At 42.4% G+C, this 288358-nt stretch overlaps 1 long non-coding RNA gene across 1 annotated transcript; it reads left to right on the top strand.

The window, feature by feature from the left end:
- Window positions 1-109790: 109790 nt before the first annotated feature.
- On the top strand, window positions 109791-264636 carry LOC148139928 (uncharacterized). The gene is made up of 3 exons (XR_015753240.1): window positions 109791-109852; window positions 262707-262853; window positions 264585-264636. It is a non-coding gene; the product is annotated as an uncharacterized LOC148139928 (long non-coding RNA).
- Window positions 264637-288358: the final 23722 nt, after the last annotated feature.

The raw sequence follows: 288358 nt of genomic DNA, 5'->3' as shown, positions 1-288358 counted from the left end.
ACTACATTGGCAGGCAAGGCATTCCACACCCTTACCACTCTCTGAGTAAAGAACCTGCCTCTGACATCTGTCTTAAATCTATCACCCCTCAGTTGGTAGTTATGCCCCTTCGTATAAGCTGACGTCATCATTCTAGGATGTTTCAGATTTTCAAGTGTTACCTATGTATTGCTTTTGTGATGGAGTTCAAATATATCCAAAAACAGTCAGGTGGTCTAAAATGGCGGATCTTGCATAATCACTTTCCTGATGCAGGCACTAGCTGTCTGCCTTTTCTACCTGAGGGCAATAGGTTTCCCACTGGAATATTAATGCTGTCTACAATTAGAATGTAATACAGTGTTTTCGCCTGAACAGATTTTGCAAATGAATGTCAGTAATCCATTTCACAGTTTGAGTCCTTCATGACATGACAGAAGGATTTTGTGTTGGAATTCATCTGATGTCAGCTCCATTGAGATAAACAGGAGCAGAGAGCAACAATGGGGCACCAGTTCTTTGTAAGTGTAAAGCTTGGGGTGTTTTTAAAGCATCTCCCGGTGAAGTTGAGTGGCATGCAACCCACCCTCTATAATCTGTTTGTCATCCTGCAATGAAAGTTAATCTGACATCTAGTGTTCTATTTTCTTGCTTCAACTGAGCTGAGGTGAACTTCTGAACTAATTCCAGTTCAATCAGCACTAATCAACACCTAAGCTATGAGCAATGCTTGAATGCTTCATTCATATCGACAGGAATTCTTCCAATAATGTTCAAAGCCTTCCAGTTTAATCAAGACAGCATTGGTTAGGCATTAACACTGTATACATAGGCTTGTCCTTTCTTTTTTCTCCATCTCTTTTATGTCAGTTCCCCATTATATATAGCTGTGGTTAGATCTAGATTTTGCTGTACTTTGATAAGACATTAACTTTGAAATCAATTTTAACGTTATATGTTGCTTTTTAAAAAATTGTTGTTTGTATTATGAGGGATGGTACAAAGCTTTGCTTGTTCAAAGCTTCATTTCGCAACATTGACTTTGAAGGTAATGTGTTTGGATTGTGGTGAAGTCTTAAAGTACATTGCCCGACATCTTGAACAGGAAGCATTCCTGAAGGATGTAACTGCTTATTTATACAATGATAATGTTGTGAAACTTCTTGATAAGATTGACAGCCAACAGCCCTTTTCGGCAGCCAGACTTTGAATCGAGGAAGTGAACCAGCTGGCAATAGCCTTGAGATAAGCAGTAATCTGGCATGGAGGAATGGAGGAGGAGATAAATGGAAACCAGTTCCCTTGTAACAATCCATACTGCAAGCTGAGGAAATATAATCTGAAGCAGTTTATTTCTTCTACTTTCTGTAAGCTGCACTGTAGACAGATGCCCAGTGGCTCTCGAATGAAGAAGTCTTGAGCTGTTTTGTTTGGAGGAGCTGGTGTTGGACTGGGGTGGACAAAGTTAAAAATCAAGCAACGCCAGGTTAGAGTCCACCAGGTTTACCTGGAGGCACTGGCTTTCAGAGCGCTGCTCCTTCGCTGCACAATCACCTGATGAAGAAACAGCACTCCAAAAGCTAGTGCCTCCAAATAAACCCTGTTGGACTATAACCTGGTGTGTGATTTTTAACTTTAAGCTGTTGAAATTGTGTTTCAGCCGAGTGCACAGAGGATTCATACTTTTTACAGAATTGAGTTCTGAGTTTGTTTTGTCGTTTCTGACCAAAGCTGATGACAAAATGAAGCAAAGCAAGTTTCAAATTATGGAGTTGTGAGGAAATTTCAGGCTTTATCAAAAATACTACTTAGCTTCTTTTGCACATTATTCAGTGATGTACCAAAAGGATGCAATCACCATATTACAATATGGATTTATATGACCTAGACTTATAAAGAGTACTGGGGTCTAGATTAGAGTGCTGCTGGAATAGCACAGCAGTTCAGGCAGCATCCGAGGAGCAGTAAAATCAACGGTTCAGGCAAAAGCCCTTCATCAGGAATATGGGCAGAGAGCTTGAAGGGTGGAGAGATAAATGAGAGGAGGGTGGGGGTGGGGAGAAAGTAGCATAAGGTACAATAGGTGAGTGGGGGAGGGGATGAAGGTGATAGGTCAGGGGGAGGGTGGAGTGGATAGGTGGAAAAGAAGATAGGCAGGTAGGACAAGACATGGGGACAGTGCTGAGCTGGAAGTTTGGAACTGGGGTGAGGTGGGGGAAGGGGAAATGAGGAAACTGCTGAAGTCCACATTGATGCCCTGGGGTTGAAGTGTTCCCAGGCGGAAGTTGAGGCGTTCTTCCTCCAGGCGTCAGGTGGTGAGGGAGCGGCGGTGAAGGAGGCCCAGGACCTCCATGTCCTCGGCAGAGTGGGAGGGGGAGTTGAAAAGTTTGCCCACGGGGCGGTGTGGTTGATTGGTGCGGGTGTCCCAAAGATGTTCCCTAAAGCACTCTGCTAGGAGGCGTCCAGTCTCCCCAATGTAGAGGAGACCGCATCGGGAGCAACGGATACAATAAATGATATTAGTGGATGTGCAGGTAAAACTTTAGGGCCTTGGATGGAGGTGAGGGAGGAGGTGTGGGCATAGGTTTTGCAAATTCCTGCGGTGGCAGGGGAAGATGCCAGGATGGGAGGGTGGGTTGTAGGGAGGCGTGGACCTGACCAGGTAGTCACAGAGGGAACGGTCTTTGTGGAAGGTGGAAAGGGGTGGGGAGGGAAATATATCCCTGGTGGTGGGGTCCGTTTGGAGGTGGCAGAAATGTCGGCAGATGATTTGGTTTACGCGAACGTTGAAAAACGTTCAGGGCTTATGCCCGAAACATCAATTCTCCTGCTCCTTGGATGCTGCCTGACCTGCTGCTCTTTTCCAGCAACACATTTTTCAGCTCTGATCTCCAGCATCTGCAGTCCTCACTTTCTCCTTTATGTGAAGGTTGGTAGGGTGGAAGGTGAGCACCAGGGGCGTTCTGTCCTTGTTCCGGTTGGAGGGGTGGGTTCTGAGGGTGGAGGTGAGGGATGTGGATGAAATGCGTTGGAGGGCATCTTTAATCACATGGGAAGGGAAATTGCGGTCTCTAAAGAAGGAGGCCATCTGGTGTGTTCTGTGGTGGAACTGGTCCTCCTGGGAGCAGATACGGCGGAGGCCTTACCTTATAAGGAGTACTGTATATCCTGATGAATTAAACTGGTCATTTGCAATTAAAAAAAAGGGCCCATACTGTTCCAGTACCTCAAGAATTATAGAAAGTTTTACAGAAGTCACGTAAGAAGATATTTTTAAGCAGTGTCTTAAATGTAAAGAGGCTGCGAGATTTACAAAGAGAATTTCAAAGCGTAGAGCTTAGGCAACTGAAAACAAGGCCAGCCGTTGTAATGTGAAGAGGAGCACAGTAATCTTTAAGAGCTATACAGATAACGAGTCAGAATTTTTACAGCACTGAAAAGGCACTCTGGCCCATGATGTCAAAGATCATTGAACATCTATCCATTTTAATACTGTTTTCCAGCACTTGGCTTGTAGCTTTGTGTGCTATGGATGATAAGATCATTGCAAATCTTTAAAATAGGATGAACCTGGAGGCAGTTTCGGTCAGTGAGCAGGGATGGTGTGCAAGCACATTAGAAATATCAATCGCAAAGTGACAAGTAACTCTGCATTTAAATTCCTGCTGGAATAAGGGAGCAAATGATAGGAAAATGTTCCGTGTGCTAGACAAACAGAATTTAAGCATCCATCATTGCTATTGTGTGTGTACTTTACAGATCAAAGCAGAATATTGATTGTGGCAACTGTGTTCCTGAGATAAAAATGGACTATTACATAAGGTAATGGTTCTGAAAGGGTTAAGTTTGGAGACTGCCTAAAGTTCCATTCAAATTGATAATGTCATACAGTTTTACCAAATCAGGAGTCTTGCTCGCAATGCCTATGGAGACAGATTTGGCATCATTTCATCCTGATAATTTTCCTTATTAGCTCATATTTTCCACACATCAGACAATTGTTATTCTAGTGTATGGGGACTCTACAAAATCCCTATCATAGCAGACGCTAATGGAATTGCCTGGGAAATTGGCGCTTCCCCTGGAAAATTGAGGGTTCCACTGGCGAGTCCCCAATGCTTCGAACCCTCTGAAAATCTCTGATGAAGTCAGAGAATTCAGAGGGTTCTGGTGAAATTCAGTAAAATAATTACTCAGAAAAAGTCAGACTATTAAGTATATAGTCTAACTCCAGAATAGTTATTCAGCAGACCCAATACTTATCAGCACACCCTCAAATATACTTCTCCGAGAGCCCTTACACTCCCAGACCCTGACCTGATACATTCCCTCAGGGACACCAACTCTCTTCAGCAGCCCTCAGCTGACCCCCCCCCCCCCCGCCACCGCCCCCAGCACCCGAATGTCACACAGACCTTCCATACTTACTGTTTGTCAGCAGCTGGCAAGGTTGCTATCAGGACACCTTTAAAATTCAGAATACGGCAGTTGACTGCTGTGAAAAGGGACTGTAGTTTAACTTCCTCTTCCTATGAGCTATGAAAGACCAGTCAAAATGGAATTACACTGCTGCCCTTTGAAGAAGCCCTGACCTGAATCTACACTCGGAAATGTGGAGGTCCCTTCTTTCATGAGAAAGATAGTCTGGAGTGACAATTTTTGTGAGTTTGCCATTTCTTGGAAAATCTGGTCCATTATGTCTTGCTAATCAAAATGACATGTATCTACTGCTTTTGTGCAACATACTACACCTTGTGAAGACTAATGCCTCTTCTTGTTATGACTCAATAGGGGTTCACCTTCGACCACTGTTACCAATTAGACCCTTAGACTCAGTGTCAAATGGAGTACTGATAGTAGCATCTGACCCCACCATTGGATGATAGTGGTTGACTCCACAACACACACACAAGGGGGATCAGTGGTCGGATTATTGCTTAATTACTTCAAGGTTTCAATGGTAGAGATAAAAATAATTTGACCTGTGAGAAAATGTTTTTGAAAGACAAATGTTGTACACTACTTTAAAAACATTACCCATGTTAAGAACACTCACAGTCAGAAAGGTGCTTGAACAGACAGCGGTCAGTAGAACTTGCAGAAGAAATAGCAACGCAAACTCTGTATTCCTGGATATAACCGTGACTTCACAGCTGCTGAGAAGCACGGGAGAAGCAGTGTGGGTGAGTAAGAGAGTAAAAATGTCACCATACTGTGCAGTTACAGAGTTCTTAGGGAAGAAGAATCTGTGGAGGTAGTTCTGATTAAACATTTGGCTGGGAAGTAACCTTTTGAAGCTTCACGGGTAAAGTTTAAAAGCCCTGTGGGCAAATCTGTACACCATCAGGGCAAAGTATCAGGCGAAGAGGGATAAACTTCCAAATAGGTGTCTTACTGTTCACAACAAGGGCTACGGATGATGTTAAGGTGGAACTACCTGAGTTAAGGTGGAACTACCTGATATGTACAGGATATGTACCTCTGTGAAGAAAATTCAAGAGATAAAGAGCCGTCTGGATAAGGTTATCAACCAACTACCAGGTTTGCAAAGACTGACAAAATAACTGCACAAAGGGCATTCAAGAGATGAAATGTCCTTAGGCAGAGAAATGATTTACAGATCAATCGAGATCATGATCATAATTGAGTTCAACTATCCTCAAGCCAAAGACCTACAAACCTCTAAGACTGAAGAGTAATTGTTCTGGGAGAATTGTGAAAAGTCTAAACTGCCTAAATTTGGGAAGTTACAGGGTGTGTGTGTGTATGTGTGTGTGGAGGGGAGCTGGTGGGCAGCAGGGGAGATAGGCTAGTGGCAAATGTAAGAGCGATTACATATATTAACTATGGGGAAAATGCACCGCGGGAGAGATTGTATTAGGTAATGGTTCTGAAAGGGTTAACGTTGGCGATTGCATTATGCTCTACCCAATATGATAATGTCATACTATCTTGGTTGGAAAATCAGGAGTCCAGCTTGAGGTCCCAATCACACATCAACATTGTTTCCTGATAATCTTAGAATCATAGAATCCCTACAGTGTGGAAGCAGGTCATTTGGCCCATCAATTCCATACTGACCCTCCAAAGAGCATACCATCCAGTCCCAATCCCTGAATTTCCCATGGTAACCTACTTAGCCTACACATCCCTGGACACAATGGGCAATTTCCCATGGCTAACACACCTCATCTGCACAGCTTTAAATTATTGGAGGAAACCAGAGCACCCACAGTGAGCCCACACCATGGGAGAATGTGCAAACCCCACACATACAGTTGCCCAAGGGTAGTGCTGTGATACAACAGTGCTAACCACTGAGTCACTGTGCCTCTCCACCAATCTTAATTTTAATATTTAATTAATTGACTAATTAGTAACTTCTGCCCATTGCTGTCACGCAACATAGAACATAGAAAAGTACAACACAGAACAAGCCCTTCAGCCCACGATGTTGTGCCGAGGATTAATCTTAATCTTAAATAAAATAACCTAAACTGCGCACACCTCATTCACTGCTGTCCATGTGCATGTCCAGCAGTCGCTTAAATGTCCCTAATGACTGACTTTGCTTCCACCAGAACCGCTGGCAACGCATTCCATGCATTCACAACTCTCTGTATAAAAAACTACGTCTTTTAGATTACTTACAGTGTGGAAACAGGCCCTTCGGCCCAACAAGTCCACACCACCCCGCCAAAGCGCAAACCACCCATACATTTACCCCCTACCCAACACTACGGGCAATTTAACATGCCAATTCACCTGACCTGCACATCTTTGGACTGTGGGAGGAAACCGGAGCACCCGGAGGAAACCCACGCAGACACGGGGAGAACGTGCAAACTCCACACACTCAGTCGCCTGAGGCGGGAATTGAACCCGGGTCTCTGGCGCTGTGAGGCAGCAGTGCTAACCACAGTGCCACCGTGCCGCCCGTTAATCTTCTTGTTTAGATTCGTAAGTGGTTCATTCTCTGACACCGTTAATCAAACAGGCCCTCAAACTCAGGGTCAAAAGGAGAATTGGTATCAGCACTTTACCTTAACCATTAGCTAATTGTGGTTGGTTCTGCAATAGGTACAACATGGATCCTGGACTTAATGTTAAAGATGAATTCTCACTATTGCACATTATTGTCTGGGCAATCAGGTCGATTTGCTTCTCCATAGGAATCTATAGGGCCTGCTTGGTCTAGATTCATAGAGAAAAAAAAAACACTTGGCAATCTACTCTTGCTAACCTTGACAGCCCTCTGTGGTAAACAGCTGCACAGATTCGCTATCCTCAGAGAAAACAAATTCCTCCTCATCTCCTTCCTAAATGTGTGATTCATTGTTCTAATTGCATTCTGTCGAATTCATTAAAACGGAGGGGTCTTGAGTCTGGTTGATTAAGTATATTAAAGTTAGATTTTTTTTTAGCCAGTAAGGGAATGAAGGGTTAGTGGTGTTGAAGATTTTCAAATCAACCACGATATCATTGAATGGTGGGGAAGACTTAGCAATCATAGAATCCCTACAGTGCAGAAAGAGCCATTCATTCTATCAAGTCAGTACTGACCCTCTGAAGAGCATTCGACTCTCTTCACCCTATCTCATTAACATGGCCAACCTACCTAACTTACACATCCCTAGATGTTATGGGCAATTTATCATAGCCAATCCATCTAATCTGCACATCTTTGTACTGTGGGAGGAAATGGAGCATCTAAAGAAACCCACACAAATGTGGAGAGAACATGTAAGCTCCACAGTGACAGTTGCTCAAGGATGGAACTAAACCCAAGTACCCGGTGCTATGAGGCAGCAGTGCTAACCACTGTGCCACCTTAGACTTGATGGGCAGAATGGCCTACTTTTGCTCCTACGTCTTATGCTTTTGTTGTATGATAGCACCAAGTACAGGTTATTTTTTATTTGGTATTATGTGGGTGTCACAGGCTGGGCCAGCATTGATTGCCCATCCCTAGTTACCCTGGAGAAGGGGAGCTGCTTTCTTGCACCAATATCTATTTGGCGTAGGTAGACAATGTTGTTTGGGAGGGGAATTCCAGAATGTTTTCCCATTGACACTAAAGGAGCAGCAAAATGTTTCCAAGCCGGCATGGTGAATGGCTTGGAGGAGAACTTGAAGATGGTAGTGTTCCCATGTATTTGTTGCCCTGATCATTCTAGATTTACAAGGTGTTCTCAAAGACACCTTGGTGAATTTTTAATTCCACACCATAATTTTTAATTATAGACATCATTACAAAAATTAGGAGAAAGACCCAGATGGAAGATTTTATTCTTTCAAGATCCTAAACTCTTCTCCCACCAAATCTATGCGAATGAATGATAAAGGGTGTTTAAGGCACTCCTCAGCATTTCTTGACTCTTACACTCTTATATAACACTTAAATGATATTAGCTGCTAGAATTGACTGCCATTAGCTTCCTTTGTTAAACGACGGGGTAAACTCTTTCAGGGAACAGTCCTTCTCATCAAATCTATTGCTGTGCTAAAATAAACTGTACTAATTCTAGGAAAAGGAACTGTGTTTTCTCTGGACCTTACTATGATATCACATCAGCAATCGACTGACAAAATAATGCATATATGGGATGGCCATGTGTTTTGCTGTTTTGTTTATTTGATTGCTCAGTTGATCAAAAAAGGTCTATGTGACATTCCTTGCAAGATTAAATTGGTGCTGAAAAATGTGTTGCTGGAAAAGCGCAGCAGGTCAGGCAGCATCCAAGGAGCAGGAGAATCGACGTTTCGGGCATAAGAAGAAGGGCTTAGGCCCGAAACATCGATTCTCCTGCTCCTGGGATGCTGCCTGACCTGCTGCGCTTTTCCAGCAACACATTTTTCAGCTCTGATCTCCAGCATCTGCAGTCCTCACTTTCTCCAAGATTAAATTGCTGTAAGGTAAAGCTCACTCTACCTTAGATTGTAAAGTCTGTGGAAGGAACCAGTACAACTTTCAAATTTACTTGTTTGATGCTTTCTTAAATGTTTATAGCAAGTGAAATGTAGGCTTTGTAGAACACAGAAAATACCAGTGGTGACTGTAGGCCAACATTTTCTAGTATTAATAAAAACAGTAATTGCAAAAACTCGGAGTAGTTATGGTGGCATTTGTAGAGAGGAGAACAGAGTTAACATTTCAGGTTTGTGTCTTTTTATCAGTACTAGGGTAATTTAGAGATGTCTTAGGTTTTGATCAAGGAGTGGGTAGGACAAGGGCAAATGGAAGGTCTGTGATCGTGTGGAGGGCTGGTAGGATTGAAAGATAAATGAGCAAGTCTTCCAGGGCGAAAGAGTAAGATAAATAAGAAATGAAGGATAATTCAGAAGTCGTCATCTTACCCACGGAAATCAATCTTTGCATCAACCTAAATTATAACATTATCAGACCTGAAGTGAATGGTTTTCATTGTTGTCATTCTTTCTCTATAGCTTTAACAAATGAATTGGAGGAGCTGATGTTGGACTGGGGTGGATAAAGTTAAAAATCACAGAACACCAAGTTATAGTCCAACAGGTTTATTTGGAAACTCTAGCTTTCAGAGCTCTGCTGCGGTGGTTGATGAACAACCACCTGATAGAGGAGCAGCGCTCCAAAAGCTAGAGTTTCCAAATAAACCTGTTGGACTATAACTTGGTGTTCTGTGATTTTTAACTTTAACAAATGATTGTTGACCCACTATTTGTCTATCTTTTGTTTAAAGCTTTTAAATCAGCCAGTAATTATATGGTTATTGATTAATGATGGAAAGGGGTGGTGTTAGGGGAGGAATATTTAATACTCTGTCCAAAGGCAAACTTGGCAAATTAACCATTGATGAAGCTGAATAACAGAATTAAAACAGTGATCCTTCCTAGGGAACGCTTGTGAGCTTATAGCGATGTCAATCCATTTATTATGACTTAAAGATTGTCTCTTTGAGGCAATTGCATGTTGATTTTTGCAGTCTATCAGATATGTCCTCAGAGGCCAGCATCTGTGAGTAGTAGTTCCATATTTTCTGTCAGAACACGTCCGCATTAATTTGGTACTCATTATCCACAGAATTATTCTATTTTTACCAAAGCGCATGAGAATGGAAGAGCATGATCAACTCACTCTGTGTTAAGTGTTCACTGAAGAGACAAGAGGTTGATACAGCTTCTCAAAGGCTTTAATCAGATTTGACCTGACTTACATAAGTAATGTTACTCAGGAATTAACAGAATTTGGCTTCACATTTTCCTTCATGATAAGTAGAATGTTAAATGGTAAATGGGGGAGGGCGATCCTTTAAGCAGAAACAATATCTGCTGCAATGAAATCTTTGAAAAAATGAGGGAGGAATTCATAAACTTTGATTAATATTTTTAAGTATTCTGTGAAAATAAATTTTGACCACTACATATTGCGAAAATCAGTCATAATTACTCTTTTTGGAGACAAGCTGATCTTATATTTGCCCTTGCTGAAGAAGATCAACATGGACACATTTCCTGTATTTCACATGCCAAAGGTGTGGAAGATGTAAACATATTTTGGATGTTAAATTGTGATTACAGAAGGGAAATATGAGAACGATATTTGCAAGCACCATGAGACCGGAGACTGGAAACTTTCTAAGGTTGAAGTTAATTTACTTTTCTCTTCAAAAATAATTAACCCTTTGTTGGTTAAATGTTCTTGCAAAGTGCTCTACTTAAAGAAATTAAAAACTGTGAAAGGAAGATATGCCACATAAAGACATTTCCTTTAAGAAATAGTGACAGAGTGAAAATTCCAACAATTCACTGACTCTGCCCCGAGCCCACCATTTGACATAGATTAACAGTTATTTCTGATATTTGATAAGTTCTTGGCATGATCCTCATTGTTAAGAAGGAAAACGGCCAGTAACCCACAGAGGAATGCCTTTTGTGGACTGTAGGAGGAAGGAATTATACTAAAACTGCAGAAGAGTTCTGATATTTGAAGGAACTGTTCCGCTGAGAAAATTGGTTTATCTAAATGCTGGTGGTGAAGCAACAGAAGCAGAGGTGATCCTGTTAGCACCCACTATCACCTTCCTCATGGATGTCAATGATTGTAAACAGCACAAGTGCTGTGAAGCCACCATGTATCCAGGGAACACCTTATACATCAATGCAGCAATCTTTGGCTCTTCCCTTTAGAAGTCTGTAAGTGAAGTTGACTAAGAATGACCATTGGTGAATTCTTAAGGGATTAAGATGGCTCAGTAAATTTTGATTTTTGTTCAATGGGATATAGAAAGATGAGAAACCACAAGTTGAACTTACAATAAGTAACAGAAAGAAATTCAAAAGTGCAGTGACCATAGTAGCATTGCTGAAATGGAGAGAAAAAACATTGTTATTATGATGGAGAGGTCAGAATGAGAGATTGAATATCAGATAAGATATTGGTAGTTCAAGTTGGTAGTTCAATGATGAAGAATATAAAATTAGCCTATCACAGCTCAATCAATCAATCATTACAAAATCCAACCATTTCTTCACTAGTTTTAGATGTTCTTGTCCACAATTCTACCAGAGAAAAAAAAAATCAGTAATTCCTTGCGAAGAGAAGAACTGGTGCTGTGAAAGTAGGTACAGTTTACAGGTCAAATCTGATTAAAGCCTTTAAGAAGCTATATCAACCTGTTGAATGCTTACACAGAGCGAGCTGATCATGCTCTTCCATTCTTGTGCTTTTTGGTAAAAGTAGAATGATTGTGTTGACAATGAGTACCAAATCCATCCAGATGTGCTCTGACAGAAATCTAGGAATTGCAATATAAGAGAGGTTGTTACCAAGAAAATACAGATATGTGAATTAGGAGCAGGAGTAGACCACTCAACCATAAGACCATCAGATTTAGGAGTGGAAATAGGCCCCCTGGCCCATCAAACCTGCTCCCCTCTTCAACAAACTCATGGCTGGTCTGATAATTCTCAACTCCACTTCTTGCCTTATCTCCATAATTTTTGATCCCTTTACTGATTTGATTATTGATTTGATTTTAACTTTGACTCCATGTTCCTGTTTACTCACAATTACCTTGCTTACCAAGAGTCTATCTCCCTCCACTGTAAAAATATTCAAGGATTCTGCCTCCACCATCTACCTCATGAGAAATTCAGAGCCGTTTTCCCACCCAAATGTGTATGACATTATTATATGGGCAATACTCAGCATTAACCCTTTCAAAGCCTGACACTTATACATAAAATAATCGGTACCAGTTTTGTCTGTTCTTGCTACTCAGAATGTGTCACCTATCCCACAACAGTTTAATTTAAAGGATTATTCTGAGTTTTTAAATTGTATGTCAAATATTATATTCCTTCAAGATCGAGAACTTTATTTAGTCTTCATTTACAACTGTCAGTCACGTGATTCTACCTTAAGTGGGCGGCATGGTGGCACAGTGGTTAGCACTGCTGCCTCACAGCGCCAGAGACCCGGGTTCAATTCCCGCCTCAGGCGACTGACTGTGTGGAGTTTGCATGTTCACGTCGTGTCTGCATGGGTTTCCTCCAGGTGCTCCGGTTTCCTCCCACAGTCCAAAGATATGCAGTTCAGGTGAATTGGCCATGCTAAATTGCCCGTAGTGTTAGGTGAAGGGTTAAATGTAGGGGAATGGGTCTGGGTGGGTTGCGCTTCGGCGGGGCGGTGTGGACTTGTTGGGCCAAAGGGCCTGTTTCCACACTGTAAGTAATCTAATCTAAAAAAGTGCTTCAAGGATATAATTATCTCCTTGCTGTGTGATCAGACTTAGCCATGAGAACATTGTATGGTTTAAACATGAAGCTCTATTAATGTCTAGTGAGTTGTCATGCCTTCAACAATTTTTTTTTGTTTCATTGATCATTGCTTTGGAATAATATTAAGCAATTAACTCCTGAATTTTTTTCAACCTCTTCTTTAGTTGTGGAATATGCATAATACATATTTTATTATCATCTGAGTATAGGAGCTGGGACGTGATGTTGAAGTTGTACAGGGTGTTGGTGAGGCTTCTTTTGGAGTACTGTGCAATTCTGGTTGCCCTGTCATAGCAAGGATATTATTAAACTGGAGAACTTTCGGAAAAGATTTACCAGGATGTTGCCAGGAATGAAAGGTCTGAGTTATTAAAAATAGTCTCGATAGGCCGGGACATTTTTCACTGGAGGGTAGGTGGTTTAGGAGTGAATTTACAGAGGTTTATAAAATTATGAGGGGTGTAGGAGAAGTGAGCAACAAAGGTGATTTTTCTAAGGCGGGGGAGTTAAAAAGGGGCATATTTTTAAGATGAGAGCAGAAAGATTTAACTAGGACACGAGGCATCCTTTTTACCCAGAAAGTAGTTCATATGTGAAAGGAACTGGCAGAGGAAGTGGTGGGTGCAGGTACAGTTACAATGTTTAAAAGACATTTGAATAAGTTAATGATTATTAAAGCTTTAAAGGGATATGAACCAAACACAGGCAGGTGGGACTAGTATAGTTTGGGAACATGGTCGGTGTGGGCTAGTTGGAATGAAGGGTCTGTTTTCATGCTGCATGACACTATGACTTTATGTGCAATAGTGCTATAAATTTTAACAAGTTACATATGTTGTTTTTTTTCCAATTTATAGCTTTTTGGATACTTCAGTACATTCACCTGTTCACTCTTTTGGTGTTATTGGAAATGTGACTACATACCACTGTACTTTTGAATTCAAGCCTTTTCCTATTCTTTCCATTATTATTGCTTTCTCTGAATAATATTGTAGTCACCTCTTGATTTTTGTCTTGTAGTCACCACTTGATTTTGTGAAGTTATTTTACTTCAGTTTCCTGCTCATTCCTACAAATTGTGTGAAGTTTGATTTTTAAAAAAAATCACATCACAATTATAATGAAGTGCGGATGCTGTTACATTTGGCAAACATCTCCTGTTGACGCCACAGTGACAGATGTTAAGGTGGCTTTAAGCTTGAAGCATTCAAAATGCTTCATAGTTATTTTTGAGCCCTCTGTTTAAATTGGTTGGCCACGGTGACTGCTTCCTTTAAAGTTATAACCCTATGCTTAAGGCATTTAGTTTGTTGGGATGGATCCAAACCAGCAGCAAAATGTTAACACCACATTCTCTGGACTGCTGCCTTCATGTATCCTGGGAACACCTTATGCACCAACTGAGTAATCTTTGGCACTACATACTCACAGGGCTTCCTTTGGGAGCCGAGGTCTTAGTGTTGACAAAACTTTGAAAAAAATTCAGGCACTGTTTCCAAACAACACTTCTCCAGTTTCTCAATGATCTTATTATAGTCACTTTAAGTCACAGACTGTACAGCTCCTAAGTGTGCCAAATATCACTGCTATGTTAAAGCAGCAAAATGTGGCTGAATTGTTTTCTCAGAAAGCAATACCTGTGAAATTAATGAGGGATTTCCATTTGTTTTTGCTTATGTATGGAAATTCTCTCGTTTTATGGCTGCCTGCGATCTGCTGCGGTTTCCTCACAAACCTGGTCATGTGTTAGTCTCTTGATTTTCCATGTACTCTTGTTTCAAAATCGAACTGCTTCTTTTAAGATAATGTTTTGTACATGATGATTGGAGGTGTGAAAACAGCTATATTTTTTCACTAGGGTCAGACACTAGTTCTGGCTGTTCATGGCGCATATCGCAATAATTCTAAACATGTTACACAAATCCAATTGGGTTTAACTTAAAATCCATCTTCATTCACAGCCATAGCTGTGATACAAATACACAGTGTGGTTGCTTAAGTCTACCTACAGAGAATCAAGGTGGCTGGCAGTTGGACATTAAAATAAAATCCCCAACACCCCAAGGTGATTTGAACTGGCCTCAAAATGGGAGGTCACTGCTCCTGTCAGAAACAAGCTGGGAGCTTATTACACTCTCGAAATCTGCATCATGAGGACCCCGGAGCTATTTTTGTACACCAATGGGAAAAAGGGTCAGCAGACAAACCCAGTCAATGGATCCTAATGTGTTGAGAGGCAAGACAGCATTTCTTAAAGGAACCACTGCAGACTGATGACAAAAATAATCTAGATATGTTTTGTAAAGACGTTTGTAAGGCAGGGAGAAACAAGGATATCTCCCATGAATGTCCTCCTGCTTTATAAGTCTTTATTTTTGACTCAGCCTCTTAGCAGTATCTAGTTGTGGGTTATTTGGTATTGACACATGGTGACTCAGTGGTTAGCACTGCTGCCTCACAGTGCCAGAGACCTAGGTTCAATTCCAGCCTTGGGTGACTGTCTGCATGGAGCTTGGATGCTCTGTCTGTGTCTGTGGGATTTCCGGTGGCTTCCTCCCATAGTTCAAAGATGAGCAGATTTGGTGGATTAGCCATGCTAAATTGCATGGATGTGTAGGTTCGGTGAATTAACCAGGGTAAATGTGAGGTTATGGGGATAGGTTGGGGGTGCTGGATCTGTGGGGATGCTCTTTGGAGGGCTGTAGCTGGGCTGATTGGCCTCATTTTGCTATGATTTGGCACATCCCAGGAGAAAGGGACCTTTGGACTAATATGTTCAAAGGTTTCGCATTGAACACACTTTCTTGCTGGACAAAGAGCTGAATAGAACCAGCTTTTGTGTCAAAACGAGTTATAAGTTACTTTGGAGTGGTGTGAGCGGGCACAGTTTGCATTGGTAACAGCCTTGATACATTTGTATGTTGAAGGTTGTGAGGTACCTCACAAGTCCCCAGTGGATCCTTGGAAACAGCCAGTTGTATGAAAATTTAGCGTAGCTGTCAGTTTGAAGGGCACGGGGATAGGATGGCCACTCACCTGCTCAGGGTTGCAGGTCCTGCTGCACTCATTGGCATTTTTCTGTGATGACCACCAGGTTACCTGAGTCTGTGGTGATACTGCACCTTGATTATCTGGAGAGGATGACATCGAGGACAATAGATTCTGGGTCTGTAGCACCTCTTCTGCATCACTACGAGATTGTCCGCTGTGACTTTTTGCTGTGGATATTGTTTGGCATCAGCATTGAGCTTCCACACATTTCCACCCAACTCTTTCATTTATTCTTTATGATTAAATTAGATTACAATATGGAAACAGGCCCTTCGGCCCAACAAGTCCACACCGACCCTCCGAAGGGCAACCCACCCAGACCCATTCCCCTACATTTACCCCTTCACCTAACACTACGGGCAATTTAGCATGGCCAATTCACCTGACCCTGCACATCTTTGGACTGTGGGAGGAAACCGGAGCACCATGAGGAAACCCACGCAGACACGGGGAGAATGTGCAAACTCCACACAGACAGTCGCCTGAGGTGGGAATTGAACCCAGGTCTCTGGCGCTGTGAGGCAGCAGTGCTAACCACTGTGCCACCGTGCCGCCCACAAATCCCCTCGACTTTCATTGAGGATGACTGATTGTGGCTCACTCTCCTGAATGATTTGGACAGGCAGCCCAGACCGGACACCTTCCAGACTGAATAACCTTGAATCTCCAATGGTTGCATTAGTCCTGCAGAACACATCAAAACTCATTTTCCATACTGCGGTGATATGGAACAATCTAACTGACCAACTGATGGCAACCAGTCCCAGGATTGTGATCAGATGCTGATGTAGTGGGACAGTCTAACTGATAAGAATTCTCATTGATTTGCCTGAGGACAACTCTCCTTTGCCTTAGATTCCAGGCCATTTGGTTGAAATGCATAGAGTCACGCAGTCATAGAGTTATGCAGCATGGAAATAGACCCTTCGGTCCAACCAATCCATGCCACCCACCAAATTAAACTATCCCATCTGTCTGCACTTAGCCCATATCCCTCCAAACATTTCTTATTTATGTATTTATCCAAATGTCTTTTAAATGTAACTACACCTGCATCCATCACTTCCCTAGGAAGTTCATTCTATGCATGAAATATTCTCTACAGAAAAAAATTGCCCCTCATATCTTTTTTAAATCTTTCTCCTCTCACCTTATTAATATGTACCCAAGTCTTAAAATTCCCTACCCTAGGAAAAAGACACCTGCCATTCACTTTATTGATACCTCTCATGATTTTATAAACCTCTATATGGTCACTTCCTAACCTCCTATGCTCCAGTGGAAAAAGTCCTAACCTTTCCAGCCTCTCCTAATAACTCAAACCCTCCATTCCCAGCAACACCCTGGTAAATCTTTTCTGAATCCTCTCTCTCTCCTTTTCTGTAACAGGTCAACCAGAACTGGACACAGTACTCCAGAAGAGGCCTCACCAACAACCTGTATAATACATGCAGCATGTTTGCAATGTAAGCAGCTGGCGCATTCATGAGTGTGGCATTAATATAGGACGGTACCATTCAGCAACATGACCACCCCTTGATTAACCATTCCTGACAATCATAGACAAGCTGCTTGGTTTTGTGACTGCACTAACCAGCATGGCAAGGTTGAGTTACTGTTAGACTTTAAGGTCTGAATGAGGTGGCAAAATGTGAAACGGCAGAGGAAGGCAGAGATGCAGTGGACATCCAAATAGGCTCAAAGTGAGTAAGTACTAAGAGAACAAGTGAGCACCCTGAAATGCATCCTAGTCCAATCCATGAGGTGGTTGCTTGTCTCTCCACATAAAGCATCTTGCAGCAACACTACAGTAAATGGTGCCAGCATACTCTACAGTGCAGCATTGAAATAGAGAACTGTATTATAAGTAAGTTGGAGATGTGCCATTATATGTAGTGAGGCTGATGTCCAACGCCAATCTCTGTAAATGGGTGTGCATTGAATGTACAGTGAGATGTTGGGGACTGATGTCCATGATGGAGGCTGGAGAAGCAAGCAGTGACCTAAAGCTACCAAGCTTTCATGCCAGGAATTGTCACCATTTAATTTCTGTCCACATATGGTAGAATGGGAAACCGCTTATCAATGAGGCAAGAATTTTCCGAGTCGATGAAAGTGACTTTGGTTGTGAGGGGTATGGTTTGGGAATACTGAAAGAATCAAGTTGGGCCATTTTCCTAACCTGCCCCTACCTCCTCACGCGGAGATGGGCTCCCAGTGTCAACATCTACGCAGCAGCCATGGATAGTTAAGTAATTTACTTGAAACTTCAATTAAACCTTACTTTGGCACTTCAGTGACACTTTGCAAATGTCAGTTGTAATTCCCAGTGTGCCTGAAATTTCCGCACCCAGGAAATTGGAGGAGAACAGGAGCTCAGCGCACCATGACACACGTATGCTGACATTATACCAAGTTATATATCTGGGTGCCCATATGCCATTACCATTGGGTGGCAATGGTAAAGGCAACCATCAACTGACAACCTCTCAGAAGATTGCAGTGGAACCCACACTCTTAATGACCAGGACCCTGAAACCTTTCCAATGAGAAACAATTTTTTTAATTGGAGTAAGTGCTGTGCTTTGGTGGAATTTCCTGCTCCTTGCTGTGGCTGGATCAATGATGAGAAAGGTGGGAAAATACAGTGAGAATTTTGAAAAATCACATTCTCGATATCAAGAAAGATTTACCATATGTTCCCCCTCAAGCCTTAAATGGTGATTTCAGAATCTCATCAATGAGTGATGACTACCTTATTTCCATTTGTTTGAAGATCATTAAAGTTCTAATTTTTTTTCAATATGCCATAGTTCCAACTCCCCTCTCCATCCCTAAGACGTTAGATTGCACAAATTCCTGACATGTAAATCAGCACAAGTACCTTGTGGCTGCAGCTCACCGAACACTTATCCTGACCATCATGCAACTGCTTCTTCAGAATAACAAGTCATCATCAGCAAACCACCAGCTTCACACATCGTCACCCTCATGCTCTTGGTCTATTTTTAGCATTTAGACATTTTACTTTGGAGTGCTAGGACACCCACAACTTATGGAGTGGGATTTGAAGGGGTGATAGCCTTGTGGTATTACTGCAGGTCTGGTAATTCAGAGGCCCAGGCAATATCCCAGGGATCTCAGTTCAAATCCTGCCATGGTTAAATGGTGGAATTTGAACTCAATAAAAAAAAGGGATTAAGAGTCTAATTATGATTATGAGTCAACTTTCAGGAAAAACCCATCTGGTTCACTGATTCCTTTTAGGGATGGAGATCTACCACCCTACCTGTCTGGCCTACAAGTGACTCCAGACCCACAGCAATGTGGTTGATTCTTAACTGCCTTCTGGGAATGGGCAATGCTGACCTAGCATAAAATGAGAGGACAGACTCACATCACAAGCATCTGCAGAGGAGAGTCAGCTTACTTTCTTAGTGATCACTAGCTTACTGCTTACTTGGAGGCTGCCTGCCTCTGTGTGGGTCGCGTTATTCTTAACACACAAAGTCTTTAAAGCTCGGTTACCCACAGCCTCTGTGGTGTGCATTGCTTTTTTAGCACAGAGGCAGGTACCTTTTGACAATGGGTGTTGCTGAACAGTCAAGAGGGTGCTTTATGCTACTGGGCTACATCAATGACACTACAGCATGTGCCAGCAGTTTATGAGGCAAACACATCACACATGCTTCAATCAAATGGTGTGAAAGTCAAAGGAGAGCAGTCCTTAGTTGAGTGAAAGAGGATCAAAGTTAGTCCAGATGCAGCCAAGGGCTGATCTTACTCCAGTTCAGGTGGTTGGCATTGACGCTTCACCCTCCTTTCCGACCTATCACCTTTACGCCTTTCTCCATCCAACTCTTGCACTCTCAACTACCTTCTCCCCAGCCTCAACCCCTCCCACTTATCTCTCCACCCCAGAGACTTCCAGCCTCATTCCTCATGAAAGGCTCCTGCCTGAAATGTCGATTTTCCTGCTCCTCGGATGCTGCCTGACCTGCTGTACTTTTCCAGCACCACTCTGATCTTGACTCAGGCACATGGTCCTACCAGGTTATGGGGATCATTGGCCTTGCAGTTCAGGGATTGTGCCACCCTCAGGAATAGAGATCCAAGTGCAATCATTTCAGAGATTACCAGTTGATCAGTTGTGGTGCTTTGGTCTGTCGTATCTGACAACGCTTTTGATTCATTCAGATGTACACGATGAACAAATGAATAAATGCTTTCTGGTGATCTTTAACTTCTGACAAAAGGGAGGTGCGATTGGAGATGGTCAGTCCAGTGAAACATTCTGATTATTACAGTGGCCAATAAACAATGTTAGCACCATAATTTTAGATTTATACTAATGCAAGGTTGAGACTGAGCTAAAACAAACCAACAAATGATTTTGATTAGATTCTTATCATAAGCTTAGCACAAGATATTTTAATAGAATCAGACGAAGCTCAGAAAGAGAACCTACGGCCCTTTGTTGCTGTGTCAACTCCTTGGTAGAACATCGAAATAATCTCTTTACAGGTTGTTCTGCTATAACGCACATTTTGTTAACACGAATTCACTGTAACATGATTGACAAATTGCATTATTGAACAACTACCTGTACTGTGGTTTTCCTATAGCTCTGTTAATGCCTCCTTTGGAGTATTTATTTAATTCTCTTTGAAATGTTAATATTGAATCTGCTTCCACCACCGTTGCACTTCAGATCACAACAAAATATTATGTAAAAATAAAATTTCCAAGGGCTGCCTCTGTTTTTTTTAGTTAGTTACATTAAACTTGAATCCTCTGGCTATTGGCCCTATTCCATTAGAAGGTCTCAAGGAAAACTGTCCATGATTTTAAACCTCATCTTAACCTTCCTTATTCTAAGGAGAATAATCCAATCACTGCAACCGTTCCACATAGCTAAAGTCCTTCATATTTGATATCATTTTAGTAAACCTCTTCTGTGCTGGTGATAAAGCTTTGATAACCTTCCTGTAGTCTGATATCCAAAATTCCACTATCCAAAATGAGGCCTAACCAGTGTTCTATAAAATGTTTTGTGCAATGTCCTTGCTTTTCTACTTTATTCCTCTATTAATTAAGCCAAGGATCCCATGTGCTTTTTGAATAACCTTTTCCATTTTCTCTATGTGGTGGGGTCAGGAGGGATGAACTGACTTCCCTTGTAAAATCATTCTCTCCCTCAGTTGGTTGCAACCAGGTTAATTTAAAGATGATCATTTCTCTCAGGGACACCTTTTCCTGATCCAAATCTATTTATATTTTAAAGGGATCCAAATTGACTAAGCTTGCTTGAATTTATTAGCTATTAAAAGCAATGAAAAGTAATAAAACATGTCTCACATACAGACAGAATAAATCTGTGAATTGAGTTAAAAGATAACCATTTAAAAGATATATGAGTTCTGTGAAGTGTAGATAATGGCCATTAAAAAGTTGGATGATACCTGTAATGTTGACATCTGTAGTGAAGCAGTTGATTTTGAGATTGTGAGCTCTGCAAGTTTGTTGACAGATGTTAGTCGTGTTTCCTGTTCAAAATTGACTTCACAAACATGTCTGTAGTTGTTGAACATAATCCACAGGAGATGGCGTTCTGCTGAGAGATTATTCTGTGCCACATTATCTTTGTGGCCTTAGAAGATCACAGTCCGGTTTTTTTTTTGAACTGCGTCACTCTCTTTGAAGGGCTGGAGTGTTCCAATTTTTTAAAAATAAGCAGTTTCACAAACCCTAACATAGTGGCAACAGCAAGCAAAACATAGTCTGCACTATTGGTTTTCATAACATCTATCAACCTCTGTGAAGCAACAAGAACTAAGTTCACTCAATTTTTTGGCAACTCTGAAAATATAAATCTGCCCGGTTTGAAGTTTTGGTTTTGTTGATTTTCGTGTCATAAAGGAGCCTGTCTGCAAATCTTCAATGTAGCCAATGCAAATCAACAGTTTGGCAAACAGCTGTTAAAAAAATGTACTTAATTTTATTTATTTTTTCATGAGGAAATTTAGTATTTATAAAGTAAAATACATCAGTGTCAGTCAATGCAACATGTTCTAATTGTTTTTTAACTCCATGCTAGTGTCAATCGTTGGCACGTTAGTTGGTCTTGACTTAATAGTGAAGCTTGTTGCTAGTTTAGTAACTTTGTCAACAAACCAAACTTCCTCCAAATGCGATCTTACATTGGGATTATTGTTTTTTCCCCTTTAGAGTAAAGTCCTTGCTTTCGTGCAGCATTTTCTCTTTCGCGATAAGAGAAATTTCTGAATGGAACATCTAATTTGGGTCACTTTAAAATCAACTTTGTGCTGTTGATTTTCATCTCCGAGTTACCAGATTAGAGAAGTTACAATTATGGCAGTTAGGTAAGATTGAACATTACCCTTCCTTCAATCTAACCTTCGTATGAAAAAGCTGGAATGAGACAAGGAAATGATTCAGTGGTTATAATCTTCCAACTTTCAATGTGGGATGGGCATGTTTAACAGGAAGAGATACCACAATGGGAAAGCCTGCTTAATAATGTGCCAATCAGGCATGTAAGTGCTGGCCAGTGGAAATCATAACCAAATCAAGTTCCATATTCAAGAATTCCTACCCCCATGAAGTCAAACAGCAGCCATGATGAACAGTTTTGACACCAAAGCTGTGTTTTGTGGGAAATCATGGGGTGGTGGCTGTGGGATGAGGCAAGGGCAGGGGATGACTTTTGGCAGACACAGTCCTGCACCTCAACACCAGTGCCCACTAGATGGGGACACTTCCTCCAAACCCAGCTGGAGGACCACTCTGTTTTCCAGCAGGAAGGTAGGGAATTGGGCTGGTGGTAGGCAGAGACCCTTAAATGGTCCATGCTGAGGTGGGGGGAGGCGAATGGGCATCTGGCATGTGCCAACCTGTGGTGACTATTTCCAACAATCTTACCCACCCATTGAGCCAGGGGAACATTTTGCCGATATTTATGTTGTAATTTTAATACTTGAGAATAATATTCTTCAATTTTTCTGCTTTTAATTTAAAAATGAAGTAAGCACATGAGATAAAAAGTTCAGTCATAGTCAGCATATAGCATGATAACTGAGAGGGTGGGTTGCATGGATTCTTTTAGCCACCTGCCAGTCGGGTTTGATTCCCGATAGTTTCAACTTCTTATTGAGCCACGAATGAAGTATTAAAATATGAAATTGATCTTAGTGTTCAGCTGAAATGTTGTTCTTAGCCAGAATTTCCAGGCTGGACTGGTAAAATTAGTAGAACCAAACTGATGATCTGGCTCTCCTGTTTGCATTCAGTTTGGTTTAAATCAGGTCAATAAACTGAGTCCGAGCACCTTCTTCACAGTGACCATTTGAAAAGAAACAAAAGTACTTAGGGCAGCACGGTGACTCAGTGGTTAGTGCTGTTGCCTCGCAACGCCAGGATCCTCGGTTTGATTCCTGCCTCAGGCGACTGTGTGGAGTTTGCACATCCTCCCTGTGTCTGCATGGGTTTCCTGCAGGTACTCCGGTTTCCTCCCACAATCCAAAGATGTACAGGTCAGATGAAATTTCCCGATCAAGCAGTTTGCCAAATGTGAAGCCCACAAAACAGTCCTGGGTAGTCAGTCAGGAAATATTTTACATGAAGTTGTAAAAATTGATAAGGAAATTGTGCATGTATACATCGTAGGTGTATGTTACCAGAGATACTACACTGCCCGAAGCCCTTACCTTCCTCTTGCAGCCCCAAAATGTACATTAATAATATTTATTTGTGCTCTACCTTGAAAGCATGTGTCAGTTATTTTACTTGGCCAAACGTATGTGGGGTTGGTGTCAATGCTGACTGTGAAATAAATATTTTGGAAGATTTATTTCTCTAGCTTTTGAACAAATGCATTGCTGACATTCTACTGATTAAGTCAGCATCTCTCATGTTGTCCTGTTAAGTTTTGTGCAGAGAGAAGGCCAACCATTGGCCCAAGCTGTTATTCAGGCGCAACGATCATGACTTACTATCTGCTTCCAGCAAGTCTGGCAGAGATGTCTTCTGATTATTAATCCTTGGTGGCTTGTGATTGAGAAACATCACTGCTACCAATTCTCCCTTCTACGCTCTTAAATAAACTATTTATCAAATTAAGTAGCCCCTGTGATTTTTTTGATTCACTCATGGAACATAGATGTAACTGGCTGAGTCAGCATTTTTTCGGCATCCCTAATTTCCCCTGAGGAGGTGATGGTGAGCTGTCTTCTTGAAGTGCTGTTATCCATGTGCATTGGGTAGACCCACAGTACCACTGGGGAGGGAATCTCAGAATTTTGACCCAGTGACACTGAAGGAAACGGTGATGCGAACAAAATTTAACGTGAATGAAAATTCATAAAGCCATGATGGTAACATAGCAAAATCAAATAGAAATAACATTGTCTGCATGGTGATGCACCTCAGCCTGTGTGCCCACTGGTCTCTCATAACCACTTCTACTTCCTAAGCTGAATCGAAGGGTCTGTCTAATAATCAATAGTACAGAAGATATTATGATCTTTACAAGAAGGGACATCTGTCTTACATAAAAAGATCATTTTTTGAATAAGTGTAAAGGTATAGTTAAAATTAATTAGTTCTGCATGGTTACAATTTTCAGAAGATGAGTATATCACTTCTGTCCCCAGTGGAATCTCATGCAAGGATAAATATTTCTCCACTCAGTGACATTGGATGGGGCAAATGAAACTTCTACAATAGTTCTTTCATAACAACTACTGTTGTATTATGGTTTAGATTCCAGATCACAGAGACCTGTATCTTTAAGGCAGTTGTAAGGTATCAGCATACGTGGCATTTCAGTATAATGCTTTTTTGGTCACTCTGTCAATGTAATTGAGTCAGTGCGGTCAATCGTCTATAGATGTTTCACGAACTGTAATATCAACAAGCCCAGAACTCAGACTATGTATGGAATGTCTGTGATTTCATTACCTTGTAATAGTTAGCATTATAAATAATTTTCAAGACATCTACATCAAAATAACTTGACTATGACTGTGTGTGTTGCTTGGGCTAATATATATAGTCAACCAAAATGGCAGCAAATGAGTATTAAAATCTTGTTGGAATAACTAATTAATGGCAGTGAGCAGATTCTAAAGACAAAAATATGTTCCTTGAGTATATTCCAGTTAAAAAAAAGAGGGTTAGACCAAGACCTGGAATCAAGGGGTATGAATGTTAGGACCAAGGAAGAAAAGAAGTTTATGGCACATACTAAGGGATCAATATGCGACAGTGCCGAGAGGAATCTAAAAAGTGTAATGGGTACATGAAAAGAAAATTAGGAAGTATACGAGAGTGCATGAGAAACCATTCAAAAGTAGAATAAAGTAAAAGCTGAAGAGTTTTTTTTTGAAAGATAGAAAGCACCAGAGTAACTAAGGAAAAGATTGGACCCATTAGGGTCCTAGAGATATACTGTATATGGACCTAGAAGGCATGGGCATTGTCCTCAATGAATACTTTGTATCAGTATTCACTATGTAAAAGGAAGACACAAGTATGGATATCAGGGTGGAAGACTATGAAATATTAGCATAACTTAACATTGCGAGAGAGAGAGAGAGAGAAGGTATGAGCAGATTTATCATCTTTAAAAATGAATCAATCTGCAGTCCTAGTTGAGTTATATCCAATGTTGTTGAGCAAGATGCAGGAGGAGATATCAGAGGTCTTGGCAGTAATTTTCAAAACCTCCCTGATCACAGGTGTGGTGCCAGAGAACTACTAATATAAGGGAGGATAGGATGGATCATGAATTATAGACCAGTCAGTCTAATCTCGCCGGTAGGGAAATTATTCTGAGGAACAGAATATATCTGCACATGGTTAAAAATCACACAACACCAGGTTGTAGTCCAACAGGTTTATTTGGAAGCTCTAGCTTTCAGAGCGCTGCTTCTTCATCAGGTGATTGTGGAGAATAAGATTGCAAGACACAGAATTTATAGCAAAAGTTCACAGTGTGATGCAACTGAAATTATATATTGAAAAAGACCTGGATTGTTTGTTAAGACTCTCATCTTTTAGAATGACCATGTTGGTTTCAGTTCTTTCATATGTAAATCACAGAACTATTTTTTAAAATGTTACATTCTCAAATGAACTTTAACAATTGGTGTCAGCCCAGATAATGTATTGAAGGTGTGAGCTCTCCTGTGTGATACTATCTGTGCCATAATGCTTAGACTGATTCTAATCTAAAAAAAATGAATTTACAGGTCCTTACATGGATTCAAATCATATCTGCTCATGCAGAGACATGGATTAATCAATAATAGAGCATGGATTTGTCGAGGGAAGGGGCAAATTTGTCTTTGACAAAGTTTATCAAATTGTTTCAGGATGCAAACAAGAGTGTTGCTGAGGATAATGCATTTGATGTGTCTACATGGACTTTAGCCCCTCATGGCAGACTGGTCAAGAAAGGAAGCATCCCTGGGATTCAAGGCAAAGCAATTAGACCCAAAATTGGCTGAGGGGCAGGAAACAAAGGGTGATGATATAGAGATGTTGCTGCGATTGGAAAATTATTTTCAGTCAGATTCTACTCAATACTGGGGCCCTTGCTGCCTGTGGTGTACATTAATGACTTAGACTTAAATATAGGGGGATGATCAAGTTGGTTGTTGATGATGTGACAAATCCTAGTGAAGTAAATCATGAGGAGGATAACAGGAGCTTATTAACAGACTGGTCAGGTGGACAGAGCAATGGTAAAATAAATTCAAATGTGGAAAGTTGTAAAGTAATGCCCTTAGGCAGGGCAATAAAGTAAGGGATTACATTACATATGGGCCAGTCTCTGAAGAGTGCATGTCCACAGCTCCCTGAAGGTAGCAGGGCAGGTAGTTAAGGTGGCTGAGAAGGCATAGTGGGATACCTTCCTGTATCAGTCAAGACTTAGAACAGAAGAGCCGGGAGGTTAAACTGGAACTGTACAAAATGCTGGTTGGTCCACAACTAGAGTACGGTGTGCAGCTCTGGTCAACTTATTATGGGAAGGATGTGATTGCCCTAAAGAGGGTGCTGAGTGATCTCCAAGGATACTGCTTTGATTGGAGGGTCTGAGATATGAGGAAAGATTGGATAGGCTGGAGTTATTTTTCTTGGGGCAGAGAAGATTGAGTTGGGTTTTCCTATTAGTAGAGGGGGCCAATAAATTGGGGCCTTGTTCTAAGGTAAGAGATAGAAGGCTGCGAGGGGAGTTGAGGGTAATTTTTCCATTGAAAGAGTGATAGGCGTCTGGAATTCAATGCCTGAAGGGATGGTTGAGCTGTAAACTCTCAAAACATTTAGCAGTTTAGATCTTTATATATTCACTTGTATTATTGAAGCCCCCATGGTAGTAGACAGATCTTTGTCGACCAGTGTGGACACAATGTGCTGAATAGTCTCCATCTGTTCTGTAAATATCCATCAATCTACAAATCTAAAAGTTGGTAGCTGTGTAGCAGTTGTTTTTTTCCTTAGTCTTTAACAGTTACCCACCATTCCATTTTGGAAGTGAATTACAACTACAATCTGAACAAAAGTGCTCCGACCCATTTTAAAGGCTACACACACATATTGAAGGGTAATCTTATTATCTCACTTTAATGATGAAGAAAGCAAACATGAAAGGATACTGATCAGATATTTTTTTTAAATCAGAAGTTTTAAATGCCCCAGAAAGGGTAGCCCTAAGCATAGTCAGTCATCCTGGATTAAATACGACTTACAAATACTAAAAACAAAACAGTTTTCTGCAGTAAAAAGGTATACCTGTGCCCAGAGACCAGTCAATTCTGCCATTTTCTTTTTCTAATTTCTTGCTTTGAAAATTGGAGGGCTAAGAATAATAAAGTTTCTTTTGGTCTTTCTAACATTGACCACAGAGATCTTAACAAAAGTTTTCGGTTTTTACCAGATCAACTCCATTTCAATTTCAGAATGCACAGTCTTGAGTTCATGCCATGCTGACAACAGGCAGGTGAAATGATTGACCAATTCATAGGTAGATGTCAATTCAAAAGTATGGATTATGATTGATGAAAGCTAACTTCACTGAAAGGTGTATGGAACTATTGCCTTCAAACTTTTTAAATAGCAGGCCAGCAGCATTTGCAAGTGTTTGACACATAAACAACTATTGCAGACATCAACAAAATGTAGAAAATGCAAGTCTTGTATGAATTGTAATTTGTATCACCCACTAAGGCACTGTCCAGCATTTTGTGATATGTGCAATTCACATACGTGATATTCCACAAAAGGACATTGGGCAAAAGCATGCGAGCACCAGATTAACTATTTCCTCTCCAAGACATCGCTGTTGGAGTTCCTCAGGAGATGTTCTCTCCACAACCATCTTCAGCTGATTCATTAATGCCCTTCCCTCCATCATAAAATTAGAAGCATGAATATTCACTGATGATTGCAGAGTGTTGTGTACAATTTTCAAGTCCTCAGATGTTCACATGCAGTAATATGTGGACAACATTCAGACTTGGGCTGATAAGTGACAAAGTAAACTTTGTGTCACACAAGTGCCAAACATTTATTAGTTTCAATGGAATATAATCTATCCCTCACTTCACACACCCCTGACATTCAACATACTGGGGTTAACATTGACCAGAAACTTAACTGGGCTGACAATATAAATGTTGTGGCTACAGATTGAGAGTATTGGGAATTCTACAGTGACTAACCTAACTCCTGACTGTCTGTCCACCAACTACAAGGCACAGTTAGGAACAAGATGGGATATTCTTCACTTGTTTGGATGAGTACAGGCCTATCAACATTGAAGAAGCTCTATACCATGAAGGGAAAAGCTGACTATGATTGACATACATCCACCACCATAAACATTCACTTCCTCTAAAACTGGCATAGTCTCTATCCTTCTACTTTGACAGCACCTTTTAAATCAGTGACCTCTACCCCCTGGGCCATCAAGGGCAACACTGGAAACGTATCACATGCAAGCTCATTTCCAAGTAACTCACTCCTGAAATAGGAATAAATTACTATTCTTTAACTATGACCAGATCAAAACAGCAATGCGTGTCTGCCTGCATCACAAGCGTTCAGGCAGTTCTTCACTACCTTCTCGAGAGTATTTTAGAAATTCCCAGTAAATCTTAGTCCTGTGAGATTCCCAAATCCTGTGAACAAATGAGAAACTATTCTTCAAAGTTACCTCATCAGCGATAAAACAAAGAACTACAGATGCTGGAGATCTGAAACCAGCAGAAGTTGAGACTGTTGGAGAAACTCGGTAGGGCCTGACAACATATTAGACGGAGAGAAAACAGAATTAATAGTTCAAGTCCAGTGAGCCTTCTTCAGAGAAAGTACCTTTTGTACCTTTTCTACCTTATCAGCACGTTTGCTGCCTGGGTCTTTAAGTATCATTAGGGTTCATTTTGTAACTGAACACGTGATCTTTGGAGAATGACAAATGAATTTGGTCAATAGACCTGCCAAGTCCAAATGTAACATTTTCACATCAAACAACTGGTAGATCTGTGAGATGTTGGGGAAACCTCTGTGATTTTGATTTGTTTATGGGATGTTGGCGATGCTGGCGAGGACAGCATTTATTGCCCATCCCTCATTTCCCAAAGGCTAGCTAAGAGTCAACCACACGGCTGTGAGTCTGGAGGCACATATAGGCCAGACCAGATAAGATGACAATTTTATTCCCCTAAAGGACATTAATGAATCAAATAGATTTTTCCAACAACTGACAGAAGGCTTGTGATCATCATTAAAATCTGAATTCCAAATTTGTATTGAATTCAAATTCCACCATCTGCTGTGGTGAGATTCAAGCCTGGGTCCCCTGAACATTAGCTCGGTCTCTGCATTATAGTCTCATTATAATAGTATGAAGAGTCTCTAACACACACACAGGGCAGTGATACAGACATGCATCTCAAGATGACTGCAGTCTAGGGAACCTTCCATTATATCCATCTATGAGAAAGTGAGGACTGCAAATGCTGGAGATCAGAGCTGAAAAATGTGTTGCTGGAAAGGCGCAGCAGGTCAGGCAGCATCCAAGGAGCAGGAGAATCGACGTTTCGGGCATAAACCTTTCTTCAGGAATGAGGAAGGTGTGCCAGGCAGGCTAAGATAAAAGGTAGGGAGGAGGGACTTGGGGGAGGGGCATTTGGAATGCGATAGGTGGAAGGAGGTTAGGGTGAGGGTGATAGGCCGGAGAGGGGGTGGAGGCGGAGAGGTCGGGAAGAAGATTGCAGGTTAAGAAGGCGGTGCTGAATCTGAGGGTTGGGACTGAGACAGGGTGGGGGGAGTGGAAATGAGGAAGCTGGAGAAATCTGCATTCATCCCTTGTGGTTGGAGGGTTCCTAGGCGGAAGATGAGGCGCTCTTCCTCCAGGCGTCGTGTTGCCATGGTCTGGCAATGAAGGAGGCCAAGGACCTGCATGTCGTTGGTGGAGTGGGAGGGGGAGTTAAAGTGTTCAGCCATGGGGCGGTTGGGTTGGTTGGTGCGGGTGTCCCAGAGGTGTTCTCTGAAATGTTCCGCAAGTAGGCATCCTGTCTCCCCAATATAGAGGAGGCCACATCGCGTGCAGCGGATGCAATAAATGATGTGTGTGGAGGTGCAGATGAATTTGTGGCGGATATGGAAGGATCCCTTAGGGCCTTGGAGGGAAGTGAGGGGGTAGGTGTGGGCGCAAGTTTTGCATTTCTTGCGGTTGCAGGGGAAGGTGCCAGGAGTGGAGGTTGGGTTGGTGGGGGGTGTGGACCTGACGAGGGAGTCGCGGAGGGAGTGGTCTTTCTGCCTCTCCGTCGGATATATGGAACAATCCATCTTCCGCAGCTACACTGGCACCAACCCCCATCTTTTCTTCCGCTACCTCGATGACTGTATCGGCGCTACCTCGTGCTCCCACGAGGAGGTTGAACAGTTCATCCACTTTACTAACACCTCCCACCCCAACCTCAAATTTACCTGGACTGTCGCAGACTCCTCCCACCCCTTCCTAGACCTCTCCATTTCTATCTCGGGCGACTGACTCAACACGGACATTTACTATAAACCGACTGACTCCCACAGCTACCTAGACTACACCTCCTCCCACCATGCCCCCTGTAAAAACACCATCCCATTTTCCCAATTCCTTCGCCCCCGTCGCATCTGCTCCCAGGAGGACCAATTCCAATACCGAACAACCCAGATGGCCTCCTTCTTCAAAGACCGCAATTTCCCCTCAGACGTGGTTGTCGATGCTCTCCACCGCATCTCCTCCACTTCCCGCTCCTCCGCCCTTGACCCCCGCCCCTCCAATCGCCACCAGGACAGAACCCCAATGGTCCTCACCAACCTCCAGATATATCGTATCATCCTTCGTCATTTCCGCCATCTCCAAACAGACCCCACCACCAAGGATATATTTCCCTCCCCTCCCCTGTCAGCGTTCCGAAAAGACCACTCCCTCCGCGACTCCCTCGTCAGGTCCACACCCCCACCAACCCAACCTCCACTCCCGGCACCTTCCCCTGCAACCGCAAGAAATGCAAAACTTGCGCCCATACCTACCCCCTCACCTCCCTCCAAGGCCCCAAGGGATCCTTCCATATCCGCCACAAATCCACCTGCACCTCCACACACATCATTTACTGCATCCGCTGCACCCGATGTGGCCTCCTCTACATTGGGGAGACAGGCCGCCTACTTGCGGAACGTTTCAGAGAATACCTCTGGGACATCCGCACCAACCAACCCAACCGCCCCATGGCTGAACACTTTAACTCCCCCTCCCACTCCGCCAAGGACATGCAGGTCCTTGGCCTCCTCCATCGCCAGACCAAGGCAACACGACGCCTGGAGGAAGGGCGCCTCATCTTCAGCCTAGGAACCCTCCAACCACAAGGGATGAATGCAGATTTCTCCAGCTTCCTCATTTCCCCTTCCCCCATCTTATCTCAGTCCCAACCCTCAGACTCAGCACTGCCTTTTTGACCTGCAATCTTCTTCCCGACCTCTCCGCCCCTATCCCCTCTCTGGCCTATCACCCTCACCTTAACCTCCTTCCACTTATCGCATTCCCAACGCCCCTCCCCCAAGTCCCTCCTCCCTACCTTTTATCTTAGCCTGCTTGGCACACCCTCCTCTTTCCTGAAGAAGGGCTCATGCCCGAAACGTCGATTCTCCTGCTCCTTGGATGCTGCCTGACCTGCTGCGCTTTTCCAGCCACACATTTTTCAGCATTATATTCATCTATGCCATCATCCAAATTTAATATCCATAATTTTTAAAATATTTACTCTTCATTTCTATTTCTTCATAACTCTATAAGACCTTGGAGTGTAGGTTCATAGCTCCTTGAAACTGGAGTCGCAGGTACATAGTATAGTGAAGGCGGTGTTTGGTATGCTTTCCTTTATTGGTCAGAGTATTGAGTACAGGAGTTGGGAGGTCATGTTGCGGCTGTACAGGACATTGGTTAGGCCACTTTTGGAATATTGCGTGCAATTCTGGTCTCCTTCCTATCGGAAAGATGTTGTGAAACTTGAAAGGATTCAGAAAAGACTTACAAGGATGTTGCCAGGGTTGGAGGATTTGAGCTATAGGGAGAGGCTGAACAGGCTGGGGCTGTTTTCCCTGAAGCTGGGAGGCTGAGGGGTGACCTTATAGAGGTTTATAAAATCATGAGGGCATGGGTAGGATAAATAGACAAGATGGGGTGTCTCGGGTGGGGGAGTCCAGAACAAGAGGGCATAGGTTTAGGGTAAGAGGGGAAAGATATAGAAGAGACCTAAGGGGCAACGTTTTCACGCAGAGGGTGGTGTGTATGTGGAATGAGCTGCCAGAGGAAGTGGTGGAACCTAGTGCAATCGTAACTTTTAAAAGGCATCTGGATGGGTATATGAACAGGGAGGGTTTGCAGGTATATGGGCTGAGTGCTGGCAGGAGGAATTGATTGGGTTGGGATATCTGGTCAACATGGATGGGTTGGACCAAAGGGTCTGTTTCCGTGCTGTACATCTCTATGACTGTATGAATAGTCTTAATTTACTGACCTTCCAATCATCTCAATGTTTCTGAGGTAAGGATTAAAGTCCAAATGATTTCTCAGTCAGTTTTTTTATTGTTGCACTTCTCTCTTGGTTTGTCAGATATATTGTTTTCATTTTTTATTGAGGCTGGACTGTAGTGCAGTGCAAATGTTGGACTGGCATAACTAGTTGCATTTGAGTGTCGGCACATGCTTGGCAAATACCTTTGGCTGCATTTGTGATTTGAAGCATTGGAAAAGGATCTAGACTCCAAGCTGTGATGAGTTCCTTGAAGATGTCTTGTAAGTTAACCAGTGGTCTTTCAGGGGATTTTCTGAGGCAATTGTGACAGGGTGAGTACATTTCTTTTCATTTATCTGAACATGGAGCTTCAGCTCCTCCTGGCTTTACAACAATATTGCAGACAGCTGCCAGTCAGTGCTTGTCCCACCTCCCATTTCACTACAACTTTCCCTACTCCCCACCTCACAGGACCCACCTGTGAGCTGCAACAGGCATTCACTCATGCCAGATAATCTTATTCAGGGCTCAATTAACAATCTGTTTTGGGGTGTCCATCAGCTTATATAAATTAACAAACGCCTATATGAAAACTATGTTCTCCAAATATCTGTCTGCAAAGCATAACGTTACTACAAATCAATGCATGGGTTGTAATGGAAGAACAAATGATCTGTGCTTCTTCCAATTCCTCTGACATTAAGCGGATTAATCTAGCCTTAATAAAACCTGTACCACGATGGCACATTAAGGTGTTAACTGCAAAACTGTCTAAGAAGAGACATTAGCAGGCTGTCAGCTAGGGATTCCAGATGAATAATAAATGACTGTTCACACTAATCCTCATCAAATGAAGGGTCAGAAAAGATCTTTTTAAGAATCTGGGTTCTTGCTGAGAGATCTGTTTACAACATAGTGCAATAAGTGAGTGAAAGACATGAACAGTGAGGGATTATTCAACAAAATACTTAGAGAAAAAATGATATGCATTAAATGGAATGAAGGAACCTGTTGCTTCATGTAACTAAAGGGAAAACATAAATGGAAGATAGCAGCAACTGCTAACAACAACAAATATATTTTGTTTTTATGATGACTGAGGGTTATCTAGCAGAAAGGGGCCATCAGACTGATTCATTGGATAAAGAGCATTGAAGTAATCATAATGAGGCTTTGCGAATATACAGGTCTTTAAGAGGAAAGCAGCTCTGTTATCAGCATTACAAACCTCACTCATCCCATGAATGAGCGTTTTAATTTTGACATATTGTGCGCTATAGCTACCTGCACAAAAAATGTTAAGAAAGTAAAAACAGGGGTAGGTTATTTAGCCTTTCAAACCTGATCTAATATTCACTGAAATGGTGGCTGATCGGTGAGTGAACTCCATAAATCCATTTTTTCCCATATCACTTAAAATCTTTAGTTAATAAACTTCTCTCAGTCTCAGGATTGAACAATTGCTGTTTTGTAGAATAGAGCTCCAAATTTCTGCCACAATGAAATCTTCACTTGCTCTTAGAGTACCTCTTACTTTGTAATGCCTTGTCTTACCTTCTTGAATCTTGCCCCCTCACCCAAAGATACCAGGCTTAGGTTACTGTTGTTCTCAGTCAAGTTAATAGCTTTTGCTTGGCATTCCCAACACAGTAAGTCAAGGGCAACCTCCAGTACCAGTCCATGCCTTACATGGGAAGTTCAGAGTCAGGATCCTGTGCAAAATGAATGAGGAGCCATATGGCAGGTTGCACACCATTCATCCTTTTCTCTTTTCTATGGGCTGATTTACATTGTTATCCACTTACTCCAGTTTTGCCAACTCATTCTGTAATGTTATGGTTCCATCAGCATTGTTTAGAATGCCACTTTCCTTGGAGTAATTGGCAAATTTGAATATGTGGCATTTTATCACATTAGCTCAGTCATTAATAAGTGCAGAGAATAGTTGTTATCACAATGTAGTTCTTGATGGAGAACTTTATTCATATTCTGCCAAATGGAGGACCTCCAAATTAATCTTATGGTCTGCCTTTTACTACTCAGTCAGTTCTCTAACCAGGTGAATAACTTGCTGCAGTTCTATCTGCTTCATCCTAACAGTACCTTAGAAGAATATTTATCGAATGAGTTTTGATATAATGATTTCCTTAGACAGTTTCATGTCCCCCTACTTTAATTAACTTGAAAATATTCAATCAAGTTCATAGTATAAATCAAATAGTTCTGGATATACAATATTTACCTCTTTGGTATTTTCCTCAGAAATGTCATTAATCATAAAAAGTTACAAATTCGCATTGACAATATCAATGAATGGAGATGTTCATGGATTTGTGTGAAACCGTTCTATGACATTTTCTGGGGAATCATTACCTCATTTGAAATAAATGGGTTAACTCCTCTTTTAAACCAGTAAGTGAACAAGAATCATATGTATGCATTAAGTGCCAGTCTGCTCGAGTCACAAAGTAATTTATAGCCTAAAGTTGTTAACTAGTTCTTTCACTTATATTTTTCCTTTGAGGCTTGTCATTTTTGCCAAAGCTGCTAAAGGTAGGCGTATGTAAAATCTTTCTTTATCTGATGCATCCATGCATGGAATTGCTATTTAGTTACAACCCATGGTTAGTAACTGAGGCATGTTTCCTGGAATATTTTGCATCATTTCAGGACATATAATATGCTTCATTGCACTCAGAGAGTGCTGGAAAGTAACACTGGCCAACTAACTCTGCTGAGTAGGAAAACAGAACTGCTTGTGAAGAGTGGTCTAAAGCCATGAGTTTCATTTTCAGCTCCCCCCACATGTGCTCTCTGATATTTGGTCACTTCATCCAATGTTCAAACCATATATGATTGATCTGGTCAGTTCGTTCAGGTGACTGTTTCTGATAGTGGCTCATTTCAGCCCATTCTACCCATACATCTGGACCTGGGATTCCCTGTAGAAGAGACCTTTGAGGATGCTTAAACCTTGGCATAAAGGCAACCTTCATCTCAAATAGTTCACAAATAATACTAACAAACGCTCCTGACGGTGTAGGTACTGGGGCACAACAGAAAATATATTAGTAAGGAGAACGGTATGATACCTATAATTTAGAACCACCTCTGTTTTTTGTTTTTCGATGTCTGGTTGCAATAGGTTACAGCTGGCAAATTTTTCTCTGTAACATTAAGGAAGCAAATGGACTGAACAATTCATCTCCCTGTTGTTGAACCTGGCGGACATTTCTTGTATCAATTTCATTGGTCTGAAAATGAAATGAGTTGTTGAGTGGTAGGACAGTCTACTCTCCCAGATTACTGTTTGAATAGTAGAGGTAAAAAATTACTGTCAGAGTTCCTTCTTGCAACAAAGACAGAAATTGCTGAAGAAACTCAGCAGGTCTTGCAACATCTCTGGAGAGAAAACAGAGTTAATGTTTTGAGTCTGGTGACTTTTCATCATCAGAACTCTATCTCGGGTTGGACATCTCGGAATATCATTTGTGCTTGTCTGTATTATGAACTGTGTGGAATGCATTAGTCTTCTTCCCAGGACTTAAGTACCCTCAAAGGTCTGAACTCCAGGCTCTGTTCCGGTTCTGGATATGTGGGCAGAATAAATTCTTATGGCCACTTCCATAGGCAGTCATCTGAAGACTGGGTTTCATGTGTTGCTACTTGGAATTGGATGCATCAAAAGGGAGAAATCTTATCAAGATTCCTCTGCTCGTTCCTTGGTCTGTCTCCCTACTAATCAACAGACGTGTGAACCTGATGATACCATTTTACCATGATGTTGTAGGCAGATGGCCTCAAAGCTCACTGAGGCCAGTGGCCATTATATCTTGGTACAATTCCCAGGAGATAAAAGTTGGTTCTAGAGATATTGAAAGATTTTGCAAGCAGGAAGTCATTGATGCCAGAGGGAAGGCCTGAAACCAACATTTGCAACATGAAATTGGTAGAGGATATACAAGAGAAACGTTTCTTTGGGTATCATTTCATAATGTTCATGTGCACTGCAAACTGCCAAATGTCTCTTCAAATGGCTTGGAAGGAAAAAACAGTGTGTCACTCTGGGAAAATCTGTCCTGATTTGCATATTGTTTTGTTAGTCACTGTGCTCAAGATGGTTTAATCCTGGTAAAGAATGGACTCCCCTAATCTGTTCGAGAGCAAATTCTTAATTTGCCGTCCGAGAGTACAGTATCAATGGAAATGATAAATAGGTGGCTCCTATAATCATTCTGAAATGTACAGTACAATTTGAAAATTTCCAAGTAATTTTCAACCTACTTATAATGATTAACATTATTCAGTAAAAACAGAGCATATACAAATCTCTGAAACACTTTTTCACTTAATCCATTCTCTAAATGACTAACTGGAGAACATGCTGAATCCTTAAAGGATTAAATTATCAATGAGATTAAAAGATTGAGCTAATCCAAATTTGATCACTGCGAGTGTAATTTATTGTTGAACTTAAAGCATTTCAACAAATAAAAAAAGATTGGAATAGGAGAAGATACTCACTTTCATTATTGATTTTCATATGGCAAATAGTTCAGTTCTTCCTCTGAGTTCAGTAAAGTTGATTTGAGATGACCAAAACTAATGGCAGATAGTTTATTTCTACCGGATGTCTTGAAGTGAGCTGTTAAAATAGCAGTAAAGGTCATGAAGGTCATATTTAAAGGCTGCTTGATGCTTGAAATCTGTAGTTTTAGTGCTAATAAATGTCAGTAATCTTTGCCTGGCTTACAAACAACATTCCTTCTTTTTAATTGTTTCACGCTTGTCACAGTGAAGGATGTTAGTGGGAGTTAAACACTTTCCTAGTCAAGCATCCAGCATTAAACACTCTCAGTTCAAGATGAGCTCAACAACACTCAGAAAAAAAAACAAAAACGTAAAGTTAATCTTTCAAAAAGGTATATATTAAAATCATATATTGTACCCAACAACCACCTGATGAAGGAGCAGTGCTCTGAAAGCTAGTGCTTCCAAATAAACCTGTTGGACTATAACCTGGTATTGTGTGATTTTTAACTTTCTATTAAAGAGAGTGCATTGCTGCTTAGGAATGGATAGAGGAATTGTCTATGAAGCTAGATAAGTACTACAAAGTGTTATGAAACAGTTATGAGAGGCAACTGAGGGAAGCAAATTGGTTCTGAAAATACCAGTCGAAGCAACATTGCTAAGTGACACAGGCCTGACAGCAGCAATATAATCTTTGGAAAATAATCAAAGCAGTATTTCCACCTGCCATTTTAAACGTTCCACTTAAAATATGAAGTATTAAAGGTCGTACTGCACAATAGGTAACATCAGTCTGTAAGTTAAAAGCTCTGGGCTCAAGTTCCAACTCAGGACTTGATGGTCAAAGGAGGTGCATTCATAATGTGGCCCGCATTGAGTATCAACCTGAAAATTCTTCCAAGAAGCACCAATGGTAGGTGGTAAGAGTGGGAGAGGTTCCTGAGCAGCCATGTGATAGAAAGAATATTAGTGCCTCTACCAACATGATCAATAGTTCCAGAGTACAAGGGGCAGGAGAAAGCGATGTTGCCACAGCAATTAGGACTCCCTAAGTGAACTTCTCATACCAAAAGAATGATTTTATCAGGGGATTGGCAATAGACAATGTAAATATTTCTGTTCAAGGAAAGATAGAGGTAAATGGTATAGTTTTTGCTTCAGTTTGTGTCAGAATACTGAAAGCACCCCCTAATTCTCCATGATGAGATTGTCTAGTATGTTGGCTGCCTGCTGGAGCTGCATGTGAGAAGATTCTGTCGATTTGAGGAGATAGCAGTGGTATTAAGTGCCATATCCCATTCCCAGGTTGACAGAAAAAAAAAACCTCGATAAAATATAATGGCATGAAAGACAACTTTCTTCATTTTTACTTTGGTATCACGAGAGATCTTACAATGATCAACCTCACAAGTTAAATGATGCAGCATGTCTTCAATTTTAGTTTTAGCAACAGCTCTTTGGGTCTTCCAGCTTGAATGAATATTTGGAATTGCCTCCTAATCTTTGCTGGCAGAAGGCCTCTTGCAGTTCCAAATTGAAAATACAATATTAGTCCTTCGAGTCCTAGTCCTTCGAGTCCTTGTCCTTCCACCTCCATCAGATTTCTGTTGCCTCCTGGAAGATTACTTTCAAATGCTTACCTAAGAGCGTGAATGAATATTTATTACAGAACTCTGTAAAATCAGAATCATTCTTATCAAAGATAGGAATGACCTCAAGATGAATGATATTTTCCATTTCTCTGTAAATGGTGCTGGTGAGCTGTTAAATGGAGGTCTGCATGTCATCCTAAAATGTTACAAAACATCCTAAAAATGTTACAAAAGGCCCCAGGTGCAAGTTGAATGGTATGTTGTAGAAATACCCGATTTCATGATTCATATAGTTTCGGTGAAGCATTGCGATTGACATTTTTAAATGTCAGATAACTGTGCAAAAAAAACCTGGGACTGAGAACCTTGTAAACTAAGATTATTTTTAAGATAAATTTAATTCAACAGAAGGTCTCTGTTTACCTAAGTAGTATTAGAACTGGAGATACGAAATAACAGATAGCCCTGTCTTAGCTTCATCATAGAGCTCGTGAGTCTTGGAGAATTACAATAGTCTCATCAGGGATTTAAAATTAATTGGCGTGCAAGGGAAGTTCTTAAAGTAACATACACTTTTCAGTTCAAAGAACTAGTTTGGGAATTGGAATTAATTGCCTGAAGTCTCTATCTGGGACACCTGTGCTGTGTTGGTGGGATTTGTGGGAAGTTACTTTTGGTTTTGGGTAAATCTATATGGTTTCTAACAAACACAAGCAATTTAGATCTTGGGCTGCAACAACTTGGGAATGCAACCATAGAGAAAGAAAGCTACCAGCAGGAGAAATTTGTATCAGCCGAGATCAATAGCAAAGGGCTATCAGAAATCTTGGGTGTTTTCTTACTGTGGAGCCACTAAGCAAGAAAGCACTGAGTACTGAGGAGAATCAAAGTTAATTCCAGAGAGCTATGGCATATCAGAGGTTAGTCCCTGGGGACGTCAAGATCTTATTAAGCTTAGGAGAACCCTGGATAGAACAAGGAGAGTCCTTTTGAGACTTCTAGGCTGAATGATTAATTGTTTATGAAATATAGTGCTGTATTAATAATGTTGGCTTTGTTGAACACTTTTACAGTAAAGGTTTTGTTTAAAATGTAAAAGCATATCACATGATCTTTCCATGGGCAGTTGAATTTCTTTTTAAAACGTGACAAGTCTCCCTCAAGATCATAACAGTACCAATGACAAATAAATTGAGGACTATATCAAACTTTGGAAAGATGATCAAATGTGGCCATGGGACAGAACTGATGAGCACAAAAGGGGTGAGCCCACTGTTGGATGTATTCTATTCACCTGCAATCATACAGGGAGAGTTAGAAGATGAAATATGTGAGAGATTTTCAGAGAAATATATGAATATTAAAGCAATAGTAGGTACAAAATTTCAACTAACTCAATATTAATGGGTAGAGTTCTGGTGTGCAAGGCAAGGAAGGGAGCAAAATTGTAACATCGCATCCAACAGTATGTTTTAACCAATATTTAGAAAGGCCAACAGGAGACAGGTAGTTCTGAACAAAATTGTTTTGGAAATAAGCTTGGGCAGGTGAAAGGCATGTTAGTAGGGGAGTGGTAAAGTAGGGGAGTGATCTTCACAAATGCAGAATGCCCCTAATTAAATTTGATGGGGTACTAACTGTTGAGAAGGATAGGCATAAATTGCGTGATAATAACAGCAGAATGGGAAGGTGGGTGTAAATTGCAGGATAATAACAGCAGCAGCATGGGAAGGTGGGTATAAATTGCAAGATAATAGCAGCAGAATGGGAAGGTGGGTATAAAATGCAGGATAATAACAGCAGAATGGGAAGGTCAGGATGAATCGCAGGATAATAGCAGCAGAATGGGAAGGTCGGTATAAATCGCAGGATAATAACAGCAGCAGAATGGGAAGGTGGGTATAAATTGCAAGATAATAACAGCAGAATGGGAAGGTGGGTATAAATTGCAAGATAATAGCAGCAGAATGGGAAGGTGGGTATAAAACGCAGGATAATAACAGCAGAATGGGAAGGTCAGGATGAATCGCAGGATAATAGCAGCAGAATGGGAAGGTCGGTATAAATCGCAGGATAATAACAGCAGCAGAATGGGAAGGTGGGTATAAATTGCAAGATAATAACAGCAGAATGGGAAGGTGGGTATAAATTGCAAGATAATAGCAGCAGAATGGGAAGGTGGGTATAAAACGCAGGATAATAACAGCAGAATGGGAAGGTCAGGATGAATCGCAGGATAGTAACAGCAGAATGGGAAGGTGGGTATAAATTGCAGGATAATAGCAGCAGCAGGGGAAGGTGGGTGTAAATCGCAGGATAATAACAGCAGCAAAATGGGAAGGTGGGTGTAAATCGCAGGATAATAACAGCAGCAGAATGGGAAGGTGGGTGTAAATCGCAGGATAATAACAGCAGCAGAATGGGAAGGTGGGTGTAAATCGCAGGATAATAACAGCAAAATGGGAAGGTGGGTGTAAATCGCAGGATAATAACAGCAGCAGAATGGGAAGGTGGGTGTAAATCGCAGGATAATAACAGCAAAATGGGAAGGTGGGTGTAAATCGCAGGATAATAACAGCAGCAGAATGGGAAGGTGGGTATAAATCGCAGGATAATAACAGTAGAATGGGAAGGTGGGTATAAATCGCAGGATAATAACAGTAGAATGGGAAAGTGGGTATAAATCGCAGGATAATAACAGCAAAATGGGAAGGTGGGTATAAATCGCAGGATAATAACAGCAGAATGGGAAGGTGGGTATAAATCGCAGGATAATAACAGCAGCAGAATGGGAAGGGTGGGGATAAATCGCAGGATAATAACAGCAAAATGGGAAGGTGGGTATAAATCGCAGGATAATAACAGCAGCAGAATGGGAAGGTGAGTATAAATCGCAGGATAATAACAGTAGAATGGGAAGGTGGGTATAAATCGCAGGATAATAACAGTAGAATGGGAAGGTGGGTATAAATCACAGGATAATAACAGCAGCAGAATGGGAAGGTGGGTATAAATCGCAGGATAATAACAGTAGAATGGGAAGGTGGGTATAAATCGCAGGATAATAACAGTAGAATGGGAAGGTGGGTATAAATCACAGGATAATAACAGTAGAATGGGAAGGTGGGTATAAATCACAGGATAATAACAGCAGCAGAATGGGAAGGTGGGTATAAATCGCAGGATAATAACAGCAGCAGAATGGGAAGGTGGGTATAAATCGCAGGATAATAACAGCAGAATGGGAAGGTGGGTATAAATCGCAGGATAATAACAGTAGAATGGGAAGGTGGGTATAAATCGCAGGATAATAACAGCAGAATGGGAAGGTGGGTATAAATCGCAGGATAATAACAGCAGCAGAATGGGAAGGGTGGGGATAAATCGCAGGATAATAACAGCAAAATGGGAAGGTGGGTATAAATCGCAGGATAATAACAGCAGAATGGGAAGGTGGGTATAAATCGCAGGATAATAACAGCAGCAGAATGGGAAGGGTGGGGATAAATCGCAGGATAATAACAGCAAAATGGGAAGGTGGGTATAAATCGCAGGATAATAACAGCAAAATGGGAAGGTGAGTATAAATCGCAGGATAATAACAGCAGCAGAATGGGAAGGGTGGGGATAAATCGCAGGATAATAACAGTAGAATGGGAAGGTGGGTATAAATCGCAGGATAATAACAGTAGAATGGGAAGGTGGGTATAAATCACAGGATAATAACAGCAGCAGAATGGGAAGGTGGGTATAAATCGCAGGATAATAACAGCAGCAGAATGGGAAGGTGGGTATAAATCGCAGGATAATAACAGCAGAATGGGAAGGTGAGTATAAATCGCAGGATAATAACAGTAGAATGGGAAGGTGGGTATAAATCGCAGGATAATAACAGTAGAATGGGAAGGTGGGTATAAATCACAGGATAATAACAGCAGCAGAATGGGAAGGTGGGTATAAATCGCAGGATAATAACAGCAGCAGAATGGGAAGGTGGGTATAAATCGCAGGATAATAACAGCAGAATGGGAAGGTGGGTATAAATCGCAGGATAATAACAGCAGAATGGGAAGGTGGGTATAAATCACAGGATAATAGCAGCAGAATGGGAAGGTGGGTATAAATCGCAGGATAATAACAGCAGAATGGGAAGGTGGGTATAAATCACAGGATAATAGCAGCAGAATGGGAAGGTGGGTATAAATCGCAGGATAATAACAGTAGAATGGGAAGGTGGGTATAAATCGCAGGATAATAACAGCAGAATGGGAAGGTGGGTATAAATCACAGGATAATAGCAGCAGAATGGGAAGGTGGGTATAAATCGCAGGATAATAACAGCAGAATGGGAAGGTGGGCAGCACAATAGCCAGTGGCATTCAGCCTGGAAAAGTATTATGTAATGCCCTTGGATACTTTGTTCAGAGCTGAACTGCCTTTTCCTATGAATCATTTTCATTCCAAGATGCTCACACAGACTCTTCAGCCCTTCGTTTTGGTCCTGAATTGGGGATGTAGAGTTCGGAGAAATCCCAACACCACAAACCTGACCATTATAAATGCACTTTTGATATTGAGTTTGGAGAAGAGGGTAGTGAGCTGGATTGAGAGTTGCGCTTGATGACCTAATATGGTTTCAAGAGATTGCCAGTTCCTGAGGTGGGCTAAGCAGAAAATGCCTTCTGAACCTGGCACTGAATTTAAGATGAAAAATTACATGGAAAGCAGCTGTCATACTCTCACCCCCTTCCTGTCCATGCCTTCTCATGCCAATCTACGTCTCTGTACCCATCACCGTAGCTCAACATATTCCTTACATCAATCAACTAGGGCCCCTTATACCCCCACGCCAGTCTGTCCATCTTCCATGTTCTCCATACCTCACCTGACCTTAATCATCCCTGTGGCTCTTTATAGCTCTAATTTAATTCAGTGCCAACTCATATACCCCATTTACCACACCTTGCCTTACTCTCTCCATGTCAACCTGAGGATAATCCAGCATGGGGATTAATCAGGAGGCCTCAACAGAAAATAAAATTGCCAATATATTAATGATGTCACAGTTGAAATAATCACATTCTCATTGATAAAAAGAAGTCACCCAGCTTATTGAGGTTGCTTCAATTAATTCTTTATGCCAACAAACATTTCATTCGCGTGCTTAGAAGCCCATATCACAAACATCTCATTTAAGTGTTTAATTACTTATGACAAAAAACATTTTCATTCAGTTAATAGTTGGGGGTGTCCATCATTAGACATCCCAAGTAATAGTTTTGGAAAACAACCATACAGCAACAATCCTACAATGGTTGAATATAATTAGGCACTCTGAAATTCCATCACTTTTTTTTTAATTCAACACTTTATGGGGCAATTTCCTCCCAACTTCATCAATCTCAATGAGTTTATTCAATTTTTGCACATAAGCATGCCTTTTCATAATCCCAAAGAGCACCTTCCTTATACAAAGGCTTTCCCAGACCAAATCCAAAGGGATATCTTATATCTTCAAATGGGAGAAAATCTAAACTATTCCTTCAGCTCCCATCCCTCATGCTCACTCATTCCCCCCCCCCCCCCAAAACTGTCCCATGCACTACCTCTGTAACCTAATAACTTCTACTCATCCCTCATAGCCTTTTATAACTATAGACCAATTCAGTGCCTATTTCCACCCATAATCCTTTCTCCTTCACCGAGCATGTCAACCTATTGAGCAGCCTGGATGAGTACAACTCCAAGAGCATGCAAGAAACTCGACACCATTCAGGAGTATAAAGCAGCGCACTTGGTTAACACCGCATCGAACATCTTCAATATTCACTCACTCCACTTTTGACACACTTCAATACTTGTTGACACTTGCCAAAATTTGAACAGTTTCAATGGGTTCCTGCACACTCACACACAACCTTCTCCATTGGTCATGGTTACAAAAGGCATATTGAACTTTGGCCAAGGAACTCTGAAGGGTACCTTACTTCTCCAAAGGGACACCCTGGCTAACAAAAAGGAAGTGTACTGAGAATGGACATGCTCTTATCTGGTCTCCTCTCCATTCCAGAAACCAGGGATACCAAATTCCAAATTCAATGGATGAACGTGGCTCACTGCCTTCGGTAACTGTGCATGGATGATCTAATACCCATCCCCCACACCCAGCCCTGCAAAGGTGAGAGAAGGCAAATTCAGGGGTGGGACTTACTATTCCAGATACTTTCCAACAATTTTACCATCGGGCAGTCACTCTCCATTGTGGCAAAAACCATGGCCTCTGTATCTCAAGTTTCGAGTACTTTCTGTGCTGTCTTGTTTAGAATGAAGTTAATGGGTCCTGCTGCTTATCCTTGGCAAGTTTGATCTCTCAGGATTTCTTTGTGATTTTTCCAGGTTTCTGTTTTGGAAATGATTTGGATAGCTTTTTCCAAAGTTAAGTCTTTATGGCACTGTAAATGATCTGATAAGTCTGATCAAAAATTCTGACGACAATTCAGTCTCATGAATTCCAATTGCAAGGCCCCAGATTCACAACCCCCAACCAGTCAGTAGGATTAAATTAAATTGTTTAAGGATTCTCTTGGAAGCTGAACTCCTCTGTTGGATCTTAGTCTTTGAAGAAATCCATTTGTTCTTAGGCTAAACTAAATGTTGAAAGCTTTTGGAACATCAGCAAAACTGTTTGTATCTTCTTCTATTTTCTGGAAACTTACAGCATCCTCAATGATAGGACCAACTGAATATATTAGAGTATTAACTTGTTCTGCTTCTACTTTGGTATTTAGTTTTGGAAAAATTCAGAACTTAGAACTCAATCTTAGGCACTGTATTCTCATATAAATTCCAATGTTGCATTCTTTGCTGATCATCTCTGATGTTGAATCTGCTAGGAATGACTGTGCTTTTCCAGTTCTGGTAGGCAATGCTTGTATCTGTTGGAGTTCAGAAGAGTAAAAAGTATCAGCCATAATATTTTTCATCTTTTCCCTCAGAGTTTTCTGGGTTTCTTGTGGTAGGGATTAGATCTACATGCTTGCAACCACGTTGTGAGGTAAAGTGAAAGTTGCCTTAGTCCTCTAGACCTTATGACTGCTCTCCCATTATGAGGGCCATTGCACCTCATGTGAGACGAGAGGCTGAGAAGGGGAGTCCTTCGTGATAAGCTTAGTCAGTGAAGGAATTGAACTCATGCTGTTGCCATCACTCTGCCTTACAAACCAAATGTCCAACCAACAGCGCTAACCCACATGAAAAGCTCATGATCATCACTACATTATAATATGATGGATTCTAACAATCCAGTGTGTTACAATTCAGGTCCCTTTAAAACTGAATTTCCTTAGTGTTTATGAGTTCCACAAATCTCATGTAGCAGCAGCTATAGCACTGCAAGCTTTTCCCAAGCATAAACAATCTCTAAAAAGTCCAGGCCAAAATAATGGTGAAGATTTATGCAGCAAGGCCAATTTTTTCCATTAGCTGATGTCACAGAGCCATCTGGCACCTTATTTTCAATACTGCATTTTGGAAATAAAAGTTTTGTTCTTGGAAGTTGGTGAAAACAAGTGGTCAGATGGACGGAAAGGGAGCAGCAGCCATTCTGATGTTGTGAATAGTTGTCCCATGCCCATTGGTTAGAAGAACTCAAGTGGTAGACAGGCTAAGTTACCAGCTTCTAGAAAAGTAGGATATAAGCAAATGCGCAAAGGGGACATGAGTTGTTCAGGTGGTAATGTTGACCATATTGCTGCCTCCTTCAGATGGAAGCTGTGTCAGGAGGGGATGAAGAAGTTCCAAGAGGTCCTCAAACTGAAGACAAGAGGTGGCCTTCACCACTTCAATCGATTATTTTTCTGTCTAATTAACAAATCATATCTAAATGTTACTTCATAAAGAAATGTAATAAATTATTTTAAAATTCCTGATGAATGGTCAACTGCCTATATTAGGTGCCTGTTAGGTCATGAATCCCAAACTCTGAGAGTGGTTAGTGGTTGGGTTGGAGTACTGCGACCAATCATCCTTCCCTTGCTGATTGAAGGCATTACACAGTAGTCCATGGTGGATGGGTCATGAATAAGTCACAGGAGAAATACTCTTGACTTGGATAACAACATATGTGTTATTAAATCACAGCAGCTATATACAGGTCACTATGTACAACCTCTAGTTATGTCAATTGTCACTGTCAGCACGTCAGTAAGGCATGTGTGCGCCAATGAGGAGACGGAGCTGGACTGCTGTCTATTTGAATCGCCTGATGCTCCACCCAGTGGTTATATTATATTGTCAGAATAGACAGAGCTTCAGCTTAGATCATAGACTAACCCTTTCATTTGATTTACTTAAACAGCTGTCAGAATTTGTCACCATTACTGTGGGAAACTGACTGTACCTTCTGAACAGCTAAATGTAAAAATCTGGCAGAATCTCGTAAAGTGGGAAAACATGAACTGTTTGGAAACTGGGAATGACTAGATTACTTTCAATTAAGACTGTTATTCTGCAAAGTATATGCTGTAATGTATATTTACACAATATGAGGTCATCAGTCATGTTAAAACATTAATAATGGTAATCTTTTCTGTAGTTGTTGACTAACTTTTAATAAATGATTCTTTTAGTTTATTACAGTAAAAGTCTTAACACTTGAAATCTCATTCTTAACAGTGAATTCAAAAATCTCTTTTAAAATTATAGGTCTGTAAAAGGATCACAACACACTTGTCACAGAATAGCTAGCCACTGACAGCTCTTGTATCGATAGTATTTATACTGGATTGGCTGAGTTATGTTTCTGAATAATGGTGGCTCATAGGATGTTATTGATTTACTTATAGATTCTACTCTATTGATCTTTGTACGTATCCCCAATGGCTGGAACAGTTGTTGGCTGTTGGGTCTTTGTGTAATTCACTTAAGACAGAGCATCTCATTTGCTGCCACGTGTTGGACCATGAGATGGAGTCATAGAGTTATAGACATACAATTATAGAACACAGTGTTATAGAATCATACAGAGTAGAAATAGACCCTTCGGTCTTACCATTTCATGCTGACCAAACTAAATCCCATATCCCAAACTAAACTAGTCCCGACTACATACACTTGGCCCATAACCCTCCAAACATTGCTTATTCACGTATTTATCTAAATGTCTTTTAAGTGTTGTACTTGCATCCACCACTTTCTCTGGAGGTTCGATGCATACATGAATTCACACAAAGGTGTGAACAATGAAGGGAAGCGTGCTAAATGCCTTCTTAGCCACTAGCAAAGTTCACAGCTGACCTTGGAGAACCCTATGTGGGAGAGCTAACAGCAACGGAACAGCTAAGTGGCTAGTTTTAAATGTAACCTTACAGTTTTACTTTGTAAGTCTACAAGAATGAGTACAGTGGGTTCTTTTTTGATTATATGTTTTTAGTGAGATCTGTCTTTTGATTAAATTTTAAAAATCTAAAAACATATGCATTAAGTTAGCCTTGAGCAGTGATTTTAGATCAATGAGACCGTGCTATTTTCTGGATCTGTAGAATAGTTATGGCCTTCAGTAAAGTCATGTGCTCTTCCTGTCAGATGTGAGAAATTATGGAGAGTTTCCATGTTACTGATGATTATGTCTGCAGGAAATGTGTTTGGTTGTGAATTCTATTGGATTGCATGGATTGGTTGGAGTGGCAGTTAGAGACAATGAGGAATTTACAGGAGTAGGGGGTTTAATGGATGGCTGTCAGAGGAATGGAGATAAACCACAGATAAAGTCAGGTAGATGGATTAAGACCATAAGACCATAAGATCATAAGACATAGGCTGTAAAGTAAGGCCATTCAGCCCATCGAGTTCACTCTGCCATTTAATCATGGTGGATAGACATTTAAACGCCACTTACTCGCATTCTCCCCTTAGCCCTTAATTCCTTGTGAGATTAAGAATTTATCAATCTCTGCCTTGAGGACATTTAATGTCCCAGCCTCCGCTGTGCTCCGGGGCAATGAATTCCACAGGCCCACCACTCTGTGTCTGAAGAAATGTCTCCTTATTTCTGTTGTTAATTGACCCCCTCTAATTCTGAGGCTGTGCCCAAGTGTCCAAGTATCCCTGCCTGATGGAAATAAATTCCCAGCATCCACCCTTTTTAAGCCATGCATTATCTTGTAAGTTTCTATTAGCTCTTCCTTCAACCTTCTCAACTCTAATGAATACAATCCCAGGACCCTCAGCTGTTCATTGTATGTTAGGCCTACCATTCCAGGGATCATCCGTGTGAATCTCCGCTGGACATGCTCCAGTGCTAGTATGTCCTTCCTGAGGTGTGGGGCCCAAAAGTGGACACTGTATTCTAAATGGGGCCTAACCAGACGTTTACAAAGTTTCAGTAGCACATCGCTGCTTTTACAGTCCAACCCTCTTGGGATAAATGACAACATTACATTTGCTTTTTGGACTCAAACTGCAAGTCAACCTTTAGAGAATCCAGGACTAGCATTCTCAGATCCCTTTGTACTTTGGTTTTATGAATTTTCTCACTGTTTAGAAAATCGTCCATGCCTGTATTCTTTATTCCAAAGTGCAAGACCTCGCATTTACTCACATTGAATTTTATCAGCCATTTCTTGGACCACTCTCCTAAACTATCTAAATCTTTCTGCAGTCTCCCACCTCATCAGAACTACCCGAGGACCAATCGGGACCAGGAGATTTATTAATTTTTAGACCTTTTACCTTTTCTAGCACTTTCTCTTTTGTAATGGCTACCACACTCAACTCTGCCCCTTGACTCTCCTTAATTGTTGGGATATTACTCCTGTCTTCCACTGTGAAGACTGACACTAAGTATTTATTAAGTTCTTCAGCTATTTCCTTATCTCCCAGCACTAACCTTCCTGCATCATTTTGGAGTGGCCCAATGTCTACTTTTGCCCCTCATTTGTTTCTTATGTATTGAAAGAAATGTTTACTACCATTTGCCTTCATATTTGATCCTCTCCTTCCTTATTTCTCTCTTTGTTATCCTCTGTTTGTTTTTGTAGTCTTCCCAACCTTCTGATTTCCCAGTGCTTTTGGCCACTTTATAGGATCTCCCTTTTTCTTTGATACATTTCCTGACTTCCTTTGTCAGCCCCCACCCCTGGATAATCTTTCTTTTCTTTGGGATGAACTGTGTCCTCAATCACACCCAAAACCTCCTGCCATTTTTGCTCTACTGTCTTCCCCACTAGGCTCTGCTTCCAGTCGATTTTCGTCAGTTCCTCTCTCATGTCCTTGTAATTACCTTTATTTAACTGTAACACCATTACATCCGATTTTGCCTTCTCTCTTTCAAACTGTAGACTGAACTCTACCACATTATAATCGCTGCTTCCTAAGTGTTCCCTTACTTTAAGATCTTTTATAAAGTCTGGCTTATTACACAGCACTAAGTCCAGAATACCCTGTTCCCTTGTGGGCTCCGTCACAAGCAGTTCCAAAAAGCCAACCTGTAAGTATTCCATGAATTCCCTTTCTTTGGATCCACCGGCAACATTATGGTTGTTTTGCCTTTGTGGTTCCTCAACTCCACCCACACAGACTCCACATTATCCTTCATTCTTAACTCACAAGACAACCCCACCCCTCTGCTTACCTTCTCTGTCTTTTCGATAAATTCTAAATCCTTGGTTATTTAACTGCCAGTCCTGAACCCCCTGCAACCATGTCTCTGTCATGCCTACCACATCATAATCATTCAAGATGATTTGTGCTGTTAATTCATCTATTTTGTTACGAATATTATGTATATTCAGGTAAAGCACCTTAATGCTAATTTTCTTATCCTCATGATTTCCAACATCTCTAGGAATATGTCCTGAGTTCTCCTTCCCTTTTGCTTTATTCCCAGTCTGCCTTGAACTTAAACCCTGCACACATGCTAACCTGCTGCTTATCTTTCTACTTGACTCCATACTCCCTGTCACTTTCCCTTTCCCTTCCCCCCGACTCACAAGTTTAAAGTCTTAGTGACCACCCTATTTATCCTTTTTGCCAGAACACTGGTTCCAGGACGGTTCAGGTGGAGACTGTTCCATCGGTACAGATTGCCCCGGTTCCAAAACTGATGCCAATGTCCCATGAAATGGAATCCCTCTTTCCCACACCAATCTCTTAGCCACATGTTTACTTCCCTAATTTTCTTATCCCTATGCCAATTAGCACGTGGCTCAGGCAATAATCCAGAGATTGTGACCCTTGAGGACCTGTTCTTCAATTTCCTTCTTAGTGCTTGTTACTCCCCAAACAGGTCCTCCTTCCTAGCCTTGCCTATGTTGTTAGTGACAAAGTGGACTAACAACTGGATCCTTCCCCTCCCGCTCCAATAACCTTTCAAGCTGGTCAGAAGTGCCCTGCACCCTGGCAGACAACACACCATATGGGACTCCCGATCCGGCTCACAAAGGATGCTATCTATCCCCGTAATTATAGAATCTTCTATAACTACCACTTGTCTTTTTGCTCCCCTGTTGAATGGCCTTCTGCACCATTGTGCCGTGGTCAGCTGGCTCATCCTGTCCAGAGCCCTTTTCCTCATCCATACAGGAAGCAAGAATCTCATACCTATTGGACAAGGTCAGAGGATGAGGCTCCTCCACTCCTGAGCTTAGAATCCCCCTACCTGCCTCACTTACAGTCACACCCTATTGTTCCTGATCACTGACTGAATCTACCAAGTATGACTGCCTCCTGAAACAAAGTATCCAGGTAACTCTCCCCCTCCCGGATGTGCCGCAGTGTTTGAAGCTCAGATTCCAGATCATCAACTCTGATCCGGAGTTCTTCCAGCAACCAACACTTGCTGCAGATGCCATTCACAAGGGGATCAGCCAGCTCTCACATCATGTAGCCACAGCACATCACCTGACCAGCCATCTCTACTATTTAATTAATTTATACAAATTTGAATTAAATAATTTCTAATACTTCTCTGTTGTCTTATTCAACTAACCAACTAATAGTAAACTTTTAATCAATCACACAATACACAAGAAATATCAATTGAAACGCCTTACCTTAGCAACACACGAGAGTCCTTTTTTTTGGTTAGAGGAGGAGTGTAGTGTCTCGGGATTCAGCCGCTGCCAAAATATATACCTGAAACTCTGAGGTAAGTTAGTTATATTTAAAAATTACCTTCCCGCTGGGTTACTGCCAGGAAGGGTAGGAGAGGGTGATAGGTCGAACAGGAGTTTCCTGTGGCTATCTTCATCTTAAACAGGTATTCTGTTTTGAAAAATATAGGGGCTGTTGGACTCTCAAGAGAATGTCGCACTGACAGCCAGGTTTCTGGTACCGATATTGGCTCTAGTGTAACGAGATTATGTCAGGTTGAATTGTGATAGGGGACTTTCTCAATGTTTGTCATGGAGGAGAAAGTGAGGACTGCAGATGCTGGAGAACAAAGTCGAGAGTGTGGTGTTGGAAAAGAACAGCAGGTCAGGCAGCATCTGAAGAGAAGGAGAATCGACATTTCGGGCATAAGCCCTGCATCAGAAACTCTCAAGATGATGTTCTGCAACGTTTTTGTTTCTCTTGCAAATTTTTCTGCAATTATGACAACAAGAAATAAGAATGGTGTGTTGCCTTTCTGATATCCGGATCAGGGATATTTCAGAAAAGGTGCAGAATATTCTTAAAGGGAAGAGGGACCAGCAGGAGGTCGTCATAAACATTAGGACCAATGGCATAGGAAGAGAAAAGGACAAGTGTCTGAGACGAGCAGATAGGAATTTAGGCAGGAGTTTATAAAGGAGGTCCTTGAGGGCAGTAATATCTGCTCTATACTCCTATTCCTATCCTCACTAGCTCGTGGCACCAGGAATAATCAGCAGATGAATGTGTGGCTGAGGACTTGGCGCAGGGGAGATTTTTGGACAATTGGAATCTCTTCTGTGTTAGAAGTGACCTGCATAAGAGGAGTTTGAGTTGGAAGGGGTCTACTATACTGGCAGGGTGGTTAGATAGAGCTGCTCAGGAGGATTTAAACTAGTACAGAATAGAGTAGAGGAGAGAGAGTGGAAAGTTGGGACCCAGGGAAATAGTGAGGAAAAAGATCAGTCTGAGACTGGTACGGTTGGGAAAAGGAACAAGTCAGACAGTTCGGGCAGGCAGGAACAAAGCAGAGAATGAGGTACAACTGATAAATTAAACTGCATGTATTTCAATGCAAGGGGTCTAACAAGTAAGACAGATGAACTCAGGGAATGGTTAGGAACATCGGACTGAGATATCATAGCAATTACAGAGACATGGCTCAGGGATGGACAGGACTAGCAGCTTAATGTTCCAGGGTATAGATGCTATAGGAAAGATATAAAGGAGGCAAGAGAGGAGGTGGTGTGGCATGTTTGATAAGAAATAGCATTACGACTATACTTAAGAGAGATATTCCTGGGAATAAAACCAGGAAAGTTATTTGGGTGGATCTAAGAAATAAGAAAGGGATGATCACTTTAATGGGATTGTACTATAGATTCCCCAGTAGTCAGCTGGAAATTGAGAAATAATTCATAAGGAGATCTCAGTGTTACCTGTAAGTAAAATAGGGTGGTTATGGTAGGGTTTTTTAACTTTCCAAACGTAAATTGGGACTGCCATTGTGTTAAGGACTTGGATAGCAAGGAATTTGTTAACTGCGTACAAGAATATTTTCTGATTCAGTACCTAGTGGAGAAGATGCAAAACCTGACCTACTCTTGGGAAATAAGGCTGAGCAGGTGACTGAGGTGTCAGTGGGAGAGCACTTTGGGGCCGGTGACCATAATTCTATTAGTTTTTAAACAGTGATGGAAAAGCATAGACCGGATCTAAAAGTTAAAGTTTTGAATTGGAGGAAGGCCAATTTTGATGATATTCATAGAATTGAATTTACTGTCACATGTACCGAGGCACAGTGAAAAACTTTGTCTTGCAAGCAATACATGCAGATCACAGAGTTAAGCAGCATAGATAAGTAAATTCAGCAAGAACTTTCAAAAGTTGTTTGGGGAAGAATGTTTGCAGGAAAGGGAAAATGGGAAGCCTTCAAAAATGGGATAACGAGAGTCCAGAGACAATATGTCCCTGTTAGGGTGAAGGGCAAGGCCAGTAGATATAAGGGATTGCTGGATGACTAGAGAAATTGAGGTTTGGTCGTGAAAAAGAAGGAAGCATATGGTAGATATGGACAGCAGAGATTGAGTGATTCCCCAGAGGAATATAAAGGCAATAGGAGTATACTTAGAGGGAAATCAGGAGGGCAAAAAGACAACATGAAATCGCTTCGGCAAATAGGGTTAAGAAACTACTGGACCTGTGCCTCACAACTCACTTCACATTCAACTACCAAATATATGAACAAATCAATGGCACACCCATGGGCTCACCCATCTCTGGACTCATAGCAGAAGCGGTAATGCAAAGATTAGAACAAACAGTCTTACCGCAAATTCAACCCAAAATCTGGGTCAGATATGTAGATGACACCTTTGTAATCATTAAAAGCACAGAAATAGAGAACACACACCGGATCATCAACGCCACACTCACAGGAATCCGATTCACTAGAGAAGAAGAAAAGGACAACCAACTCCCATTCCTAGATGTGATGGTACAGAGAACACCGAACGGAGGATTCACCACAAAGTTACACAGGAAAGCCACACACACAGACCAAGTCCTGAACTACGAAAGCAATCACTCCAACACACACAAAAGAAGTTGCATCAAGACACTACTCAAAAGGGCCACAACACACTGCAGCACACCAGAACTGCAAAAAGAGGAAGAAGAACACCTCTACAATGTATTCGCCAAAAACGGATACCCGCGCAATTTCATCAACAGATGCCTAAGGGAAAGACAACGGAATGAAGACATGCCACAACCCAAAGGACGAGCCACGTTACCATCCATCAAGAACATTTCTGAACTGACAGTCAGACTACTGCGACCACTGGGACTCATAACAGCACACAAACCAACAGCCACTCTCAGACAACAACTCACCAGGACAAAGGACCCGATACCCAGCATGAGCAAAACCAACGTAGTGTACAAAATCCCATGCAAGGACTGCACAAAACACTACATAGGACAAACAGGAAGACAGCTAATGATCCGTATCTATGAACACCAACTAGCCACGAAACGACACGACCAGCTATCCTTAGTAACCACACACGCGGATGACAAGCAACATGAGTTCGACTGGGACAACACTACTATTATAGGACAAGCCAAACAGAGAACAGCCAGGGAATTCCTAGAGGCATGGCACTCATCCACAGATTCTATTAACAAACACATTGATCTGGACCCAGTATACTGGCCACTGCAGCGGACAGCTGAAACTGACAACCGGAAGCGGCAGGGACAGGCCACTATAAATGCCGGAGGAAACATCACAGAAGTGCTTCACAGGAGGCTCCCAAGCACTGAGGATGTCACCTAGACAGGGAACGAAACATCTGCAACACAAATTCCCAGCTCGACGGACAGAACCACAACAACAAGCACCCGAGCTACAAATCTTCTCACAAACTTTGAGAGTTAAGAAGAATCCAAATGGATACGTTAAGGTCAAAAATGTAACTAGGCAGAGAATAGGGCCCCTCAAAGATCAGCAAGACAGCCTATGTGTGGAACCACAGGAGATGAGCGATTTACTGAAGAGTATTTTGCATCAGTGTTTACTGCAGAGAAGGATATAGAAGATAGAGAATATAGGGAAATACATAGCAATATCTGGAAAACTGTCCATATTAAAAAGGAGGAGGTGCTGAACATCTTAAACTACATAAAGGCGGATAAATTCCTGGGACCTGATCAGTTGTATCCTAGAACTCTGCAGGAAGTGAGGGAAGTGATTGCTGGGCCTCTCAGTGAGATACTTGTATCATCAATAGTCACAGGTGAGGTTCCAGAAGACTGGAAGTTGACTAACATAGTGCCACTATTTAAGGAAGGTGGCAAGGAAAAAACAGGAATTATAGACTGGTGAGTGTGACATCAGTATTGGGCAAGTTGTTGGAGGGAATCCTGAGGGACAGAATTTACATGTATTTGGAATGGCAAGGACCGATTAAGGATAATCAGCATGGCTTTGTGTATGGGAAATCATGTCTCACTAATTTGACTGAGTTTTTTAGAGAAGTAACAAAGAGGATTAATGAGGCAGAGCAGTGGACTTCAATAAGGCATTCAACCAGGTTCCTCATGGTAGACTGGTTAGTAAGATTAGATCACAAGGAATACAGGGAAAACTAGCCATTTGGATACAGAATTGGCTCAAGGTACAAGACAGAAGATGGTAGTGGAGGGTTGCTTTTCGGACTGGAGGCCTGTGACTAGCAGTGTGCCACAAGGATCGGTGCTAGGTCCACTGTTTTTTATCATTTATATAAGTGATTTGGATGTGAATGTGGGAGGTATGGATAGTAAGTTTATAGATGACACTAAAATTGAAGGTGTATTGGACAGCGAAGAAGGCTACTTCTGTCTACAGTGGACATGATTTGGTGATGCTGGTGTTGGACTGGGGTGTACAAAGTTAAAACTCACCCAACACCAGGTTATAGTCCAACAGGTTTAGTTGGAAGCACTAGCATGATGAAGAAGCAACGCTCCGAAAGCTAGTGCTTCCAATTAAACCTGTTGGACTATAACCTGGTGTTGGGTGAGTTTTAACTTCTTTCCACGATGGGATCTTGATCAGCTGGGCCAATGGGCCAAGAAGTGGCAGATAGAGTTTAATTTAGATAAATGCGAGGTGCTGCATTTTGGAAAGGCAAGTCAGAGCAGGACTTATACACTTAATGGTAAGGTCCTGGGGAGTGTTGCTGAACAAAGAGACCTTGGAGTCGCATATCGATAGTATAATGAAGATGGCATTTGGTATACTTGCCTTTATTGGTCAGAGCATTGTGTATAGGAGTTGGGAGATCATGTCGTGGCTGTACAGGACTTTGGTTGGGCTACTTTTGGAATATTGTGGGAAATTCTGTTCTCCATCTTGTAGGAAGAATGTTGTGATACTTGAAAGGCTTCAGAAAAGATTTACAAAGATGTTGCCAGGGCTGGAAGGTTTGAGCTATAGGGAGAAGTTGAATAGACTGGGGCAATTTTCCCTGGAGCTTTGGAGTCTGAGAGGTGACCTTAAAGAGGTTTATAAAATCATGAGAGGCATTGATAGGGTAAATAGACAAGATTTTTACCTCAGGGTGGGGGATTCCAAAACCAGACAGCATGGGTTTAGGTTGAAAGGGGAAAAATGTAAAAAGGACCTAAGGGGCAACGTTTTCATGCAGAGGGTGATGCATGTATGGAATAAGCTGCCAGAGGATGTGGTGAAGGCTGGTACAATTACAACATTCAATCTTCCATATAATCTGGAAGATTATATGAATAGGAAGGGTTTCAAGGGATATGGGCCAAATGTTGGCAAATAGGACTAGATTTATTTGGGATATCTAGTCAGTAAGGACAAGTTAGATGGAAGGGTCTGCTTCTGTGTTGTATGTCTCTGTGACTCTGTGATACTATTTAGCCTATTTGTATTAGGCACTGAGCATCCAACTTTAACAAACTAAGGAAGACAATCAAAAAATGGCATTCTTTAGAATCAAAAACTGCCTTGGGCCAGTATTGAACTGTTTGATATCCTTCCCTTACCTTAGCCCCTGCTCCTTCGATCAATCCCGCCAGTCACCTCCATATAAAAGTATTTTAGCTGATGCTCTTCAGCCTCTGCTGTATATTTCTGATTGAGCTTAAAGTTCTACCTCCAAAAATGTTTTCTCACTCCCCTTCTCCCAAAGCCTACCTCTTCCTGATGGCAGACAAAATTCAAGCCTCAAGTTTTCCATAGCTATGTTGATTAGCCTGAACACAGACGATTCAGAAAGGTTCATTACTGAGAGTAGACATTGCCTTTTACTTCGCCGAGTGTTTAAATATTGTCAACAATTCACGATTCCATGTCAATGAACATTTTATTTTAATAATGCACAATCCTTCTCCAAATCACTGGTATTTACATACAAAGATTATTAGTATATAGTAAGTTAAATATAAAGAGATGAGTACTTTTTGATTGAATTTCCTCTGATCTAAAAATGCTTTCTTGCTGTAAGTTAGTAATTGGCATCCTTAGCCAGGCCTGGTGACTCCACGAAAGCCCCAGTGACAGAACCTTTAACCTTTGCGGCATTTCCCAATGGTCATTCTTTGATTATTCAAGGTGAAATGTTATCACAGTACAAACTATTACTTCACAGTGAGTATTAGATGAACAGTGGAAAGTTGAGATGCTCCAGATAACCTGTTTAACAGAAACCCAGCCTAGACCACGGTTGAATTCACTCAGTGTTACATGCACATTACTTGTGTTAATTGCAAGCTGCATGACACCTACTCCTTTTTTACACCATAGGTCACCAACCTCACCCTGACAGCAACCTTTAAAATTCTTCCTATTGACACAGTTCATGGTAATGCTGTTTGCCTGGTGTTCGTCACACAGTTAGTCTGTTTAAAAAGGCTGTGATGTTTACCTTTAAGACCTGCTACCTGACCTGGATTAGCTACTGTTCCTTTTCCAGTACCAAGCTGCCTCAACTTATTTTGTTTCTCATTCATAGTATGCAGTGTAAGTATTTAATATAAGAAGATTGATTAAGTTGAAAAAAATGATCTGCACAACTGAGAACAGCATTTATTGACAGCTTGTAATATTCCCAAAACGAGGGTGAGAAAAATATACGGGATAAATCTCATAAAGGAGATAAATGCAAAAGTTCAGTGGGACCATTGCCATCTTCTTCCTAATTACATCATATTAAAATAATGTCAGGAAATTTTTCAATCACACATATAACACTTGCTGTAAAGACTATGAGTGCTTTATTTTCTAAATCAGTAAAAATATTCTATCCAGCCACTGTTCAGAATGACATTGTCCTTTTAAACCATGGCATTTACTGACAGACAAATTAATATTGCTATTTTAATATTTTTTGCTCTCTTAAATGTTAAAATCAAGTCTGCAATATTGGGCATCCGAGTAAGATAAACAGTAAAGTTAAGTAAACATTTATCCTTAACGGAATGCTGCTCAGGGTTACATTGTGACAGTTGTAGTAAATAATACAGGGTAAATTTTCAAAGACTCTGCTCCCATCACAGGGAATGAGGCATGGAGGTCAGTGCACATAATTTGCACGCTCTGAGTTTAGGATCATTAAAATTAAATAACAGGAAAATCAGGACCACCACAAAATAGGCATGCTGACCCCTTCATGTGTCTATCAGATCTTCAACTTCAGATTTTGAGGTGTTGTCCATTTGAGGTATTCTGCCCGTTAAAGTAATAATATTGGCTGCCAGCATCCCAGGAGGACCTGCTGGATGTACAAAAAAATGCTTTTTTTTCCCAATAAAGGTTTCAGGATACACTTTGTGTGTGTGTGTGATTCTGCCAATCTTTTGCTATAAATTCAGGGGGAGATTGGCAGAAAGCCTGGAGAAGTAATATCAACATTTATGTCATTTTTCACCATGTAAAAAGTCATCAAAGGTAAGGTGGGAGAATCTCTCAGAAATTCTATCTTGTGAATAGGAATCTGATTCATTTTGCATGAGTTGATCACTTGGGTCAAAAATTAGGGTGCCTTATAAAGAGGATAAGCAGCATTGGAAAATATTTTGTCATAATGGACTTTACATAAAGGGACATTGTCTCAAGGGAGATTACATCTGTGCACTGTGCAGCCACTTAGCTGGAGAGGCACTAACGTTCATGGATGTGCATTCATTGCTCTGTGACTTAAGGCTACTGTAATGTGAACCAATGTCACCTGCTGCATCCATTGCACCCGATGTGGTCTCCTCTACATCGGGGAGACAGGACGCCTTCTTGTGGATTGTTTCAGAGAACATCTCTGGGACACCCGCACCCACCAACCCTACCATTCCGTGGCTGAACATTTCAACTTCTCATCCCACCCTGTCAAGGACATGCAGGTCCTGGGCCTCCTCCACCGCCAAACTGTTACCACCCGCTGCTTGGAGGAGGAACGCCTCATATTCCGCCTCGGGACCCTGCAACCACACAAGATAAATGTGGATTTCAACAGCTTCCCCATTTCCACTCCACCACATTATCCCAGTCCCAAGCCTCCAACTTGGCACCGCACTCCAGACCCATCCATCACTGCCCTCTCTGACCTATCACCTTCTCCCTCACCTTCATCCACCTATTGCTTTCCCAGCTACCTCCCCCAACGACCCCCACCCCCTCCCATTTATCTCTCAGCCCCGACCCACAAACCTCATTCCTGATGAAGGACTTATGCCCGAAACATCGATTCTCCTGCTTCTCGGATGCTGCCTGACCTGCTGTGCTTTTCCAGCACCACACTCTTGACTCTGACCTCCAGCATCAGCAGTACTCCCTTTCTCTTTACTGTAATATGGATGTCAAGATTTGTAATTAACACTTCCTTGGAGTCTCCTGAAAGTTGCTTGAACACCTTACTTTAATATGTATTAACACTAACCGATGTTTTTCTCTTTATATAATATTATAGTCAGGAATGTCATATTAATACCCTTCCTGATTGAGTCATAATTACATATTTTTCACACATGCCTTTCTTTATTTTCGTGTTGGATGTGGTTTGCTGGGTCAGCATTTATTCTCCATCCCTAATTGCCCCTTAAGAACGTGCTGGTGAGCTGCCTTCTTGAACTGCTGCAGTCCATGTGCTGCCCTAAGTCAATGCCAGATGGTCAGTTCATTTTCATTTGTTTTTCCTTTCTAACGGCCTGTACAATTCAATGGCTTACTAGCCCATTCCAGAGCGCAATTAAGAGTCAGCCACATTGCTGTTGTTCTGGAATCACATGTAGGCCAGACCAGGTAAGAATAGCAGATTCCTTTCCCAAAGGACGTTTGTGAACCAGCTGGGTTTTATTGACAATAGTCATCATTGGATTCTTGATTCCAGGTTTTTATTGAATTCAAATTCCACCTTTTGCCATGTTGGGATTCAAGCCCAGCTTCCCAGAACAATATCCGGGTCTCAGAATTAATAGTCAAGTGACTACTAGACCAATGCTTCCTCTAAATATTTATTACATATGTATCGTGTTGACATTTCTGAAGATGGACTAGGTCTACATTGAGAGAGATGTCTGTTGATGTATTTTACTTCATAGCAAATGAGCACAAAGAATAATAGTGTCAACTTCACTTAATACAATCAGTGCAATTTATCTCCTTTAATGATACAAGTACGAAACATACCACATAGCTCTACTCAGTTTTACTTAAATATGAAGGGTTCAGTGTTCAGTGGAAGGTCTCTGATAGCCGAATGTAAATCTGGCAGGAAGTCAGCTGAAGCCCCATGGGATTTACTGCAGGAAATCTGGGGAATCCATAGCCACATCAAGGCTGAGCACTTCTAACTATTCTTCCAGAATGTCAGACTCTCTGAGCATATCTAAAGCTTGTGTTCACTCTTGCTGTGACAGAAACTACTTTCTAACATGTGAATCTTTATTCATTCACCTTCTTCCCCCATAGGAAGTTGGTGGAGGCCGGGGGTTGCTGTGTTTTTGACCTTGATCACTGTATTTACATTGAGTAGAGGACCTGCTGATCAAAGTTGTTACCTTAGACCTCTTCCTTTGAAAGTGGCTTAATTATAACCTCACCAGTATAACTGTTCATTGGGATGGCAATTGATGGCTATGAGATTGGACTTGGTCACTCACTTTAAAACACTCACAATTTTCTTTTGCATGACGTCAAAGGAAATTGGATGGCACATAAAACTGGTTGTTGATCCTCAATATTATCATCCAAGATCAACTTTGACTCTGATTGGTAACAATGTTGATATTTGGTTTGAATATGTGTTCTCAAAATAACTGCGAGTTAACTAACTTCTTATTTCCTAAACATTTACTGTCATGAGAAATCATAAAGTAAACATATATGCAGTAGGTGTTAGACCAAATTGCCTAACACTATGGGGTCACTTCACCCAAAGGTGTACGGTAGTACATCTACTGTAGCTCACATTATAGAAAGAATTATCATCCTGAGCTCTTGTCATACATTGTCTAGCAATTAGGTAAAAATCAGCATTTACAAATATCCTGGAAAAGACTGTAGTAGTTTTGGGAGATACAGGGTATGGTGAGTGGAAGATTGATAATCTAAAGTAAAGGAATAGAATTCAGAATTTAGAATTAGCTTTACTGTCACATGTACTTGAAAGGTTTACGAGTTGCCACTTATGGTGTCATCTTAGGTGTGAAGGTACCTAGGTACAAATTCTTAAGTAAAAAATCTTAAGGGAAAAAAAATTAGAAAAATAAAGAAATAAAAAGTCCAGCATTACAGATCATAAGAATAAATTAGAAAAATATAGAATAAAGAAAAAATAATAGAATAATAATAAAAAGAAACAAAGCAAAATCAATCAGTTGAGATTTTCCACTTCCATGCCCTTGGGTGAACACTGGGAGCACCAATTAGGTAGGTATATGGGGAAAGACAATTTGTTTCAGACTTCATTTGCCTTCCATTATTTTTAATAATCAGGAAGTCTGGGTTAATAGGTTTTTAAATACGTGCTCAATAGAAAACACTCAAAATGTTCAAAATCTCATCCGGGTGTTTATTTGGAAGTTTATTAGCCTGAGTATCAAATTTGCCATGGATGTATGTTAGAAACTAATGAAACTGATTCCAGGTAAATGTATTTATATTTCTTTTGTGTGATCTTGTGATGTGAGCACTGATGTAAAGGTGGATTTAATCCCCAGTCTGACCTGTCCAGAGAAGATGGTGTGGTCCTTGATTTATTGCAGATGTTATCCTGTTGATTCTCCTGTAATTGTGTTAAGCAGAGAATTCCTTGGCATTGATTTAGTGGTGAGTGAGGAATGATCCGTCAGGAGAACAGACGAAAAGTTCTGCAGATGCCAGAGACCTGAAATGAAAACAGAAAGTGCTGGTGAAACTCAGCAGATCTAACAGCTCTCATACAGAGAGAAACAGAGTTAACATTCAATACAGATCTTCTTCAGTGTGAAAGATACCTCAATTTTCTTGGTCTAGACAGGACATTTTGCAGGGTATGAAAGTTCTAAGAGAATGAGTTTATAAACATACGAACTAGGAACAGAATTAGGAAAGTTGGCTCCTCAGCCTTGCTCTGCCATTCAAGAACTTCATGGCTGAGCCAATTACCCCACAGTCTCACCAACTCCCAATAACCTATCATCCCTTTACTTATTAAGAATCTATCTACTTATGTTTTAAAAAAATAGTCAAGGATTCTGCATCTGTTAGCTTTTGAACAAGAGGTTTAAGGACTCTCAAGTCTCAGTGAGAAAAATAAGCTCCTTATCTTAAATAGGTGACACCTTATTTTAAAACAGTGTCCCCTGGTTCCCAGACTCTCCCATAAGAGGAAACATTCACTCTATGTACCCTGTCAAGACCCCTCGGATTCTTATATATTTTAATCAAATTGCCTCTTAATCTTCTAAATTCCAGTGGTTACAAGTCAGACCTTTCCAACATTTCCACAAAAGACAATCTGTCCTTTACTGGCACTGATCTAGTAAACATTTTCTGAACTGCGTCCAACACTTTTACATTCTTCCTTTAGTTTGAATACAGTTTAAGTACTCCAAATGTGGTCTCACCAGAGCCCTGTACAATTGAAGAATAACCTCCTTACTTTTGTATTTGATTTCCAAGTAATAAACAATGATGTTCCATTAACTTTTCTAATGATCTGCTGTACCCAGCAGTCGCTTTGTGAGGTTTGCCAATTTGTTACGATTCCAGACGGCACACCTCAAACTATTAAGTTTCTGGATGAGGAGCAGTGGACTGGCTGCACTGATTGGTCACAACCAGATTTATTTGATTAGAAGCCAACCTTTTCTCTCTGACCTATACGAACTAAAGGTTTAAAAGGAGCTAATTTAACCAGACTTCTTTGAACTAACAAGAAGAGTGAGTTGATTAATTATTATCCCTGAGAATAAATAGTAATACAGTACAAAAGTACATCTCTAAAATCTCTGGATCTCCTGTTATATTGTGGGAATGGTGATTTGTACTATTGATTCCACCTTTGCAGCCCTGGGCAGTACTCTTCCTTGACCTAATACATGTCCTAGATAGATCACATGGACCTTAGTCTTTTTGCAAGATTGACCACTAGGTTCACTGCTTACATTTTCCAGAAGAAGCCTACTGGTTCCTCTAAGTACATTTATCAATTGTCACTGTACACTAGGAGATCTATTAAGTACAGTATGCAATTAGCTCAGCCTGCCACTACCTGTTTCTTCAGTCTGTCAATAGTGGCTGAAGCATTTCAGATTCCAAATGGCACGATTCAATATTGGTATAATCCAGGTGGAGTTACTACGACAGAGATTTCATTTGCGTGAGCAGTCAAGGGAACCTGCCAGCACTCCTTGAATAAATCTGTCTTGTTAATGGAGGCTGTTTTATCAAGTGTATCCATACAATCCTACAGCTGGGCTAATAGGGAAGGAGTTGGCTCTGGTCACTGCATTAACTTTTTATTAGTCAAGGCCGAACATTGTGGAGGTGTCAAGCTTGTGTGCGAGTACGACTGGGATGGGGGGAGTGGTTCAGTTACTGCTGCTAGGATGGATTACTTGGTTCTTCAGTATGTAGTTAATCTCCTCTGGAACTGGGCCAGCCTTTCTGAGGCTAGGCAACAGGGATGTTTCCTTCCATTAAGGGCCTCTCCCACATTCACATCATCGAAAGCCAAGGTGGTACAGCCAGGCCGGTCTCTACATCAGCCCTTTAAATGCAATGAGCAGCCTCATAAAGTTGCACCGAAGTGGGTGATTAAGGAGTCCAGACTTGCCGGCATTTCTATATGATTTAGCTGGGTAGGAGGGGATGCAATGTGAGTGTCACCCATGTCTCCCTCAAATTCATTCTCATTGATTCCCATGTCCTTTAAGTCAGTGGCAAAGAAACAGACCCAGCCATGTTATCTTAGTTGTCCCAATCATGGGGTGGTGTGAGGGCAGGGATGATGAAATAATAGTTTTTTGTCACTGAACTAATAAAAAAATGCTCTGGTGACCAGGGCTCAAATTCCACCATGGCAGATGGTGGACCTTTGAATTTTAACAAATTATTATGATGACTACCAACCAAATTGTCAATTGTCATCAGAATCTATCTAGTTCTTTAGTGAAGGAAATCAGCTATCCTTACCTGGGCAGGCGGGATGTAACTCTAGACCCACAACAATATCATTAACTCTGAATTGCCCTCTAAAATGGCTTGACAAGGCACCAATAAAATGCCTCAAAAAAGGAAGTGAAGGAGGAAGAAACATGAATTATCAAGCCTCGCATCAGAAATGACGATGGAAAACTCAACCTTGCAGAGTTCTTCTTACTCTGAGTTACTGCCAAAACTGGGAGAGCCGTCTCACAGACTAGTCAAGCAACAGCCTGATATCATCATAGCCATAGAATCATAACTTGCATGCAATGTCCCAGCCAACATCTATACCATCCCTGGCTATCTCCTGTCCTGCTGGCAGGACTGATCCATCAGGTACACCGTGAAAAGGCTATTACGGATCAGATCCTGTTGTATTCAGTGATAAATAAGTACAAGCTATTAGATGAAAGTCACCTCTGGATGGCACAAAATAGCAGAAGGAATGCTGATGTTATTCTCAAGCAATGGGACACAGACGGAATGTAAAATAAAATGGCCTACACAATGGCATTCAAAGACTTATCCCAGCAGCCTCCCACTCTCTCCAAATCCTGCTGTGAGCTCCCAATCTTCAAACAACGTTTCCCCTCATTCCTAGGCAAAATGGGGGCTTGTAACCAGTTCCTTCTCCCCATCTGTGCAGGTCTCATTGCCTCATTCCTGGTGCAGGCATCTCCTTGCACCCTGCCCTGCCCTGCCCTTATAGAGCAAGATGACATCATCATTGATCACGGAATGGCTTGATGTTCAGATGTGGGGTCATGGTCCAGGGGGTGGTAGGAGGAAGTGACATCATCATTGTCACATGTATAGCTGATACCTGCAGCCTGTGCTGTCACAGCCAGGGGACTTCACTGGCTGTGTCTATCTTTTCACACATCATATTACATCATGGATAGTCACTCCAGGCAACTAATCAACTCACTGGAGGAGGAGTCTTTACAAATATCTCCATCCTCAATGATGGAGCAGTTCAGCACATCAGAGGAAAAAATAAGGCTGAAACATTTGGAACATTATTCAGACAGAATGGATGATCCATCTTGGCTTCATCTAGAGGCCCCCAGGATCACTAATGCCAATATGCAGGAAATTCAGTTCTTTCCATTTGATATCAAAGAATGGCTGAAGGCACTGGCTACTACAAAGGAAGTGGGCCCTATTAACATTCCAACAATAATACTGAAGACTTGTGCTCTTGAATTTGACACACACCTAGCCAAGCTCTTCCAGTACAGTTACAACACTGGAATCTGCTCAAAATGTGGAAAATTACCCGGGTATTTCCTGTGCACAAAAAAAGGATAAATCTAAGCCAGACAATTACTGCCTAATCAGTTTACTCTTGATCATCAGTAAAGTGATAGGAAGATGCCATCAATAGTTTTGTTAAGCAGCACCTGCCCACCAATAACCTGCTCAGTGACACCCAGTTTGGGTTCTGCTCGGACTACTCCACTTCTGACCTCCTTATAGCTTTGGTTCAAACATGGACAACAGAGGTGTATACTTCAGAGGTGTGACAGTGACTGCATTTGGGATCAAAGATATATTTGACTGACTATGACATCAAGGAGCCCTAGTGTTACTTGTGTCAATAGGAATCTGGAGGGAGGGGGGATGTAGGTGGGGGGAGTGGGGGTGTGGGAAGCTCTCCGCTAGTTGGAGTCATATATACCAGGCAAAAAGAAGATGATTATTATTGCTGGAGGTCAGTCACCTCAGCTTCAGGATATCACTGCAGGAAGTCCTCAGGGTAGTGTCTTAGCCCTCATCAAATGGCCTACACAATGGCATTCAAAGACTTATCCCAGCAGCCTCCCACTCTCTCCGAATCCTGCTGCTTTTCAATGGTCTTCCCTTCATCATATGATCAGGAAAGATGTTTGCCAATGATTGCATAATGTTCAGCACCATTCACAACTCCTCAGCAGTCCCTGTCCAAATAAAGCAATTTCAGGACAATATCCAGGCTTTGGCAGAAAAGTAGCAAGCCAGCATTCAACGATGATAATGCCATTGGATGTCAAGTGGCCACGGTTAGCTTATCATTTGTTGGTGATGGTCATTCCTGGCACTCAGATGGCTCAAATCCCTCAACTTCATTACAGGCTTGCTCACTTCACCCCAGAAATATGTGGCTAGCCCAGTAACTGGAGATTTGTTTAACCTCATCCATACTCTCAGGAATATCTTTCTTGGGATTGGAGGCAAATGTAGTCTGAACCATAGCCTGTTCTGCTATGCTCTCTCACTGATTGGCATTCTCTGCATGTGCCCTGATAAATCCTACTGATGTTTCCCATAACCGCCAGCAGTTGACTTGGAAATGCCATACATTTTGGTAGTTTAAAAGAAATAGGCCTTTTGGCCTCAATTTTCATCTCAGTCCCACCCTTTCTGTCCTGATGAAGCTGGTCAACATTCCCGTCTGTCCCATGTGTCCTCAGTTTCCTGTCTTTCTTCCCAATGCTTTCCTTTCCAGTTCGTAGAGCTTGATTATGGGAGGATTCCTTTTTTGGGATCAGCACACAATCATCAGCCCATGTGATGGTTTGCCCAAACCCAGTCACTCCCCATTTCTCCAAGTATTCTTTTAGATTTTTTGGCTCCTCAAGGAGAATTTTTTTCTGTTGCCTTCTGTTTAATTACACATGGTCAAATGCAAGCTGCATATTTTTTTTTCAAATTCAAGGTAGGTTTGGTCAGACTATTTCCCGAGAGTTAGGAATTTCTGGTGTTATGCCTCTGGCACTAACTGCTATGCACTTAAGGTAGCTTTTTGGACTGCCTCATGATTAGTGCCACTTACTTAAGCCAGAGAGAACAAACTCTGTGAGTTTTCCATGAAAGCTTATTCTGCAGTAGTAACAACTAAAGTTGGACTAAATTGTTGTGACCAGACCAAACCCCCACAAAATATATTAAGAACATAGTCCAGACCATAACTTTTTTTATTTTAAAGGTAAGTGTTTTCTGGATGCAATTCAATTGGTCAACCTACGAGGCTTGAAGCAAAACCCACTTTATTCATGCACTATCATTAAAATATAAACAAAATGAAAAGAAAAGAAAAGAATTGGCTAACTGTAATTCTATCAAAATGTGTAACAATATAATATATAAACAACTACTACTGTTATTAATTAACTGTTCCAATACAGTAACATCCTATAAACACACCATTAGCAAAGGCAAATTTAATAAAATAGATTGTCTCACATGCAGTTCTCACAGCAGGAAGAGAGCCCCAGCTTTTAGCTGTAACAGAGAGAGGAATAAAAGCGTCCACATCCAGCTTCAAGATCCCTGCTACTGAAGGATAAAACTAAAAAAGAAATTCCTGGTTCTTCAGGAGCTTGACCCCATCCACTCAGACTGCTTCTATTGTTCCAACTTAAAAAGCTTCACCACCTGTTTACTTTATTAGCTTGGAATAGACTGCTTGACATCTTTGTCTCAAAAAAAAGACAAAATGCACTTCTTAAAGCAATAGTATAATCACAAACCAATAACCACGAAAAGATAAAGGCTAAAAAGACAGACCTGTCTCTGAATTGTTTGTGAAGTGTAGATCGGGAACATTGATGTTGGTAGTTAGACAGTTAGAACACAAAACAGTACAACACAGGAATGGGCCCTTTGGCCCATGATGTTGTGTTGAACCTTTGAGATTTATGGGCTGATTGAAACTCTTCTGTCCTGATTCCTTTCAGCAGTATCTGAGTGGCAGCATTTAGAGAGACAGAGAATATCCTTTTTTTCTTTACCTGCAGTGCAGAGGTGTTTAAATGGTTGTTCTTAGAGCTATGACACTCACAGTTTTTAGTCCACATCTTAGGGGGGATTCAATGGTATAGTGGAACTGCCACTGGACTAGTAATCAAGAAACTCAGGCTAATGCTGTGGAAACATGGATTTCAATTCCACCATGGCAGATAGTGAATTTAAATTCATTAAGAACCTGGAATTAAAAGCTACTTTAATGAGGACCATGTAACTACTGTCTAATATTGTAAATAGCCATCTGGTTCACTAACATCCTTTAGGGAAAGAACCCGACTATTCTTATCTGGTCTGGCCTACATGTGACACTGGACCCACAGGAACATGATTGACAACTAAATACCCTCTGGGCAATAGGGCTGGACAATAAATGCTGGTTATGACATTGAAACACACATCCCATGAGTGAATAAAAAAGGACATCAGGCCACTAACAGATTAGTGTAGCAGTTGGTTTGTAAATCATTTTTAAAATATATTCTCAGAAGGCCAAAACACAAGGAATCTGAAAGAAGTACATATTCAATCCCTTGTTATTTCTTCCAGTTATATTTTTCTGTTTGAAGTTTCCCTGAAATTCTGCAGGTGTAACATTCCATGGGTCCCATACTGAACCTCGTCAGACAGTAAATTGACACCTGTAGTTATTTTATGGCTGTAGCAGACTTTTAAAAACACATTTTTGAGTGAAAGATTAACAATGGTACTTCTCGCTTCTTATCCATTGTCATGACAACCTATATTCTAACCTTTTATAATTCATGCACTTGGATACCCAGGTCCTTCTATTCCTCAGAGCTTTAGGATCTCTCAACATTTAGAAAAAAAATTCTTTCTTTGTTACTCTTTCTTTCACAATGTACAATTTCACCTTTTCCACATTACATACTCAATTTCCAGATCATTTCCCACTCGCTTAACCAATCTCTATTTTATATCTCTTCATATGTCCTCTTCACAATTGTCTTTTCAGCCATATTTGTGTCGCCACCACATTAGCACACTTGAACAATCACACCATTGGCCTATCCATTCTTAACATTTATATAAATTGTGAGAAGTTGAGGCTCCTGCACTGATTCCAGTGGTACACTTTTCCTTACATCTAGCCATCCAGAAAATGAAAAAGGCATGTCCACTCTCTGTTTCCTGATAGCTAGGCAGTCATCTTTCTATCCGTGACGATATGCTTTCCCCAAACCACTGCCATAATCTTTTATGTGTTACTTTAAGAGATATATTCTAGAATCCATGCAGTTTAAAACTTCTGAAATGCTTTTGCAGGAGTGTTTTCAGGCAAAGGTTGACATCAACTCAGAAAAATAGATATCAGAACATGCGATCAGAAGCTTGGTGAAATAGATAGGTTTTAAGCAGCATTATAGAAATTGTGGGATGATGTAAATCAGGGAGTTACAAGAGGCCAGATTTAGTGGAAAAAAAGTTCTTGGAGGGTTGCAGCTACAGAGACAGGGTGGAGCAAAGTCATGGAGGGATTTGAACAGAGGGAAGATAATTTATATGTAAAGATTAGTTAGGCCTCTTTTGGAATACTGCACATAATTCTGGTCTCCCTGCTATAGGAGAGATGTTGTGGAACTTGAAAGGGTTCAGAAAAGATTCACAAGGATGTTGCCAGGGTTGGAGAATTTGAGCTATAGGGAGAGACTGAATAGCTGGAGCTATATTCCCTGGAGCTTTGGAGGCTGAGGGGCGAACTTACAGAGATATATAAAATCATGAGGGGCATGGATAGGGTAAATAGACAAGGTCTGGGGTATGGAAGTCCAAATCTAGAAGGGATAGGTTTAAGGTGAAAGGGGGAAAATTTAAAAGGGACCTAAGCGGTAACGTTTTCACAGAGAGGACGGTGTATGTATGGAATGAGCTGCCAATGGAAGTCATGGAGGCTGGTACAATTATAGCATTTAAAAGGCATCTGGGTAGGTATATGAATAGGAAGAGTTTTGACGGATAAGGGCCAAGTGCTGGCAAATGGAACGAGATTAGGTTAGGATATCTAGTTGGCATGGAGGAATTGGACTGAAGGATCTGTTTCCATGCTGAACATCTCTATATCTATGACTCCAACTATTGCTGATCTAAGCAATCAACAGGCATAAGAGTGGTGGATTACTGGTGGAGGCTTTATACAAATTGTTTTAAAACCCTTGATGTTGTGTTGACTTATTGATTGGGAGGCTATCGAATCCTGGAGTCTTGCTATCCAAGCACACAGAATGAACAACATTAGGGGCAATTTGCACCACCCCTTGACTGACCTTTGTAATTTGGAATAACCAGAGGAAATGAAAGGCTGGTGTTGTGCTCAGCTTACACATGTACTGTCAAGACTGGAGTCATTCTAGGATGAAGCTGTCAGTTGGAGACTGACAGACAGATGACCTTAAGTAAATGGTTTGTACCAAAGCATTCAAGTCAAAGTTAAAACAAGTCTGGAAGGAAACCAGCCACATAAAATGAGGCCGTAGAGATAACAGTTCTGAGATTTACACAGCAGTAGAAAAGTTATAGATTTCCTTTGACAAGTATCAGGAGGTCACCTGATAAGATTTATGCAGCATTTAATAGGAGTCTGAAATATGAGGTGAATGTATGGGTAGGTATGCAGGGGGAGGACAAACTGACTGAAGCTATTTGCTCCTAATAAAAGAGGGCAGAAATTAGTCAAAATAACTGAGCCACAGCCCTCTACCATTTCATAGCCATTTTGAGTTTGAGACTACAAATCAGGAAGGATTTTAAAAATAATTGCTGGAGGGCCCTGGAATTGGGAAATAAAATCCATTTGAATCAAGATGATGCTCTTGAACTTTACAACGCGCCCAGGTATTTTCTTTTTCTCCTGTTGCATTTTATCAGCGACATTGGTCTGTAATACTGGCATAACTGTACTGAAGCAAAATATCTCAAAATCATGGGCTCAGAAGAAAAACATGCAGGTGAAGACAAAAAGAACCCTTTGCTCTTGTTTGGATGCTTAGACTAATTCAATTGGCCTTCAACTAAACAGTCTCAGAATATGTGGAATTTACAATGCGTGCAAATTAAATTAATCTCCATAATTGACAGAAACATTTTGAAAGTACAGTTAACACCAAATGGGTTGAATGGGGCTTGCAGGAATGGGATAGAAGGCATGTCAAGGGGATTGAGAACTCACAAAGGAAGGTGGCGCAGCAGTGCGCATTTGTCTTCCTGTTGCCATGGCATTCCCTCAGTGATGAGATAATTGGAGGACAGTTCTCCTGTCAGAAGTGAATTTTGCCACAAGTCATCAATTTAAACTCTCTATTCATCAACTTCATATTTCATCAGCAGGAGAAGAGCCCACTGGCACATTGAGAAACCAACAGGTGAACTGGTGACATCACAACAGGGTAGGTGTGGGGTGGGGAGGGTGGGGCTGAGGGCTACTCCCAATTGGCACTGTATGCCAATTGATGGGGGTCCCCAGCAGTGATGGCTGTCAATGGGTATGTCATCTCCTTGCTCTTATCAACCATCTTCCCCCTACCCCTCGTCAAGGACAGACTGACCATACAGACTTTGATATGGGTTTGGCGTCTGTCATTGTGTCACTGGCTAGATGCAGTCTCAGTAGTGGCCACTGCTCCCTCCCAAGGAGATTGGGGGGGTGGGGGGCGCTTGCTGGGTATGAAGAACCCCTGGTTTTCCAATCTGTCAGTAGTTCATGGAGACAGTCTCTGACTCCTTAAAGGGGCAGGAGCCCTGAAAGAAGAAAATTCTTCCCAGGAATGGCATCAAATCTGGCTGAGGTTGTCCCAGGGAGCTCAGACAAGATTATTCTCAGTTTTCTGGCCTGTTATTGGCATCAGATGCACCGGTGGATTCATTTTAACAAGAACAAACAATTTTGCTGTCAAACACAAAAAGTTTCATGCTGCTTAGTTTATCATATTGTTAAATACTATATCAGTATTTGTACAAACAACCCATTTATTACAGATATTTTAAAACAAAATTCACCTGTAATTGGCTTTTATGTTATTACATGCATTTTCAGTCAGATCATACTAAAGATCGCGCAAACAGCCAATTCAAATTTTGACAAGACTTCTCTTATTCTCAATGTAACTTTGATGGTAATCCATTAGAAAAACACAAATAGCCATTTTCATTGCACCTTTGTGATGTGTATGTGTGTGGGAGACTCCGTATCAAATAACTCTCAATATATGTGCAGCAGATTGAAAGACTATGTAAAACTGAAAGAGTGAACATTAATGGATGTGACTCTGGGAAATGATTAAGCGAGAAATCACCAGTTTGTAGTTATGGAAGTGGCATCTGATTGGGTCAGGTATTGATTAGAGCGTTAGAAGGATGTTGGGATGCTAATTGTACGGCAACTGATCATTTCAATTGTGTTCAAGTGGAAAAGATCAAGTTGGGATTCATGTTTTCCAATTTATAGATTCAGACTGAAATTGTGATTGCTGAGTTGGAAGGTTGTCATTTGTATCTCTGTAAGTAAAAGTTTGATGTGTGTAAAGATCTTTTACAGCCTGGCTTTATGGTATAGTGCATTCCATTGTTAATATTTCTGAGCTACATAAATGATCTGGTTTCAGAAACGCAATCTGCATTAATCAGTTTCCCAAAGGATATTGTTTGGATGAGCAGGGAGTGGGGTGTGGAAGCGAGATGTGAGTGAACAGTCCGTTCTGAAATTCAAGTACTATGCAGGCACTATTCAACGTCATTCAATTTGTAAGTGCATTAAATAATGGAAGTTATAACTCCATACAAATAGGTCGCATTCTTCAGGACAAAAGGTGGATGATGTGTCACATGACCAGCTGTAAGTAGGGAGGGGAGAACTATTGGAGTGGCTGTAAACTCAGCATATAGGAGCAAAGGGCTGTTGAGGTGTTGTGGTAGTGTTTCTATTTCTGGGCCAGAAGGTCTGGATTCAAGTCCCACCTGCTTTGAAGGTGTGTCATAACTTGTCCAAACAGATTAATCAAAAATAACTAAACTAGGAGTAAATCTTCACTGATATTTGGAGGTGATGATTAGAAAATTGGAGAGAGAAACATTTTACACATGTGTGGGCCTTCTGAAGTTAATCCCTATTTAGGATTTGATTCATTCCTAAAATACAATGTCACCTCTGAGAGTGCAGTAGGTATATTTAGTAATGTGTTCGCAGACCTTTTAATTTAACAATGTTGCTTTCAGTGCTTGGTTGCACGTAATTTCTGCATTTTTTTGGGATTGAATTTGAGTTCTAGTCTCAATTAACACACCCTCTGCTGGTAGCATGAGTTAGGCTTTCTCATGCTTTCAGGAAACTGGAACTTAAAGCCAAGCTGCAGAAGAACAATCAGAGGGTGGTCTGTCAACACTTGAAGTAGGGTTCTATAGATTCACTGTTATTGAAGTGTGATGGTTCACAGACTGCTAGCTGGATATGTTGAGGAGATATTTCTTGATAGCAACACTTTACTAGGGAGGACTACCTGTAAGCTGGAATGATGTCCCTGATGTATCATCTTCTTGTATAAACAGAAATGAGTCATGAGAGGATGCTGTGAATTGAGAGACCACATGCAGGACAGATGATATGTGCACAAACCGCAAACCAAACCAGGATATCACTCTGGTGATCACATTTAATGAAACTAAGGGCTGTATTTTATGGACTTTAACAACTCGATTAACTCAAATATATTGTCCACTCCAGTAATATGATTGGCATTGGCAGTAGGGCAGGAATTGGAAGGTTTCCTCTTAAATCTGCTGGATAAAAAGCAAAAAAGGAAGCGGGTTTATGTCTTTGAGGACTGCCATATTGGCAGTCTCCCAAAACCTTGCACTCCCTTTGTGTCTTTCCTCAGTCACCAAGTAACACCCTGTTGTCTCTCACTCCTCCAGTTTCCAGGCTGCCCAGTGCTTTCCTGCCCCAAAAGACAGAGTCTTACCTGGCTGCTAAAATGCAGAAAGTTGCCAACTTGGCCAAACAGCAAGTGATTCTGGGTATGGGAAAGCCCTGCAAACTGCAAACCCAGAAACTAGACACAATGCAAACACAGCAGCTGGACCTTCTGGAGAAGAGGAAGAAGTAACTGGTATGGTAAAGGCAAAGGCTGGCTTACTGTCCGGAGTGAGCAAGACAACAAACAACTTCATGAACCTAACTAAAGTTACAAGAGGCTCTCGGAAGGAGTGTAACAATGAAGGGGATTGGGTAGGTTTAGAAATAGTTGTGTTAACATTAAAATCTCACCGTTGCTGGTATCAACTTGTATCTGTGGAGATTTGACTGTGCCAGTACTGTGCGACGCCAAGGTTAACTCATTTATAACCTATTGATCGAAGTGTCTGACAAGTCCAAAAGAGTTCAGGCAATACAGGAGACACTCTCGATCTGTATGGATAGCCCAAGCCAGCAGTGACCTCTGAATTCCAGTGCTGCTTAGACTGCTTGACTGACCAGCCATTCAGATTACCTCTTAATTGCATGACTTCCTCCCACTGAGGGATGGAAATCACACCCACAATTCCTTAAGACCATCACCATCATCATCAGTGTTGGAGGGCTTGTTTAATATTGGTCTGCTCAGGGCTGACCTTTCTTCTGGGAAGATGATCAGTATAGTCCCTTGTAAAATTCAGCCCCAGGTTCTGAGCCCTCACATGTCCTATGGGCTCCCTATAGTCCTCCCTGATTGCATCCAGCATTGACCCTGACATTGGAGACTTGGGTTTGATGCCCTTAAATTGCCAGAAGTATTCACCAATCGGCATAGAATGTTTAATTTAGGTGCCAGTTTAGGATGGGAAATGATTTAGAAATATAGAAGCAGGAGTAGGCCCCTGAAGCTTCCTTTGCCATTCTACGCATCGTCTACCCTAACAGCATATTCCTGCATTATCTCCATATCTCTTGAATTAATTGATAACTTGTAATCTATCAATCTCTGCCTTGAACTTACTTCATGACTGAATTTCTACAGCCCTCAGGAATAAACCATTCCAAACATTCATCTGCCTCTGAGTGAAGAGATTCCTCCCAGTCATAGTCTTAAATGAAAAAGAAAGAACTGTGGATGTTGTAAAGCAGAAACAAAAACAGAAGTTGCTGGAAAAGCTCAGCAGGTCTGGTGGTATCTGTGGAGAGAAAGCAGAGTTAACATTTCAGGTCTGGTGAGCCTTCCTCAGAACTGTTGAGCTTTTCCAGCAATTTCAGTTTTTGTTCAATCTTAAATGACCAGTCTTTTAGTCTGAGGCTGTGTCCCCTGGTTCTAGGCCCTGCAGCCAGGGAAATTATCCTTTGCACATCTAATCTGTCTCATGCTTGAAGAGTTTTGTAAGTTTCTCTGAGATTGCCTCTCATTTGTTTAAAGTTCAGAGAATACAGGTTGTGTCTCTTCAATCTCTCCTCATTGGACAGTCCCACCATCCCAGTAATCAGACACCTGAACATTTTCTGCATTCCCTGGATGGCAAGTGTATCCTTCTTCAGGCAAAGGGTGCACAACAGCACACAATAATGGAGGTGTAGTCCAGCTAATGTTCTATATGATTGAGGAAATAATTCTTTGTTCCAGCACTCAGATCCTTTTGCAATCAAGAATAACATAATGCTGGCCTTCTGAATTGTCGTTGCACTACCTGCATGCTTGCTTTCAGTGAGTAATGAACAAGAACACCTCGGTCACTTTAGGCATTAACAATTTTCAAACTGTCACTCAGTGAGAAGTGTACTAACTACACACAACACATACAATACAGATTTGAAATGAAATGCAAGTCTAAAAGAAAATGTTACAAATAAATGAGTTATGCTCTAGGTCATTTGTGAAAAATAGGTCATGGACATTGATAGTTAAGCAGGTTTATAAGCAGGTTAGTTGAAATTTCTTTGTTTCCATTTGATGGTGGCTGGCTGGTAGCACTCAGAATGAGATGATCTTTCATTTGCCCTTTTTTTCTCTCGGACTTGCTTGCCAGCTAACTGGTTTTTATCATTCATAGCGAGAGAGTTCTATACCTGCAACGCAGGGGTGACCAATTGTTTGACTGTGACCTTCACAGCACACTTACAGGTGCATCAATTCCAGAGTGCTTGCACTTCCAGGCTAATTGGTGGAGTGTGTATCAGGAAAGCCTTTTAGTTAGACAGATCATTTTTCAAAGTAAATCTGTCAAACAGTCTTCACCCATCATCTACCCATCCCCACCAGGTTTCTTCTCCAATTCACACAAGATCACAGTTTTGAAATTATAGAGTAGAATAGAGTTCTAGAGTCTCTACAACAGGCCATTCAGTCCACTGAGTCCACACCGACCCTCTGAAGAGCATTTCACCCAGACCCACGTCATCCCTATAACACTGCATTTCCCATCGCTCATCCAACTAACCTACACGTCCCTTGACACTACGGGCAATTTAGCATGGCCTAACCTGCACATCTTGAGACTGGAGCTCTCGAGGAAAACCCCACGCAGACACAGGGAGAATGTACAAATTTGACACAGACAGTCCCCAAGGCTGGAATCAAACCTGGATCCCTAGTGCTGTAAGACAGCAGTGCTAACCATTGAGCCACCATGTGAACCCAGAAATGTATCCGTTTTACTTCATTGTTACTGGTTAGCATCCTGGAACCCCTGACTAACAGCATTTTGGGGTACATTCACCACATGGACTGCAGTGCTTCAAGAAGCTGGCTGACCAACAACTTCTGAAGGATGTTGAGGGAAAAAATACTGTCCTGGCCTACAATGCTCAGGGAATAAATGAATTAAAATGTGCAAATACAGTCTCAGGAGTCACAACCCAATTAGATTTTAAATCTGCTTTGTGTAGGTTAATTTCATACTGTTGTACCAAAAATCGATTCTCACAAATGTATGATCATACAAGCGAGTCCAACACTTCACCAGAGACTCTCACTGATGATGTTACGTCGTCATGGTGATGAAATTTCTGAAAGTAAACCTTCCAGGTCAGTGAGCTAACGTACAAACTTATCATCAACCTGAGCTACAGATCTTCTCAAAAATCACTAATTTTGTGAACATCTCTATTTATAAAGTAAATTCATGATGTCAAACCTAAATGAAAGAATAGTAGGAAATAGAAAGAAAAGCCTGATGATGTAGCTGCTGGGAATTACATGATAGATATTAACCCTACCCTTGGTCCTTATTTAACCTCACTCAGAAGATCCATTTGTGACAATAGACACCCTCATTCGATTGGCAGAACTGGTCTTCACCCTCTACAACTTCTCCTTTCAATCCTCCCACTTCCTACAATCCAGAAGGAGGCTATGGGTACCTTCATGGGCCCCAGCTATGCCTCTTTCACAGCTAGACAGGCACCAGCCCCCCACCTTTTTCTCCGCTACATCGATGGCTGTATTGGTGCTGCCTCGTGCTCCCACGAGGAGCTTGAACAGTTCATTCACCACACGAACACCTTCCACCCAGACCTCAAATTCACCTGGTGCATCTCCAACACTGCCCTCCCCTCCCTGGACCTCTCAACTGGCTTCACCAACTCTTTTTGGACAAATTTCATACTACTGCAGCTGAGGCTAAATTCTAACCAAGTTGTCTCAGCTGAAAGTAACATATTGTACTGCATTATGCAAAAAAAAAAACTCATTATGTTGAAGTAAATTTAAAGAGAAAAATATTCCAGGAAGATAAAATACAGACATTCCCAGACAACTAACAGAAACACTGGACTGTGATTTGAACAGAGATTAGAACAATATCACACGAATATGCTTGCCTTACCTGATGATACCTCACCTGGTGAACTGCTGCTGCTTTTGTCAGAACTCCAGCCATTTTCATTTTCCTACATTGCCTTCATTTCATATCTGGCATATATATTACAGAATACTGCTGGCAGTGCCATGGAAAGACTCTCTGGCAAAAAGGGTTCTCCTTCATGAAATTGTTTGATTTTGGATAGAATAACCGTGATAAATATGGAAGAGGCTTTCATTTATACTACACCCTATCTCTCTACTGAACATCAGAAATAACGGCAGGAGGCCTGTCAGAAGGAATCAGGGACATTGGTACACTCTTCACCCCATGTACGATGGTCTTACCCCCTTTCAGACTGGTCTTTATTTCATTCAATTACCGAATGTGGGCATCATTGGCTAGACCAGCTTTTATTGCCCATCCTTAATTGCCCAGAGGGCAGTGAAGAGTCAACCACATTGCTATGGACTAGACCATGTAAGGACAGCAGTTTCATTCCCTAGAGGACATTAGTGAACCAAATGCACTTTGCCTGAAATTTGACAATGGTTTTATTGTTACCATTAGTTCCAGATAATTATTGAATTCAATATCCAGCATCTGCTGTGGCAAGATTTGAACCTAGGTCCTTAGAACATTGCCTGGGTCCCTGGATTTATAGTCCAGCACAAGACCATCACCTTCCCCTAATAACTCAATAAGTAACTAAGACATCAATTACTCACAGGCCTGTAAAGCTGACGCTTCATTCAGCACCTCTGCATTTCTGGTCCTTTAACATTATCTCTGCCTCTTTGCATACTGATGATGGACCACATGCATTTCTATTCTGTTTATGGTGGGGTGTCTTATACCAGCGGTATGTTGCCAGGAATCCAACCTACATATTTGGGGAGGCCTGACCTAGAGGAATGCAGGGCTTAAATCAAGTAGAAGAGGAGGACAGAATGTCCACCTACCCTCGAACAGTGGTCTACAGTGGAAAGTCTCAGCTCACCCCTCTTTTCAGCATTCCCTTTCTTTCTGCTGTGGGAAACCCTGGTAGCCTCAGCAAGTCTTCCTGCCTGGATCATGCATTATGCTTTTTCCGAATGTTTAGTTTCAACATACATGTAGAAAGAAATTCTAATTTGTAAGGATAGTCAAACAGAAATAGAAGTTAATGGCATATATATCAGGTTAGAACGGCGGGAGCTGGGCGGAAGTGAAGTCGGAGCGCAAAGTCGGTCGGGAAGGTAAGTGATTGTTATTTGAGTGGGTGTGTTCTAGACCCCAGGTCTTACAAAGTAGGGCCTCCTCTAACCTAAATTAAAAATCCACAGACTTGCCCCAAAAAGAGGGCCCAAGGAAGTTCCTGTGGAGTGAGGCTTTAGCTCAGGAGTCTTTAACAAGGAGGTTGAGTGAAGTGATTATACCACAGTTGAAGAGGGTGAAGACATGACTGCCCAGCTGGTTCAGTGTGGGAGGTCAACGACTCTGGTGTGTCTGGCTCATATAAGTGTGGAAAATGTGTGCACGTTCAGACTGACGTACTGACAGAGCATATTGCAGCGCTGATGAAAGAACTCGAGGACCTGAGGCTCATCCGAGAGAACGAGATCTTTCTGGACAAGACCTTCAGTGAGGTTATTACACCAATTATACCAGAAGAGAGCAGACGATGAGGAAGGCAGAGAGGAGACAGGTGCAAGAGACCCCAGGGGAAGTACCTGTCAGGAACAAGTTGAATCTTTTGGAAACAGTAGAGACAGATGACACTGCCAGTCCGCGAGGCGGCCAGGTCTGTCAATCAAAAGTTGGCGTGGAGGCAGAGCGGAAGAGTCGGACATCGCACAGAGCCGTGGTAATAGGGGGCTCCATAGTGAGAGGAACTGACCGGGGTTTTTGTGGCAGCAGGCGGGACTTAAGGATGGTGTGTTGCCTTCCTGGTGCCAGGGTTAAAGACATCACAGACAGAATGCAGGAAATCCTCAAGGACGAAGGTGAAGAGCCAGAGGTGGTGGTACATGTCGGCACAAATGATGTCGGGAAGAAGAGGAGGAACATACTACAGCAGGACTTCGGAGAAGTAGGAAGAAGGCTGAAAAGCAGGATGTCCAGGGTGGTTATCTCCGGTTTGCTTCCAGTTCCTCGGGCTGGTGAGGCCAGAAACAGGGAGATAACGGACATGAACGTTTGGCTGGGGAACTGGTGCAGGAAGCAAGGATTTAAATTCCTGGATCACTAGGGTATGTTTTGTGGTAAGCATAAATTATATAAGAGAGACGGTTTGCACCTTAATAGGTTGGGGAGCAGTATTCTGGCAGGCAGGTTTGCTACTGCAACACAGCTACATTTAAACTAAGTAGCGGGGGGGAGGGGACAAACTGGATGTTTAAAAAGGAAATTGAAGGGAAAATTAGAACAAAGGAAGTCAAGAAAGACAACTGTATCAATGAAGCAGAAAACTCAGAAAGGGATCATGCTGTAAGGCTTTGTGAAATAGGAGTTGATGGGAAGGGTGAGGGCAGTATCAAATTAGAAATACTATACATGAATGCACGAAGCATTAGACATAAGATGGAAGAGCTTGAGGCTCTTTTGGAAATTGGCAGATACGATATTGTGGGGATAACTGAGACGTGGCTTCAAGTGGACAGGGCCTGGGAAATGAATATTCAAGGCTACACGTGCTATGGTAAGGACAGACTGACGGGCGGGGGGGTGGGGGTGGGGTGGCTGTGTTGGTAAGGGATGATTTCAGTCCCTTGCATGGGGGAATCTAGAATCAGGGGATGTAGAGTCAGTGTGGATGGAGCTGAGAAATTCTAAGGGTAAAAAGACCCTCTTGGGAGTCATCCATAGGCCCCTAAACTGTAGTCTGGATGTCGGATGTAAGTTGAATCAGGAGCTGAAATTGGCCTGTCGCAAAGATGTTACTATAGTTGTTATGGGGGATTTCAACATGCAGGTAGACTGGGAGAATCAGGATGGTATTGGACCTCAAGAAAGAGGCTTTGTGGAGTGCCTCTGAGATGGATTCTTAGAACAGCTGGTGCTGGAGCTGACCAGGGAGAAGGCAATTCTGGATCTGGTATTGTGCAACGAACCAGAATTGATCAGGGACCTCGAAGTGAAGGAGCCATTGGGAAGTAGTGACCATAATACAATAAGCTTCAATCTGCAATTTGAGAGGGAGAGGGTACAGTCAGAAGTGACAATATTTCAGTTGAATAAAGGGAACTATGGAGCTATGAGGGAGGAGCTGGCTAAAGTTCAATGGTGCAATACTTTAGAAGGGATGACAGTGGAGGAACAATGGCAGATAATTCTGTGTATAATGCAGAAGATGCAGGATCAATTCATTCCAAAAAGGAAGAAAGATCCTAGGAGGATGCATGGGTGGCCGTGGCTGACGAGGGAAGTTAAGAAACATATAAAGTTAAAAGAGAAAAAGTATAACATAGCAAAGATAAGTGGGAAAACGAAGGACTGGGAAGCTTTTAAAGAACAACAGAGGATTACTAAGAAGGAAATACGCAGAGAAAAAATGAGGTACGGAGGTAAACTGGCCAAAAATATAAAGGAGGATAGTAAAAGCTTTTTTAGGTATGTGAAAGGCAAAAAAATGGTTAAGACTAAAATTGGGCCCTTGAAGACAGAAACAGGGGAATATATTATGGGGAACAAAGAAATGGCAGAAGAATTGAATTGGTACTTCAGATCTGTGTTCACTGGGGAAGACACAAGCCATCTCCCTGAGGTAACAGTGGCTGAAGGACCTGAACTTAAGGGAATTTATATTTGCCAGGAATTGGTGTTGGAGAGACTGTTAGGTCTGAAGGTTGATAAGTCCCCGGGGCCTGATGGTCTACATCCCAGGGTACTGAAGGAGGTGGCTCGGGAAATCGTGGATGCGTTGGTGATTATTTTCCAGAGTTCGATAGATTCGGGATCAGTTCCTGTGGATTGGAGGGTGGCTAATGTTGTACCACTTTATAAGAAAGGTGGGAGAGAGAAAGCAGGAAATTATAGACCAGTTAGTTTGACCTCAGTGATGGGAAAGATGCTGGAGTCTATTATAAAGGATGAAATTACAACACATCTGGATAGTAGTAACAGGATAGGTCAGAGTCAGCATGGATTTATGAAGGGGAAATCATGCTTGACTAATCTGGAATTTTTTGAGGATGTAACTCTGAAGATGGACGAGGGAGATCCAGTAGATGTAGTGTACCTGGACTTTCAGAAAGCTTTTGATAAAGTCCCACATAGAAGGTTAGTGAGCAAAATTAGGGCGCAAGGTATTGGGGGCAAAGTACTAACTTGGATTGAAAGTTGGTTGGCTGACAGGAAACAAAGAGTAGTGATAAACGGCTCCATTTTGGAATGGCAGGCAGTGACCAGTGGAGTACCGCAGGGATCAGTGCTGGGACCGCAGCTTTTTACAATATATATTAATGATATAGAAGATGGTATTAGTAATAACATTAGCAAATTTGCTAATGATATTAAGCTGGGTGGCAGGGTGAAATGTGAGGAGGATGTTAGGAGATTACAGGGTGACCTGAACAGGTTAGGTGAGTGGTCAGATACATGGCAGATGCAGTTTAATGTGGATAAATGTATGGTTATCCACTTTGGTGGCAAGAACAGGAAGGCAGATTACTATCTAAATGGAATCAATTTAGGTAAAGGGGTAGTACAAAGAGATCTGGGTGTTCTTGTACACCAGTCAATGAAGGTAAGCATGCAGGTACAGCAGGTAGTGAAGAAGGCTAATAGCATGCTGGCCTTCATACCAAGAGGGATTGAGTATAGAAGCAAAGAGGTTCTTCTGCAGCTGTACAGGGCCCTGGTGAGCTCACATCTGGAGTATTGTGTGCAGATCTGGTCTCCAAATTAGAGGAAAGACATTCTGGCTATTGAGGGAGTGCAGCATACGTTCACAAGGTCAATTCCTGGAATGGCGGGACTACCTTACGCTGAAAGACTGGAGCGACTGGGTTTGTATATCCTTGAGTTTAGAAGACTGAGAGGGGATCTGATTGAGACATATAAGATTATTAAAGGATTGGACATGTTTCCGCTGATGGGTGAGTGCCGAACCAGAGGACACAGCTTAAAAATACGGGGTAGACCATTTAGGACAGAGATGAGGAGAAACTTCTTCACCCAGAGAGTGGTGGCTGTGTGGAATGCTCTTCCCCAGAGGGCAGTGGAGGCCCAGTCTCTGGATTCATTTAAGAAAGAGTTGGATAGAACTCTCAAGGATAGTGGAATCAAGGGTTATGGAGATAAGGCAGGAACAGGATACTGATTAAGGATGATCATCCATGATCATATTGAATGGTGGTGCAGGCTTGAAGGGTAGAATGGCCTACTCCTACACCTATTGTCTATTGTCTATTATCTATTGTCCATTGTTAGCTCAGTTTCAGCATAGATCCCAGGCCGTATAATGACACCTATTTTCTTTACCTCTATTTTCAATAATTGCTCCCAATAATCACATCCTGATTAAATCATTTATATTTAATCTTTGTTCCATGGTTTAATAAGAGACAAACACTTCTAAGTAGACATCACCTACCTCTTGGTCTGGTATTGATTTTGGATTTTCTCACAGAATAGTTGTTAGACATCTGTATGTCAGCTGTTCCAGGTCACTCCCTTAAGTTCCCAAACACAAGGAAGTTAAGGTGCAAAATAATGCCAAGTATTCCATGTCTGTACACAGTTTGTAAATTCCAAGCTTTGGAAAAGGTGTTGAGCGACAGACATTTCAAAGCAACTTCACTCTCAAAAATAAAGCGCCAGACATTTTTCAGAGCAGTTATCACAGTAGAAATGTTACTTTTTTTCAAAAACAATTGTGATTTGCGCATTGTGTTTAAGATTGCATACATAGCTAGACAGCTTTAGAAATGCATCTGTCTCTGTTCTGCGATGACATTTACAAGTTGTCGGAGTAGACAATAGATGAAATACCAAAGGGAATGAGGACGTGTGAAAGGAAATTGATGTCCCTTTAACCTGACAAATATAATTTGCTGAAAGTACTGTCAGAGAAAGAATAAGGAAAGGAAAGGCTTAAACTTAGATCCTGCCTTCCCATATTTTTTAGAAACAACTTGTGCTGCGAATAGATTGCTCTGTTGCGCAATGGTTTTTTAGAAATGTAACTGTAGAAACCAACTTGCAATCAGTAAACATCTGCAAATCCCAATGACATGGGGGCAGGGGGCAGGGTAAGGGGGTAGTCAGTCACTCTGGTTGAATGGTATTATTTGAAATAGCCAGGTGAATGACTGATCTCATTCAAAGGATTACATGTGACCTTTTGTATCTAGTTGAGCCACCTAAACTTTTTAACATTTGTCTGAAGAAGGATACTTCTCACAGTCAAAGAACAATAGAATGGCTACAACACCGAAGTCTGCCATTCAGCCCATCTTGTTCGTGCTGCCATCTGCCCGTACACTATGCACTTATGACCTTGAATGTAATATGGTTAAAGCCTGACAGCTGTTTCCAGCATTATGCTCTGTTGATAAATTTAGAACATATGTAACAGGCTGAGTACTGTTGTTTCTGCTTGGAATCAGAGCCGTGACCCTTTGAAGTGTGATATTATCATCTTACCAAAGTGTGACTGTTCTGAAATCTCTTGTTTGTATGACAGAGTTTATTCAGAGCTGGGTACAGTGAATGGTTTGAAGTTCATGGACCCAGGCGGGTGATAACACAGGGCAGACTGTCTGGAATTCAGACTGGTTCCTGGTCTCCATTTTTTTTATGTCTACCAATTTTGGCAGAAATGGTGGTGGTGCTTTTCATCTGCATTTCCTCCTCTGTGCACATCATGAGAAAAAAGATAATTCAAGCAGGATGAACTCAGTCAGAAAGACTAAATAGTGCATTTGTTTGAAATGTATTGCTTTTGATCAGGATTGCCTGCTGTTCCATAGTGCCACTTCAGAAATGCTCGAACTTCAACCAAAAATCTCTTACTCTGTGAAATCAATTAAGTGTGGGCTTCCATCAGGGATTTCAGATGGGGTAAGAAACATCCTTCACATTTTTTAACGTTGCAATGCTCAATGAACTTTAGGGCTATTATCACCAGTATGTGATGCTGTCCTAATTTTACATATTTATGGAGTGCAGTTGTGGAGTAGATTGTTGTACTAATGTACAGTGTCATAGACTGGCAGGTTAGACTGTACAAAGCAGTTAATAAATCTTACAAGATCCTGGTGTTTATAAATATCACGATAGAGTAGAAAATCTAGGAAGTTATGCGCAATCTGTATGAACCACTAATTCTTTCCCAGCTGTACCACATTGCCCAATATTAGGCACCACATTTTCAGAATAGTATTAAGGCTTCAGAACTAGAGCATAGAAGAGATTTACCAGACTGACTTCAAATATGAGAGATTACAGATGCATGAATAAGTTGGAGAAATAGGGATCCTTTTCCTTCAAACCATGACCTCTGTAAATTGCTTCCCATTCTCATCTATCCTGTTAATAAAGAATTAGTGTTAAGGAAATGCATTGAAGTATACTTCAATACATTTTACCATTTAGACAGGAAGTTTAACTCTGACTTGTTCGAAGATGGCAATTTCAGGGCAAGCATGATTTGTCCATTATCCCAGCCCTGGAGAGATTAGGGGAGGTTTCAGAACATGTCCATTTAGCATTCTGTATGATGGGCTCCTTCTGAACTGCAACGTCCTTTGAAACGCAATTCATATATTCCGGTATTCAATCCAAACAATACCAAAATATTGTTGGTGTGATAAAAACACAACTGAAGCAGTAATTAGGAATGAATCCAATTACTTCAACTGTACAGACAGTCCCCAGGTTGTGAACAGGCTCTGTTCTGGAGTCAGTTTGTAAATCAATTTGTCTCCAAATTGGAACACAATGCAGGTCAATATAAATAGCCATTCATAATTGCAGCATAGTTTAAAAATTCCATCCCTGTGTATGATCATGTTTAGGAGTAGAAGTGTTTGTAAGTCGGACATTTACTTTATGTAACCCTCATCTTCACTTTTTTAAACTAATTTCTTAATCCTACGATTTACTGATTTTAAACTCTACCTTGATGTTCTTGGAAAGTGCTGATGGTTTGTAACTTTCTGAAACTTGAATCTCCCTTGCAGTCACAGGATGGAATCTTCATGCTGTTACCTGGCAGAAGGAATAGAGGCAAACAGTCTCAGTTAATTGTGCAGGAGGCGATATGTCAGGTTCTGATGGCAGGGTGAAAGGAGGGAATTAAGGATGTGATGGATCAGAGTTTGGTCAAGTTTTCAAATGGCAAATGATGGGAACCTATTTTTAAATACATGATCATGTCATACATTCTCCCTAAAACACTACTTCACCAGATTAAATGATACATTTGCAACTGACTCTGTAGCAAACCAAGACCAACTGCCTTCAAATTCACCACTAATTCAAGATAGTGTGCAGCTGGTAGCAGCCATCTTCTGAGTGGATTAGGACTGTGTAGAGACTGCTTTTCTTATATGGAGAGCTATGTTGAACTGGGGAGAGGAGGCCTTGATTGAGGTTTGGTGATGGCTATGGAAGGAGAACAAGAATGTGACTGTCTGAAGAAGGGAAGGAGAAGGGGAGGGAGGGTTCTAGCAATGCAAAAGGCATCAGACCATTATTGCCCAAAGGAAGACAGGTGGGTCATGCTGGACCTACCAGGACTCATGAGGAATGAAGGAAAGAAGCTAGAGAACACAAGAAAGAAGTTGAATATCTACAGAAGTTAGCTCAAATATGATTGAGGACAAATTTACAGATATAGATGGAATAAATGGTACAGTTCTGAGACTTGAGTGTTACAGATATGATAGGTTGATAGGGGAATGATTGATGATGATGGAGGGCATGACCAAGGCTAATGGTGTCAGTGGCAGATGAATGTTTAGAGGAGTAGCTCAAGGTTAATGTTATGAGGATGAAGTCTGATAGTGGGAAGGTTTAAGCTGATAGAGGAGAGTGCAGGGTGATGGCATCTAGTTCTAGGTTCAACCTGGGTGTGTTCAGGAACATAGTCAGGACAACAGAAAGAAATCTCCTAGCACAGGTGAGACCTATGCAATTTTATCTCAATGAGAACAAGAGAAAAGAGAGAAAAATTAGATTAAATGAGACTAAGAGAAATAATTGCTTAAATATCTAAAAGTAATGATCACTCAACACTTATAGACTTTTCCCTAATTAACCTGTTTATGGATGATGTTGCACTGCTCTAGCGAAAGTGGAACTTAAACACAGGTCTCCTGGTACCAGAGGTTGGGACACTGCTATTGCAAGACAAACCCCTGCACTTAGCTCTTATAGAAACTGACTGCCAAATCAGATATCTCCTACCACAACTGAATAATCCTCTCTGGCAGGTTACTGTTCGGGTGCTTAATTTGATCCCGTTATCTCCAGCTTAGAAAGCAAATAAATCTGAAATGCTATTACATAAAGAAATGAAGAGAATATTTTGTTTGCACGAGAATATATTTTATAGACTGTATGTGCTCAGTTCGTTTGTCAGCAATCTTTAAGTGAGGTTAAAAGAGAATGTTGATAAGGGGAACATGGTTGATGTGATGTACAGAATAACCTCAATTATCTGACCGAGACGGGTGGGGAGTATTTGTCCAGATAACTGATTGTTGGAATAACTGATATGATCGTAAACAAAGGAAGCATTTAGGGGACCTTGAGATCTTATTCAGATAATCCAAAATTTGAGTAATTGATGTTTGGATAATTGAGGTTGTTCTGTATATGAACTTTCAAATGACTCTGTTGAATAATTTACTTTATGGAATCCCTACAGTGTGGAAGCAGACCATTTGGCCCATCAAGTCCACACCAATCCTCCAATGAGCGTCACACCTAGTGTACCTTATCCCTATAACGCTGCAATTCCCATACCTAATCCACCTAGCCTGCACATCCATGAACACCATGGGGCAATTTTGCATGGCCAATCCACCTAACTTTCATATTTTTGGAAACTGGAGCATCCAGAGGAAACCCACTCAGATACAGGGAGAATGTGAAAACTCCACACGAGCAATTGCCTGACGGTGAAATCGAACCTGGGTCGTGGGTACTGTGAGGCACTACTGAGCCACCCTTTTGATAAAATGCTGCATAATAGACTTGACAGCAAAGTGGAACCACATGTAATGACAGGGACCATTGCAACATGGATACAAACCTTGCTGAATGAGAGGAAACAGAAAACAATAGTGGGCTGAAATGGAAACTGACAATGTTGGAAGAAACAAATTTAACAGAAATGACCTTTCTTTGACTTGAAAGTCTGCTTCTCACCACAGCAACTGCCTAACTGCTGAATCTTTCCAGCATTTTCTGTTTTTGTTTCATACTTTCAGCTTCTTTACTGATGATAGGCTGCAGTTTATGGGGGTGGGGAATTATATATGGTGGGGTTCCCCAGTGATCAGTGCTCGAACCAATATTTTATACTGTGTTAATGATCATGACTAGGTTCTAAGGCATATACCTTCAAATTTTGCAAACCACATAAAACTCAGAAATATTGTGAGCTGTGAGGAGGATGGTGAAAGGCTTCAAGAGGCCATGGAAAAGCTGATAAAACACACAAACAAGTGGCAGATTAAATTTAACGCAGAGAAATGTGAAGTGAAATATTTTGTTCCCGAGAAAGAGGAGAGGCAAGGTAAAGTAGAGGAAACAGTACTAAAGAGGAATACAATAATAGAGAGACACCTAGGGGGAATATATACACAAATAAAATTGAAGACGGTCTGGCAGTATAAGAAAGCAGTTAACAAGATTTGCTGGATCCTGTGTTTTATAAATAAATACAGATTTCAAAAAGAAAATTATGGTGAACCAGCATCTCACATCATTTTGACCCTAGAAAGAGCCTTGTCTTGTTAGGAAGGAGATCAAGGCAGTAGAAAGGGGGCTATAAAGATGAATGATTCCAGGGCAGAGGAAAATTTAGTGTGTCCTTCTTTCAGAAGAGTAAATTTGCACAAAATCATGAGGGATCCTCACATGGTAGACAGAGAAATGTTGTTCCCATTGTCACAAAAATCAGGGGAAATATAAAGTATGAGGGTAGGGGAATAGGTCTGGATGGAATACTCTTCAGAGGGTCGGTGTGGATGTGTTGGGCCAACTGGCCTGTTTCCATACCACAGGCATTCTTAAAAATAGTCGAAGATCAGAAGACACAAATTTAAGGTGAACTGCTCAAGAAGCACTATTGAATTGAGGAGAAAATATTTCACCTTGCAATTAGCTAGTATCTGAATGCACTGCCTGAGAATGTGGTGAAGCAGAGGTCATTCATGTCTTGCAAAGCCATTTAGATGAGAATGTGAAGTGCGAGGATTTGTAGAGCTACAGGGAAAGGCAACAGAGTGGAACTAGCCGTATTAGTCTTGCAGAGTGCCTAGGGCAGGCATGATGGGCTAAAAGGACTCCTGTGCTGCAGCCATTCCATAATACAATCCACATCAGTTTACTTTCACACTATGGCATGCCTTTTATTTCTTGTCTTGCATTGCAAGAAAACTTAGTAGTGTAAAGTGGTAAGTATTCTCATTGTGACCAGACATTGAATCAGAGTGGTTTGGCCTTAATCTTGGTATAATACAAGCTGCACATGCATGAAGAGACCAGTGAGAGGAATTGAGTCTGCCTGTCTTCATTGCTGGCAGCCTTCAGGCACCTGTCGCCATCTCAGATACATCTGCCCAGCCCCAGAGGGTATAAGGTTTGCACGGCTCAGGCATCAGCCAATCTAGAAAATGGGTGGCATGGTGGCTCAGTGGTTAGCACTGTTGCCTCACAGTGCCAGGGATCCGGGTTCAATTCCTGCCTTGGGCCACTGTCTGAGTTTGCACGTTCTCTCCGTCTCTGCGTGGGTTTCCTCCGGGTGCTCTGGTTCCCTCCCACAATCCAAAAGATGTGCAGATCAGGTGAATTGGTCATACTAAATTGCCCATAGTGATAGGTGCATTAGTCAGGGGTAAATGTTGGGGAATGGGTCTGGCTGGGTTATTCTTTGGTGTGGACTTGTTGGGTCAAATGGCCTGTTTCCACACTGTAGGGAAACTAACTAGAAAATGAGGTTCAAGACAAGTGGGGAAGGAAGGATATTGAGACCTATAGTCATAGTCACATATTTGATGTGGAGCCAGATGTTCACTCCACAATAACGCAGAGTAAGAGCTTGAAATATACCTTTTCAGTGGCTATCTCCAAACCCCCTTCACGACTATGGCTTGGATGCCATGTTTTTGAGAATATTAACTGTGGACAGGGCACCTGCTGCAGTCAGTTTTTTTTTGTTCATTTACAGAATGATGGTGTCACTGTCTAGGCCAGCGTTTATTACCTGCCCATCCGAGAGGGTAGTTAAAACTCAATCACATTGCTGTGTGTCTGGAGTCACATATAGGCCAGACCAGTTAAAAATGGGGGTTTCCCTCCCGAAAGGACATTAGTGAAGCAGATGGGTTATTTCCTGACAGTCAACACTGGATTCATGGTCATCATTAGATTCTTAATTCTTGATTTTTACTGAATTTGAATACCAACATTTGCTGTGCCAGGATATGAACACAGGTTCCCAGAGCATTACCTGGGTCTCTGGATTAACAGTCTAGTGATAATACCACTAGGCCATCATATCCCCAATTTGAGACAACGAAAGGCAGAAAAATGTCCATTTGACTGGGTAGAAACAGGAAATCTTTATTTTGGCTGTGTGATGCAGGAAAAACCTGGACGAAATGGGTATCCGTCAATCTGATTATTAAAACGCTTGTAGAACCCTGGGAAACTTGAGAAATCCAGTTAGCAATTCAGAGATACAGCATTGCAAGTAAACAGAATTGAAAATGTGAACATAGTAAATTACCACAGAACAATACGTGATACAATTTGAAGATTTATTGAAGAATTCAATACAGTTTTACATAAATGAAGAGGTTATAATACCTGTTGGTGAAATAAAGTTACACAGATTCTAACAAGCTACACAGTCATTCAACATAAATCAGCAATTGTGAGTACAAGATTACAAGCATAGGAATGTAATAAGTTACATCAATGCAACATGCTGTGGAAGTGCTGGCGTTAAACTGGGCTGAACAAAGTTCTTCAGAGATTTAGAAGGAGTTATGCTATTTCCCAGGATCAACTAGTTCAGAAATGAGCTGTTGTCAAACCATTGGTCCAGACACAAACTATTATTGACCAAGCAGTCAAGGAGCAGCCAGTAGAAAATTTTACTGACTTTTCGAGACTCATGGTGAAGTCCACAAAGAAGAAGGAATCCATTGAGATAACCTACAACAAAATAAATGTTTCAAATTGCCGAGAAGAGATAATAGGCTGCAAGTCAAAAGAGTCTCTCGCCTAAATTCAACATGAGACAAAAAGAGACCAGGAATATGTTACCATTCAACAGTATTGTCTTAAAGAATGGTCAGATTGCATATATATGAGTTATTTGCTGTGACTTTGGGATTTTCGGCTAGTGGGTTGGATGTGTAGGTCTGTGTGTTTGGAGATGACCATTCATTTTGAAGGAAAAACTACAAAAACTTCAAAATGAGAGGAAATTACTTAGGGGACTACAGAGGACTTAGATAGAGAATTTTCCAGATACAGTTAGTCTGTGATGGAAAATCATTCGAGAGACAAGCAGGCATTCAGCTTTGAAATGATGAGAAGTCTTTTGATAGAGAAACTTGTGCTAAGCATGGTGGCTAAGTGGTGAGCACGACTGCGTCACAATGCTGGGGATCCAGGTTTGTTTCTGCTTTCAGGCAACTGTCTGTGTGGAGTTTGCACATTCTCCCCACATCTGTGTGGGTTTCCTCTGGATGTTCTAGTTTCCTCCCACAGCCCAAAGGGTTAGGTGGATTGGCTATGCTAAATTGCATGTAGTGTGCAGGGTAGGTGGGTTAGCATCCTCTCTCACTGTTTTGATATCTTTTCCTATTGTAATTCTAGGATCAAAAATGAAAGTAGTCTTTGCATGTTCCATCCATAGGAGAGATGGTATACAATTTCAAACTTGCACTTCATCACAAGATGTGTGACATGTAGACCACATAACTTGAGACTTACTCATTTGTCCTTTATACAAGTCTCACACAATATTTATCATCTTTTCCTTAAACTCTTAACCTATTCCATCATTTTTATATTCTGAATCAGGCATTTGCTTTCCATTATCTTTGCCAACATTGTGAATTTTTTTTAATGTGGAATGGTTTTACAGGCGAGGGTTCAGAGGACTGGAGATTAGCCAATGTTGTTCCCTTGTTTAACAAAGGAAGCAGGGATAATCCAGGGAATTGTAGGCCAGTGAGCCTGACATCTTTGGTGGAGAAGTTCTTGGAGAAGTTACTGAGGGACAAGAAAATGGACTAGCCAGACATTTGGAAGAAAATGGACTAGCTAGTGACAAGCAGCATGATTTTGTACAGGGAAGGTCATGTCTCACCAACCTGATAGAAAGCTTTGAAGAGGTGACAAAGATAATTGAAGAGGAAGGGGCTGTGGATGTAGTTTATATGGACTTGAGAGAGGCATTTGCTAAAGTCCCACATGGCAGATTGGTACAAAAACTAAAATTACATGGGATTCGGGGTGCACTGACTAGATGGATACAAAACTGACTTGGTCATACAAGACAGAGGGTAATGGTGGAAGGGTAATTTTCAGAATTGAGACTGGTAACTAGTGATGTTCCACAGGGACCAGCCTTAGGCCCTCTGTTGTTTATAGTATATATAAATGATTTGGAGGAAAATGCGGGTGGTCTGATTAATAAGTTTGCAGGTGACATGAATATTGGTGGAATTGCTGATAGTGCTGACGATTTTGGAAGGATTCAATAAGATATAGATAGATTGGTGACTTGGGCACAGAAAATGGCAGAAGGAGTTTAATCCAGACAAATGCGAGGTGATGCATTTTGGAGGGTCAAATTTAGATGTGATTTATACTCTAAATGGCAGAACCTTTAGGAACATTAACTTACAGATGGATCTGGGTGTGTAGTTCCACAGGTCCCTAAAAATGAGAACACAGGTGGCCAAGATGATTAAGAAGGCACATGGCATACTTGCCTTCATTGGCTGGGGCTTGGAGTACAAGAGTTGGCAAACCATGTGGCAGCTATATAAAATCCTTGTTAGGCTGCATTTGGAGTATTGTGTGCAGTTTTAGTCACCACACTACCAGAAGCACGTGGAAGCTTTGGACAGAATGCGGAGAAGATTCACTAGGATATTGCCCAGTGTCAAGTGCATTGGCTATGAGGAAAGGTTAAATAGTCAGAGGTTTTTTCCCACGGTTGAGGTTTCAAATGCAAGGTTCAATTTGAGAGGGGGAAATTTTAAGAGAAATATGTGAGGGAGGTTTTCACACAGAGAGTGTTAGTAGCCTGGAGCACACTGCCAGAAGAGGTGGTGGAACATTGGTGACATTTAAGGAGCACCTGGATGGTTACATGAATAGGGAGGAAATAGAGGGACACAGACCGAATAAGGGCAAAAGCCAAAAAAGAGAAAATGCTGGAAAATCTCAGCAAGTCTGGCAGCATCTGTAAGGAGAGAAAATATTATGAATAAGGGCAAAAGGTTTGTTTTTTTTAGTTCAGTTAGGGCATGATGATTTGCACAGGCTTGGAGGGCCGAAGGGCCTGTTCCTGTCCTGTACTTTTCTTTTGTCAGGAAGCACCATCTGAAGAATTTTGCATTTTTGCTTTAAATCATTGAACAGAAATGGATTATGGTGAGTTAGAGCGGTCTATCCATTTCTTCTCTGAAGTGTTATGTGGCTGAGAAGAAAGCAGCAATTGCTGCTGTTGGTGTTTTCCTTGCTCTTTCTGGTGCTGGTGAATTCCTCTTGTTCCTTACCTGAGCTTCAAGGTAGAGCTGTGGAAAGTGCTCCCATGTTGCAGCGAGGAGTGACAGCAGGGAAGTGCAAATCTAAGTGAGAAAAATCCAAGACAACAGAGCCTCCGAACAAGATGTTGGAAATCAGCTGTAAAAGGTAAAAGCATGCTACCAGAATAAATTCTGGGTGTGGCACAAGCTTTCACACAGGCAAAGAGAGAGATTTGAAATTTCATTCTTTTAAAGGTCTTCCTGCCTGTCAATTCTGCGAAGCAATGAACTCCTGCTGTGCTCTCACCTTGTTGACCCTGGTGTGGGTCACCCAGTTTGGGAAATCTGGAACCTGCCTCATAAAGCCAGAAGTCAGCATTAATTAAAACGTTTAACTCATAGTATATTTAAATGAGAGACTGGCATCTCCACAATAGTTTATCAAATCATGTATCTGACACGCTGACAATCTTTGGATTTTACCCCTGAATGGCCCCAAACCTTTCTTTTTTTATTTTGCCAGTATTTTTTTAAGATTAGGTTACCCACATTGAGGAAACAGGCCATTTGACCCAACAAGGCCATACCAACCCTCCGAAGAGTAACTCACCCAACCCTCCGAAGAGTAACTCACCCAGCCCCATTCCCTCACCCTACATTTACCCCGTACTAATGCACCTAACACTACAGGCAATTTAGCATGGCCAATTCACCTGACCTGCACATCTTTGGATTGTGGGAGGAAACTGGAGCACCTGGAGGAAACCCACGCAGACACGGGGAGAATGTGCATACTCCACACTTACAGTTACCCAAGGCGGGAATCGAACTTGGGTCAGGTGTATGTGGCCTTCTTAGCTTTCCTGCCAAAAGCTTCCCCTTACAGTTATCCATACTTAAGTTGACTAGTAGCATTTCATTCTGTAAGTTTATCCATCACATTTTGCATTATTGGAACAAACATTAGTTTCTCCATTGCTAGTATATTACAGCCTAGGATGATAGCTATGTGGTGGAGAAAGTGAGGTCTGCGCATGCTGGAGATCAGAGCTGAAAATGTGTTGCTGGAAAAGCGCAGCAGGTCAGGCAGCATCCAGGGAACAGGAGAATCGACGTTTCGGGCATAAGCCCTTCTTCAGGAATTATGCCCGAAACGTCGATTCTCCTGTTCCCTGGATGCTGCCTGACCTGCTGCGCTTTTCCAGCCACACATTTTCAGCTCTGATAGCTATGTGGTGCATGTTTTTAGGTGCACAAAGTCAGCATAGGACTGGACAGAGAATGTTCCCAATTTCCAAATAAATCTGTGAAAATGCTAAATCATCTGTTCCAGTCAAAACTGCACCCATGAACAAAGGCATTCCACAGGTACCATTCCCTCTGCAACACACTAACCCATTTCTCCATCATTCTGAACTCTTCCTCATCCCAACCCTGCTCCCTCCCATGAAATTGCATAGGGAAAACACTTGCTGTTTTACGTCCTTACTGTCTAAGGCCACAAAAACACCTTTTAGATGTAACACAGCAGTTTACTTGTGCAGTCAGCTCTGATATAACACAATAGTTCCATTCCCATGCAATCTTGCTTTATAAGAAAATCGCACAATATCCACGCAATTTAAACTAATGGGGCCGGAATCACGTTACAGCCAATATAGGTGAGGGAAGTTCGTGTTCTACAAATAACAGTCTAAAGTCTTCAATCATATTCTATTTCTATAAATCTAACCTACTATATTTGCTGTTCACAATGCAGTCTCCTCTTCCAAAGGCAGATAGGATGACCGCTTTGTGGAATACCTCTGCTCTGTGAATAAGAATGACCTTACAGTTGCTTGCTGTCTCAATACAACATCTTGTTCTCATGATACTATTTCACGCTAAGAATACTCCAGTGAAGTGCAACAGCTGGAGGAACAGCACTTAGTCACTCAAAAACATTGAATTCAACAACATCAGAGCTTGAACGCTGTCCTCCATTTTGAGTACAGCCCCTTCCTCCCTTGTGCCTTGCTTATATGAGTTTGTTCTCAGCAGAGCTGATGTATGTTCTGCTCTTCACATTTAATCATTAACGGTTATTTTGCATTCTGTCTTTTGTTCTGGGAACTGTCATCATCTTTATCATTGGTTCCTCATTTCCCTCATTAATGAATAACATAAACATAATTTTCCAGACGCCTATTATGTCGTCCCCCGAAGAGTCATATTGGGCTTGAATCATTAACTCTGTTTCTCCCTCCAAGGATGCTGCCACACCTGCTGAATTTCTTCAGCACTTTGTTTTCATCTGCTTTTGTTAAGGGCATGGCAAGCACCTCCTGTGGTTTCAAAGGCAATCTTTACACTAGACCTTTCTACCACAGATTGCAAGAGGTAACATCGGCACCAATTCACATTTGGCCACGCACTGAATGAAATAGAAAGTCACTGCAGTTCTTTGCATCGGAAGAAATACTTCAATTACCTTCCATGCTGACCGAGAGAGACAGGATAAGATGGTGACCAAAGGTGCCATTGATTGATAAATATTCCAGCTATGCAATCTGCTTACAATCAGAAGGGGATTCCATTCTCATCATTTAAAACTGATTTGCAACTGCAGGCAGTGCATCACGCTGGTCTGTTTCTAAAGCCTCAGCAGTAACCATGACTCTGTCATTCTGTATCAGCTCTCAGAATTAACTTTATTCAAACCAGGTGATATAATTTGTAAAGCACAGTAATAAGTACAAGGTCAATGCCTAATCCAAATGGGAAACTCAATTTGTGAATGAAATAATCTTCATGTTGCAATGTTTCATTGTTAATTCCTGCTTTGTTAACTTGCTTGTCCTCATACTTGTATCACGTTTTTGTCTATGGTTACAGTTTGGGAAGGTGAAGGAAACTGAGATTGTATTGAGGATACTCCAGAGGATCTTGGGTACAGGCTGGAGCTCTCCATGGCTGTTTGATTTGTCGTTTTAGTTTTGGAGTTGATGAGGCTGTGAGTACTGTATTTGTGATGAGAAAGATTCCTCCCTGACAACAATAGTCAACAATGGCAATAACTTAAATTTACATAACGCCTTTAAAATAACAGAATGTCCCAAGGCACTTCACAGAACCTTTATAAATTAATGTATGCCACTGAGTCACACAAATAGATCAGCAGACCAAAGGTTCAGGCAGAAAGGTAGGCTTTCAAAAAACATCTTAAAGGAAGAAAGAAAGCAAGAGACAACGTTGTTTAGGGAAGAAATTCAGAGCTTAGGGTTTTGGCAGATGAAAGCATAGCAACCAGTGGTGGAGCAGTTATGGTGAATGCAGAAAAGGGAACAATTAGAGGAGTACAGCTATCTCAGAGGGTTGTGGGATTTTCCCAGTATTTAATAGGAGGGAACTCCAGCTCATCCAATATTAGACTTTAGATAAAGACTACAGCAGTTTAAGAAGATGGCCCACTATCACCATCTCAAGCTAGTTTGAGATGCACAATCAATGCTGGTCTAGCCAGAGATGCTCACATGCCATGAAGGGATTTAGCAACAGAGGAGGGGTTGGAAGAGGTGGTGGGCTTTAGGTGATGAGGAGAAGGAAGGGGCTTAGGATCAATTCTTGAAGAACACTAGAGGTAATGGTGCAGGAACAGTAATTAATTCTCTGGCTACGATTAAATTAGTCACATCATTAAAATTCTTCTGTCACTGCAATCTTCTTAGCTTTGATTTAGTCGATGACCTTTTCCCACTGCATTCTTGCCAGAAACCTGGTTGCTTCCCTACTGTCTGTGACTCTTCTGCACCAATTCCTGTAATAAGTTTGAACTCTGATGCCTATGTTCTGTCAGCATTTCAATGCTCACTATTACTTTGTGCAACCAGAACACAGCTCTCCTTTTAAGAGGTGCTGCTGGCTGGTTTCCTGTAGAATGGGCTCCTTCCAGTATTCTTGCAAGAGATGTGTAGTCAGTGAAGATGTGGATAGCATTGACTGTGTTAACAAATCATTGAAAGGACAAGGTAGCACAAACTTTACATTCCTCACTGCCATTGACCTAGCCTCTCCACTTTAACCACAATTTTTAGGTGTATGCATGCCCTTGATTTTGCAATATGGTTCTCGAGACGAAGGATATTTTTTTAGATTAGATTACTTACAGTGTGGAAACAGGCCCTTCGGCCCAACAAGTCCACACCGCCCCGCCGAAGCACAACCCACCCATACCCCTACATTTACCCCTTACCTAACACTACGGGCAATTTAGCATGGCCAATTCACCTACCCTGCACATCTTTGGGCTGTGGGAGGAAACCGGAGCACCCGGAGGAAACCCACGCAGACACGGGGAGAATGTGCAAACTCCACACAGTCAGTCGCCTGAGGCGGGAATTGAACCCGGGTCTCTGGCGCTGTGAGGCAGCAGTGCTAACCACTGTGCCACCGTGCCGCCCATAACTGACTTGTTTTACAGTAATGCAGTGGCAGTGACCCTACCTCTAAATCAGGAGAACAAGGTTCACGTCATACCTGCTCCAGAGCTGTATAGTAACACCTCTGAACAGATTGAATAGAAAATGCCTGCAGTTTACCAGTGCTGGCAACTCTTGCAGGATGACATTCTGGAAGTTTAGTCAGATATTTTGTTACTTTCAAATGCTTCCTCCAGTTACACAGCCTTTGCCCCCAATTCCAATATTTTTTATAAGTAATAAACAAATGTGTTCAAAGAAAATTAAATGAAAATGAAAGGATGCAGCCCAGTTTTAAATACTATTGCATACCAGGGGTGATGAAGGCATGGATTTAATAAAGTACATTCTTACATTCAAATTCTCTGCCAAATCAAAACTAACTTACTCTTTTGATTAGATTAGATTAGATTAGATTCCCTACAGTGTGGAAACAGGCCCTTCGGCCCAACAAGTCCACACCAACCGTCCGACGAGTAACCCACCCAGCCCCATTTCCCTCTGACTAATGCACCTAACACTATGGGCAATTTAACATGGCCAATTCACCTGACCTTTTGAGCGGGTGAATGAGACACCAACAGAAAGGAGGTGGGGTCCTTCATTAAGTATGCTAATTGGCCACAATTACATCAACAGGACTCAACCTGAAACTTTGGACAGAGTGAGACAACCTCTCTACAACAACCGAACTTGCTCTCAGTGATCATAATGAGCCAGAAGAGGCTTCCAGATACATTTTAACATTTTATTTTAGGTTTTAAAGTTCAGCTTCATAAAGCAGCTTTGCACCTTTTGTGCCCAGATTCTAAGTATTCCTCTTGCTGACAAATGCCAGCCCTGTCTATGGAAGAGATAGTGGATCTAGCCTGGTTCGGGTACGACTCCAGGATCATGTGGGATCAGAAGTGAGACCCAGTGGCTGCAATCTCAGTCTGACTTGAGGGATTGCCTGTTAAGGGCTTATGTGTACCGACTATACCCTGTGTCCTGTTTAAAGTGCGGCCAACTGCATTTTTAATAACACTGCTCACAACAGGGATCAGGGGCTTAATCCCTGGAGACTGAGGACAATTCTGGAGGTTTGGGAATCATATTCTTAATCTCTGTCTAAACCACTGAATTTGTTTTTGGCACTTTTCTTTCTATCGAATCATCAATTTCTCAGGTTTCTACATAGTCCATGTCTTTTGAAACAAGGAAAAGCAGACGACCTATTGATGAAGCCAAGCTGACATATTACAGGACACTATGGTAGCAAAGAGCTCATTCAGGCTGTCAATGTGGTGCAGTAATGGACTGTTGGGAATGTCCACTTAAGAATGTTCCTTTTCAATACTAATGATAACTATATAAAATGTAATGATATTTTCTTGACAAAACAGAATAAAGTTGGAATCAAAGTATTTCACACAATTTAGGCATTAGCCAAATTCTGTCAGGGATCAATTATCTTCAGCAAAATTCACTCCTATTTCCTGAATGAGATGTTGACTAGTTCCTGCTTATACATTTTTACCCTTGCTTGGGTCTCAGATGGTCTCACTTTTGTCGTGAGGAGATGCCACTTTGACTTTTCCTTTCTTGCTGGTAATCTCCTATTGTCAACATGGCAGGGCTATCTTCGGGAGTTGAGATGGGATCTATAGTGGAATGCAGTGCCTATCTAAAGTCAACTTCTACCACCCCTTATCCTAACCTTGTGGGTCTTCCTCCTACTCTGTTGATTGCTTTATCTTGTGTGTTAAACCAATGTGTTGTGATGTGCACGTTGAGAAGTCGATCTGGAATTTATCTTGCTGCAAGTATCTGTATGCTCCCTGTCCCTGAGTGTGCCTGCTCCTTATCTGTAAGTAAGACTCTTCAACTGTTTATGATAGCAGAGCCATCCAGGTCAAGAGGGCATGAGAGGCTAACAGTGGTACTTAACCTACTCACTCAGTCCTGCCATGGTGCAGTCTTGCAGAACTAAGATGAATCTGTATACTGGCACATGGTGCTCAAAAAACACAGCGAAACTTACTCGCCATTTCCAAAAAAAGTAACTTTCTGTATTTCTTTGTTGATAGAAGCATGAAAGATGGCAAATGGAGGGGGCCCACAAGAAACAGCTGCGTCAGGTTGTCACTCCTCGGAAAATCCGTCCCACTAATCCTCTTTCACACTCCACAGATACATCCTGAGCTGCAGAGAATTTCTGGCTTTCTCTCTTTCTGGTTCAGATTTTCAAAATTTTGATTGTTAGACTCCCAGAGAGATCTTCCATTTCTCTGAACAATCTCGGTTTCCTTCTTGCAAAAGATTGTCCGACTATGAGATGGTCATTGGAGCTGCTGAATTTCCCACCTGTACAAACATTAAAAAAATACAACTTAGAAACAGGCCCTTTGGCCCAATATGTCTGTGCTGACCATGATGCCATTCTAAACTAACCCCATCTGCCTACATGTGGTCCATATCCTTTAATCCCTGCCTGGACATGTGTCTATCTAAATGCCTCTTAAATATTGTTATTGTATCTGCTTCTAACACCTCCTCTGGCACTGCATTCCAGGCATCCACCACGTTTGTGTGAAGAACATGCTACGCACATGTCCTTTAGCTTTCCTCCACTCAATTTCAACCTATGCCCGCCATTATTTGACATTTCCACCCTGGGAACAAGAATCTGACTCTCCACCTATGTTTCTCATAATTCCATATACGTCTATCAGGTTGCCCCTCAGCCATTGACTTTTTAGTAAAAAAAAATCCAAATTTGCCCAACCTCTCCTTATAGCTCATACAGTGCAGTTCAAACAATATCCTGATGACCTCTTTACCGTCCACCAGATCCTTCCTATTGTGTGGCGATCAGAATTGCACACAACACTCCAAATGTGGCCTAACTAAACATGACTTGCCAACTTTTATTTTCAGTACCCTAACTGATGAAGGCAAACATGTTGTACACCTTCTTTAACTTCTCCACTTTTGTTGCCATTTTCAGGGAGCTATGGACTTGCACCTACAATCTCTCTATATCAATGTTCTGAGGTATCCTTGCATTCACTCTATATACTTCAGTTGCATTTGACATCCCAATATGCATCACCTCACACTTGTCTGGATTTAGCTCCATCTACTATTTCTCTGCCGAACTTTCCAACTGGTCTATATCCTGCGGTATTCATTGATAACCTTCTTCACTAACCACAATTCCAGCAATTTTCAAGTTAACTGTAAACATACCAATCAGATCACTTACGTTTTCATCCAAATCATTTCCATACATTAAAACAACAGAGGTCTCAGCATTGGTCCTTGTGGAACATCACTGGTCACAGACCTGCAGTCCAAAACACACCCCTCCACAACCACCCTTTGTCTTCTGTGACAAAGCCAATTCTCTGATTATCTCATGTGACTTAATCTTTCAAACCATACTACGACGAGGGATCTTGTCAAATGTCTTTTGTGAAGTCCATGTAGACAACATCTACGAGCACAATGCAATTGTCATGTTAATTAAGCCTATGCATGAAAACAGGCAAACAATAAAAACATAGAAGGAGATTTAGCAGGGATGATATAGTATGATACAGACAATGTTGTTTCTGAAAGAGTTTGTGATTAGTCTATTTAACAGCAGGCCTCCTTATCTGTGCTTTCTGATTTTGTTTTTGTGCAATAAGAAATATGAATCTGAAGAGGTTTTTCATCTTACTTTTGTCATACTTTACTTTCAGAATTTCAACAAAAGAAATGTTACTAAATGATATCAAATGAACTTTTTTATTCACTGTTGTTAGGATATAATTCAGAAAATTACTTTGTTAGCTGTTACACAAAAGGTTAGTGAACAAAACTAAAGTAATAATGTACGATCGGATTTGGAGAATATACTGATATGGATTGGTTAAAAGGCAGAGAGCAGAGAGTTGAAATAAATGAGCCATTTACAGGCAGCAGGCTGTTATTAGTGGGATAGCGCAGGATCAATACTTATGTCCCAGCTATTCACGATCTATATTAATTATTTGGATCTGAGGATTAAATATAATATTTCCAAGTTTGCATATTATTCAGAACTAAGTGGAGTTATTAGTTGCAAAACGGATGCAAAGATGTTTCAAGGGGATTTGGAGAGGCTAAGTGAATGGGGACTAATTTAGCAGGTGGAATGCAATCAGGGAAAATATGAGGTCATCACTTTGTTGAGAAATTCAGAAACACAGGTTATTTCTGAAATAGTGAGAGACTGGAAACTTAAACTTCCAAGGATGTTAGATGTCCTCGATCATAAGTCACTAAAAGGTAACATGCAATTAAGAAGGCACATGGTACATTCATTTTTATTATAAGAAAATTGAAGTTTAGGAGTAAAGATTTTTACTGCAATAATAGACAGCCTTGATAAGACCACACATAGAATATGGTGTGCACTTTTGGTTTCCTCAACCACACAAAAATATACTTTACAGAGAGGGTGCAACATAGATTCAACAAATTAAGGGTGCAACATAGATTCAACAAATTAATTCCTCAGCTGAAGGGACTGTCTGATGAGGATAGATTAAGATTAGATTAGATTCCTTACAGTGTGGAAACAGGCCCTTCGGCCCAACCAGTCCACACTAACCTTCTGCATTAGTCAGACCCACTTCCCTCTGACTAATGCACCTAACACTATGTGCAACTTAGCACGGCCAATTCACCTGGACTGCTCATCTTTGTGACTGTGGGAGGAAACCGGAGCACCCGGAGGAAACCCATGCAGACACGGGGAGAATGTGCAAACTTCACACAGACATTTCCCAAGGCTAGAATCGAACCTGGGACCCTAGTGCTGTGAGACAGCAGTGCTAACCACTGAGCCACTGTGTCACCCCACCAAGTTGGGCAGCAGATCCGAAGAAAAGGTATTCATGAAATGTCTACAAGATTTTTTTTGGAGCAGCCTATGGTAGAGCCCATGAAGGAACAGGAAATTCTGGATTTGGTGGTGTGTAATAAGGCAGATTTCATTAGGGAGCTTAAGGGGCAGGAACCCCTGTGGCCAGTGACTATAATATGATAGAGTTCACTCTGCAGATTGAAACAGAAAGTTGAAATCAGATGTAATAGTCTTACAATAGTTAAGGTACCTACAAAGACATGAGGGAAGCTAGCCAGAGTTGTTTGGAAGGGGTGTGTAGCAAGGAAGATGGTGTGGCAGCAATGGCTGGAGTTTCTGGGGATAATTCAGGAGGCACAGCAGAAATTCATCCAAAGGAAGAAGAAACATATTGAGGAGAGGATGAAGCAACCTGGGCTGACAAGGCAAATCAGAGACAGGATAACAGCAAAAGAAAAAAAAGATCACATGGTGAAGATTAGTGGGAAGCCAAAAGATTGGGAAGCTTTGAAAACCAGCAGAGGATGACTAAAAAGAAAATCAATAAGAGAGGAGGAGTTGCAATGTGAGAGTAAGCTGACTAGTAACATAAAGGAAGATTGCAAGAGGTTTTTTAGCTGTCAGAACAGTAAGAGAGAGGCAAGAGTGTATATTGGATTATGGAAAATGAGACTGGAGAAGTAGTGTTGGGGAACAAAGAAATGGCAGATGAACTGAATAGGTATTTTGCATCATTTTTCACAGTACAAGACATGAGCAGCATAACCAGGCCTTCAAGAGAGTCAGTGGGCAGAGGTAAATGTAGCATCCATTAATAAGTAGAAGGTGCTGGGGAAGCTATAAGGTCTGAAGGTGGATAAATCACCCGGACCAGATGAACTTATGCTGTAGAGTTCTGAAGGAGATAGCTGAGGAGATTGTAAAAGTATTAGTGGTGATCTTTCAGGAATCACTGGAGTCAGGGAGGATCCTAAAGGACTGGAAAATGGCTAATGTAACTCTACTATTCGTAAGCAAGGGAGGGAAGCAGAAAACATGAAACTATAAGCCGGTTAGCCTGACCTCGGTCATGGGTAAGATTTTAGAGGCCATTATTAAGGATGTGATTGCTTGGTAAAATAGGGCTGAGTCAGCTTGGCTTCGTCAACAAGAGATCATGCCTGACAAATCTACTAGAATGTTTTGAGGAAGTAACAAGCAAGTTAGACAAAGGAGAGCCAGAAGATGTGATCTATTTGGATTCCAGAAGACAGGGTGCTGCACAGAAGGCCGCTAAATAAGATCAGAGCTCATGGTGTCAGGAACAAGATTAGCTGTTTGACAGAAGGCAGAGGTATAAAGGGGTCTGTTTCAGGATGGCAGCCAGTAAGTAGTAGAGTTCCACAGTGGTCCATGTTGGGACCACGACTATTCACATTGTACATTAACAATCTGGATGAAAGAACTGTTGCAAAGTTTGTAGATGATTCAAAGATGGGTGGAAGGATACGTAATGTTGAGAAAACAGGACGGCTGTAGAAAAACTTGGACAGGCTAGAAAAGTAGTCAAAGAAGTGATAGATGGAATCCAGTGTGGGAAAATCTGAGGTTGTGCACTTTGGGAGGATGAATAGAGGTATAGACAGTTTCTAAATAGGGAAAGGCTTCGAATATCTGAAGCACAAAGGACATGGATGTCACTGTTCAGGATTATCTTCATGCTAACAGGCAGGTTCAGCTGATACTTAGAAGGTGAAGGCAAATGCAATGTTAGCATTCATTTCAAGCACAGTGGAATATAAAAGCGGAGACATATTGCTCAGGATGTATAAGGCTCTAGTCAGACCATATTTGGAATATTGTGAGTATTTTTGGACTCTGTATCTAAGGAAGAATGTGTTGCCATTGACAGGAGTCCAGAGGAGATTCACAAGAATGATCCCGGCGATGAAGTTCTTGTCATATGAGGAACAGTTGAAGGTCTGTACTTGATGGAGTTTAAAAGGACAAGGTGGAGAACTGATTAAAACTCACATGAGGGGCCTGGATAAGGTGGATATAGAGATGTTTTCACGAGTAAGATAGACTAGAACCCATGAGCAAATTGTCACAGTGAAGGTACAACCCTTTAGGACTGAGATGAGGAGGAACTTCTTCAATAGGTTGGTGGTGGATATGTAGAACCCATTGCTGCCGAAGGCTGTGGAGGTCAAGTCATTGAGTGTATTTATTACAGAGATAGACAGGTTCTTAATTAGTAAGGGGATCAAGGCTTATGGGGAGTTGGCAAGAGAATGGGGCTGAGAAACATACCAGAATGGTGAAGCAAACTTGATGGGTGGAATGGCCTAATTCTGCTCCTACATTTTATCATCTTATGGTTTATGGTTAGATTTAGATGAAATCATTACACCTTTCCATACAAATAATATAAAAGATTAGAAAATTCACTCTTGATAGGTGTAATGTTCAACATAAAGTCGGATCTAATGAAAGAGGAACAGCATGATATCTATGAGGGAATTTTAACGAGAGAAGGGAATATTAAATGAAAATTCCACTAGCATTGCTGGAAGGAAAATTCAAAGGGGATCAATTCAATCCAATGCTACATGTTTGACATTACTGCTTTACATTTACAGTACCACTGTTGTGAAGTAATCCATGACACCATCTATAATAAACAGTGTCAGCCATCTGGCATGATAAATTGACGTTTGAATCATATGGCAGCAGATGTCTGCGAATGTGTTGAGCAAACTTTCCACTTAATTTCTCTTCTGATTTTTGTCAAATGCTTTGTGCCTTTCCTCACAAAGCACATTATCCTGGAACACTAAGGAAAAGGAAGTTCTTTTCCCAATAAAAAAAATGTTCATATGCTTTATCAATGACCCTTCCTCCATTATAAGATCAGAGGTGGGTGCACTGTAGCAGTTTTCAGTTCTGCCAAATCTCAGGATGTCGAAGCAATCTATATTAAACCATAAGGCATCGGCGCAGAAATTAGGCCATTCAGCCCATCAAGTCTGCTCCACCGTCCAGTCATGGCTGATAAGGTTCTCAACCCCATTCTCCTGCTTTCTCCCCATAACTCTTCATCCCCTTGATATTTATCTATATCTTAAATATACTCAATGACCTGGCCTCCACAGCCTTCTGTGGCAATGAATTCCACAGATTCCCCACTCTCTGGCTGAAAAAGCTTCTCCTTATCTCTGTTCTAAAAGGTCTTCCCTTTACTCCAAGGCTGTGCCCTCGAGTCCTAGTCTCTCCTACCGATGGAAACATCTTCCCTACATCTACTCTGTTCAGGCCATTCAGTATTCTGTATGTTTCAATTAGATCCCCTCTCTGGCTCTATACTTGATGGGGTTTAGAAGGATAAGTCCTCAAACATTTCTCATATGTTAAGCTTTTCGTTCCTGGGACCATTCTCATGAACCACGTTCCAGGGCTAGTACATCCTTCCTGAGATGTCGGGTCCAAAACTGTGCACAATACTCCAAATATGGTCTGACCAGAGTGTTAAAGGATCTCAGAAGTACGCACCTGCTTTTATATTCATGTCCTTTCAACCTAAACGCCACCATTGTGAAGCAAGAGTGTAAGTTTCTGATGAAAGATTTATGCCTGAAACGTCGATCTCCTGCTCCTCAGTTGCTGCCTGACACTTTTTGACTTAGGTTGGTAAGTACCAAGTAACATTTATGCTAGGAGAAAGTGAGGACTGCAGATACTGGAGATCAGAGCTGAAAAATGTGTTGCTGGAAAAGCGCAGCAGGTCAGGCAGCATCCAAGGAGCAGGAGAATCGATGTTTTGGGCATAAGCCCTTCTTCAATACACCTACCCCTGATCTCATAATGGAGGAAGGGTCGTTGATAAAGCATATGAACTTTTTTTTTATAGGGAAAAGAACTTCCTGAAGAAGGGCTTATGCCTGAAACGTCAATTCTCCTGCTCCTTGGATGCTGCCTGACCTGCTGCGCTTTTCCAGCAACACATTTTTCAACATTTATGCTACACAAGTACCAGACAATGACTATCTCCCTTAAAAGAAAACCTAACCTACATCTGCTTGACATTCAATGGCACTATTATCTGAATCTCCCACAATCCAGAACCTAGAGGTTACCATTGGTCAGAAACTAAACCGGACCAGCTAGATACATATCCAGCAACAAGAGCAGGCCTAATGCTGGGAATTCTACAATAAGAATTTCTCCTCTTGACTTCCTAATGTAAGCCACAATATATCAAGCCCAAATCAGAGGTATGATGAATGCTCTTCACTTAACCACAGCTTCAACAAAACTCAAGAAACTTGACACCATCCAGGACAAAACAAGATTAGTTAGGATCCATTCACCACCTCAACCACAGTGACAGCAATATGCACCATTTACAAGATGCACTGCAGTGACAAATCAAAGATCCTTTGAAAACTCCTTCCATAGCCACAAACTCGAATACCTATAAAGAATGTTTCAACAGACCAATGGGAACATACCACCTGCAAATTCTCCTTCTAGTCCTGATTTACCAATGTATTGTCAATACTTCACTGTTCCTAGGTCAAAATCCTGGAACTTGGACCCTAAAAGGACTGTGAATGTATCTACACCAATTGGAAAGCAACCATTCAAGAAGGCAGTTCACCAACGTCTACTCAATCACAATTAGGAATGGACAACAAATGTTTGCCTTGCCAGTAATGCCTACATCCCAAAAATGAATTAAAAAGCGTTCTAATCCTGAGGAGAGAGTGTAATGTATCATTTAGTTTTCATTTCAAATTGTGTATCTAAATACAAAATTTCACTGTACCATTTCTACCTAATGGCTTTCATAAGTGGTTGGACATTGTTGTGTGACTTCAGAGAAAATATAATTGCAATAAAGAGCAAAACCACAAGCATTGAAGCAAGAAACATTTTCTTTTCTTTACCAGTGAATCTGGGATAGATTGGAACAAAATGTGCAACAAATGTTTTTATAAACTTACTTTGAAGCGATTTATTTCCAACTCTGTTTCAAAAATCAAATCATTACAGAAAAGCTGTCATACATGGAGCAGTGCCAGAGTGCGGTGGCTGAGATGCCACTGGTGTTATGTGTTTGAGTCCTAGAACTAACTGTACTTGGATCTGCAAACCATATGTCATGAGATTTGCATCATCCGAGTTGACTGGCTCTGTGGAAACTCCAACTTTAAAACTTAGAACGGAACAAAGTGCTGGGCATCTTGGAAGGGAGGGAAGTGGGGGTTTGGGAGGGTGGGGTGCTTGGTGTGGAACGTACGAGAAAGCTAAATTTAAGAAATGTACACAATATTTGCCAATAAATCTTCTCCTTGGAGAACAAATACATAAATTATAAATAAACTATGTTTCATTATAGAATTTTCATCTGTATTGGATTAATTATTCATTAGAGAATTCAGCCGAGCAAAACAAACAACTAAACACAAATACAGTTCCATATGAAAGATATTTAACTCAGGCTTGGAACATAGTCAACATGGTGGGAAAGTGTTTTATAAGTCTTGAACAAGACAAATTATGAGTAGGATCATTTTGTGCAATGTTAGAAATTCAGACAGATAGCTCCTTATTCACTTGGGTGTGTTGAATTGCCTGAGCACAAGACAGAGAGGAAAATTGGAGATAAGAATCGCACACACCAAAGGGAGCATGCCTGTTCCTGGGATGGGGGTGGTGCTGGTAAGGCTGAATTTACTCATCATCCCTTTTTGGCCTGAATAGGTGGTGATACAGCCTTTGTGCTCATGATTACATGAAGTGGGTGATTCTACAGCATTGATCCAACTATGATGAAGGAATGGCAATACTGGTCTGATATGATGGCTAGAAGGAACCTTAGATGTAGTAGTATTTCCATGAAACTGGTTACCTTGGTGATGGGGTGGTGTCGGTCGTAGAGTTTGGTGTGCTACTGCTACAAACATGCTGAAGTTCTGCTGCTCATCCTGAGGATGAGATGCAATGTAGCTACAGTGAGCTGCTTATATTGTGTCATTGGCAGAATTGTCGTCAGATATCGGGTTTAGTAACAATGATGCCAATTGTGCCTCATCCAGGATGATGTTGGGCTGCTTGAATATTCTTCTGGTTGTACCAATTTAAATGTGTTTTGTATATTCTAATATAGTTCTGGCAGGAGCCTTTTACATAATGCATGGGAATGAGTTCTGAACTCATGAAGTAAACTGCATGCTTACAGTTTACATGGTTTCAACCTCCACCTGGTTGGTATATTGGATATACCAGGAGAGACTAGGACCCGAGGGCACAGCCTTAGAGTAAAGGGAAGACCCTTAAGAACGGAGTTGAGGAGAAACATTTTCAGCCAGAGAGTGGTGAGCCTGTAGGATTCATTGCCACAGAAGGCTGTGAAGGCCAGGTCACTGAGCATATTTAAGACTGAGATGGATAGGCTCTTGATTGTTAAGGGGGTCAAAGGTTACAGGGAGAAGGCAGGGAAATGGAGTTGAGAAACTTATCAGCCATGATTGAATGACGGAGCAAACTCGAAGGGCTGAATGGCCTCATTTCTGCTCCGAATGTCATACGGATATCTTGGATATTAACTGGAGGACATTTGACAAGTGCCAAGGCTGGTTCCCTTGATGGTCAAGAGTTCATAGAGATGTACAGCATGAAAACAGACCCTTTGGTCCAACATGTCCATGTCAACCTGATATTCTAACCTTATCTGGTCTTATTTGCCAGCACTTGGCCCATTTCCCTCTGAATTCTTCCCATTCATATACCCATCCAGATGCTTTTTAAATGTTGCAATTATACCAGCCTCCACCACTTCCTCTGGCAGCACATTCCATACATGTACCACCCTCTGTGTGAAAATGTTGCCCCTTAGGTCCCTTTTAAATCTTTCCCCTCTCACCCTATAGTTCTGGACTACCCCACCCCAGGAAAAAGACCTTGTCTATTTACCCTATCCATGCCCCTCATAATTTTGTAAACCTCTATACGGTCACCCCTCAGCCTCCGACAAGTCCAGGGAAAACAGTCCCAGCCTATTCAGCCTTTCCCTCTTGCTCAAACCCTCCAACTCTGGCAACATCCTTGCACCCTTTCAAGTTTCACAACATTTTTCCAATAGGAAGGAGACTAGAATTCAATGCGATATTCCAAAATTGCCCTAACCAATGTTCTGTTAGATGACCTCCCAACTGCTAAGAGGAGATGTGCATAATTCGAGTCATGTAGTTACTAATAGATATGGTTATAAAGCTATAGATTCAAAGCCAGTTTATGAGTTAAAAGTAACTGAATTTGGATATGAAATTGAGTGAAAAAATAAAACACAAATACTAATTAGAGTAGATTTTGTTGTGTTGAGGATGTATCAAGTTGGTCACTTCAGCTCTTGGTGTTGTTGTTATTGTGTCGAGCTTATATAAACGACCTGGGTTCATAAAATTAATGCAAAGTGTTCAACTTTGATTTGAACTAGGAAAGGCAGAAACAATTGAGGAAGCAAGTCAAAAAGTTCAGAACTATTTGGACAGAGAAACACCTCAAATATCTCGGTTATGCCTGAGGTTTGAATTATAATGAAAGACTGAAGAAATGCATGCTTTTCAGCTTTTCAGATGGCAATTGAACTGTTAGAGAGATGGTCTTATCAAGGTATCGAGAAAGTGGGAGCAGATCAAAGGGCTAAATTTTACGTTTGTTGGCAGGACAAGGTTTATCACATAAAGCGTGAACAAATTCTGCAACATGAGTGAAGAATGGTGGAGATGTAATCCTGGCATCTTATGAAAATAATTAGCTACAGATTCAGAGAGATTTTAAGATCTTGTGAAGTGGATGAACCAAGAATGAGCCTTCCTGACTTGTCACTATTATGATCTTGCAAGCTAGAGGCATCTATCAGGATTACATAAAGTAGAGATTGAATGTAAATGTACAAATAAAGGTGCTTGTTTATATTGCTTGCCATTGATTGTCTCTTCATATAATACAGAATGTGTCTGAGGTTTGGCTGCAAGCAAACCCTTCAAGCAGAACTTGCATAACTAATAATTTGTATTAAGTGTATGAGTCAACATATCGGTAAGGGAGGAAAAGTAACAGGAACATTGAGTTTTGAGACCTCCACCTTCTTTTAGTCCTCAGTTCTCAGGATCCAGCATGTTGAAGATTCCAATTAACTCAATAGCGTACACTTATCTATCCCTCTCCTATGTGTTTTCTCCTTTTCATGTTGCTCAGTCCTGCTCCGTAAACAGAGCAGTGGTGCAGAGACGGTGACTGTTTGAACAGCACATAGCTTCATCACAATTTGTGTGATGAAATGAACATTCATCATGCAGCTAGGTTGTTTTGTGGAATCACGTTTTAAAATGGTAATGTGACAACTGCTCCAGTTTGAAGTGGCAGTAATACATTGCTTCGTGCCTTAGTATGGGAGTGCAGGGGAGGTGATGGCCTAGTGATATTATCACTGGACTGTTAACGTAGAGACTGAGGTAACGCTCCAGGGACCTGGGTTCAAATCCCACCATAGCAAAAGGTGGAGTTTGAATTCAGTAAATAGCTGGAATTAAAAATCTAATGACTATGATAAATCCATTGCCAATTGTTTGGAAAAACCCATCTGGTTCATTAAAGTTCCTTAGGAGAGGAAACTGTCATCCTGGTCTGGCCTACATGTGACTCCAGACCCACAACAAAGTGGTTGACTTTCAACTGCCCTCTGGGTAATGAATGCTGCCTTGCCAGTGGTGTCCTCATCCTGTTACTGAGAAACTTAGAAGAAGTTGTTTTCAATGCATAATTTGCAGTTTAACTCTTTATTCTATGCACAGTTTGCCCACATACCTTGTATGATGAAGTAAACCTTGGCAAAAATCTTAAGGCTTTTCATTTTTATAGTTTAACTGCCTCAGTATTCTTTGACTCTTTGGTGCAATGTTTAATATGTCTGCCGTCACTTGCCAAGCGGACTATATTTTTCTCTTGTGAGGCTTGGGCTTTCCCAGCAGTGGGAGTTGTGCTCGTTGAAGAAGTACCCAAAACTAATAATGAGTCTTTGTCATTTGGCCAGTTTCAGTTTCAGACTCGAACTAATGAACCAATCCCTGGAAAAGCTGTTGTTGCCACTATTTTCTCCTTACAGTGAGTTATGTCAGCAAGTCCCAACTGTGCTGACAACTTGCTGTCTCTACATATATAAAGCTAATACCAGGAAATCTTGTGAGGTCGACGTTATAAATGTTAACAAAATCGAAGCTCTCTATGTCCTAGTCATGCATCTCAGTTATGTTTATATATATAGAGTCATAGAGTCATACAGCATAGAAACAGATCCCTTGGTTCAACCCATCCATGCCAATCACGTTTCCCAAACTAAACTAGTCCAACATGCCTGTGTTTGGCCCATAGCACCTGCCTACAGAACCGACTGACCCCGCACGGACTCCAGACTACGTTCAGACCACCTCCTCCTACTGCCCCCTTGACCATGACCCCACGTCCCACCACCAAACCATCATCTCCCAGACCATCCATAACCTCATCACCTCAGGGGATCTCCCATCCATCGCCTCCAACCTCATAGTCTCACAACCCCGCACCGCCCGTTTCTACCTCCTGCCCAAAATCCACAAACCTGACTGCCCCGGCCGACCCATTGTCTCAGCCTGCTCCTGCCCCACCGAACTCATCTCGGCATACCTCGACACGGTCCTGTCCCCCTTAATCCAAGAACTCCCCACCTACGTTTGGGACACCACCCACACCCTCCACCTCCTCCATGATTTTCGCTTCCCTGGTCCCCAACGCCTTATCTTCACCATGGACATCCAGTCCCTGTACAACTCCATCCTCCATCACTAAGATCTCAAAGCCCTCCACTTCTTCCATTCCCACCGTACCAACCAGTACCCTTCCACTGACACCCTCCTTCGTCTGACTGAACTGGTCCTCACCCTGAACAACTTCTCTTTCCAATCCTCCCACTTCCTCCAAACCAAAGGAGTTGCCATGGGCAGCGGCATGGGCCCCAGCTATGCCTGCCTCTTCGTCGGATATGTGGAACAGTTCATCTTCCGCAGCTACACTGGCACCACCCCCCACCTTTTCCTCCACTACATCGGTGACTGTATCTGCGCTACCTCGTGCTCCCATGAGGAGGTTGAACAGTTCATCCACTTGACCAACACCTTCCACCCCGACCTCAAATTTACCTGGACCGTCTCTGACTCCTCCCTCCCCTTCCTAGACCTTTCTATTTCTATCTCGGGCGACCGAATCAACACGGACATTTACTATAAACCGACCGACTCCCACAGTTACCTAGACTACACCTCCTCCCACCATGCCCCCTGTAAAAACGCCATCCCATATTCTGAATTCCTTTGTCTCTGCCCCAGGAGGACCAGTTCCAATACCGTACAACCCAGATGGCCTCCTTCCTCAAAGACCGCAATTTCCCCCCAGACGTGATCAACGATGCCCTCCACCGCATCTCCTCCACTTCCCGCTCCTCCGCCCTTGAGCCCAGCCCCTCCAATCGCCACCAGGACAGAACCCCACTGGTCCTCACCTACCACCCCACCAACCTCCATATACATCGTATCATCCGTCGTCATTTCCGCCACCTCCAAACGGACCCCACCACCAGGGATATATTTCCCTCCCCTCCCCTATCAGCGTTCCAAAAAGACCACTCCCTCCGCGTCTCCCTCGTCAGGTCCACACTCCCCCCACAAACCCAACCTCCACTCCCGGCACCTTCCCCTGCAACCGCAAGAAAGGCAAAACGTGAGCCCACACCTCCTCCCTTACTTCCCTCCAAGGCCCCAAGGGATCCTTCCATATCCGCCACAAATTCACTTGCACCTCCACACACATCATTTACTGCATCTGCTGCACCCGATGTGGCCTCCTCTATATTGGGGAGACAGGCTGCCTATTTGCGGAACGTTTCAGAGAACACCTCTGGGACACCCGGACCAACCAACCCAACCACCCCGTGGCTCAACACTTCAACTCCCCATCCCACTCCACCAAGGACATGCAGGTCCTTGGACTCCTCCATTGCCAGACCATAGCAACACAACAGTTGGAGGAAGAGCTCCTCATCTTGGGGGTGGCACGGTGGCACAGTGGTTAGCACTGCTGCCTCACAGCGCCAGAGACCCGGGTTCAATTCCCGCCTCAGGCGACTGACTGTGTGGAGTTTGCACGTTCTCCCCATGTCTGCGTGGGTTTCCTCCGGGTGCTCCGGTTTCCTCCCACAGTCCAAAGATGTGCAGATCAGGTGAATTGGCCATGCTAAATTGCCCGTAGTGTTAGGTAAGGGGTAAATGTAGAGGTATGGGTGGGTTGCGCTTCGGCAGGGCGGGGCGGTGTGGACTTGTTGGGCCGAAGGGCCTGTTTCCACACTGTAAGTAATCTAATCTAATCTAATCTAATCTAAAAAGTAATCTAATCTTCCACCTAGGAACCCTCCAACCACAAGGGATGAACTCAGATTTCTCCAGTTTCCTAATTTCCCCTCCCCCCACCTTGTCTCAGTCAAATCCCTCGAACTCAGCAGCACCTTCCTAACCTGCAATCTTCTTCCTGACCGCTCCGCCCCACCCCCACTCCAGCCTATCACCCTCACCTTGACCTCCTTCCACCTATCGCATTTCCAACACCCCTCCCCCAAGTCCCTCCTCCCTACCTTTTATCTTAGCCTGCTGGACACACTTCCCTCATTCCTGAAGAAGGCTCATGCCCGAAACGTTGATTCTCCTGCTCCTTGGATGCTGCCTGACCTGCTGCGCTTTTCCAGCAACACATTATCAGTCCATATCCCGCTAAACCCTTCCTGTTCATGTACCTGTCCAAATGTCTTTTAAATGTTGTAACTGTACCTGCATCGACCACTTCCTCTGGCAGTTCATTCCACACACAAACCACCCTCTGTGTGAAAACATTGCTCCTCAGGGATTTCTATTCTTCTGTAACTTTATTATTGCAAGCTCACTGCACCATTATTTACAGTACATCACTTGAATATTCATCCTAGAATCAGAATCATAGAAGTCTTATAGTGTAGACGGAGGCCACTGAGCCCATGGAGTCTGCACCAGCTCCTTAACTGAGTACCATCACATTGTACTAATTCCCTGCTTTCTCCCTTGCATGTTATTTTTATCCAAAGTATCATCCAATACCCTCGTGAATGCTTCAATTGAAACTGCCCCCGCCACACTTCTAGGCAGCACTTTCAACATCCTAACTACTTACTGAGTAAAAAAAAATTCTTTTCTCATATCCCTCTTGCTTCTTTTGTAAATCACATTCTTATGGGTGACTCAGTATGGCTGGCATTGTGGTTCAGTGGTTACTGCTGCTGCTTCACAGCACCAGGGACCTGGGTTCAATTCCATCCTTGTACAACCGTCTGTGTGGATTTTGCACATTGTCCCTACGTCTGAGTGGGTTTCCTCCCACGGTCCAAAGGTGTGCAGGTTAGGTTGATTGACCATGCTAAATTGCCCATTATGTCCATGCTAGCAGAATTAGCCACAGGAAATGCGGGGTTACAGGGGTTGTGTTGTGGGGTGGGTCTGGGTGGGGTGCGCTTCGGAGGGTTGGTGTGGACTTGATGGGCTGAAGGGCCTGCTTCTACACTGTAGGGATTCTATGGCCCTTCTTTTTCCAAGCAGAAACAGTTATCTATTGTGTTCAGCTTGCTCATGATATTGAAAATACTTACCAGCTCTCCTCTTAGCCTTCATTTGTCCAAGTAGAGTAGTCCCACCTTCTTCAATCTATTCTCATAACTGAAGTTTCGCACCCCTGGAACCATTCTTGTAAATCGTTTCTGTACTGTTTCCAACGCATTCTCATCCTTCCTTCCTATGTGGTGCTGAAACAGTAGACAATATACCAGCTGAAGTCTAACAAGTGTGTTATCTCAGTGGGTTCCTCATACTTAATCTCAATATTTTAGAGTAATGGATCTGGAAGGTACATGACCAGTTTATGAGGATGCAGAACAGTTAGCTGTGTGTTCAAAACTTCAAATGTGATATTCAGGGAAGGACACAGCAGAGTGATTCTGCAAAAGGAGAGCAAACAGATGGTAGGCCTGGTTATTTCACCATCTGAACTTTTGCTCCAAAATTCTTCTGCCATCCTATGCCATTAGGTTTGTAACGAACTGAGGGAGGAATCATTTGCAGAACTGTGCCTTGCTGATGATAATCATATCTGTGAGACTCGAAGGTGAAAACTGTTGTTCAAGAGGAGACGTATTTCCTTATCTCCTTTCCAAATGTCATTTGAAATGTACCTCTTTGACCAAATGTTTGGTCATCTGTTCTAATAATGGTTAAAATCCTTGGGATGTTTTACTATTGTGATGATGCCTGAGTCAGTATTGTAAGGAAAAACAGTAATTTCTTTAAAACGTTTTGAGCATCTGTAATTACTCGAAAGAATATTTGAAATGGCTTTTGAAAGCTTTGATTAATTGTAACATGGCCAATTAAAAATTTCTTGGATAAGAATTATTGGCCCCACATGATTTGGTGACACTTGAATTGGAAGCAGTACCAACAGGAAACACATTAGAAAGCAAAATTCATGTGGGTGAAGGTAGAGAGCGCAGGACTGTAAAGAATACTGAGAGCAGTAGAAGGTGATTGGGAGACAGATGCAGATGTGTGGAGAAAGCAAGGACAGAAACTGAAACACACCAGACTATGACGTGGAGAAGAAGCAAAGGATTAGTTTATTTTTTTTTGTTTTGTAGTGAAAGAGACAGGAGACGCTGAGAACTGGCAAAAATATTTTAAAGCCCCTGGAAGGCTGCGTGCATCACTGGGAGAAACTAAAGAGCTGGATGTTTTACCAGAAGTGCTCAAACCATTAGCAAGGTATTATTTGAATGGATGATTGAAAAACAATTCTGGAAGCAATGGCCGCTGACAACATTTCGGGTCCTATGGCATCCTATGCCATTAGGTTTGTAACAAACTGAGGGAGGAATCATTTGCAGAACTGTGCCTTGCTGATGATAATCATATCTGTGAGACTCGAAGGTGAAAGCTGTTGTTCAAGAGGAGACGTATTGTTTAATTTGGATAAATGTGAGGTAGTACAAATTTTGTACAAAATACAGGTATGTTAGTCGAAAATACAAGAACTCTGGTAATACAAATAAGGACAGGACTTATACATTAATGGTAGGGCCTTTGGTAGTATTGTAGAACAGGAAGATCTAAGGGTTCAGGTACCTAATTCTTTGAAATTTGCATCAGGTGTAGGCCGGGAGGTTAAGAAACAATTCAGCATGCTTGCCTTCATTGCTCAGACCTTTCAAGTATGGGAAGTTTTGTTGAGATTGTACTAGATATTGGTGAGGCCTCTTCTGCAGTACTGTGTGCAGTTCTGGTTGCCCTCTTATAATAAGGATATTATTAAAACTGGAGAGGCTTCAGAAAAGATTTACCTGGATGTTGCCACGTTTGGAAGGTTTGAGATATAAAAATAGACTAGACAGACTGGGGCTTTTTTTCACTGGCGTGAAGGAGTTTGAGGGGTGACCTTATTGAGGTTTACATAATCATGAGGGATATAGATAAGTTTAATGACAAGGGCCTTTTCCTGAGGGTTGGGGAGTTCAAAATTAGGGCACATTTTTAAGGTGAGAGGAGAAACATTTAAAAAGGAAACGAGAGGCAACCTCTGATGCCGACAATGGTTTATAGTTAAAAACCACACAAACCCAGGTTAGAGTCCAACTGGTTTATTTGGAAGCATTAGCTATCAGAGCATTTCATGTATGGAATGAGCTGATAGGGAAAGTGATGGATGCAGGTACAGTTACAACATTTAAAAAACATTTGGATAAGTACATTAATAGGAAAGGTTTGGACAGATATGGGCCAAACTCAGATAGGTGAAATCTGTTTAGTTTGGGAACATGGTCATCATGGACAGGTTACTTGAAGTATTATTTGCTGTTAATTCATGTGTAATTTACGTGGTGCTGCTTAATTTTAAAGTGAAAGAGAAAGTGAAATTTCGTTTGTAATTTTTGCACTTGGGTATCATTCACTAAGTTTGCGTTATCTTGATTTATGGCTCTCTCCCACAAGGGTTACAAAAGAAAATGGTGGCCCAAGTTCAGGACTTATCACAGTTTTCCAGCAATTAAAAAGCAAGCTTTCTGTTTTGTTCTTTCACTGGATTGCATTTGGAAATGAACATGAGTCTCTTTCAAGCCTTTGTTTAGGAAAGGATCTGACTCTTAGAGATTTGAAACAGCTGAGAAAAGATGAGTTTGCGTCTGCGTCAGAGCGTAAAGGGATTAGGTGACGATCATAAGCTAAAAGGTCTTTGAAGAATGGATAAGCACCTGGGACATAAGGAAGAAAGGACTATTAGTGACCAAGTATAATCGGCCAGGAGTAGCAAAGAAATGGGACTAAGAAAGATTGACTTATAAATTGATACGTGAGCAAGCAAGTCAGGGATAAAGTGAGAAAGAGAGATGAGAAATGTGGGATAGAATATGCTTCGAATAGACAATTTGGAAAAGATAAAGATAAGAGTTTGCTACTCTCATGTTGGGAGTAGCAAAGGTTCAGAGGACAGTTTAATTTACAGGAATCAATGTGTTAATTTTATCAAAAAAAGGACATGTGGGGATGGAATACTGGATATTAAAAATCAAGCTCAGCCAAGGAGCACTCTCCCAGGAGATAATGTCCTGTCCAGTAAAGTTACCACCAACCTGGGAGTCTCCCCTACACACACTGAAGTGAAACAGGTGATGGGATGCTATCTGGATCTTTTGCTCAAGAGTAACGTTTTCCCATTTTCAAAGGGTAAAGCAGGCAAGTTGATAATTATCCTTATGGATACAGGATCAGCATAGTCACTGATATTGTCAGGCAACATGATGTTCTCTCTCCAATGTGGTTGCAGCATAAAAATGTATTGATTGGGGATACTGATGGAAACAATTTACTTGGTTCTTCGTATAATATTAAATTAAATGACTGGTTATGTTACTGTGGGTGTGACTCTTACCTTACCCATTGGCAGTAGGATCATACCATTGGGATATCATGTCGAGGTTGCACGGGACATTGGGGTATGACCTCTTCTGGAGTATTGTGTGCTGTCCTGGTCACCCTGCTACAGCAAGAATATTTCTGAACTGACAGCCAGACTACTACGACCACTAGGACTCATAACAGCACACAAACCAACAGCCACTCTCAGACAACAACTCACCAGGACAAAGGACCCGATACCCAGCATGAGCAAAACCAACGTAGTGTACAAAATCCCATGCAAGGACTGCACAAAACACTACATAGGACAAACAGGAAGACAGCTAACGATCCGTATCCATGAACACCAACTAGCCACGAAACGATACGACCAGCTATCCTTAGTAACCACACATGCAGATGACAAGCAACATGAGTTCGACTGGGACAACACTACTATTATAGGACAAGCCAAACAGAGAACAGCCAGGGAATTCCTAGAGGCATGGCACTCATCCACAGATTCTATCAACAAACACATCGACGTGGACCCAATATACCGGCCACTGCAACGGACAGCTGGAACTGACAACCGGAAGCAGCAGATTCAAATCACTATAAATGCTGGAGGAGAGATCACAGAAGTGCTTCACAGGAAGCTCCCAAACACTGAGGATGTCACCTGGACAGGGGACGAAACGTCTGCAACACAAATTCCCAGCTCGGCGACCAGAACCACATCAGGATATTATTAAGTTGGAGAGGGTTCAGAAAAGATTTCCCAGGATTTTGCCAGGACTGGAACTTTCGAGTTATAAGGAGATGTTGAGTAGACTAGGTCTTTTTTTTAACTGGATCATAGGAGGTTGTGTGGTGACCTGAAAAATATTTATAAAATTATGATGGGCATAGATAAAGTGATCAGCAAAGGTCTTTTCCCTGAGGTGGGGATTTCAAACTAGGGGCATATTTTTAAGGTGAAAGGAGAAAGATTTAAAAGGGACTTGAGGGGCAACATTTTCATAGAAAATGTCATTCATATATAGAATGAACTGGCCAGAGGAAGTGGTAGATGCAGGTACAGTTACAACATTTAAAAGACCATTTGGACAGGTACATGAATAGAAAAGGTGAGGTGAGATTTGGGACAATTGCAAGCAAGTGGGACTAGTTTGATTTGGGAAACTTAGTCAGCATGGAAGAATTGGACCAAAGGATCTGTTTCCATGCAGTATGACTCTATAACTCTATGAAATGGCTTGGCTGGAGATAAGATCTTGTCACCTCTAGTAGTTTTGGAAAGTCTGCAAGTAAAACAGTACAGGAAAGATCAAGAGACTTAAAAGCATCCCTGACTGTAAATCGACTGCAAGAATTAATGATCCAGATCTCTCATCTCCAGAAGGTCAGGGATCAGAGATACTCTGACAATGCTACAGAATTTCTCGCAATTCCTGATGCACTGGCTGAGTGGGGGCTACCCGAGAAGTTTACATTTCTGAACGATAGTTAACTGGCGACTGGAACCCTTTAAGAAAGGGCACAACTCTGAATCAGAAGGTCAGAAAGGTAGATTCAGACTTTGAAGTGTTCCACCTTACTTACTGTAGTGGTTAGCCAAGAAAGGTTAGAGGAATAAAAAGTTCCTCTAACTCCTAGCTAACTGTCAAACTGATCTTTTGACCCACATGCCTCCCATATCCCTTACCCACAATTCCCTATCCCCAGCACACCTAGCAGTCAAGCCCCTCTCTCATCCACCTTACGCACAGCTTCACTGCTTATTAAAGAGGCATTGGGACTTTTTAAACCCAGGAGGAGAACAGGTACTGCCATTTTAAAAAGGTGGTATATTTGTCTTCCAGCTCTGGTTGTGTGCTAAGCCGTACTCTGAATTTCTGAAGATGCTTAAATCAGAAGAGTGGGCAGGAATGCAGAGCTCAGGAAAAGGGAGTGAAGTGGCAATCCAATTGTCATTGACGCTGTTTGCAAGATTTGGCCCAATGTACTGATTAAAGATATGTCTGGAGAGAAAGTCAGCCTGCAAATTCTAAAAAAGCATTGTGGGCCAGGCTGAAAAAGAAAACTTAGTGTCAGTTAGAGATGTTATTAAACTGACAATTAAATATTGCATGAAATGTTTGAGCAAATAGCGGAACAGTAGATAGCAACATCACTCAAGCATTACTGTATGGTACTCCCCCAGAATGAGAGTGAAACTTGCTCATATTAAGAACCTAATGTGGAGTCTTTTAATGTGAGAAGGCTGTTGCACTGCATCTACAATGCGGTACGGACTAACTAGGAACTCTTCAAAGCGAGGAATGGGAAAAAAATACATTGAAAGGAAGTGGAAAAGATGAGTCCAGTGGTTACACAGCAAAGCTGTAAGGAAGGATATGTGTTTTTGATCATAAATGAAAACTTCAAAACAAATAGGCAGTTGTTCGTGTTAGAATAGACTTAAACAGTGGGAGGAAGAAATGCGAAAAGATATCAAGAAAATGTAAGAACTGAATAAAAATATCAAGCTTTCTTTACTGAATATTGTCACAACTGTAAACCTTAAACATGATGAGGTGAATTCAATTGTTACGGTGTACGACTGGTTTTATAGGGCTTCAACATTTTTTTAAAAGACATCCAGACATAGAAATAAATTGAGATCAGAATTTAAAGAGTGTGCAGAGTGGTTTAGAGTTCTGTCACCATGGTTTAAAATGTGGACAATTGATTTTTGAATACCACCATAATACTTGGGACATTCTGGAATGGAATGGTTATATAAAGAGATCAAAAACACACTGATGTGCAATAGCCACAGGCATCATCTAAACCACAAATAATGCCAGGTTTCATGAAACCAAAATAAATTAGATAAGAGACAGCCTAAATCGAAATTACTATTTTATCCAAAGGCATGAAACCAGCCAATCCCATCCTGAGAGGTATGAAAAGGTCCTTATTTCCTATCTAATTTGCACAGTTATGAGAATCTGCACATGTTGGAGATGAAACATCACCAGCAGATGGAAGGTACAACTAAGTTGTTATTTTAAGAGGATTTCTCCATCACTGCAGAACTTAAAAAGGCTAGAGAAGGCTCTCTCATTCTCTTTCTCACTTTGGCTCTCACTCTGCAATGTAACAGATAATTTCTCCTTGGATTCTATTTCACAGCTGCCAGTGTCCAGAAGCCTTGTAGCAATTAGCAATGTTGTTCTTGAGAAAGTTAATGAAATAAAATAGTTGTTTTTTAGTAGTGATGAAAAAGGTATGTGAAAAATGATGGTGGCAACCAACTTAGGATTGTTAGTTGGGCTTGTATTGTGCCAAGTTTGCATGTATTGGAAGTTATCTATTAATACACAAGACCCTGTCATTTGCAGACAGAAAAGAACACGTACACATGCACTATCTGTTTTCACTCAACAGTTATTTACTTGTTTGTTACCCAGGGCAATGCCCTTACCAATCAGTCAACCTGCCTGGTTTAAAATGTAAACACAGACTGGCAGTTATCTGTCAATCAACATTCTTGGTTGTGTTCTGTATGGCAGACCATTTAACAATTAGAGTACACTTTCCAACCAAACAGCAGACTCCTCTCATGCAATATAAATATTGTTTTTTACCCTTTGAATTGGCAGTCTTGCAAAGTGTCCTGGCAAGTGCAAGATGAAAAGCTTGAATACTCAATTGTGACTTCTTTAGACCACTTACAAATGCTCATCCAAGATCCTGACTGTACAATGTCCAATACAGAGTATAAAATAAAAGCAATATAAACAGTGCAAAACCAAGGAGCTTAATGTGAACCTTGCTGTGACCATTCCTCAGGCCACTACAGCTGTATCTATGAATTATGCTTCTCCCATATACTTAAACTACACAGTCGTCCCTTTATAGACTCTATTTACTAAAGGTTGTCGAGCATTGAGTATCTGTGCTTCACTGAGGCTAAACTGCTTAGAGGCTGCTGCATCTCTATTTTACACTTTACTTAGAGTGACCATTCCCCACTCGCAATAAGTCCTATAATTTCTTTATTTATATGATTATATAATTATACTGCACACAGCTCTCTAATACAGCTTTCACTTCCTTTTGAGGCTTGATTACATGTTCCTCTGCTGATTCAAATCATTGACATATTCATTTCCCATTATACCACACAAGGTATTAATCTCGTCAGATCCCGATGCAAAGAAAAGTAATTTTCCTGAATCACTGGGACTTGCTCAGGTAGTTTCCCATTTCACAATCAGGAAAAAAAAACAGTTCCACCTTTATGAAGAAATTATTTGACTACTTCAAAAACAATTCTAGAGTTGGAACTTGTTCACACCTGGAGGTTCCGTAATGTGCAAAGATTAGTTTGCAGCCCACGGCTACACGCCTTTTGTAAAGTTTTACGATTTGCATCCATAGATTTTATACATTCTCTCATTATGAGGGACTCAGGCATTTTTAAAATGGGACCAAAACTTAATTGAGCCAAAGGGAGGATGCTGGTGCCAAGCAAGGATATCTGACCGACTGTCATGATCTGTCATGAATCAGAATGCTTCAAAATACCACTCCCCAGTCCTGAAAATGTACGATTGCCTAACCGTAGATAACTAACAGGGAAGCTTCACAGCAGGATCAGTTGCTTTCTTGGATGAATCCCCACTCCCACTATGGTCTTTGATATCAAAGGCCTGTAGGCTCTGTGTCAAGTCACCCACTGGGAGTAACACAAATTGCAGGGCTGACAGCTTCTACCTCCAGAGGTGAGAAACTACCAAAGTCTAACGTCTGGAACCAGAATGTCAGAGTTTCACACAGAAAACTCTCACAACATACACACATTTCAATCTTATTCAAATTACACTTTTTGGTGCTGAAACTGTACTTGAGCACAATTAAATCTAATTCACCTATTCTAATATTTTATAATTTTATATTTATAATTTCCTAAACATTAAGTTAAATTACCATTTTTGGATTTTTCAGTGTGTAAAGTAAATGTGTGGATAACCACTAGTGATGGCATTCAGTTACACCCATATCAAATTCCTACTTTCTATTTTAATAGATGTTTTAAACTGCATTTTTAAAAATAATGTCCTATTTAAAATAGCAGAGGAAGTTTTTTTTTGTGTGGCCAATAGCTACTCTTACAATAAAATTGCTGAAACTATTTTACCTTCTGTATTTATGTCATTAAATTGAGAAAAATGCAAGTTGGAACCATATGTTAATTTTCTCATGACTTCTTGTCAGTTTTGTAGAATTATGAGCCTGTTGTAAATTACATGAATGTCCAATTATTTTTTATTTGGTAAGTGAGCCATGCCTAGAAATGTAATTACTGTAGCTCTTATGAATGTGTTTTTGGACTGTACCTTCCCCCAGTCCAATTGGAAAGACAACTCTGGATGTGGGCAGAGGAAGACAGTGTGCCGAGAAGGTGTCTGACGGAGAGGGAGTCAATACATTAATGTTATCATTGAAAACACCAGTCTAAAACATGATGTTTGTACTCATCAATTGTCTTTGGGGCATTTCGTGCCAGTAACTTAAAGGTATTAATTCAACCTTGCTTTTGGCATTGCCCAACAATTAGACAATGTAGTAAACAATGATCACATCCAAAAAGCATAAATATGGCTGAATTTGCTACAAGATACATGATAAAAATCAGAAAAATCTTCAGATCATTTTAAGATCATCATATGCCTTAATAGCGATTCTTTTTTTTTTCTCTGTAGATGGCATTGCATTAAAAATCCTTTAGTTCCTCTCTCTCTAATGCTTTAATTCTGCAGAGCTCATAATACACACAGTACGAACTCAAATGATTATTTCAAAATTCATACTTGGAATACAGATGCTACTGACAAAGCTAGGTAAGATATACTTTCTTTCCTAAAACACAGATTTTAATAACAATCCATGAACTCAAGAAACACATTTTCAGACATCAGGTTATTGTTTCAAAATTATTAAAACTGAATTCAAAATCTGAATCATACCATTTGAATTTACTTTCTTTGAATTAATTGTCTATCCTTTGGATTATAGCTCACTAAATTAACTATGATTCTTGCATATCCTCTGTCCTCCCTAAAATGTAACCAGCACTCAAGCGAGCAGGTGACGAGGGTAATCATTTGTTTTAATGCCCATATCTTGTGACAGACTGGGCTCTGAACACTCTTCAGTTAGGTGTATTCATGTTGTCACAATTTCTTTGTTATGTTAAAAGGAAGTTCAGTTACTTCTTTTTAAAGAAGGAATCCAAAATTCCAATATTTATTGGAAGAACAGAACCACAAGATTTTGTTAAAAATATATGTTACTACATTAGATTAGTTTACTTACAGTGTGGAAACAGGCCCTTCGGCCCAACAAGTCCACACCGACCCGCCGAAGCGCAATCCACCCATACCCCTACATTTACCCCTTACCTAATACTACGGGCAATTTAGCATGGCCAATTCACCTGACCTGCACATCTTTGGACCGTAGGAGGAAACCGGAGCACTCGGAGAAAACCCACGATTCAAAGCAAACGTTAAATATTATCTTTGTTTACCAACTATATTCTAAAACCCAGAATCAACATAAATTAAACATTACTTAAAAGACAAATTGTAGTTGATTACAAACTATAAAATATATATTAATTTGCATAAGACAAGTCTGTGAATTGGCTTGACACCCTGCTTAGTCTACTTTATCAATCTCAGTGACTAAGTTCTTCAGAATTCTGGCTTCCTCAAGTTCACCTTTTTCTTGGATTCAGTCTGATCTCCAACAAGGGAAGCCAAACAAGGCTGTCAGTTAAGAGTATGTAATGAGGTTTGACTGAGTGCTCAGGCATCCATTGCACTGCAGGGATAGCTGAACACCAGGGAACACATTGTTTGACTCACAACTCTGACACTGGTCTCACTTCTGTCGAGAGCACAATATTTATTTACCCAAGATAAAAGTTTCTGCTGTCAATAGTTCAAAGGGGGTGGATGACTGGCTCTTCTGTCGCTAAAAGGTTTGTGAGTGGGTTAACTCATTTGGCTGAAATCTGAAACAAAACCAGAAAATGCTGGAGAAACTCGGCAGATCTGACAGTATATGTAGAGACTAGGAGAAAGTGAGGACTGCAGGTGCTGGAGATCAGAGTCCAGGAACTGATGAAGGGCTTATGCCCGAAATGTCGACTTTCCTGCTCCTCGGATGCTGCCTGACCTGCTGTGCTTTTCCAGCAACACACTTTTCGTCCCAGTATTTGTAGAGACAAAAGCAGTTATCATTTCAAGCCCAATGACCCATGGCCAGATCCCAGAATGTCTGATCTGCTGAGTTTATCCAATTTCTTTTTGTTATGGAAATGTCATAGGTTGGCATGGAAGTCAGGGAGAGTGGATGGTGGTACATAGATAGCATGGGGCCATGAGGAACAATGGAGACTGGGTGGGGGCACATTTAACAGTGGAAAACTGAGGTAGACTTTTTGGGATTACATTTCAAATTGTTTCCCAATGAGGACTATGATTCATGAAACCTCTGAGAAACCAAGAATGGAAACAGTTAGAGATTCTGCTTCCATGAAACTCTGTGATGACTATGACATATATAATCTGAAATAGAGCTGGCCACATCAGGAGTGGTGTGTGCAGGCTAATGTCCGAAAACAGCTCAGTCTCCTTAAACAGCCCTTGCTCAAAGTCGCAAAACCGAGAAAATGGATTAGGAAACTGGGAATTGGGCCCAGGTCATCATCTTCACAAATTCATGTAGTTTCCCAAACTCAGTGAAATCCGGGCCAAAATCTTATAAGATGGCATTTTTTTGAAGTCAATTCTGCAGGCAAAAGTGTTGTATAAAGTTTTGTTTGTGATTCCACCTGTATTTTGAATTGAAATAAAATACTGAAGTCCAGATATTATGGTTAAATGCTCCTGGCATAAATATGCAGATCTTTAGCCATGTGGTCATTACCATTGAAAATCTCACTAAGTTATAGAGTCATAGAGTCATTCAGCCCAAATCATTCATTAAGATCAGGTTCCCTAAACTGAACTAGTCCCATTTGCCTGTGTTTGGCTCATATTCCCCTAAACCTTTCCTATCCACGTACCTGCACAAATGTCTTTTAAATGTAATTGTATTGGTCTCTATCACCTCTGTTGGCAACTCATTCCATATGTGCACCACCCTCCGTGTGAAGAAGTTGTCCCTCAGGTTCTTTTAAATCTTTCCCCTTACATCCTAAACCAATGTCTTTCAGTTTTGGACTACCCTACACTGGGTAGGGAATTCACCTTATGTATGTCCTTCATGATTTTATAAACATCTGTAATATCATCTCTCAGCCTTCAACTTCCAGAGAAAATGTTCCAGCTTATCCAACCTCTCCTTATAAGTCAAACCTTCCAGTCTCAGTAACATCTTTGTCAATCTTTTTTTGCACCCTTTCTAGTTTAATAGAATCCTTCCTATAACAGGGTGATCAAAAATGTGGCCTTATCAATGTCTTTTACAGCTGTAACATGATGTCCTAATTTCTGTTCACAATGTTCTGACTGAAGGCAAGTGTGCCAAACGCCTTCTTCTCTGACCTGTCTACCCGTGATGCCACTTTCAGGGAACTATATACTTGCACCCCTCAGTCTTCCTGTTCAACAACACTCCCCAGTGCCCTACCATTAATAGCCTAAGCCCTGCCTTGGCTTTTCTTACCAAAGTACGACACCTCACATTTATCTGAATGAAACTCCTTCTGCCTTTCCCCAATCCACTAGACCAATTGATCAAGATTCTGTTGTACTTTTAAATAACTTTCTTCACTGTTCACTATGCCACCAATTTTAGTTCTGGGCAAGGGTCAACAAACCCATAATGTTAACCCTGATTTCTTTTCACAGATACTGCCAGATCTGCTGAGCTTTTCCAGCAATTTCTGTTTTTTGCCACCAATTATAGTGCCATCTGCAATATTACTACCCATGCCTCCTATTTTCTCATCCAAAACATTTATGTAAATGACAAACAACAGCAGACCCAGCACTGATCCTTGCAGCACACTGCTGGTCACAGGCCTCCAGTCTGAATAGCAACCCTCTACCATCATCCTCAGTCTCCTACCATTTAGCCAATTCCGAATCTAATTGGCTAGCTCTCCCTGGATCCCATTTGATCTGACCTTACTAACCAGTCTACCATGCAGAACCTTTTTGAAGCTTTGCTAAAGTCCATGTATACAACGTTTATATTTCTGCTTTATCTATCTTCTTGGCCATCTCAATCAAATGTGTGAGACATGATATCCCATGCATTAAGCAATACTGACTATCCAGAATCAGTCTTTACCTTTCCAAATACAAGAAGATCCTGACTCTCAGAATCCCCTTCAACAATTTACCCACCGTTGATGTTAGGTTCACCAGTCTGTGATTCCCTGACTTTTCCTTAAAGCCTTTCTTAAATAATGGCACAACATTAGCCACCCTCCAGTCTTGTGGCACCTCACCTGTGGCTGTCGATGATAGTTGATTTTGTAGTTAAATAAGTGCATGATCATGTTGAGGCACATTTTGATTGAGATATTTTAATTCCTTCTCATTTGAAATGGTTACCATGAATTTTAGCTTAATTGTAGAGAAATTGCTTTTTATCTGATTTTTATCTGTTTTTAGAACATCAGTGAAGATTTCTGTTTTCCATGAAGAATATTGTAACAATGGTTGACATTGATGGAAACAACTTGCTTCACTGCGCAGAGTCCAAGCAGAGTAACAACAACATGCTCACTAAGAACTTACGGAAGTCCATGGGATCAGGTCTAATAATCCCCTGATGTGGAGGTGCTGGTGTTGGACTAGGGTGAACAAAGTTAAAAATCACACAACATGAGGTTATTGCCCAACAGATTTATTTGGAAGTCTAAGCTTTCAGAGCACTGCTTCTTCATCAGGTAACTATTGGGGCAGAGAAGGACACAGAATTTATAGTAAAAGATTAAAGTGTCATACAACTAAGTCTTTAATCACTTAGAATGGGGGTGCAGATTTCACCTGATGCTGTATGATTTTTAACTTTGTCCATCCCAGTCCAACACCAGCACCTCCACATCAAGGGATTATTAAGTAATTCTTACTTGACAGCACTGTCAATGACATCTTCCGTCACTTTGCTGATGGAGAATAAACTAGTGGAGCTTTAAATGGTCACTGATATACCAGACTCTACATCACTGATGACAAAAGGAGGTCCAATGCTGGAAATTATGCATCAATTAAATCTCCAGACTCCACAAAGTCTGTTCACCATCTACAAGGGACGAGTCAGGAGTGTAATGGAATATTTCCCACTTGCCTGGATGGGTGCAGAAGCAATCACACTTATGTTCAACACCATCCAGTACAAATAATCTTGCATGATTGTCTAATACCTTCAAAATTCACTCTCTTCATCCACAGTTGGACAATACAACAACTCACCAATGCCTCTTCATCAGGTGCCTTCCAGACTTGTGACCTCCACAAATGAGGGGACTAAAGGTGGCTGATACATAGGGACACATCACCTGCAAGTTCGCTTCCATGACACTGCTACTCAGACTTGTAACTTTAAAACCATTTCTTCACTCACTGCCTCCCTAACAGCACTGTGAAGCCAATCCCCATGGATTGCAGCACTTGAAGAAAATGCTCACTCCCACCTTCTCAAAGGCCAATGTGATGGACAATAATTGTTGGTCTGACCAGTGATGCACTCATCCAGTTAATGTACCACAACATTTTTAAAAGATTATATTCCTTCCAGTGTGGAAACAGACCCTCTGGCCCAACCAGTCCACACCGTCCCTCCGAACAGTAACCCACTCAAACCCATTTCCCTCTGACTAATGCACCTAACACTATGGTGTAATTTAGCATGGCCAACCTGGCCTGCACATCTTTGGATTGCGGGAGGAAACTGATGCAGACATGGGGAGAATGTGCAGACTCCACATAGACAGGCGCCCAAGGCTGGAATCAAACCTGAGACCCTGGTGTTGTGAGGCTTAGTGGTTAGCACTGTTGCCTTGCAGCTCCAGGGACCCGCGTTCAATTCTAGCCTTGGGTGACTGTCTGTGTGGAATTTACACGTTCTCCCCATGTCTGAGGGTTTCCTCCAGGTGCTCTGGTTTCCTCCCACAGTCCAAACAGGTGTAGGTTAGGTGAATTGGCCGTGCTAAGTTGCCCGTAGTATTCAGGGATGTGTACGTTAGGTGCATTAGTCAGGGGAAATGTAGAGTAATGAGGAATGGGTTTTTGTGCGATACTCTTCGGAGGGTTGCTGGGGACTTGTCGAGCCAAAGGACCTGTTTCCACTCTGTAGGGATTCTATGATAGATGCAGGTAAGGAATAGCTTCTTATTTTAAAATGTTCTTCCTTTTATCATCATTATTTGTATTTTACAAACATTGAAGCTTAATTTGCTTTTCTCACCCCTTCAACTGACTGCAGCCAAACATGGGATTGAATCAACTGATGAATGTAAGTCATCAGAAGTATATATTAGATTCTCTAAACTCATAACATAGTGTCTTCATTGGTGATCTATCCTAGAAACAAGAGCAATGGGTAACATTCAACAATGTGACTCTTTTATATAATATAAATGTCATCCTCCTCCTAATAAACATCAGACTCTGAACTTAGCAATGGTTCATATTTTACGTGAAGTAGAGTGCATTTATGGCTCTCTGGATTAACTCTGAATTTCATTAGCCACTCTGGATGACAATAATACATACACCATTCTGCAGTAAACGAACACACACCTTACAACTTTAAACCTCATACAGTATATTCTTTCTTGATAAAATCAGCCGAGCTGATTGCAGAAGGCAGCTTCAAAGATTCACTTAATAAAATGTAATTGGCTCAAATCAAGTGATTTTGAACATGGTGGTGTAATTAATTTGTTGCTGCAGAAAGGTTGTGCAATATAAAAGTCCCACGTGGAGGATTGCATTTCATGAACCATGAGGTTTATAACCTGTGCGCCACCTGACACTGGAAGGCACACTGAAAGCCAGCTGAGGTTTTGGACCTCCCAAAAATTGGAACAGAGACAGGGACACTCAGAAACCTGGGCACAGTGTGCTAGATCTAAGCTTCTACAAAATGATCAGAGTGGATTGTGGATGGAGCAGGACTCCTGCTCATCGAAACCAATTAAGCTTCCTAAGAAGCTCAATTCGAGGAATATTACAAAGGGTACACTGGTTTTGGAAACTCATTTCAGAATAGCTGTAGATATATTACACAGTGAGAATTTAGTCAAAGGCAGCTTGAGGCATCACTCAGCTCTATAAAGGGTGAGTACAGCAATGGGAAAGTGGTAATGGTGCACTCTTGGCACTGTACTGGTGGCTGGGAGAGTGGGTACTCAGCGTCTGAGCTTTTAATGTGGTCAGAATTCCCCTGTAATCATGGGGACAGAAGAAGTGTGGCAACTTTGCCAAAGAAAGTTTGGCGACCAGCTGCCCAGAAGGAAGGCTGCAGCTGGCAATGGGACATGACGGTCAGATTTGGGCTGCATGGCACCAAGGGGGCAACAGCCTTTGCCAGAAGGGCAAAACTCAAGACATCATCAGGGTGTGGGAGAGAAAGAGAGGGCAATAGAGTCTGAGCTTTCACACAGGATTAACTACTGAAGGCAGAGCCAGCTGCAGGTGAATCAACAGAACTGCAAGAGACTGCAACCTTCCCACTGAGCTGTTAGTTGAGACACTTAAGTTGAGGACCACCTAAAGGCTTCATTCCACAGCTAGTGGGATTAATCCACCCAAGGTGGGTTTAGCATTATGCAACATGCATGAAGATGAAACTCTTGGGGCGTCTTGACACCTCTGGGTGGTCCTTCATTCAAAAGCAATCAGTACTTGAGCAAGAGGCTGGCTCTGGGGATGGCGAAGAGGCCAGTGACAGACACTACCCCGCCCTTGTTCCTGCCTCCCCATCCCCTCTCCCTGTATTCTTCATGGACTCATGTTTGTTACCTTCTACTGTGAACTTGCCATCTCTAAATATATTTCTGGGGACTGCAAATTATATTTTGGCAATTCTATTTGTGACTAACTATTAAATACAACTTGTCTGTGTCGAACCGAGCAATGATATCGCAGTGCAGTAATTGTAGGTTGTGATTCTCTACAGGTGGTTTCACAGTGAAAGTTTAGATTAGATTAGATTAGATTAGATTACTTACAGTGTGGAAACAGGCCCTTCGACCCAACAAGTCCACACCGACCCGCCGAAGCGCAACCCACCCATACCCCTACAGTTTAGTTTTCACTGTCCTAATACAGCCTTTTACTTACTTTCTGTAACTTCCTAAATTAATCACAAACCTCATATTGACCTTCATTGCTTCACTTCATTGGGCCTTGGTGGAAGCTGGTACAATTGCAACATTTAAAAGGCATCTGGATGGGTATATGAATAGGAATGGTTTTGAGGGGTATGGGCCAAATGCTGGTAAATGGGACTAGATGAATTAAGGATATCTGGTTGGTATGGACAAGTGGGATCAAAGTGTCTGTTTCCGTGTTATACATCTCTATGACTCTAAGTCTACTTTTCTTATCTTTATGGGAATTTGACATCATTTCTATTGACTAGGTATCCTAACTTCTATTGAAGATCAGAATCAGAATTCTCTGAAACATCAATCTGAGGAAGATAAATCACAGAAAATGTTTTATTGAGGGACAAAAACAGAAATTGCTGTAAAAAATTAAGCAGATCTAGCAGCATCTGTTTTCTCTTTCTCTCCACTGGTGTTGCCAGACCTGTTGAGTTTTTCCAGCAATTTCTGATTTTGCTTTTGATTTCCAGCATCCACAGTTTTTTTTTGTTGTTTTGATATTGAGGGGTTGAGATTGGAATGATTAGTTCACGTAGCAGCTCGTGACATCATTTTAATCAACCCATTGCACAGACAGAACTTGAAAAAACATTGGAAACATTCACTTTCTTCAGAGGGCACTTCAAGAGGAACATTCAGTGGTTGAAAACAATTGTTTCACCTTTCTCCTTCGTGCATTTTGGAACATTTACCATTTGAACTAAATAATATTCTAATTGTGTACACAACAGAAGACAACCATATATTGAAAACTGGCTTAGGCCAGGAATTCTAAAACATTGGGTTTAAACAGCTGAGAACACAACGAGCAATGAAGGAGTGAACAGACGTGAGGTCAAAATGGCAACCCTTGACATGAAAGCTGCATTCAACCGAGTGTCGCATTAAGGAGTTCCAGTAAAACTGAAATCAGTGGGCATTAGGATGAAAGCTCTCCACTAGTTGGAGTCATATCTGACACTCAGGAAGATAGTTTGATTGTTGGAGGTCAGTCATCTCAGTTCCAGGAGACATCTCTGCAGGAGTTCTTCAGTGCAGTGTCCTAGGCCCAACCATCTTCAGCTGCTTCATTAATGTTCTTCCCTCTATTACAAGGTCAAAAATGGGGATGTTCACTACTGATTGCACGAAATTCAGAACTATTCATAACCCTTCAGATATTGAAGTAGTCCATGTCAAAATGCAAAATGATTTGGACAATATCTAGGCACAAGCTGACATGGGTAAGTTATATTCGTGTCAGGTAATGATCATGTCCAATAAGAGATAATCTAACCACCACTCCTTGCCATTCATGGCGTTACTATCATTGAATCCCCCACAATCAACATCTGAGGGATTACCATTGACCAGAAACTCAACTGCTGAAACTTTATTGCTGGAACAGCACAGCAGGTCAGGCAGCATCTAGGGAACAGAAGATTCGACGTTTCGGGCACATGCCCTTCTTCAGGAATGAGCAGAGAGTGTTCAGCAGGAGAAGATAAAAGGTAGGGAGGAGGGACTTGGAGGAGGGGCGTTGGAAATGTGATAGGTGGAAAGAGGTCAAGGTGAGGGTGATAGGTCGGAGTAGGGTGGAGGCGGAGAGGTCAAGAAGAAGACTGCAGGTCAGGAAGGCGGTGCCGGGCTGGAGGGATTCGGCTGAGACAAGGTGGGGGGAGGGGGGATGAAGAAACTGGTGAAGTCCAAGTTCATCCCCTGTGGTTGGAGGGTTCCCAGTCGGAAGATAAGACGCTCCTCCTCCGACCGTCGCGTTGTTGTGGTTTGGCGGTGGATGAGTCCAATGACCTGCATATCCTCGGTGGAGTGGGAGGGGGAGTTGAAATGCTGTGCTACAGGGTGATTGGATTGGTTCGTCCGGGTGGCCCAGAGGTGCTCTCTGAATCGCTCCGCAAGTAGGCGGCCTGTCTCCCCAGAAACTCAACTGAACTCACCACATTAACACAGTGACTACAACGGAAGGTTCACAGGCTGGGAATACTGTTGCAAGTATCTCACCTCCTGACTCCCCAGAGCCTGTCTACCATCTACAAGACACATGTCAGGAGTGTGATGGAATACTCCCCACTTGCCTGGGTGGGTGTAGCTCCAATAACACTCAAGAAGCTTGGCACCATCCAGGACAAGCAGACACTTGATTGGCACCACATCTACACCTACTGATGTTCAGCAGCAGCAGTGTGTACTCTCTACAAGATGCACTGCAGAACTTCACCAAAGATATGCAGACAGAACCTTCCAAACCCACAACCATAGAGTCACGGAGGTGTACAGCATGAAAATAGACCCTTCAGTTCAACTTAACCATGTCGACCAGATAGTCTAAATTCATCTAGTCCCATTTACCAGCACTTAGCCCATAGCCGTCTAAACCCTTCCTATCTATATATCCATCCAGATGTCATTTGAATGTTGCAATTGTATCAGCTGTCACCACTTCCTCTGGCAGCTCATTCCATACACGTACCACCCTCTGCATGGAAAGGTTGCCCCTTAGGTCCCTTTTAAATCTTTCTCCTCTCATCCTAAACCTATGACCTCTAGTTCTGGACTCCCCCACCCCAAGGAAAAGATCGTATCTATTACTCTATCCTTGCCCCTCATGATTTTATAAACCTCTACAAGTTCACCCCTCAGCCTCCAATGCTCCCCTTCCATGTAGAAGGGCAAAGGCATCAGATATATGGAACAGCACCCCAGCAAGTCTCCCTCCAAGTCTTTCACCATCCTATCCAATCCAACAGCGATTGGAAATATGTCACTGTTCCTTCAGTTTCGCTTGGTCAAAATCCTGGAAATTCCTCCCTAATAGCATTGTGGCTTTACCTATAGCACATGGACTGCAGTGGTTCAAAAGGGCAGCTCACCACCACCTTCTCAAGGTCAACTTGGGGCAGGCAATAAATTTTGGTGCAGCAAGTGATGCCCACATGTCATAATTGGGGATGATGTACAAAGCCTGGAATTGAAGACATGGTGTTTTTGGGTATTCTTGGTTGGTTGTAAGGCTGGCGGATGTTACAGAAATGAGGAAGGCAAAGTGATTAAGTCACTTTAATGGGAATTTTAACATGTACCTCCTCAGTTTGCCAACATTGCTTAATTAACATGGAGGTTATGAGTGATGAGGTTTGAGGAGGTAAAGAAGAACTTTGTCTGAGCTACGATTTATGAGAATGGAAAAAGCAGTTTAGTCAAAAGAGCATCAGAAGAGTTGACACTGGAGAGATGGATTAGGGTTTCTCAATAGTTCCCCTTACATCCATCAGCATCCCTAATCATATGATAATAGGTTCAAATAATCCAAGTGGCCCTTATTTAAAATGCAACTTCAGTACACATCGAGGTGTGGTGAATTGCTGGTGGAGCCGTTTTTTAGACACAATCCAGATTTTCACCTTGGTGACTGTGGCAATTGAATAGCAGTGGCAATCAGTGGAAAGGAAAATTAAGCAAGTGCTCTGAGCAGTTACACTGAGGCCGATTTAAATATCCTGTGACATTCAATGAAGAACAAGGAGGTCTCGAGTTTCCTGACTATTTTTCTTTCCAGGCCCAATTTTTCTTTTTCACAATTTCTCGGCCAGAAGGCTGTTCCTTTGAAATTATTTGTTGAACCACAGCAAAGTGTTGTAATTTTTTTCATTATGGGTGGGGTGAGGAGGCAGGGCTTGAGTCTATCTCAACTGGAAGAGGGATCAAATCCTGGGCAGTTGCTATTAATCCAATCCAGATTATGGCTGCCTCACCAACTGAGCTAACTGGCTCCCGCTCTTTCAAAAGCTGTCTAGTCACCTCATTCCACATTTAAGGATTGGCAATATGCCTGTCGTGTTTACTCATTCTTAATTGCACAATCAATTCTTTCTTTGGGACGTTTCTGAGATCGATGATAAACTGATACACAGTTGGAACATTTTTTCTTTCTTTATACACAGGATAATTTTGTTCCTTGAAAATACTTGGTCGGAGGCAACACAGGAGGATTGGCTGGCTATGTAGTTCACACATTGGGAGTGAGGAGGATTTGGTGAGCTTAAAAGTGGACAAATCCCAAGTCTGGATTAGTAGCATCCTGGCTGCTGTGGGAGGCAATGAAGGAAATTATATGGGCTCTGAACTCAATTTTTAATTGAACTCTGGCTGTGGGGAATGTGTCAGATGGTTGGAGGACAGCTAATGTGATCCCACTGTTAAAGAAGGATGGTAGGAATAAACCAGGGAATTACAAACCAGTGATTTGAATGTTTTGATTAGGTAACCAGCTATAAAGATGATAGTAGTGTGGTTGATGCAGCTTATATGGATGTCAGCAAAGGCTTTGACAATGTCTCACATGAGAGACTGGTAAAGAAGGTAAAAGCACATGGGATTCAGGGTAACTTGGGAAGTTGGATCCAAAATTGGCTGACTGGTAGGACACAAAGAGTGGGAGTGGGAGTCAGTTTGTTTGACTGGAGGCTGGTCTCCAGTGTTATACCAAAGGAATCAGATAAAAAAAACAGTGAGGAAGACAGTCTTAGGTTACAGGAGGAAAAACATGGATTGGTCAGATTGGCAGATCAGTGCCAGATGGAATTTAACCCTGATAAGGGCGAGTTGGAAGGTCTAACATGTCAAGGAGTACTCAATGATAGGCAGCACACTGGGAAGTTCAGAGGGATCTTCGGGTGTTTATCCCTGGATCCATGAAGGCAGCAGGAAAGGTTAACAGGTACATATGAATAAACAGGAGGAGACCATTTAGTCCTTTGAGCCTGTTCCACCTGTTTCAATGTGATCATGGCTGCCTTGTGATCCCCATATACCTGCCTTTGGCCCATATCCTTTATTACCTTTGTTTAACAAAAATTTACCTATCACTAAATTTAAAATTAATAACTGATTCTGTATCCACTGCCTCTGAGTTCTAAACACCTACAACACATGTGGAGAAGTGCTTTCTAACATCTCTCCTGAAGGTCTGGCCCTAATTCTCAGACAATGCCCCCAGGTGCTAGAAGCTCCAACCAGTGAAAAAGACTTACTCATGCTGTCTTTTCCTGTTAAGAAGGTAGTTAAGAGGGCAGACAGGCCTTTATCAATTGCACAAAGAGTATAAGAGCAAAGAAGCTGTGTTGGAGCTGTATAAAACTTTGGTGAGGACACAGCTGGAGTACTGTGTGCAGTTCTGCTCTCCACACGATAAGAAGGGGTGCAAAGGAGATTCATCAGGATGTCGCCTGGGATGGAACAGTGGTTGGATAAATCCTTTAGAGGAGAGAAGGCTGAGCAATACCTATGGTCCAAATGTTGGAAAATGGAATTGGAGTCGATTTAGTAGTGTTTTTCAGTGTAGAGTCAATGAGCCAGATGACCTCTCCTGTACTGTATGATTCTTTGATTATGCTTCACCATTGACAACTGTACCTTCAGGTACCTAGGCTCTAAACTCTAAAATTGCATCCTCTAACAGTCCAGCTCTCGACACTTCCCTTTAAGATATTTCTTAAATCTTACATTTTAGACCAAGCTCAGCCATATGTTCGAATATTTAAATTTGTGTCTGAGTATCAAGTTTGATTTGATAATGGTGATGTAAAATATCCGTGATTGTTTTCCTCTGGGGAAGAGGCTATATCAGTGCAAATGTTTGGTGTTGTCGTACATGTGTATGATGTTCAAAGACATCTCTTAGATCAGTGGCTGCCAAATGTTTTGCAAAGGGTGGAGGCTTATTCCAATTTCTCTCTTCTTTGGAAGCAAATTTCAGAAAGCTAGGGGTTGCCATAGCAGTGAATATGGACATCATGAAAAAAAATCCAAAAACAATGATTTGATCATGTTAACAAGTAATTTGTGTTTTAAAACATACTAAGTACCAAAGCTTAATTAATAAAGTAATTTTTTGCCTTCTTAGCTGAGAGGAAGAATAACAGCAAAACTTTAAAATTCATCAACCAATCACATACCTGCTGCATTAGAACATCACACATGGATTATTTTGTTGATTTTGAATTTTGGGCCTCATATCCTTTTGGCTCTCTTGAAGGAAAAAACACTTACCATCTGCTGCAGGTAAAAACAATACCAAATGATGCACTTCCTTTCCCCTTTGTTATGAATTCCTACTTGGACCAACTTCACAACTTTAGCATTCTGTTTAAATGTAATTTGGTAAGGGGTGATTATTTTTTAAAAGATGATGGAAAATTTAGTGAGGATGATCCAAAGACCTAAGTTTCATTCTCATACCAACCTCTCGGTACCCCTTGACCATCTGACTCTCATTGCCTTCTCCCCACGGTGTCACGATCATCTCCTTCCCCCCATCTCCAAATCTGAGTGTCCCTAAACACCTCCTACTCCCAGACCCAACCTCCAGACTCACTGTCTTGTGCTACTCCTCCAATCACAGACTGGTTCTCTCCCACATTAGGCTGTTGATAGGCTCACTAGTAAATCTGCAGCAGCACACAGGGGACAGAAAGGGACTCTGACTGCAGGAGCGAATTCTTGCAAAGTCTTCCACGTATACTTAGCTGTACCTGACACTCTGGCTTCAAATAGAATGAAAATTAAATGTTCCAAAAAATAATCAAGTTTCATTTTAAATCATCTTTGTTTCTGGCTTCAGTAAGGTGTTCGACATGGGAGACTGGTTAGCAAGGTTGGATCTCATGGAATACAGGGAGAACTAGCCATTTGGATACAGAACTGTCTCAAAGGTAGAAGACAGAGGGTGGTGGTGAAAGCTTGTTTTTCAGACTGGAGCCCTGTGACCAGTGGAGTGCCACAAGGATCAGTGCTGGGTCCACTGCTTTTCGTCATTTACATAAATGATTTGGATGCGAGCATACAAGGTATAGTTAGTAAGTTTGCAGATGACACAAAAATTGGAGGTGTAATGGACAGCGAAGAAGGTTACCTCAGATTACAACAGGATCTTGATCAGATGGGCCAATAGACTGAGGAGTGGAGTTTAATTCAGATAAATGCGAGGTGCAAAGCAAATCTTAGCAGGACTTATACACTTAATGGTGAGGTCTTAGGGAGTGTTGCTGAACAAAGAGACCTTGGAGTGTAGGTTCATAGCTCTTTGAAAGTGGAGTTGCAGGTAGATAGAAGAGTGAAAAAGGCGTTTGGTATGCTTTCCTTTATTGGTCAGAATATTGAGTACAGGAGCTGGGAGGTCATGTTGTGGCTGTACAGGACATTGGTTAGGCCGCTGTTGGAATATTGCGTGCAATTCTGGTGTCTTTCCTATTGGAAGGATATTGTGAAACTTGAAAGGGTTCGGAAAAGATTTACAAGGATGTTGCCAGGGTTGGAGGATTTCAGCTAGCTGGAGAGGCTGAATATGCTGGCGCTGTTTTCCCTGGACCGTCGAAGGTTGAGGGATGATCTTATTGAGGTTTATAAAATCATGAGGGACATGGATAAGGTAAAAAGTCAAGGTCTTTTCCTTGGGGTGGAGGTGTCCAGAACTAGAGGACATAATTAGGAAATGCCGGTGTTGGACTGGGGTGTACAAAGTTAAAAATCACACAACACCAGGTTATAGTCCAACAGGTTTAATTGGAAGCACACTAGCTTTCGGAGCGACACTCCTACATCAGGTGAAGGACATAGAGGACATAGGTTTAGGGCGAGAGAGGAAAGATATAAAAGAGATCTGAGGGGCAATTTTTCCAAGCAGAGGGTGGTGCGTGTATGGAATAAGCTGCCAAAGGAACTGGTGGAGGCTGGTACAATTGCAACATTTAAAAGGCATCTGGATAGGTATATATATAGGAAGGGTTTAGAGTGATATAGGCCGGGTGCTGGCAGGTGGGACTAGATTGTTTTGGGATGTCTGGTTGGCATGACCAGTTGGACCGAAGGGTCTGTTCCTGTGCCGTATATCTCTATGACTCGAATTGATCTTTGTCAGGGCAAGTGCTATCATTACTGATTATGGGAATGCTACAAATATGATAACAATAAAACTACATGTATAATACAATATATGACCCTATAAGCTGTCCATTTGTCTACCAGTAAAGCAGGTAACAAGGTGTGCGAAATGCTTTGGCAGATCTTATGTGACCTGTAGGTTATAGGTTGGGCCTTCCTAACTTAGACAAACCTAATTTGCAGCCTTCAAATTTTAATAATGTTCAGAACAATGTTGATTTAGACTTTGCAATCATTAACATTTTCTTTCCGACACTTGCAATCAATCGCATGCTAAGACCACAATCTCTACAACCTATCTGATTTCGCAGCCTTCCTTTAATCAATTACTTATTTGTTGGTGAATACTTCCCGGGAAACTCTGCCTTTTAAATATTGATATGCATTTAGGATTCAGGGTAGGTAATTTATTCACAACTTAACAATAGGCTAATTAGGCTAAAGTTTGCAAATTTACCCTTATTTCTTGTCTTGAACAAAAGTACTACATTGGCAACTTTCCAGCTCTCCAGCTCATTTTGCATATGTTAGATTCAAAGCAATATTGTCAAAGACTCTGGTCTGTCCTCTCTGACTTCCTTCAAATATCTAGGATGCCTGCTATCGGGACCCAGTAACACATTTGCTCACTGAATTCTTTCAAATGATCAATTCCTCTTTCACTGCTGTCCATTCAATGAAGTCAAAGATTTGAGAATCCTGGTTACCTGTCATTCTGCTTATATTTTGTTGTATAGCCCATAAATAAAGAGCGTATTAACATCGGGGATGCCATATGTAGTGTCTGTCAGTCTTGTTCCTATAAAGCATCATGGAGTCAAATTGTCTTGAAAGGCTTTCCCTTCTGACTTCTCTTTAAGATCATATTAGTGTATATTTTCACTAAGAAGTTGCTACTTACATTTCCCCACAAGACAACTGTGTTCAGAAGGTTATTTCTATGATGGGATGATAAAGTCATTTCAAACCCCATCGTGGCAGTTCAGAAATTTGAATTCAGTTTCATGGGGATAGAAAATAGGATTCTGATTAATTATGCAGCTCATTCAAAATCACACTGACATAATAGTCTGAATCACTGGCTTCTGTGCTATACCTTGCTAGAATGAGATGTTGTAAATTCATGGGATGACTCAATGTGAAATGAATTACAGGTTACAAGAGTATATTTAATAAGTAGCATGCTTAGTGTAGAAAAATCTGCTGGATTATTTTCCCCTCACGGATTTCTTCAGGTTGAGGATGTTGATCAGATGGGCCAAGGGGTGGCAGATGGAGTTTAATTTAGATAAATATGAGGTACTGCATTTTGGCAAGGCAAAGCAGGGCAGGACCGATACAGTTAATAGTAGGCCCTGGAGGAGTGTTGCCAAATAAAGAGACTTATGGATGCAGGTACATAGTTCCTTGAAAGGTGCATCACAGGTAGACAGGGTGGTGAAGAAGCTGTTTGGCATACTTGCCTTCATTGGTCAAAACATTGAGTCTAGGAGTTGGGATGTCAAGTTGTGGCTGAGGCCGCTTTTAGAATACTAAGTTCAATTCTGATTGCTTTTCTATTGGAAAGATGTTATTAAACTTGAGAAGGTACAAAAAAGATTGACAAGGATGTTGCCAGGACGAGAGAGTTTGAGTTATATGGAGAGGCTGAGTAGGCTCGGGCATTTTTCTCTGGAGCGTCGAAGGGTGAGGAGTGACCTTATAGAGGTTTATAAAATCATGAAGGGCATGGATAGGGTGAACAGCCTTGATCTTTTTCCGAGGATGGGAGAAACAAAAACTAGAGGGCATAGGTTTACAATGAAAGGGGAAAGATTTAAAAAGGTCCTGATCGATAGCTTTTTCACACAGAGGGTGGTGCATGTATGGTACAAGCTGCCAGAGGAAGTGATGGAGGCTAATACAATTGCAGCAATTAAAAGTCATCTGGATGGGTAAATGAATAGGAAAGGTTGAGAGGGAAATGGGGCAAATGCTGGGAAAAGGGATTGGGATGTCTGGTTGGCTTGGATAACTTGGACCGAAGGATCTGTTTTCATGTTGTCTGACTATGTCTATCTTCTTCAGTTCTGCTGAGTCCTGCAAAAAAAAAATTGATTCCAATTGCAATTTTATTTCTATATTTGCTGAGTTTGCTGCGTTTTAGAAATGAGCGTTCTCGTTCCTGACCAAAGAGATGACTTTCTTTCTGCACTCTGTAAAAAAGAACCACATTCTATAGCACTGCTCATGATCGCCAGACAACTCAAGGCATTTTAAAGCCAATAATATTGAGTCAATATTATACAGCAGCAGCCAATTTTCATAAAGTGAAACTCTAACCCTACCAATGATAATGGCCACATAACCTTAGTATCGGTGAGGTTGAGCAGACAACAGCGATAGCTTCCTTACTCTTTCTCTAAATAGTGCCATGTTGTCAGATGAATCCTTATGTTCATGATGCTGTGTGAACTGTCTGGCAGATTTGTTGCAACCATTATCTTTCCTTGTTGGGATTTACAGAGCCTGCTAACTCTAATGTGATAGAGGAGACTGGCAGGCTAATGAAAAGACACTTCTGTCTTTAAAAAGAAGTAGTTGATTACATAAGAGCAATTAAGTACAAGCTACAACAACCTATAGCCTCTGATACCATATCCATGAAGAACGCATCTTATTTGTCTTAATCCTTTCAGATCCTGAGATGTTCTCCCATTTAGATTCTGTATCATAATAGCTGGTGGTGCCTAAGGCACTCCACACCACTGGCCTTTTCAGACACCTACACCCTAATATTGCACTGAGAATTCAGTCAGGGCTTTGGCTACAAATTCATATGAAAGTAGCATCTCTGACAGTGCAGCACATAAGCAGCATTGTGCTGATGTGTCAACCTTGTTTTTGTGCTCAAGTTGTAGAGTAGGACGGGGGGGGCGACGACTGGAAGTAAAAGTCTAATGATGACCATGAAGCCATTGTCCATTATTGTAAAAATGCATCTGGTTCACTAACGTCCTTTAACGAAGGAAATTGCCATCCTTACCTGGTCTGGCCTATGTGTGACTCAAGACATACAGCAATGTGAGTCTTAAACTGCCCTCTGGTTAATTAAGGAAGGGCTATAAATGTTGGCCTAACCAGGCATGTCCCCATTCCATGAATGAATAAAAAAAAACTTAAAACACAGACTTGAAAGCAAATGTGCTAACAACTGAGCCCAAGATGAGACACTTGAGCAATCACTGCCAGTACATGGTTGCTAAATTCTGTAGTTTCCGCTTGGGTAGTTTCTATTTATCAGGAATATCACAAAGCTTATTGCTGTCACCACATGCTTTTATTCATTTGTCTGTTTAATCCAATTAAGTATTGCTCAATATTTATAATTAGTTCTGACTATTGGCCAGTTCACTGGGCCAAGGTGGATTGCACAGTTTTAAAACTAACTAGGAACACTGAGGATCACAATTCTTCCCCAAAATCTTTGATAATCTTAGATAATGCCTCTATTGCATATATTTCAAAATTTAATTTAATTGAATAAATTAACTTAAAGCTAAAGAGACAACATAATTACAGAACTAGCAGGCAATCCTGTGAAAATGTACACTTCCCAAACAAGTTCTGATTTAAATGCACAATCTCCATTTATAGTCCCTAGTTACTTTTGTTATAGAATGTTCTTAGCACTGTCTTACACTTTATCAGGATTTAATTGTCTTTATTAAACAATAAGACCAAGATTCAAACATCAGCTTCACACAGCAGGTGAGGAAATGTTTTTGTCACTGAAAAATTTCAAAAATTCCGGCAATGATTTATTCGTTCTGTTTCTGCGATTTTATTTTACGTTTTCCCACCCCCTCTGGGTTAGAGAAGGCAGCCAACACACAATCAGAAAGAATTTGAGACAGTAGGGGAATGTAATTTGAAGGGCAAAAGTGCTTGTGCTGAGTGACACAAGGTCAGCAGAGGAGGAGGAACCGTCCTGTCATCAGCAGGAAGTCAGCAAAGAATGAGAGGTGCCTTAGGGGAAGTGGGAGCAGAGCAGATGGCACTAATTGCAAAGCAGACAGTGACAACTGACAGGGGCAATTCTCTACCCTGACACTTTGCACATGTCAGAAAATACAAGTGAGCACATTCCACAACTCTTCAAGGACTTCCATATCAGCAACACCTCCACCATCACCCCCACCTTTTTTTTTGCTCCTTGTGAATTAACTCCTTTATCCTAAACAAGCAGACATTCCGATAATTAGCAAGGTTGCTGGCAAACAGGATTAAGACCATAATCAATTCTAATTAAAACGATAAGTTGCTTTTCTTGGTTGCGTAGGTGTTTTTTGTTAAAGAATCTCCTCTCAAGATGCCTAGTCCTTTCCATTAAAGTTTATATAATATTTTTAACTTAGATGACAAAGTGCTAATTCACATGAAATTGATTGGAAATTGCTTACCTGTTTTTGGTGTGGATCTACAGATTTTGTTTTTGAAATTTTGAACTATGTTCAGAGTTATACTGAGCTCATAGAGTTAAATAATGGTAACAGTGGACAAGAGTTATAGTCCCACATTTTGCCTCATCATATGCTTACAATGTACTTTGCAATTCACTATACAATTTTCAAGTTTGATCATTTAATTCAGTTATTTGTGATTAACGGGAATTCCTGTTAGATATGGATATAAAACAAATTAACCTGGACAAAATTCACCAAGGTTTTAATGATTTGTAAACTTCAGGGATCAAATTTCTACCGGAATCCTCTGATTTTTCAGCAAAACTTTTTCAGAAAACAAGTTTCTACAGATTTTAGTTTCCGCATTAATTGTTCTGTCTTATGGTTCCTCTCAGTTTGAAAATATTACACTATTTTACACAAAAATGGGAGCTGACATCTAATGTATCTCTCAGATCACACCAAGCACTGCTGAATGATACATTTGTTGTCAGTTTGGTACACAAACTGTAATGCAGTAATGAGTGATGTGGCATCCTGGATATATACATAGCAATATGCTGCCAACTCGAAAAATGTTAACAATCCAGCAGTTAAAAGAGAGATACTGTTTAGCTGCTTTAATAGCCTTTTTAATGAGGACTCCGTCAGAGTAGATAGAGTCCATTGTAATTTTGTAACCACAGAGCAAACTGGAAACGATGCAAAGTAATAAAATGATTCCTCACCCTGTTATAGAGGAACTCACCTTTAGAATACTCTGAACCTAGACATTACAATTTCTCTAGACTATTAAAAAAAGAGCTGTTCCAAATTATTAATTAAAAAAAAAGCTTATAAATTGAAAAAAGAAACAAAGAAAAAATAATTCTTATACACAGTTTTTATATGGCAAATTGCAGAAAAATGTCCCAGGATTCACAGGAGCTTAATCAGACTAGATTTCATACTGAGCCAATGTAAAAAGACAGAGGAACAAGTGGCCAGAAACTTGGTCATAATAGTAGGCTGTAAGATACTTTTCAGACAACTCCATCTCACAGCTGGTGCTGTGTTATTCTGGAAACGAATGCATGTTTTTCCATTGGTAAAAGAGCAACATTCACTATCATTAATGGGATAAGAAATTAAAGTATGTGAACCAAAGAGTGCGTGGGAATAGTAACACAAATTCTCACAACATTTTAAATTACAGAGGTGAATCACGGACCAACACATTCTCAATGAAGAGCCGAGCTCACACAAACTAACAAACAAATTAGGAACAAGTGTAGGCCACTTAGACCCATTTAATAAGATCGTGGCTGATTTCATTACCCCACATTCCTGATTACCCAAAGTAGCCTTTCACTGCTTGCCTATCAAGAATCTACATTTGTATTAAGACTATTCAAAGTTTTCTCTGCCTTTGCGGAAGAGAGTTCCAATCACACTGAGCGTAGCCTGGAAAATCATTGGCACACAGCCAATGATTTCTCCTTCATATTATCTGTCTGTGATTACCTGGCATTCACTTCCTTCCAGTACTGCTCACCACACGGTGTGCAGGATGGATGAGTGACCTCATTGTTACCTGAAGTCTGCAGCAAGATTATTTTCAGTGCAATCCCTTCCACCCTATTTTTCTGTACACTGTTTTATTTTTCCCTGTTTTGAATCCCTGCAGAATCGTATACTCCATGCAGTGCAGAAAGAAGTTGTTTTTAGCCCAACAAGTCAAGACTAACCCTCAAAAAGATTATCCCAACCAAACCTAGACCTCTGTAATCCTGCATTTCCCATGGCTAGTCCATCAAGTCTGCACGTCCCTGGACACAATGGGCAATTTAGCATGGCCAATCCACCTAACCTGCACATCTTTGGAATGTGGGAGGAAACAGGAGCACCACATGCAGATATGGAGAAAACGTGCAAACACCACACTGACAGGATTATTTTTTCTTTCCAGATGCTTCTTGTTGCTTCCCTTAACCTTGATTTTTGTTGCCAGGTTGGGAGGGCAGAGATAAGGCCTGGAAGGTTGTTTTTTTTTTGTTTTAGGCTGGCAGAGATTGTTGGAAGGTAGCACAAGACGTGCTGACTGTGAATAATGGCTGTGTGTGAGAACTGCCTCTGTTCACTGGTATTATACCATAGCTTAAAAGAATGAAACCAGAAACAACCCTCTCGCTCACACCATCTCACCCCCACATACTCTTCATGCCCCTGCCATGCTACCTCATACCTCCACACCAACTTTAGACCCACTAGACTTGGCTGCTCATATCTCTATGCCAACTTATGCCCTCCAACCCAACTACATGTCCTCTCAAGTTCCTATACCAAAATATACCGCTGTATCTATTCCTGTAGTCCTTTGTACCTCACATGCTAACCTGGGCCCCTCTATTGACTAATCAGGTCCTTATATAACCAACCTGGGCCAAGCTTTACATTCCCATCCCCCACCATTTACCCTTGCTCCTCCATTCCAACTCAACCTCTCTCCACAATTGGCAAAACCCAGGAGCTATGCTGACACAAAGTAACATTATATGCCACTGTTTCAAGAAAATCTCCAGTGGAAAATAAATTCAATGCATTGAAATTACCTCGGTTAATCTGAAGTGGAAACATATCTTTGTCTCCTAAATCACAGCTCTCACAATTCTTTGACCTCCACCACCCAAAGGATCTGAGAGATAGAACATGGAACATTGAACATAGAACAGTACAGCACAATACAGGCCCCTCGACCCTTGATGCTGTGCCGACCTTTTATCCTACTCTAAGACAAAACTAACCTACACACCCTATGTTTTACTATCATCCATGTACCTGCCCAAGAGTCGCTTAAATGTCCCTAATGTCTCTGACTGTACTACCACCACTGGCAGTGCATTCCATGTACCTACCACTCTCTGTTTGTAAAGATCCGACCTCTGACATCTCCCCTAAACCTTCCTCCAATCACCTTAAAATTATACCCCCTCGTGAAAGCTATTTCTGCCCTAGGAAAAAGTCTCTGACTATTCACGATATTTATGCCTCTCATCATCTAGTATAGCCCTACCAAATCGCCCCTCACCCTTCTTCACTCCAATGAGAAAAGCCTTAGGTCCCTCAACCTTTCTTCATAAGACATGCCCTCCCAGACCAGGCAACATCCTGGTAAATCTTCTCTGCACCCTATCTATAGATTGCAGATCCTTCCTATAATGAGGTGACCAGAATTGAACACAATATTCCAAGTATTGTCTAACCAGCGCTCTATAGAGCTGCCGAATAACCTCGCGGCTCTTAAACTCAATCCCTCTGCTAGTGAAAGCTTATACACCATATGTCTTCTTAATAGCTCTATCAACTTGGGTGGAAACTTTGCCTTACCCCCACCTTTCCCCCCCGACAAAGTACACCTAACAGATAACCCCCTTGTTCAAGAAAGGATCAAGGCAAAAGATGGAAAATTATAGGCCAATTAGCCTAACCTCGGTTGTTGGTAAAATTCTAGAATCTATCATTAAGGATGAGGTTTCTAAATTCTTGGAAGAGCAGGGTCGGATTAGAACAAGTCAACATGGATTTAGTAAGGGGAGGTCGTGCCTGACAAACCTGTTGGAGTTCTTTGAAGAGGTGACAAGTAGGTTAGACCGGGGAAACCCAGTGGATGTGGTCTACCTAGACTTCCAAAAGGCCTTTGATAAGGTGCCACACGGGAGGCTGCTGAGCAAGGTGAGGGCCCATGGTGTTCGAGGTGAGCTACTGGTATGGATTGAGGATTGGCTGTCTGACAGAAGGCAGAGAGTTGGGATAAAAGGTTCTTTTTCGGAATGGCAGCCGGTGACAAGCGGTGTCCCGCAGGGTTCAGTGTTGGGGCCGCAGCTGTTCACATTGTATATTAATGATCTGGATGAAGGGACTGGGGCATTCTAGCGAAGTTTGCCGATGATACAAAGTTAGGTGGACAGGCAGGTAGTACTGAGGAAGTGGGGAGGCTGCAGAAGGATCTAGACAGTTTGGAGGAGTGGTCCAGGAAATGGTTGATGGAATTCAATGTGAGCAAATGCGAGGTCTTGCACTTTGGGAAAAAGAATAGAAGCATGGATTACTTTCTAAACGGTGAGAAAATTCGTAAAGCCAAAGTACAGAGGTATCTGGGAGTGCTAGTTCAGGATTCTCTAAAAGTAAACATGCAGGTTGAGTCCGTGATTAAGAGAGCGAATGCAATGTTGTCAATTATCTCAAGAGGGTTGGAATATAAAAGCACCGTTGTGCTACTGAGACTTTATAAAGCTCTGGTTAGGCCCCATTTGGAGTACTGTGTCCAGTCTTGGTCCCCACACCTCAGGAAGGACATACTGGCACTGGAGCGTGTCCAGCGGAGATACACACGGATGATCCCTGGAATGGTAGGTCTATCATATGAGGAACGGCTGAGGATCCTGGGATTGTATTCATTGGAGTTTAGAAGATTAAGGGGAGATCTAATAGAAACTTACAAGATAATACATGGCTTGGAGAGGGTGGACGCTAGGAAATTGTTTCCGTTAGGCGAGGAGACTAGGACCCGTGGACACGGCCTTAGAATTAGAGGGGGTAAATTCAGAACAGAAATGCGGAGACATTTCTTCAGTTAGAGAGTGGTGGGCCTGTGGAATTCATTGCTACAGAGTGCAGTGGAGGCTGGGATGCTAAATGTCTTCAAGGCAGAAATTGATAAGTTCTTGATGTCACAAGGAATTAAGGGCTACGGGGAGAATGCGGGTAAGTGGAGTTGAAATGCCCATGAGCCATGATTGAATGGCGGAGTGGACTCTATGGGCCGAATGGCCTGACTTCCGCTCCTATGTCTTATGGTCTTATATAAAAACCTTCCAGTGGTCCCTCATCAACGAAACATTGATGGGATGGAATTGGTTTAAATTTAAAAGTAGATTATTTAAAGATGCCATAGTTGTAATCTGTGTGCAGTGTATGACTCACTGTACCCCATAACTCCAATCACTGCAGCACATCTGTATCTGAGTGGTCTCAGCCACATCAAAGTGGACATAACTGGCAGCCTTGTCAAACCTCTCAATGGTGACCTTGGCAACAATATTTAGCATAGAACATAGAACAGTGCACCATGTCTGTGCCAACTCATGATGCCATTCTAAACCAATCCCACCTGCCTCCACATGGTCCATATCCCACAATTCTCTGCCTGTCATGTGTCTGAGTGCCGTTTAAATATTGCTATCATTCTGCTTTGACCACCTCTCCAGGCAGCATATTCTAGTTACCTACCATCTTCTGTGTAAAAACCATTTCTTCTATATCTCCTTTAAACTTTCCCCTCTCACTATAAACCTCCAACCCCAAGTATTTGACTTCCACCCTGAGAAATATACTCCAACTATCTACCCTACACATCCTTCACATAATTTTATATACTTCCATCAGATGGCCACTCAGCCACACTCTAATGAAATCAATCCAACTTTATCCAAACTCTTCTTATAACAAATACAATCCAATCCTTGCAACATCCTGGTATTCCCCTTTTGAACCCACTCCAAAACCTTCACATCCTTCCAATAGTGTGATGAACAGAACTGCACACAATTTCGTTCCTGTAGTGTGGCAACCAGAACTTCACATAATTATCCTTCCTACCATGTGGTAATTGAACTGCACACTATTAGCCTTTCAATAGGATGGCAAGTAGAACTGTATACAATTATCTTTCCTATCGTGTAGTGAACAGAATTGCACCCAATTATACTTCCTATAGTGTGGTGACAAAACAGCATACAACTATCCTTCCTATAGTGGATAGGAAGGATAATTGTGTGCAGTGCTGGTTGCCACACCAGAGGAAGGATAATTGTATACAGTCCTGGTTGTCACACTATAGGAAGGATAATTGTATACAGTTCTGCTTGTCACACTATAGGAAGGATAATTATGTGTAGTGCTGGTTCTCACACTATAGGAAGGATAATTATGTGCAGTGCTGGTTGTCACACTATAGGAAGGGTAATTGTGTACAGTTCTAGTTGTCACACTATAGGAAGGATAATTATGTGCAGTGCTGGTTGTCACACTATAGGAAGGATAATTATGTGCAGTTCTGCTTGTCACACTGTAGGAAGGATAATTATGTGCAGTTCTGGTTGTCACACTATAGGAAGGATAATTATGTGCAGTTCTGGTTGTCACACTATAGGAAGGATAATTATGTGCAGTTCTGGTTGTCACACTATAGGAAGGATAATTAAGTGCAGTTCTGGTTGTCACACTATAGGAAGGATAATTATGTGCAGTGCTGGTTGTCACACTATAGGAAGGATAATTATGTGCAGTGCTGGTTGTCACACTATAGGAAGGATAATTATGTGCAGTTCTGGTTGTCACACTATAGGAAGGATAATTATGTGCAGTTCTGGTTGTCACACTATGGGAAGGATAGGTGCATACAGTCTGGTTGTCATACCATAGGAAGGATGATTGTGTACAGTTCTGCTTGTCACATTATTGGAAGGATAATTGTGTAGAGTTCTGGTTGTCACACTATAGGAAGGATAATTGTGTACAGTTCTGATTGTCACACTATCAGGAGGATAATTGTGTACAGTTCTGGTTGTCACACTATAGGAAGGATAATTGTGCACAGTTCTGGTTGTCACACTATCGGGAGGATAATTGTGTTCAGTTCTGGTTGTCACACTATTGGAAGGATAATAGTGTAAGTTCTGGTTGTCACACTATTGGAAGGATAATTGTGTACAGTTCTGGTTGTCACACTATCAGGAGGATAATTGTGCACAGTTCTGGTTGTCACACTATCGGGAGGATAATTGTGTACAGTTCTGGTTGTCACACTATTGGAAGGATAATAGTGTACAGTTCTGGTTGTCACACTATAGGAAGGATAATTGTGTACAGTTCTGATTGTCACACTATCAGGAGGATAATTGTGTTCAGTTCTGGTTGTCACACTATTGGAAGGATAATAGTGTAAGTTCTGGTTGTCACACTATAGGAAGGATAATTGTGTACAGTTCTGATTGTCACACTATCAGAAGGATAATTGTGTACAGTTCTGGTTGTCACACTATAGGAAGGATAATTGTGCACAGTTCTGGTTGTCACACTATCGGGAGGATAATTGTGTATAGTTCTGGTTGTCACACTATTGGAAGGATAATTGTGTACAGTTCTGATTGTCACACTATCAGGAGGATAATTGTGTACAGTTCTGGTTGTCACACTATCGGGAGGATAATTGTGTTCATTTCTGGTTGTCACACTATTGGAAGGATAATAGTGTAAGTTCTGGTTGTCACACTATTGGAAGGATAATTGTGTACAGTTTTGGTTGTCACACTATCAGGAGGATAATTGTGCACAGTTCTGGTTGTCACACTATTGGAAGGATAATAGTGTAAGTTCTGGTTGTCACACTATAGGAAGGATAATTGTGTACAGTTCTGATTGTCACACTATCAGGAGGATAATTGTGTACAGTTCTGGTTGTCACACTATAGGAAGGATAATTGTGTACAGTTCTGGTTGTCACACTATCGGGAGGATAATTGTGTACAGTTCTGGTTGTCACACAATCGGGAGGATAATTGTGTATAGTTCTGGTTGTCACACTATTGGAAGGATAATTGTGTACAGTTCTGATTGTCACACTATCAGGAGGATAATTGTGTACAGTTCTGGTTGTCACACTATCGGGAGGATAATTGTGTTCAGTTCTGGTTGTCACACTATTGGAAGGATAATAGTGTAAGTTCTGGTTGTCACACTATTGGAAGGATAATTGTGTACAGTTTTGGTTGTCACACTATCAGGAGGATAATTGTGCACAGTTCTGGTTGTCACACTATCGGGAGGATAATTGTGTACAGTTCTGGTTGTCATACTATTGGAAGGATAATAGTGTACAGTTCTGGTTGTCACACTATAGGAAGGATAATTGTGTACAGTTCTGATTGTCACACTATCAGGAGGATAATTGTGTACAGTTCTGGTTGTCACACTATCAGGAGGATAATTGTGCACAGTTCTGGTTGTCACACTATCGGGAGGATAATTGTGTACAGTTCTGGTTGTCACACTATTGGAAGGATAATTGTGTACAGTTCTGGTTGTCACACTATCGGGAGGATAATTGTGTTCATTTCTGGTTGTCACACTATTGGAAGGATAATAGTGTAAGTTCTGGTTGTCACACTATTGGAAGGATAATTGTGTACAGTTTTGGTTGTCACACTATCAGGAGGATAATTGTGCACAGTTCTGGTTGTCACACTATTGGAAGGATAATAGTGTAAGTTCTGGTTGTCACACTATAGGAAGGATAATTGTGTACAGTTCTGATTGTCACACTATCAGGAGGATAATTGTGTACAGTTCTGGTTGTCACACTATAGGAAGGATAATTGTGTACAGTTCTGGTTGTCACACTATCGGGAGGATAATTGTGTACAGTTCTGGTTGTCACACAATCGGGAGGATAATTGTGTATAGTTCTGGTTGTCACACTATTGGAAGGATAATTGTGTACAGTTCTGATTGTCACACTATCAGGAGGATAATTGTGTACAGTTCTGGTTGTCACACTATCGGGAGGATAATTGTGTTCAGTTCTGGTTGTCACACTATTGGAAGGATAATAGTGTAAGTTCTGGTTGTCACACTATTGGAAGGATAATTGTGTACAGTTTTGGTTGTCACACTATCAGGAGGATAATTGTGCACAGTTCTGGTTGTCACACTATCGGGAGGATAATTGTGTACAGTTCTGGTTGTCATACTATTGGAAGGATAATAGTGTACAGTTCTGGTTGTCACACTATAGGAAGGATAATTGTGTACAGTTCTGATTGTCACACTATCAGGAGGATAATTGTGTACAGTTCTGGTTGTCACACTATCAGGAGGATAATTGTGCACAGTTCTGGTTGTCACACTATCGGGAGGATAATTGTGTACAGTTCTGGTTGTCACACTATTGGAAGGATAATAGTGTACAGTTCTGGTTGTCACACTATTGGAAGGATAATAGTGTACAGTTCTGATTGTCACACTATAGGAAGGATAATTGTGTTCAGTTCTGGTTGTCACACTATAGGAAGGATAATTGTGTACAGTGCTGATTGTCACACTATAGGAAGGATAATAGTGTACAGTTCTGACTGTCACACTATCAGGAGGATAATTGTGCACAGTTCTGGTTGTCACACTATTGGAAGGATAATAGTGTACAGTTCTTACAGTTCTTACTGCAGATGTTGGTGTAACTGCTTCTCTTTCATTCGAAGACAGCAGGGAAATGCAGATCCAGATGGCAAGGTACACCATGAGGGAAATAGCCTCCCAAAAGTTATAAATCTTCATTAAAGCCACAAAAGCAGCCAATAGTAGAAATCCTAGGAATCCAAGTTTTTCTTCCTACAGTCTGGGCAACACCTATTTAGCTTTACTCTATTCCAGCTTGTAGATTTCATTGATGACTGACTCTTCATGTTGTTGCTACTGGCTTGTTCTGTGGAAATTGTAGACAGCTCAGCAAAGTCACATGCAGTCAGAATATTGGGTTGATGATATAAAAATTGGATGTGATAGATTCTATATCTGCACAGAATTTTCCCACGAACTTCAAACGTATGCAGTAAAAGCCAGATGTAAGCAAATCGTGCGCTTGTAACACATCATCAGTCCTCAGGAATTTAATCTCCTTCTGCACCTGGACCCCACTCTCATCACGCTAACCCTGCAGCTTTGGAAATTCTGGGCAATGTTGCAGAAATTTCTCTTGGACACTCAGGGAGATCAACCCCAGAATATGCAGATATCTCGCAATTCTTAGGTCTTCATTATCACTTGCACAGTGTCTTCACAGTGCTGAGTCTGACCCAGTTACAGGCTCTGACAAAATTCAATCTATCAGGCTTAGTTATCAAATGATTTTTATCCAAATTAATTGTTAGGCGATTTTGACACTGATTAAATGAAATCTTTCAAGTGATGTACTTCCACAAATGTCTACTGGCTTCTGTAACACAGTAACATTAAGCTTCCATTGCAGGCACGGTGGTTCAGTGATTAGCACTGCTGCCTCACAGCACAAGGGATGTGGGTTCGATTTCAGTCTCGGGCAACTGGCTGCGAAGAGTTTGCACCTTTGCATCTTTGTGGGTTTCCTCCCACAGTCCAAAGATGTGCTGGTCAGGTGAATTGACCATGCTAAATTGCCCATCGTGTCCAGGGTTGTGCAGGCTAGGTAGATTAGCCATGGGAAATGCAGTGTTACAGAGATTGGGGGATCTGGGTGGGATGTTGTTCAGAAGGGCAGTGTGGACTGAATGGGCCAAATGGCCTACTTCCACACTGCAGGGATTCTATCTAAAGGCAGAGTACCAGGTATGTGTTTCCCACACCACTTTCAGTGCATGAGCAAGCATAAATATTAAAGCACAGAATTTTATTTAAACAGGGGTATCAGCTATTTTCACCAGTTATTTTCCCCATTACACTCCAAGTTATTTTGTGTTTTTTTGAGCTTGATTGCAATCTACCTACCAATGAGGACCATTACAATAGTAGATTAGAATTTCCGAGATGCAACTCCAACTGCACTAAGTTAGGTTGAGCTAAGAGAGCCAGCAGCACTCTGAATCAACTGGTTCTGGTGGAGGTGAGGAATTCTTAAAACTTGCAGACTTTGTCAGCCAGCAAGGTTTTTTTTTGGAGATTTTTTTTGATTTTTAAGTATGTGCATTTACTTTTGTCATTTTTGAACATGATCAGCCCATTGGCATATATTCAGACCACACATATATTTGGAACTTCTCAAACGAGAATTGAGAAAGAATTGGACAAGGGGAATGGAAGCTGTGGTGATGTAAGCACCGTTTAAGGATGATGCATTTGCCAAGCTTATCTTCCCCATCAGCATGGTCACGTGTTAACATCAGGAGAGAGTGATTCAGTAATGAGACAGTTGAGCATTAGTGATTATTGCAAGAGGATTTCCGATTGCTCTTGTTGGGTGATGATTTGCCTGTCCTCTCAGCACTTGTGACTCGTGCTCACAGTTTTCCCAGAAAAGGATTGCTTCCGGAAGTCAAGGCAGATGACTGAAATATCGCCAAAGGAGCAGCAATGGCTTGCACTTGATGATGCTTTCTTCGGGATGACAAACTAATTAATCACTTTAGGACTTACTGCAAGGCAGCAGTAAGATTGTGTAATGGACTTTTCCGAGATTGTTGACTTCTCATTGACAACACCAATGTTACGGGATCAACGGAATACTGACTGAACCACATCTTTCACTTTTTCAATTCCCAACAATGTCAGGATTGTCCATGTTAACTCCATGCTGCCGGTTGCCATGGTGCCTTCATAATTTGGTCCTTCCATGCTCCCCTTAGGGAAAAGAACAAAATAAGTCTGTGCAACAAAACCACTCCCTACCCACAGGGCTAATAACCTGAATTTGAATGAAATAACAGCAATGGATGTGTTGCATGTTGTGTTGCATGTTGTGTTGTATGTTGTGTTGTATATTGAGAATTGAGAATTTTGTTGAGTTGTTGAAATGCACTTTCATTGCCTGTTCAACTCAGGAGCTGAATGAGAAACGATGATTAAAATAGTTCCAGTCGACAGTGTTACGTTTGTGGGGAGGTGTCAAACTTCTACACGTTTGATGAGAAAATCTACGCTCAGCAATATGGTGGAGACTATCAGAATCACTGATTCTCAGAGGAGCCCTCAGTGACAGCTGCAAGGGGAATGAGATCACAGATCACTCCTTTAAAATGGCATCCAGCTTTCATGTCAGTCTGAATTCTTTCCCTCTGACTTGCAAATGAGGGACTTTTTGCTCACATCTTGTCCATCGCAACACATGACACTACTTCTTTGCCTCGACAGCAATCTAATCATCATCTAAATGAATGAGTCAGTATGAATTGATGGCACATTTTGCTGGATGATTGGAACTTCCTTGATAACAAAGCAGCATGTCTGTGCTGTCTACTTAAATACAGTCACTGAAAAATGAAAGGTGTCATATCCCAAGGACTGCTGAGTCACTGCTGAGAAAGCTAACTAGAGGTGAGTTTAAACTAAGGGTCACTTCGCCTCAGGCAGGGGCCAGTGGAAAGCAGAGACATCAGCCAGTACAGGAGTTGAACCCACACAGTTGGCATCATTCTGCATCACCAACCAGCCAAATGCACTAACTGACCTCACCCCTGGCATCATGATACCCTGTGTGCCAACATGTGCCTTTCTACCATCTATGCAACGATCCTTCTACATGTCACAAAAAACCCTGGATCGCACAACATCATTGCCTTCTCATGCACCTCTAAGGTGGCCTTTGCCTTGGTTGTTTGGCCCTGTCCTCATCATTCTACTGACACAGTACGTAATCTGAACATGCTGCCACCCTGAACAGCAGTATATTGGTCAGGTGTTCCTGTGCGGCATAATTCACATCATCCTCTGCACCATCACATCATCAACTTCCTCCTGGTTAAATGCCTACTCCTGTGATGGATCTGAAGGGAGGATATCATTAAGAATGGATGGGAATTGGACCATGCACATTAAGGGGGAGGTGAAGGGAGGATAATTATGGCTTCACAGTAATGCCAAAGTGAAATCTTTATCAGTAACATGGCAACAAGGTACCATGGAGTGTGCAAGCGTCCACATCCAGAACTGAGTGTCTTCCAACAATATGGGCTGAGGGCTTTAAGTTTGGAGAATTCCTATCTGGTGATGTATCTGTGAAGTCAATCGTTGTCTTTTTTTTCTAGTCAAATTCATAACAAAACCACAGACTTGTGATGAATTGGGATATTGGAACATTTCATTGAAAGAGAGTACAGTGGACAGCTAGCTTGTTTCTTTTTGACTGGTTTGACATCTTATGTTTAAAAGGATCGTGATGAGTGAAGTTCCTTGATTGGATTATGCTTTAGAATTGAACATAGAATTGCACATTACCCCAGTTCTGCAGAATTATGAACATTTTTATTCTGCCTCTTTCAAAAATAAAGAAAATTGGCCCAGAGCTTTTATGGTTGAGCATATTGTTTCAATAGATATTTTTAAGCTGCATATCTATGGCTCTGGCACCGTAACCAGAGCAAAGTCAATGTTGGACATGATTGGTTTGGGGTGAGATTCAGTTAGATCAGGCTCCCACCCCTTTTCCCTCATCAACATTTCCAGTCATTTGTGGTCAACCACAGGCAATATTTTCCTTTGTTGGCAGATGTGAGAAAAAGTGTTTAGCATTATTTCATATTTATAATCTTTTTACTTATAAAAACAAACATAGGAAAATATGGTTGAGTGAATTAAGCCTGACATCTGAGCATCGGAAACTTAGTTTTAGTATTTTCTAAGTGAACTTTTTCTCACTCACTTAAAGGAAGAATGTGCTAAATGAGACCTTTAAAAAGGACACAAATTCTCCTTTAAATTTCCTTGCAGAACATAGTTCTAGGTACCTTTATAAACCAGGTATCAGATCCTGGCAGGGAGATAATAGTTGTGGCTTAACTAAGCTGAACAGTATACTTACAGAAGCTGTGAGTAAATACAGACCTAGGTATTCCAGGGCACTATGTATGTTTTTCAAACACAGAATGACTGCCTAAGCATTAAATGCAAGACGTACCCTCTCACATTATAATATTGCTAAAGCAGATAAGAGAGGAGTGGTTGAGGTGAGGATACTGAGATAGGGGATCTTATGTCAGATCTCTCCTTTCCTGCAAGTGGATCCCTCTGTCTTGCACAGTGTCTGTCATGAAGAAGCACCCTGATCAAATTCCAGAACTACCCACCAGAGGATTCCTGGTTTCAGGGCAGTGAGACATGTCTCGTGTGTGACAACCTAGCTATCTCTATTGGAGTCCTCAGTATGGTCTGTGTTTTTGCACTGGTAGTGAGTACAAATGAGTCACATCATGATAGCGTTTGCCCTTCTCTGATGTCCTCAGCAGCATCCCAATCTATTCCCATGTCACACCTGAAGGTCTCATCAGAAATAAAAGAGATGAGTTCAAATTGGACATGTAAGCAAGATTAGCAAGGCAAGGGAATACAGGAGAAATGGTACGATCCTGGGAAGCACTGAGCATCAGTTAATAAAAGCATATGGCTTCTTAACCCAGTTATCTACTTGTCCTGATGCCTTAAGGGACTTTGATGAGCACTTATATTGGTCCCTTAAGGCATATGTTTTTCTTAACTGATGCGTAGAATATAAGAGCAGGGAGGTTATCTGGAACTGTATAAACTGCTGATTAGGCTACAGCTACAGTACTGAGTGTGTAATGATTGTAACAAGGTCAGCCAGCTGGACCTGACAGAATAGGAGTTCCCTGATTGGGGCTGTTAATCTGATCCAATCAGGGAGCCCTCACTGACAGATCAAAAGGGGATTGTCAGAGGTACTGCCAGTCTGCTAGTTGACACTAAAGAGGCAGTACCAAAGTCAAGGGCTGAAACTGAAACAACTAGTGGTGATAGGGGAAAGCAAAGGGCCATCCCAACTGCAGAGACCAGCTCATAGTCAGGTACAGCATATTGTTACAGGGATAAGACTGATTGTCCTGAGCAAAGGTCGCCACCAAATAATGGCTGAACTCCACAAGGACCATCCAGGGGTCTATATTGTGATGGGGAGAGATTATGTCTGGTGGTCAGGCCTGGATGAAACATATCTGCATTGCTGGACCAGTACCTAGATTGCTGACGAGGGCAAGAATTACCACCAGCAGCTCCTCTGCATCCATGCATAGGGTCCATTCTTCAAACATAGGGATGATGATAGAAAAATTGCACATGTCTTTTTCAATACATGGAGTCCCAGAGGTGTTGGTCACAGATAATGAGCCATCATTTGCTAGCAGGGATTTGGGGTATTTCCTAAAGTCAAATGTAAAGACGACTCCACATGATCCATCACCAGAAACCTGGGAGAAAGAGTAGTCCAAACTTCGAAGGCTGGCATGAAGAAACAGCCAAAGCCTCACTAGATACCAAACTGTCATTTGATTATAGTACAATCCCACATGCAACTATAGGGATAGCACCAGCAGGGTTGCTAATGAGCAGAAGACTCTGCATCAGATTAAGTCTGCTCTTCCTGGGGTTGGGAGTGGATGGTGAAGTGGCATCCAGAATGCCAATGTCAGATACAAAACTCCGCCGAACAAGAGAGACACCGTGATGCAGGGAATGAAGTTTGGTGTAAGAATCATGTAAATGGCCTCACATCGATAAGAGACATGGTTGATGTGAGATCAAGACAAGTGGCGTATAAAGTTTCAGTAGATGCAACAGTTCCAAACAAGCACATGGACCACATGAAAGTCATGAATTCACAAACGGTTTGGGGAGAAATGTGCTCTGCTCCTTGGGACAGTCAGAAAAGCTGCCAGGACCCATGACTTCACCCTCTCTGTTAAGCGTTTGTGAGGGCTTAGAATCTGAGACGGACATAAAAAATGTAGCTGCCTTTGTCACATGGAAGAAGAGAGTGAAATTCTACTGAGGCACCCTTGGTGCAAGAGGGAGGCTCCTGTTTGTTACACACCACCTGAAACAGAGGAACCTGAGCCAGTGCGAGGAGACTCTCCAAGAGAAGGATCTGGTCTGTATCCGAGGACTCAGCAGGAGAGGGATGTAGCAATGGTAACAAGGTCAGCTAGTTGGACCTCATAGTGGTTAACCTGATCCATTTCTGGAATCCACATTATAGGACGGATGTGATAGCACTGGAGAGGGTGCAAAGGAGACTTACCAGGATGATGCCTGGTCAACATTATGCAGGCATTCACATTTCAGCTGATGTTGGTTGTAAATTAGTATGAGTCAAGTGGCCGTATGATATTTAACTCTGTCACAAAATATATGGGTGTCCTCCCTACTATTAGTGCCAAAGTCGATCAACTCTGCCACTCAGAGAATCTCCTCTTCTGCAACAGCTTCAAAAAGCAGCTTGGAATTGTGGGCCACTCCAGCTCTCTGTCTCTCCCTCAAATTCTGCGCTTTCTTCTCCTATAAGGAGAGAGAAAGCAAAGACCTGTGGGAGTTCTTTGATAATTTAAGTTACATGCCACATTTACAGAAGATGGAAGGAAGAAAATGGTGGGAGGAGGATGCACACGATGACATGACATAGCATTAATATATGGCTGCTTGAGATTGTTGGCTGCTCAGAAGGGGATAGAAAGAGAAATGAATGCAGCTGCCAGCTGATGAGGGACTTTTGCCTGAAATGTTGATTTTCCTGCTCCTTGGATGCTGCCTGACCTGCTGTGCTTTTCCAGCACCACGTTCTCGACTCTAATCTCCAGCATCTGCAGTCCTCACTTCACCCTGCAGTTGCAAGTTACTTTGAATGGAGTGTTGTGCAAGAGAATGCTGTGGGAATCACAGCGTAAATGAAACAGCATCCACTTTTCACACCCTCACTACTTCTTGTGGCACTCTCTTCAAGTTCTGGTGATCACGTGACAGACAGATCCTTCATCTTCTGTTGTGTAGACTGGCCTCTTCCTCCCATTCACCAGAAACAGCTTTTCTATGTCGACTCTTACAGCTTCCAACATCACTTGCAAGGAAGCTTTAGGGAACTTTGGGCCAGCTGCCCGTGTTTTACTTCCACCCTTTTTGTTGCCGAAGCTTACAGAACCAGTGTTGGCATCCAATCCCTCTATTTTGACCTCAGCCATCATCAGCTGTGCATCTGTTGTGAGTGGGTCAGTTCCAAAACCATTGCAGATCTGCACTGGGCTCCCTCCAAATTCAGGCTATCTTTCCTAAAATGCAGTGCCCAGAACCACACCTATGGACGTCTGTCCTAGTCAAAAGTTGGTAATGCAGATGCTGGAAACCAGAGTTTAGATTAGAGTGCTGTGGAAAAGCACAGCAGGTCAGGCAGCATCCGAGGAGCAGGAAAAATCGACGTTTCGGGCTAAAGCCCTTCATCAGGAAGCCTCCAGTGTGGAGAGATAAATGGGGGGTGTCCTAGTGTCGTTTTGTGTGGCTCCTTGTTAAATTGAATATTTGATAATCACATTAGTGCCACACTAAATGCATTATTTAAATACAAACTATCGTTGCTTTATTATTTGAATAGTTTGATTAAGCTGACCAGAAGTCCCAGCTTTATAAGTTCAAATATCATTGTTTTCACTTTTTAAGTTTGTCAAATATAAACTGGGTTGGGGAGGAGAAAATCTGTGTGAAATGTTATTCTTGTTCCTGTAAATATCCATCATACAGGTTGCATCACATTCATCAGACCTCTCCCTTCACTACCACCTCGATGACACAAAGGGAGGAGCTATTACCCTTTTTGCTGCCAAAAGCTCTATTGTTGATGATACCTTTCAAAGGATATATGCTAACGTGTTGACAATATGGCTAGATACATTCAAGAATAAGTCATCACATGACCCCCCCAGACTGTTGCCATTGGTCACGTAATTTCACTCATCATGGAGCCATGCCTTTCCATGACTTTCCAATCTGTCTCCATTTTGACTTATCTAAATCTGTTCAGCTCTTTCCTTGGAAACAGAGGAACAACATCATGAAGCACTTCAGCCCTGCACCTTAGGGGCTGAGTAATTGATTTTTCATTATATTTATTTCGAATTGATTTTATTTGCAGATATTGTTTTGCTTCAAGTCTCAAACCTACACTTTTCACTTCCATGTCTTTGAACTTGAATTCCCATGTGTCCCTTTGTTCCACTCATGAACTATTATTATGGCTTCCTTTCTGGTAATGGTTCATCTATATAGGCCTGGCAATAAAACTGGCTGCTTTAAAGATGATGTCTCATGATTTTCTCAAGATAACTGGGGTTCATGCCAGAGATGAGCTATTAAACTTCATTGTATCAATAGTGAATTGAGCAAACTGGTCCATGTAGATTTGATGCACACACACACAATGGTTTGGTCGTATTGTGATAGACCTGTTCTGCATTGCTTTAAACATAATTTCCCTGTTGTGGAAAATAAATCTCAAATGTAACATCTATGGACATATGGCCACATTAAATGTCTTAAAGCAGCATCTCTTCAAAAGTTTGCTAAGAGAACATTGATGAATGGTTTGGAAAAAAAAGCACAATTTGTACCTATTTTATATTATCATTATGGCACATAGTATTTTGTTTTTGTGTCTGTTCCAAGAGTAACTGTATTTCTAAATAAATCTGGTCAACAGCTTAGCTCTTATAAAGTCGATTGACAGGGGAGCTAGTAGGATCTTATGTGTTCGTAGTAAGCAATTTAACATGGTTGGGGTTAATCGTCACCCTTGGGCTCTGCTAAACTTAATGTGGAGGAGAACAAAAGACACAGGTTTCAAATTATAAGAGACACAGTCTGTCATCAAGCCTTTTGCAGAGAAAAAAAAAGCCTTTAGAAATCTCAAACCATAACGAATGGCATGTTGTGGTTCACAAAGGTTAGTAATGTATATCAGTTAGTGTGAAGTCGTGCTTTGAACATAATGGTTCCAAGTCGTTTTATTTGTCCCTTGCTGGGCAAAATGAGGAAAATGGGAAGAGAGAGAGCCAACCAAAATGAACCATCTGTATTTTAATATTAGCTCTGGAGAAACAGCATGTAATGATTTTGCCTGTACTTTTTGTCTTTCTTTTTCATTCATTTTCTCCAGTTTGTGCCTTTTTGCCATTTTTCACCTCTGTTGGTTTCCTGACCTGTCTTTTTGTTGAGGTAAAAACTTTTCATAACTCATTTTTATTTCAGTCTCCTAGAGTCAGAACTACAGTTTCACTTCCAGAAATCTTCATTCTAAGGTCACCAATGTGGATTCTATTATAATCTTTGTTTTAAAATACTTTTTTCATAGGAAGGATATCTCTTGCTTTGCACTTTTGGACAAAACACTTATTCTTATTCTTTCCAGCATATAGGAAAATACTTGCCTTTAAAACCTGAAAATTCAGCTCAGTAAAAATATCAGTGTTATATCAGATACCATCATCTTTGTCACTTTTCCAATCTTTTATCATTTACATTACTGATTAGGAATGCTGAGGGAACAACTATTTATCTCATCCATTTATCTTAACCATTTATCTTATTCAATGTTATTGAAGAAAATTGCACTTGATTTTGATAAAGATTGAATTCAACGTGTAGGAAAGCATATTTTTACAAATATATTTGCATGAACTTTCCACTCATCAATGATAATATCTAAACTGAGTTGTAATTGCAATGCACCTATCTGAACATGATGTGATTTCTGGCTCTATTAATCACATTAGTTGGACTGTAGCATAATGAGATCACTGTGTAAATAAAGGGTGTGCTAGTATTGTGGTCACTTGACAGCATTCCAAGTTCATAATCCAACAGAATAGCAGTGCAAGTTCCACCATGGCCATTTGGAAATTGGAGCTTGGTTTGAAATAGACAACTGGAGATTAAAAATCTGGTATCAAATGAAAGTAACTGTGGATTGTTGTTAATAAAAAATCTAACTGTTCCACTAATTTCTCCCAGGGAAAGAAACCTGTCACATTTGCTGACCTGTCTAAGCTGTCTCTCCAGTCCAACATCAATGTGTTGAGACTGATCTGCTGCCTCGTCATCCAGCAAAGTTGTGGGAAGCCCATCACTGGTTGAGATCCACAGAAATAGTAGATTCATAGAGTCGTAGAGATGTACAGCTCATCCATGCTGACCAGATATCCCAACCTAATCTAGTCCCACTTGCCAGCAGCTGGCCCATATCCCTCTAAACCCTTCCTATTCATATACCCATTCAAATGCCTTTTAAATGCTGTAACTGTACCAGCCTTCACCACATCCTCTGGCAGCTCATTCCATACATGCACCACTGTCTGCATGAAAAAGTTGCCCCTTAGGTCTCTTTTATATCTTTCTCCTCTCACCCTAAACCTATGCCCTCTAGTTCTGGATTCCCCCACTCCAGGGAAAAGACTTTGCCTATTTACCCTATCCATGCCCCTCATGATTTTATAAACCTCTATAAGGTCACCCCTCAGCCTCCGATGCTCCCGAGCCTATTCAACCTCGTACTATAGCTTATTTCCTCCAACCCTGGCAACACCCTTGTAAGTCTTTTCTGAACCTTTTCAAGTTTTACAACATCTTTCCAATAGGAAGGAGACCAGAATTGCACGCAATTTTCCAAAAGTGGCCTAACCAATGTCCTGTACAGCTGCAACATGACCTCCCAACTCCTGTACTCAATACTCTGACCAATAAAGGAAAGCATACCAAACGCCTTCTTCACTATCCTATCTACCTGCGACTCCACTTTCAAGGAGCTATGAACCTGCACTCCAAGGTCTCTTTGTTCAGCAACACTCCCTAGGACCTTACCATTAAGTGTATAAGTCCTGCTAAGATTTGCTTTCCCAAAATGCAGCACCTCGCATTTATCTGAATTAAACTCCATCTGCCACTCCTTGGCCCATTGGCCAATCTGATCAAGATCCTGTTGTACTCTGAGGTAATCTTCTTCGCTGTCCACTACACCTCCAATTTTGGTGTCATCTGCAAACTTACTAACTATCCCTCCAGTGTTCTCTTCCACATCATTTATACTGGGGAGAAGCATTAACTGTGGGCCTTAACAGCAACATGCATTGTCCAAAATGTTCTTTTAAAAAGAAAGTCTGTCGAAAGTCAAATTTTCGTCTTTGATTAACAATGGGAACAACATCAAAAATAAGATTTGGGATCCACTTACCTTGATTGGTGCATTAATTCTCTGTTCTTTTTGCTGTTTGTTTTAAATTCAAACCATCTGGAGGACTGTGAAAATAAGAATACTGGAACTATGCGATGAACCAAGCATTACATGCCATCTGTGGCTACGCTCTCCATGGCTGTTAAGGGAGTCAAAGTCTTTGTATAATTTTAATTTCCCTAATTTTAAATTGCTATCAGAAGTAGGCATTGACAATTATAAGACATCTTCTAGGTTCTCTGTGGAAACTAATTCAGTGTATGTGAATGGATGAGTGTTATTTATTTAGTTGTTCAATTTGAAATGGTAAGGCAGAAACTCAACCTGCTGCCTGAATGTCAACCTAACATTTCAGATTGACAGTGTTCTGTGTTGGGGAGAGAGTATCGGTGGTTCTTCCGCAAAGGTAACTTGCCTGGAGTGTAAATCTTTCTGTGGGGGGAGGAGGAGGAAGTGGTACAGTCGTTAAATTGGAATTTATGTTAAGAATGTGTCCTGAAATATAATCGAATTATGATTTGTGGTAAGAATGACAGCTGAGAGGAGAAATGGTGTCCAGTTTGCTGGAGGATCATCATTGTCATTGGCGGTCCCTCGCAGACCAGGATGACTCACTTCCACTCTCGGTGAGTCTGTAGGTGGCTGTACAGACCGAGGTGGGCTCTGCCACACTTGGGGAAATAGGTGGTCACAGGAAGGGGTGCATATGGCATTGGTGTGGCAGTGCGCTCCTTGTGCTGTTTTCACCTGACTCCCGCGTTTTTCTAATGGCAAATCTTCAGGTGCACGATACTTTCCTGGATATTCCTCCTCCACTTTGGATGGTCTTCAGTTGGTAATTCCCAGGTGCTTGTGGGAATGCTGCACTTCGCCAGTGAGGCCTTCAAGGTATCTCTGAAGCACTTCCTCCGTCCACCTGCGGCTCGCCTACCGTTTCGAGGCTGGGAGTAGAGTAACTGCTTGGGGAGTCTCGTGTCGGTCATATGGACAATGTGCCCAGCCCATTGTAGCCGTTCAAAGTTGATCAGTGTCTCGGTGCTGGAGATATCGGCCTGACGTTGGTGCATTCTTCTTTCCAGCAGATTCACAGGTTTTGCTAGAGGATATGAGACTTTCAAACGGCTAATGTTCAGTCTGGCAAAACACATCTGTGTATATAGGTAAGATTGCTTGGGCACAAAATATCAGATCTTGCTTTTAAGTGAGAAAGAATGTGGCACAGTGGCTCGGTGGTTATCACTGCTGCCTCACAGCACCACGGACCCGGGTTCAATTCCAACCTCGGGCTACTGTCAGTGTGGAGTTTGCACATTCTCCCTGTGTCTGCGAGGGTTTCCTCTGGGTGTGCCAGTTTCCTTCCACAGTCCAAAAAGATGTGCAGGTTAGGTGGATTGGCCATGCTAAATTGCTCATAGTGTTCAGGGATGTGTAGGTTAGGTGCATTACTCAGGGATAAATGTAGAGTAAAAGAGGGAGGGGTGGGTTACTCTTCGGAGGGTCGGTGTGGACTTGTTGGGCCAAAGGGCCAGTTTCCACCCTGTAGGGAATCTATGATTCTATTAATATGGGGAGTGCTTTCTGGAACAAAATGTTTGAGAGAGCATTGCCTCTGCTGAGAGTTAGGAAGTAGCAATATTAAAGGAAGGTGTGCTCCCTCTCCACATGTTGGGAGGTGCAGGTGAGAGCCAGATGCAAAGCAAAATGCTACACGCCAACAACGCACTGGCCTCCAGTGGAGATGCTGATAATTCTGAGCAGGATGATCAAATGGATTGCAATGGTGCTGTGGAGCAAGAGGATTATGATGGCATGAGGTGGAGGGGGCACTGAAATGAACAACTTAGTTAAGAGCTTGCATTACAGATCACACTAATTGTACAACTACCCTAATGAAGAGAAACCATCTATATTGGGCAATTAACAATGACCATTTTCTAGCATCACAGAAACCAGTCAGGAAGTCATGACCTACAACATATTAAACATGTTTGGCTCAATCTTATTTCTTTTCATGTAAGCAGGAGTTATATCGAGTGTTGATCTTACCAAAAGTCCCTCATTACCTACCTACCTTGCCCCTATGCTGTCCTTCATATCTGACTCTAGCCCCAGTTTACCACAAGCTCTTCCTGGAACAACTCACCTCTCACTGGATATCGGCCTAAAAATGGGCATCCCAGGTTCTCATGCCACATTGAAAAGACCCTGTGCACCCGACAAGCATTAGCATTCCAAGAATGCCCTGCTTGGTGAAGAATGTTTTCGGAAGAAGGGGAAGATGGCACTACAATTCTCTGACAGGGACCTAGAAGTCCTAGTTGCACAAAGAAGAGGAATCTTCCTCCCAGAGGACTAGCAGATGGTGCCAAGCTACCAGACTGGCAGCCTGGTCCAAGGTGGTAACCTCTGCCAGTGTCATCTCAAGGGTGAGGATGAATGGCTAACAAAGCTGCAAGAAGGTCAATTATCTTCTCTGGGAGACTGGGAGACTGGTTAGCAAGGCGAGATCTCATGGAATACAGGGAGGACTAGCTATTTGGATACAGAACTGGCTCAAAGGTAGAAGACAGAGGGTGATGGTGGAGGGTTGTTTTCAGACTGGAGGCCTGTGCCACAAGGATCGGTGCTAGGCCCTCTACTTTTTGTCATTTACATAAATGATTTGGATGGGAGCATAAGAGGTACAGTTAGTAAGTTTGCAGATGACACCAAAATTGGAGGTGTAGTGGACAGCGAAGAGGGTTACCTCAGATTACAATAGGATCTGGACCAGATGGGCCAATGGGCTGAGAAGTGGCAGATGGAGTTTAATTCAGATAAATGTGAGGTGCTGCATTTTGGGAAAGCAAATCTTAGCAGAACTTATACACTTAATGGTAAGGTCCTAGGTAGTTTTGCTGAACAAAGAGACCTTGGAGTGTAGGTTCATAGCACCTTGAAAGTGGAGTCGCAGGTAGATAGGATAGTGAGAAGGTGTTTGGTATGCTTTCTTTTATTGGTCAGAGTATTGAGTACAGGAGTTGGGAGATCATGTTGCGGCTGTACAGGACATTGGTTAGGCCACTGTTGGAATATTGCATGGAATTCTGGTCTCCTTCCTATCAGAAAGATGATGTGAAACTTGAAAGGGTTCAGAAAAGATTTACAAGGATGTTGCCAGGGTTGGAGGATTTGAGCTATAGGGAGAGGCTGAACAGACTGGGGCTGTATTCCCTGGAGCGTTGGAGGCTGAGGGGTGACCTTATAGAGGTTTACAAAATTATGAGGGGCAAAGAGAGGATAAATAGGCAAAGTCTTTTCCGTGGGATCGGGGAGTCCAGAACTAGAGGGCCTAGATTTAGGGTGAGAGGGGAAAGATATAAAAGGGACCTAAGGGGTAACTTTTTCACGCAGAGGGTGGTATGTTTATGGAATGAGCTGCCAGAGGAAGTGGTGGAGGCTGGTACAATTGCAATATTTAAAAGGCATTTGGATGGGTATATGAATAGGAAGAGTTTGGAGGGATATGGGCCGGTTGCTGGCAGGTGGGACTAGATTAGGTTGGGATATCTGGTTGGCATGGACGGGTTGGTCCGAAGGGTCTGTTTCCATGCTGTACAACTCTATGACTCTGCCTTGCCAGTGTACATGCCACCCTCTTTTCTCTGTTGTGTTACATTTACTCCATGCTTGCTCCTCAACTTCACCTTCCACCAAGGCTCATAAACCGCCACTTGTCTTGAACATATCCCCTCACTGGGTCTAACCTGAGCCACAACCTCCTCCAATATTAACCCCGTATGGCCACTGTCCTTCCTACTCACTCACCCGGAACACCTTGCCACCTTAGTACCAATACTAACAGCTGTGCCATCCAATTTCATCTCACTTGATCCCTTCTTTCTCTCATTTCAGAAGACAAATTGGCAGAAGGGGCCTGGACAGGTGGACGGGTACCAGGTATCAGGCTCCTCACCAGCTGTGATGAGATGTCTCTGTCTGTTTACCAACTGAGGAACTCAGTTGTCAGTGTCACCCATTGCATACCATTTCTAACCACTGTCCTCAATATCTTCTCTCTCGTGTGTCTTGCAGGCATTGCCAGCGTCTCCATCACCACACAATGAAATGGCTGGGTCCCCCAAAGGACATCTCCTTGACCTCTAAGGTCACAGAGGAAGTGTCAACATGGCTGCATCCTCCACCTCCCACCTGCCCAGATACTGACACAAAGACTCTTACCAATGTTTATAGATGCACTATGGAAAGATCCTAACTGGATACATCACAACGTGAAATGGCACTTGCTTTTCCAAAGACAGCAAGAAGCAACAGAAAATCTTTGACACAGCCTGGTACATCATTCAAGCCAACCTTCCATCCATTGATTCCGTCTACACTTCCCATTGCCTCCGGAAAGCAACCAACATTATCAAAGACCACTCCCTTCCCTGTTATACTCTCTTCCACCCTCCTCCATTGGGCAGAAGATATAAAAGTTTGAATGTACTTGCAAAGAGATTCAAGACTAGCTTCTTCCCTGTTGCTATTAGACTTTTGAATGGATTTCTCAATGTTAATGTTGATCCCCTTCTCTGCACCTTCTTTGCAGCTGCAACACTGCATTCTGCACTCTGGTCTACTACCCTGATACACTTTGTGTGGGACAATCTGCCTGTACAGCATGTAAAGCAATGCTTTTCACTGTATCTCGGTACATGTGACAGCAATAAATCTAATCAAATCAAGTCAGATCTCAGTGCGTACATTAGCCTTAGAAAGTATGGAAGTACAAGTTGCCGAACACCTCTGGGTGAGAAGCTCTGTGGCTGCCTGAGGAAGGAATGCCATGGGCCGCTGGCACTCAGCGACTGCTGGAGATGAGGCAAAAGCTCAGTCCCAGGATGGAGAGGACCCTAAGGTGTTGGCAATCAGACACTATCACTCCAGTCATTCATCCTCAGGCTTGAAAGAATATCAGTGGGTGGTGGGGAGTGGGGGTGGTTTTGGCTTTGAGGAACCTGGTGCATGTCTAGATGCCCCTTCCCCTCAAGAGGACAAGGTGGAGCCAGGAGGCACATAGCTAGAGGATGGTCCATGCACATGCCCCTCAGACGTCTCCTCTCAGGGCACTCCGTAGGTGGCTGAGTCCTCCACCTCCACCACTGCCTACCCTCCTCCAAACCTTGCAAGCTGAAACCTCCAGGGCCTATTTTCATCGAGCAAGAAGCCCCTCTCCAAGCCTCCTGGGTCAATAGGCTCCACTCTCTCCAAGCTATAGAACCAGAAAATACACTAAGATATAGTGAGATAGACAGGAAGTAAACTTATGGAGAGTACAACAGTGGCAAAGATGACAATGCATTGTACCTTATGTTGAAGGTTTCTATAAATTGCACTGTATTGATCTTACATCTGGTTGTCTCTGTGACTGTGTCAACATGATGTACAACTTCATGGCCAGCCAGGATGCCCTATGGATTGATGCCAATGCTGCAGCATGTGGAATAGTGATAAGCAAGGTGTAATGAGAGTAATGGTTCCTGTTGGCACCAGCAATTCTTACCTTTCAAGATCCCTGTACTTTTTCAGGCATCTGTTGCCCCAAGTGTTGGTGTGAATGAGTTGATCAGTGGTGTCTGGGGCCGACAAGTGCATGGCAAATAGGGAGCCAATGTATAAGGATGGCCAGCGATTAGGGACCCCACAGATCTGTGTCCTACATAGAACATAGAACATAGAACATAGAAGAATACAGCGCAGTACAGGCCCTTGGGCCCTCGATGTTGCGCCGATCCAAGCCCACCTAAACTACACTAACCCACTATCCTCCATATACCTATCCAATGCCCTCTTAAATGCCCATAAAGAGGGAGAGTCCACCACTGTTACTGGCAGGGCATTCCATGAACTAACGACTCGCTGAGTGAAGAACCTACCCCTAACATCAGTCCTATATCTACCCCCCCTTAATTTAAAGCTATGCCCCCTTGTAATACCCGACTCAATACGCGGGAAAAGGTTCATACTGTCGACCCTATCTAACCCCCTAATCATCTTGTACACCTCAATCAAGTCACCCCTAAACCTTCTTTTCTCTAGTGAATACAGCCCCAAGTGCCTCAGTCTTTCCTCATACGATTTTCCTTCCATACCAGGCAACATCCTGGTAAACCTCCTCTGCACCCGTTCCAATGCCTCCACATCCTTCCTATAGTATGGCGACCAAAACTGCACACAATATTCCAGATGCGGCCGTACCAGAGTCTTATACAACTGCATCATGACCTCAGGACTCCGGAACTCAATTCCTCTACCAATAAAAGCCAGTACGCCATATGCCTTCCTCACCGCACTATTTACCTGGGTGGCAACTTTCAGAGATCTGTGTACATGGACACCAAGATCCCTCTGCTCATCCACACTACCAAGTATCCGACCATTAGCCCAGTACCCCATCTTTTTGTTATTCTTCCCAAAGTGAATCACCTCGCACTTAGCTACATTGAATTCCATCTGCCACCTTTCTGCCCAGCTCTGCAGCTTCTCTATATCCTGCTGTAACCTGCCACATCCTTCCTCACTGTCAACAACTCCTCCGACTTTCGTATCATCCGCAAACTTGCTCACCCAACCTTCTAACCCCTCTTCCAGGTCATTTATAAAAATGACAAACAGCAATGTCCCAAAACAGATCCTTGCGGAACACCGCTAGTGACGGCACTCCATGAAGAAACATTGCCATCAACTACTACCCTCTGTCTTCTTCCATCCAGCCAATTCCTAATCCAAACCTCCAACTCACCCTCAATGCCATATCTCCGTATTTTCTGCAGTAGCCTACCATGGGGAACCTTATCAAACGCCTTACTAAAATCCATATATACCACATCTACCGCTTTCCCCTCATCAACCTCCTTCGTCACCTTTTCAAAGAATTCAATAAGGTTTGTGAGGCACGACCTGCCATTCACAAAACCATGCTGACTATCCTTGATCAAATTATTCCTATCCAGATGTGCATAAATCCTATCCCTTACAATTCTCTCTAAGACTTTGCCCACAACAGAAGTGAGACTCACCGGCCACAGGATTTACCTTGACCCAATCCCTGAACTCCAGAGGCACAGACTCCCTGGTCAAGAACACCCTAAAAAGATGACTGATGATTGCCAAAACCACCCCCCCCCCCCCCTCCCCCCCAATTTCCAGACTGATCCTGGAAGTGTACTGGTTATGTGATATATTGTTGTCCTCCAAAGGCCCTCACATCAGTTTGTCCTTCAGCCTCCCTCCATGACAGATTGAGACATTTATCCTGACCACTCTGACTGTGGTTGCAGCCATTTTCTTTCCCCATTGAACACTTGAATCATGATGGAAGGCCCTAGTCAGCATGTTTTGACCTACCACTCCCAGCCTCCACTTCTACGTGGCAGTGAGAACCCAGGCATATAGATTCCTTTGCCGGTAGCCATTGCTATGAACCCACAGGCTTCACACATCCCCAGGTCTCCAGTCAATCTGCTTTCCTGAGGCTGCGTCTGTATTTATTTCCCCAGCGTATAAAGTGACCAAGCTCAGTGTGGTGATACACACTGCCCACTCCCTTGGACAAATTCCCAAATTCCTCACAGCACCTCTCCCCTTAGTTAATATATACCCATTCAGTGGAGTGACTGTGGTGCACCCCTTTCAGAGGCATGACCAAACAAGAAATGCCGAGGCCGCTCAATAATGTCCAGATATCTCCCAGACTGCAATTGGCCCACGTCCTGATTGTCTGCTATGGAGCCACAGGATTTACCTTGACCCAATCCCTGAACTCCAGAGGCACAGACTCCCTGGTCAAGAACACCCTAAAAAGATGACTGATGATTGCCAAAACCACACCCCACCCCCAATTCCCAGACTGATCCTGGAAGATGCACTTTGCTTCTTGCTAGACTGATGAGTGCTTCCATAGACTTTGGTGAGGATTACTCCACTAAGACTGTGAGACCTGGCTGCTTGCTTGCTGCACATACAATGTGTTTACTGCATAAGCTGCTGGCACACGGTGCTGCTGTGAGATTGATAGCAGAATGGAAACCCTCTAGGTTGAGGACAGTTGACCTGGTTCTGTGCTGGCACTATTTGGGGTGGCAAGGCAAGAAAATGCCAAGCGAACATACGGGTAGGTGCTAAGAGAGGAAGTAAGCAGCCTGGGTCAATTCACGAGCTGAATAGACACTGTGTGCAGAAGGTACTGCAGCCTTTCAATGCTAGTGTAGCCTGAGATGTGGAGTATGTGCTTCCTGTGTGTCGGGTGCTAGTGTAGTGTGTGTGTGTGTGTGTGTGTGTGAGAAATTGTGGATCATACCCCAAGATGCTGTTTGGTGTTGAGCAACAGGGAGGATGTTTGTAGCAGAAGCTCAATCAGGTTGTCACGGTGGCTCATGGTTAGCACTGCTGCCTCACAGCGCCAGGGACCTGGGTTCAATGCCACCCTCGGGTGACTGTGTGGGGTTTGCTCATTCTCCCTTTCCTCCGGGTGCTCAGTTTCCTCCTGTGGTCCAGGGCTGTGCAAGCTAGGTGAATTACCCATAGGAAATATAGGATTACAGAGTGTGTCTGGGTGGGATGCTCCTCAGAGGTTGGTGTGGATTCAATTGGAGGGATGGCCTGCTTCCACACTGTATGGATTCACTTCTGAAGTCCACTCTGGTATCCATGTTGAGACTTCTGCATATTTAATAAGGTAGAAAGCTGAATATTAATGGGGTTAATAAAGCACTGAACATGCAACAATCCCCCTCAATTGGCAAATCACTGCCATCTAGTGAGAAACGTTCTACACCACTTGTGAAAAGTTCTAAAAAATGCAATGAGTTCCTCCTGACATTGAGACCGGCATCTCCGGACTTTTCACTCAATCTTGCCCCAAATCTCAACTGTGTCCATGCTGCTCATACCCATAAACTTCTGTCTGTTATCTATTTCTGACAGAATCTGTTCTCTGAAAAGGTTTGCACATCCCATTAGTACAATGACTTCATTCATCTACACTTACCATTGTAAACATTTTGAGAAGCAAACTCTTTTCTCACATGGTTCTGAGTTGTTTACATTTATCTATTGTTTTTCAAACTCCTTTGCAGACAAATTGCATACCTAAAAATAGATATTTAAGAGCTTGTTTGCAGAACTCACAATTGGATGAAATAGGTGCCATTTTCTTCATAAAAAGATTTATCACTGTAAGGGTAAAGTCATCGTAATCTTATCACATCATAGCACGGCTGTCTCATTAGAGAGAGAGATGGAGATAGAGGTGGTGGTTTAACCTGAGAGTCACCATACCTCAGGTAAGGGATAAGGTTGTGAAGGGGAATCCTTCATGGTAACTCCAGCCAGTGCAGTAGTATTCTGCATTGGAAACCAGCTGATGGAGTTAACCAGCAACCTCTAACATACGTGTCTACTGTACACAAAGCCTTGTTAGAATTATGTCTCAAGTTTTGTTTTCTAAACTTTGAATGTCTTCCTTTCTTTAAATAAAAAGAGACCTGGATAAGGAAGGGCAGAACCAGTTCTTAAATATTCCTGCCTGCAAGCTGTTTGGGGAAGATAGAGAGGGGAAGGAGGGAGGAGGCAGTATAGTCAACAGAGAATATTATAAGTCTTTTCTGTGCTGTATGGCTCTATGGAGACAACAAATGTTCTGGAGGGATCAAAGACACAATTTATTTGTTCAAAGAAGGGTGTGAGCGTAAACTCTGCCAATACAGATCAGTCAGTTCAACAGATTAACAGTCACTTGGACAAACGTGGATGATTTCAAGAAAGCCAGCATTTTCTTTTAAAGTTTAAATAACTTGATTCTGTTCATTGATAAGATAACAGAAATGGTTAATATGGTGTATACAGACTTCCAAAAGGCATCTGATAAAAAGCTGTATAACAGATTCGCCTGCGGCGTTGAATGCCATGGCATAATAGGGACAGTGCGTACAATTGATACAAAGTTGGCTGAGTGACAGCAAACAGGGTATAGTGGTGAATTTGGTTTTTTTGAAACTGAAGGGAAGTCTACAATGCTGTGTTACTGTGGTCGGTACTGGGGCACCACTTTTCATGGCTTGGATTTACACAGAACTAAATAAAGAAGGCATGGCTAGTAAACCAGGTTATAGTCTAACAGGTTTATTTGAAATCACAAGCTTTCGGAGCAGGGTGGTGAAGGAGCAGCACTCCGAATGCTTGGGATTTCAAATAAACTTATTGGACTCCAATCTGGTGTCGTGTGACTTCTGACTTTAATTGTATAAGACCTATCCTTGTTGTTTTACCAAAATGCAATATCTTGCATTTGTCCAAATTAAACTCCATCTGCCACACCTCAGCCCATTGACCCAATTGATCAAGTGCAAGATCAAGACACCAAAATAAAGAAGACATGGTTAGCAAACATGTAGATGGCACCACAATTGTTGGTATGGTGGATAGTGATGAAGGTTATCCAAGATTACAAAGTGGTCACTTGGGTCAATGGGCTGAGGTGTGGCAGATGGAGTTTAATTTAGATAAATGTGAGATATTGCATTTTGGTAAAACAACAAGGGTAGGTCATAAATAATTAAAGTCAAAAATCACACAACACCAGATTAGTGTTCACAAGCTTTTGGAGAGCTGCTCCTTCATCACATTGCTCCAAAAGTGTGTGATTTCAAATAAACCTGTTAGACTATAGTCTGGTGTTATGTGACTTCTGACTTTGTCCATCTCAGTCCAACACTAGCATCCCTTCATCATCACAGTCCTGTAGGTACATAATTCTTTGAAGTTTGTATCACATGTAAACAGGGTGGTTACGGAGGTGTTTAGCACAATTACCTTCATTGCTCAGATCTTTGAGTTAGGAGCTGGGACGTCATGTTAAGATTGTGCAGGATGTTGGCGAGGCCTGTTCTGAAGTAATGTGTCCAGTACTGGTCTCCCTGTTATAGGTAGGATATTATTAAGCTGGAAAGGGTTCAAGGAAAATTTACCAGGATGTTGTCAGGAATGGAGGGTTTGAGTTAAAGAGGACGACTGGAATTTTTTCACTGGAGCTTGGGAGTTTGAGAGGTGACCTTATCTAAGGTTATAAAATCATGAGGGATATAGATGAGGTGAATGGCAGATCTTTTTCCCTAGGGTGGGGGATTTCAAGAATAAGGGGCATATTTTTATGGTGAGAAAAGAACGATTTACAAAAGACATGAGAGGCAACGTTTTTACACAGAGAGTGCTTCATGTGTGGAATGAACTACCAGATGAAATGGCGGATGCAGGTACAGTTGTAACCTTTAAAAGACACTTGGTTAAGTACTTGAATAAGAAATGTTTGGAGTGATATGAGCTAAGTGCAGGCAGGTGGGAGTATAGTAGGATTATGGTCAGCATGGACTAGTTAGACCGAAGGATCTGTTTCCTTGCTGTATGACTCTATGACACTGTAACAAAACTCTAAAATTTGAAGATGATACTAAACTTGGAAGTATTATGAACACTGGAAATAGATAAGCATTAAGAGGTTTTTTGGAATGGGCATACACTTGGCAGATAAAATTCAGAAAACAGTCCAAAGGTGTGCAGGTTATGTGGATTGGCCATGCAAAATTACCCATATAATCCAGGGATGTGTAGGCTGGGCAGATTAGCCATGTGAAATGCAAGGGTTACAGAGATAGGATTTGGGGAGGTGGTGGTAGTGGGTATGGGTGGGATGCACATTGCATGGTCGGTGTGGACTCGATAGGCCAAATGGCCTGCTTCCTCAATATAGTGATTCTATGGTTCTATGATTCTGAATGTGAAATGATAGATTTTGGTAGGAAGAATGTGCTGAGCAGGTGAGCCCCTATGGCCTAGTGGATAAGGCCTTTGCCTCCTACTAGGAGAAAGTGAGGACTGCAGATGCTGGAGATCAGAGCTGAAAAATGTTTTGCTGGAAAAGGGTAGCAGGTCAGGCAGCATCCAAGGAGCAGGAGAATCGACATTTTGGGCATACACTTTGGGAATCCACAAACCTGACTGCCCCGGACGACCCATCGTCTCAGCCTGCTCCTGCCCAACCGAACTCATCTCGGCATACCTCGACACGGTCCTGTCCCCATTAGTCCAAGAACTCCCCACCTACGTTCGTGACACCACCCACGCCCTCCACCTCCTCTAGGATTTCCACTTCCCCGGTCCCCAACGCCTCATCTTCACCATGGACATCCAGTCCCTGTACACCTCCATCCCCCATCACGAAGGACTCAAAGCACTCCGCTTCTTCCTTTCCCGCCATACCACCCAGTACCCTTCCACCGACACCCTCCTTCGACTGACCGAACTGGTCCTCACCCTGAACAACTTTTCTTTCCAATCCTCCCACTTTCTCCAAACAAAAGGAGTAGCCATGGGCACCTGCATGGGCCCCAGCTATGCCTGCCTCTTCGTAGGGTATGTGGAACAATCCATCTTCCGCAACTACACTGGCCCCACCCCCCATCTTTTCCTTCGCTACATTGATGACTGTATCGGCGCTACCTCGTGCTCCCACGAGGAGGTTGAACAGTTCATCCACTACACTAACACCTTCCACCCCGACCTCAAATTCACCTGGACAGTCTCGGACTCCTCCCTCCCCCTCCTAGACCTTTCTGTTTCTATCTCAGGCGACCGAATCAACACGGACATCTACTACAAACCAACCGACTCCCACAGCTACCTGGACGACACCTCCTCCCATCCTGCCCCCTGTAAAAACGCCATCCCATTCTCCCAATTCCTTCGTCTCCGCCACATCTGCTCCCAGGAGGACCAGTTCAAAATACGTACAACACAGATGGCCTCCTTCTTCAAGGACCGCAATTTCCCCCCCGACGTGGTCGACGATGCCCTCCACCGCATCTCCTCCACTTCCCGCTCCTCCGCCCTTGAGCCCCGCCCCTCCAACCGCCACCAGGACAGAACCCCACTGGTCCTCACCTATCACCCCACCAATCTCCATGTACAGCGCATCATCCGCCGTCACTTCCGCCACCTCCAAACAGACCCCAGCACCAAGGATATATTTCCCTCCCCTCCCCTATCAGCTTTCCGTAGAGACCACTCCCTCCGCGACTCCCCTGTCAGATCCACACCCCCCCACCGACTCAACCTCCATTCCCGGCACCTTCCCTTGCAACCGCAGGAGGTGCAACACTTGCGCCCACACCTCCCCCCTCACTTCTCTCCAAGGCCCCAAAGGAAACTTCCATATCCGCCACAGATTCACCTGCACCTCCACCCACATCATCTACTGCATCCGCTGCAGCCGGTGTGGCCTCCTCTATATTGGGGAGACAGGCCGCCTACTTGCGGAGCGATTCAGAGAGCACCTCTGGGCCACCCGGACGAACCAACCCAACCACCCTGTAGCACAGCATTTCAACTCCCCCTCCCACTCCACCGAGGATATGCAGGTCATTGGACTCATCCACCGCCAAACCACAACAACGCGACGGTCGGAGGAGGAGCGTCTTATCTTCCGACTGGGAACCCTCCAACCACAGGGGATGAACTTGGACTTCACCAGTTTCTTCATCCCCCCTCCCCCCACCTTGTCTCAGCCGAATCCCTCCAGCCCGGCACCGCCTTCCTGACCTGCAGTCTTCTTCTTGACCTCTCCGCCTCCATCCTACTCCGACCTATCACCCTCACCTTGACCTCTTTCCACCTATCACATTTCCAACCCCCCTCCTCCAAGTCCCTCCTCCCTACCTTTTATCTTCTCCTGCTGAACACTCTCTGCTCATTCCTGAAGAAGGGCCTGTGCCCGAAACGTCGAATCTCCTGTTCCCTGGATGCTGCCTGACCTGCTGTGCTGTTCCAGCAATAAAGTTTCAACTTTGGGCATAAACCCTTCTTCAGAAGGGCTTATGCCCGAAACGTCGATTCTCCTGCTCCTTGGATGCTGCCTGACCTGCTGCGCTTTTCCAGCAACACATTTTTCAGCCCTTGCCTCCTACTCCAGAGATTGTGGGCTTGAGACACATCTGATTAATTTGACATTAAGGGCCCGTTTAGTACAACGATAATGCCTCCACCTCTGGACCAAGAGGTCTATGTTCACATCTCATCTGTTCAGGAGGTGTATCTTAAGACATCTAAACAGATTAGTTAAAAATATCTACAATACTACTGGAATTCAGGACCAGAGAAACCTCGAGGTAAGTTTTTTCTCATCATTTAAGTTAACCTAACAGGTTGAGAGGATTATTAGAAATACATATGGGATCCAAGGTTTCACTTATTGAGGCATTTATAAAATACTGATATTGGCCTCATTTGGAGTCTTGTATCTACTGTTGGGCACTGCACTTTGGGAAGAATATGAAGAGGACAGAAAACATTTACAAGAATGGTTCAAAGATTAAAGGCAGATAGTGTCATTATTCAAAAGTCGAAAATCCCAGGTAAGTAATGTCTTGGAAAAATTTCTGAGGAACAGAATTAATCTCCACTTGGAGCGGTAAGGAAACATCAAGGATAGTTAACGTGACTTTGTCATTGTGAGGATCATGTCTGGCAGGTTCAATTGAGTTTCTCAAGGGGGTAGCTGGATTTGCAGATGAAAGTAATGAAGTTGCTGTAATCTACAGGGATTTCAATCAGACATTTGACAAGGTGTCACATGGAAGACTGGTCAAAAATGTAAGAACCCTTGGGATCCTGGATAGTTTGAATCCACAATTGGCTTAGTGATGGGAAGCAGAGGGTGATGGGCAGAGGGTATATTGTTGACTGGATGCATATGTCCAGTGATGTATATCTTGTTTGTTCAATAGGTTAATGATCTACTGAGCAGGAGAATCAACGTTTCGGGCATAAGCCATTCTCCTGCTCTTTGGATGCTGCCTGATCTGCTGCGCTTTTCCAGCAACACATTTTCAGCTCTGATCGCCAGCATCTGCAGTCCTCACTTTCTCCAAGGTTAATGATCTAGACATGAATGTAGAAGATTTGATTAGTAAGCCTTCAGACAACACAAAATCTGTGGTGTGGTAAGTAGTGAAAGCTTTAGACTGCTGGATGATATTGACAGACTGCCCAGATGGGCTAAACAGTCAATGCATTTTGGTAAAACTAACAAGGCTGGGGGTATTGTTGAGTGGTAAGACTCTAAGTATGTACAAATGGTGAGAGACCTTGGCTTGTGCGAAGAGACCAGAACAAGTGGATAAGGCAGTGAAGAAGGCCTCTGAGATATTTGTCTTTATTTGTCATGGTATTACATAGGGAGATTATGATGGAGCTGTATTAAGATATTAAGAATCATAGAATTTGCAGTATAGAAGGAGGCCATTCAACCCATTGTGTCTGTACCACCTCCTGACAGAACTACCCTGCTAGTCCATTCTCCAGCCCTATCTCCGAGCTTTCTAAATTCTTCACTTTCAAATATATATCCAGCTCTCCTTTGAAACCTCCTGTAGAATTTATTTCTACCACTCTCCCGGGCAAATCCTAACAACTCTCTGAATAAAGTGGTTTCTCTTCATTTCATTCCTAGCTTTCTTGCTGACAATCTTGAAATTATGACTAACATACCATTTAGTGGAAACAGAATCCTTCCTTATCCCGCCAAACTGTTTATAATTTTGAACACTTCAATAAGGCCATCAATTAATCCTCTCTGTTCCTAACAGAGATTCACCTGACATTGAACTCACACTCACAATGATGAGAGGAAACTTCCCCAAGTGGAATCATTGTGTTCAGATCTGACCTTTCAAACAAATTCATTATTTTAAAATCCTCAATTAGATCCACTTTCTTTTAACAGAACAAAGGCCTTAACTTGATTAATGTTGAGTTTTTACAGGACTTTTCTGGAATACTGTGTCCAATTCTGGTTGCCTTGCTATCAGAAGGATATTATTAAACTGGAGAGAATTCAGAAAAGATTTACTAGGATGTTGCTGGAACTGGAGGGTTTTAGTTACATGGAGAAGTTGGGCCTTTTTTCACTGGAGAGTAGGAGGTTGCGTGATGACCTTACAAAGATTTTGTAAAATCATGAGGGGCATAGATAAGGTAATTAGGAAATGTCCTTTCCCTAGGATGGGGAAGTTCAAAAATAGGAGGCATTTTTTTAAGGTGAGCAGAGAAAGATTTAAAACTGACATGAGGGACAACCTTTTTACACAGAGGAAGAGATGAACGCAGGTCCAGTTACAATATATAAAAGACATTTGGGTAAGTACATGAATAGGAAAGGTTTGGAGAGATAGGGCCAAAAGCAGGAAAGTCAAACTGGTTTAGTTTGGGAACATAGTTGAAATGGACGAGTTATGAGTCTATGACTGGCTGACCATGCCTAAGCTCTCGGACTGGTATCAGACGTTGCCATTGCCTGGCTGCGTGGTGACCCAGAGACGGAAGGGTGTCTCCTTTGACATGACTGAGGCCTGCTGACAGCCATGCCAAGCTTCCTGGCTTGGTGTCTGCTCGAAATGGTAAGTCAGGACAGACGTATTGGCAACTGTGGCTGAGGGGGCAATGTGCAAAAAGACAAAGCAGGGCAGGGATGCTGTGAACATCCACGTGGGCTCCAGGTCATTGAGGGCTGACAGTGAAAGCAAGTAACCCTGAGACGAAGCTTAGACCAATTGGTGTGTGGAGTGTCTGCCTCGTCATGCACTGTGTCCTTGCAGTGGCATTGCAATGATAGTTGCTGGTGTACCTCAGACTGCATCGTGTCTACATGGCAGTGTGGTTTAAGTGGATCAGAGCTGTGTCATGCTGATGCAAAGAGGCTGACACATGTCTGACACGAAGGACCATAGATATGGGGTGTGTGTGTCCCACCCTGAGATGCTGGTGCCAGATGTCCAAGACAGAGGATGGATGGTGCAACTGGTGAACTGGAGTCATTGGTTATGTACTCAGACATTTATTTCAGGAATTACTGGCATATAACTTTCTAGTAGAGCAAGCTGCATGTTATGAAAGTCAGATCTGCAGTTAATGAGACTGACAACAAGTAATAATCCCCGCTCATCGATGCCTTACATTGAGAATCTCTTCTCAACATCCAGAAGCCTGTTAGAAAATGCAGCAAGATGCTCCTGAAGTACAGAGAGGCCTTGTTGGTTTCTCCTGTGATTATCCTAGATATTTCACCAAAACCCATGTCATTTAGACTCTGATAAGATTCTGCCATTGGTTTGAGGCCAATCATTCTTCTTCAGACTGTCCCAAAGAATTTCTAAAAAAAGGTCATTGTCCGTGAGTTTATTTTGTGTTTCTCTCTCCAAAAGATGCTGTCAGACTTGATGAGTTTCTCCAGCATTTTCTTTTTTCATTCCAAAATTGTTTCCTTATCCTAGTAGCTGTGAAGCAGCATCGTTTTCAGAGCAATTAGTTCAGTGTTCGATGCTCTATCAAATTTTCTGTTACTGCCTTGAACAATTAGAGCAGATGTGTTGCTGACTATTCGCAATAGACCATACAGCTTACACTTTTAAATCTAAAATTTATAGCATCAAAAATTGGTTACACTGTGATTGAAGCATGTCAACAACAGGGATTGGTGATTTCTCTAGATGCAGAGAAGGCATTTGACCGAGTTGAGTGGCCGTACTTTTCTATACTCTGGACCAGTTTGGCTTGGGTGAAGTCTTTATAAGATGGGTAAAGGTTCTCTACAATGACCCTCTCACTGCGGTCATCACCATTGGTGTACGATCAAGCAATTTTAACATTTTTAGGGGCAACCGGCAGGGCTGTCCCCTTTCGCCATTGTGTTTTACGCTGGTGATTGAACCATTGGTGGAGGCCATTCGTAGGGATCCCAATATATCAGCTCCTGAAGTGGGGTCAAAATTACATAAGATTTTGTTGTACGCGGACGATGTCCTTTTTTTTGGCCAAAGCCAGCAGTTTCGGTGCCTTGCCTGATACAATGCATCAGTCCGTTTGGCGCCTTTTCGGTGTACAAGATTAATCTTGCAAAGTCAGAGGCTATGCCTATGGGTGGTCTTACGAAAGTGCGAGGTCTTGAGGGCAAATAACGATTCCCATTTAAATGGTCACAGGAGGGTTTTATGTATTTAGGCATATTCATTACTCCAGTTCTGGATTGGTTGTTCAAAGCTAATTTTGTTAAATTATTTGACAAAATCAAACAAGACCTTCAAAGATGGGAGGTGCTTCCGGTCTCGTTGTTGGGTTGGATAGCACTTATTAAGATGAATATTCTACCCCGTTTGTTATATGGATGCTCCCCTTGATTTTCGATAAGCAACCATTCAGGAGACTGAATGGCTAGTTCACTTCTTTTATACAGCATTGTAAGTGTCAGCTAAACTGCAATTGCCTCACAGATTAGGGGGAGTGGATCTCCCGGGCATTAAAAGCTACCAACTAAGGTTGCTTTTGTCCTACATGAGTGATTGGGCTTGTGGGCACCCTCTTTCAATATGGTTAGATATTGAAACCTCCCTTACTAGCTTGCTGTTTTTGGGCTATATGAGGACAGTTAGTGAATATGGCCATTACCCAATAGTTATCAATACTATGTTCAAAACCAGTTTATCTGATAATAATCTTGCAAAACAGAAATGAAAGGTTGAAATAATGCTAAATTGATGCATGAGTAATCCATGATACAAATGCCTCTTCTGAAGAAAGATGAGACAGATCCAAGGTAAAAAGCGAAGAAGTTAGGGGAAAAGACTTTCTAAAAGCACATTGGGATTGGGAAATGTAATCATCAAAGTCCCATCTCTGAAGTGATACAGACTTCCAAGTACTTCTGTCAAAGGAAGAACTTGTTGTCAGAAGCTGGACCTATGACTAGCCACCTTTCACGGAAATACTAATTCAGTACATTTTGATTAATTCCACTTGCCTGATTTAAAATCACTAATAATGAAGATTGGGAACAATGTAAAATCATCTGCTTATCCTCTATTGCCCATTTAACTCTCACACAGAGAGTGAAAATACCACCCATTGACACTCAGCAACTGTCCACCACTCTTCAGTTCCCACTAAGGTGTCACATGGTCATCATCATCCAACATTCACTCGGATTCCAGACTGATTCTCTCCAAACAGCTGAGAATTTTCAGTGTTCAGTCACTCCTTCCTCAATTATAGGCTCTAGTGTGTTTCTAACAACAGATGTTAGAGTAATAGATCTATAACTTCCTCGTTTCTGTCTGTCAACTAAACATTGAAACATCTGGATAGACTATTGAAGGTACATATTATACGTGTTTTCTAATCAAACTGTTCAGAGGTGCAGGTATATATGAAATAATTTCATTCAGAAGAACAGTTTGAAACTCATTCTTCATTTCAAATTTATAGAATGCAGGTACAATAGTTTTAAATTTTTTGTATGGAAATCCTAAGGATAAAATGTCATACATATCAAGTTAACCTCCAATTTATGTGCCCGATACCTGAAGAGGGGAATTTCATAGGAATTGTAATGGAAGTTAGCAGAGGTAGGAGGGAAAGGGAGCAGAAAACACATTACTAAACATTCCTCTTCTTTACCTACTTTCCCAGACCACCTTAAATTGAACAATTACTCAGGCTAATAAGCCTATATCTATTCACTACCCACTATTCACCAATGCTTTGTTCTCATGCTCCCCTCCTTTTCCACTATTCTCCTCATGATGTCAAATCAGGTTGGAGTACAATTCCAGAATAGCACTGCTGCTTTTTTGGGTGACTCATCTTTGAAAGGTGAAACTGCAGGTTGCGTGACACCAGCTCATTCAAGCAGAACATATAGCAGAGCTGTGATTGATTCCATCATCAAATAACTCCAACGTTTGAGAAAGTTGACGGAAGGAAACCAGGGAGTTATAGACCAGTTAGCCTAACATCTGTTGTCAGGAACTTACTGGAGCCTATAATTAACGAGGGAGTGACTGAGCACTGAAAATTCTCAGCTGGTCAGACAGGATCAGTATGGAATGTTTGAAGATGATGACTATACCAGGGAACAGGGGAATGTTTGTGGATGTTATTTATTTGGACTTCCAGAATACAGTTAATAAACTCCATCGTGAAACACCGTTGGCCAAAGTTGAAACTGAAGATTTTAATGGTAACAGTGGAAGCTGTATCAACCAGAGTTTTTGATTCATTATTGTCTCATGTACCTCGGTTTTGTTTTGTGTGCAGGGAGATCACACCATACAAAGTGCATAAGGGCAATAGAACAGAGCGAGGAATACAATGTTACGCCTGCAGAGAAGGTGCACGAAGAGCGAGGTCAACATTAAATTTAAAATTTGAGACACCCATTCAGAAGTTTAATAACTGTTCCTAAATCTGTTATACATGAGTTTAAGCTTTTGTATGTTTTGCCCAACAGAAGAGGTTGGAAGAGATTATAACCAGGGTGGGAGGGGTCTTTGATTATGTTGGCTGTCTTTCTGAGGGAGTGAGAAATATAAAAGGAGGCAATGGATGGAAGGTTGGTGTGTGTAATGGACTGGACTCTGTTCACAACTTTCTGTAGTTGAAGAGCCAGTGATAACCCTACTCTGGCCCGCTGTGCCCTCTGCCCAAGACAATTTAACACCACTTACCTGACTCGAGAAGGGTTTGTTGGATAACTTAAGGTGAATATCCAAGATCAGAAAGTTGCCAGCCACCCAGCAGCATAGAAAAATATAAAAGAGAAGTTGCTAGATTAAAAGAAGGAACAAATCTTGGGAAAGTGGATTTTGAGAGGGTTAAATGTGAGTTCACTCATTTTTAATCTAAAAAGAAGAGAAAAGAAAACAGAACATTTTCTTAATTATTAAAAGCTGGAACGGCCTAAAGGCATAAATCTCAAATGAAAACTGAAAGTGCTTGAAAAACTCAGAAGGTCTGGCAGAATCTGCGGAGAGAGAAAAATGGAGTTAATATTTCAAGCCCAATACAACTCTTCTTCTATACCAATGATGCCAACGGTGACATTCTCCCGCACTTTGACTTGATTTCAGATCTCCAGCATTCACAGAATCATGATTTTATTTGAGTGCTTAATTCACTGCCACTCCCAGTATTCACTTCCAGGCAGGCCCACTTCGAAGATGTTCTGGTTATCTCTCCAATGGGACTTGCAGTTGATTCTTTTATGTTCTTTTACTTTCATTGCTCTACATCTCCGTCCTTATGTTTGATTAAGTGTTTACCAAAGCTCACTTTCGCCGTTACATCTTCTACCTCAGTGAGTGCTTCTTGCTCCAATTTAACCCACAAGACTTAAAGTTCCATCCTTCACGTTTTGAACTCACCCAGGATTATGGTTATCTCAGAGACACAATATTCCTTTGACGACTGTTCCCATTGTATCTGAAGGCCCACATTCAATGCAGTACACTGTCATATAAACTGGAGAGGGTATAGAAGAGATTCGTTAGGATGTTGTCAGGAATGGAAGGTTTGCATTACAATGAGAGGCTGGATAGGCTGGAACACTTTTCACTGGAGGTAGAGGGGGGACCTTTTAGATGTTTATAAAAAACCATGAGGGGTATAGATAAGGTGAATGGCCCATGTCTTTTCCCAAGGGTGGGGGATTTCAAGACTAGCAGGCATATTTTTAAGTTAAGAGGAAAAAGGTTTATAAAAGACGTGAGGGGAATCTTTTTCATACATGTGTGAAATGATATTCCAGAGGAAGTGGTTCTTGTGGGTATTGTTACAACATTTGAAACACATTTGGATTAATACATGAATAAGTAACGTTCGGAGGGATATGGGCCAAGCGCAGGCGGGTGGGACTAGTAAAGTTTGGGATTATGGTCAGCATGGGCTGGTTGGGCAGAAGGGTCTGTTTCTGTGCTGCATGACTCTATGACTATGATTCTATCATTCTATGTGCGCTCTCAAGCTCTCTCACCACCAACACTGCCTCATCTTATCTTAAAGCTGTCCTGGACTCCAGTTATGTTTTATTCTTCATCTCATCTGATGCTTTAACAAGAAACTTGCATTGTTTTTGGGTGTTAAGCAATGCAAGCTCAAAAAATCATAGTTAAAAAATCATGCCCCTCTGGATTTTTTTTCCACTTCCCTTCACTCCATCTCCATCCCTTTTCTATTCTCATTTTGTGTTGTGAATGAGTTTTGAAGAAGAACCATAATCAACTTGAATTGTTGACCTTGTTTCTCTATTCACAGATGCTGCCAGAATCCTGAGGTTCTCCAACATTTTCTGTTTTTATTACAAACCCATGAAAATGCTTTGACAAGGAGAAATATACACTTGAAACACCAACATAAAGCTTGCTTTTGTATCGAGGAGAGTAAACTACTTTAAGGGTAGATACTAACCAGCAAGGTGCAGACAAGACTACCCACGGAGTACCCTTCCAGTTTAAGATGAATTTATTGCGTCAGGTCGTAAATCCATCAATAAATTCTTAAATCTATAAATCAAAATGTATACACACTTCCTGCTGAGGTAAGTAATTCTGGATACTTTGAAACTCAGTCAAGCATTTTCAATGGTTATGGCTTTAACAAATGGTTCCAGCTCAAAAGCAACGGAATGTATTGAAAATGCAAGAAAAGGTGAACTATGTTTTTAAACTACACAAACTGGCCTGTCAATCAATTATTTTCCTTTAAATGTTACGATCTGAAGCTGCTCTTTATTTTAAAATAATTTTGGAAATTTGAATCACTTCAGATTATTAAACTAGAGATCACAAGCACTGAAGTTAAAAAAAATACATTTAGCAATTAAAAAAAGGCTGCACCCCCCACACCAAATTCACCAAGTGGGAAGGTAGAAAATTCCACCTGGGTCTGTGGGCATAGTCTAAAAACTACAGCTAGACCTTTCAAGAGTGCAAATTATCTTCATAGAAAGAGTGAGAGAGTTTTGGAACTCTCTGTTGCATATGATAATGGCTGTGAGAATGATATGTTTTTGTTAACGAACATTTTTGAGGAGTAAGTGGCACAGCTAAGTCACAATTAACTATGATATTGCTGAATGATAAACTGGTGAGAGGAATTAAGTGGTTTCTTTGAAAGATTGAGTATCCCACATCAGATGCCATCTTTTTTTTTACATATTTGGCACCATACTGAGTTTGGGTTTGAGACAGACTGGTTACGGAGAAGACCAACTCGAGGATTGTAAATGCCAGCTCCCCTTCAAGCTGCTTAACAATCCTGACTGGGTCCTTCACTGTTGCTGGTTCAGAATCTTGGAATTCCCTCCCTGAGGGCATTGTGAATCTTCTGACTGAACTGCAGCAGTTCAAGAAGGCAGCTCACCGCTAACTTCTCTAGGGCAACTAGGGATAGACAATAAATGCTGGCCAGCCAGCAACACTCACATTCCACAAGCAAATTAAAACAAAAGTATTATATTTTGAAGAAATGCTATCTCTGAACCTTTCATTCCAACCACCATTACACATAGTAAACATATATCAGGTTCAGACTTATAGATGCATTAGGTAGTAACTAATCTATCTTCTTTGAGTATTCCCCTCCATGTTCTCTCTGTGTTTCTTTCAGAAAGTCTCACATTCCAATGTGTCTTCAAATAAGTTTCTGCCAGAGTGTTCTAAATTTGCCCATCTTATACTGTTTATACCCAGTGATGTGCAGCTCTGTGACATCACCACACAGTTTCTCCAGGGTCCAAAACCCTTAAACAATATGCCTTACTGCTGTTTCTAAATTCCCATGTTCTTCCAGTGAATGAAATCTTCACACCTTTCCCCTTCTCAGCATTACATTTTCCATGTTTGAGAAATATTTTGGCTGATTTTTTCACTTTAGGTGTTCCTACAATTCAGTTTAAATGGATTCAGAATAAATGCTCAAGTTACATATTTAAGTAATCGCTAAAAATATTGACTTCACTAACATTATAGAACAATGGTTAAAATTGAAGATGGGACATTGCCATGAGTACATCAGGATGAGTATAAATAAAACTGCATTTCATATACGGTCAGTTCTACTATATCATGTGTTTCTTCAACGCAAATTGGCTATAACACGATTAAAGAATTTAGACCATTATTTGTACAATGTGAACTTCTCTTCACTGCATTGGCTATAACGTGATTTCGGTCCTGTTGGTTTAAATGGTGTTGCTATGATGCGATTTCCTTGTAACACAGGATCACACGGGAATGGAACTATCGTGTTATATCAGAACAAATTGTAGTAGAAGATATTTACTTGAGCAGTTTGATATAAGCATTCTGAAACTGCCTAACAATGAGCTATTATTTTCCTATACTTTTCCATGTGCTTTTCCCATTAGGAGCAGACAAAGGAGCAGAATTTGACCATAAGGCCTGTCAAGTTTGCTCTGTCTGTCAATCTTGGCTGATACATTTTTCTCAAGATTAGAGTGGTGCTGGAAAAGCACAGCAGGTCAGGCAACATCTGAAGAGCAGGAAAATTGATGTTTCGGGCAAAAGCCCTTCATCAGGATTCCTGATTAATTTTGATTCTGATCTCCAGCATCTACAGTACCCACCTCTGCCTGATGCATTTCTCTACCCTATTCTCCTGCCTTTTCCCCATAACCTTTGATGCCCTTATTAATCAAGAACCTATCTATTTCTGACTGAAATACAAACAATGACTTGACCTCCACAACCTGCTGTGGTAATGAATTGACCACCCTCTGGCTGAAGAAATTCCTCCTCATCTCAGTGCTAAAGGGTCATCCCTTCACTCTGGGGCTGTACCCTCAGGTCCTTGGCTCTCCCAGTAGTAGAAACAACTTCTCCATGTACACTGTTTCCAGGCGTCTCAGTATTCTGCAAATTTCGATCAGACCCCTCTCCACATCCTTTGAAACTCCATTGAGCACAGAACAAGAGTCCTCAAAAGCTCCTCATGTGGCAAGCTCTTCATTCCTGGGGGTCATTCTTGTAAACCTTGTCTGGACCCACTCCAAAACAGCTCATCCCTATTTTCAATGAGTTGCTTAACAGAGATTTTGTGTCCACTAAGTATCTGCAGAGTTCCATCGCGCTAGGAGTAAACCCAATAACAGTTCTTTTCCCAGTGGACGTATTTCAGGAGTAGGGAGAAATAATTTACAAACTGAAGGAAGGAGCGGCAAAAAGCAACTTGGTTATTTTGATTCGGATTTAAAAACATTTAAAGCTAATGGGAATATTAAGCACTTTATTTAAGGCTGGAAATCAAAGGGTTAAACACTCAATGGCAAATTGATAGGGAAGCAAAGAGGAGGTGGTGTGGTGTATTGGTCGGGTCCCCGCTCTAATCCAGAGCAGCCTGGTTTCAATTTCTAACTGCTCACAATATGTGTGTCCGTACATCTCTGAACAGGTTGGTTAAAAATAGATAAAATATGCATTCAGAGCAGGTGGCGACATCTTATTCCCTCTAACTCAGTGTACACATGTGCAAGCATGTGGTCTGTATTGGAACAGCCTGGCTAATTGGAAAGGTCTACGGGGAAATGAATGTCACAAGCAGCTGTGGAACGGCATTTCAATACGACCAAATCTGTCAGCAGTACCCTGATTGGTCTGACAGCATTAATCCACCCAGATGTTCTGAGTTTTGAGAAAGGGGCCCAATCTACTGCCTGTTTTCTGGAGACTGGTCTCTTGTCCATTTAATTAACAAGCACCAAAGAACTGTCAATAGTTGTTCTGCAAGGTTTTATGTAGAAACACAGAGGAAACATTTTAGTCAAACATTTTGCCCTTTGAATCCACAATATGGCTTGACTTGTTTGTATTTGTTGTGAAAAGTACAATCAGTGTAAGTTTTAATTACAATGTTTGTTAAATATTCACTGGTCTCTAACAGACTTATATCAGATATATAATCTTGAGCATGACCTGTTTGTGTTGCAGTAAGAAATGCAGTCAGTGTTTGTTTTTAATCACAGCATTTGCTAAATATTCACTGGCCTCTAATAGGCCTGCATCAAAAAAAAACGTCTATCTACTACAAACATCTTCTAAAAAAGTGTCTCTGCCGTTATGAACCAACATAAGTTGCACATTTAAAACAGCAGCATAGTTGCACAATACCAAAGTATTTACTTCAATCAGACTCACAATCTATCAACTAGCTTCAGAAAAGATTTACAAGGATGTTGCCAAGTTTGGACGGTTTGAGCTTTGGGGAGAGGCTGAATAGGCTGGGGCTGTTTTCCCTGGAGTGTCAGAGGCTGAGGGGTGACCTTTTGTGGTTTATAAAATCATGAGGGGCATGAATAGGAGAAAATAGACAAGGTATTTTCCCTGGGGTGGGGGGAATCCAGAACTGGAGGGCATATGTTTAGGGTGAGAGGGGAAAGATTTAACAGGGACCTAAGGGGCAACCTTTTCACACAGAGGGTGGTGTGTGTATGAAATGAGCTGCCAGAGGAAGTGGTGGAGGCTAGTACAATTACAACGTTTAAAAGGCAGCTGGGTGGGTATATGAATAGGAAGGGTTTAGAGAGATATTGGCCAAGTGCTGGCAACTGGGACTAGATTAATTTAGGATATTTGGTCGGCAAGGATGATTGGACCAAAGGGTCTGTTTCTGTGCTGTACATCTCTGTCTCTGTGACTCTAACTGCCGTTGCCTCATTTAGGATGAGATTGAGACTAAAATATTATTAAGTTAGCCAAGTTTAAAAGTTGAAATGTAGATATTCAATGTGCTTCGAATTGAAAGTCAACAATTCATGCATGTTTTCTACCTTCTTCCTCATGAGGAGACAATGCCTAGTATGTTATTGATTAGGCTATTTATCCAGAAATGTTCTGAGGACTTGGGTTCAAACCCTGCCACAGTAGATGTTGTAATTTGAATTGAATCAGGAATGTGGACTTCAGGATCTGATGGTGACTATTAAATGATTGTCAGAAAAAGCCCATCTGGTTTGCTACTTCTTTTAGGGAAGGAAAGCTGCCATCCTTGCCTGGGAGAAAGGGAGGACTGCAGATGCCCGAGATCAGAGTTGAGAGTGTAATGCTGGAAAAGTGCAGCTGATCAGGTAGCATCCGAGGAGCAGGAGATTCAACGTTACGAGCAGAAGCCCTCCATCAGGAATGAAGCTTGTGCACCAAGGGGGCTGAGAGATAAATGGGAGGGGGGTGGGACTGGGGGGAAGGTAGCTGGGAATGCGATGGGTAAGGGAAGGTTGGGGTGAAGGTGATAGATCGGAGAGGAGGGTGGAGCAGATAGGTGGGAAGGAAGAAGGACAGGTAGGACAGGTCAAGAGGGCGGTGCCGAGTTGGAAGATTGGCTCTGGGATAAGGTGGGGGGAAGGAAATGAGGAAACTGGTGAAGTCCACATTAATCCTGTGTGGTTGGATGGTCCCAAGGTGGAAGATGAGGTGTTCTTCCTCCAGACATCGGATGGTTAGGGTTTGACGATGGAGGAGGCCCAGTACCTGCATGTCCTTGGAGGAGTAGCAGGGGGAGTTACATTATTAAGCCATGGGGTGATGGGGCTGTTTTGTGTGTGTGTCCCGGCGATGTTCTCTGAAACATCCCGCAAGTAGGCATCCTGTCTCCCCAATGTAGAGGAGGCCACAACGGGAGCAACAGATACAATAAATGACGTGTATGGAAGTGCAGGTAAATCTCTGACTGATGTGAAGAGCTTCTTTGGGGCCTTGGATGGAGGTAAAAGAGAGGTGTGGGTGCAGATTTTACAATTCTTGCGGTAACAGCGGAAGGTGCCGGGAGTGGAGGGTGGGTTTGTGGTGGGCATGGACCTGACAAGAGAGTGACGCAGGGAATGGTCTTTACAGAATGAGGAAATGGGTGGGGAGGGAAATATATCTCTGGTGGTGGGGAATATTTGTAGCTGGTGGAAATGGTGGAGGGTGATGTAATGTATCTGGAGGTTAGTGGGGTGGAATGTGAGGACCAGTGGGGTTCTATCCTTGTGGGATCCTTACCTGGTCGGCCTACATGTGACTCCAGACACATAGTAATGTGATTGACTCTTAACTGCCATCTGGTGCATTAGGATTGGGAAATAATGCAACACCCACATCCTGTGAATGAATAAATGAAAACAAACATGAAGAAACCCATGTTGGTACCTTTCTTATACTTCTTAACTGATTTGGACGCATACACAGAGAAAATGAAATTAATTTTTGCCAATTATGGGCCACTGTTAACTGATCAAGAATTTGTGAAATTAAGAATGAAAGACAAATTAGGGGAGTGGCAGATTTTAAGGAAATGGAATCCACTGATAAATGTGAAGCACTATATCTTGGCGGGAAATAGAAAGTCAAAATCCATTTTAAAGGTTAAATGTCTCATTGGAATTGAGACTCAGAAAAAGGCAAGATGCACAGATAGACAGATAAGTAAAAGCAGAAGGAAAAACCATGAAAAGGGTCATTGGGATTCTAGGAATTATATAAAGTCATTGATTACTACTTCCTTGCTTTTTTATTCAATCTATTCAGGATGTTAGTCAAACCAACAGTTAGAAAATTGAGTGCAATTTTAGATACAACATAGTGAAGCCAAGGAACTAGTGCAATTGGAGTCAGTCAACAGCTGCAGGAGTGACAGAATGTGGTTAAGATGAAAAACCTGAAAAACCAAGACTGTGTTCAATGAAGTGGAGAAGACTAAATTGCATCAAAAAGAGGTTTTGCAAGGATTTGAGGAGTTTAAAGTGAAAGATTCCTTTCATTAGTTGTTGAATCAATAACGGGAAGTATACCTTTAGGATTAGCTCTGAAGGTATGAAGGGGGACCTTTTAATAGAATTCTTTATGGAAGGATGTTAGAATATGGAGTGCATCAGTACCAATGGCATTTTGATATCAATTTGTTTGCAAAATGTAACAGTTAATTAGGTAATGGAAGAAAATGTGCACAAGGAAATAGGCAACGGTGTGTCTCAAGTGTGCAAGAATGCTATTACATCTTTTATGAAGAAGGCTAATTTGTCTATTAAATAAATGATACAGCATTTAAAAATTTGAAAAGCCAGAGAACTGAGCTTAATGATCCGCCTCTGTTGTGTGCAAAACAAAACTTTTCACTGTACTTAAGAACAAGTGACAACAGTAATTCAAATCAAATCACTGTGGGCCAAACGTGGAGAAACTGGTATGTTATTTTAACAGCAACCACGAAGTGAATCATTTAGAATATGACTTCTCCTTTTGGACAACAGATTGACACAGATTTTATGATAACCAGATAATTATTTCTGAAACATAGCAGGGAGATTTGCAAAGGAATCCTGTGAAATCCTCAACATAGCAAACTCCAAGGGAATTACCCAGGAAATTGATGATTCTAATGGCCAATTGCCCTAAGTTTGAATCCCTCTGAAAGTATTCATTTAATTCTGAGAACTCGCAAGTTTCCACTGCAGCTAAGTACATCGTTACTCAGGAAAAACCAATTTAAAATCTTGTCGAACTCGCGAGAAATGTTTCAACTGAACCTCCCCATCACTAAACGTAACTCTCACACCCCCAGCTATGCCAATCCCCGCCATATTATCCCCAGACTCTGACTTAATTCCCCTTCCCTGCTGTGGTCCTTACCCACTCTTTTCTCTCTCTGGACTCGACACACCCTACCCCTGCTCTGAACCTGATTTTCAATTCCTCCACTGAGCCCAACAGCCTCTTTCATTTGTTCCAAAGGTTATTTTGATAGTATGCTTCAGTAACCTCGCATTTGGACTGACCATTCAAATAGCCTCATTTAGTTTTGACTTGCTCATCCACACTGTTATTTGTTGCACTGACAATTTTATTCTCTTGACCAATGCTTACGTCCAGCCCTTTCCCAGGTCAGTCATTCAATTCATCAATGAGGACAAACCCTCCAAACATTGCCCAAATGACGAGTTCCATGCACCTTTCTTCCCTGATTTGAAGAAGTATTGGAGACAAAACATTTAATTCTGTTTGATAATTCAACAATGACAACTTGTAATTATATAGTGTCTTTAGTATAGGAAAATATCTCAAGCAAGAGGTGTTATCAAACTGAAGCACGGAAGGCTAATACAGATGAGCAAACATTTGATAAACAGGTAGATTTTAAAATTGTCTTGATGGAGGAAAGAGAGATTAGGGGTGGGGCTGGAATGTGTGGGGAGGGAATTCTAGAACTCTGCACATGGGCAGTTGAAGGTAAAACCACAATTGGTCCCAAGATTAAAACACGCTCTAGAAACCACAATGTGTAGCTATCTCAGAGGATGGTTATAGAACATAGAACATAGAACAATACAACGCAGAACAGGGCCTTCAGCCCTCGATGTTGCGCCGACCTGTGAACTATTCTCAGCTCGTGCCCCTACACTATCCCAAAATCATCCATGTGCTTATCTAAGGATTGTTTAAATCTCCCTAATGTGGCTGAGTTGACTACATTAGCAGGTAGGGCATTCCACGCCCTTACCACTCTCTACATAAAGAACTTGCCTCTGACATCTGTCTTAAATCTATCAATTTGTAGTTATGCCCCCTCGTACAAGCTGATGTCATCATCCTAAGAAAAAGGCTTTCACTGCCTACCCTACCTAATCCTCTGATCATCTTGTATGTCTCTATCAAATCCTCTCTTAGCCTTCTTCTTGCCAATGAGAACAGGATGTGACAGAAACAGGAACAGGGTAGTCTGTGGATGGACTTGAAAACATGGATGTTAGTTTTAAACAAGACACACTGTTTCACTAGAGCCAAACTGTGTCAATGATAGAATTGAATTGACTAACTTATTTTCACTCGCATTTTACCATGAAAAATACAGTAAAATAAAATGGAAACTTCAATTGTTGCCACAATCTGGTATCATTGTGAATATTTTAACAATAAAAAAATGAAAAGATACAACCGAAAGAGAGTCTATCTTCGTTCTGCTGTATCTGCCATGAGTCCTGAGCCCTGAACTGGCTCACCAATGATACCTGTGCAGCCACCACACCGCTGTCACTAACATAGGTGCCATCTCTTCACCAGTGGGGAAGCCAATGCCAAGGGTCCTGTGCTGTACCCACACTCACCCTGCAACCAGGAGCCCACAGTCCCATTGCCATCAACTCGTGATAACCAGGACTCCCCAGCTCCGGTCCTCCCATAATCAGGAGTTGCCGTCACCACCACAGCCATAACTGGGAGTCCTCACTCCAGACTTAACAACCGCAGGGGATGATGGGTACAAGGGAGTTGGTGCAAGCTGGGAACCCAGCAGAAGGATGTTGGTTTACTTGTTTACACAGCACAATGTTGCGCCTACCACACAGTGTGTTTTAACTCTTACATCTAGTAAAGAAACCACGAGTTGACTCTTAATACTAATAAACAATAACATTTATTTATTTAATACAATTAATATTATAATGACAAAATACTCAGCAAACTAACAATTTACACTATAAATCTAATCATCTATCTTGTGCTTTAACTTAACTCTGGATGATCATATCCCGCCACACTAGATCTTGGCCTTGATCCTCGAGGTGCTAATCGTCTGGTCTTCTTCTCCCGGTGGTCCAGGGGTATCTTCTCTTCACGGTGGTTGGTCTCAGGTTGCCACTCCTGACAGTTATGTTGCAGTGATTCTCAGAAGTCTTCGTGCCCTTTGGGGAAGGTCCATCTTTGATGTCCACCAATAGATCGATCAGGGCTTGATCACCCTGATCGATCAGACCCAACCAAGCATTGACATGTCAACGGCAGGGTGGTCCTTGGGCATCCATTCCAGGAGATGTAAGGAGCATGTAGGTCAGGTAGCCCTTTCCAAATAAGGGTGTGAGTTGTCCCTTCACCTGGTAAACAACTGTATATTTCTGATTGTCCTGGGGCTGGCATTCAGGTCAATTCCATTCAATTCCAATTCAAGTGTATATTGTATAGTCTGCAGCTGCTGAGTCAGTTGTATGCTGTCTGTCTGCAGCTGCAGTCTGTCTGGATTCTGCAGCTTGTTTATTTCAGAGTCTTTAAACACAGTCACTTCGACCAAGGCTTACCTCAATTTCCCAGCATGCCTCATTTATTGTCCCTTTTCTCATAAGTGCATCATTTTGAGCAGCCTGTCTGGCCACAATAGAATGTGGGAGGACAACCAACAGTCATTGCAGTAGTTACTTTAAAAAGTAATAAACAATTGCAGGATCAGACGAGCTGCGGTTAGGATGGAATTTGGCAATATTATGGAAGTGGAAATAATGTAATCTTGGCCCTGTCACAGACATGGTCAAAATTTACATTAAGGTAGCAAAAAGACGGTTTGAGCCTATTGACAGCAAGAGGTATCCAGTTGCAGTCAGATATGAATGGAGTTTCTGATGAGGACTAGACAATTGGCTTAATTCCGTCGATTCCCCGCCCCCCGCTCACAGTGGGGAGGGGAGCATCAAATCAGAAGCCAGATCATTACAACAATAGCTTCGCCTGTCGGTGTTATACTCAGTCACGGCCTTAGCATTGGCTTCTTTGTTTACCTGCCAGAGTGTGGGTGTCTTGTCAACCCATATCTGTTACTGAAAGGATCTTGTCTTAAAAATGACCTGGCAGGGGTCACAGCACGTGCATGGTTCTGTCACCTGCAAGAAGATGGAAGCAAGACAAATAAAAACGCCGCCCACTTGTTCTCCGAATCTTTCCTGGAATTCACAAGCGCTTAGAGAGCAGAAGAGATATATAATTTCCTGATGATAGAATGAAGGAGCTAACCACACAAATTAAACAATTTGAAAAACTCAAATGCACTCAAGAGGGCAGGCTGGAGAACACGGATAAATTGCTGCAAGAGTTTTAATGCCCATTTAAGAAAGGGAAAGATGAGTGACATGCTACCTCAAGTGCAAACCGTCGCAGTTTGAGATCTCCATCATTCCTCAGAACTATACACTACACTCGCCAAACAGAAATAAAGAGCTGCGGATGCTGGAAATCAGAAACAAAAAGAGAAATTGCAGGAAGAACTCAGCAGATGTTGCAGTGTCTGTGGAGGGAAAGCAGAATTAATGTTTCAGGTCCAGTGACCCTTCTTTAGAACTAGTTGTGGCTAGGAAAAGGTTGTTATATCTGCTGGAGAAGGGATGATGGGAAGGGAAAGGAGGAAACAATGGGTGGAGATGGATCCCAGAGAGACAAAATGGCTGAGTGCCCTGTCAACCACGGTTGCAGACATTTTGGAGGGCCCTTGCAGAAGCCAGCATCATCAGAACAGATGCTATGGAGATGGGGATGGACAGCATTTTAATCACTCCTCCCTGTGAAGGTATCTCCACACATCCCTATCTGGTCACCAAATAATACTGATCACCATATCTATTGCCGCTTACATCCCTCCATCACAGTCATCGTCCATCACTACCGTCAGCCCATTCTCTTCATACAGTCCCCATCTCATATCTACAGCTCTTTGCTTTCTTTCATTTCCAGAGGAGCAAGTGGACAACTTCAGAGAGAGGTCAAGAGCCCAGGCCTTCCCCTGCAGCTGTAAGACCAGGAGACAATAAGACACAGGAGCAGAGATTAGGCCATTCAGCCCATTCCCTCTGCTCTGCCATTCAATCATGGCTGATCAGGTTCTTGATCCCATTCTTCCGATTTCTCCCCTGGTGAAGGGCTCCGGCCTGAAACGTCAATTTTCCTGTTCCTCGGATGCTGCCTGACCTGCTGTGCTTTTCCAGCAAAACACTCTCAACTCTCATCTCCAGCATCTGCAGACCTCACTGTCTCCTAGTTGATTTGAACCTATCTATCTCAGTCTTAAATAAACTCAATGACCTGGCCTCCACAGCCTTCTGTGGCAATGCATTCCATAGATTCACCACTCTCTGGCTGAAGATTTTTCTCCTTATCTCTGCTCCTCTTGAAATGAAAGAAAGCAAAGAGCTGTAGATATGAGATGGGGACTGTATGAAGAGAATGGGCTGATGGTAGTGATGGACGATGACTTTGCTTTACTAGAAGGCTGTACCCTGAGGTCCTAGTTTCTCCTACCAATAGAAACATCTTCCTAATATCCACTCTGTCCAGGCCATTTAGTATTCTGTAAGTTTCAATTAGAAGCCCCCCCTTATCCTTCTAAACTCTATCAAATATAGACACAGAGTTTGCAAACGTTCCTTATATGTTAAACTTTTCATTCCTGGGACCATTCTTGTGAATTTTCCTCTGAACCTGCCCCAGCACCTGTACATCGTTCCTGAGATATGGTGCCCAAAACTGCATACAATACTCCAAATGTTGTCTGACCAGAGCCTTCTGGAACCTTAGAAGTACATCCCTGCTTTTATATTCAAGTCCTCTTAAAATAATGCCATCATTGTATTTGTTTTCCTAACTATTGACTCAACCTGCAAGTTTACCTTGAAAGAATCCTGGATAGAACTCCCAAATCTCTTTGCAATTCAGACTTCAGAATTTTCTCCCAATTTAGGTCCATGCCTCTATTCTTCTTACCAAAGTGCATGACCTCACACTTTCCCACATTGTCCTCTATCTACCACTTCTGTGCACACTCTCCTAGCCTGTCCAAATCCTCCTGCAGATTCCCCACCTCCTCAATGCTACCTGTCCCTCTACCTATCTTTGCAGCTACAGCCACTCTGACTACAGTCTGGATAACAGAGTACTTGTTTGTCTTCACTGACAGCCTGCAACTGTCACTTTGAGAAAGATGGATAAAAGTCTGACCTTGTCAGCTCAAAACCTCAGTAACATGCAGCATAGTGCTCACCAGCTCCTGGTTAGCAGGAAACTGGAAATGGATTACAAGAGAGAAGATAAAGAAAGGAACTGAGATATTTTCATAAATGTGGCACCAGTCCCCACATTACCCGTGATGTGGCTTTGCTTCCAGCATGATGTTTTTTCTTCAGCGGCAATGCTTATGTTGTCTCCCACAACATGAGAAGCTAAATGTAGATGCGGTGTTATTGAAGACTCTGATAGCCATTTAGTACGGCTGACATTATATACTTCATGACACATGAGTAGCTGAGGCTAACATTACACTAATAGATTACAAGTGAGCAGCATAATTCCAGGATTGTCATGCTTCAGGTGATCCCAGTTAAGAAGGAATCAGAGATCTTTTTACCCTCGATCACATGTTATGATGTAGCGATGATATCATGAGCATGTCTCTTAAAGGACTACTGGCATTCTGGCTGTAAGACTTAGCACAACACACTTTACTCCCAATAGACCACTATATACTTCCTCAGGCTTTGATGATTTGAGTCTTCCCCTGTACATGCACAGGTGGGTAAATTTTTGGTTGGCCCATCTCAGGTGCCTGATGATGAAGTCAATGGACATCTCATCTTTCCAAACAGGGGAATCAGCAACTGCCTGTAACTTGTGAAAGCCATAGGTTTATCACTACATTGGGTTCATTAGAAATGGAAGTTTTCTATCATGCACACTTCCTATTGAAAATACTGTCATTCATGAGGCCTATTCAATGGCTTAAAATCTCCTCAAGTGGTCAATCTGTTAAAAAAAATCTTCTACTTAGCGACCATGTCAATGGCAATCCATTATGATAACTTTAAAAACTGAAAATCAAAATGTGAACTCAGTTAACCTGTTGAGATAAGTGGTTTTGGAGCTGTTAAACACAGCCAAGCTTTTATAATAGGCCTAACTATAATAACTGTCCATGGGAAGTGTCAACTTGAAACCCTATTGGTATTGCAGGAACAGATGGTACATGTGCATCTAAGTTATACCTGTCAATCAATATACTGTGGCAACTGCTCTAATAACCACAATGTTTTCCATTTTTAAAGGGTTGGGGACTTAAAGAACTTTGTATCTTGACGTTTGAAAAGCATGTATTTGCCTTTTTTTTGTCTCCTTCATAAAGTTATAACTCCTATTTTGTCTATTGAGGCTGTTGGAATAGTGAAAGAGGGGATCTGTTTGAACTCAGGCCAATCATTTTTATGTCAGTGTCTTTCCTTTAAAAATAATTCAACACATAACAGTTCCAGCTATTAATATTAAAAGAAATAAGTCAACCGTGCACAGCACGGTGGTTCAACAGTTAGCACTGTTGCCTCGCAGCGCCAGAGACCCGGGTTCAATTCCTGCCTCGGGCAACTGTCTGTGTGGAGTTTGCACGTTCTCCCCATGTCTGTGTGGGTTTCCTCCGGGTGCTCCGGTTTCCTCCCACAGTCACAAAGATGTGCAGTTAGGTGAATTGGCCATGCTAAACTGCCCATAGCGTTAGGTAGATTAGTCAGGAGTAAATATAGGGGGGGGGGGGGGGGGGTTCTCTTCAGAGGGTCGGTAGTGGACTTGTTGGGCCGAAGGGCCTGTTTTCACACTGTAGGTAATCTAGTCTAATTGATAGTCCTTATTTTACTGTTGTCATGACAACATATAGGAGCAGAGGTCAGGCATGGGCAGTTTCTCAACTTTTACTCATTTTCCATTAAGATAATGGTTGATCAACACACTGCTGCGTGAGTTAATAAACAAATTGAAATATTGACATGAATTACATGTGTATAGGTAATATGCCAATTTAAAATAAGCTTGTTGGTATTTTCACTTCAAAAAGGACATTGGCTTTGAAATTCCTTGAGAATTCTGCTTGCCTTCTGCAAATGGAGGTCCAAGTTTACCCTGTATTGGGTGGAAACTGCATCTGGAGTTTTATGAGGACAATGAGATCTGAAATCCCATTCCTCAATCTCAAAAATAATCTAATGCTGGCGATTAAACCTGAGAGGTGTATTTTGGCTTTTCGTTGGGGTGAAAATTAGCCCCTCTATCAAAGTCCAAGCAAGAGAAGTGACTTAGACACCCACAGAATTTGTAGACAGTGCTTTTCAAATTTAAATAAGCTTCAGTACTTACAGAAGGTATAAGAACAAGTTTGGGGTCAGGAGTGAGAATCCTGTTTTCTGTGGGGAGCAGTTACCAGACTTTTCAGCTTTTAGTACAGGAAATCTGGTAAGGTTATCATTGGAGGGATCAAGCAGGCAGGAGCCTGGTATGATTATTGAAAATGCATCAGATTGTAGACAGTTTAATTCATTCATCCATTTCACAAAGATTACATTGTTCCTTTGCATTCAGAGTGCAATAATTAAATCTTTAGCTTGCAAGACAAGACAGCCTACAACTTGTGTGAACAGTATTACACCAGCAATGGGATCATTGAGTACAGATCTCTGAGTCTATTTGTGGGAATCAACATACTAATCATTGCCAAGAAGAAAATAACAGGCACAGGGGTTGCAACACTGGAGATTTTCCCCAATGTACTGTGCTGTTCTGCTGAACGGATACATTGAGCAATACCATCAATAATGCACAGGAGTGATAATCCTCCATTTGTCTTTTTAGCAAATGCCATAATAATGTTGCTTTTCCTGATATTACAGCCAGGACTTCTGAGCAAGTTCAAATCTCAGCATTTTGCACCACAACCATCAGCTCATCCAGGAACCAGCAGAGCTACGTACAGCACAGATTAGACCAGAGAACGAATAATACTCAAAAGGTAAAATCAAGAACTGTACATGACTAAGAACCTGCTGATCAGTAGGTTTGCATGGTTAGGGAGGGCAGACCACATCTGGAGTGAGATACAGCCTGAGTCAGGTTTTGGTTTGTGGTGTTTGGCTCATAGTTTGTAAAGTTTTTTTTTAACAGGACAAATTGAAGCCCAGGATCAAGGGCCCAGCACAAAGAATTGACCTCACAGATAAACCTTAAGTTCATTAGTTGGTGATAGCTGCTAAATTGACTATCCATTATAGCCTACTTACAGAGTGAAGACAAAGAGGAGAAATGTTTATCAACTACAAACTAAAAGACCAGAATTTTGTTGAAAACTAATTAAGAATTAAATAATTAAAAGAGAGATGGTGGGCCAGATGATGTATTTTCACTGCATGATGTAGGAGCTGATGGACTTGTGGTGTAAGTCGCCACATCTATCACAAGTGTTGGTTGCTTGAGGAACTTGGGCTCAGAGTTGGTGAGTTGGATTTTGAGTTTCAAACACTAAAACACATCAGGGAGGGGAAGCATTACCAGGAAGCTGTGCTTCAGGAGGATGTCCCACCCTTGAGATTAACTACCTTGAATTCGCTCAGTGGGCGGAGACAAGGATGTGTGACTACAAGTGAGGCAGGCAGAGGGATCCAGGAGGTAATGCCGAAGGAGCCTTAGCCCTTGAATTTGTCTAACAGGGTTTGAGACTGTTTCTCCCTGTGTGAATGAGAGTGTGGGCTGTAGGGAGGATGAACAAACTGACCATAACACATGGTACAGAGAACCATTCAAGAATGGGGAAAGGACAGGCAGATGGGCAAGGGGTGGGGTTGCATTGTTAGTAAGAAATAAAATTAAATCAATAGCAAGATGTGATATAGAGTCAGAAGGTGGACAATCTGTGTGGGTAGAGTTGAGGAACCACAAAGGAGGGAAGAGCCTGATGGCAGTTGTGTACAGGCCTCTTAGCAGGAGTCAGGATGTGGAGAAGAAAACAAGTCAAGGGATAGCTGGAGGCATGTAAGAAAGGGACTATTACACTAATCATGGGGGACTTCAATACGCAAGTGGATTGAGAAAATCAGGTTGGTAGTGGATCCCAATAAAAGGAATTTGTGGGATATATGGAGGTGTTTTTTAGGAGCAGCTTGTGGTAGAGCCCACTAGGGAACAGGCTATTCGGGATTTGGTAATGAGGTAGGCTTGATTAGGAAGCTTAAGATGAAGGAACCCCTTGAGGGCAGTGATCATAATATGATAGAATTCACCCTACAGTTTGAGAGGGGGAAGCTGGAATCAGATGTAATGGTATTACAATTGAATAAAGGTAATGACAAAGGCATGAGGGAGGAACTGGCTGGAAAGGGAATCTAACAGGGAAGTAGCAATGGTAAGAGTTTCTGGTGGTCATCCAGGAGATGCTACAGAAATTCATACCAATGAAGGAGAAACATATTAAAAGGAGGATAAGGCAACCATGGCTGACAAGGATAGTCAGGGACAGCTTAAAAGCAAAACTAAAATACATACAATGGGGTGAAGTTTACTGGGAAGCCAGAGGATTGGGAACCTTTGAAAAACCAGCAGAAGATAACTAAAATGCAGTTGGGGGGAAAAGATGAAAAATGACAGTAATCTAGCTACTAATGTAAAAGAAGATTCCGTGAGGTTTTTTTGATGTCGAAGAAGGGAGAGGCAAGAGTGGACATTGGAATGCTAGAAACATGAGGCTGGAGAAGCAGTAATAGGGAACAAAGAAATGACTGAGGAACTGAATAGGTATCTTATAAGAGTTTTCAGAGTGGAAGACATGAGCAGCATACCAGAACTTCAAGAGAGTCAAGGGGCACAGGTGAATATAGTGGCCATCATGAAGGAGGCGGTGCTGGGGAAGCTGAAAGGTCTGAAGGTACATAAATCACCCAGACCAGATAGACTACACCACTGCAGGGTTCTGAAAGAGATAGCTGAGGAGGCTGTAGCAATGTTGGTGGTGATCTTTCAGGAAGCACTGGAGTCAGGGAGGATCCCAAAGGACTGGAAAATGACTAATTTAGCACGCCTGTTTCAAAAGGGAGAGAGGTAGAAGACAGGAAACCATATGCTTTACAGATATTATAAAAATAACTGGACAGGTGTGTGTACCCAACCACTTCTGTTGCAGATTTTGTTCTTTGGGCACTTTTCTGATGATAGCAATAGTGTTTTCTGCATAAAAAGTATGTATCTATTGTTGGCCTGCCACTTTTACTTCAAGATTGCATCCATCCTCTAGTAAAGCATCAATGATCTACTATTTTCCTCATCCCATAGATGCTTACTGAAGGTTTTTATTGGTATGGTATAGTTCCTCCTTGGAAAAGTCATATTAATGCCCTTTGCTACAGCATCGTCTGACTCACAGGTCCATGGACTCCTGAGATTGTGTATGACATGAGTTAGAGCCTGTTAAACCTAAAGTTTGTTCTTTCTTTTCAGAACTTACCAGATCCTTTCTGAATCTTTCTAATCAGAAAGATCAGATCTGCTAATTCTGCAAATGCCCCCCTTTGATGATGGCAAACACAATTTTTAGAGCTCTTTTGTCAGTATCATTTCTGCCCTGATTTGTCTGTAATTCCATAAGGATATCACTGGATGCCCATTCACTAATGAGATTTCTGCTATCTTTTATACAGTCTTAAAAGCAATGGACTATACATTTAATCCATTTACCCCTAACTTTGAGTCACTGTGAATTGAACATGCTCCATCTTTACTGGCAGAGGACTCTGCAGTTGTTGTTGTTGGGAGAGAGGTTTTACTTGTTTTATCACTGTCAGGACAGAACATATTAGACTTCCAGTTTTTATTAATGACTTGGATGAGGGAGTCGAAGGGTAGGTCAGTAAATTTGCAGATGATACGAAGATTGGTGGAGTTGTGGATAGTGAGGAGGGCTGTTGTCGGCTGCAAAGGGACTTAGATACGATGCAGAGCTGGGCTGAGGAGTGGCAGATGGAGTTCAACCATACCAAGTGTGAGGTTGTCCATTTTGGAAAGACAAATAAGAATGCGGAATACAGGGTTAACGGTAGGGTTCTTAGTGAGGTGGAGGAACAGGGGGATCTTGGGGTCTATATGCATAGATCTTTGAAAGTTGCCACTCAGGTGGATAGAGCTTGTAAGAAGGCCTATGGTGTATTAGCGTTCATTAGCAGAGGGATTGAATTCAAGAGTCGTGAAGTGATGTTGCAACTGTACAGGACTTTGGTTAGGCCACATTTGGAGTACTGTGTGCAGTTCTGGTCGCCTCACTTTAGGAAAGATGTGGAAGCTTTGGAGAGGGTGCAGAGAAGATTTACCAGGATGTTGCCTGGAATGGAGAATAGGTCATACGAGGATAGGTTGAGAGTGCTGGGCCTTTTCTCGTTGGAACGGCGAAGGATGAGGGGTGACTTGATAGAGGTTTATAAGATGATCAGAGGAATAGATAGAGTAGACAGTCAGAAACTTTTTCCCCGGGTACAACAGAGTGTTACAAGGGGACATAAATTTAAGGTGAAGGGTGGAAGGTATAGGGGAGATGTCAGGGATGGGTTCTTTACCCAGAGAGTGGTGGAGGCATGGAATGCGCTGCCTGTGGGAGTGGTAGAGTCAGAATCTTTGGTGACCTTTAAGCGGCAATTGGATAGGTACCTGGATAGGTGCTTAAGCTAGGACAAATGTTCGGCACAACATCGTGGGCCGAAGGGCCTGTTCTGTGCTGTATAGTTCTATGTTCTATGTTCTATGTTCTCTGTAACTCAGTTCAAAAGTGGGTCCAGTTAATACCCTTATTAACTGAGGGTATTTTAGAAATTGATTTTACCTTGGACAAGGTTATATTCCAATCAAAGTAAACTAGCTTTGATTTTCTTGTAGTTAATACTCGACCTAGATATCCACACAGCTATCTGTACTCACAGATAAAGATGTTGCTGATTGACTGATTGGTCTTCAATTAGTTTACCAAATATCTACCACTGAGATCTGTTTTAAAAGATATCCACTGCAGATAACAATGATTTTAACCTTCAACAGAATATTTTACCTCATGTCACAAAGCTTATAGAGCATAGTGTGATACAGCATGGAAACAGACCCTTCAGTCCAACTACTCCATGCTAATCATGTTTCCAAACTAAACTAGTCCCATCTACCTGCACTTGGCCCATATCCCTCCAACCTTTCCTATTCATTAACTTATTCAAACCTTTGCCTTTTAAAAGTTGTAACCGTACTTGCATCCACCAGTTTCTCTGGCAGTTCACTCACACCTGAACCACTTCCTGAGTGAAAAGATTGTCCCTCATGTCATTTTTAAATCTTTCTCCTCTCACCTTAAAAATATGCCCCCCAGTTTTGAACTCCCCCACCCTAAGAAAAAGACCCTTGTCATTCACCTTATCTAAGCCCCTCATAATTTTATAAATCAAAATAAGGTCATCCCTCAACCTCCTATGCTCCACTGAAAAACGTCCCTGCCTTCCCACTTTATTTTAAATCTCAAACCCTCCACTCCTGGCAACATCCTGGTAAATCTTTTCTGAAACCTTGCCAGTTTAATAAGATCCCTCCTATAAGAGGGTGATCAGAATTGTGCCCAGTACTCCAGAAGATGTTATTCTCCATTACTTAAGAAAAAAGACATGGATATAATTGTCAGGTATTGAAGACTTTGACAGATAATTTTTACAACAAACTATAAAAGGCAAACAATACATTCAGAGGTGTATCAGTGCCCAAGATAATATTAAGCTATTAACTTATACAGAGCAGGTTCTTTCTTGTAGCATGTCAAACTTCATGTTAAGATCCAAGTTAAGACGAAATCTGAAAGCTGTATACTATGACGTTGTATGTAATATTGCAGTGACGATGCCATGACTGCATGTCAAAGGTATAATGGCATATTGTGAGAAATAACACATTTACATTGTTATTTTCACTGTCACTAGACACCTCGAAACACTACATTGGATGAAGTCGAGTTGATTTTGTAATGTCAGAAACATGGCAGCCAAAACCCTGTAGGAAAAATAATTTTGCATAAAACTCCCACAAGCAGCAATATGTTATTAACTAGATAATCTACTCTGGGGTGTTGATTGATTAGTACATATTGACCAAGATACAGCACATGGTCTTGTGGAGTGTTGCTGAACAGAGACCTTGGAGAGCAGGTTCATAGATCCTTGAAAGTGGAGTCACAGGTCAATAGGATAGTGAAGAAGGTATTTGGTATGTTTGCCTTTATTGGTCAGTGCATTGAGTATAGGAATTGGAAGGTCATGTTGCGGCTGTACAGATCATTGGCTAGACCACTTTTGGAATACTACATACAATTCTGGTCTCCATGCTATAGGGAGGATTTTGTGGAACTTGAAAGGGTTCAGAAAAGATTTAAGAATGTTGCCAGGCCTGGAGGGTTTGAGCTATAGGGAGAAGCTAAATAGGCTGGGGCTGTTTTCCTTGGAGTGTCAGAGGCTGAGGGGTGACCTTATAAAGGTTTATAAAATCGTAAGGGGCACGGATAGGGTAACTAGGGGGAGGGGGAGTCCAGAACTACAGGGCATAGGTTTAATGTGAGAGGGGAAAGATTTAAAAGGGACTGAAGGTGCAACTTTTTCATGCAGAGGGTGGTGTGTGTATGGAATGAGCTGCCAGAGGAAGTGTTGGAGGCTGGTACAATTGCAACATTTAAAAGGCATCTGAACAGTAATATGAATTCAAAGGGTTTAGAGGGATATGGGCCAAGTGCTGGCAAATGGCAGATTAGGTTGGGATATCTGGTCAGCATGGATGAGTTGGACCGAAAGGTCTGTTTCAGTGCTGTATATCTCTGTGACTCTGTGACCTCAGTCCCCTGCTCCTCTTCTAATGATTGCTTAGGAATCTTTTGCATCCACTCAAGCAGACATTTTGGGTTTCAGTTTTAAATCTCACTGAAAGACACCGTAAACAGCTGTTTTCAGATCCTGAATAGTTGTTCAGGTATGTTCTTCTGACTGCATGTGCCAATTTGTTTCCACAGTCTTTGCTCTGTTTCATGAGTAGAGCAAAACTGACATGACCAGTGTCTGGAGGGGCTATGGTTTTAAAGGAGTGAGCTGTTGTCCACTATCTTATCCAAATGAGTGATTCCCTCGTTAGGTCCACACTCCCCACCAACCCACCCTCCACTCCCAGCACCTTCCCCTGCCATCACAAGAGGTATAAAACCTGTGCCCACAACTTGCATCCAAGACCCAAAAACAAAATCCGGCAGAGATTTTCCTGCACATCCACCCACCTAATCTACGTGTTGCTCTCGATGTGGTCTGCTCTACATTGGGGAGACAAGACGCTAACTCGCGAAACATTTCAGGGATCATCTCTGGGACACACACACCAAATAATCCCCCTAGCCTGAGGCCAATTACTTCAACATCCTCCTCCCACTCCGACAAGGGCATGCAGATCCTGGGCCTCCTCCACTGCCAAATCCAAGCCACCCAACACCTGGAGGAAGAAAAATTGATCTTCTGCCTTGGGACCCTTCAACTATATGGCATCAACATCGACTTCACCAGTTTCCTTATCTCCTCTCCCCACCTTATCCCCAATCCAACCCTCTAACTTGGTACTGCTCTCTTTACCTAACCTACTCTCACCAATCCAATCCACCTTCCCCTCCGACCTATCTCTATAACCTCCCACCTGCATCTATCTATCACCAACCCAGCTACCTTCCCCCACCACTACCCCCACTGCCCTATTTATCTCTCAGCCCCCTTTCCCCTCAACATTCCCGATGAAGGGCTTATGCTCGAAATGGCGACTCTCCTGCTCCTCGGATGCTGTCTGACCTGCTGTGCTTTTCCAGTTCCTATTCTATCTTAGCAACCAAGAATAGAATCTGCAGATGATCTTTCACCTCCATAGACGAGCATTGAGAATGTCAATTTGTCCCAAAAGGTAAAAAAAAAACACTATCATTAACTTAAGTGGGTAACTTTCAGAGAATTCTCTCCAACTATTAAGCCCATTGAATCCACACGAATCTTCTGAAAAGCATCCCACCCCCAACCTATCACTATAACCTTGTATTTCCCATGACTAACCTACCTAACCTGTACATATTTGGACTGTGGGAGGAAACCCAAGCAGACACAGGGAAAATGTGCAAACTCTACCCCAATAGTTGCTGGAGTGTACAATTAAACTCAGGTCCCTAGCACTGAGAAGCAGTAGTGCTAACGACTGTGCCACCCTGCCAAGCCACTGTGCTGCTCTAAGAGTTTTAAGACTATGTAGAACAGAACCCGCAGCTGATTAGGAGCTACCATACCTACAATGTCAAATTCAAGATAAAGGTGTTGAAAAACTAGAAATTATAGAAGAATCAGCACACATGAAAAAGGATAGCCAGTTGAAATTGGCAGAAGCAAAGTCAACAAAGCAAAAAGAAAATCTGAAACAAATTTGAGATAGAGCTAAGGTTAACAATGTAAAAAATTGGATTGTATATCTGCTAGGTGATTAATTTTTGTTTTCCAAGGGTATGATGATAAGATGGTTTTGTATAAAATGCTTTGAAATAGATTGTTATTGGAAAGATTATTTGTTATAACACAAAGTAATACCATGAAGGCAGGTGACATAACAGTCTGTCAAATGTACCACATGAGGGTATGTGTGCAGCAACAGATAATTCAAAGTCGTAAATTGCAATTTAAGGAAAGTTATCTGAATTTAGGATTCTGAATATTGGTCTTCTCACCTTGCAAGCACTATAACCTTGACAACCATCAAGGTGAAAACTTGGGCCTGAATTTTGTCAGTATTGAAGATGTCCCACTACTGGAGAACCACTAGGGTGGCTTCTTAGTAGGAGTTAACAACTAAAGGTCACTGAAAGGATTGCAGTCAAATGGTATAGTGACCCGCCCATTTGCCAGCCCATACGGGAGGGCAAGCAACTTGGCAGTTCCACTACTATGTTAGGGAAATGCTGAGGCTTCAGTAAGAGCAGAACCTTCATGACAATGTGTCCTTGAAATATAGGGAGGTTTTTAAGAGAATTGGGGCCAATCAGACTCTTCCCCCACCTCCCCACCCACAATGATTGGGTTGTAGAGATCAACTTGAAATGCAGCACTGTAGCTCAGGGACCATTCATTGCCAATAGCGGCCACAACATGTTAATAATCACAAAGAAGAAGCCCTGTTGGGAGTCTGCTGGTAGGTTACCAGGGTTTACCTCATGCATTGGCTAGCCCTCACAAAGCAAACAAAATGACCGTAACGATGGTAAGCACTCTGACTTGGCTCAAATGGCTGATGAGTGGGTGGGCACTTTGCTGAGATGCCCAATTCTAACTATTCCATGACATCAGGAAAATGTTAAGCACCCATCCCAACACCCACCCTTCCCATATTACCAATGCTCCCACCTCCCAGCCTATTGCTATAGGGTTTAGAAAACTCAGCTTCTTGATAAACAGGAAAATGCTTTACCTTCCTTACAAATGGCACTAATCACTTTCATGGGGTTTTCTTGATCTCCAAGCTTAAATGGATGGAAAACAAGTGGGAGCTCTGGTAAAGTGGCTGATATGATCATCTGTGTTATTTCCCTAGTGCTTCTGCTGAAATTCAGTGAAAAAGACAGTGGAGACTGCTGCTCTCCTAATCCTAAATAATGATTACAGTTATCACTGAGCTACAGACATGTGGAAAATCTAAATTTCATTCCCAGGGTGTTTAGCTCTTTTAACATATTTGTGTAAGGTAGTTGCTTGAGTCTTGATAAAATCATTTTCTAACTGGGCCTATCTCATTTTAAGAAGTTTCCATCATGCTTTAAGAAATCCCAAATAAGATGGTGACTGAGACCTTTATAGTCTCAGATCACATGTTGTGATGCAGCAATACTACCATGAGCACGCCTGGACTGATATAAGGACCACGTAGTTCATTTGACAACTTAGTTGCCTTCTTGTCAATTGTTGTTGCTTAACAACACTGCACAGCCATTATTGGAGTTTTCTTTTTCACTTTGTGTTATACTTTGGAGTGATCTGGTTTTTATTCCTGACAACACGTTCCTTCCATGATCAAAAACTATTTCATATGTCCAGGGCTGTTGCATATTCTAAGGACCTTTCCTGGTATCCCAACTATGTATTTCTAATGCACACTCCTCACCAAGAGCTCAGCTTTGGTCATTCCCTACTTGTTCGTTCATCATGTATCTCTTTCATTTCCATCTGTCTTTCATGAATAGTGTTAAGTGTCTCAGAGTGGTTAGTATAATCGATTTATGGTTGTTTTCGTTGGCTTTCAGGCATTTGTAGGGCTGGGGATGATAATCCCTTTTCCAATGCTATATGATGCATTATAAAAGTCTTGTTTAGTTTCTCGACACTTAATGATTATTGATTTGATGGTAAATAACATATGTTCAGATAGATCTTTTGATTGTGGTTAGTCGAATGATGATACATGTGTCACTGCTCACATTCCTTGAAATGGTTTGTCATTAACTGCAGTCCAATACCAGAAATTACACATTCCAAACAGAGAGTACAACGTTTGCAGCTGTTTATAGTGTAAGGCACCCTGTTTGAAAAATGAACAATTTTCAGTTTTTATTTCTAAAGAACAAAGAACAAAGAAAATTTACAGCCCAGGAACAGGCCCTTCAGCCCTCCAAGCCTGAGCCGATCCAAATCCACTGTCTAAACCTGTTGCCCAATTCCTAAGCAACTGTATCCCTCTGCTCCCCATCTACTCATGCATCTGTCCAGACACACCTTAAATGAATGTACCATGCCTGACTCTACTACCTCTGCTGGCAATGCGTTCCAGACACCTACCACCCTCTGTGTAAAGTACTTTACGCGTGTATCCCCCTTAAACTTTTCACCTCTCACCTTGGAAGTGTGACCTCTTGTTATTGAATCTTTCATCCTGGGAAAAAGCTTATTTCTCTCTACCCTGTCTATACCCTTCATGATTTTATAGATCTCAATCAGGTCCCCTTTCAATCTCCTTTTTTCTAATGAAAACAATCCTAACCCACTCGACCTCTCTTCATAGCTAGCACCTTCCATATCAGGCAACATCCTCATAAACCTTCTCTGCACCCTCTCCAAAGCATCCACATTCTTTGGGTAATGTGGCGACCAGAACTGTACACAGTATTCTAAATGCGGCCGAACCAATGTCTTGTACAATTTTAACATGAGCTGCTAGACCTTATACTCAATACCCCATTCAATGAAGGAAAGCATACCATATGCCTTCTTGACTACTCTATCCACCTGTGCAGCCACCTTCAGGGTACAATGGATCCGAACTCCCAGATCTCTCTGCTCAGCAACTTTCCCCAAGGCTCTTCCATTTACAGTATAGTTGGCTCTAGAATTTGACTTCCCAAAACGCATCACCTCACATTTGCCTGGATTGAACTCCATCTGCCACTTCTCTGCCCATCTCTCCAGTCTGTCTATATTCTCCTATATTCTTTGACAGGCCCCTATGCTTTCTGCTACTCCACCAATCTTCATGTTGTCTGCAAACTTACTGATCAGATCATCAATGCCCTCTTCCAGATATGTATATTATAAACAACAGTGGCCCCAGCACTGATCCCTGTGGAACACCACTGATCACCTTTCTCCATTTCGAGAAACTCCCTTCAACTTATAATTGTGACAATCTTAAAAATTTGTTTTGTCTTGAAGTAACTTCAATTCCAATGAAAATAACTTAACTTCGACTTGTTCCTTATTAATGCCCTATCTACAGATCTTCACAGCTGTCTGTAGCACTACACTCACCAAAATTGTTGCTATTTAAAGGGTGAGAAATTGTCCCTTTGTCCGAATGCTCCATTGTCAAAAGTTATTATCTGATTGGACTTCCAAATATCTACCACTGAATGGTATAGAATAGATAGCCATTGTTGCTAATGATGACATGGGTTTTGCCTCCAACAGTATTTTTTGACTGATGTTATTCCTCGTAAACAAAAGAACTGACTCTGCACAATATTTGATTATCAAGCAGTAAAAGTACTAATCAATCCAAAGGTGTTCAGAGTTTCATCAGGAATTTATAAAATGGAGTTGTTCAATTATCCCCAGCCATTAAAACTTCAACAATGTTGGGTGTAGGTTCAGGATGCATCACTTTTTGCTCCTGAGGAAGGGTCACTGGATCTGAAACGTTAACTCTGATTTCTCTCCAGAGATGGTACCAGACCTGCTGAGCTTTTCCACCCATTTCTGTTTTCGTTTCATCATTTTTGCTTCTCTGCTACAAATAAACAATCTGTGCTACAGTTACCAAATAACTATTCAGAGGCAGCACTTGAACTTGGCCTTTACCCAATAGCTGTTAGACAGCTTCCAAGTTGATAAGCAGCCAGTTGTCAGATAGATACAGGAGCAGCAAGGACATGTGTAGGGAATTGAACTTCCTTCTCCTCAGACAGTGAAACAGCGTGGTGCACAATGAAGTGCTTGTCAATCTCAGTCAGACCTGGCAGGTATAGGTCTCAGTGAACATCTCAGTCTCTAGGCAATTGGCTAGGTCACAGGTAAGAACAACAGGCCTCCTCAATCATGGACCAGTCAACGATACAGACCAGGGCCTCCATGTTGCCCTGGGTGATGGTCATCTGGCCAGTGGGGTAGAAAGTCTGTGCATTTCCTCATAACTCCAACTGTCTATCCACCATGATATTTCAGATTCATCATGCATGACCTTTTGAATCAACTTCAACAAATGTTCTCTATCCATTCATTCAACAAATGTTGTTACTCTTAATCATTGATCTGTTATTTCCCAGCCTACTGAAGAGGTAGACAACTAGAAATGGACCTCAAGCTATCTCAAAAGTGAGTGCTACAGAAGATAATGTGCTGGACATCCATTCAACTCACAGCACTCTTGTCTCCCAAAGTTGGGAGATTCCCAGTTAATGGCTGACAGAATGAAGATCTCACATTCAAGATTCACTGTGCTGACGGCGTCAATGGAGATCAAAATTTCATCATGTGTACAATTATCACTGAAAATATTCTAACTATGACAGTTGTAAATTATGCCTTCAATGTGTCTCACAGCTTTCAAGAATCGCAAAGGAAAGTGGGCAAAATGTTGATGAGATGTCTTAGAGGAAATCATAGTCTCATGGTGCATTATCACAGGATTGATACAGACTATACACCAGCTCAGATACTCACATTTTGATGATGCTGGTAAGGAACTAATTGGAATTTCATCAGGTGACTCGCACACCCCGAGTGAGCAGAGGGAGATGATGTAGAGAGGTGACCACTATAATATTGAAAACTGCCGCGATCTCTGAGCTCTTCTCGGCTACTCAGTGATACTGAAACATGGGGCTGTCAAAGTTATGTGCAACATACCAGCAGGCAGTTCAATCACATCGTGCTTGCTGCAGAGATCCTGGAGCAGTCCATCTCAAGTATATCTGGCTGATGTTGCAGGCCTTTGCAACAACCTCACCCATGGAAACTAAATGCCTGCCTTTTCTCTGGCACTTTCCTATGCAAGCATAGGAGCTGCAACACCTACCCTTTCGCAAAGTCCCTTGTCACCGTCCCAGTGTCACCCAAACACTCTTGCTAGGTGAAATATCAATTGACTATACTTCTTTCAATGTAGAGTATTCATTGCTCATGATACTGTCTGCAAAAATACTGGGAAGACCCAATTAAGACCATGTGATGGCTGAGCAGAATATCTCCTTGCAGTCCACAAACATGACGCCAAATCATCAGCGGTTTTAATTCTCCATCTAATTCCCAATCTAATCTTTTCTGTCCATAGCCTTTTGGAGTGCTCCAATGAAGCTCAATGCAAGTTTCAGGAACAGGGCATTATGTTTTGACTGGACACTTTATGTTGTGTTCCATGTACATGTACAAATAAATTATTTACTCACCAGTTGGTTCACTTGTATATCATATTCATTCCATTATTTAATATACTGCAAAAAAATATATTTTCTTCTATTCAGAAAAGTCTAAATACTAACACTGTGTTTTTCACAAACAAGCTGTCCTCCAATTTAGAGCAAGTGCCTAATGGGTGAGTTCAAATTGCTACTGTTGCTTTGCAGAAACTTCCATAGTTATTGAAACAAAGAAAGCTAAATTGGAGAGAGTTCTGAGGTGTCTCAATTTCAAGAATGCTGGTACTGACTAGTAAACGGTCCCATAACTGATGAAGATCACATGCCCAAATGTACATCTGTGTATTAGAAAGACAAAAGTTTGATTGACATGATCCTCAGTTATGAGGGTATTTATAGTACAACTGAACTTGAAAAAAATGCACCATCGCCAATGAAATGGGACTATTTTGATTTAACTCACATTAAGCATTTTATAGCATATACAATTGATACTGGTGATTCAAAATATTTACCTTCAACAGACATTCTCTTCAGTTCCCTCTCTAAGATGGATGTCAGTGGTCATTGTTAGGGATTTCCAGGTGCAGTCACATTTCACAGAATCCTTACAGTGTGGAAGCTGGCCATTTGAGTCCACACCAGCCCTCCAGAAAGCATCCCGCACAGAACAACCCCCTTACCCTGTAACCCTGCATTTCCCTGGCTTATCCCATCTAACTTGTACATCTTTAGCCTGCGGGAGGAAACCAGAGCACCCGGAGAAAGACCTGGGGAGAAAGTGCAAACTCCACACACCTTAGAGCAGAATCAATCCTGGGTTCCCCAGTGCTATGAAGCAGCAGTGCTAACCACACAGCCATCATTTGAGAGAGTTTGCACTTAAATGAATAATCACAGGTTAAAAATAGATGGAAGCAATTATTGACATCAGATATTGTAAGGATCCACTAATTAGAATACTTTACTAAAATAATGTTAATCATGATATTTAACAGTAAAAGTCACACAACACTAGGTTATAGTCCAACAGGTTTATTTGGGAGCCCTAGCTTTCGGAGCGCTGCTCCTGATGAAGCAACACAGTTACCTGATGAAGAAGCAGCGCTCCGAAAGCTAGTGTGCTTCTAAATAAACCTGTTGGACTATAACCTGGTGTTGTGTGATTTTTAACTTTGTTAACCCAGGAAAGCCTGATTAAATTCAATCTTTTTACAGCAATGTATTCACTTGGCCTGGAGACAGATATCCACAAGGAAGGGTATCTTTTTCTTCAAATGAAACTTGTCACAGACAAGCAAGAGGATGGGTGAATGAGAAAAGGTGAGCCAGTTTATCCCCCTTGTTGGAAGTGTAGTTATATTGGGGAACTATAATTTCTTGAGGAAAGTCACATGATGTCTGTTTGTAATGGATGGCAGCATAATGGCTCAGTAGTTAGTGCTGCTGCCTCACAGCCCCAGGGCCCTGGGTTTGATTCCATCCTTGGGTGACTGTCTATATGGAGTTTGTGCATTCTCCAAAGTTTGTGTGGATTTCCTCTGGTGCACCAGTTTCTTCCCACAGTCCAGAAATGTGCAGGTTATGTGGATTGGCCGTGTTAAATTATCCATAGAGTCCAGGGATGTGCCAGCAGTGTGGTTTAGCCAAGGGAAATGCAGGGTTACAGGGATAAAGTGGGGGGTGGGGTCTGAATAGGGTACACTTTGGAGGATTGGTATGGACTCAATGGGCTGAATGGCCTGCTTCCACATAGTAGGGATTCTATTTTGTGTAACATTCAACAGGAACTCAAACTCCTGATTCAAATGTGATACACTATTTCCAGCACTACTGCCTGCAAAATCTTCCCCACTTGCTTTCACCATGCCAACCTCAGAAAGCACTAACCCTCCTGCATGCCCCTCTTCATGGGTTGCTCACTCAATTGGAGCGCTTCCTCACCTACATCAACAGTTATGCCACATACCTGCCTCTTCTGCATTTCAGTACAAACAATAGACCACAAAAGAGTTGAAAGAATCAGGAGAGGCGGTGAACTGCCCAACATCTGGTCCCCTATGTAGACAGCATCTTGACTCTCTAGCTATCCTGTATTGTTGACCAATCATGCCCAAACACCCAGACTGGTATAGGAGGTTGCCCTTGAGTTTTTGTGCTGGCACCCCCTGACTGAAGGCTATCTTGTTTGTGTTGAATTCAAGAGAGGGCTCATGAGGGTTGCCATCATTAGTACCCTGCCCTAAGTAATGATTTAATCACACTTAATTTTATCATGAGCATAGATCTGATGATCTACCAAGTAGTTACAGCCATCTTCCATGGTAAACCCCAAATTACTGCAGGGTCTCTGCTGTGGTGGATATTTACAATTTAACAGTGTTATATTTTGTCTTTCATGTGACATGGTATGGTTCTAATTCATGAAATGACTGGCTCTTCTTCCAAATAGTTATCTAATGTTCAAATTTGAACAAAGATGATTATGGATATGAAAAGCAAAGATTTGGCAGCATCAGTGAAGACAAAACCTGAGTTAATGTTTCAGGTTCAACAATTGAACCTATTGTGTAAACAAATACTTTAGACCAAAACAATACACGATCTGTCTTCATTTCTTTCTGCACAGCTATCAACTAGTTGGGTAATGGGTATTTTTCTTTACCTAGTTCAGTACTGAAATGTTTTACTGTTTTGGTTTCTGTACTTTATTCCAGTTTTAATTGTACATGATTCTATTTAATTTATTGTATTCCAAGATTCAGTACTTTCATTATTCATATTTATTTATTTCAATCCCAACTTTTGGAAGATGCTCTTTGGAGTGAATGCACATTTGTGAATTTTCTCCTGTTGAGACTGCAGGTAGCAAAATGTCTATTTTTATTAAAATAACAGCTCTTTTGGGACACCAAAGGTAAACTGGCCAACTGAACGGTAAGCTGGGAAAACTGGCCAACACACCAGCATGCTGGGAATTAGATCAGGCCAGACAAGCGGGTGAAGCAGCTGGTGGAGGTATTCACCGACATCTTCAACCTCTTCTTGCTACAAGCTGAAGTCCCCTCTGCTTCAAGAAGACTACCATTATCCCAGTACCAAAGAAAACAAAGGCCTGAGTAACTACCACGTAGTGGTCCTGACCTACATAATCATGAAGTGCTTCGAGAGGCTGGTCATTGCCCACATTAACTCCCGGCCTGCCTTGATCCCCTGTAATTTGCCTCCTGGCAAAACAGGTCCACAGCAGATGCCATTTCCCCAGCCCTAAACTTATCCCTGGAACATCTGCATAACAAGGGTCAGACTCCTATTTGTCAACTACAGCTCCACCTTCAATGCCATGATCTCTTCCAGACTAATCTCCAAATTCCAAGACCTAGGTCTCGGCTCTGTCTCTGCAACTGGATCCTCAGCTTCCAGACACACAGTGAAGATAGACAACAGCACTGTCTCCATGATAACCCTCAAAAGGAAGAGTTCTCAGACCCATCCTGTGCTCCCTGCACTGCCACGACTGTATTGCCAAAACCTGAATGAATGCCATCTACAAGTTGGCTGAAGACACTGCTGTGGTAGGATAGTTATCAAATAGGTATCAAATATAGGTATCAAGTATGAGTCAGAATACAGAAAGGACATAGAGGGCTTAGGTGTCATGGTGCAATGATAACAAGCTCTCTCTCAATGTCAGCAAAAGTAAAGAATGATCATTGACTTTAGGAAGAAATGAGGAAGACACGCCCCTATCCACATCAACGAAGCTGAGGTAGAGGAAGTCGAGAGTATCAAGTGATAACAAGTGATGATCTGTCCTGGACCTCCCATATAGATGCAATGGTCAATAAGGCAAAACATCTCTTCTTCCTCAGGAGGCTAAGGAAATTCAGCATGTCCAAATGGACCCTCACCATCTTTTACACAAGCACCATAGAAAGCATTCAAACCAGGTGTATAGCAGCCTGGTACAGCAGCTGCTCTGTCCAGGACTGTAAGAAGCTACAGAAAGCTGTGTGCATAGCCCAGACCATCACCGAATCCAGCCTCCTCTCCACAGACTCCGATTACATTTCTCGTTGCTGTGGAAAGGCTGCCAACCTCATCAAAGAGCCCTCCCACCCCCATAATGCTCTCTTCCAACCTCTTCCATCTGGCAGAAGACACAGAAGCTTGAACACATGTAGCAACTGGTTTAAGAGCAGCTTCTTCCCGGCTGTTATTAGACTCCTCAGTGGACCTCTCTAACTTCAAATAATGTTGATCTTGTTAATGTTGGTCTTGCTTTGCACATCTCCTGTGCAGCCATAACTTAGTATGTCTCATTCTGTCTAAGGAGAAAGTGAGGAGTGTGGATTCTGGAGAGTCTGAGTCGGAAAGTGTGGAGCTGGAAAAGCACAGCAGGTCAGGCAGCATCCGAGGAGCAGAATAATCGATGTTTCGGGCACAAGCCCTTTATCAGGAAATTTGGTGTGGTGAAGAGGGCTGAGAGATAAATGGGGGGGACAGGGCATGGGACTGGGAGGAAGGTAGCTTGGAATGCGATAGGTAGATGCAGATGGGGGTGATGGTGATAGGTCGGAGAGGAGGGTGGAGTGGATTGGTGGGAAGGAAGATAAACAGGTAGGATAGTTCAAGAGGGTGGTGCTGAGTTGGCGGGTTGGGTCTGGGATAAGGTGGGGGCAGGGAAGATGAGGAAACTGATTAAATTGATGTTGATGCTGTGCTGGAGGGTCCCAAGGTGAAAGAAGTGGCGTTCTTCCTCCAGGCTTCGGCTGGCTAGGAATTGGCAATGGAGGAGGCCATGCGTACCCTTGGCAGAGTGGGAGGGGGAGTTGAAGTGGTCAACCACAGGGCAGTAGGGATGTTTGGTGCATGTGTCCCAGAGATGTTCTCTGAAACATTCCACAAGTTGGCATCCTGTTTCCCCAATGCAGAGAAGGCCACATCGAGAGCAACAGACACCGTAGATGAGGTGGGTGGATGTGCAGGAAAATCTCTGCTGGATGTGGAAGGATCATCTGGGGCCTTGGATAGAGGGTGAGTCGGGGAGGTGTGGGCACAGGTTTTAGTCTTCATGCAGTGGCAAGGGAAGGTGTTGGGAGTGGAGAGTGGGTTGGTGAGTGGGTGGTCCTAACGACCTACATCTATCCATCGTCTTCAAAGCTACCTTCACCCTTGAACCACCCCTGTCCTATTCATCTCTCAGCCCCCTTCTCCTCCCTATATTCCTGATGAAGGGATTATGAATTGACTCTCCTTCTCCTCAGATGCTGCCTGACCTCCTGTGCTTTTCCAGTGCCACACTTTTCCACTCGCTCTGTCTAAGGTTTAGTATGTCCTTGTTTGCTATGATCTGCCTGTATTGCTCACTAAATGAAGCTTTTCACTGTACTTAGGTACATCTGTCTCCAATTAATCAAATCATATTTTTCCACAAGTTATGCAAGGCATTTACCTTGATTGGTTATATCGAATAGTCAAAACCCACCTTTCCTGATGAAGAACTTATGATGGAAGGTCGACTCTCCTGCTCCTCGGATGCTGCCTGACCTGCTGTGCTTTTCCAGCACCACACTTTTTAACTCTGATCTCCAGCATCTGCAGCCCTCAATTTCTCCTGATTATATTGAATAGATTAGATTAGATTAGATTAGATTACAGTGTGGAAACAGGCCCTTCGGCCCAACAAGTCCACACTGACCCGCCGAAGCGAAACCCACCCATACCCCTACATTTACCCCTTACCTAGCACTACGGGCAATTTAGTATGGCCAATTCACCTGACCCTGCACATCTTTGTGATGTGGGAGGAAACCGGAGCACCCGGAGGAAACCCACGCAGACACGGGGAGAACGTGCAAACTCCACACAGTCAGTCGCCTGAGGCGGGAATTGAACCCGGGTCTCTGGCGCTGTGAGGCAGCAGTGCTAACCACTGTGCCACCGTGCCGCCCACAAATGAGATGTTAAATGAGATAATGGAACTGAGATAGCGAGTCAGGAAGCTTGCAAGTCATTCACCCTAACTGACATTAAGGTTTTGAGTTCAGCAGGGCTGTTTTGAGACAGCCCATCTCCTAGGGTTAGCTTAATCAATACAGAAATTATAATATCCAATACTGTCTTTTGTAACACCCTCCCTGGGACAGAAATTCAATTGACACGGAGCAACTTGATTATCATAAACATATTGTTAGATCAAACTGCTGTTAATAAATGATAAAACATCACTGTTCTTGGGAATGAGATGACAACTATTTTAAAAAAGAAGGTCCCTGACTCACACTTCACAACATATAGCAGCAAGAAGCAGGAACTTTGGAAGCAGCAAGGACAGCCGCAACTTCAGTTTGGCCAGTTGTAATCAGGATAGTATAAACGTGTTTACTATCCTGCGCTTCCAAAACAGGTATGACAGTGCTCCCAGTGTAAGGGCAGAGGCATTTAAGAACAATAACGCTACTCAAGAAATTGGAGGGAAAGACAGGTCTCCAAGAATTGCATGTATATATTTTGTGTTTCCTGATAATAAGTCACATCTCATGGTAAACCACATCTCATTATTAGTGTAAAATGAGTCCTACTAAGATGTCTTGAAACACATAAAAGTGGATAAATCCCCAGGATCTGATCAGGTGTAGCCTATGGGAAGCTAGAAAAGTGATTGCTGGGCCTCTTGCTGAGATATTTGTATCATCGATATTCACAGGTGAGGTGCCTGAAGACTGGAGGTTGGCAAACGTGGTGCCACTGTTTAAGAAGGACGGTAAAGACAAGCCAGGGAACTATAGACCAGTGAGCCAGACCTCGGTGGTGGGCAAGTTGTTGGAGGGAATCTTGAGGGACAGGATGTACATGTATTTAGAAAGGCAAGGACTGATTCGTGATAGTCAACTTGGCTTTGTGCATGGGAAATCATGTCTCACAAACTTGATTGAGTTTTTTGAAGAAGTAACAAAGAGGTCTGATGAGGGCAGAGTGGTAAATGTGATCTATATGGACTTCAGTAAGGCTTGACAAGCTTCCCCATGGGAGACTGGTTAGCAAGATTAGATCTCATGGAATACAGGGAGAACCAGCAATTTGGATACAGAACTGGCTCAAAGGTAGAAGACAGAGGGTGGTGGTGGAGGGTTGCTTTTCAGACTGGAGGCCTGTGACCAGTGGAGTGCCACAAGGATCGGTGCTGGGTCCACTACTTTTCATCATTTACATAAATGATTTGGATGTGAGCATAAGATATATAGTTAGTAAGATGACAGATGACACTGAAATTGGAGGTGTAGTGGACAGTGAACAGGGTTACCTCAGATTACAACAGGATCTTGATCAGATGGGCCAATGGGCTGAGAAGTGGCAGATGAAGTTTAATTCAGATAAATGCGAGGTGCAGCATTTTGGGAAAGCAAATCTTAGCAGGACTTTTACACTTAATGGTAAGGTCCTCGAGAGTGTTGCTGAACAAAGAAACCTTGGAGTGCAGGTTCATAGCTCCTTGAAAGTGGAGTCGCAGGTAGATAGGATAGTGAAGAAGGCGTTTGGTATGCTTTCCTTTATTGGTCAGAGTATTGAGTACAGGAGTTGGGAGGCCATGTTGCGGCTGTACAGGACATTGGTTAGGCCACTGTTGGAATATTGCATACAATTCTAGTCTCTTACCTATTGGAAAGATGTTGTGAAACTTGAAAGGGTTCAGGAAAAATTTACAAGGATGTTGCCAGGGTTGGAGGATTTGAGCTATAGGGAGAGGCTGAACAAGCTGGGGCTGTTTTCCCTGGAGCGTCGGAGGCTGAGGGGTGACCTTATAGAGGTTTATAAAGTCATTAGGGGCATGGATAGGGTAAATAGGCAAATACTTTTTCCTGGGGTGGGGAAGTCCAGAACTAGAGGGCATAGGTTTAGGGTGAGAGGGGAAAGATGTAAAAGAGACCTAAGGGGCAACTTTTTCATGCAGAGTGGTATTTGTATGGAATGAGCTGCCAGAGGAAGTGGTGGAGATTGGTACAATTGCAACATTTAAAAGGCATCTGGATGGGTATATGAATAGGAAGGGTTTGGAGGGATATGGGCTGGGTGCTGGCAGGTGGGACTAGATTGCGTTGAGACATCTGATTGGCATGGATGTGTTGGACTGAAGGGTCTGTTTCCGTGCTGTACATCTCTATGACTCTATGCCTCGAAGTGAGCAAGTAAATTAGACACACCAAAACAGTGCTTGCAAGACAATCCTATTGAGTGGAATAATTGAACAAGACAAACAAAAGGAGAAGTATGTTCCTAGACAAGGATTTTGAGAGACTGAATGACAATATTTTCTGCAGTTAATTTGACCTTTGTCTGAACATCAGAAGGAGATCTTTAAACTCCTTGAGCTTGCTTCATTTGATTTACTGCCTAAAAATTTGTTCAGTAACGCCATAGTTAGGAAATTCTGAAATCTATTCTAAAGCATGTCATAGCATTTAGAATGTACCAATGGGGTTATACAAAGAGACAATTTATAAAGGGAAAATAATATTTAATGTTTTTAACATCTTATCTGATAGTATTGATGAGAGAGTCCCAATGAACATGTATGTACTTTTGATAAAGTCTCACAAAGGAGGTTAATGTACAAAATCACAGCACACGTGAGTGGTGGGAATATATTCTCATGGTATGAGAATTGGTTAGCAGACAGGAATCAGAGATTATGAATAATAGAGTTTTTCAGACTGGAAGTTGGTGACATGTGGAATGCTGCAGGGATTAGAGCTTGGGCCCCAGATATTGACAACATATATCATTGATTTGCATGATGGAATCAAAAGTAACATTTCTTCGGCTGTTGAAAATATGAAACTGAATAGGATTGTGGATGTTGAGAGGAAGGTAAAGAACCTTCAAGGCAATTTAACAATTTGAGTAAGTGGGCAAATGCATGGTAGCTGGAATATAATTGTGAAGTTATCCATTTTACTAGTAAAAACAGAATAGCTGAGTATTATTTAAATAGTGATAGACCTGAGATATGGTAATGTACAACGGAACTTGGGTGTCCCTATATCCCAGTCACTGAAAACAAGCATGAAAATGTGTTGCTGGAAAAGCGCAGCAGGTCAGGCAGCATCAAAGGAGCAGGAGAATCGATGTTTCGGGCATGAGCCCTTCTTCAGGATTGCCCGAAACGTCGATTCTCCTGCTCCTTGGATGCTGCCTGACCTGCTGCGCTTTTCCAGCAACACATTTTCAGCTCTGATCTCCAGCATCTGCAGTCCTCACTTTCTCCACTGAAAACAAGAATGCAAGTGCAACAAACTATTAACAAAACAAATGGTATGTGAGCTTTCATTACAGGAGGGTTTGGTGACAGTATCAAATATGCCTTGCTGCAGCTATACAGGGTTTTAGGTGCACCCAAACCTGGATAATTGTGCGTAGGTTTATTCTCTTTACCTAAGAAAAAAATGCATCTGTGAGAGAACAATGTAGGTTCATCAGACTGATTCCTGATTCATATTTGAGGGTTGAAGGGCCTGTTCCTGTGCTGTAATACTCTTTGTTCTTTGTTCTCTTTGTTCTTTGTGTGACAAAAGTTGAAGTTAACTGAGCCTCTATTCACTCAATGTTAGAAGAATTAGAGGGGATTCAGTTGAAATGTATAACATTCTGACAGAGCTGAACAGCCTGGATCCAAGGATGATGCTTCCCCTGGCCAGTGGATCAAAAAGAGTTTCAGTCATTTTGGACTGAGCTGAGGAGAAATGTCTTTGCTCAGACAATGGTAAATCTGTGGAAGTTACAACCACTGTGATGGAAGCCAAATAAATTTAAGAAAAAAATAAACATTTATGGAGGTCAAAGATGTCATGGTGTGTGGGAGAGAGTTTCCGTGCCCTATCTTACTGAACTCACCACATTAATTACTTATCCACTCTATAGCCTCTTTCATCATTGATTTGCACCCAATCTTACCATCCACCATTCCCACAGCAATGCACCATTCAGCAGATATCTGTTTAAAGACCGAAGTCCTTTGCATCCTCCTGCCATCTTTGAAGGACTGCTGTGTACCCAGACAAGCCCTGGTCATATGACTTTGCCCTGAGCAGCAATGTAATGGGATGACTGCTGCAAAACCACACTGCCCCAAGCTAACATGGCTGGCATTCTGGAATTCTGAAGAAGAGTCATACTGGACCTGAAACATTAATTCTGTTTCTCACTCTACAGATGTTGGTAGACCTTCTCAGTTTCTTCAGCTTTCTCTGTGGTTGTTTCTGCCTGACACTTCCTCCACACAGACAATCCCATTCTCTCACGTTAGGCACTGTTTAACCACACGCTGCACTCTTTACCACATCGCTAGCTGCATCCAATCCAAAAACTCTCAAAGTCAGTGCTACCTCGTCATTGACCAGTAGGGGATCACCACATATAGGAAATTGAACCAATCCGAACACACTTGTGAGCTTTTATTTATAGAAAGGAAAAGGGAACAGAAATGAAGTACAATGCTCCTCATTGTAAATCAGATTTGAGAGTCATGGTCAATAAATGTTACAGTCAACAATTTTCTGCTGCACCCCGCTCTCTTCAGTTGGAAGTATGTGTCAGTGAGGTTCTGTCTGGTTTGCAGTGCTCTGTTATGGAAGCTTCCTGAACCCCAGCTTCCTCATTTTCCTCCTCCAATGACAGCTCCCATTCACTCAGTTCCTCAGCATCCAGGATGTCGTCCTATTGCCTGCACCAATTGTGCAGAGGACAGCACATCAGGATGATGCAGCTCATTCTGATTTGAGGGCACTGCAAACAACAAGAAGGCATCTTCAGCAGCCCCATGGTCTGCTGTCTCATGGCACTCTGAGGCATTGGCAGCATTGTACCAGTACTCCACATCAGCCAAGTGGTTGCACCCTACATGTCATAAGCCATTCTCACAGCGGATAACCATTGATCTCCAGTAAGTAACCATGTAAGGCCCCAGAACCGCAGAAGCACCGGGTACATGAGAGTGCTGAAGAGCATATGAACTGTTGGCAGCTGCCAGTGTAGTCAGCACACACCTCCAAGACACAATAACAGTGACCTGAACATTCATTGAATGGAAACACTTCTTGTTGGTGAATCGTGCAGCCAAAAAGTATCAGTGCCACATGTACAAGGTCAATGGGGCCCTTCACCTTGGGGGAAGTCAGCGATGTTCCTGAAATCTACTGCCCTGGCTGCAGCATTAACTGTACCTTGGTGAAACAAAACAAACTATTGCGATCTTGCACAGATTACATTAGTCATTTACCCTTTGTATTTGTGGGTGCAACACTGACAAATCCTACACAGGCCACCCATCACTTATGGGAAAGGACCAGTCTCAAAGAAATTTAGCTTTGTGGGGTGTGGCACAGCCACCAGGAGAAGATGGCCTCCCACTCCTGCAGCCCTCAGGTGCCACTCCAGCATCTAACACCGTTCCATCACAGTATCCTGGGACACACAGAGCCTATATCAGCATTGCACCTCACTCATCCCCAGTAAATAGAGTTAGGGGCCCAGTAAACTCTGCATCTCTTGCACACCCCATGCACCTGCAACCAGTCCTTGAGCTGGATGGTCCTCATCCTCTGCTCTTCCTTGCTGCTACTTCTGGGCCCGCGTCCTCCTGCATCCTCCTTAGCCTTCACAGGAAGGCAGCCAGAGGCACCAATATTCTACCAATGGCAGTGCCCGTGACTCTTGGTGGAAAGGAGATAAATTGGGCATGAAAAGAGCCAAATTTTTAAAAAAATCTCAGATCAATCATCAGAGCTGTACATTCCAGATGAACAGTGGACACACAGTGAGACCTGCTGGATGTGAATAATGGTATCTGAGTCTGCACTGGACATCCCCATTCTGTCTCAGTCTGAGCAGTCACTTGGTCACAATGCTGTGTTGGCTAAGTAACCATTACATGACAGTGAAAGGGGGAATTTCCTGTGTTCCCTCCCTCTCTCCCCACTCCTCTCCACTCCTCTCCATCTCTGCTCTTTTGGAATGCTCCTTTGAACCTATTCCACAACCAATAATTTCATCACTTTTCCACATTCTTTAGCTTGGTGTCGATATTTTTGCTTCAATAATGCTTCCACCTTGGGATATCTTAATGCATTGTTAACTGGCAAGAAATGGCTATTTTCTTTTCAGTAATTCCATTGACTCATTTAGGAATGGAAACATTTTTCAGACTACTGGCATTAAAAGATTGATTAGTTTGTCACTGTTCTTCACCAGTGCTGAGCACCTTTTACACACACTCTCATAGGATTTAATACACTGAAGAAAACATGGCCCTAGGTAGTAAGTATCTGACGGTATTCAAACTGGAGCCACTTGAATGACGGCCAAGTGACAGTTAAGATCTGAACTCTGGATGGTTTACTACCTGAGGGGGGGATTAATCTTGTTTAACAATGGAAATATGAGATAACTAAATGGTGGCGGTTTTAGACTGCTGAATAGTATATAAAATCTGATCTCAGATGAAATGAATTTGGTTTCAGCTTGTAATGCTGGCGATGGGATGATGGAACTTGTCATTTGAAACTTTATTGACTCCAGGGAGAAGTTTCCTTAAATTTACCAATGTAAAAATTCTTAAATTGGTCACAATCTTATAAATTATTATGGATGACATGAATCAGGCAGCATTGTTTTGATCTATTTATTAGAAGATGGGCAGAGCTGTTTCACGGAGTTGGAAGTGAATCGCTTCAAAACTGATTTAGAAACATAATCTGAGTGAGGAGACCAAGTTTTTTTATAACTGGGCTGTGCACCCAGAAATAATCGTGCTATAGAGAATCAAAAGAATTGGAAAGACTATCTAAGTTATTTGTGTACTGGTCATTGTGTCTGTATCAGATTGTTTGGTTCTTAATGTTTAATTGATAACTTTTTTACCAAATTAAAAATGTCACACTAACACAGTATGCTCCTCTGGGACTATGGGGAATTTAGCTTTATATTAGCCAATATCAACGCCACAAACTAGGATGAGAAAAATGGGTCAGGTTTACATTCTATGTTACCAAACATGCCAAGCAAGCTAGATGTTAAGAAGATTTGACATTGAATGCAGAGCTGGTATCTGGCATGGTGGCTCAGTGGTGAATGTTGCTGCCTTACAGCACTAGGGACCCGGGTTTGATTTCAGCCTCAGGTAAGTGTCTGTGTGAAGTTGGCATATTCTCCCCAGTGGGTGCTCTGGTTTCCTCACGCAATTCAAAGATGTGCAAGTCGGGTGGATTGGCCACGTGCTAATTGCCCATAGTGTCCAGGAATGTGCAGGCTAGGTGGTTTAACCTTGGGTAACAGGATTGTGGTAGGGTGGTGGGTCTGGGTAGGATGCTCTTCGGAGGGTCAGTGTGAACTCAATGGGCCAAATGGCTTGCTTCCGTGATTTGATGATGCAGCTCACGGCTTGCTCACTCTGATAGACTTCCCATGGTTCACACAATCTAAGGGCAGCAGCTGCATACAACCTTCATTGGTATATGCTAACCCTCCATGACAATCATGGCACATCTCTGATACATTGACAGGACATTCTGAAAGCGTAGATCTGCATTGAAAGGCAAACCAGCAACTAGCATTGAAAAGCTACTTCAAGGACACTTTGCAGTTGGACAGGCACCCAGCTTATAGATTGGACATCTCAGGGCTGCAGGTTGCTCTCTTAGTACGTACTACTTAGCACTCTACATACATGCCCACAGTATCCATGCCTCACTATGCTAATTAATGCATTTACACTGCCATGGTGGTTAGCAGTCCTCAGAAAATGGGGTGGACATCTTTCCTCAGCAGCAGCTCCATTTTAAGTAAGTGCATAATAACATTGTCACCCACACCACTAAAATGCCATCAACATGTTTTCCTGTTCCTTAAACAACTGCGCTCCCCAACTATGCCTCAGAATACAATCCAGTTCCATAGCTGTGCTGAAGGGACCCTGGATGGAAAACCCCAGGGATATCTGTTTCTGGATAACTCAGACATGTCAAGGATGATCCCTGGTATGGAAGAGTTGTCTTCTGAGCAAAGGTTAAACTGGTTGAGATTCTACTCACTGGAGTTGAGATTAATGTGACGTCATCTCATTGAAACATCTAGGATTTGATTTGATTTATTTATTGTCACGTGTACTTGTTACATGTATTTGTTAGGAGAAAATGAGCGCTGCAGACGCTGGAGATCAAAGTCGAGAGTGTGGTGCTGGAAAAGCACAGCAGGTCAGGCAGCATCCGAGGAGCAGTAGAATCAATGCTTCAGGGATAAGCCCTTCATCAACCCTTCCTGATGAAGGGCTTATGTCCAAAACATTGATTCTCCTGCTCCTTGGATGCTGCCTGACCTGCTGTGCTTTTCCAGCGCCACACTCTCAACATGTATTTGTTACAACACAGTGAAAGCACTATATAATGTCACCACTTTCCAGCGCCATCTTAAAATACAGAAGATAAACCAAGATATAGAATAGAAAATAAGGCAATAACATTAGGAGTTCAACTTTATAGCCTTTCTTGTTAAGTGCTTAGCCATCGGCCTGGATCTAGTATCTTCCACCACGATGCTGAGACCAACACCAGCACAAAGCATTCAGCCAGACTTGAGTCCCTTTGCTGCCGCTGGAACACAGTTGCCATTCTTCAGTGCCATCTTGCCTCCACTGACATCAACGCAGCCATGAGTCCATACTGGGCCTATTTCGGCAATGCAGCTGCCGCAGATACTGCCGAATTCCACCCTTGGCCCAAACAGCCTCCCTCCACAACCACTGGCAACACAATCCCCCTCCTGATGTGCTGGGCACATCATCAATACTCAAGATTAGAGTGATGCTGGAAAAGCACAGCAAGTCAGACAGCATCCGAGGAGCTGGAAAATCGAAGTTTTGGGCAGGAATCCTTCATCAGGAATGAGGCTGGGAGCCTCCGGGGTTGAGAGATAAATGGAAATGGGGTGGAGCTGTTGAGAAGGTAGCTAAGAGTGCAATAGGTGGATGGAGGTGGTGTTGAAGGTGATAGGTTGGAGAGCAGGGTGGAGCGGGTAGGTGGGAAGGAAGATTGGCAGGTAGGACAGGTCATGAGGATGGTGCTGAGCTGGAAGTTTGGACCTGTGACAAGGTGGGGGGAGGGGAAATGAAGTAACTGGTGAAGTCCACATTGATGCCCTGGGGTTGAAATGTTCCGAGGCAGAAGATGAGGTGTTCTTCCTCCAGGCGTTGGGCGGTGAGGGACTGGCAGTGGAGGAGGCCCAGGACCTCCATGTCCTCGGCAGAGTAGGAGGGGGAGTTGAAATGTTGGGCCATGGGGCAGTGGGGTTGATTGGTGCGGGTGTCCCGGAGATGTTTCCTAAAGCGCTCTGCTAGAAGGTGCCCAGTCTCCCCAATGTAGAGGAGACCGCATCGGGAGCAACGGATACAATAAATTACATTGGTGGAAGTGCAGGTGAAACTCTGATGGATGTGGAAGGTTCCTTTGGGGCCTTGGACAGAGGTAAGGGGGGAGGTGTGGGCGCAGGTTTTACAGTTCTTGCGGTGGCAGGGGAAGGTGCCATGACGAGAGGGTGAGTTGTTGGGGCGCGAGGACCTGACTAGGTAGTCACGGAGGGAACGGTCTTTGTGGAAAGCGGATAGGGGTGGAGAGGGAAATATATCCCTGGTGGTGGGGTCTGTTTGTAGGTGGTGGAAATGTTGACGGATGATGCAGTTTATGCAAAGGTTGGGAGGGTGGAAGGTGAGCACCAGGGGGGGTTCTGTCCTTGTTGCGGTTGGAGGGGTGGGGTTTGAGGCTGGAGGGGCGGGATGTGCATGAGATGCGTTGGAGGGCATCTTCAATCACGTGGGAAAGGAAATTGCGATCTTTAAAGAAGGAGGCCATGTGATATGTTTTGTGGTGGAACTGCTCCTCCTGGGAGCAGATGCGATAGAGGCGGAGGAATTGGGAATACGGGATAACATTTTTCCAGGAGGTAGGGTGGGAAGAGGTGTAATCCAGGTAGCTGTGGGAGTCGGTGGGTTTGTCAAAAATGTTAGTGTTGAGTTGGTCCTCGTGGATGGAGATGGAGAGGTCCAGGAAGGGGAGGGAGGTGACAAGTGAATCTAAGTTCAGGGTGGAGCGTGTTGGCGAAGTTGATGAACTGCTCAAACTCATTTGCGTGGGATTTGGATCCTGGGCATCCACACAAGAGCTATCCCAGTCTTCTCCTGTGATGTACAGTATTCTTTTCTCGTATGGAATAAGGAGCCTAATATTGGGCACTCTTCCATTGCTCCTGGCTCCCTCTGCCCTGCTGTGGGATGCTTTCTTGTGTAAGGAGAAGAAGGGAGGGACTGGGTGAAATGATAGTGAGTGATATGGATGTTAGTCTTGTTTCAGATGAGCGAAAGGTGGTGAGGTGTTCCAAGCAAATTTCAAGCAGTGCTGTGGGCATGCAGAGTAAGTGGATGTGTGTCAGAGCAAGTGATGGGAGAGACTGCAAGCAGAGCATGAGCCTTGGTGGGAATGGGTGTACAATTAGAAATAAAACTACTGTGAGGTAACTGAGAGAAGAGTGGGGCATTTCCCTTGATGCAATGGAGAAGGTTATTGGAGAGTAGGGGAATCAAGGCTTATTGCTGTGGCAATGCTGGCTGTCCCTTCAGTTCATGAAGTCAGCAATGACCTAGGTTGCGACCTTTAACCTTCTGCCGGGATCAGGTGTTGCAACCTTCTTTGTTGGTCCTCTGAGAAGACCTTCCTCTGAACTGTTCCTCAACTGAGCCCTTCAGAGGGTACCCAGAGCAGAACCACAGTGCCCTCTTCCCCTTCTCGAACATTTCAGATTCGATTCATCAATGAGCAGCTACTGAATGCAGTTCTCATTAAGGTTCACAGTGCCTTTTAAAGGTGGTATGACTGCAAATGATGCCAGTCCTTTGGCAGATATCCACTGACTGGCGAGTTATTCTGGGAATGGCATTTAGTAAGATGAGGTTGGAATCACCATGGGATGAAATAGCCAAGAAGCAAGAAATCTTGCTGGGCCTCACAGCGGAAATCTCTGGAAAAATCTTGATATAACTCAAGCCTAACCAAAATGAAGTACTATCCAGCCCACAGCCTTGTACCAAGTCGCTATATTATGGAATATGCTCACTGATTCCTAGTGGGGAATTGTACTCAAAGAGAAGGATGGTTAGAGGTAAGGTTCACACATAGAGTGCTGACTATCCAAGCCGAGCCCCCTATGAGCACAGGGAGAAAGTGAGGACTGCAGATGCTAGAGATCAGAGTTGAGAGTGTGGTGCTGGAAAAGCACAGCAAGTCAGGCATTCAAGGAGCAGGAGAAGGGATGTTTTGGACATATGCCCTTCATCAGGACATGATGAACCTATGAGCACAGCCACTCACTAACGTTGTAGGCTTCCTGAATTCACTATTATGACTTGGAGTTGCATTTACTGAAAGTTTCTCCCAATCCACTGATGTAACCCTGGCAGAGATGGAGCAAATAGAAAGAGAAGCCATAGAAAATTTACACATATAATGTCATCCATATTCGATCACAATTCATATTTCATACTTAGAGGATATTCCTAAAGTAATACAAGGGATTGTAAATCATGATGCAAGGAAGGAAGGGCTTGCTTTATGAGCAGTGGTTAAGGACTCTATGTCTGTACTTGGAATTTAGAAGGATGAGGTAGGATCTGATTGAAACTTTTAGAATAGTGATAGGCCTAGATAGGGTGGACATGAGAAGATGCTCCCACTAGCAAGGGCACAGCCTTAGAGTGAAGGGACAACCATTTAGAACTGAGATGAATAAGAATTTCTTTAGCCAGAGGATGGTTAATCTTTGTACCACATTGCCATAGAGGACTGTGGAGGCCAAGTCTGTAGTGATTATAATGAGGTCAGCCAGGTGGACATTAAAGAATATGAGTTCCCTGATTGGATCTGGTCCAATCAGGGAGCCCTGGCTAACAGATGTATACAGGAGCAATAGACAATAGACAATAGGTGCAGGAGTACGCCATTCTGCCCTTTGAGCCTGCACCACCATTCAATATGATCATGGCTGATCATCCTTAATCAGTATCCTGTTCCTGCCTTATCTCCATAACCCTTGATTCCACTATCCTTGAGAGATCTATCCAACTGTTTCTTAAACGAATCCAGAGACTAGGCCTCCACTGCCCTCTGGGGCAGAGCATTCCACACAGCCACCACTCTCTGGGTGAAGAAGTTTTTCCTCGTCTCTGTCCTAAATGGTCTACCCCGTATTTTTAAGCTGTGTCCTCTGGTTCGGCACTCACCCATCAGAGGAAACATGTTTCCTGCCTCCAGAGTGTCCAATCCTTTAATAATCTTATATGTCTCAATCAGATCCCCTCTCAGTCTTCTAAACTCAAAGGTATACAAACCCAGTCGCTCCAGCCTTTCAGCGTAAGGTAGTCCCACCATTCCAGGATTTGACCTCGTGAACCTGTGCTGCAATCCCTCAACAGCCAGAATGTTTTTCCTCAAATTTGGAGACCAGAACTGCACACAATACGCCAGGTGTGGTCTCACCAGGGCCCTGTATAGCAGCAGAAGAACCTCTTTGCTTCTATACTCAATTCCTCTTGTTATGAAGGCCAGCATGCTATTAGCCTTCTTCACTACCTGCTGTATCTGCATGCTTACCTTCATTGACTGGTGTACAAGAACATCCAGATCTCTTTGTATTGCCCCTTTACCTAAATTGATTCCATTTAGGTAGTAACCTGCCTTCCTGTTCTTGCCACCAAAGTGGATAGCCATACATTTATCCACATTAAACTGCATCTGCCATGTATCTGACCACTCACCTAACCTGTCCAGGTCACCCTGTAATCTCCTAACATCCTTCTCACATTTCACCCTGCCACCCAGCTTAGTATCATCAGCAAATTTGCTAATGTTATTACTGATACCATCTTCTATATCATTAATATATATTGTAAAAAGCTGCGGTCCCAGCACTGATCCCTGCGGTACCCCACTGGTCACTGCCTGCCATTCTGAAATGGAGCCGTTTATCACTACTCTTTGTTTCCTGTCAGCCAACCAACTTTCAATCCAAGTTAGTACTTTGCCCCCAATACAATGCGCCCTAATTTTGCTCACTGACCTCCTAGGTAGGACTTTATCAAAAGCTTTCTGAAAGTCCAGGTACACTACATCTACTGGATCTCCCTCATCCATCTTCACAGTTATATCCTCAAAAAATTCCAGAAGATTAGTCAAGCATGATTTCCCCTTCATAAATCCATGCTGACTCTGACCTATCCTGTTACTACTATCCAGATGTGTCGTAATTTCATCCTTTATAATAGACTCCAGTATCTTTCCCACCACTGAGGTCAGACTAATTGGTCTATAATTTCCTGCTTTCTCTCTCCCACCTTTCTTAAAAAGTGGTACAACATTAGCCACCCTCCAATCCGCAGGAACTGATCCCGAATCTATCAAACTCTGGAAAATAATTACCAATGCATCCACGATTTCCCGAGCCACCTCCTTCAGTACCCTGGGATGTAGACCATCAGGCCCCAGGGACTTATCAACCTTCAGACCTAACAGTCTCTCCAACACCAATTCCTGGCAAATATAAATTCCCTTAAGTGCAGGTCCTTCAGCCACTGTTACCTCTGAGAGATTGATTGTGTCTTCCCCAGTGAACACAGATCTGAAGTACCAATTCAATTCTTCTGCCATTTCTTTGTTCCCCATAATATATTCCCCTGTTTCCGTCTTCAAGGGCCCAATTTCAGTCTTAACCATTTTTTTGCCTTTCACATACCTAAAAAAGCTTTTACTATCCTCCTTTATATTTTTGGCCAGTTTACCTTCGTACCTCATGTTTTTCTCTGCGTATTTCCTTCTTAATAATCCTCTGTTGTTCTTTAAAAGCTTCCCAGTCCTCCGTTTTCCCACTTATCTTTGCTATGTTATACTTTTTCTCTTTTAACTTTATATGTTTCTTAACTTCCCTCGTCAGCCATGGCCACCCATGCATCCTCCTAGGATCTTTCTTCCTTTTTGGAATGAACTGATCCTGCATCTTCTGCATTATACACAGAAATATCTGCCATTGTTCCTCCACTGTCATCCCTTCTAAGGTATTGCACCATTGAACTTTGGCCAGCTCCTCCTTCATAGCTCCATAGTTCCCTTTATTCAACAGAAATATTGTCACTTCCGATTGTACCCTCTCCCCCTCAAATTGCAGATTGAAGCTTAATGTATTATGGTCACTACTTCCCAATGGCTCCTTCACTTTGAGGTCCCTGATCAATCCTGGTTCGTTGCACAACACCACTTCCAGAATTGCCTTCTCCCTGGTCGGCTCCAGCACCAGCTGTTCTAAGAATCCATCTCGGATGCACTCTACAAAGTTTCTTTCTTGAGGTCCAATACCATCCTGATTCTCCCAGTCTACCTGCATGTTGAAATCCCCCATAACAACTGTAGTAACATCTTTGCGACAGGCCAATTTCAGCTCCTGATTCAACTTACATCTGACATCCAGACTACTGTTTAGGGGCCTGTAGATAATTCCCAAGAGGGTCTTTTTACCCTTAGAATTTCTCAGCTCTATCCATACTGACTCTACACCCCCTGATTCTAGGTCCCCTGAGGAATTCCTGATGAAGGGCTTTTGCCTGAAACGTCGATTTTCCTGCTCCTCGGATGCTGCCTGTCCTGCTGTGCTTTTCCAGCACCACTCTAATCTAGAAAGTTATTGAGTGTATTTATAACAGAGATAAATAAGTCCTTGATTAGTAAGGGGATCAAGGTCTATGAGTAGAAGGCAGGAGAATGGGGTTGAGAAACATATCAGCCATGATCCAATAGCAGAACAGACCCAAATGGTCCCATTCTGCTCCTGTATCTTATGGTCTAAGCACCAATTTGAGAGGAACTCATACTGTACCAAGAGTTTGAGCACTTCTTTTTGATGCTTGATTTAGATTTTTCCTTATTTTTCATCCGTACTTCACTGCATCATCTACCATAAATCATGACTTTAAGGTGCAGTTTCATCATCTGTGGCTTCCTAATTCAACAACAGTTAGCCAAATTTTAAGCGAACAATTAAAGGATTGATGATTTGCCGTATTGGTCCACTGCAATGTTTGCAAAAATCCATAAAAAATAGAGAAGACATGCTGAAAACACAAACGATTTTTCACATATTCCACCAAATTTAATCAGAGCATTTGTTGGGGACTATTGGGAGATCAAACTGTAACTACAAAACCGAGACCAACCCTTACTCTGACTTCCCAATGAGCAAGTACAATGGGATATCATCAGGAGTAAGAAGCAAGGTGACCTTTCTCAAACAGGCTCCCGTTCACTGAATTAACTGTGGCATTCCTACCATTTGTCCAGCTGAATTACAATTTCATGATAATTTCACTGTTACAGATTTACCTTCAGCTATGTATTCACTGAAGGTTTTGCCCTGATCAAAGAGCTTACTCAAAACCAGATTCAGATGAGGATAGATATGCTTGTATTCCCAATTGCTCACATTTTCATTTCAGATTCCTGGCAATCAAGGTTTTGTTGTTCATCTAAATAAAAATGGAAAGAATTGTCAATGCTGGAAATAAATGATAGGGCCATCAGCTGGATCTGACCCATCTGCTGTACTTTGACCCTCACCTCCTCTTTCCCCTCCCACAATAGCAGTGGGGTCCACCTTGTCCTCACCTACCATCCCTCCAGCATCCCCATCCAGAGCTTCATTACCTGCCATTTCTGTCACCTCCAGCAAGATGCTATCACTAACACATATTTCACTCCCCTCTCTCGTCAGCCTTCTGCAGGGCCTGTTTCCTCCAGGTGACTCTGGTCCACTCCACCTTCACTCCCAACACAACCCCACGGCACCTTCCGCTGCAATTGCAGAAGGTGAAACACATGTGCTTTTACCTCCTCCCTCCTCCGTATGCAAGGGTCCATGCACGCCTTCCAGATGAAGCAGCATTTTACCTGCACTTCACCCATACTTCACTCAATCTAGTCGAATGCATTCACTGCTCACAATGTGGTCTCCCCGACACTGCGGAAACGAAGCGTAGGCTGGGTGACAGCTTCGCAGAACACCTATATTCTGTCCTCAAAAAAATCACAAGCTTCCAATTTCCTGTCACTTCAACACACCACTGAATTCCCCGGCCAACATCTCAGTCTCAGGCTTGTTGCATTCCTCCAGCAAAGCTCAACTGAAGCTGAAAGAACAACACCTCATTTCCATTTGAGAACTCTTACAGTCTTCTAGACCTCAACATTGAGTTCAACAACTTCAGAGCTTGAGTTCTCCCATGTCCTTACCCCAACCTACACACACCAGGCCTTATTATCACATGGTCAGTTATTACACACAACCCATTGTTAGCCTCTAACAGTCCCCATTAATAGCTATTCATCCTCCTAGCCTGGGCAGCACAGTGGCTCAGTGGTTAGCACTGCTGTCTCACAGTGCTAGGGATCCAGGCTTGATCCCAGCCTCGGGTGACCGTCTGTGTGGAGTTTGCACATTCTCCCCATGTCTGCGTGGGTTTCCTCTGGGTGCTCTGGTTTCCTCCCACAATCCGAAGATGTGTAGGTTAGGTGAATTGGCTATGCTACATTGCCCGTAGTGTTCAGGGTTGGGTGCATTAGTCAGGGGTAAATGTAGAGTAATGGAATGGGTTTGAGTTGGTTACTCTTCAGTGGGTCAGTGTGGATTTGTTGGGCCGAAGGGCCTCTTTCAAGCTTGATCATTTCCACTCCTTTGTCCCACTATCATTCTCTCTTTGGGCTATATCTCCACCTATCATTTACTTCTTACCTGCTCCTCCACCCTATCTTCTGCATATAAACCAACATTTTCCTAGCTACCATCAGTTCTGAGGAAGGGTCGCTAAACCCGAAACGTTAACTCTGATTTCTCTCCACAGATGCTGCCAGACCTGCCAAGCGTTTCTAGCAATCTCTGTTTCAGTTCATCTGTTCATCGGTGAAAGGTTGCATTTCAAATAGTTCTGTTGATTTTCTTTACTGTACATAGATGTACTCTTACAGTTAAAACAAGTCCTGTGATTGAGATCTACCCTGCATTTGATTATATTCAACCTTCCAAGGATCAGAATTAATAACTGACTGTAGTCTCCCCGGATTTTTTTTTAAAACTCAGAGTGTGCTAAAGTTTGTTGTGAAGTTATGATAGCGTGTAGCTTTGGAATTGAGCCAAAATAGACGAACAAAAGGAGATGCTGTCTCTTCCAAAGTTCAGAAACAAATCTCAATGCGCAAGATCGCTCCATGTCAATCGACAGGTGTTCAAACATGGATTAAAAATGCTCAGCTCCTTAAACCTCGGAAAAAATCCATTACTTTGGAATGAATTCTTACGAATCTCGAAGTCATGTTTATTTTCAAAACAAACACCCAGCCAGATTGTGCCTGCTTAAACCATAAAGCAATGCCAAAAACTACAATCTTAAAATTACTTCTCTGTCTTCCTTTCAGTTGATGCATGGGTATTTTCATAGAAAGCTGAGGTTTAACGCAAATGTTTCATCAGGCTGGCTCTACTACAGTTAGTGAAGCCACACTACTTTCTGTATTAATTTCCAAACATTTGTTTGACTTAACTAAGTTACCAAAATAAATTGCAGGTCTGAGCCTTGCTGTTGAGAATTTCATCGCCAATGCTGTTTCAGGTTATTTGCTTAGGCTGAATGCCAAGAAATGGCAAGACATTGTTTGAGGTTTATCGCTATACTCTGTAATAATGATCGTGGCATTAGCTCATTCATAACTAATTGTACAGTTAATAGACATGGCAAACTTCTTTATCATCTGGGTAAATTTCTATGGACACGCTGTTAAGAAATTAATAGTTGGAGTTTTCCCATGACGAATCCACTTGGGTTCTTTCGCTAAATAGCAGAGATAAAATCAAAGCCTTTCATCTTGTACTCATCAGGGCTAACACACAAGAAGCCAAATTTGGAAAGCCGGCACCAATTTATACAGCATCTGGAGAGTGTGCAGAGTGGTTAGATCATGACTGAAATGAAAATGCAGCAGAAACAGTTATCTATAGATGTGTAGGTGCTGGTGGTGGACTGGGTTGGACAAGGTCAGAACTCACGTGACACCTGGCTATAGTCCAATAGGTTTATTTGAAATTGCAAGCTTTTGGAACTCTGCTCCTTCATCACTTCACCTGATGAACGAGCAGAGTTCCAAAAGCTTGTGATTTCAAATAAACCTGATGGACTATAACCTGGTGTCATGTGACTTCTGACCTTATCAATAACTTACTTGACTAATAAGGTCAGCCCATGCAGGCAGATTTTGATTGATCCAAGAATTGCCATGGGGAATTGACAGTCTCCATGACCCTTTTTTCAATTAATAAAGTGCAATATATGGACAAATATAGGAGAGAATCCTAGATCTTAATATAGATGGTTTTTAGCTTATGCAAATATATTGTGACCTCAAGAGATAATCTTTAAATCTAAGCACAGTCAGGACTATTTAGCAAATGTTATCTAATACAAAAGACGTATGCAATATTGGACATGGTGTTTTGAGGTTCACAAGCACTGCATGGATAAGCACAATCAGCACACATGCTTACCGTGAATAATCAATGAGTACTGATTGGTATGGTCGACCAGTCATTGAGATGTTTGGCTTACATCACTGGCATCACAAAAGACACTGAAATACATATTACATCATTGGTTTGTCTGGTAAGCAATATGGCTCAATGGCAACACCATGTTTAATGGAGAAAAAAAAACACTTGCATGTTTAATGCATTGCTGAAGTATAAGACAGCTAACTTCACCAGTTGTTCAAATCTTTAAGGTGCTTTCCTCTTTCACGGTGATCGGAGGTAGACTGGGTGCCATGCAGAGCCAAGAATGATGGCCAAAAGCCCTTTTATGACTTTGTGTAATATACAGCAAGTGATGATTTGTTCAGGCTAGCCATTATTTTGCAGGTAGCAATTATTATGCAGGATAGTTTTTATATACTCTATCTCAACATCAAGACGAAATGGTGAGCAGATGGCTACAGTCCTATTTACAAGGATTGCCAATAAGGTTGAGCTTGTAGCATGTGGAATTGTAGGAATCCCAGTAGCAGAGAATATTAAGCTTGTGGTAGAATGTGGTTGGGACCCAGGGGCAGATTTCTCAACTAACACAAGGAGGGGGGCAATCATATGATTGATCCGATTCAATGGTAAATTTGAGCACAGGATGGAATTTGTTCAGCTGTGTAAAGAACTTTTTTTAGTGCACTTAATTATTGCAAGCACGTTATCAGATGTATGTAAGGGGTAGGGGCTTAGTGATCATTCCATTGAAGACATGCTTCTCGTGGTAACCATTGAAGGTGCTAGCAAGGTCAAGGGCTGGAAGTGATCCCACAGCAATGACACCTTTTATGCACGCACAGTGAAACAGAACTCAACTGTACAAGCTACAAAACTAGGTTACTGTGTTATCATGGCATATTCTAAATATCAATGATCTTCTTAAGTGATGCGTTTGTGAATAAACTGGCAGTGTCAAAAGGATACATGATACGGAATAGCTCTGGATATGAAGGCCTTGTAGGGTTTTGGCAAAAGTGAGGCAGTCTTCCACACTACGATCCAAGTATATTAGTTATATGTCCCACTGACTGACAACCTGTACTTCAAACAACATTTCCCTTTGCCTATTCACAGGAGGCAGTGTGCCAGTTATGTGCAACCTGCTAGTGCTTGAATATTAAATGCAATATTAAATGTTCTTCTGCGGGACAACATATATTTAATGATTATGACTGCTTGGAATGTGCTGCCAGAGGAAGTGGTGGAGGCCCCTATAATTACATTTAAAAGGCACCTGAATGTGTATATGAACAACAAGTGTTTAGAGGGATATGAGCCAGATGCTGGCAAATGGGACTAGATTAATTTAGGATATCTGGTCAGCATGGACATGTTGGACTGAAGGGTCTGCTTCTGTCCTGTACAACTCTATGACTCAGTGCTAAGAATTACACCATAAAGTAACTGTAGGCTGTCAGTCGGTCTCTGTGCAATGTACTAGAAGCTACATTTATTTCCAAACAGAACCCTGCTCGGCATAGAGAAAAGTAATGTTGTACCTTTCACATTAACAAAAGGAGCTTGAAGACTGCTGAGCTCTGCTGCACTTTCCAGGGCAATACCCTGTCCGGATTCTCCAATGGACAAAAGTGGACAGTTAACTGTCTCAGGTTTCATCGCAGTGTTGGCCATGGTCCAATCAATTGGCATCACATGTTGTATAAATTGATGTTTCCAGGTTTGATTTCTTGTGAGTTCGTCCTGATCTGTGCAAGATGAAAAACTTCAACTTTAGATTGCTTTCAAGCAATGTTTATGTTTACTACAAAAGGATTGTAAGTGTATTTTTGGTATAAAGCTGGTCATACCCAGCCTAGTATCATTTTCTGCTATGTATTGATTTACCCACCGTTTAGTGATGTAACCAACTTCATACAATTACTTCATTGTCAAAATCCACTCCACACCCAAGAACATTATTATTAGTACAGACAAATAATTGCAATATAGAAGCTGAAGACTTTGTCTTGAAGTATTATATCGCTCTCCACTACCCCAGAGGGAAGCTATACCCTCAATGAGAATTACTGTGACATTACAGGATTTTTAAAGTGAGACATTTCCAGATGCAATCAAAGAATGCTTCAAATTCAGTTTACAATCAGGTATTTATCTCAGCAGTTATCGCGTATGCCTTTGAGTGAGCAAAATTTAATGATGGTTAGGGAATGGATTTGCATCAGTTAGGATAAAGATAAAGGATATAAGCTTATAGGGGTCTGAGTGACATTAGCTCTGGAAAGATGTGTGACAAAGTCAGACTATAATTCCAGCCATGCCCATCTCAACATTGGGAGCATCTCACTCCATCGTTTGTGCATTTCACAATCAGTGTGGTGACATTCTCACTGGACAGCGGTGAGATGCCAATTGATAGGGATTAGCACTTGACAAGTATCTTGTTAACATCACGACTCATTAATAATCAGCCTCCCATCTTACCCAACTCGCCAAACAAGCTCAACATTGGGAAAACTCAACAAGGAAACCAGAGCATGTACCTGGTGGACTCCGCTCACGGCCTATTCTGTTTGACCTTCATGTTGCTGAAGACCAAATCACAGCCTAGGGTACATCAACAGCCAGAAGCCACATGCGCCCCTTCTCCATGGACATTTAGCGTCGGGCATCTACCAGTGCATCCTGTGATTTCTCCCACTCACTGACAGTACTGTCTGGGAGCACAGATTTGCATTGGAAGGCAAACCTGTAACTTGCATTGAAGGACTACAGCAGTAACACTTGGTGCTCAGAAACAGGTGTCCCCCATGCAAACTGGACCAGTCTCCATCTCATTGATACTCACTCACTGTCTTAGCACTCGCTCACTATCTGCACAGTCACAGCATCCCTGCCAATTAACATAATCACAAAACCAAGCAGCTCGTCGTGCTGATTAGCAGTCCTCAGTCCAGAGGACACGCATCTTGATGAATGATAGAGTTCTATGGCAATCTCACCCCAACACCACGCGCCAGCTGCTTACAAGGTAAACACAGCACTGAGGTTTTAGGTGAGTCACCCTCTTTGAAATCTGTGAAGGTGCCCATTGTTCAGGGGTTTCTACCACAGTAAACCAAGACATCTTCCTATATCAGTGCTGGAAATCGATCACAGTCCAGCATCCAGTCGTGGTGTAATCAGGCAGGGGGTCAGCAACTCTGCAGTCCTGGAAGTGGGTCATGGTGAATCCTATGGCCAGGGAGGCTTGTAGTCAGGACAATGTACATGCACCATCCAGAGGTCTGGACATTTTTTTCTCTAGAGCTGTTTGGTTAAAGGGATCAATCCTTTTAGTCAGTTGACAGAAACTATGATGAAAAGGAGATGGGGACAATTGTGGTCAGTGCGGCAGGACTGTGCCTCAGCCCAGCTTTGGACTGGGAGCTGCAGTTTCTGGGCAAGGCTGTAGGGAAGAGCAGGATTGGCAAGGTGGGGGAATATGGTAAAGCGCATCTGGGGAAAGGGCAATGTGGGAGGTAGGCGCGTCCACAGTAAGGGGCACTCTGGCTTCAGAGAGGGGGAGAATGACTGATCATCTCCAGCTGAGGCAGGGTCACCACGTGCTCCATTGGCTAGGTGGGAAAGATAGGCAGGAGTCAGTGCATGTCGATGGGTTGGATCGGGACGTGGGGAAGTAGGAAGACTGGGATAATTGAAGTAATCGCCTACCCACATTCCTTCGTCATGTGAGTCTCCAACAGTCAATCACACTGCTCTCCAGAGTTCCCTCACTGAGAGGGTCTGCATTCCCTCACGATGCACACATCAATGGTCATGCTGTTTCATGAGTTCCTCCAGGGAAAAGTGCATGCACTGAGCAGGTTTTCCCAGTTGTTGTATTGAGTTTTTGTTTAGTTCAAATAGGTGATCAATTCAATGCCTGTGGAGGCAATACAAACAAATGAATAAGAAATATACTGAAACTCAAAGCCAGCATGTAATAGTACTGAAAACATTCAGCCCATTATGCCCATACCAACTCTGCAAGAGCAACTTAGTTACTCTCACTCCTCTGTCAATTCTCTGCAGAATTCTTTTTTCAGTTGCTTTTCTAACTGTCTGGCAAAGTGAAGAAATATTATGGAGAATGTGGCGTCACTTTCGCCTACCAGATCGAGTATCCTACTGCTGCCTTACAGTATAAAGTTTGCAGACAACTGAATCACACTGCTTGTATTTTCTGCTTATCTGTGAACTCAACTGCTAAGGTCAGTATTACCATTAGAATGTCACACATCCATTACACATCTGAAGAAGGAGAGAATATAGCCACCACAGAGACAGGTGACACTGGCCATACTTTTGTACTTTTTTTGGACATAGCAACCCATGAGGCATGTCAGTGAGTATTGGTTGCGCAGACACAGATTCTCTCAAAGACCAGGGAGCATCTGTCAATATTGTGGGAAACAAAACATTCAACAAACTTCAAAATTGCCCTGCCCTACAAAACAGGGAATTGAAAAAGAAATTCCTTTCAACAGTGAAAAACTATGGAAAGCTACATGTAGACACACATGCCTGCAGTGGGAACAGGTGAAGCTTGCTGCTTCATGCTGCTACTTTGCAATACACTCACAAGTGGTTTTCTCAACTAACAAGAAGCTGTTGAGTTTCAGTACCATTGTGATGCCAAGAGTATAACACATCCCAATAATTGGTGGATTGTATCAAACAACATATCCTGTTGACCATTCACAGTGGACGATATGCAGAATGTACATTATCAGGCTGTGCTTGCGAGCCTCAGAGCAGTATTTCCACCATTAGATTCAATTCTGCTGTTGGAATTCATTTGTTAAATAAGCTAGATTGTGCTAAGAGTTACACTGAAAACTAATTTAAGTTAATCAGTTTGATGCATTTACATGCACTAGAAGCTGCATATATTAATACATCGAAACTTTTTAACGGAGATAAAAGAAATTTGTACATACATTGCACCTCTCTCATGAAAGAAAATAAGGTCATGGAGACTGCCAAACTGGACTGCATTTCCATGGTGACATCCTGACCAATGAGAGTCTACATACCCAATCTAAGAACTGAGATTGACAGTTAACTGTTCTTGTTGCATCCACATGTTAGCGATGGTCCAACAATCAGCAGGCTACTCTCATGTTGTATAAAATAGTGCACATGTTTCAAATCTGTTTATTGCACCTCAATCCTGATGTTTGCAAAAAAGTCAAAAGGATTTGACTTTTTGTCTCATTTTAGTACTGTTTAAGTTCTATTCATTTTGATAAAGTACAAATCATTAAGTAATTGTATATATTGAAGATTGCTTTTTGTTGACGGCAGGCAAACAAATTTAGTTTTCTCAGTCTTCTTCCTCTTCAGCTTGACATATCTAGAATTCATTCCACGAGAAATTAACGCTGTGAGGAGATGAAAAAAGTTCTGCCATAGAATAAATAAACCAACAGATCTGCGGATGCTGTAAATCTTGTCACTGGACACAAAACATTAAATCTGATTTCTCTCTGTAGGTGTTGCCAGACCTGTTGAGATTTTCCAGCAATTTCTGTTTTTGTTTCTGTCACAGAATGTTTAACCATTGCTTTCTATCTCTGGAACTTGACATTACGAGAACTGAACTTGTAAACTGTACGAAACTCTCTTCTGATGACTGTTGAATTGAATAGCAGCCATAAGACCATAAGACATAGGAGCGGAAGCAAGGCCATTCGGCCCATCGAGTCCACTCCGCCATTCAATCATGGCTGCTGGGCATTTCAACTCCACTTACCCGCATTCAGCCCTTCAGCACAAAACTGTAATAACATGGCCATCTCATTCTGAGAGATCATGTGAGCAGACAGCAAGAGAAATAGAGAAAGACTGACAGTAGGGATGCTTTCTACTGTTGGAATTTAAATGTAGCGTAACGTGACAAAACTTCTGAGCTCTTAGCCTCAGTTCCATCATTGGAACAGTCTTAAACACTCTCACCTCTTATCTGCAAAAAAACATATTAGGTGGTTTTTCCCATGAAATGAATACTACTTTTATATCCATCATTTTAGATTTTAAAAACTACAAATGTTATAAACAGGAAACCACACCATAAAGGCTGGGAATTCCCTGGAGCTGATCCTACTCCAAAAAAGAAAGACTTTCCATTTATACAGTACCTTCCTGACCTCAAAGTACCCAAAGTGCTTTATGATCAATGAAGTGCTTTTGAAGTGTAGTCACTGTTTAATGTAAAATTTGTAATCATGGTTCAAAGGTGTAACCAAACCAAACTTGCGTTAAAGCCTTGTTCACACACATAAATGGGATTTCCATCAAAGATACCTCTGGTAAATTTATTCCAGCAGACCAGAAGCTGCTCCAATAACAAGTCTGATTGCTAAAATCAAGTTTGTAATTAAAATCGCTGTATTAGTTAGCTTTTCAATGTTAGCTCAGTGGCCTGTTTACTAATCACAGTTCTTTTTCTTCCTTGTTAGTCCTGACACTTTAAATGCTGCTACTGAACAGGAATGTTCTGTGCCACCTGGAACATTGCCTTTCACCAGTTTTGATTAATAGTGACACTTTAAATCCACTAAGATCATAGCTGTCACGTTTTAAATGAAGCACAGCTACTTTCTTCCTGAATTCACAAGCCAAGCACTATTGACATATCTCTACACATGTCAGCCAGTGAACAACTAGGACACAAAACAGAAAGTACCATCAAAGGCACTTTTGATATTTTTGCCATCTTTGTATTTAACTCTGCTGAGTAAACTAAGCAAAAAAGATTACATTTACATAGGATGCTGATTGTTTGAACTGCCTTGGGCATTGCTTTGGGATTAGAAAATAAAAGTTTAGCATTATTGCCAAAGAAATTCTAACACTTCTCATTGAGGGAGGACAGATCTTTTGAGTGATGACTCAGTTAATGGATTCCCTTTCAGTGCTCATTTGGTTTTAGTCTGTTATCATTTTATAGGCTTGCTCTGCTCATTTTTAACTGCACGTTGTGCAGTAATTACTAAGATTTCATAGATTATTTAATCAACCTGCATGGACATGTTATAGATTTTAGATTAGATTCCCTACAGAGCGGAAACAGGCCCTACAACCCAACAAGTCCACACCAACCCTCCGGAGAGTAACCCATCCAGACCCATTTTCATCTGACTAATGAACATAACACCATGGGGCAATTTAGCATGGCCAAGCCACCTAACCTGCATGTCTTTGGAATGTGGGAGGAAGAAACCGGAGCACCTGAAAAAAACTCACACAGACTGGGGCGAATGTGCAATTACCACAAAGACAGTCGCCAGAGGCTGGGTCCCTGGTGCTGTGAGGCATCAGTGCTAACCATTGAGTCACTGTGCTGCCCTCAGGAGCAGATGAGACTTGATCCTGGGATTACTGACTCAGAGGTAGGGACACTACCTCCGCACTTTTTAAAATTTAAATTACCATCCGCTATGGTAGCCTTTGAATTCATGGCTCCAGAACAATATCCTGTGGTTCTGGATAAGTAACGCTTATGCCATAACCTCCCAACTAAGATAGTATGAAGTTAGAAAATTTGTTAATTTTGACATAAACAAAACTTTAGTTTGAAAATTTTTTAGTTTGAAAATGAAAGCCTGCTGCTTTAAATTATACAAATAATTTATGATGCATAATGATTACAAGTTAATAATTAGGTATGCTATGTGCCTGTCTATTTCTAGATTTGATGTATTTTGTATCAGTGCTTACTGTGGAGAAGGATATGGAAGATATAGAATGTAGGGAAATAGATGGTGACATCTTGAAAAATGTCCATATTACAGAGGAGGAAGTGCTGAATGTCTTGAAATGCATAGAAGTGGATAAATCCCCAGGACCTGATCAGGTATATCCTAGAACTCTGTGAGAAGCTAGGGAAGTGATTCCTGGGCCCCTTACTGAGATATCTGTGTCATTGAGAGTCACAGTGAGGTGCTAGAAGACTGGAGGTTGGCTAACATTCTACCATTATTTAAGAAAGGTGATAAAGAAAAGTCAAGTAACTATAGACCGGTGAGCCTGTCATCAGTGGTGGGCAAGTTGTAAATCCTGGGACAAGATTTACACATATTTGGAAAGGCAAGGACTGATTAGGGATAGTCAACGTCACTTTGTGCGTGGGAAATCATCTCTCACAAACTTGATTGAGTTTTTTGAAATATAACAAAGAGGATTGATGAGGGCAGAGCGGTGGATGTGATCTACAAGGACTTCAGTAAGGCGTTCGACCAGGTTCCCTATGGAGGACTGGTTAGCAAGATTAAACCTCATGGAATATAGGGAGAACTAGCCATTTGGATATAGAACTGGCTCCACAGAAGGTGGTGGTGGAGGGTTATTTTTCAGACTGGAGGCCTGTGACCAGTGGAGTGCCACAAGGATCAGTGCTGGGTCCACTACTTTTTTGTCATTTATATAAATGATGTGGATATGAACATAGGATGAATAATTAGTAAGTTGCAGATGGCACCAAATTGGAGGTGTAGTGGACAGCGAAGAAGGTTACCTCAGATTACAACAGGATCTGGACCAGATGGGCCAATGGGCTGAGCAGTGGCAGATGGAGTTTAATTTAGATAAAAGCGAGGTGCTGCATTCTGGGAAAGCAAATCTTAGCAGGACTTACATACTTAATGAAAGGTCCTCGGGAGTTTTGCTGAACAAGGAGACCTTGGAGTGTAGGTTCATAGCTCTGGAAAGTAGAGTCGCAGGTAGATATGATAGCAAAGAAAGCATTTGGTATGCTTTTCTTTATTAGTCAGAACATTGAGTATTGGAGTTGGGAGGTCACGTTGTGTCTGTACATGACGTTGGTTAGGCCACTTTTGGAATATTACAATTTTGGTCTCCTTCTTATCTGAAGGATGTTGTGAGGTTTGAAAGGGTTCAGAAAACATTCAGAAGGATGTTGCCAGGATTGGAGGATTTGAGCTGTGGGGAGAGGCAGAGTAAGGTGGGTTGTTTTCCCTGGTGCATCAAAGGCTGAGGGGTGACCTTATAGAAGTTTATAAAATCATGAAGGGCATGGATAGGATAAATCGACAAAGTCATTTCCCTGGGGTGGGGGAATCCAGAACTAGAGGGCATGACTTTAGGATGAGAGGGGAAAGATATAAAAAGGACCTAAAGGGGAACTTTTCCATGCAGTAGATAATGCGTGTATGGAATGAGCTGTCTGAGGAAGTGGTGGAGGCTGGTACAATTGCAATATTTAAAAGGCATCTGGATGGATATATGAATAGGAAGGGTTTGGTGGGATATGGGCCGGATGCTGGAAAGTGGGACTAGATTAGGTTGGGATATCTGGTCAGCATGGATGAGTTGGACCGAAGGGTCTGTTTCCAAGCTGTACATCTCTATGACTCTAAGATTCTATGTGGAGCTGTCATCACTTTACCTGACGAAGAAGCAGCGCTTTTAAAGCTTGTGATTTCAAATAAATCTGTTGGACTATAACCTGGTGTCATGTGACTTCTGACCTTATTTCGAGATTGTGCATTCTGTGCACAAATTATTTGCGTGTGCATAACAACCCACATGTCTTATTCATTAGAGGGATGAATGAAAAGGTAGTACAGAATGAAGTTTTAAAACTATTTGAAGCACTCAACACCTCCAGTGTCTTTCTGGGTAATGGCACTGTTTAGCTATGCAGGTCAGGAAGTGTACGCAATGCTTGGAACAGCTTTTGGGAGTCCAACAGGTTGCCTTAACATCTGAGAAGAAAATCAACAAAGGAGGAGAAAAATGACCCAGGACACCACTATTCATGAGATGTTTCAAAAATTCATTTTGGGAGCATTAATGGTGGGAAAGAGGATTAAGATAAGTAATTGTCCACTCTCTTCAAAGGTAGAAGATCCCACAATAATATTGAGTCACATATGAATTTGAGATAACAGAGTATTACTTGCATCTGCGTAAGCATGCCGCTATATTGGGCAATCTATGTAAAGTATGTAAAACAAATAGAAGTAAGAGATTCTAATTAGTTAGATATTTTTCTAGATGAGCTAATTTTGAATCGGGAATGTAACACTAGTTCTATCAGATCAGCCTATTTCTCCAGTGCCCAGCTTGGCCCATTCCAATTAGCAGCCAATAGAAAATCAAATCAAGTGTCTGTTGGTGACTGGTTCCATACAAACTGTTTCACTCCATTCTGAGGTTGGAAGCATTATTCAGAGTTTGAATCATTCTGTCATTTCTAAACAAAGTGTAGAACTGCAAATTCATAGTAAAATTTAAAGAAATGATTTGGAATTATATACGCCCTTACATAGCGCTAGAATATGCCAAAACACGTTACAGAAAATGAAGTTCTTATGCAATCTAAGAAATAATGTCTAGTTATAAGATGCTCCATTATTACTGTTTATACACTTAACCAAAAAAAAAGTGAGAAATATATGTTTTGTAATGGAGTTTTATAAAACCTGAGAATTCATGGTTGTACTAACGATGATTACAAGTGACAACATGAGGTGCTCAAACCTTGAGATGAAAAAGGCAGTATCAAATAAATTATAATGAATTAGAAAATGAAGAACTGTACCACATAGGATTATATTATCATTTTGTAAATGATTGATATTTATGTTTTCTGAAACAGAGTTCTTTAAATCTGGACTTTTCTCATATATATGTGTGTAATATAATCTAATACAAAATGATGACTTAAAAACAGAAAAATATTTTGAGAACTGATGCCAGCAGACTATTTAAAAAAACTTCACAATGAAGAAGAATAAACAGAGTAGATAGTGCTTTCCCCTGCGAACACTATGATCAAGCACTATTGTCTCCACCTTCAAACAAACAACTTGGACTTAGCATGTGTCAATGAATGAACTGAGCACTGAAATCAAGACGTTTGCTGTTTTTGCACCTATTTGGATAAAGCACTAAGAGCTGTGTCTAATTCTACTAATGTCACAGGTACAGGTAGTCTCTCAAAGTTTTGCTTAATGTCCCATTTTAAGATTTGAGACTGTACTCGTAAGCTTTTTGTTTTGTTTCATGCATTATTATGGTGAACATGATTGATGAGTACAGCATGCTGTTCCACGTTCTTCTACCTACTAACAGTGTCGCTTTCAATTTCCAGCAAATACATGTCTTCTCTTGTCCCTATGAGCAGCTTTTCCATTATTGTATTGAGGTCCCCTTCCTGTATTTGCTTGTATGTAAACATTGCCTTTATTAATGTTCCACACTGATCTTGCCCAGCGGTTATGTATGACTAATTGTTGGTTTCTGATTTCTTTCCTATTGAAGTGCCAGTATCAGGCAGATCTGGCAGTGTTTCAATTACCCCTGGAGTATTAAAGACACCTTCATTCTATTTTATCTTTTTTTCCTGCAGCACGCAATATTCTGCCTTTGCTCATTAGGAAGGAGTCTTCCTGTTTGCCTGGAACATAAATGCAAATCCGATTGACAGACTTGATACAACTTTATCTGCTTCTGGTGTGGTTAGATTTGCTGCCTCACAGCACCAGGGTCCCAGGTTCGATTCCAGCCTTGGGCGACTGGCTGTGTGGAATTTGCACATTCTCCCATGTCTGCGTGGGTTTCCTCCGGGGGCTCCAGTTTCCTCCCACAATCCAAAGATGTGCAGGTCAGGTGAATTGGTCAAGCTAAATTGGCCATAGTGTTAGGTGCATTAGTCAGGGGTAGGAGAATGAGTCTGGGTGGAATACTCTTTGGAGGGTTGGTGTGGACTTGTTGGGCCAAGTGGTAATCTAATCTAATCTGAATTGAAAATGTGGAAATGGGGAAAGGATGGCTTACAAAGACACTAATTGAGGAAATTGGTTGAGGAAAACAAATGAACCCAATATGTTTTCCCAAGCCTTGTTCATAGAAAGCTAAGAACTCAACTCAAAATTCTTTATTTAAAGTCTCCATTGAAGCATTAAATATCTAAAAAATGTGCATGTTTAATAAGTAATAAAGAATATCTTCCATAATAAAGTCAAAGCTTTTTTTGGCTTGCTGGTAGCTCAGAGCAGAGGTACAGTTGAATAGAAACTAAGTTCATAGTGTTACATGCATGGGTGTCATTTACAGTGGCACATCTATAGTGGTAGCAAATGATTTTCAGCAAATTTTAAGTGTGAGCATTTGTGAAATATTAAATCTACAATAGTTATGAGCTCAGAATGACAAAACTTATATAGGAATATGGGGATGGATTTGAAGTGTTTTATACAGTTCCCAATCATAAATGAGCGAATAGACCTGTGCAACAAAGTATAATATGGAGCACATAGAAAATTAACAATACCGCCTGGTAGAATGGATGACTATGAAAGCACAAAGGAACTAAATGAAGGAGTGGGTGAAACACAGAGAAGGAAAATTAGAAAGCAGGTTTGGTTACAGACATCCAATTCAAAAAGAACATTCAAGTAATTTAATACATAATGGAATGTTAGCAGTTTGTCAATATTTTAATAAATTCTTTGCAACGAAGAGACAAGTTCCACATCAGTATTGTCCAGCTCTTCTTGTGGAGATATAGACTGGTATAGCATTGACATTGACATTAGCCAATTGATATTGTTTCTGCTTTAAAATATCTCAGGAGGGAATTAATTTGTTTGGCGTCACATCCATTTCAACTGCCGAGGAAGGCAGTAACTCCTGTATGTCCTCAATTCTATGTTATGTTTTATACTGTTACTGAAATAGACCACAAAAGACTGATCGCTTTATTTATGAAGAATTTGAATGCTTGCCCTTTACAAAAGCAAAACGTGAATATTTGATATGAATGAGATAAATTTGTATAGACAACGAAGGCCTCTCTAAAACCAATAAGCTAGAATTCAAGTGAGTGAAAATGTAGAGGAGCAGATTCAAGCTTACTTTGGCATGGTCGCAACATATCAGACAACAACTGTCCTGAAACTGAGGCTACTTAGATATTAGATAGGAAGGGGTGTTATTTTGGGGTCCTTAGTGTTACAATTATGGAAGAAAAATAAAGGCAAAATTTAGGTACTGGTGCCGCCACCCAGGTTTTATCAAAACACTTGAAATCTAACCATAGTTAAATATTTATGCAGCTTAAAGCTGCATTTTTTTTAGATTAGATTCCCTACAGTATGGAAACAGGCCCTTCGGCCCAACAAGTCCAACCCTTTGAAAGTAACCCAACCAGACCCATTCCCCTACCCGGTATTTACCCTGACTAATGCACCTAACACTATGGGCAATTTAGCGTGGCCAATTCACCTGACCTACGCATCTTTGTGGGAGGAAATCAGGACACCTGGAGGAAACCCACGCAGACACGGGGAAAATGTGCAAACTCCACACAGACAGTCACCTGAGGCTGGAATTGAGGCAGCAGCGCTAACCACTGAGCCACCATACCACCCAGTTTCACAACACTTTTCATAATGTTCCTTTGGAGAACCTAGCTTAGCATATTTATGGATTGCTGCTCAAAGAAATTCAGCACTGGAAGTGTTAATTCATTTTCAACTCCACTCCACCCTTTTCAGCCTTTGGGAACAAGCAGCATACATGTTATAACAAGGAGCACACTACACAGGCCATGTCATTATCCAGCACAATGTACAACAAGCAAAAATAAGGATCTATGTTTCTGCAGATTATTATAATAACACAGCACAAATTCTTTCTGTTCCTTTTCTTGAAGATACTAAACCAGTTTGGGAAAAAGATTCTATAAGTAGAATCTCTACAATGTGGAAGCAGGCCATTCGGCACATTAATTCCACACCAACTATATGAAGAGCATCCCACCCAGACCTCCCTATCCCTGTAGCTCTGCATTGCCCGTGGCTAATCCACCAGCTGGCACATCCCTGGACACTATGGGAAATTTGTCATGGCCAATCCATTTAACCTGCACATCTTTGGACGGTGGGAAGAAGCCGGAGCACTCGGAGGAAGCCCACACAGAAAATGAAGAGAAAGTGCAAACCCCATACACACAGTCGCTCGAGATTGGGATCAAACCCGGGCCCCTGGTGCTGTGGCGCTAACCACTGAGCCACCATGCTACCTTGTGCCTGGGGTTCTTTTGTAACTCGACCAAGTAAGGCTTAATAATCAACTGACTAATTAATTAAACAGGGATCAGCATGATGAACCAAACCTATCCTCATCCACTGAGAGCATGGATCAACTACTATGAATAGAATCACAAATTTTAGTTCATTTTTCTGTTTGCAAGTTAATTGTTAGTGACGTGCCGCTGGCTGCAATGGAGATGATTGAACTGTGCACAAATTCAGAACCAAGTCATTTCATGCTCTCTGTGGTAGTGTGCAGAGTGATCACAGAACTTAGCATATTGTTAACAGAATGCTAGAATTGTGAATTTGATGTAAGTAGGAATTCATTGCAGAGGTGAAGGAGGTGCCACATTTGTTTTCTTTCACCTCCAGCAGTTAATGAGTTTGATCATTCAAGAGAGTCAATAGAGAGCTGGAATAGAAGGTCTGAAATTCAAAATCATCAAGATGTGCAGGGTAGGTGAATTGGCCATGCTAAATTGCCTGTAGTGTTAGGTGGATTAGTCAGGGGTAAATATAGGGGGGGGGTGGGTTTCTCTTTGGAGGATTGGTGTGGACTTATTGGGCCGAGGGCCTGTTTCCACACTGTAGGTAATCTAATCTAATCTAATCTAATTTTATCCATGTGGGATGTTATAGGGCAGCAGGTATGCGATATGTATTAAAGTTTTGCCGTTTTTCAGTCTCTGAGCTAAGAAACTAACTTGCTTTACTAAACTGTCAACTAAAACTAGTAAAATTAAATTGATCAATTCAATTATAAAATTAATCAACTAATTCATTATCAAAAGTTTAAACAAGTTTAAAAAGTCGAGTATTACTTTGAAATGAATGTACTGGTTGTACTGGAGCATCAGTTTGAAGTATTAAAGATCAGTATATCTTATTTACCAGTTTTACAGCTTTTATCTTCTGAGTAATCAAATAATGAGTTTATGGACAAGGCAAGGAAGACAGTATGCTGTAAATATACAGTGTAGACACTCTTGGGGCACACTGCACTCCTATTCACATCTACAGTCAGTATCTGCAGCACGAAGAACTTTGGCTCAGCGTTGTTGAGCTGGGGTCTCAGATTGCAGGCATTATGGGGTCTCATTGAGGGAGAGAGTTACTGCACACTTTGCTCAAAAGAAGCAGCTTCCCCGTGCCAACACTAGTTAACTGGAAATTCAGAGTGACAAGACGATGTGAGTGTGAGTCAGAAAGCTATTGAAATTCAGAATGGAGTGGTGAAGGAGTCTTTGCTTTCAACCTTGACCAACAGTTACAAGGTACTTGTTACCTGTGAGAATGTGATCACGGACTGCATGGTGTATGTTGCCATTCAAATGGGGCAGAGGTGGGGGGGAGAGTGAAAGTCAATGTGTTGGCAAATTACTCGAGTGGAGGATACATTTGTTCCTCAGTTCATGGGTGACTATTACCTAGTACAAATCCTGCCTCTTAAAAAAAATTGTTCTGTTAAAATGGATATTTTTATGATCTAGAATGGTGTCAAAGTTAATTTTCTTCCTTGGAAATAGGATTACAATGTAGTCAGGAAAATGGACACATGTTTAACCTTGAAATGAACTTTCAATCACATATCTGTAAAGAAACAATGACCAACTATTTCAAAATCTGCAATTTCACCTGTCTCTCTGACACTATGGAAGGCTTGGGTAGTGAGGCATTATGGGTGGAGCTGAGAAATAAGAAGGGTGCATTTACATTATTGGGGCTGTATTACAGGCCTCCCAACAGTGAGCGTGAGGTAGAAGAACAAATAGATAAACAGATTATGGAAAGATGTAGAGGCAATAGGGTAGTGGTGATGGGAGATTTTAATTTTCCCAACATTGACTGGGATACACTTAGCGTCAGAGGTCTGGATGGGGTAGAATTTGTAAGAAGCATCCAGGAGAGTTTTCTAGAGCAGTATGTCAATCTTCCGATGAGAGAAGGGGCCATATTGGACCTGGTGTTGGGGAATGAGCCAGGCCAGGTGGTAGACATTGTGGTGGGGGATTTCTTTGGGAACAGTGACCACAATTCTGTAAGTTTTAGAATACTCATAGACAAAGATGAGAGTGGTCCTAAAGGAAGAGTACTAAACTGGGCCAAAGGCCAATTTTATCAAAATTAGGCAGTACCTGGGAAATGTGGATTGGATACAGGTATTTGAAGGGAGGTCCACATTTGATACACGGGAGGCTTTCAAAGATAGGTTAAAGATAGTGCAGGATAGGCATCTCCCGTTGAAGGCAAAAGATAGGAAAGGCAAGCTTCATGAACCGTGGATGACAAGAGAAATTGTATAACTAGCCAAGAGGAAAAGGGAAGCATACATGAGGTCCAGGCAGCTAAGAACGGAATGGGCCCTGGTGGAATATCGGAAGAGTAGGCCCAGTCTTAAACGAGGAATCAAGGGCCTAAAAGGGGTCATGAAACAGCTTTAGCGAGCAGGATTAAGGAGAATCCCAAAGCATTTTATTCTTATATAAGAAGCAAGCGGATAACTAGAGAAAGGATTGGTCCACCAAAAGATAATGAAGGAAGGCTGTGTGTCGAACCTGAGAGAATGGGTGAGATTACTTTGCATCAATGTTCACTGAGGAGAGGGACATGATGAATGTTGAGATTAGAGATAGAAGCTTGATTAGTCTGGATCATGTTGACATAAGTAGGGAAGATGTGTTGGGTAGGCTAGTGGTTATTAAGGTGGACAAAGCCCCAGGACCGGATGGGATCTATCCCAGGTTGCTGAGGGAGGCGAGAGAGGAAATAGCTGGGGCCCTGACAGATACCTTTGTGGCTTCCTTAAACACAGGTGAGGTGCTGGAGGACTGGAAGGTTGCTCATGTTGTCCCCCTGTACAAGAAGAGTAGTGGGCGGCACGGTGGCACAGTGGTTAGCACTGCTGCCTCACAGTGCCAGAGACCCAGGTTCAATTCCTGCCTCAGGCGACTCTCTGTGTGGAGGTTGCACATTCTCCTTGTGTCTGCGTGGGTTTCCTCCAGGTGCTCCGGTTTCCTCCCACAATCCAAATAAAATGTGCAGGTTAGGTGAATTGGCCATGTTAAATTGCCCATAGTGTTAGGTGAAGGGGTAAATGTAGGGGAATGGGTGGGTTGCGCTTCTAAAATTTAGAAATTAATATTTGTGGGTGGCACGGTGGCACAGTGGTTAGCACTGCTGCCTCACAGCGCCAGAGACCGGGGTTCAATTCCCGACTCAGGCGACTGACTGTGTGGAGTTTGCACGTTCTCCCCGTGTCTGCATGGGTTTCCTCCGGGTGCTCCGGTTTCCTCCCACAGTCCAAAGCTGTGCAGGTCAGGTGAATTGGCCATGCTAAATTGCCTGTAGTGTTAGGTAAAGGGGTAAAAGTACGGGAATGGGTGGGTTACGCTTCGGCGGGTTGGTGTGGACTTGTTGGGCCGAAGGGCCTGTTTCCACACTGTAAGTAATCTAATCTAAAAAAAAAGAATCTAAAAAAAAAAGAATGGGCTTATCAGTGATAGGCAACATGGTTTTGTACGGGGGAGATCGTGCCTTATCAACTTAATAGAGTGCTTTGAGGAAATGACCAAGTTGATAGATGAAGGAAAGGCTGTAAATGTCATATACATGGACTTTAGTAAGGTGTTTGATAAGCTTCCCCATTGTAGACACATGAAGAAAGTGAAGTCACATGATGTCTAGCTAGGTGGACAAAGAACTGGTTGAGCAACAGGAGACAGAGAGTAGTAGTTGAAGGGAGTTACTTGAAATAGAGAAAGGTGACCAGTGATGTTCGACAGAGATCAGTGCTGGGGCCACTGTTGTTTTTAATATACATAAATGATCTGGAAGAGGGTATTGTTGGTCTGATCAACAAGTTTGCAGATGACACGAAAATTGGGGGAGTAGCAGAAAGCGTAAGGGACTGTCAAAGAATACGGGAAGATATAGATAGACGGGAGAGTTGGGTGGAGAAGTGGCAGAGGATTTTCAATCCAGACAAATGTGAGGTGATTCATTTAGGCAAGTCTAATTCTCGAGTGAATTATACAAAGAACGGAAGAGCCTTGAGAAAAGCTGATGAGCAGAGAGATGCGTACAGTTCTGGTCGCCACATTACCAAAAGGATGTGGACGCTTTGGAGAGGGTGCAGAGAAGGTTTACGAGGATGTTGCCTGGTATGGAAGGTGCTAGCTATGAAGAGAGGTTGAGTAGGTTAGGATTGTTTTCATCAGAAAAAAGGAGATTGAGGGGAGACCTGATTGAGGTTTACAAAATCATGAAGGGTATAGACAGGGTACATAGAGATAAGCTTTTTACCAGGGTGAAGGATTCAACAACGAGAGGTCACACTTTCAAGGTGAGAGGTGAAAAGCTTAAGGGGGATATAAGTGGCAAGTACTTCACACAGGGGGTGGTGGGTGTCTGGAACGCATTGCCAGCAGAGCTGGTAGAGGCAGGCACAGTAGATTCATTTAAAGTGTGTCTGGACAGATGCATGAGTAGGTGGGGAGCAGAGGGATACAGATGCCTAGAAATTGGGCCACAAGTTTAGGCTTATTTAATTATTTAATTTAAATATTTAATTAATTATTTGATTACTATGCTATCCTCTTTTTTTTTCTCTTGAGTAATGTAAGATATTTGATCATACACTCTGGTTAGTTATAGGTTAGATTAGTAGTTAGTTGAGCTTTGTCGTTTTCTTTTTTTCCTCTGTATCTCTTTTTTTTGTTTGACAGCTTTTGGCTATTATTTATTTAAGATTTAATTGTATATTAGTGTTTGTATTTGTGTTTTTTTTACTTGTAAGTTTGTTAAAACATGTTAAATTTTCAATAAAAATACCTATTTAAAAAAAAGACAGTGGATTTGGCTTGGCTCAGGCTTGGAGGGCTGAAGGGCCTGTTCCTGGGCTGTAAATTTTCTTTGTTCTTTGTCTCAATTTTTCTGCCCTAATCATTGCCCTCGGTATGCCCAGACCTGATAATTATAAGTACATCTGGCTGGTCTCCCATATTCTACCTTCATAAAGTTGAGATCATCTGAAAAGTTGGCTCTGTTCTAACTTTCGGCAATTGCCATTTACCCATCACTCCTGTACTCAATGGTGGTGGACAGATTCTTAGGGACTGAGGGAAGTGATCTTTGTCAAGAGGTATGATACTGCCAAGTGAGAATTTCAGTAAGACTCATCTCAACTTTGGGAACATCTAGCTCCACCTTTTATGCTTTTCACAAGTGATGTGCCAAGTTTCTCACTAGGCAGCGGTACAATGCCAACTGGTGGGAGTTATTGTTTGTTAAATGCCTTCTTGACAGCCTGACATGTTTCATCAATGTTCTACTTTACCAAACATGTTGGAAGCCAATAAAACATGACATGAAAACCAGGTCAGGTTACTAGGTGAATTTAGCTCGCAAATTGCTCTGGATAAGCACCAGGATGGACGCTCAGCGCTGACATCTCAGGGCTCGTTCTACAGGCACCGTTCACACACACCTTCTGTCAACAGACATTGCTATCTGATATGTGTCAGTCTCTAATAACCCACATGGCACATCTCCAATCCACTTGAGCAATGTTTCTGCACTGTAATGCTGCTCCTCAAGCTGCACCAGCAACTATCATTGTAGAAGTTAGAATTCGAATTAGGTTTTATTGTCATGTGCACTCAAGTACAGAAGTAAACATGATGCAGCAAGGACAGTGTGTGCTCAGGGAATCACATCCAGCTCATGGACTGGGTCAGGATGGATCTCTGGGCTCTTGGCTCACTGTCATCGCACTAACTCACTCTGACCCTACCTGGATGCTCACACCATCTCTGTCTTATATTGCCTTTTTGCAGTTTGACCCCTCAGCTAGATGTGCTAGACTCATAATACTCTCCTCTTGCTGTCCGATTTAGCACAGACACAAGGCAGGAAGCTTGTCATACTGGTCAGCAGGCCTAAGTCAAGCTAATGGGCGTAGCCTTCATTCAGGGGTTTCCCACACTGTAAGTCAAGGGCAGTCTCCAAAATCAGTCCAGGGGCTTAGAAATGTTCCGTCAATCCACTCAGGATGGTGAGAGTCAGGTCGCTGTACACATAAGGGCTGAGGAGCTGACTATCAGGAAGCCTACCACCATTTTGACTCTTTCTACTCCATTCAGAGCTATTCTGCTCCTGGAATCAGTGAGTGGCAAGTATTAATAGACATGACAGTGGGTGGCACTTTTAGTGTGAGTGAATAAGACAGCACAAAGGACATGCAGGATTATGGTGCCAGGGGTTAGTGTGGGTGATGACTGGCGAGATGATGCTGGGGTCTCACAGATGTAGTGAGAGAGGTCGAGCATGAGCCTTGTTGGGCAGTGGGTACAGTAGCAGGAATAGAGTGAGTGTGAGGTATTGGAGAGTGGATGGTGGCAGAAAAGAGAAACTCCTTGGCCTTCTTCTTGCAGTGTTGCTCATTCTTTCCTGCAGCTGAGACTGTACTAACCCAGTCAATACTGGCAACATCAGGCCACACTGTTCTATCCACTATCTCACACTCACTGTACCTCTGCTATTGCACTCTCTTCCCACCAAGGATCATACTCTGCAGTTGTGTTTATATTCACTCACTCACTCTTGTTTCCCACTCACCTCTCGAGCCACTAACCTCTGTGCTGCCTAATTCCTCACCCAGGACACCTCACCAGCTTTGGATCGCCTCCCAGCACTAACACTTGTGCCATCTGCTTTCATCTCACACAATCCCTCGTCTTTACTCATTTCAGGAGAAGACAGCCCACGCTAAGGCAGACAGGTGGAGGGGTGCCTGACATCATGCTGTCACCCTCAATGAGGAGAGAATCCTTTCTGTCAAAGGAAAAGTTGGAATTGCTCCTGTTGGGATACCAAAACATCAATGTCCCACTAACTGAGTAAGTACCATATTCATTCCATTGTAACACTCTCATTAACCCCACTGTCAGTATTATTTATTGCACACCACTTTTCTAACACTTCCATCCTTTGAGTCTGGCAGATACCAGTGGGATGGCCAAAGTTCTAGTGGAGAGGTAGTCTCCTCTACTAGAAGCCACCTCCTCAACCACTGGGGAAAGAGTACTGAGTCCTCAGAGACCATTCCCTCCTGCACTCCCTACCATCTCAGATACTGACATCACAATGGGAACATCACCGTGAGAATGCTTCAGGCGTGCGATTTGGTGAGCACCTCACTTTGCCGATTCTGCATTCGGCCAGGAAGAAAAGCCTCAGGCTGTTGGAGACCAGGCGCCTGTTCAACCCCAGGCAGGAGAGGAACCTGTGGTGTTGCTATTCAGGGACAATGTCCACATACACAGAGATGACCAATGGCCTTCACTGAATAGGAGTCACACATATGCAGCTTCATTATGAGGACCAGGCTGCCTCTGAAGATTCTCATTCCTAATGAAGGGCTCCGGCCCGGAACGTTGATTCTCCTGCTCCTCGGATGCTGCCTGACCTGCTGTGCTTTTCCAGCAATGCACTCTTGACTCTGATCTCCAGCATCTGCAGTCCTCACTTTTCCCTGCCTCTGTGGATAGCTTGGCGGCTGCCATTGAGCATTGGGCGCAATACCCTCAGGGTCTGCTGCGCAGATTCACACACTAGCGCCCCAGCTATTGGTCCTAAGGGTGAAGGCATGGAAACATGGGGATAGGTGTAGCCCCCTCAGCTGTCCCTTCATCATAAAGAGACACGGTGGCGCCAGAGAGCACCCTGCTGGAGGACAAACCACATATAGCCCCTTTAGTATGTCTCCTCTGAGGGCATTCCTGAGTTGACCAGACCCTCCGTACCTGCCCACCCCTGACCCTTGGAATTTATCGCAAAACCAAAACTCCAGGACCGAGTAGGTGCTCTCTGCTTCAGCTTTGGAACAGGGGCAGTACTCTATTCATTGGTATATGTATAATTAATAGATGTTCAGATCTATACAGTCTTTAGTTACAAAGAACAAATTTATTCTTTTGTGTTTATCATTCTCTAAATTTTCAGTCAACCTCTTGGCATTTAGCTGAGGCATCAGCAGGGCACAATTACTGATTGGACCCCCATTATTCTTCAGCAGAAGGGCCTTACATGATGGTCTTTCCCCACCATGCCTTGGCAGCAGCTGCTCCAAGATTTAGTGCGTCCCTCAGCACATAGTCCTGAACCTTGGAATGTGCCAGTCTGCTAGATTCGGTCAAGGTCAACTCCTTCAACTGGAAGACCAGCACGTTTCAAAGAGTACCTTTCACTAAGTTGATGGTCATCCAGGTGCAGTCGATGTTCATCTCGGTGTGGGATCCTGGAAACAGATTGTAGAGCACGGTGTCCCGCGTCACAGAACTGCTCAGGATGAACCTCATCAACAGTCTTGTCTCCTCCACTTCTGCTTTCGAGGACAGCGTGTGGTGGTGGTGGGGGTGCACAGGCAGAGTCCCTCTCCTCACCAGCCAAGCCATCCTGGTGCTTGTTTGAAAGTTCTGGTAATGAGACATTCTGCCAAATGCCTTTGACAGCCTGCACAGGGAACTGCTCAGCAGGGTCCACACTCTCCTTTTCCCTCAGGGTCTCAAGGACATTATGTATTGATCACTTCCTGATGGACTTATGGTCAATGGTGTTTTTCTTCACAGATTTCTCCGTAAAGAACAGGCAACAGGAACGGTCCAACTACTTGGCCAGGCCCATCCGTCGCCACACCGGGGACAGGTAGAGCCTCAGTATCTAGTGACGCTTGGTGTTTGTGTACCGAGGATCCACGCACAGCTTGATGCAGCCACACACAAAGGTGGCCATCAGGGTGAGGGTAGCATTGGGTGTGTTTTTCCCCCTTTGTCCGGGTCTTTGTATACGATATCCATCTGGACGTGGTCCATCTTCAATCTTCACAAGAAGTGAAAGATGGCCCAGGTGACTGCGACAGTGCAGGTCGGGGCATAGACCAGACCTGTGCTACTATAACAATACTGAGAGAACCTCACACCTGATGACCAGGTTTTTACCCACTATGGAGAATGACCGGTGCTCCCATGTGCCCACATTTCTGCCTCATCTCAGTGACATGCTCCTCCCAAGACTTGGCACACGCCCCAGTCCCTCCGAACCAAATACCCAATACCTTCAGGTGGTCAGTCCTGACAATGAAGGGGATAATGGATTGATCGGCCCAGTTTCCAAAGAGTATGGCCTCATTCTTGCATTGATTTACCTTAGCCCCCGAGGCCCGTTCAAACCCATCACAGATGGACATGAATCTGTACACTGACAGTCGATCTGAGCAGAAAACGACGGCGTCATCCATGTTCAGGGAGGCCTTAACCTGTAGGCGCCCACTGCCAGGAATAGTCACCCCTCTCAGGCTCGCATTCTTCCTGATGGATGCAGCAAGTGGCTCGATGCAGCACACAAACAAAGCAGGACAGAGAGGGCATCCCTGCCTGACTCCAGATCTGACTGGAAAGCTAGCTGATTCCCACCTATTGACTGAAACTGCACTAACGATGTTAATGTAGAGCAGTCAGATCCCTCGCTCCCCAGAGTCCATTTTGGAGAGAACGTCTCCCATGTACATGTGCAATATCCTGTCCAAGGCTTTCTCCTGGTCCAGGCTGATGAGGCAGGTGTCCACCCCCTGTCCAGTACATTACAAAGATAAGGAAAAGGAAATGAATCTTTTGAGAGTACTTTGGTGGCATAGGTGACAGTACGTTGTCTATAAAGAACCATGTTTCCATCAGCGTTATTGATTTTGCAATGCATTCGTTTGTTTGTGTTTCTGTGTAGCTCTGAAAGTAACTGTGCCAGTGTGATGTCTAACTTCCTGGCCATACAGGATACAGCATGGATCAATGTCTATCTTCAAAGCTTATTGCAGCACATGGAAACAAGAAGGCAAAAATGAAGCAACAGACTATCTTGGCACTATTGCCCCTCTTGATCAAACATCCATTTGGACTCTTTCCCTGGTTTTGTTACAGTAGAGGACAGGACTGACCCATTATGCCCATGGCTTCAGCTGTTCAGGCCTTTTAACATTCTCCCGGTAACTGATAGCAGGTTACCTGTACTTTTGCTGTTTACTCTCTCCATCCTTTTTTAAATCGCAATATCATACTTGATATCTTTTGTTTTCAGTGGGATTATTCTGCAGTCTATGGAAATGTGGAAAATTATAACTAGTATATTCAACATCTCTTCTTGGGCATTCAGGCTGAATTTGATTGTAGATTTGATTGCAGAGCTTCACAGATACTACCCAATCTCCTGAGACAGAGACCCTGGGAAATGTTTCGGAAAATTAGTGTAGGGCTACACATCATGATGCATTCATGGTGTTGACTCAGTCCAGCTCTTCTTTGGGAAGGATAAATTAAACCAATTTCCCTTAATGTATTCTGCTGCACCCTTTAAAAATGTGCAGAATATATGTAAGGGCAAATGGGAAGACGGAAATTGTGATATTTAGGACTCGTGACATTGGGCTGCCATAGTACATCATTCACACGTGGTTTCCACTGAAAGGGCAGGCACTTCTTTAGTGTTTGTGAAACCAAATCGAATGTTTCTCCAGAACAACTCTCTTCCTCTCTCAGGAAATTCTGGACCTATGTCTGATCCTCCCTGTAGCATGGAATTTTACTTACAAAAACATAGCATTGTGCAAAATTCTCTCTCTTTGATCTATATACATATATGTATACGTTTATACATATATTATATTTGCTGACTTGTTATTACCATCACAGCTTAGCAAACATGGAGTCAGAACGTTTTTGCTAATATTTATCATATAATAGACACAATTACTCCCAGATGTACAATTATCAGCCTGCCAAGGACAAGAATTTTGGTTGGCTCTGCAGTTTGCTTTCTTTTATCTATTCAGCCTTTAAGTTGGCTAGTAAGGTAAATGGGTACATTTCTTTCCAATGAGTAACTATTTTGGAGAATACATTAAAGTCATCTGTGAAAATCCTGCAATCAATCATGTTTTCTTTTGGGGGGGGGGAAATATGCAATCATACGGCATTACCTTGATGTTCTTTGTGAATATTTTCCTTATTTTCAGCACATTACATCATTCTCAATGAATTCAGTTTGGATTGCTCCTGCTTTTCAACCACTTTGAGACTTCCACTAAAAGACAGTGCTCCAGATGCTGGAGATCTGAAATTGAGACAGAAAGCGCTGGAGAAACTCGGCAGATCTGGCAGCATCTGTGACAAGGAAAACAGGTGTTATACCGTTTTCTTCTAGGAGAAAGTGAGGACTGCAGATGCTGGAGATCAGAGCTGAAAATGTGTTCCTGGAAAAGCTCAGCAGGTCAGGCAGCATCCAAGAAGCAGAATAATCGACGTTTTGGGCATGAGACCTTCTTCAGGAATGAGGAGAGTGTGCCAAGCAGGCTAAGATAAAAGGTAGGGAGGAGGGACTTGGGGAAGGGGCGTTGGAAATCTGATAGGTGGAAGGAGGTTAAGGTGAGGGTGATAGACCAGAGTGGGGATGGGGGCGGAGAGGTCAGGAAGAAGATTGCAGGTTAGAAAGGTGGTGCTGAGTTCGAGGGTTGGGACTGAGACAAGGTGGGGGGAGGGGAAATGAGGAAACTGGAGAAATCTGAGTTCATCCCTTGTGGTTGGAGGGTTTCTAGGTGGAAGATGAGGTGCTCTTCCTCCAGCCATCGTGTTGCTATGGTCTGGCGATGGAGGAGTGGGAGAGGGAGTTGAAGTGTTGAGCCACGGGGTGGTTGGGTTGGTTGGTCCGGGTGTCCCAGAGGTGTTCTCTGAAACGTTCCGCAATTAGGCGGCCTGTCTCCCCAATATAGAGGAGGCCACATCGGGTGCAGCGGATGCAGTAAATGATGTGTGTGGAGGTGCAGGTGAATTTGTGGTGGATATGGAAGGATCCCTTGGGGCCTTGGAGGGAAGTAAGGGGAGAGGTGTGGGCACGAGATTTGCATTCCTTGCACCTACACCTCCCCCCTCAGTTCCCTCCAAGGCCCCAAGGGATACTTCCATATCCGCCACAAATTCACCTGCACCTCCACACACATCATTTACTGCATCCGCTGCACCCGATGTGGCCTCCTCTATATTTGGGAGACAGGCCGCCTAATTGCGGAACGTTTCAGAGAACACCTCTGAGACACCCGGACCAACCAACCCAACCACCCCGTGGCTCAACACTTCAACCCCCCCCCCCCCCTCCCTCCCATTCCACCAAGGACATGCAGGTCCTTGGACTCCTCCATCGCCAGACCATAGCAACACGACAGCTGGAGGAAGAGCGCCTCATCTTCCGTCTAGGAACCCTCCAACCACAAGGGATGAACTCAGATTTCTCCAGTTTCCTCATTTCCCCTCCCCCCACCTTGTCTCAGTCCCAACCCTTGAACTCAGCACCACCTTCCCAACCCTCAATCTTCTTCCTGAGCTCTCCGCCCCCACCCCCACTCCAGCCTATCACCCTCACCTTAACCTCCTTCCACCTATCGCATTTCCAACGCCCCTCCCCCAAGTCCCTCCTCCCTACCTTTTATCTTAGCCTGTTTGGCACACACTTTCCTCATTCCTGAAGAAGGGCTCACTCCTGAAACGTCGATTCTCCTGCTCCTTGGATGCTGCCTGACCTGCTGCGCTTTTCCAGCAACACATTTTCAGCTTATACCGTTTTCTTATCCAGTAATCCTTCAACAGGGCTGCTGAAGTTAAAATTCACGATGGTGGGATTTGAAACCGTGCTTCTAATGGGTAGGATTCAGGCTTACAAACATATGGTCACCACACCACCACCTGAACTCAGTGGATAGCCATTGGATTCAAAATGTTAACACTGTCTTTCTCTCAGATGCTGCCAGACCAGCTGAATTTCTCCAGCAGTTTCTATCTTTGCTTGAGGTGTCCAGCATCTGCAGTTCTTTGAATTGCCAAAGTGGTTTACTTGGAAAACAAAATTAATCCAGATTGAACTTGTTGAAAATTTTGTCATTTGCCACATTGTCCATGAACTTTGGCACCTGCCAACCCATCACAATCATCGTGGCACGTCTCCCATTCACTGGCAGACTGCTCACAAAGCACCTGCAACTGGCATCAAAACCTGCTTCATGTGGGCAGGTACCCAGCTCACAAACAGGCTCAGACTATATCGCAGGGCTGTTCCTTGCTCTCTTGGCACTCGTTCACTAAGCGACTACCTAGATGTTCACAGCATCCATGCTCTGCCATGCCAATCAGCGCATTATTGTTTCAGCCAGAGCCAATGTCTGACACTACTTGCTGTCCTGTGGTACTCTTCCTTCTCAGTCACGCACACAAGCTGCTTGTCAGTAGACATCAATCCAGGATGGGGGTGATCTTGATGTAGGACGCACTGAGATGTCAATGTAACACTTTTGGCATTTGCCAGTGCCTGTGTGACGAATGGCCTGTACGTGTCTGCAACAAAATGACCATGTCGGAAACTGAATGAGGGATGATACTCAGTCCAGCCAAGGAGGGGGCCACTGACAGTCAGCAAGCCCTAACACTCCCAGTCACGAGCATTAGGGGCATCACTTCCAGAAGGACTGGGGGCTCAAAACTGTAAGGGGGAAGCAGAGGCATCAGTGGAAGTGGGAACAAGAGTGGTGACGGGGAAATCAAGATATATGAGGGATATGCAGAACAACGTCGGAGTATATGTCAGGATGGGGGAGGGGAATTACTGGCAGTGACCAGCACTGTGGCCTCCACTGGGCGATTACAGAGAAGCAAGGTAGGCATCATTCAGGTGTAGAGTTGGGGTTCAGGGGGCAGGGTGGACATTTGGAGATGAAGTTCAAAGTGATATGTCTCCACTAGGTGGAGATAGTTGTAATATGAGGTAAATGGTGACATAGAGACTAGGGTGTGGCACTTGATGACCACTTGGGACCCAATGTTGAAGGTGTCCACAACAAGTTGTATTGCCTGCTGTCACCTGCCATTTTGTGGATGTGAGGTTAAGTGGCAATGCTCAGGTGGGCAGAGTGCGTGCCAGTTTAGTGGGATCCATGTGTGCTGGAGGCTACAAATACACAAAGCAGTTGCTTGTAAACTGCAGCTATGTTAAATTTGCAATGGTTTCATCGTGCATTTGCTGTGCTTAGGGAGCTTAGGGAGTCAAATTTTAGTCAAAGCCGATTTGCAACGTTGGTACTTGTAAATTAAACTTCAGCATCTCAATAACGTGGAAGTTAGCAGCACTGATGCTGTAAGAACCTGTTGTTGACTGAAGGGGAATGGACCCAAAGTTCCTGTGTGAACCAGGATCTGTCATTGTAAGTATCATGGAATTCCTACAGAGTGGTAGGCCATTTGGCCCATCAAGTCCATACAAATGCTCGAAAGAGCATCCCACCCAGACCCTCCTTCTATCTTATCCCTGTAACTCTATGTTTCCCATGACCAATCTACCTAACCTGCACATCTTTGGACTATGACAGGAAGCCAGAGTACCGAGAGAAAACCTACACAGAAAAAGGCAGAATGTGCAAACTCCACACAGACAGTCACCCAAGGCTGGAATTGACCCCAGGTCCCTGGCACTGTGAGGCAGCAGTACTAACTACTGAGCCACCATGTTAGAGCTGTCTCTTCTCAATGACATTGGATGGTCATGCAAGTGATGCTGTTACTTCACCAACAGGCTTCACAGGCTGAGCCTGAATGTGGCTGGATGATGGAGACATCATCCATGTCTGACTGCATGCAGAAATGTGCTGAGCCCCCAGGATGTTCCACCAATTAGATTTCCAAGACCTAAGAAGTTATTTTGCTCCTCTTGTTCCTGTTGTGGGTGCTTTCCACCAAAAGCCTTGAGCTGAGCTGGTGGTGGCATATTGGTAGCTACCTTCCTAGGAAGGAGCAGGTGGATTCAGGAGCACCTGCAAGCCCAAGGGCAGAGATGGGCCATCATGGGAGGATGAAGAGCTCAGGGAGAAGTTACAGTTCTTGGGTGATTCAGGATGTATGGGATAGACAGGAGGCCCCAGCTCCATTCCCTGCGGATGAGTGAGTGCTTAGGCTTCATTTGAACCCAGAGCACTTAGACTGCACTCTGTCAGATGTGGGAGCTGCAGTAAATATGTCAGGATAGTGACAAATGTCATCGGTGCATGGTCTCAGCACTTCATTGAGCTCAGTGCTACAGCCTGGGTAGTAGGATTTGGGAACATAGCACATAGCTCTGAGAAGGCTGCAGAATTCATCAACAGGAAAGGGCTCCATTCAATTAAAATCCACACCATACGTTTAGTTTAGTTTCCCTACAGTGTAGAAACAGGCCCTTCAGCCCAACCAGTACACACCAACCCTCCGAAGAGTAACCCACCCAGACCCATTTCCCTCTGACTAATGCACCTAACACTATGGACAATTTAGCATGGCCAATTCACCTGACCTGCACATCTTTGGACTGTGGGAGGAAACTGGAGCACTCAGAGGAAACCCACACAGACACGAGGGGAATGTGCAAACTCCACACAGACAGTCACCCGAGGCTGGAATCGAACCTGGGATCCTGGTGCTGTGAGGCAGCAGGGCTAAACACTGAACCATCGTGCCACCCCAGTGATCGCTAGTTTTTGGAGGTATGTGTGCCCCATGACTCAGACAGTATGATGACTCAGTGGTTAGCACTGCGGCCTCACAGTGCCAGGAACCAGGGTTTGATTCCAGGCTTGTCCCATATACCTTGAAGATACAGTGAAAAGTGTTTTGTCACCACAGTCTGACATCATTTTAAGTTGCAAAAGAATAAAATGAAACAGAGTTCATCTTCTGTTCAAACCGGGTCTCAAGCACGGCTCCAGAGTTCTGCAAAGTCTCTACAAGGCATTTCGGTCCTCAAGGAGTCCTGTTCTGGAAACAACAACGGTGACACCGATGCCCCAGGGACCCCAAATCTGCTGCCACGTCACCAACCCCACTAAGAGTCCACCCTCCAGGCATACCACTGCAGGAGTCCAGGCTCTAGGCCTAACGCCACTGAGAGTCAAGGATCTGGGCACCACCACCAGGAGTCCTAGTCCACACTGCTGATACTGTAGCCAGTGGAGCATGCCTTTTTTCCTGGCCCCCAGTGAAACTGGCTAGAAAATACTCACTGAGTTGAATGAAACTCCTCTGATTTGTGACATGACAATTGTAAGCTCCTGCCACTAGGGTCAGATATGACCTGGTACTTCTGTTAGCTCCCATGTGTAAGAACAAGGCATGAATAGCAGAATTTTCAATACGGGTCCTTGTATCTCACAAACACATGCACTCATATATCTCGACTCAAGCTAAGCAATTCAGATGTAAATTGTTGCACGCTTCATTGCCATAGCATGCATGTCATGCTCAAGGGACTCAATTAGATGGGGACTGACATCTTTCTATCATGAGGTCATATGCTTTGATAGTGATGGTATCATGAATGTATCCCTTAAAGCTATGAGAAATAACAAAACATTCCTCTTTATCCAAAGAAAAGAAGAAATACTTGTACATAAACACATCATCGATTTGATAATTATACACACAGATGAAAACAGAGTGAAAAAGATTAGGAATTAAAACTTCAATGTAATATTTTGGAGATTTGATCATTTTTCCTAATCTGATGATTGCATATCCATTTGGAAGGGTATTTGTTACTCTCGAGTTTCTTTTGGCTGACAACTTAGTTGTCATGCTGCTGTTTCTGTCACTCAGCATCATCACACAATCATGATAGAGTTTGCTCCCTCACTGTGCGAATAATTGCCATAATGTACATTGACTTGAACTGGTTTCTATTTCCTCGCAACCTAATACTATATTCAGTAATTACTTGAGATGATTTGAGCTAGTTACATATTGTAGAGACCTTTGCTGGCATCCAGGTATTTGTGATTGATTTCTGACTCACATTCTCTGTCCAGTGTGGATTTGCAATAATTCTTTGCATGCCCACTGGTCATGTATCTGTTTCATTCTCCTTTGTCATTCAAGGTGAAGATCCTGTGGCTCTTTCATTTTCACCATCATGGAGTGATTTGAACCTCAAGAATTGTTACCATGCTGAGTTTTATGCATACTGGTATTCCGGCCACTGCCTGCCTATTGGTCTCTACTATATAGAAGTTTTGAAGAATTCAAGCTGAGCTTGCACATTAGCATTACACTGTGGTTATGCCACTGGCATGGACTTGGTGATCTCTTAATTGTAATGAGGTGCTCTTTTGTAGGCTGCACCATGGAGCCTATGGAGAGATTGGTGAGGCACTTGTCTTTCGGACTTGTGATAAATGTTGGCATTAGGTCCTTTGTCAATTTTGGTTTTCAGGGTGTGTCCAACTGCCTTTTGGAAACATATACTAATATTACCTGTGACAGCTTTTGGTAGTCTCAGACCATCAACATGGTTTGTGAGTTTGACAATATGAAAAGCTTGGCCAACTTCCAAAATTTGTTTTTCATTTATTTGGCAATTTGTTGATATGTTTGTGTATGTTTTTATGACTTCTTGTGCTGTGAACATCGTGGGTGTTATGCTATCTTGTTGGTCACCTTGGTCTTGTTTTGAGATCTGGTCTGTGTTTTGAAATGAGTTGCCTGTACATGTGTGGCCAATAGCTTTTGGTGTCACATGCTTTGCAGATGTGAAGAAATGTGTAACCTCTGGGCAGGAGAATTCTAGAGGAATTGCACCTGGGACCGATTTTGTTAGTTTATTGCACATTGCTGAGCACAGTAATAATATTTTCTGCACCTAAAGCATGTGATTAATATTAACCTTGAACTATGATGCTATTCACTTTCCAGTAAGGCATTAATGACATGGTTCATTTTGTCGTTTCCTAAATGCTTTCATCAGTGTTGAGGCAATTAAGACTCTCTGCAAGCTCTTCTTCAGGGAAATCGCGTTCCTGACATTTGGTGTGGTATCTTCCAATAATTCAGGAAAGATACCGTTCACTGCTCAATCCATAAGCAAATGCTTTCCTTGCATTTCTTGTTGAAGATCTTTTTTAATCTATCATAGTACAATGCAGGTCATTTTGTTCCTTTATAATCTTTGTTTTTCTGTTCTATTTGTTAAATTTTCCTTAGTTTGCTTCTCTTTTTATTTTTGACAATTCTTTAAACTAATAGTATCGCTTGGCTGCCGATTTTAGTTTTAAGCCTTTAAGTCTTTTGTTTGCTGACTTTAGTTTTAATACTATAAGAAGCCGTTACACCTTAATGAATATATCAGGAAGCAAACATAAACTTTGTTTAGGTTTATTGCAACAACAATACAGGCATATACCTTGATAGAGCTAAAGCTTTAAGTCGAAATAATGTAAGTCTGCCTCATGGATGCACAATTTGCAGATCAGTTCTTACATTGTTGCCATTGGTTTTCTGAATACTTTGAGATCCAGGGTTATGTAATCTCCAGTGGAGTTTCCCAGATGCAGCAAATTAGATCTTGGAGTTTCCTATAAGCAGGTACTGATGCTTAGCACTGCACTTCCACCATCATGTAATAGCCAAACCTGCTGCCACTGTCATGCTGTATGGTGTTTGTTCCTGTACGATAAAGTCAGGCAGGTTATAGTCCAACAGGTTTATTTGGAAGTACAAGCTTTCAGAGCACTGCTCTTTCGTCAGGTAGTTAGTGTGATGTTTAACTTTGTCCACCCCAGCCCAAAACCGGCACCTCCACATCGTCAGCTAGCTACTTGAGGAAGGAGCAGGGCTCTGTGAGCTAGTACTTCCAAATAAACCTCATGGACTGTGACCTGGTGTTGTGTGATTTTTAACTTTGCCCATCCCAGTCCAACACCTCCACATCTACAGATATTACAGCTACAGGCACTTGCATGTCTGCGCTCAAGCTAAGCAATTTGAATGCAAGCTTTAGTACACTCTCTCAGCATGGCATGTTGCAAAACAAATTCAAAGGCTGGAAACCTCTACCTTTATATGATCATCTTGTAGATAGTACACGCTACTGCTACTGAAGGTCAGTGGCAGAAGGAGTGGATGCTTGTGGATGTGATGCCAATCAAGCGGCTGCTTTGTCCTGAAAGGTGTCAAGCTTCTGAGTGTTGTTGGAACTGCCCCCATCCAGGCAAGTGGGAGTATTCCATCACACTCCTGACTTGGGTCTTGTAGATGATGGACAGGCTCTGGGGAGTCAGGAGGTAAGCTACTTGTCACAGTATTCCCAGTCTCTGATCTGTGCTTGTCTCAACTGAATTGTGTGATGAGTCTAGTTAGGTTTCTGATCATTGGTAACCCCAGGGATATTGATAGTGGGAGATTCAGTAATGGTAACATCATTGAATCTTAAGGAGCACTTGGTTAGATTGTTCTTATTGGGGATGGTCATCGCCTTGCATTTGTGTGGCATCAATGTTACTTGCCATTTATCAGCCCAGGCTTGGATATTGTCCAGAGCTTATTACATTTAAACGTGGACTGCTTTAGTATCTGAGGAGTTGCAAATGGTGCTGAACCTTGTATAATCATTGGTAAAGATCCCCATTTCTGACCTTATCATGGAGGAAGGTCATTGCTGAATCAGCTAAAGATGGTTGGGTTTAGGACTTTACCCTGAGGAACTCCTGCAGAGATGTCCTGGAGTTGAGATGACTGACCTCCAACAATTGCAGCCATCTTCCTATTTACCAGGTATGACTCCAAACAGTGGAGAGTTTGCCCCCGATTCCCATCGATTCCAGTTTTGCAAGTGCTCCTCGATGTTATACTTCGTCCAATGCGGCCTTGATGTCAAGGGCTGCCACTCTCAACTCTCCTCTCGAACCAAGGCTGCAGTGAGGTCAGGAGCTGAATCATCCTGTCAGAACCCAAACTGAACATCGCTGAGTGACAATTGCTGAGCAGGTGCTGTTTGATAATGCAATTGACGACACCTTCGATCACTTTACTGATTATCAAGATGAGGTGGTAATTGGCCAGGTTGGATTTGTCCTGTTTTTGTTACATAATCTATCTGGTCAATTTTCCACATTGACAGGTAGTTGCCAGTGTGGTATCTATACTGGAACATCTTGACTGTGGGAACAGCAAGTTCTGGGGCACAAGTCTTCAGTACTATTGCAGGAATGTTGTTGTGGCCCATAGCCTTTGCAGCTTCCATGCTTCCAACTGATTCTTGATAATGTGGAAGTGAATTGGCTGAGGACTGGTACCTATAACACTGGCAACTACTGGAGGATGTCGAGATAGATCATCCACTCAGCACTTCTGGTTTAAATTTGCTGTGAAAGCTTCAGCCTTATCTTTTGCACTGATGTGCTGGGCTATTCCATCATTGAGGGTGGGGATATTTGTGGAGCCTTCTTCTCCAGTGAGTTGTTTAATTGTCCACCACCATTTGTGACTGGATGTGGCAAGACTACAGAACTTTAATCTGATCCATTGGTTGTGGGATTGCTTAGCTCCATCTATCACTTGCTGCTTATTCTGTTGAGCATGCAAGCAGTCCTGCTTAAGCTTCACCAGGTTGATACCTCATTTTCACGTTTGCCTTGTGTGTTCATGACATGCCCTCCCGCACCCTCCATTAAACCAGGGTTGATTCCCTGGCTTGGTGGAATGGTTGAGTGGGGGATATGCTGGGACATGAGGTTACAGATTGTACTGGGGTACAATCCTGCTGCTGTAGATGGCCCATAGCTCCTCATGGATGCCCATTCTTGAGTTGCTAGATGTATTCAAAGTCTGTCCCATTTAGATTGATGATTATGCCACACAACATGATGGAGGTTATTCTCAATGTGAATGCACAACCTCATTGCCACAAGGATTGTACAGTAGCCAATCATACTAATACTGTTAAGGACAGTTGCATCTGCAGCTGGCAGATTGGTAAAGAAGAGGTCAAGTTTCTTTATCCCTCTTGTTGGTTCCTCCACCACCCACCGCAGACCGAGTCTAGCAGCTTTAGGACCTGACCAGCTCGATCAGCAGTACTGCTGCTGAGCCACTCCTGGTGGTAGACATTGAAATCCCCCAGTTAGAGTATATTTTATGCCATTGCCACCCTCAGTGCTTCCTTCAAGTGCTGTTCAACACAGTGGAGCACAAATTCATCCACTGAATAGAATGGTACACGGTAATCAGCAGGACACTACTTTGCCCATGTTTAACCTGAAGCCATCAGATTTCGTGGGGATGAAGCCAATGTTAAGGACTACAAGGCCAACTCCCTCTCGACTGTGATGCCACCTCCACTGGGTCTGTCCTGCCGGTGGGACAACCCATATCCAGGGATGGTGATGGTGGTGTCTGGGATATTGTCTGTAAGATATAATTCCATGAGTATGATTGTGTCAGGATGTTACTTGAGTCATCTGTGAGACAGCTCTCCCAACTTTGGCATTAGCCCCCAGATATTAGTGAGCAAGACTTTACAGTGCTGAGAGGGCTATTTCTGCTATTGTCTTTTCTGGTGCCAGGGTCAATGCAGAGTGCTCCATCCAATGTCATTTCTTTGTTGAGACTTTGTTGTGATTGATGCAACTGAGTGGCTTGCTAGGCTCTTTCACAGGGTAGTTGAGAGTCAACGACATAGCTGTGGGTATGGATTTACATGTAGGTCAGACCAGGTGAAGATGGCAGATTTCCTTGGCTGAAGGGCATTAGTGAACCAGATGGATTTTTCCGACAATCAACAATAGTTTCCTTATCATCAGTAGATTCCTAATTCCAGATTTTTAAAATACAATTCAAATTCCACCATCTCCCATGACGGGATGTGAACCCAGGTCCCCAGAACATTAGTTGAGCTGGTGGATTAGTAATCAAGCAATAATATAAATAGTATTGCTAACACCCTTCATGGCAGAAGAGATGTGCAGCCTGAATGCAGGTCTTTAAGCCACTGACTGCTGAACAGATCCTAAAAGATAAGTTTTGTCAAGCTTTGTACATCTTCTTGGTGAACATCATGTCAGATTGGATGAGATTTTGAGACCAACTCAACATCTGCCACAGTAAATTCCAGCTACCCTCAAGTCCAGCCTGAAAGGCAATGTAAAGGAGTTTGTGTCCCACTGTTGTAGGAAGTTCTGCAAAAAGGAAAAGTAGATATAAAAGCTAAGAAGATGTTCTGTGAGGAATTGGTAGCTGATGATATACCAGTTGTTGTGGTTCTGTTCGCCGAGCTGGAAGTTTTTGTTGCAAACGTTTCGGCCCCTGGCTAGGCGACATCATCAGTGCTTGGGAGCCTCCTGCGAAGCGCTTCTTTGATGTTTCCTCTGGTGTTTGTAGTGGTCTGTCCCTGCCGCTTTCGGTTGTCAGTTTCAGCTGTCCGCTGTAGTGGTTGGTATATTGGGTCCAGGTCGATGTGTTTGTTGATGGAGTTTGTGGATGAATGCCATGCCTCAAGGAATTCCCTGGCTGTTCTCTGTCTGGCTTGCCCTATGATAGTAGTGTTGTCCCAGTCGAATTCATGTTGTTTGTTGTCTGTGTGTGTGGCTACTAAGGATAGCTGGTCGTGTTGTTTCGTGGCTAGTTGATGTTCATGTATGCGGATTGTTAGCTGTCTTCCTGTTTGTCCTATATAGTGTTTAGTGCAGTCCTTGCATGATATTTTGTACACTACATTCGTCTTGCTCATGAGACACACAGACAACAAACAACATGAATTCGACTGGGACAACACTACTATCATAGGGCAAGCCAGACAGAGAACAGCCAGGGAATTCCTAGAGGCATGGCATTCATCCACAAACTCCATCAACAAACACATCGACCTGGACCCAATATACCAACCACTACAGCGGACAGCTGAAACTGACAACCGGAAGCAGCAGGGACAGACCACTATAAACACCGGAGGAAACATCAAAGAAGCGCTTCACAGGAGGCTCCCAAGCACTGATGATGTCGCCTAGCCAGGGGACGAAACGTTTGCAACAAAAACTTCCAGCTCGGCGAACAGAACCACAACAACGAGCACCCGAGCTACAAATCTTCGCACAAACTTTGATATACCAGTGAAAGCATAAAGACAGTGAGCACAGGAAAGCAGACAAGGCATGATAAGATTAAAAGAATGGAACAAAAAGAGAAAAGGGGATGTGGATGCTCTGACAGACTGTGTGATCTTTCAGATTAAATGAGAGGTAACATCTCACCATTCTCTAGAGTCATCAACCCAACAGAGACATTTACAAGAATTTGTGCGCTCAATCTGCCATGGCTCTCAATGACTTTCCTTAAACAATCTTCCACTCCTAACCCCAATAATCATGCAAGTGAACTCTTCACCACCCTTTTGGGCAATTACATGGTATGAGAGGTGGAAGCACTTGCCACTGTTGAGGTCTTCCACTCAGAAGGCTAATTGAAGGGAGAGTCAATTCCAGACACTTAACACCGAATTCACCACTCACAAATGTTTTGGTGTCAGGATTTGCAGGTCGTGCTGTGAAAAGGGAGCATGGTTTGTTTCTCTGCTGACACTCCAGTGCTGCAATGAAGCTCTTGAATTGGAAGTCCACATTTCTGAAGGAGCCAGACTCACTTGACTTGGTCAGAAATGTGGAGCAGCATCAGGGCTGGTAAAAGGAAGAATGGAACATCAATGATTGCTGGTCTGCAGAAATCTCAGACCAATGACTGTCTCAAATTCTCAACTGTGCCAAACAACAACATCGTCTGCTGGAATTAACATGTGCTGCACCTCTTTGCTTGGGAAAAGGACATTACATGATGAGGGAGCCATGTTGCTGTCCACTTTTAAACTCAGCTAGAAACTGTTTAGAAACTGAATTGCACCAAAAGTCATCAACCTCGCTGCACATAATTCAAGCAGCCAACAGCAATACTTTGCAAGCAGGAGAATCCAGTGGAGAAAAGGACAACCCCTAACTTTTGAACTGAGAATCAACCTCCTAGAAATTTGACTACTGGAAACCTCACAGCCTATTGAGAATCCTTTTCAGTACAAGACCCTCACATCAACTTTGAAGCACCAGTTCATTCAAAGACCCGGGTCTGCCTTGTGGGAGACAGAAATCATAAGCACAAACTGACTAAATATAGTTTGTAACAGTTCACTACCTCTATCTGTAGCTAATCTATATATGTATATGGTAAATGTGTAAGACATCATGTTTTAAATCTAAGGTGTGTGTTTGAGAAATAAATAACCTTCTTTATTCAAAATTACAAAATGCTGGAACATTTAACTGGGGCTAACAAATTATGGATAAGGAAACTGACATGTCTCCCATTTAAAACAAATGAATCTTGGGCAGTAAAATGAACAATATTGCAGTGGGAGAGAACGTGAAACACATTAGTATTACATGTGTGTGTGTGCTTGCATTGTGTGTGCATTCATGCACATGTACACAGGTATGTGTTGTGTCCGTGCACGTGTACACAGGTATGTGTGTGTGTGTGTGTGTGTGTACACAGGTATGTGTGTGTGTGTGCATGTGTGTGTGCGTCTGTGCACATGTACACAGGTATGTGTGTGTCCGTGCATGTGTACACAGGTATGTGTGTGTGTGTGCGCGTCCGTGCACGTGTACACAGGTATGTGTGTGTGTCCATCCGTGCACGTGTACACAGGTATGTGTGTGTGTGTGTATGCGTCCGTGCACGTGTACACAGGTATGTCTGTGTGTGTGTCACTGCACGTGTACACAGGTATGTGTGTGTGTGTGTCCGTGCATGTGTACACAGGTATGTGTGTGTGTGTGTGTGTGCGTGCGCGTGTACACAGGTATGTGTGTGTGTGTGTGCGTCCGTGCACGTGTACACAGGTGTGTGTGTGTGTGTGTATGTGCGTCCGTGCACGTGTACACAGGTATGTGTGTGTGTGTGTGCGTCCATGCAGGTGTACACAGGTATGTGTGTGTGTGTGTGTCCGTGCACGTGTACACAGGTGTGTGTGTGTGCGTCCGTGCACATATACACAGGTATGTGTGTGTGTGTCCGTGCACGTGTACACAGGTATGTGTGTGTATGTGTGTGTGCGCGTCCATGCACGTGTACACAGGTATGTGTGTGTGCGCGCGTCCGTGCACGTGTACACAGGTGTGTGTGTGTGTGGGCATGCACATTGGATTTCAGGGTGGGTTTGCCCAAAGACACTCTTTAGTTGGTTTTCTTTGTTTCTTTTCAATCACAACCAGTTGCTGTGTGCTCAGTCGGGCTCAGCATAGTAACAGCCACCTGCTTGGTTCATGGGCAGGTGGCTAGAGCCTTGTATTTGGAGAATACAGGACCAGCTTCTGGCCTGCAAAGAGAAAACATCTAAATCTCTTACTCTCCCTCATGCATCAAGAAAGAACAGGAAATTTCCTTTTGCCTGTTGTCACTCACCATTTTCTCGTATAGGTTGTTCTTGTATAAAGAATGTTTCAGCAGTGCGATTTGGCTATAATGTCACTGAAGAATTAGGGCAGAATATTTTCAAGAAGGCTTATCTCTGTTTGCAATAGTGTCATTTCAGTGTGATCTAATGTATATCAGCTGCCATCAGAGTCTTTGAGAGGTACAGTCCTATACATTGAGCAGCTTAATCTCAAAAATTAAGCTGATGAATGTTCATTGCTGTCTCTCTGAGACAAGAATATTCTTCTGCCTAGGAACCCTCCAACCACACGGGATGAATGTAGATTTCTCCAGCTTCCTCATTTCCCCTCCCCCCACCTTATCTCAGTCCCAACCCTCGGATTCAGCACTGCCCTCTTGACCTGCAATCTTCTTCCTGACCTCTCCGCCCCCACTCCTTCTCTGGCCTATCACCCTCACCCTCACCTCCTTCCACCTATCATATTCCCAGTGCCCCTCCCCCAAATTCCCTCCTCCCTAACCTTTAGCTCAGCCCGCTTGGCACACCAGCCTCATTCCTGAAGAAGGGCTTATGCCCGAAACGTCGATTCTCCTGCTCCTCGGATGCTGCCTGACCTGCTGTGTTTTTCCAGCACAAAATTTTTCAACTCTGGTACTCCAGCATCTGCAGTCCTCACTTTCTCCTACAAGAATATTCTTGTATAATTCCTGTATAAGCCCTATTTAATTCCTGCAGGACTGCATTAATCTGATATGTGCCATTTGTCTTTCTAATTTGTTCTCGTACCTGCATATCCCACAATCTAAACCAACCCCCAAGAAACAGGCAGAAGACAATCAACCACAGCCACCCACTTCTGCAACCACAACTGCACCTGAAGGTGGTGATGATGGTGTCCCTCTGCCTCTGCATTAACAGTACTTTTTCAATATAATGCATTAAGTTTACTTTTGCTTTGTTAATAAATATGATTTAAACCTTTATTCAGGCTATGCTATGTTTTGTGTTAGGCGTTTGGGTGATTTTTGAGTGAGTCTGAGTGATATTATTTGTTGGTATGCCCCCAACCCCACTTTTGCCATAGGTCCCATTATTTCTATTAAGCGATTTTCTATTAACCGAGGTTTTGCTGGAACACCACTACAGTGTTATAGGAGAATTACCTGTAAATGGATCACTCTGTGAATACCTTTGCTGAAAAGAAATGGAGAGAAAACATATTTACAGGGATTGAGAGGACGAGTGAGAGACTGACAATTTGTGCACTCTTAACCTCACGCCGCTAGTATAGAGTCAAAAGAATGTTGGAAGATTGATCTGAACTGGGGCCTTGAACCTGAATTCTGGGTAATTCAGTAGTTTGATCACATTTTCAGTTATGGCATCTCCTTGAACAGTGGGGCTTGATTTATGGCACACCACTTCGGTAGTTATGACACAATGAGTAAAATGATGATTTGTTATTCTTCTGTAAACTATATTTACAATGAACATAGAAATGTCAAAAAAGAAATTGTCCCAGATTCCTTTCCAAATAAATTTTGATTCAAATTCATAGGAAAAAGACTTCGTGGTTGATAAACTTTATTCCACAGGCATACAATTTTGACCAATAGTACAGAATGGCTCATGGCAGTCAATAATAATCACCGTATTCCTGGGATTTTTTTTATATATCACTCCCAGACTTTTTTAATTTGACATTATTTTCCTTTCTCTTGTGCTGTCATGTAAGTGACTGAAATAGTTTACTGAAGTCAAAAAGATGACGTTTGAATCAAAAGGACAAAAATGCTAACGTGAAGAAAGGTGAAAGCCATTTTAATTCATGAATGGTGGGTGGAGAGGGTGCCAATGGTCAACAACGCTTTGTGAACATATTAACTGTGACATGATCCCAGAGCCTCCAGGTGGCAGCTGAAGGCTAACAATAAGGGGCAGAACTTTCTTCCAAACAGAGAAAACAAACCCACACCCACGATTTCCTGTTGCTTGTCCAGATATTTTAAAAATTAACTTGTGCAAAGATGCTATGGCACATTTCTGCAGTGTGTCGGACTTGAATCCAGACATCCTGCACTAGAGGTAGGGACACTACCATATAGGCTCTCCTGATATTTGTGTAGCAATACTGGAGCAGAGGGCACAGCAACAGACCTTTGAACTTGTTCTATTAATCACTTTGATAATTTCTGATCTTTGTACGAACTCGATTTATCCACCTTAAATCCAATCTGTTACCGAACAACTACGATCAATTGCAGCCTTGAAATTTCCAAATCAACTCAGGCTTTTGAGGAAGAGAACTCGAAATATTTACTATCCTTTGTATGAAAAACTGATTGACTTCCCTCTTAAATTACTTCACCCACACTTCATGGTTCTGTTGCTTCCTTTTTAATGCCCCCAGCAGAGAAAAGAAAGGGCCGGATTTTCCACTGTTGCTGTGGATGGAAACAAATGCAGCTCAGTATGAAAACTTTCCGGACATCTTGGTGCTTATCCTGCTGCGTTCAGAGCACAATGCTACTTGCGATGAGAAAGTGGGAGGGGTATTATTTGGAATTTGTCATGCCTCCAGTTAAGTGGAGCGTAATTAAAAGATTTGACTGAGCGCATTTTAGATTTTCGGTTGGCAGGTGTGGCGAACACTAAGTGTCTGGCACACATCAGGGTGATCCTGGCACGCACAGTGCATCGAAGGCTCATGGGAAAGGTGGTTATCCTGTCTGAAAAATACAATCACCATTCACTCAACTCACCAATCGTGGAAAAGAACTCTCGAATGCTGATGGAGAGGAACAGGAATATCCCGACAATTAAGGACTGCTGGTGTCATCGGGGCAGCAGACGTTGGCAGAAACGCCACACCAGTCATAATATTTGGAAGGGCCTAGACATTGACATAAGGACATTGAGGAAAGCAAGAGCATAGAGAGAGGCTGGAAGGGAAAGAAAATGCTACCCAGGACATCAGATGTACCACCCAAAAGCCACGCACCTGCAGATGGCAGAGTGCCAGTGCTGGCCAAGCCTGTACCTTCCCAAGGGGATGGGCTCAGAACCTGGTGGCACAGTGACCTAACATTGATGCCTTGCAGCCAGTATGGCTGACCCCTTCTGCAGCCATCAAAATCACTGATGTTTTGAACATGGAACATGGCAGCAGTCAGCTGTGGATGCAGTCCAACCACCGCCCAAGCTGTAAAACACGGTGTTCAAGTTGGTCAAATTAGTGGCACTTCCTGCAGAGGAAAAAAAAATTAAAAGACGTTTGAACATGTACATGAATGGACTCATAGAGTCATAGAGATGTTCAGCATTGAAACAGACCCCTCGGTCCAACTCATCTATGCCGACCAGATATCCTGAACTTATCTAGTCCAATTGCCAACATTTGGCCTATCTCCCTATGAACTCTTCATATTCATACACCCATCCAGACACCTTTTAAATGTTGTCATTGTACCAGCCTCCACCACTTCCTCTGGCAGCTCATTCCATACATGCACCACCCTCTGCATGAAAATGTTGTCCCTCAGATCCCTTTTAAACTTTTCCCCTCTCACCTTAAACCTATGCCTTATAGTTTTGGACTCACCTACCTTGAGTAAAAGACATTGATTATTCACTCTATCCATGCCCCTCATGATTTTATAAAGGACCCCTCAGCCTCTGGTGCACCATGGAAAATAGTGCCATCCTATTCAGCCTCTCCCTGTAGCTCAAATCCTCCAACCCTGGCAACATCCTTGTAAATCTTTTCTGAACCTTTTCAAGTTTCATAACATCCTTCCTATAGCAGGAAGACCAGAATTGCATGCAATATTCCAAATAATGGCCTAACCAATGTCCTGTACAGGTTCAACATAACCTCCCAACTCCTATACTCAATGCACACCAAAAGCCTTCTTCATTATCCTGTCTACCTGAGACTTAATTTTCAAGGAACTATGACGCTGCACCCTGAGTTCTCTTTGTTCGGCAACATTGCTAAGGTCCTTCCCATTAAGTGTATAAGTCCTGTTTTGATTTGCCTTTCCAAAATGCAGCACCTCGCATTTATCTATATAAAGCCCATCTGCCAGGATTTAAAGCAATATCTGGCAAATGGGATTGGATCAGTTTCAGGTATCTGTTTGCTAAAGATGGGTTGGACCGAAGGGTCATCTCCATCTTGTATGTCTCTATCACTTAATGTGGCCATCGAAGTTGATAGCTGTGTACAAGACTTCCCGCATATCCTTGGTGGAGTGGGAGGGGGAGTTGAAGTGTTGAGCCACAGGGTGGTTGGGTTGGTTGGTCCGGGTGTCCCAGCAGTGTTCTCTGAAATGGTCCGCAAGTAGGCGGCCTGTCTCCCCAATATAGAGGAGGCCACATCGGGTGCAGAGGATGCAATAGATGATATGTGTGGAGGTACAGGTGAATCTGTGGCGGATATGGAAGTTTCCTTTGGGGCCTTGGAGGGAGGTGAGGGGGGAGGTGTGGGCGTAAGTCTTGTACCTCTTGCGGTTGCAGGGGAAGGTGCCGGGAGTGGAGGTTGGGTTGGTGGGGGGTGTGGATCTGACGAGGGTGTCACGGAGGGAGTGGTCTTTACGGAATGCTGATAGGGGAGGGGAGGGAAATATATCCTTGGTGGTGGGATCCGTTTGGAGGTGGTGGAAATGACGGCGGATGATGCACTGTACATGGACATTGGTGGGGTGGTAGGTGAATGGATTGGTGTCACCTTCCAGGTAGCACTCAGGCATGGTGGGAAGGGCTGCTTTCATGCATTCTCAACATGTGGTTGTCTGGCTGTGATCCATTCCTATTAAAATTGGAAGCTGGTTGAATTAACAGCCCTCTGTTGTCAGTCTTAAAACACAAGGAGATAAAGGGGGAGTCATAGGTCAAACAACTCCCCCTCCCACTCCACCAAGGATATGCAGGTCTTTGGACTCCTCCATCGCCAGACCACAACAACACGACGGTTGGAGGAAGAGCGCCTCATCTTCCGCCTAGGAACCCTCCAACCACAAGGGATGAACTCAAATTTCACCAGTTTCCTCATTTCCCCTCCCCCCACCTTGTCTCAGTCAAATCCATCGAACTCATGACAGCCTTCGTAACCTGCAATCTTCTTCCTGACCTCTCCGCCCCACCCCAGTCTGACCTATCACCCTCACCTTGACCTATTTCCACCAATCGCATTTCCGACGGCCCTCCCCCAAGTCCCTCCTCCCTACCTTATATCTTAGCCTGCTGGACACACTTTCCTCATTCCTGAAGAAGGGCTTATGCCCGAAACGTTGATTCTCCTGTTCCCTGGATGCTGCCTGACCTGCTGCACTTTTCCAGCAACACATTTTCAGCAGTTAAAATTCTTCCCAATCAGCCAATAGAATTAGAATTTGAATTCGGTTTTACTGTCCCGTGTACTCAAGTACAGGAGTACAATGAAAAGTGTACACTATTGCCGTGGCACCATCTCAGGTACAAGTCATAGGTAAAAGATAGATTAGGTATAAAATAGAGAAATAAAGAAAAATGTTCTCTTTGTACATAAATCTCATTTCACTTTCTTCTTAATGCAGAAAACCATCAGCCAAGAGAATACTGTGCCTGGAAATAGTTGAACACTCTCCTCTGATCACTCTCTTCTGGAACTGGTTAAGCCTGAGACATTAATCATGGTATCTTCCATGCCAGTTGCAGGGTTGTTTTGACTATTTGTGACTTTTCCTGTTCTTAACCGGACAAAATGTCAATTGTTTGACCTCTGACTCCCCCTTTATCTCCTTGTGTTTTAAGACTGACAACAGAGGGCTGTTAATTCAACCAGCTTCCAATTTTATAGGAATGGATGACAGCCAGACAACCACATGTTGAGAATGCATGAAAGCAGCCCTTCCCACCATGCCTGAGTGCTACCTGGAAGGTGACACCAATCCATTCAATTGCCCCAAGTCATTTACAAAAATTACCTTCCAGGATAGCTCATCAAAACTCTGAAGTCTCAATTATTTCAGTAGCTTCAGTTTTTCTTACCTTTTATCGTTTGAAAAAAGATATTGGGCCTTTGGGAATTTAACCTCAGAATCTAGAATCCAACTTCAGACCAGAACCACACAGTAACCTAAACTCACCTGGGCCAAGTAGCCACAAATGTACAAAATCTGACTGAAACTGAAGGTGTCAATGCTGAAATTTGAACTCAGACTTTTCTTGAACGGGAACTAATGTTTTCATGCTGGTCATATTGAACCAAATCATCTAACTCTTTCTTTCAGATCGATTGGAATACAGTAGGCCTGACAAAAATGGATCATGTGGAAGTCAAAACAGAGGAAGAAACCTCCCTTCTGCATACTCCCTGGACCACGTTGTAACTGTCTGTTTTTGAGAGACTTGTATAGCCCTTGCAGTAGTCCAATGACAGACTCATGAACTGTTCAATAATGAATATTAGTTGGACTCTGACTAGATTTTAAGCTGCAGTCCTGGATGGCATGGTGACTCAGTGGTTAGCACTGGTGTCTCATGGTACCAGGGACCTGGGTTCAATCCCAGCATTGAGTGACTGTCCTGTGTGGAGTTTGCACACTCACCTTGTGTCTGCATGTGTCTTCTCTGGTTGCTCTGGTTTCCTCCAACAGTCAGGTTAGGTGGAGTGTCCATGCTAAAGGTGTGCAGGTTAGGTGGAGTGTCCATGCTAAATTGTCTACAGTGTTCAGTGATGTGCATGCTACGTGGATTGGCCATAGGGAATGTAGGGTTACAGGGATAGAGCGGGGGTCTGAGTGAGATGCTATTTGGAGGGTCATGGCAGACTCGATGGGCCAAACGGTTTCTTCCTGTACAGTAGGGATTCAGTAGGGTGGCACGGTGGCACAGTGGTTAGCACTGCTGCCTCACAGCGCCTGAGACCCGGGTTCAATTCCTGCCTCAGGCGACTGACTGTGTGGAGTTTGCACGTTCTCCCCGTGTCTGCATGGGTTTCCTCCGGGTGCTCCGGTTTCCTCCCACAGTCCAAAGGTGTGCAGGGCCAGGTGAATTGGCCATACTAAATTGCCCGTAGTGTTAGGTAAGGGGTCAATGTAGGGGTATGGGTGGG

The sequence above is a fragment of the Chiloscyllium plagiosum genome, unplaced genomic scaffold (genome assembly GCF_037043375.1).
Source record: "Chiloscyllium plagiosum isolate Xiang-an unplaced genomic scaffold, Cpla_swu_hap1 HiC_scaffold_36, whole genome shotgun sequence".
Lineage (NCBI taxonomy): Eukaryota > Metazoa > Chordata > Chondrichthyes > Orectolobiformes > Hemiscylliidae > Chiloscyllium > Chiloscyllium plagiosum.
Note: the sequence above shows the minus strand (reverse complement) of the source record. Positions and strands in the feature narration are given on the sequence as shown.